The sequence below is a fragment of the Lineus longissimus genome, chromosome 16 (genome assembly GCF_910592395.1).
Source record: "Lineus longissimus chromosome 16, tnLinLong1.2, whole genome shotgun sequence".
Taxonomy (NCBI): Eukaryota; Metazoa; Nemertea; class Pilidiophora; order Heteronemertea; family Lineidae; genus Lineus; species Lineus longissimus.
In genome coordinates, this window is record NC_088323.1 from 766,588 (window position 1) to 972,333 (window position 205,746).

Sequence of the window (205,746 nt, forward strand, 5' to 3'; positions counted from 1 at the left end):
CGATGTAAATGCATTTTATCGACGATGTTCTTAATAAAATCATTTCCCCAATTCCTTCTACAACCAAGTATAAAATATGGTTCAGTGTCGTGTATTAGCAGATAGAGCACTTGATGACTCGACAGACATTCTTACTTTGTAGTTCGTCGTTCGTACGGCGCTCAGTTTCGAAACCATGCAATCATTCGAAACAGAATACAATTGTCAACTTTGATAGCATGATATCAAACTTGATTCGGTCGGGTCACTTAATGAGTTGTCCATTAAACACTCCTGTCTCCTGGGTAAGACGAACTAAAAATGAGTGATCCACTCTTGCCAGGCTTATTATAAAAGCTTCAGCCATCAAAATCACTCCTGAAATAACTATTCAGCACAATAAAAGAACTTCTAAGCCACTGTTTGTACAATGAATGCCGAACCATCCCCTCTTCCAGCACAGCAATATGGCCAGCAAGCAAGCCATCACAGAACTGCATCACCTGTAAAAAATAATGTCAAGTGTTTCTTTTCAACTACAGCTCGTTAGGCAGAACAAAACTGTAAAACCTCCGCAGGCCGATTTGCGCCGCCAAGATTGCTAACAGATGTAATCCCTGAGCTATGGAAGGGTAGCTAGCTCATTATCATTTTTTTAAAGTGTCTCACTGCTAGAAGGGAGTAGTGAAGGCCTTGACACAACCTAAAAGCTCTGTAACAACTACCCTCTTCCAGCTGGTTATCTGGTTAGGTTGGTAAGACATTGACACAACCTTCAAAGGGTCATTTTGCTGTACACGATAACAGTACACTCGTGTTCTACATGGATGATCCAAGACAACTGATTTGGTTGTACCATGGTAATTATCTCACAAGGACGGACAATGGAACAACCAACATCTGCCAGCTGGTTATCTGATCTCACGAGACTGGTTGTACCCAATATCTACCTGACAACTCTTTAAGAACAACTTGAGTACGACTTGGGACCACAGTCATCTTAGAAGACTGGTGAATCCTCCCAAAGTCCTTTCTCTCATGCAGAACGTGACACCAAAAATACATCAATATAGCCAGGTCAGGACCAGGCTTGGTCCAGGGTGTGACTGACTCATAGGCTGAACTTGGGCAGCCAGGTGTGGGCCGGGTCACCTAAGGGTGGAGCCAAGGCCCACCCAGTATGGTGCACTACGATGGTGGAGTACACATATAGGTCAAACAGAGTACGCAAAGTGAAGAGGCATGGCACATCCAGCAAAGACTTGGTACACTCTCCGGCAACATGGTGAGCTATGAAGGGGAGGGCACCACCAGAAGAGATATGGTGCACTGCTGTCTCATTGCATTTGCAAGAACGTCTTAAAAATATGCATTTGGAATTCACCCGTTTGTTTGTATAAGAAATACATATACATGCCATACAGCAAGTCAAGAAAGAAAAATGCGTCATATTTTGTATAACCTACGTGTTTAAGATGCAGGCAGATTGTCTTATTTTAATTTTCGGCACCACATCATTGTTTGTTTCACTCAAGTACAAATGTCGGGTATTTTTATTTATGGCAAATTAGAATTGTCCGGGTTGTTTCACTGGAGATGACTACCATTGCACCCTGGTGAAAGTCTCCGGAGAAACTTGACCCCCTGTCAGACTACTGGTGTCAGAAAAAGATCTGTCGTACCATGAAAAACTCTGACTGGCCTTTTGGGGACCCCTCACCTTTTGGCCAGCCCTGTATGTAACCAGGCATGCCATCCGTGTTCCAGATTAACTGGCACATGGCCCAACCCTGGTCCTCGGAATACAACCTGGCCGTGATGGCATACATTCTCTGGCAAGCATCGGTCCTCATCTGGCATACCATCCCTCACCAATGTCTTGCCGCACCTGGGCCAACCATGGCCCGTATGAGCACGAACGAGCTTGGTCCAACCCTCGCTAGGCTGGAATCAGGTCTTCATTTTACTCCCACTCAACTTACGGTCAGAAAAATCTTGAAATGATATCCCAGAAATGACAGTGTTTTTTATCTTTCCTCTTCCTGTCATGACAGGTCGCATCGCCTCATGAATACAAACATCAACGATGTCATAAAAACGACACTAAAGATTAAAAGAACGGTCTAATAACTAGCCGCATACATTATCCGGACAGACAAAAGAAAAAGTCACCAAGGAATTGAGAAATCATGTAGCATATTAATTCAAACCGGTCCCATTGTTGGTGTATAAGGCCAAACGCCCCAACGATCTCGGTGCACGTCTGCGAGATCCATCGGAGTTTTTCAATGCTCGAGGTCATGGTTCGCCATTGTGGTGTTGAGCCCTTGGGGCATTGTCCAGGACAACCGCGTCCTCAGCCATATCCAAGTTAAAAGAGCGTCAGATGACTAATGTACCAATGCCAGCCGGGGTATCCAGAAAAACTTCGCGAGGTTGGAGCTCATAGAGGATCTATGGTTTCAAGCATCAGCTGATGATGCAAGGCTTTGCTATGTGTCATCCTTGATTTGTTTAACGGTCTGACGAGAACAAGAGCTTTGTTTGGGATTTCTTGATGAGTTATGAGGCAGTGGATGCTCTCTGGGAGATGGTTCGGAAACACCAGCACAGCAGACAAAATACAATGAGAACAGAACTGCCACAGACGGACTGATGTATCCGATATACATTTTAAGTTCTTGATAACTTCAGAAGAATCATTATCATCACGATATGTGTGTAAAACGTACCCGATTTGAAATATCTTTGTATGTACTATGTATTTCTACCATTGGTTGAGTTTTCCAAGCTTTGTCCTTTAAATTATATAATTCAGTTTATGGCAAATATGAATGTATCTTGGATATAATAACATAACAAGAAATGGCTTTAAGAACACATAAAGGCGTACAATTCTAAAGGCTGGGTCCACTTCAAAAGGCCGTCATGAACGTTCGTTCTTATTTTAACACGGGTCACAAGTCTGAAAGCTGTCGTAAACTGTAACTCCTGTTGTAACATGGGTCACCTTTGTAAAGGCTTTCGTGAATTGTTTTTCCTCACTCTATCGCCGCCCATTTCATCTCAAGGCTGATGTTGGCTGATTGTGCTTGCTATAAACCAGCTGGTTGCATTTGAAGTTATTCCCGTCGGTCCAATCAGTTTTGTGCACCGACTCTCCAGTCAGTTGTATGTACTGACCGAATGTAAGTCTGCACACATCATCTCAGCATCGTCATCCACAGCCAAGGAATCAGGTCCTTTTCCTTTCTTGATCTGCGAAAAGTGCAGCAGATGATAAGTAAAATATCCCCCTTTTTACAAATTGTCAGATGGTGCCATCAGTATTCCCCAAGACTGAGTCGACTGTATACTTAGGAGAATGAACCTTACTATTGTGACAAGAGGGACGTTTACTATCTGTGGCATGAAACCGGAGTGGGTGCAATACTAAATTAAGAAACCTCGAGGGAGTTAGACAAGAGCAACAGCTAGCGTTGTTTCTCATCCGTTAAGGGACCCGTCATGCTCTTCAGAATATGAAGATTGAATAATGTCTTGCTCTTGTAAAAGTATACTTACGTGTCCTCTCTGAAACACGCTGAAGGCGTGTACAACAGTCACAGTGACGTGGCATTTATTGATAGGCTTGGTCAGTGACCAGGGCTCCCCAAGGGCAAACAAGATAGTGATGCTGGGTTGAGGCCCCTTGTTGTCACGCCATTCTCTGAGCCTCCCTTCAAAGGTCTCCCTGTCGAACACCTTGACACTGCGTTGTCTTGGTAGTGGTACGGGCTCGGCAGCATTTTTCAGGGTCGGGTCAGCGTGGTACACGCGGCAACTGAAAAAGAGATTGGTTTTGTTTAGTTACAAAGTGTGAAAAACTTCAAAATATTCAACTCTTTCCGAATTGGATGCTCACTGATTAGTGCATATATTACGAACACTTCAAACCACTTGGAAAGCGAGAGCAACAAACTCGGGAACTGCATCGTAACCTACGTTTTTGTTGGAAATCTAGCCATTGCACAGTCTTTCAGTACCTAAAGTGTGAACTTACCTTGTTAATCTAGTGGCGTAGACATTGCCTGAATTGTCACAGAAAATATGCAGGCCATTTCCAACCGCATCCAAGATTTGATCCGTAGACTCGGCATACTGGCCCATTTTAGGGCCAGTATAGAACATCCCTGGGGCCGGTGTACCCAACAACTTGGAACCCTCGAACTAGTAATTAAACGAAAAGTGTGTTTGTATCAATAATATCCCATCGCCAAGGGACTATCATAATAAAACTCTCTGCCATTGCCAAAGACGTCTTTAAATGAAATATTTGAAAAAGGAGTTATTCAATGTTTGATTTCCAGTACCGACAAGGATGCTTTTGATAATGAGGGTGCTAGTGTTAGAAGAAGGTCAAGTGCAATCTTTGTGAACGCTAAGTCAGTAGCAATTACAACTTACCTTTTCTGGGATAGGAGGATGTGACTCCATGCCATTCATGATCCTGCAGCCCCGAGTGCAGCTGACGTACTGCCTGCCAACAACGTGGTCTCTGTACCTCAGCCAAATACACATGTCAGACACTGAAAATACAACTCTTATAATGAGGAGAGTTACATGTAGCTGTATAAACAAGTAATAGTGGAAGAAAACAGCCGAAAGGAAACAAATGTAGGACAACAGACTCATGCCCCAAAAGTGGTGTCACAGAGAGCTTATCAAGTTCCTCGTAAAAACAATGAACTTACTTTGTGGTGGTGTTGTGAAGGTCAACAGCGAGAGCGATTCCGGTAGTTCCACGTTACCATTCTCAGGATCTGAAAGACAAAGTTACACTTCGAATCGTTGAGAACAAAACGAGAGTAGAAGTCGGTGAACCTCTGAACTAACGGTACTCACGAAAGGGCAAAGACTCCATCTGGGTGAGGTCAATCAGCTTTGTCACACAGTCGTCTGGGTTATTGCTGCGCTGTAGTAACTCATAGAGGTCGAAGACATCGTTTAGACCAGTGGCTTCAGTGGTGACTGTATCAATGGAGCTTGGTGGACTCACTAGAAGGACAATCAGGAAAATATAGAAGTCGCAACGTCACTTTGGCCAACGGGAGTGTCAACACGGTTAGTATACATATAATGCTTTTGCACGATTAAAAGAGAATAACAGTAATTCAGCTTTTCCTTTGCCTGCTGCACCTCTATCAGGGCACGGCAGGTTACAATCACTAGAAATATTGAGCAATGGTATATGAAAGGTTGAGCTCTTTTGTAGGGTTTAGATTTGTCTCAAGGTGGTTGTTTACTTTGTAACGACGGGAAACCTTCACACACAGTGACTGAAATGAAAGCGTCAGTCAACTGCCACTCCCTCCGGTTGCCACACCGCCAAATGCAAATATTGGCCCGGGCCTTCAAGCATCCGGGTGGGATAACCTACACAGAGCCATACATATATCACCTCTTGCTTTTTTAAGCAAAGTGGCCAATCTTTGTAAGTATTACCTCCCATGGCCGCCACCACCTCCGGCACAAACTGCGTGAGTGTCTCGTTTGCATAGGCCACTGTCGCATAGCAATCCTGCAAGATATCAATCATGTTTAAGCCATTTTGGCTAGAACCTGTAATCCTAAAGTATTTATAACTCTTTTAAAACAGAGTGATACCAAGCTTGCTCTTTGTTTTCCAGTCAACAGCCTCCCAGGCTTAAAATGGGCATTCACTTCATTTTGAAGGAGTTCTAATAGCTTTAATAGTTCGAGTTCAAGCCAAAATGGCGGTACCTTTAACGAATCTATGTGAATCGACGTGGAAGGCCAACCGACTTATCTCTAGAGAAGGCTACGTATGACTAATAAGCCAAGAACTGCATTGCCCAAGCAGACAAGCTGCAGAAAATGGTTGGGACATGACGTGGAAATATCCTACGTTAGTTGTACCAAGCAAATTAAGGACTGCGACCGAACTCAGTCGATAGACATGTTAAGCTTTATCAAACAAGTCCCAACTATCATATTGGAGTACACCTACCGTATTTAGAGCACATGGGACTTCCTGTTTTGGAACAAGTTGTTGAGGCGAATGTGCTTCAGCTGGGTCTGTGTCAGTCCCGTTACCGTCGCCACAGTACCACTCAGAGTCTAATGTCCTTCCTGATGTAAAAGATATACACGATATAAGAGCTTCAAAATGGAAAGTACCTTAGTAAAAAGTCTTTCGTGCAAACAGGCTCTCCAGGATGCACGTAAACTATATACTTAGTTTAAATAGGCCGTAGTATACAAATGTCGAAGGATTCTAATTTAGTTACTTTCACTTTCAGGTTGACCTGAATGCCACATATATAGCAGGGCTACTTGAATGGAGATGGTGATGCTGTAGCTCTCCTTTAAAGGCCTAAAGTTGCCTGTACTTGGGACTAAGCCAGAGTCTAGACACCCCTACATCAACAGGCACAGGCTGAAAGATCGTCTCATCTGAGTACACCCTTCCCTGATATGTCCATGCAACCACATGCAACAGACGATTCGCGCCATTGAATATGAGAATGGCAGCGCCGCTGCAATTGCCGAGGAAACTATGACGCGCATTTCAGAATGGGTTAAGTGCTGCCGCCACAATTCTGGCATTCTAACAATCGGCATGAAGATAGGGTTTTAATGATTTTTTACGAATTGGCCTATCACTATGTAGCCCTACCTCTCCTTGGTAGTAACAGGTAGGTTTTGACGTCCTTGTCCTTGTTGTAACCCGGGATCTTAACCTCCTTGATGTCGTGATTCCGGTTCACAGCACACCGGAAGTTGGCCTTCCAAGTGGTGTAGTCGGGGTCAGGCCATGAACCGTCGGGCTGTTGGTGGTATCGGCCTTTGAACACAGCCCACTCCTGAAAATAGATAAAATTGGTCATGACTTCGCTTGACCCCATTTGATACGGTTCAATTCCATCGTACAGTGTATCAGACACATGTTAAAGAAGGTTACATGTTGCCAACAATTTTTTGTATGAGTGCGGGCAGATATCTCACCTGGAATATTTTGGCATCGTGTGGACTCCAGCTTGGACTGTTCGCGTGAATCCAATGTAACATGAATACCCTCCTCTCTTTATCAAGCCACCGTAGACACTGTGTTCTATTCTCGTCCAGGTGCTTCTCCAGGAAGTCACGAAGCAGTAACTTCGGCTTCGGCATCCTTCATGCTATGAACACTAAAAAAGGAATTAAGATTAAAAGCTTTCATTCAGCCAAAAGCCTAATGGTGCCTGTCCCAACGTCCCGTGTCGTTTTAACCGAATCACGAATTATGACATGCAATTTCGGTCAATCGCACAATTTTTTGCAACTCATGAAAAACTCGAATCCGCGATAGTCTCCTCCATGTACGAACACGTTATGAAATTTAGAGAGCACAACTTACAGAATGATGGCAAGGGTATCTCAATCTCTGGCAGGGTAAATTGCCGGCTTCAGGTGTGATTCAAGTTAGTTGCAGGAATAATGATCAAGTAATTGTGAAAGAGATACAGAATGCAGGTACAGATACAGATACAGATACAGACTCAGAATCAATGAGGTCATGTGGGGAAAACCCGACTGTTCGGTCGGAAAAAAGGCATGGGGATTCACCGCGAACTATAAGGTCATGCCGAGCCCATTAGAATAGACTTCGTTCCGCTACGCTGTTCTTGTAGTGGAACTAGGTCATGCCATAGTTCGACATTTATCAGAGGTAAAGGCCACAACAAAGTACTACATTACAGGGGTGACAATGTTTTCACCATATTTTGTAGTGTTTTTAAACCATCAGTTTACGATCGAATCTCATGCATGTATCTTATGGATGAAGCATTCAGTGTATGGACAATATGAGTGAATGGGCTGTGTAGCTGGGTATTTCCATGTCACTTTGCGTGCACCGCATTTTGTAGTTGTAATTTGAAACGTGGGCTATTTGTTGTAATTTGATATGTGAGCTGTGTCATACACTGCTGGTGGCATTTAGGATATAACGCGAACTAAGTCCCGATTCTCCTTGGCATCACAAATGATCCCTCACGACTCACACACAAGAAAGGCCACCGCCAATCACCTCAATCTCAATACCAGTTGAGATTAACAGTGACATTCAAGACGGCATATTGATCCGACCCACTTTGACACCACAACTGTCACGTGCGGACCTGTCATTTTTAATGCTTCATGTTACAGCAGCACAAAACACCGTCAGGCTGCAGGTCATGTGTCGTTGTTTGTTTGCACAATATAGGTAATAAAAAAAGAAAAGTCAGAAACGTGAACAGTTATTTTTTAAATTCACAACATGATTTCACACCGCCTGATAGCACACGCAGAATGAAAACACAATATTGAAACATGTAATCTGAGGGGATGTCAGAGAGACATTACTTGATTGGCCAGACAGTCACGTTGTGTTTGGAAACCCGGCCGCCAGTCACTGTGCCATATCAAAAATAAAGACATCTAAAAAATAAAACAAACAATCTGACGTATGAATGATATTGCCTTGGCTATAGGCCTACTGGTTTGAGCTCAGCGGAGTTGCATTTCTTAGTATTACATGTATATATTGCAATTTATCGTATTCCTAGTCCCTTGTTTCAACACATTTTATCAAACAATGAAAACGGTTCTCTGGTTTATCCTCCCGAAAAAAGGGAAGCTACCCATGAATCGTACAACAGAAAACCACGGCCTTGTCACAAATCCTATCGTAATTGTTCTTTGTCCTGGGGGAGGCGGTGTACGGGGACAGATTGAAAGTTATTTCAACCCAGTGTCGTACAGACTATTAATTGTCCAGTGGGTTGTCATTGCCTTTGTTCCTGGAGATGGATGACAAATGTTTGGGAATCAGTCAGGTAATACGACAGGGGCAGGGTGAGAAAATATAATGAACACGAAAGGTGTACGCCTTTGGATGAACACTCCCAATTTGAGGGCCTCAACGAATAGATGGAAGCGAACTGAATGAACGGATTATGATGATTCGTGATAAAATCATGCCTATAACAGTCGCAATGATGTTTTCAAATTCAAAGAATGTCAAGCGGGAGGTAATGAGGAGAGGGTGTCAGAGATGCATGTATACATCCGTGAGGTGGCACAGAAGTGTTGATACACACAATGATGATAAATGCATGCCATAGCTGCCTTCTAAACAGTAACTCAGTTAGCAGTGTCCACCCGGCATTACCTCCCACTACTACTCCCTAAAACTGTTGGCGACGATGAACTCATTCCGTTCATTCCGTCAATTTGTTTCAACCAAATCTGAGTCTATTTTAGGAACGACACCGCGCAAAAGTAGGATGACCTCTCTGCTATTGCTATGAATAAGTGGTCAAGGAAAGTGTCAATGCTCAGCGATGATATCCACTGCATACATTACACAATGAACAAATCAATGGGTAGTAGTTCTGCGAATCGCTGCTATGCGGGGCGGCCACTGAAATCGATTTGCCCAAGTGAAGGTGAGATAAGCGTGTGTTTGGTTGCTTCAGTCGGGGACATGGCATTAGAAAGCGGAGTGTTGTGCTGGGGACCGCAATGACGGGAATAGGTCTACGACCGAAGCATGTCGAGAAAAAGAGAAAGCAAGACAAGAAAACGACTTTTGGATTAGATAGGATTATCTCTCAGAAAGGTAGGTGTTGTTTTATCATTTTTTGATGTTGTCATGCGTCACGACTCTTATCGATGTCTTATCGATATGATACCGTTGTGACAAGATTTTTGGTGACACTACACGTGTGCGGTAATCATTGATAGGGGTGCATTATCTATTTGCAGTAATTTGACAATTTCCGCTTTATCTTTTACAATATAATTATATTGACGTGATACAGAGGATTTGTCATGTGTTATCAAAGTGATAATGTGGTAAAGCCCTGTGATGTTTTGAGGGCCATCCCTTCGAATTGCTACAAACCATTGCAGCTGGGACTTTAGACTGACGTCTGCATGCTGAGCGATCGTGTGAAAAACCCGTATTCTGCAACCCTCCATTTTCCATCCTCTTAATCTGCTGCCGAGATACCGTACTACTGATTAGCTGCTGATAGCATTGATTAGTTGATAAACTCAGCGGGTGCAGTGGCCAGATTAGGATGACATCGCCCGGATGTTCTCTCCTATCATTACTGATAATGTGCTGGGTACATTGTTTTTGTATGTTTTGTATTAGTTGGTCGTGGATTCTCTGTCGTCTCGGTGTTTTACTGAATACCGTGACAATAGGTAAAGATATCTCTGCTGGTTGGTTCACGGCTCAAAAGCCGTCAAGTTGTCGCTGACGATATCTCTGGCTCGTCTATTATCAAATGTACTGATCATGCCTTGGGTATTATATGTTATGGAGTTTTTATGTCTATTAGCGGATGTGAATTCTTATCTTCACCGTATCGTTGCTCGTTTCTATACCGTGACAGTAGGTAAAGGTATTTTGCAGGTTGGTGATATTGTCGGTGACGGTGTTTCTGGATGCCCTAACATTGCTTGTAGTGATAATGCTTGATGATGTATAATATTGCTTTTGCATCTATTGCTTAATCAATGATTCTTCGCCGAAATTGTTTGCTGGAAAACTCCTCTATCAACATCACATCTGAAGGTTTGGGTCTGCAGGGCTCGTATTAAATCGCGTTGTCGTTTTGTAATTATCTCGGGAAGATATATTTTACATCACCTCGTTGGATTCTGCTGGACATTTTCTTTGAAGATATTGGCAATGTGTTATCTTGTTCTTCCATTCCGCACCAGTTCTCTTCGAAACTCGAAGAAGCCATCTGATTTCTTCATTATCCAACATTAAGCCGAAACATGATCGGCTTTCTCAGTTAGATATATCTCTTGTAGTATCGGAATCGGCGACAGCAAACACGCCAAAGTGTCAATTAGACGATCCTTTCGATATCATCAGCGTGGCCATCTCGTGGTTGGTGAATTGATGCCGTTTATCAAATCATCGGGACCAAAACAGATATTGGTCTCAGGTAATCAATAAAAAGATAAGGAATTGGTATGTAGGCAAGGAACCAACAAGGCATCTTTCAGGAGCACTGTTTCATGGCAGCTAATTCTTGGTTTTCTGCCCGCTGTAAGCAATATTGCTCCTTCAGAGGACGTGTTTTGCCATTCAGCTCTGTGACGCCGATGTTGACATTGTTTTTCGGAGGGGATCGCAGACGACCAACACATGAAGTGCAACAAAGCAATTTATCAGTTTCCCAAAGGCGAGTGGTTCTTATTTGTGATAGCAATCGTATGCACAAATGGTATGATGTTCGGTATGATGTTCCCACAGTCTACCTTTCGGCGGTGCCTCCTTTGACATCTATAGACCTCAGAGAAACAAATGTTACCTTTTTCATTTAACCAGGCAGGTTGTCTTTATCGGTGACTGCAGGAGAGCTTTCCGATTGAGTGTTTAGCTATCTGTTACTGGTATATTACAATGGTACGGGACGATTTCTTCTGTTCATCGTCTCTGTCAACAGCATGCTACATGCTAGGCCAAGTGGTTGTTCTTTATCTACTGGTTGTGGTTCGATACTAACGAGTCTTCCTAGACGCCCAGGAACAACATAACGGCAACTAACCATGCTAACTATTCTATGCAAGATGCGTTCGTTAGTTAGCCAGATAATCTCCAGTGACAACTTGGTGAGTAAGCCGGTCCCTGTTAATCTCAGCAACAATCTGGACAAATCCAAAGCCTGATTGCAATACGTGGTAAGCAATGGAAGCCGGGAATAGTGCCGATCGTTTAATGCGTCAGACGCAAGTAGTAGAGTGGTGAGCAGAGGGGCGGTAAGGCCTGCATTAAGCCTACCTCAAGTATACCATATTACGTGCCCCAACACTGGGACTACATTTCAGTCAGCAATAGACAAGGATGAGGACATTGTTATACACAGATTGACATCCTAAGTATGCAAAGGTCAAATATCCGCCATCTCTTCTAGAAATTACCAGCTTTTGTTTGAGCAAGTGCACGAGACACTGCATTTGGTCTCAATCTAAAAATGCCTAAACACGATATGCATCGATGTGCACTGACAATGAAGAATGTACATGAGTGCGCGTAAGCTGTACATGAGCCGTACATCTGAGGTGCATTAAACTTCACCATCCGATTACATTTGTGTTACGAAGGTAAACGTAGTTTGGCGAGGGTCGTTAATTAAATATTCATAAAGCTACGTCCGCCATACGAAGTTTAACGACGTAGCGATGTTGCAGCCAGATGACATAGAGGACAATTTGACCTCTTTGTCTCGAGTTTTCCATGGCGAATCGATCAACCCCACTCCAGGGAATACAAAAACATGATTTAAACCTGCACCGATGGTTTCTATTGCATGCTTAACACTGATGGTAGAATGTAACGTATATCATGCAGGTTCTGTTAGGTCCGAGGTCGATCTCGTCTGTCTCATGGGGTCCTCGAGTTCACGCGATGTGTTTTCTGTGCCATTTTGCACCAGAGAGTTCTTGGGTCACGTGCGTGTTTTTTCCGCCTGATTTACGTTGCATATCCAAGCTTGAATATTCTCTGCATAATTAATGACTGTAGAAGTATTTTTTATGACTTTTTCTCCAGATGCTAGTGCAGTGCAAACAGCCACAGGACCGGGGAGTCGGGTAAAAAATATTGACACCTGGAAGAACAATAATATGCTCGTGTCATTAATTTACTATGTCAGTTGCAATATCAGGCAAGAATAACTTTACTTTCACCTTTGTTTGTAAGAAGTGGTACTATATCAATTCACTAGTTATCTTCCAAAACTGAAGATTGAAACAAAAAAACGCAAAAATCTCAACAACTAACAAACTGGATTTACGTTAAAGGACAGTTCTCGTTAAAACGCTTAAGAAATTGGTGTGCTATGAATGGCCCGGTAAAAACCTAAGGCGGGAATAAGCTTTCATTGATAAATCTAAGGAGTTTCAAGAACCCCAAATCACTAGTAAGGTTCATAGGATACTGGTCTGTCATTGGTTTAGGTCTCCTTATCATTTACATACTCCAATATCCAGAAATATAACAATATTTACGATAACTTTTTATGTTTTTGACATTATTTGCGACCATTATCGATAACGCGCTCCATGCGGATTCGTAAGGTACTATTATAGTGTAACACCATGCCTCGTCAAGTTACCTCGCTTGCGGAGCCACCTGGGTGACCCACGTGCTTAGACTCATAGTAAACATTGTAGTAGAAATATGCTAATGACTATCCCTTAAATGGAAACCGAAGTAGTTGAATATTTTCACTGCAGGTGTCTCTGATAGTCACGTGGATTGACGAGCAATCTCCTTTAATTCTCATGAAGGAAGAAAAAATCTGACCTTACATTATTGATCGACCCTCTATGTACCACAAAGCCGTTTTTATCACCTCTCGTATAAAACCCGACTATGCCATTCCAGCAACCTCTGATCGGAAATTGATTTTCGCCAATAGCATTTAATTGTTCGATCAATTCAGGTTGTTATCCAATTGTTATTAAATCACTGGTAATTGCCACGGTCACAAGTAACGCCCTGTTATGCCTGGGGTGGCGGGGGGGGGGGGGGCGATCTTAATGGGAAGATGTCGCAAACTTGATATTGTCGACAAACTTAGTATTGTCATCCACTAACATTCGCTGGTTATATTTGTCACGAAGACAGATAGAGACATGTGACTGTGTTGTGATTACCTTGCTAACATCAATAATCGGGGGTGACAGCAACCCACCTTCCAACTTAATTCACAATTTTCTCCTCGTGCGGAGGTTTGCATCATGGCCTCTCGAGTTGCCTATTGCATGGAAACACTTATGATCAAACCACAGGCATTGTTTTGGACAAACCTCCGATCAAATGTGCTTCATGGAAGGGATGAACATATGTTAGTGTACAACTCTTTCTTCACGGCTTCAAGGCTGCTGAAGGTAAGCAAACTGGTAGATAGCTTAGCTTGGCTTGGCTTTTACACCCTTTGAACACTTCAAACGTTTAACGTACTTGTCTTAACCACTTCACACTGGCCGGAGTGGTTCGAAGCTAAGTGCTGCTGAGCAGTCAAATGACAGAGCATGAGATGAAGCCATTTCTCACGAACCGTACTTGTGTTCAAGTATCTCTAAATGTGGAACGTACACTAATTGAATGATTGGTTGCCTGCTCAAGTTATGGCAGCAAGATATATGAGAGCTTGATCACTATAGTGCAAACCAGTTATAAATGAATATCATTATAGAGAACCGTGTGATAAAGTGGCATAAACGAGCAGCAATCGTGATGTTAAGGAATCAGACTCGACTAATTTGTGGGAGAAGTTAATAAGTTTCCACATTGGTCATGAATGATCTTGACTGTGTGTAGTTCATGTTAAGAGTAATCGACGACCTTTATAAACGTGCTTAAGACTGACCTAGGGTCGACGAGTCACGTGATCTGTTTCCCATTTGGCGGCACTGGCTTTTGTTTGACTTAAGTGCCGTTTGATTACATATTTGTTGCCAATGGTGACTGCAAATAAACAATTGATGGCTATTGCAATCATCGAAGTGCGTTATTGGTTTCCACTAGATTACTGTATCAAGCTAGGCGAGGAAGCTTTTGGAAAGGCTGCCATGCATTTTCGACTTCATGCAAAATATTTTGATACCGGGCAAATAGCAAAATTGGCAAGATAATGAAACCCAAACTCCATTGCATCACACACAAATATGGTGCTTGCTCCGGCGATCGGCAAGGCAGGAGGACAATTTGTCTGATTGTTATTACTCTTAAATTTCTAACGCACGCCAATAGATCCTTCAGGCATAATTCCACCATAAACCATTTTTTTCTCCCATCAAAAAATCAATTAAGAGCCTCTTTGGGACAATTAAAGAAGCGGCTGAGAATCTTGGGCCATGAATCATACCAAACAGGGTATTGTATCGGCCATCTTTCAAACCGAGCTTAGCCCCATTAATCAAGACGTCGATTCGAACAATAGACAGCCATGTTTATTAGCATTTTATGACTCGTGTCTGGCTGATTGCATGCCAGCCACACATGGTACCCTTCATTAGCAATATCTTGGGGCAAGGTGTATCCCCGGGCAGGACAAAGGAGTTATGTAGTCAAGCATGGACCGCGATAAAGATATTACTTCGGGGATCAGCCTTGATTCCGGCGGCTATGTTTTTTAATATTCTCTCGTTTGCGGTAAATTGGTCTCGTGCGTTGACATCTTGATATCTCTGTGATTTGTCATCTTTCTGGGTCAGAGTTAAGCAAAATTGACTTCGAGATGTAAGCCGGATGTTGAAGAGCCCTCCAGTGTCTTAATCTAGCTGACTTGGCCGGGCTGAATTGAGACAACTCTTGAACACATCGGTTGTCGCCAAGGTGTGAAAAGGGATTCCCAAAATTGCTCAGTGAGACCATCGTCAGTAGTTGTCTTTGTATTCGTTACCGTCACCGCAATTTCCTTGTCATCATGCTTCAAATATCACCAATACCAAGAATCCAGGAAACCCTCAGGCGTTTCTATGCTGTAAAAATGCCTCCCTTATCACAATTGCATCGTTCGACAATGACCGTCAATTTGGTTATTTACTACGCCGCGTGATTCGATCTCGCCGCGAGCGATGTAGATCTTTGCTTGAGGCGTGAAAATAAGTCATGTCTGATTGACGACACTTACATATGTATATTTAGATCATAATGTGATAAAATTGATAATCCATTCTCGAGTCCGCATTTAACCTCACGATATAGTATGATTGGTAGTAGTTTCTTTGTGTTTCGTCAGCCGCAAACGAGAAAACATTTCTGGAAGCAAATTTATTTTGGGTATGTCTAGACATTCAATCTGGTGACTTACTATAGTACCAGACATAAGGAGAAGTATACTTTGAAATTGGAAGGTGGGTGGCTCTTTTTGGTAAAACTTTTATTCCTCGAAAGATGCACGCCAAGCATCTGATGAAAAGAAACTAGTGATACTACGTCTGCCGTATTAATTTATCGTCTATCGTACGCACTCGACCTTGACTGACAAAGACCTTACTTGAATCCAGGCGCATTTGATCATTGCCAAAGAAGCCAATATCAACGTGACGCGTAACTTTTTACTGTCACTTCGTCGATATAAGGAGATGTGCTCTTTCTAGTAACTGTCTCGCCACCAGGAACTATCATGACCTGGTTTCACTCGGAAACAATACGAGGAAGTTAAGGATGGTGGTCAGCTTCCTGCAGCTCCTACCTATAATCAGCACTCCGGGCGCTTCCTATTTTCCTGTTCCGGACATGTCGCCATGATATTCTTCATGTTTCCCTTTACCTGACATCTGCTTCCGCGGGTGGTATCAAATGCGACCTTGATATCGCTGTACTCGGGAAGAGAAGACCTTGTAAATAGAAGCGGTGTCTTCATAAAGAATATCTGAACACTCCTATCCTAACTATGGGTCACCAGTACTCGTTAATGAAATAATCACAAGATCGTTTGCCACACGACACCAGGCACCCGGATGGACGATCTCTGCCGAACATGCCCGAGGCAAACTCGGAAATTGCGCACATCGTGGAGAAAGGCCAGTTCGACCCCAAGATAACCGGAGGTAGATGGCACAAAGTATAAAACGGTTCCCGATGACATTATCGATTGTGTGTCTGCGCAGGAAGGGCGATTGTTTTTAATTAAATTTGCGGCTGTGAGATTGATTTAGGGAGCTTCCGGTGCAATGTCGGTTCACGGACAATTCCGCAACATGATTGGCTTAATTGTCTTGTCACAATCTCGTCTTCAGGTACCTGTCTCAGTTGCAACGTTTTACTTGTCCGAAAACGCCAGCAAGGCATACTGTATCCCTGGTTAGTTACGGTGTTTCCCTTATCGGCCGTTTATTTTTATCAAGCTAGATTGAGGTGTTGCCTGCATCCATCATGTCCATGAGATTATGCTGACCGAGATGATTTGGTGACAAGCATTTTTAAGAAATCATGTTCGATGACGCACACCATCCCCTAGGCCAATCCATCGCTTCTGGCAATGCTCCCTACCGCCTGCAGCTTAAGCGCCAAATTTTTCAGTTCCCCATCCGGGAGTCGATCGGGTGATTTTCTGCGCCTTCCGGTAAGATACTACAATAGGATTAACAACAAGCTATGAATTGTTTATCATCTTCGATTTTGCAGCCGAGGGATCACCGGCAGCAGTGGTAAGACTGGCGATAGTTGCGGGAGGTCGGGTCACCGCAATCGCAGTGCACATGCTCTCTTTTATAAACTAAAGCACCACAGACCTCAAGGCAAGGGCCAGTTCTTTGCTGTGGACGATTGCTTTCCTTCATATCATTTTATTTGCAAGTGACCATCACACTGACGACCTGAACAAGTGACATTCCCTTGAGAACCTTCCAGGTGAATATCCCTTGGTGACCTTCGGGAAATTATCGTCACTTTGATAACCCTCGCTAGCGACCATCACATTGGTAAGCTCCGCAAGTGACCTTCGCCTCGATAACCTTGCAAAAGTGACCTTCACACGAATGTGAACATGATGCAGGCGCCATATTCTATTGTCTGCACCCGTTTTAGGTGTATTGTTGTTACTCATAATTTGCTGTTATGTACCTGAGGGTCTTCGCTTATCCTATTATCCAGTCCATCTACAACGACCAGCGCAAATAATCTAATACAGGTCTGAATATGACCATTGCCAGGACATATTAGCTGCTGAATCTCAAGGGTGACGTAATTAGTAGCATTAGAGTTCATGAAAAGTTCATAAACTGTTTCCTTAACTTTTCATGGCTTACATCTGCTGTAAAAACTCTTTAAATCTGGATTAGGAATGATTCATAACAATGGAAATCGATGAATGAATTGAATTCTGATGTTTTATTGGAAGCAAAGCAAGCAGGTGCAGTTTGTGCTCGAAGCTGCTGCTGTAACATGTGGTAGTAAGAATACGCTTCGGGCTGTATGTCAGTCTGTCATTTTGTTGCTGCTTATCAGCGTTTAAGCAATACATGATCCCTACGTACGTCTAAGGAAAAAGCACGCCAATGATGAAGTGTTTGTTGCCCATCTGAGAGCGGAAACGATGAAGAAAAGGAAGAGGAGAAAGACGAAGTGGGAAGAGGAGGGGAAGGAGGAGGAGGAAGAGAAGAAGACTGAGGGGCAGTTGCAGCAGCAGCAGCAGCAGCAGCAGTAGGAACAGGAATGTCTGAAAAAAGCTAAGAAGTGAATAAAATATCAAAGCTCTGCTCCTAATCTAATCTGACATAAACTTTCTGATGAGATGCGGATCTGGTAGTTTAAAAACCTGCACACGAGCAGCAACCTAAGCACCAAAAGACAATAGTCTGACTAATTTCCTGGAGTGAATACTGAATGAAAGTGATGCTGTTACGACCCGAGACATCGCTGGTGGATTTAAGTGGCACGCCCGGTTATCTTTGTCACCAAGAGACAATAGGTGCTCGAATAATTAGTGCAGTAAAATAAAGGTAATTAGTCAGGTGATTAGGAGGCAAATCCTGATGGATGGCTTCATCGGTCGACTGGTAGCAGATGATGCCAAGAGCTCGGGACAAAGGTGGCGATGGCAAGTCAGTGATGTTTCACCTGAATGCCGGGGACGTCGTTAAGGGCTCTTTGCATTTCAAGACTTCTTGCACTGGACTGTTCGTTGCCGGTGGCTTCTATCACTACTCTGGCTAAAACATGATATGATGGGGGAGCAGGCGATTGTTCCAATCTAAATGATGAGACAACCACTTCACGAAACGTCTGAATAAACCCATGATGGATTGTGTCACCGTGTAAAAAAGATCTTAATAAAATGCAGTATAATGTTTGCTGAAAAAGCGTAACTAAGTACCTTATGGTGTTTCTAGATTGGATTACCGGCGACACCAAAGGTACTCTAACAGGATGAGACAAATTAATCCAACTCCTGCTACATAATCACAAGCCATAACCATAATGACCTCATCCAACCTTCTCACAGAATAAATAAAAAAGGATGAAATCTTTTCTCATGTCACGACAAAAAGACAAAGCACGTATCCTGTACCGGGTATGTGGAGTTTTATGTGGACGATTCTAAGACATTGTCTTGAGTTAAACATCTCTTTCTTAAGCTTATTTAAACCGATCCCCAATGGAGTTGGTCCCTTTGTCTGAACGTGTAAGCCAATCTTCTCACCAATTAAAAGAACAATGGGAATACATGGTAAATAAATTGAAGTTACCGTGAGGATAAACTGCAATCTGATGACGAGTGGGCAATGGGGATTTCATTTACTGCCTCCATTATTGAGATCGATTCGGGTTTGTAAGCTGATGCTAAGTTAACCTTCTGGTGCCTCTGTTTATGAATATTTGGGTCCGTAATATCAGCAATTGCACTTGCAATGTCCCTGATTCAAATTGTGCTCAAATGAGAAAACCGACTAAGTGACCGCGTCTGAGTCGCCGGATCAGCACGAGATGCAGTCATGCAAGTGTCTTGTTTCTAAGTCGTCCTCAAAAAGATTAAAAAATATGACTTTTTTATGCTGCATCAAATCCGCCCAGAATAATCCACGATCACCTATCACCTATCAACCCGTTAGATTTTGTCGAGACCTTCATCAATTATTCAGGCAACGGTAGACAAAGGATTATCCCTAGATGCAAAAAGCTTTCTTCACACATCAATGCGAAAGAAACTCAAATTATGGACTTTTTTGGAGATGGATCATATCCACCATTACTGTACCATCAAAGGCTTACTTAAAGGTCGTTGACACCAATTTCAGCTTTGTTATGTCTCCGATGTTCTGTAGTTGATATAGGTAACCTAGGGCGAATAAAGCAGGTCACCTTTTCCTATTCGTAAAATCGTTACAAAGGTGCATTAAACTTTGCCAAAACTCAAAGAAACCAGCTGCAATTAACCGCAAAAAAGAACAAACGCGTTTGGATAATATCCTTTGTCTTGATCGTACCACAAAAAAACGATGCTTGAGGCAGGGCTATAGAAATACACTATGTTACTGAACAGAAAAAGCGACACCTGTGTACTGTTTCTTTTCTTTGAAGTGAAGTTCTGTTTCATGAAAAGATGAGCAAAACCGTGAGGATTCAGAAATGTGATTCTCACTAGAGGAAACAGTGCAGGAATGATATGTCTGACATAACCAGTTAAAGACACCAGATACATTGCTGCTTTTGCTCTAAACCCCGACCTTAAAAACATCCACGTCAACCTTGAACAAAATTGTTATATTCCTTAACCACTCATCGCCTTGATCTCAGACGAGCCAATTCCAACACGCTTTATTTGCAGACGCAGATCAAAGGAAAAAATACACTCAATTCGTAAAACCAATATAAATATTTCACTTCGAGGATATCATTCTTAAAACCCTATGACACATCAATGTCCTATATGTTAGATTATCTTGGGATACGTTAACTTGCTGGTATACTATGCGTTTGGAGAATTGTACAAAATGTAAGTTCATTGAAGTTAAACATAAGAATTCTTGAAAGATTCTCGCATTGGCATGTCCTTGCCGATTAATCAATCCAATTTCTATATCACGAATTCACAAATTGATCCACTCAATGTATTTTCCGATACAACCTTGGATCTTAAAAACACTATTTATCGAGAAAAAAACCTCATCAGTGCAAAAAAATCTGTCTGTGACGCTCCAATGCAATTGATGCATCAAACGTTTTTCTATAACAGCTTTATAAAAAGTACTTTGATGTCACAACTTTGGTACATAAGGGTCATGTTTATATCATAAAATATATTCTTTTCACTTACTGATTTTTTTATCAGCGGTACAGCTTGCGGGTAGGGACAAGGTATTTCTATGGAATAATCTTACTCCCTGATATCTGAAGTTACCATCACGATGAAGACACTGCTGCTAAATTCTGGTCACATAATACGTACTTAACAAATGTCTCTAATAAAGGAGCTAACGTGACGAGATAACTGGTAAAGGCTCTGAGCCATCACATAAAGAGATCACCCTTACCTGGTAAGTAATCTGTGGCTAGTTTTTATGAGGAAGCTGGGAACACAAGGTTTATATATAATCAAGCCCATTCCAATGATATCTATCCTATCTGTAGATGAGAGACAACCTATTGTCCAATTATCGAGGGCAAGGTAATCTCAGGCTGATGATAAAGCTTACACACGCCGTTAATTACTTTGCTGGACGGTACTGTGTTATGGCTAGGACTATCAATTAGTGGGATAGGTGAAAGGTTGAAGAGTTACGTGTTAAGGATATCTTCTTCTCTTGACTCCCTTAACGACTGAATTGTACCAATGGTTAGTTTTTTTCTGATGATGGAAGCATAAGAAAGAAACTGATGGTGAAGTGACAATGGGAATTGCTGCTACATCTGTCCAGAAGATGAGCATGTGCATAGTTTATAGCAGTAAAAAGAGCGCAGAATAGACAAATGGGTCATTGGGGTAGTTCACATAGTCTATCGAAATTCTTTGGAAAGAGGATTATACTTTTACTGATTGGTATTTCGTTGCTTTTTAATTTATTGGAAGGATGATGATGACGACGAATAGTTAACTTGGGGAAATCCTCGACATCTTTGTACAAACGCCAGGCACATTGCTTTGCCATGCATTGGAACCATTCATATTGAATACTTGTCTGGTTTTCGAAAACAGTTCGTGAATTCCAAAGGCTTAAAATTGTTATCCTTTTCAAACAGCTGCTTCTGATAACCACTAAGATGATTTGCATTACTTTGAGAGTGTGTCTATAGTGAGCCTAGTGGCTAAAGCCTGGAATACTTTGGGAAGTGAGAGGATATGCTTTGCTGTCATCCCAGCACTAAGTAGCCGATACATGGTACAGTTTTGATACTCAAACACAGTGGCAGTCAATGTATAACACCAATGTGAATTTCAAAACTGGCAGCCATCTTCAACACGTGACTGTCAGGTGATCGAGGAGATGAATGCCGGAGACACGTCTTGGCCAAACTAGCTCCAAATTGGGAGAAAACCAAAAAAGACCTTGCCGACATTCCAGCAGATTAGGATAGATAAGGATATTCCATAGTTTAATGGAAATTTCATCAAAACCTCTGGTCCTGCATGTCTGGCAGAGACTGAAATTGGCTGATCAGTCTGTGGCTCCTCTGGCTGGTCTCACAGGAACAGAACAGGTGGTGTAGACAAACGACTTGGGCTACAGCATGATGAGGCCGCAACAAGATAGCATAGCGAATCCGATCAATACACCTGTTTCACGCTACAGCGAGGTGAAACAACGTTTTCAAACTAAACCCAATTGCTGGGAAATGCTGATGTTGTCTGATGACATTGTTGTCTAAACATCTCAATCTTCGTATGAACCTAGACTGAAATTGAACCATTAGAGTGTTTTGGTTAAAACAACCAGTAGCTTAGGGGCAATCCTGCATCTTAAGAAAAGAACAAGAAATGTGAACAGTTGCTGTGGGAAAAACAATGGGATATTGGCTCCTATTCTTAGTTATGAAGATTTTCTCCGATATTCAAATACCTGAAGTCCTGAGTCTTCCGTCACATTCAAAAGCAGCAATCAGCCATGGTTTGCCGATCTACACACAAGGGTCATGTTCAGCAGTCCAGCAGTGACCACCTGGAGTTTTTGATGATGGCGGTCCAAGGAAGGTTCAAAGTTGACCAAAAGGTTACGTGTAATCGCAATGATTTCGGATAAGAATCGTTATACTGGTGCACGACCTAGCATGATCACTTTCTCGGGATCAATTGGCATTGCATCTAACAATATCTTCAACCTAGTCCCAAATCATCCACGCAAAGTCTTGGGACTTCTGAATTGGTTGATTACTTCAAAGGTAGATTGCAGAGAAACACCGGAAACCCAGAAGGGACGAGGTCGATCACCATCTCGCCAAAACGCGACGAACTCCATGTTTGAGAGCGGGTGCACACAAAACAAGGATTTGCGCTGATGATCACGGCACGTCGATTTCCGTTTTTGATTACGTTCCTGGTGATAGCTATAATAATGTGGAATGACGATCATGCAATGTTAGTGATATTTGCAGAATATATAAAAGGATCATAGGCCATGGAGAACATGATCATGCATCGGATTGCGATTGATGATATTTAGCTATAGACTAGATTAAACTGATGGTATTTGATATTGAGTTACTTTATGAGGGTCGTGTCACACCGTATGGCGAGAATGTCATGCAATTGTTTGAAAGTTTGTGTGTTGGAGGTAGAGTTCCTCTTTGGTGTATTGACGAACGACAGTCTTGCAAACAGACTGGAACTTTAACTAGAAGTCCAAATAATAACTGATATGTACATCTGTCGGGAGTTAACCGGTTGCACAGATGACGATTCATCGTCTTCAACTGGTTACTGATAAAAGCAGTGTATTACACTGCCGCTCATGCTTGTAAAGGGTTGTAATGGGACCAAATCTATTGCACAAAACCCTCATCTTCGCCGACTCATACACACTGATGGATTCTTAATAGATTCGCTACATCCACGGCTTGACTAATCTACGTCTCTCCCACACCATACAGGTGGCATGGCCATGGCACGTATTGCGTCTCAGATGGTCATTAGCCGTGGCGGAATTCCTCCAGATTCCAGATTGGTTGCCCTTTTCTCACCCCACCTCATCTTTCCTTAATACCAGTAGAAACTGTTGTTAATACCATAACCGTGAGTCATCCATGGTTTACTATTCCATCGCTAATAACTTGCTCATCAGCTGAGTAAACAGAGCGAAACAAGTAAATTGCCGCTGTCGTGTTATGTCTCTGGCGACGAGGAAGGGGGAGTGAATCACGGAGGAAACCCCAGGGCCGGATTAACGCGAAACAGGGACCTGTATGGGACTTTTCTCACTCCAAGTCTCCATCATTAAGCCATGCCAGCTTCCAACATGCAAAGGCATCGGAAGAGTGAAAACGAGACGTCGACATTTAGACAAAGAAACACAACTACGATTTCTGCTGAGTTTCATCCGCATGAAATCATTTATCTGACACTGTTACCATGGGACGTCTAGACGAGTTTATCTCATAATCGTTTGACCAGATCGTGTGGATTTTGATGAAACATACATGTTATTCTAGTTTGGAACAGACTTCTTATTGGCTTTTGTAGCGGAAGCCAAACTGGTGGTATAATCGTATTGACTTATTGAAATGACTTGTGTTGAAGAAAAGCAACACTTTCTTCTCCACTGCTGCAATAACATTTAGACATCCCTTGACATTTCCACTGATAACAATGCACTGTTGCAAATATACGGGTTGTTCTTGACACAAAACGGCAAATCGCAATGCAGCAGTATCAGACAAGCACAATAAAATTGCCTCGATAATTTCTGTTACAATACATCGCATTGTATTTGCTAAACTAATTGGCCATCTGAATGTTGTTTATTTCAGTTTTTTTGCCAAAAAAATTAATAATTTTTCTGAACCACCGGCGGGACTCGAACCCGCAATCCTCGGCTTAGGAGGCCGATGCCTTATCCATTGGGCCACGGTGGCAGTTGGAATGCAAACTCAGAAAGGAAACCAGTCTCCTCCATTTACACATTACAGAGACTGGTTCTTAACGGCATTTCACTCGTCATGAATTGGTTTAGGGGGCGTCGGCTTCCGGTGTTCGGTAACGTGTTTCTCACAAAGATATGCAAACCTCGAGCCCAGGAATACCAGCGCGCTCGGTATTGACAGTGCATCCACCGTATGCACGGCTCACCTCGGGTAAATCCTCGACTTCCGCTGCGCGGTGGATAGAGTCGAGGTTACCTGGACTATGCACTATGCAGCTGTCATACTAACTGCTTGCCTCGTCTCTACTATGTCTGAGTCCCAGTCGGTGTCAGTTGGTCAAAGAGATTGCAAGTCCTTTAGCCTGTTAGCTATATACCAGATGATTCATGCACCTCTCCTCGCCCAATGACAATCTACATCGATGACCATTACTAGCCAAAGTATAAACGTCATCACCTATGGTACACAATGTACCTTATAATTACATAACTTCTCAATGAAAATACTACTGTGTTCCAGCTGAGTCAGTTATACTTTGATTCATTCTCTAGTCCTAATGGCGGCATCTGCATCAATGACCACACTAATTGTTTTCTTAGAGACCATCATACCATTAGCGGAACATTTGCAGATATGTTTGAGTATCTTAATTACATAACATACCCAAACTGACCAGTGTAACAAACCATGAGTCACCAACTGCATCCTTGGAATAATCACTTCTTTGACTGAGCATCGATGGCCAAAGTAATGGACAGCCCGAGGTCAAAGCATCAGACGACCTTCACAGCAGGAATAGCACTGTGAGAGCAAACATTGCTTTCCCTTTACTAAATAACAATTAAATACTGCCAAATCCATTACCTTCAAACTGACTACTTAGGTACATCCTATGATTCATACGATGTGTTTATCAGTAATGAGCTTTTTGGCCTTGGGTGCTGACATATCATTATTGTACTTTCAATCAATACTTTCTAATCAGATGGCCTAAGGCGATGCAGTTGCAGCAACTGGAGACATTTTGAGACAAGCCGAAAATATTTTTTTATTGCCATGACCTTAGGAAAACCGTGGGCTGATGCCTCTAAGCGTTGACCTTGTTGGACGTGTTATAACCAGCAGTCATCATATGAAAACCGGAATAAGCCTTTTAGGAATCCAATTGCCCTGATACTCAAATATCAACATGAAGTCATCATTTCCTCGTTTTCGTTACTCGAAGTTTTAAATGTAGCTTTTTATCCTTTACTCTCAAGCATCTTCATAGTCTGCTGCTCTTTTGTACGAGAAAGTCATAAGTTATTTCTTCCAGCAAAATCAACCTCATTATTGACACATCTCTGATGGGAGTGTTGTCACAGTCAACACAGGATGGCATAGTGTTCGCTGATGGTAATTATTGAAGTGGTAACGTTTTTTCTAAAAACAGGAATGTTAAAGAGAAAGCTCAAGCCAATAATCACCAAGAACTTTGCCGAAAAAGTTATTTCTTTCAATTGGCAATAACGGCACCAACCTTGATATTGACACATTTGAGATGACATTTGCGTCTGTCATAGTCAACAAATCATCGTTCAATCCTCGGTTTCTGTGAGATAACCCTTTACTTATATCAACAAATCAAAGCAAGCTTGTCTGATGGAACAAACAATTAGATAGATGACAAGAATTGGCATGATGAGTGTCGAGTTTATCCCAACCTAAGTTGGTGTGTGAATGAGGGCAGATATGATACGTTTCTTGACAGAAACTGCTTGCACTTCGGACAACTAGAGGTTCTATGGATACCAGACAGAAGATATGTCAGAAATGTTGATTCCAACTTATGAGCATTGTGCTCATTGATATTGTGTGCAAGTTACTTTGGTTGAGTTTGAGGTGAAATGAACAGTAGAAGCAAAAGCTTATTATTTCAAATGTTAGAAATAATATCAACCAGACAATTCCTTTTCACTTGTACTTGAATGCATATCATCCACCAGGTGGAATTGGCACAAGAATATGAAACGAACAGTGATAAGCAGTTAGGAGAAAATGAGTTATCGTTGGCAACATCAAAAGGTTGAGATTACGTCGGTTTTCATGAAAGCATGTAGCGATTGTTCATGGATTACTGCATGCGTAATTATGAAATGATTCATGTTTCCAGATCTCACCACTAATCGTGGCGTTATGCTAATAAGGCTTGTTTTGTGATTTAAAATGCTGGGTCTTCCTCTTTTTACTTTGAAGTGCAATGTTTTTGAGACATTAGTAATGCCAATTTTACTATGGGAAGTGTCCTAGTTGGCGCTCAAATCGAAATTCGAAAATTCATTTTGGCCTTATTGAAACTTTTTTGACATTTAATGACAAATACGTATGTATAATATATTGGCCGTAAGTGTAACAAGATTTCGAATGAGGCACAGTTTGTCTTTGCAATGAGGGCAAAATAACAGAATCTCCACATTAGCATTTTCATTCAAATAACATTCTACACATTATCAGAAAGCCCGTCTATTTCACACCTACAGGAATCGGTACATGTAATGGGTTTGACATTAGTACCAATAAAAGCCAGCAATCAACCGTTTATCATTATTTCATGATTTCTGCGGTTATTACCATTATCAACAAGGAAATATATCACATGCATCTATACTGTGTACATGTCACAGAAAACACCCCAAAGCATGCATTTTCCATCCAGTTTGTCGCTGATAAACTGTAGCAATGGACCACACCATGTCATGCAAGTATTGTGTAAATAAGTAATTTTTGTTCACACGTTGTGTGATGAGTTGATGTGAAAACTGTCAGGTATATCATACATTGCTTTTTAGTTTATTAAAAAGGGAGACGGCTGTCATCGTCGGTGAGGTACGCTAAATAGGTAATGAGCATTTTCATAAATAAAGGTATCCAAGTGCAATTTTTATTCATTCATGTGCAATAGGATCAATGTAGAAGGGTCAAGGCAATGAACATTTAAGCAAATACTTGCAGTGAATATTTGGGTTTCTTTGACAACATAGAAAAATATCATGAGTGCTGATCAGCATATCAAACATATGCACCTAAAATTGTGATTAAGCCATTACTATCAGTCCTGTTGATAACACTGTATTCACTTTCCCGTTTAATCGCTCTTCAGTTTGCAGTTGATCAAGTCTTTGGCTTTTATATGCAAACCAAACATTTGTACTTCAAAAAACTTTTGTAAAGAATATACCAGGAATAGCTATGGCTCTGCCAAAGATACCAATGTAGTCGAGTGTTTTTGCATAGCCTATAGCAAATTGAATTAGTTACAAAACAGGGCATGATTTCCATTGTCACATTTACATGATGACATAAGGTTACAGCTTTGACTAAAATAACAACAAAAGCAAAAAGAGAGCAATTTCCTTCAGTCGCAGAGCAGGAATCGAAATCAAAGTCAGCAATTGAAATAAAAAATCGAATCCGCATCTCAGAGAACATTAATTAGACCCCTCGGGCCAATTAGCGAATTAAACTTAATTAAAATTAATCATGATGAGAAGGAAGCAGGAGGAAGATGCTAATTGGTGTAAAGAACGAGACCTGGGGACATATTTCAAGTAGAATTCTTTTTGCTCTATAGGAGACTCATAATCATCAAAAGTCGTAACAAAGATTGATGCAATTTGTAAATGACTACTTTTCATCATCTTGATGTTTCCTCACATTTGAATATTTTTCAATCCGTTTACCGTTTGAGTGATAGGCTTTCGGCAGGTCTGTCATCCTTGTCCATGTTTTGGTATCCTAAAGGTGAACCGTATAGTACAGGAATATTGTACCAATCTTGTTTCATTGGAACACTCAAATAGAAAAGCTTCAAAGCCCTCGGCGAAACTATAGATAGTCGTTGCTTCCCCTGACCATGATTCATAGCATTTTTTTCACAAAAATTCCGTGAGAGGGCTTATCTCTGCTAAGAATTCAAACAATAATATCAAAGTTACACAAGCATTGGGCATTATTACAAGTCCTGATGAACCTCATTTGTGCTAATCTGCTCGCGTCCACTGTACCACAGCCCGCTTGACTGCATATCAAAGGCAGGAACAAGGACAATTTAGACCCATTGCTCTTGTTTCAATCTCAGGCCACGTGTCATGAATGCAATATTTCTCATCAAAAACATTTAGATGTATGATTAGCATAATGAAGTCCAAATTTATTTCAGGATTACTGGGGGCAAGGTATCGGGTTAGAAAAGTCTACATAAATTGTCGTTCGTTAAAAATTGAAATTAAATTAATTTTCTATGTACCTAATGTAACTTCGAGCAGCAAGTTGTCTGCGAAGATAAATCATATACATGATGTGAATTTTCATCAGGCAGGCGCCTAACATTTGAGTATAGGAGTTACAAAGCCAAATATGGCTTGTCTTTTCAGTAGGGTGAGCTCTATAAAAACCCTTAGAGATAGTTGTGCATCGCGGACTTGCATTCTGCCCCTTGGCAATCATGTGAAACAAGGTGAGTGTAGGAACAGGAAACATCGTTTTCCTCCTCGGCCTCATGCATCCTGCAGAGGAGGCTAATTTCGGCTCGTTTGACACAGTGGATGACTAAGGCACAGGGTCAGTTAACCAACAAGATCTAATATAAGCCGGCACCCATTTGAAGTGAACCTTGCCTCTGATTGTGTTTGACTTATTACAAGAGACAAAGTGTGAGTTGACTATGCTGAATGCCGAAACTGTCATTAAATGACTAAGATGTGAACACTTGCTTTGGGGGTGACATGATCTTGTGGTTGCTGTGCTGGAATTTGCTTTTTGGAACTCTTGCGATGACTAAGGTCAAAGAAGTAGAGTGACCATAATTATTCACCACCTTTTCTTTGACAGTATACGTCAGTAACCTAAAGCATCTAAATGAAAGTTTTGGCAAAGGAAGGACTAGGCTGAGGGCTAGAGTTCGGTGTCAAACAGGGATACTGTATTTAAAACACAGAAGCAGCCAACTGTTCTAATGTATGAAAATTCAAAGGACAGCTGTAATGTGTTTGAAAAGCAGACATATAACTACATGACCGGGCTGTCCATATTTGCCAGAATCCACATCGCAAGTCCAAACCTTTCAGATTCAGAATTCATTAGAAACAGACTTTCATCTCCCTAAAATGACATCTTTTCGTGCTCTATGATCAGCCATTACTCCAATTTCCCCTTCAGCTAATACCATTGGACAACCCCACTCACGATGCTTTAACTATTAATTGTTTCATTAAGCCAGTGACTAAGAGAAGCGTACGTTTGCTCTCACTGTCAAATTGAAATCCTCATAAGTCACAAGGAGTTTCTAATGTGAATTGGACTCGACAGTTCAAGTTGTAAAAATGAATCACTAATTGTAATGGGGAAACGACGATACCAAAAATCCTAGGAAACCAAGAGTCAAAATGAAGTTTTGTGTGGAATGACAATGTTCTCTAAAGTTTAATGGAATAGACAAAACACGACAGCACTTCTGTAACTGACTAACGTTTTAATGCATCGGAATGACACCTAGTAGACAGAAACGATTAGTGACTTAACAATTAGATTCTTGGTGCAGTTCTGCGGAAGATGTGATAAAACAATAGGATGTGATGCATGGTTTGTTTAGTTTTCCCTCGTCTTTTTCTTTATGACTAAGAAAGGAGGAATTGGAGCAGAGGAATTCGAAAATAACATTTGGTTAAAGATGACATGGGGCTTATAAAGGAATTGAATGACCAAACAAGGCTTGGCAAAGTTACCCTAAATGGTGATACTTCATTAGATCTTGTTGGGGTGACTAACCATTGTTGGTTTGATTAACCTTTGTTCAAGTTCTGAAAAAATGATAGACTTTTCAAATGAATTCCTGGTAGATGTTTGAGGATATTCATATCTTGTTATGACGACAATACAAAGAGCCAACCAGCTTTATGTCCAGCGAACCCCGACGTTTTTTTTGGTTTTTTTGTTTTTTTTAATGTTTTTTGTTGTTTTTTTGCACGTTTTGTTTAGTAATGACTTTTATTCTATCATGTATTAATGTTTTATTGTTTTATTATAAATTGTAAAGCGCTTAAAAGTTTTAACAATGTTAAGCGCTATAAAAATGTTTTTAATAATTTAATAATAATAATTTAGTTCTGAGCAACTTTGGTGGATTGTGCAGAAATAGCGTACTTTCAGTTTCGCTCAAGTGTTTATAAGCCTGAAGCTTGCATGGAATTGAAATGTTATGAAGGATAAGGGATGATACATTTGGCTTTATTGACCTATTATGTTTCACAGTGGCATGTTAGAAACTGAAGGACCGTGCATGTTCTTCTGCATTTACCTCGCATTGTGCTCACTTCACTGCAGCTAGAAGCCATATTTTAGTGCTATGCTGTGCACACACATCGTCTTCTCATTTTTACTAGTATGGTTTATCTATTCACTTGCATGTATTTGATATGTAATAAAGGATAAGGGAATGATACAGTGTGCCTTATTGACTTACGATATCGCACCCCAGGCTAGTTGGTGATCTTGTTTGTAGTATCCCTAGATGATTGTATATGATTCATGCTGCTCTGATGACGGTGCTCGGGAGAAATCCACCAGAATGGTTGACCAGCTCACATATGATTGACGACTGACACTCTGGGACATCATGTTCCATAAACAACATATGTTTATCATTCTTTTGTTTGATATTGACATATGACGGATATTTGTACAGTAATTTATGAATAAAAACAACAACATAATACAAAGTGGCTATTCTTACGACTAGTCGTAACTTAGGATTTATGCGATTTCAGAGATTAAACTGAGGATCTAGGGAGATAAGACTAGTGTAAAGGAAGGGTTAGGGTTAGGGTTGGCGCTAGGAGTAAGTGTTAGGGTCAGGGTGAGCGTCAGGGTTAGGATTAAGGCCCAAAAAGGTGAAAATGATCGTCGTAAGAATAACCAGTAGTTTGTATGTAAAATGCATTAGGGATCGTCGTAAGAATAGCCGCGGCCAACATAATAATAACACTGAGAAGTAAGTCGTGCCTTCTTGGCATCTGAACATTGACATCTCCTCTTAACAAGGGAATGCAAGAAGTTAACACTCTCGCAGCATCAATATCACGTCAATATTCTCACTGTAGGCATTATCAAATTTTTATTCCATCTATCTCATAAATTCGCTGCTTCGCATGACAAGTAATATGACAAATTATCACACAACATGTGTCAAATCACCACACTGAAGAAATCAGGCGTCGAATTACGACATGTCGTAAAACGCACGCAACACATTTAAGGATATCCAATACTGCAATAGCAACAGGTTGCTTTTCTTTCCTTTGGCAAAATATCAATTTCACACGGTCACGTGATCTGCAAAATAGCCATGTTATTTTTCAACTTTTGTTCTTTGAGTCATTATCTCATTTGCTGTCAGGGATGAAAAATAAATAGCAATTTATTGTCTCCGGCGCCTTCAGTAAAAGGAGATGGTTTAACCCGTTGAAGGTGCATAGCTTGCAATGAAGAATTTGAACATTCTTTGTCGGGCACTGCATCAACCCTGTAAACTGTGTAAACCTCTGATTAAGAGTATGTATCGACTACATGGCATACATAAATCAAGGTCTAAAACACTCATTTCAACTTTAAGAAAAAACAACTTTGAAAAAAAAATGGGTAAAGGAGTTACACAGCAGATAGGGCGTGGACTTTTACTTCGGTAAAACCCTACAAACTCAATTGCTTATTTGAAGATTTTGAATGAGGCAGACGTCCATTCTACTTTAGAAATAATTGATTCTGAAAAACCATTAAAAGAGTAAGTTCTTTTTCATTTTACTGATAAAGTGAAATTGATGAAACCAATTTAATGTATATGTTCTTAACGTAAGTAATCCACCAAGCTATATGCTTGTCATTGTCCGACTTTGATAGCGTTTTGATACAATTTAATATCATGAAGAAAAAATAAAGGAATGAATAAGAATTACTGTAGGACGTCAATTAGAATGGAGAACATGATTGATGAATACAGTTTTATAATTTGATTTGCTTGAAGAAATAAAAGGATGGAATTGTTTTGAGTTTGTATGTCCTTTTTTAAACACTTTACTTAACAAATGCATTAAAGGTGCCATTTCTGAAAAGGTAACGAAATGCTTCATTATCTTGGTCCATACCAGCAACTGTTTTGCGAGCCCGGATATTGACCACCTAATTGATGTGATTATGCCACCATTATGAAATCACCGTCTCCTGATCATCGACAAATTAGCGCGATTTGGGTGATTAGTCTGATAGAAGGCGATAATTCATTTGATTAATCAATTAAGTTTGCTCAAGAATATGTCCATTAGACTCAACTTATCGTTTTAGAAAGTTGCTAAAGCTATCCACATTCATCAAAAGCAGTCAATAATAACACCTCAACATCGTGTCTGAGTCTGACCCAATCTCTTAACTACTACCTCTCCTGTCGCAGCAATGAGAGTATTTAGAAAACCAATCGATGCCACTGAAATGTCGCCTGTTTCTCATTCTTGTCACGCGCACACTTTCCTGAGTGTGCCTTAAAATAGACCATAGTGAAAAGCAATGTTAATACGGTTAACTGGTTGAGGTCGCATTTACGTAGGATAGGTGGTGAAGGGGCATTCGGGAGGAGGTTAAGGCATTGCACCAAGCGAGAAGGCAATTTTCCCTTATATTTGATAAGCATTAGGAAGAGCTAACGGCGCTCGATCATTTGACCTTCGTTCACGAGGCAGACACCTTATCCACTATAGGCCATCAGGATATGTGTATAGCAATTAGTAAAGTTTACGATTTTGGTCTCAGGCTACGATGTCCTGTTGCTGATGTGATCTCAAGCTAAAAGTTCACTTTCCTCCCGGCGCTTCTCGTCAGTTGTTGGAGACGCGCGTGACCAGAATGACAAGCTAACGAAACGCTTTACCTGTAACCGGAAGTCCAACGATGGAACACTTCCGGTAAAATTATGCCTGGATAGATGTTATTAGCTTGGTGGCATTTCGGAGGAAGTTGGTACAGGATGAGATTTGATACTCTCGCCAGGGTCTATTTTAATAGTCTGACGTCGGTGTTTGCTTGGCCGGTGGAACCAATTGCGAGAGAGGCTACCAAAGGTTTTTTCCACCATTTGACTGACTCTATAAGGTACATTTGAAATGTTGCTGAAAGTACTACAGCCTCTCCTCTCTTGTCATGTCACTGCGTCAGATTGTCATATGCCCAGACAGTGGTTGTGCAGAATAGGAAAATGATTCTGCCAATCGCGACCTAAATCTGACCCCAAAAGCGCTGGAAGATCTTGCTGGAGTCACGCTCTCCTGATGTTCCCGCAGCAAATGATAGGACCGCACCAAATTAATTGGATTTCATTATTGGATATCAAAGCATTGTTGATAGCTACCTCCTCTGTCACTAAGAGGAAATAACTTTGATCGCTAGGGGAAAACGAGAACGAAGTAGCTGCCTACTCAAGACCGGAAAAACACCAAACTTTGATGGCTAAGTGTATTTCCTCTCGCTCGCTCTCTCTCTCTCTCTATTTGGGCAAATGGATGCAATATCGTAAGAAGAAAAAGATAGCACCACGCTCAAGATACCGCACGGTAGTTATGATAGGGACAACATTTCACTTCAGAATGCAGCAAATGACCTTGTTAGGGTGACATCTTTCTATTGAGGGCAATATAATTCTAGTCAGGGTGGCGCTTATTCGGGATAGCCCAACTGGAAAGGTCGTCACTAAATTTAATTAACTGCTTGAATTTCAATGTATGCTTAAATAATCAGTAAACTGAAGAACTGATGCCAAGATATGGGGGAGATTGATTAAATTTCAAAACAAAATACAGCAGTGTTCATTCATTGCAGTTGGATTGAGAAGGTATTCAATTCACATTTTTAATTAAATTCTGTGTGGACTGTTGCTGTTTCCACAGAATTTCTCAAACGTGAATGTAGCGAAACAAATTTGAAAGAGAGATATTCGGAGTGAGTGGAAGACTAAGAAAGTTCATGTACTAATATCTAAAAAGACCGAAGAATATAGTACCAAGACATTTTTCGTCTATTTGATATTTTCCAGTAATAATAAATGGATAAAGTAAGTCAAATGGCTCACATCAAAGCAACACTACCAACACAAGTAGAGTAAACTAGTTAGCTGAAGCCGTTCACCACAACAGGGACCTCACGTAGCTCCAAGAAATCAATTCACCCATCTGTTGATTCAGCATGAGCTGCAGGAGGTTGCATTTAATGACATTCCTAGTTATCGAGGCAGGCACTGGAATGTGCATAAGAAGGGTAATCCTTGGAGCAAGTCTCATGCCAAGCATGCGGATTGTCTTCTCCAAGTGCACATTTTAAAAGATGCTCCTACAAAAAGTAAGTTTCGGTTCGATTTTGCAAGGATTTAAAATTGATCCATGGAGTTCTTTCATTGTTGTAATGGTAGCTAGTTGAAATAGCAATGGAACCTAGCTGCGGTATGTGCGTTTGATATTTCAGTTATGGCTCCACACTCCAAGATTTCTACGTTATCTTCAATATTTCTCTAGAACGCGTCGACCCTCTGAATTTTAAATGGATGACTAGACTTTGATTTATACCTGACCATGTCTAGTAATACGCTGGGACCTTTCTGTTGCACGATGCAGCAGCATATCTCAAATGTGATATTGACAGATTAAACCATGGAGAATAGATATTGAATAGCCTGATAAATGTATTAACAGACATTTAACTTCAATTAACCAAATGGAAACGTCAACCAAATCGATTCAGCGGCATTGTTTTATTGGTTGACAGTTCAGTGATTATCATGTGGGTTATGCCAGTGCAGTAGTTGGATATTTCAGAAGATTTGGCTTGTTTATAGAGACGTATCGGGATCACAAAAGTGGTAGTCTATCACGGACGTGCTGACGCATGCATGTCATTGAGGCTTAGGAAAGGCGAGAGTAGTCCTGTAGATGGAGAAGCGAGGAAAGGGAGTCAGTTGGGGAAGTCTGGCTATAGAGCATATCCGCAGCAAATGAGGCTGCCTTTGTTGGACATAACTTACCATCTAGCGTCCTTGGCTGACGTGGCTTCCACATGACCTGCTTGATTTAAGTATGGGAATACGGGTCATTTTGTCTGTCATGATATGTCGTGTAGGCCTTATAAGATTCAATTAGACATCGGAGCATAAGATTATCACTTTTACACCTAATTTCTGTAACATTATCAGAAGATAACATCTCCAAACGTGACGGATGATATCGCTTTGGGGGCTACAGATAAGAAATCAAGGAAGCGAAACTGATTTATTCGACCTTCTTCGGCTTCATTTCACTGTCGATCAGTATACTGGTAAGTACTTATTCCATCAAGATCATATTCATTCGAGGCGATCGTTATCATATATACATATTTCCGACCCAGTGCCCTAAGCCATACGGTGCTGCTTGCTTGCCCGAGCAGCAGTAATCCCACACGAATTCGCCCCTAAGTAATCTTCTCGTGAATTCCATCACGAATTGAATCCGTTGCTGTACCGTGAAATGGTGGTGATGCTTCCGTGACGAGCGTTGCAGTTGCTGATGGAAATAGCCCAACGGAAATCCTTCAAACTACTGCTTAAACCACTCTCGAGATAACGGGAAAGTTTTGGTGAAATCGTCAGGAATGTAATTTGCCTAAGTTGCCTTTAATTTTAGATAGTGACTGAAAGTGGTTGAAACTGGTTGTGCTACTTGAAACACGTCCACGATAACATTTTAGGATGTAAGTGGTGTGATTGTCGAAATGTGGCAGGACTTCGGGATTTATCGTCAATACATTGCTGTCACAGCTGTGGTATTTGACAAAGAGCATCATATTCTGATCAGAGATGGTTGGCCTATGAAGTATTTATTGGCGCTTCAGCCTCCTACCATTTAATCGGAATGCCTTTTACCGGTTTCTGATGCATATCGCCGGCCCGATTGAACGGGAAAAAGTGATTTTCCGACGCCTCCCATAGCCGTCGGTTAATCCTGTAATCTTTCATGAATAAACGAAATCAGCTTTTCTAAACACTGATCCATTGCCGATTAAAATCATTCAAATTGAACGCTGCAACAGATGAATCCGAGCAGATCTCCAAACAGATATCCAAACATCAATCCTGATCAGACGATAGGTCGGTCACGTGACCTGGCAGCCATTATTAACACAGATCGCGTGCACATCAGCCATATCGATATCGGTTACCTGAGGTAATAAAGTTCGAACCGACCATGGTGAATAAAGTAGTATAAAAGTTGAAATAGCTGGGACATTCATGTGATGCAGTGTCGCTAATGGGGTTTTATCCCACTCTATTAGAACCAACATCCCGTATCCAGAGCGTGCGGCGTTACATGGTGGCAGAGCGTGCGGCGTTACATGGTAGCAGAGCGTGCGGCGTTACATGGTAGCAGAGCGCGCGGCGTTACATGGTAGCAGAGCGGCGTTACATGGTAGCAGAGCGGCGTTACATGGTAGCAGAACGTGCGGCGTTACATGGTAGCAGAGCGGCGTTACATGGTAGCAGAGCGTGCGACGTTACATGGTATTCAGGTATGCAGATTAATAAATCAACGTGAAGGGTGTTTTACTTCACTAGGTTTCGTCAGATATATGTCTGTGTAGGAATGGGTATCTGGTTAACTTTAGAGATTACTGTTATGCCGTTCAGAATGTAGCCAACTTGCACCTCTCTAATGAGAAGTTCATTCAAAACTCTCCTCAAACAACATCCACTCAAAGAGTGTTTTTCTTGGAAGCGACGGAGACGTATTCCTTGATGTTTGGCTCTGTAAGGTATACTTTGCCTGTTAAATTGATCAATTCTATTTACTCTCTTTTCTATCGGAAACGAGATACCGATTGCAATAACAGTTGCTTGCTTCTTTGCAGGTATTTTCATGTGCATGATGAACAAATTGTTATTCTCAAATTTTTCTTGGTTTAAAACATGTTATGGATCTGTCAACATGAACATGTTGTTACTGTTTGCCATTAATCAGTCCGAAGTGCGTCTGTTCACCTGCCTTGATATTCTTACGTGCTTGCTCCACCTATAGGCCGGAACCTGAGGCTAGTCTCTGTTGGTCTTCTAAGTGGTCTACGCCATCGTTAGCAATGCCTTTTTTATAATGATGAACTTTGGTCCCATCAATCTGAAATACATCTCCCATGATGTCACAGCTCATTTAAATGGCGGCCATGTTTGATTAGAAATGTAATCAAGCATGTGGTAACGCATGTTGGCAATTGACGCATGCTTCAGAATGATAAACATGCAGAAGGTGATTTAGATCCTCCATCATCGTTCTAACTTCTAAAGTCTTTGGAAACACTTTTTTCTATTGCTTGAAATGTTAAACATGTTCAAGATTAATGAAAAACTGTAGCAGTGATAAGGTCGGATGGTTTTTCATGCTTCGGATGTTTTTATGCATAATTGCCAGTGTTAAGCATGCGCCGCTGCGGCATTTAAATTGATTACAAGTAAAGTTCTAATGGGAATGCTGATTTGGTAGGAATTTTAATTTCTTCATGAATTGATCAATATTGCAAGAGCGATTTATCATGCTTGGCAACAACATAACAGTGGTCTTTTTCTCTATAAAACGTAGGTTGAATTATGCGACTGACTCTTGAGATAGTAAGTTGGATTCTTCAGTGAAACGAGTAAGTAAAGCAACGATAAAAACTTAAAGTCCATCATCACACTGCATAAAGTATATCATGAAGGGGAAAAGCTTTGTGAAATACTAGTAAAGTAAACTCGGCAGAATACGGTGTACGAAAACTTTTAACGAACGGCTCTCTTTATATTAGCCTTACCCCTTTTTTGCAGTAAGCTTTCGTTTGCCTTTGGTTACAGACAGCGACACATTACGTAGTAAACCCGCTTAGTGAGGCAGAAAAAATTGAGCACGGGATGAAGCGTTTCGGTCTGAAACGACGAGGTGGATCTTGCTATTAGCGAATTTTGTCTTAACGGCGCCGGTAGTTTTTGTTGTATTCGTTCCAGATAGACTGGATGGGTTGTGACTTGGGGCAATTTACTTGAGTTCACCTTTTCATCTTTACGTCCAACGCTGAAACAAATTGGTACAGGGAATCTTAATCTGATGAACCGAAGTGTATAGAATTGTGAGCTACCGATTGTACCATCATCAATTACGCTTCGTGGTCTAGAATTGGACCTTCGCCTTTGACCAAAAAATGTATCATACATTCTTTAAAGGAAGAAATTGAACCTGTTACGTGTTGCGATTGACTGAGATGTGGTGACTAACCTGTATCGATCCCTTCGACGTGTATGGAATTCAATTTCACCTATTTTGTGGTAGATTTATGGGTTTTTTTTCTCAACATAGCCAATTTGACAAAAAGAGATTATGATTGCCGATGACGTTGGTTGTGTCTGTATCACCACTCGGAGTTGTAGCCAAACATACATCTATGACTTAATCCCTAAAAAGACTACATTTAACTTCTATTCATATCTAAGCGGTGCTTCGTCGCAACACAGTGCAGACAATTAAATGCTTCGTCTTCTTTCAATTTCCCTCAGGAAACTGGGAAGGAAGCATGATAGCATCAAATTGCTTGAAAGAAATATTCAGGTTATTAAAACAGCATATCAATTTCTTCTTCCCTTGTGACTCCACACTCATACGATGAACAGAAAGGCACCAGAAGAAAAACTCTAGTGTATTCAAACAATCACCATGAGTCGACTCCACATTTATCCAACTTAAAAGGCAGATTCAGGGACCAACCTAAAGACCCTGCATGAACAAAATGAATCAAAGGAGATAGGCAGTAGAGGTGAAACCCTGGTGAATTAAGACAATCACCAGCAAACCTCAACTTTTCTTTGGCATCAAAAGCAGATTGGAGCTATCATGTTACATTTCCCTCTCGACCTGGGCTGTTGAACCTTTTTACAAATCTTCATGGTTGGATGCATTCCGGATAAATTGATGAATTAATTCAAACTTGTAACCTTTAATGTAATGATTTTTGCCACAAATGTCGGAAGTCGTGTGAGTCACGCAACACTCCGACAGATTGAGTCGGGCGCGTAAAATTGGAAATCTTTTAAAAGAAAAAGTATGCAAAAAATCTTTAAAGGTTTTCATAAAATCCGAGTGATGCATCCATCGGGATAGAAGAATGTCGGTTTTCATTTTGTCACTTTTTGTTAATTTGTTTTAGAAAAACGGTTTCTTTTATGGGGTTAAGGGAAATCGGCTCCTTTTGCTCCATCATTTATGTGCATCAGAAAGAAGGAACCATCGCTAACTTGTATAATGAATGATCATTCCATTTGAAATCCATTCTTTCAAGAGTGTGGTATAATGAAGCGAGGTAGTGGGCCCATTTTGGTATTCAACATGTTCTGTGCAGCTGTTTCATCATTACTAGTTCATCCAGATCACTTTGCAGCACCATTCAGCCAAGGAACTTAAATCACTCCTTTTCTTCTTCTTTTTGTTCTACCTCCTTTTCATTCACGACTTCAACAATATTGAACGACTACATGGTATGGTCTTGTCTATTAAGTCAACAGTTGGAGCCAGTTCCCTCTTATTTCTGGCTGTCTGGTCGACGTTTTCTACCCAGACCTGACTCCTCTTGGCAGCATCTCTAAAGATAAGCCAAAATAATGACTTTGGCCGTTTGTACTGTAACAAAAATCTTCTTTCTGCACGCAGGTTAACTGATCCCATTTTCAATTAACATTCTCCTTTCATTCCACAATGAGAGTAATGCATCAACCTGTCATTCCAACATGTGGCGAGCATGCTGAGGCCTTGCTGCATGCTCGAAATTGAAAATGAGATGCAATGAAGTTGACATATCCGCTCAATCCAATTACCCCTAAGCTTGCAATGTTGCAGGGATTAAAATTTGCGTCACCTTGGTATGTAATCTTGAGAAGATCTTGCGCATTTCTGCTGCATGTTCCTGCCATGTGGCAGCTTTTCCGATTGCATCAAACATACACAGATACAACATTTCTCAGTCCAAATATTTATTTCAATTGGTTTTTCTGCTAAAAAAGAAGAAACATCATCAGTCCCAAAGCTATTTTTGTTATCGGTCCCTCGAGCCGCCTTCGTTTGCAGTCGAAGTTATATAGTCTCGACCTACATGGTTACAAGTGTAATGCATGTACGTTTTATTTTGTTCATAATTCAATGTCTTGTCATGTTATATCAAATATTGTACATGTATTTTACACGAATAAATAAATAAAATAAAATATAGTGCTAGTAACAAAGCCTGATGGTCACCTCCGTGTATGCTGCGATTACCGACGTTAAGCTGTTAGTGATAGAATAAGCTTAGCGTATACTGTTTTATCTTGATATGCTCGTTTATGTCATGATCAGCTCCTACTCCTTTTCAATATGGCGGTGATGGCAGCCATCATTACCAGAAGGGAAGCGTTTATAAATCCGCGTTTACCATAGGGATTTGTACTTGACAAAATAGCGTAAAAACTCGCATCAAGGACGTATCGAAGACCTTCAGGCCTAACCCCAGGGAATTTCAAGTTGAAGAATCAATATAGCATCAGGTACACATACAATATTGTCATATATATTCCCTTTGTTTTTAAACTTCAACCACCGCTGTCACAACATGCGCTGGTATCTCTTCTGACAATTTAGGAGATCAAATGGCATGCTTTATCTGTGCAGTTCCTATTATTGTGCATCGATCTAACATACTTAATCATTCCCTTTGATCTACATATTATTTCAAGGTAGCTTTCATTAGTGCATCTGTCAATTAGTGACATTTACAAGTGTACGTATTATTGAGGATTGGTTTCCGATGAAGGAAAATGCCATCCTGGGGTATTTTGCAAAACACTGATCAATGTTTGCACGTGTGTGGGCTCTTTGAAGACAGAACGTTTGAGTATGAGGATACTTTGTGTTGAGGACTTAGTGTGCTCCTATACCTTCGACAGTCATTAGTGTTACTCTTTGAAGATATAGTATGGATACAAGGACATCTTGTCTCATGATCTTCCTTCAGACAAACAAGGGTTAACCAAAATTTCTCCCCCAACTGTCGTGAATCATCGTGACACGTGAAGACTCAATCAAGTGTAAAAATTGGTGAAGTTCAACCATGCCCGGATTGATACGGCAAATGATTGCTTCCCACTTAACACTGATTGGTCAAAAAAGTGAAGTACAGCTGTGAAAAGACGGCGCTTGTTGATTGGTTGTCTTCTTTTTGTGTAGTAATGGTCTCTGAAAGGAGATCTCGCGTGGATAGAAGAGGAATTGTTGCGAATAGCCGCGTGAGTCATGTTACAAAAAGTCTTGGAAATCCCCGGGTTTCCTGAACGTGGTTATGTGATGGTGTAGCTCATCCGTGAAAGTGACACCGTCTTTGAAGGATGTCCTTGATCGAGGGATCAAATAGCCCAGCCATTGATACACCAGGCGGTGACAGAAGTCAACAATGATTCACTTTGGGGTGGAAGTTGCTTTTTGATACTTTTGAGATGATCCACTCGAAAGTGATAGTGACGTTTTTCCTTTGTCATTCATTGGGAAAGTATCTTAATTCTATATCTTCTATTGTACCTTGTCTCCGCAAAATGTGATACTGTGACGATAAGAAGCTAGGAGAGAAACACTGGCCAAGTGTTCGTGTTCAAGTGTTAGACAATGAGAACAATAGGTTTGATGATTTCGGAAGTACAGTATACGATACTATGTCACAGAAGTTAACAATGATTTCATCTTTAAACCGATACTGTAATACGAAGAGTTCACATAATGGATCATGCTGCTTCCAATGACACTCACTCTGATTTTGATTTCAATCCACTATTAACACCACGCTTTCGACCTTCAGCAAAGATTTTTTCATGCCATTGCTAATTTGAGATATGGTTTGATTTCGACCAGGACTCGTAGCATGCCTAATCACAACAGCTGCACTAACCGTTCACCAGATTCACATTCCTGTGGTGGCCGATCGTCGCTAGAGGCACTTTCCAATCAACCTGTATCTGTCCCCGACAAACATCAAGTGATTCAATTTGGCAGTATCGAATTCGAGGGATGAATCACTGGCAGAAAAACTGTCAACTACAGGATGCTAGGAATCCAAATTATGCTGTTAGCCTTTAACCCTTGCAGGTCTTGGTAGTCCTGTTCAGCTGAGCTCATTAGACTTAACGCACAGTTAAGAGTTAAAGATAGTGTAACCTCTTTTGAACCACCAGGCCCTGGTGACATCCCAACTCTTGCCGCTTGACTTACCTTCGTTTCTGATACAGAATTTCGGATCCGATGCTCATTCAACTTGTTGCCCTTGCTGCCTAGCATCTGATGGCATCCAGCCATCCACCTCAATTCATTTCTTCACATGAATCATAGCAGTACTCTTGAGGTTACTCAACCGTGCTCTGACATTGTCGATGTGATCAAGCATGTCATGCCTTGTGATATCTGCCATCGCGAAAATTGAGAGGCAACCCGATTCTTTGAGCATGCTAATGAAATTGATTTTAAAAAATCCTGTGATCTGTTTGTACATAAATCAAAAACCGGTCTTACTTTCGTTGGCGTGGCCCCAAACTTAGTTGTTAATTCATTTTTTATCAAATTTTATCAAGTAAGAATGTCATGTACCGAGCTTTTTCCCCGCCTCGAAGACCACAGGAATTCTTAGATACAGCCTAGGAATGTTATACGATCGTCTCCACTTGTATAGCGATACCTTTGCGAGGAGACTGCCGATGTAGCTATGATCTAAAGACACTAAGTGGTGGCAGTTCCGGATCTCTTACGGGGAAATAGCTGACCAAGGGCCCTGAAAAGGTAAAGTAAAGACGTGGGTGGATGATAGAATTAACGTTGCTTTGATATACTTTTAGCTTCATTTGGTGACCTAATTAACAACTCTTAACAGGTTTCAGTTTCTTTTGGTTCGAAGGGTTCTTCATTGGACCCTAGATAGAGGTGGTAGTGCACAGCAGTACATACTGACATGATGTAATAAAAACCCTATCCTTGCCTGCTTCTTCACCCACACGACTTGTACCTGTAGCGTAAGCCACTAACTGTTGCCACCATCCCTTGCTTTCCCGTAGCTTTGCTTACTTCCTTGCCAGGAAATAAACGGAGAAAAGAAGAGCATTGTTATATTCGCTAATACCCACTTACTGCCTGCCTTCTTCCAACAATCAGCGCTAAGACTTCCACTGGCCTCTTAGACGCAGCTGGCATTCCTGTCCACCGATTCCCCCTTGAAAGATACATGTACGGAACTATGGCTAGCAAATTAGATTCATTGAAATTGGTATTCGTATTGTTTGCGCTCCCCAGATTAGTCTCTGCCTGTTGCTTGTCAAAGTTTTTTCTTCCCGAGTTGAGTTGATTAGAATAGCGTGTGTACTGACAGTCCAGAGATGGAGAAGCCGTACTTGCAAGATAGACAAGCCATACTCTCTCGAGGTATGTGGTCAAGAGGCTGTCACGCGAGACAGGAGACATGCGGCCATGCGTTTTTTTCTGTTTTATTTCCAATTTGACGGTTTCATTATTCCATCAACGAATAGACTGCTTGAAGTCGTTGTAGGGCAAAACGAATTACTCTGGCAAGATCTTTCGCGTGAGGTAGTGAACATAAGGTTGCTACAATTTGATCTCATATTCGCACATTCTCGGAAATAAACGGGAATTTCCGGAAGACAGAGCATTCTAGCAGCAAAATCGTAACCTCGTCCATGTGTGTATCATTAGAGATTGAACTGCATGTGGTCCAAAGATGTTGGTGTTCTTTCGAGTCGGGGTTGGAGCTGAGATTTGACATTCAATCATTGCAGATGGATTTCTCATTCAATTAGATCAAATCAGAATGGCCAATAATAAAAAAGACACTTTGATAGGTGTAGGTAGTTGTCCTGTCAACTTGAAAAATAGCTAAGCTTTTTGTAGTTGAAATGTCAAGCAACCAAATAAAAGAATAATTTGAATTTCAAAACGAGAGTTTGAAAGAAGTGGGAAAATACTGTGTAGAACATCATGTGAAATGGAAATCGAAATGGTTTCCTTTGAAGTTATCATGCAAAGTTCAAAGGTTACAGAGACTTCCAACTTTTCATTTTGAAAATATAGTTTGCGCTCCAACCCACGAACAGATACTTTGAAACAATTTTTCAAATCCTTCACTTCTTATGTTTAAGGTCGTCTGCGGATGAGCTTAGATCAGATAAAGCCGCGATCACACTGCTCTGTTCCTGACATGTCTTAATATAGCTTCGTACCAGAAGGCTCCGGTTGTTCAAAGAAATTCATCTTGTAAGATCTTATCCGTTATCTCCAGGTACTTCAAGTGTCTTGTGACATCGCTGACAGCATCACAGCAAATATAGACACTTAACTTATGATATTTCAATAATTAGTTTGATCAGGGAGATATCTGTGGTTTGACGTGTTTGATGTATAATCTTGTTGTAGTTGCATTACACGAACAGACGCCACTGCACGGAAAAGAAAGCCGCAATTGCTGGGAAGATTTTTCAGAACTTTGCTGTAAATTCCTCGGTTTTGGTGATGTTTTGTCAAATACCGGCTAAGTATAGCCTTTAAAGATAGTTTGGACTTTGAAGTTTCGAATGAGATATAACATTGTTCACCGGCTGCATTTTCTGCATAAAATCTCTAATAGTTGAGTGCCACTTTATCGTGAAATGCACTATAGATGTATTACAAGAGAAGTTGATCAGCATAAAAGCTCACAAGCTCGAAACCTCTTTCTAAGAGTGTTGGTAAACTGTGGACAGCGCTATCAACATGCAGATGCTCTACATGTGCTGTAAATATGAGACAGCAACCACTACAAAGTAGATCTGCTACTGTAAGGGTTAACATGTTAGCATGCAGCTAATCAGTGCAATTTCATCCTCGAACACGCATACTATTGTCCCAGCCTATTTAGATGTAACTCGTTTTGTACCAAATCCACTAGCCACACCTTCACATGGAGGGTAGAACAATACCAGCTCTGACGAACTCGCAGTGATGGATTCCTAGATATCTCGAGTTTTATTGATGTCTTTGTTGAGTGGGTATGTTTTAATTGATTGTGCATGCACATTGCGTGAGGTTTATTAGTTGTAATCTCTGATCGATATCACAGGCTGCCGGCAATCTTCACTTGCGTAGCATGCATGTGACTTGTTTCTCAACTCTGATTTGACTTTCTTCTAAGTTTTTAAGGTTTTTAATGACGTCCGTCATCACCTCACGTCTTCTGTTGTACTTGTATATAAAAAAAAAAAAGGAATATCCGAAACGTCGTCTATTTCATACAACGTTGTAGTGTTGTTTTTTATATCAATCTTGACTTTCTTCTAAGTCCTCTTAAGTTCACTCCCGGGAATTTAACATCGCTTAAACCTCTCTCGATTTGAAAGGTTGTATAAAACCATGAGACTCAGGATACAGTTACAGGTGGATCGCAAGAGGTCTAGAATGTCCCAAAGGAACATCGTTGCTTTCTTCCACCATCATAACATGCATCACCACGGCGCAAGATGATTTCTTACGCTCTGCCTCTGTCCACCCGAATACGAATCATTACCCATCCATATCATGTCTTAAGAGCGGATGAAAGAGCTTCCCTAGAGGATTGATTTTCAACATTAGGAATTCAGCGCGATGAGTAGCCAGGTTCCGTTGACGAAAGACTAAGAGAATGGGCAATGTAACTGGCATTCTTCACCTGTTGCAGGGATCGCTTTGACAGGCAAATGACAGGGCAAAGCTAGTAGATTCTGATAACTTATTCATGTGATAACTGGCTTTGACAATTGCCATTACTTCGTCAAACTTAAAGAAAACATTTGGCTCCCGTTTGGTATTCCCCAAAGAATCAACAAAGTCAGCTCAACCGAATATCCTAGACAGGAAGCATTTTTATTTTCTTGCATTAGGAACTTTTCTGAACCTGCTGTCTTCGGAAGACCGCATTATGTCCCTTGGGATGCATTAATTGTCCACCAACATTTCTCCAGAAAGAAATTGGTCGTCGTGGATTTGGTATTCCCACCAGTTGACTTTCTTTGTGCTTTGATTAGAACCCATGGGATATCCGTAGAGATGGCTCTTGAATTAGGAATATAACCTAGGAATGACATAATCTTTTTGGCGGAAGTTTGGGAGACACTTTGTAGTTAAAATAGTCCCGGCTGTTCACTTTGTCTTCGTTTCTGCGTCACCCAAAGACAAATTGGTGTCTGAAATGCAAGGAGTAACGAATACGGCCCAATCGCAAGGGATAAACGCTAGACACCTGATTGATTAGCTACAGCTGCCTGTCGACTGGTGGAGATCAGAGGTCAATATTGATTCTAGGATAATGAATTATTCTGAGCTATGTAATCGAATGACAAGATAGCTTCATGGTATACTAGTGTAATGTTGTGGCAGGGGGCTTTTGTACAGCTCTCCCCTTATTTGATCAAATCATGATGGTAATTGACAAGATATTGAGCAAACTACACTGGCTACGTGCTGATAAGAAAGTGTTGTGGCCATTCTGCCGCAGGAGTTGGTCACTGAGACTCGAACCATCAACAGTTTTTACTCAGTGGCTTAAGGCGGTGGAAAAAGCTGTTTTCCTAACAAGTTCACGCCAGATACCCAATGCTGTATTTGGTATTCCAGTAGCTTTCGCTATGCTAGACATGATTGCACAAGGGACATGCAATTCGTCAGAGAATCAATTATTCAGAATAGTGTGATAAAGCGACGTGATGAATTCATTTGGTCCTGTCTGGCCAGGAAGTGTGAACATTCTTCAAATTGACGTGTAGAAGTTTGCGGCTCAGCTAGTGGTGGCCACTTTTGGTGAATGCTTGATAAGTAGAGTAGAGGGATAACAAATTAAGTTTACTGGGCAACCCACATCCACGACATCCCCTAAGGCAACATGCCTCCCCTTCCTACCCCGAGTAATTTACGAAGTTGGTTTCGAAACCTAGAGCCTGGTTGGTCGACGTGACCATGTTAAGTTTATGAAATAAAAACTTCATTAGCTTTTCTCTTGAAATTGTTATAATGCCACTCATAATACAGGTTTGAGAAGCTAGCTTTATTTGAGACTTCTTGATTCTTTTTTTTACAACATATTAGTATTGCGAGCATCCACCTCGTCTATGTTGATAAAAAAAGGTAAGACCCTACACTTAATCAGTATTATCAAAGCATTGCCACAACAAAAACTCCAATATCTCTTCCGCAAATCTACCTACATGCTGATGATGCCGTCCTTTTTCTAAACCACTAAGTCACGTTTCTCACGTTTTTCCTCCAATATGTCACCTTTGACATTAGATCATCTTGGCGACACGAACGGACAAACTGGCCATTCGAAATAATCGGGTTACATATTCGCGATGTCCAACATTAGATTGATTTTTTCGTGACGTTTATGAGTTTTTAATGATAGAGTCCATGATTGCCAGGTGAGGTCAGAGGGAGGACAATTCGATGAAACTGACTATTGGAATTGTGTTACAAATTCATATGTCCATCATCCGCTAGATTCGTTGGGAGCTTGTTTCAAAGGCTATATGGTTTATGGGTCATCTCATCTTGCATATGTTGATTAAGCAAGTACGTTCGGACTACTGTTAGATCTGTATCGTCAGTAACAAATTGAACGGGAAGCCACCAAAGCTTCACGAATTGCAGTAACCTGTTTATCACATTTCGACAAACTGTACCAACAATGCTATACTAGCTTGATGTTGAAGCTGATTTGAGTTTCTGATCAATGAGATGGGGTTTATGTTATGTATTTTGACTTAGCTAAACAGAGGAAGAAAAACTATTACCAACTTTCCTAGCCGCAATTGATCATATCTGCTTTCCAGACGAATAAGCATATTGCCTTTGAGCTTTCTTCGAATCTCTAAGTCTAATTAGATAATGCAATGCCGGCTAATTCCCTTTAAAAGAGCCTTTATCCACACTGTCACGTCCTAGCTTTCATCGCATTCAATAATGTGATTTGTTTCTATTTTTCTCTCATTCGCAGTTAAACACATCAAATAGTGGAGGCGAGAAAGGACAAAGGTAGGTGGGGCTTTTTGGTCTTGTGGCGTTCTCAATAAATAGTCGGTCGGGGAAATGATTCATGATTTTGATTTTGATATTGTGAAATTAGGGTCAAATTCCTTTAAAAACGGTTTTAGAGAATGACATTTGATGAGTTTGATCATGAGATAGGAGCACTGACCAAGATAGTCCAGGAGCTGAGTATTGACTAAGAGGTTTAAGAAATAATCAAAATCAGGTTGAGATCTTTGCTGAGAACCTCTTCACCCTTAACCGTTTGTACTGGTCGTTTTTTCAATGATAACAACAATGGGTAAAAGGTGGAACTGACGGCGTTCTATTTCGAAAATAGGACAAAAAGAGTTACACATCTCGAGCATTAGATACAATTTTGATTAATATGTGCACACATCCATTTACTGATCCTTCACAGGTTGCTTCCCTAGTTAAGAGGTTTTTGTTAAGCATTCTCCGGCATTTACATCGCTCATATTTATACTTAATATGTCCCGTTAAAAGCAAGACAAATTTATACGTATGTGACAAAGAATTGATGGGAAGTATGTATTTTTATCTGGATATAATGGTAACGGGAATATATATCAAAAGGTTAGAAGTGATGTTGCGAGCTGTTATTATATTTACGAATAAGTAGTGATAATGCTAGTCTACTGCGATGGTAAAAGTCGCAAATAGGTGGGACATTATTCTTAGTGTTGCTGGTACAAGAAGTGCGCCTTCAGATTATTGTAAAAAACAACTGACTTCTTAGAAAGTTGAGTAAGCTGACTGAGTGAGAGATTGGCCCTGCGTGGTAATTTGATATCTAAGAGGGTCTAAGTAAAAGTATCCGAAATAATAAAGTGGTTTGCCATTATGTGAGTTAGGGTCAGTTTAAAACCCACGATCAACAACAACCACCAATATGACATGGTTGGTGTAGAATATTGAGGAAGATTCAAAACTATAGAAATGGAACGAAAATATCCAAGAAACACCCCTTATACTGAAGATGACAGCAGATAGAACATCTTGAACATGCCACAAAAATAGTTTGACAACGCGTGCTTTTAACTATCGCCGTGTCAGAAATACGTTTTTAATGTGTTCTTTTTTCTTAATCATAGAGTTTAGAGGCGAGAAGTCGATGAGATTCTATTTATACCTGAGATTTACTTTGAAAGAAGCTGCATGGCGTTTTTGTGCTACTTGGCTGAGTGGTGCTCAGGGATAGTCTGGGCTTGATGGTATAATCCTACGGCTGCCGCTTGACATCTATGTTGCTCTCATTGGATAATATCGAGATTGGAAATTTCTTCTACGATAGCTAAAAGTGTTGTGGAAATGAAGTGGCTGTTTTTGGCAAAACGCTTCATTTTGATATTATTGTTTTAGGCAACGTTTTGTTGGATTATGTTGCGATGGGATTTAGTGAACTGAAGTGGTTACAATTGGGGAAAGTTTCATTTTGAAATGACTCAGGAGACGATTTTTTTGGGAAATGTCGGGATGATGGTTTATTTTACGTTAGCTGAAGCTGCCCTGGTTCGAAGACTTTTTTGTTGAGATCAGCTTCATTTTCCATTGCCTGTTCAGATGACATGTCGTTCATTATGAAAAAAAGTGACCGTTTCGTTTGCTTAAAAGCCGACTAAAACAGTTCAAAGTATACATAGCACATATGTAACTCAGGTTGAATGACTGACAGACTTATTTCAGCCAGTATGTCGGTTTGTATTTGGTTTTCCAGTGATCTTTGACAACCGCTATGTTCCATTCTATTCTCCGCTAACCTATGTCAATAGCAGGAAATGTTTTTGCGTTTTCGGTTAGCCAACTCTAAGCTATCTCCCCAAATGTCAAACACATTTAAGTATTGAAACGATCTTCAGATTTAAAAGTGACATACCGAAGATATGTACGCCTACGTATGAATGTGACGATCCAAGTGAAAAGTAATGCAACTGTAGATGACATTTCGGTAGTCCCACCCAAAGAAGAATAGGATACAACTGATATGTAATCAAATTAACAAGATCCACATTATTATCAGTCGTTAATTGCGTCTACTACCTTAACTGATTTAGAATCGTCTAGCTATACTGGAGATGATCTGCACAAAGTAAAGGCGCACCTTGGAGGTATCTCAGCTGCTTAGATAGATGTTCGTACGTCTCAGGCGAGAAATTACTTTGTTACGAGAATATCATATTAAACGATATCTCAGCAATGGTTGGTACCACTGTGATGTGGCGCGAGTTGCGATCACAGCTGCTGTTCTCATTGGTAGGCCCTATATACGATCAAAATCTTCTGATGTACACATGGAATTAGATGTTGTCCTGAAGGGGGGGGGGGTGTGTAACGAATCACAGGTGCCAGTTTCCGACCAATCAATTAACCTCTGATGCGGTTTGTTAAAATTTCCCTGGAGGATGAGAGCGCTGTAAATTCCGGTACAAACGTTATAGATGGCCTTTTAACCTTTAATGCATCAAACCCACTCACATGCCACGTATGATTTGCCAGATCAGTTTGAGTGGGGACCATTGTTTTATGAGTGAACAATTTTACTAATAACTAAAATAATAGGCAGTTCTTTTTGTAACTCAAAAGTCGATACAGTTCTTCATCATTGAAATTGAACAAAAGTGTTTTGCAATAGTTTTTCTAAAAAAATTTTTTTTCGAAAAATTGTCGGGAATTTCTTTATTTCATTTTCAATTTGTAACTGGTTACAATACAACCCCTAGATGTCTATTACTGTATTTTGAATCGTTTAGCTGTTTTTGAATTAAGTATTAACCATATGAATTGTTTCTAATATTGCTATTCCAAATCGCAACTTTAAGTTCAAATGGAAATAGATGCACGTGCGAACCGAAATAACACTAGCATTGTACTGTATTGGAATCAATATAAAACAAGTGTCGGACTGAGTATATTTTAGCATTGAAATGTAAATTAGAGAGGAAACCATTCGGGACCGGCGATTCTTGGTCGTCATAGCGGGGTGGTCGCGTTACAGGGGTGGTCGCCGATCGGGGTTCCACTGTAATTGTATTCCAAACGAGTTGGGGGAAAAACAGTACACCTAATATGCAAATGTGAATGAGATTTCGTTGTGTTATAAATCTTTCACCAGAATTAAAATTCATGAGATTGTCCACTGGTTGTACATCTCCATACAGGGTTGACATAAAATGCAATTTCGGAATTGATAGCTTTTGTACCCAGCATCTCGTCTCCTGGTAAATTGGACCAATATGGCCGCAAGCAGGTGAAACATGGAAAGAAAGAGCTTAAATGGCTTAAGGGGATTATACTTCATTGAGAACAGTAATCGAAAATTGTGATTAAAATTTCACGAGTCTCTTTGTCTCTGGGTGAGTAGGATGTGACATTTATGACGAGGTTACAAATCAGGGCCAGGTTTGCCGTGATGCTGCGCAGATGGATGACATTAGAACTCTTCAACATTGAATGCTGTAATATCACAGCGGGGTTCATGGCGACGATGGCATGGAAGTAATCGAAGTGAAAAATCTCATCATGAGTTATAACAGTTACAGAACTATGCCACATTAAATATGGATCAATCGAGATTTACCTTGGATAACCAAATAGCTGCATGATGCTTCCTGGCTGCATTAAAATACGAAATATAGAAATATAGGTCAGCAGACAAAAAAAATGTGCTAGAGAAACAGCCTTTGTCATTAGTAACCAACAGCCAAGTCCTGTCCGACGAAAAAATGTAGAACACACAATCCTGGAATAAACATCTATCAAATTACACAATGCTATTGTAGATTACCTATTAAACCTATCAGCAGCACATCCTGAATATGTAAAAAGCACATCAAAAGTCATACTTCAAATTTGTTTGGCTAAACCAACAAGTAAAACATCAATCATAGTATAGCTAATGGCATCGACTCGTTTCCATATTTTTTTCCCTAATAGATATTGCCCCAAAAAGGCTGCGATTATCTGGGGAAATTAGATGCATACAGACACATACAAATTATCTAATACATGTATCTCGTGTCTTTGTGTTATAAATCGTGAATGCAATCAAAGCTAAGGCAACAATTAATAGAGTACGCTCTAGGCTAATGAAATCATCAATTAATGCTGTCTTCGTTTGAGGTAGCGTGGAACCAACTTGATGGAATGCTCTTCGGGGAGGGAGTTAATTAGAATACCTCTTGCGGGGAAGCATGATTGTACAGTGTGTTAGCATTGCATTAGAATCCGAGCGTACTGTTGGTATCTTGTTTTGTGATGATTTATGATTGGTACTCTAACATTCCTAAGGGATGAGGTAAGGCTTGCGGAACCATGTCAAAAGCATAGGATGCGAAAGCTCCATTCCCTGCAACAGCCAGTTGCCAACATATGTCTCTTGAGACCGCATTCGCCAACATGAGGTAGACCATGCTATGCATCAGATATACTCTTTGTTGGTTGCCTTGTTTGACGCCAGAGTAACAGTGGGTGACCTCATTTCCCCCTTCCTTTCTATGACTGTAATGTCATAGACTTTACTACAATTGCATCCCTGCAGAGCGTTGGGAAATCTACCGCCAATGCGTTGAACATTTCGGTTAAAGGCGTCACATGATATCGAAAAAAGATTGCTTACACAATCATTGTGCACACAAAGTTGTGTGCACTCCATGACTGACAACATCGATTATAAAACCTTGAGCCATTTATCGAACCATCTGGTGCTGCAAGCTTCGCTATTATTTGCAAGACAATGAGGGGAAAGCGAAAGAAGTCGACAGCTAATGTCTTCACATTATCTTCAAAAGTGGATCTCGTTACGATTCCGAATGCCGAGTTGGTTTCAGCATATTGGCGGAATCGCGCGTGATGTTGTCTGTAGAATGCAAGGCATCGGCTGAATTACGGTATATGTATTTTGGTAAACTGAACGGAACTTGAACCTGAAAAACACACTGTACCAAAATAGACTCGGCTCTGTGAGGATCTGTCACGTAGAGACTTCTGTGGTGAATTCTGCCAACAAGAAGTGAAAAGAACGTGTTTCCTGCAGTGTACGATCTTGACGTGTATTCTGCCACTTTTTATGTCAACGATGCAAAAGATCAAAGTTACATTGCAACTTTGAAGCCTTACGTTGTCGCTATGTCAGCCTAGCATTATCCAAAATTAAAGTGCCATCTAGGTAGTTATTCGTCCTTATTATCCGATTCAACCAATAACACATCGCCGTCAGTAACTCTAACAGCATCATATATCTGTAATGCCAATTGCGAACGTATACACATCAACTCAAGGAAGTGAAAATCGGTGAGAAAAACATACATTTGCGATTGTAGGTTTGGCAAATTCATTTAGTCTTCCATGCAGATAGATAAGAAGACTCTTGAAAGTGTGCTATTTCCATAGCTTCAAATTTGATTTGGATCGAAATCCAGATAAATATTTACAAACTCCAGTTTGATTAGTTGCAGTGTTTGTCTTCCCTGCTATTGATTGGTTAAGATATTTGTTATCTTCTTTCTGGTTGGTTGCGGTATTTGCCATGTTTCTTATCTTCTTTTTGATTGGATATACAGTTTGATCTCCAGATTCCCTGAACACATTCCTTGTGCGAATTCCACAGAAAGCTCTGACAATGATAAGCAACCATGTCTGCAATATGTGGACAATGAGATGGAGTGTACTTTTTTGTGGACCATGTCACGCTGCAACTGCTGATTCTAGACGATTACCTTACCATTAGCTTTTCTCAGTTGCTTCTAAAGCACAGGCAAGAACGGTTATTTTGGTATGGTGAAAGCGGAGCACCTTTCTTCTGTTTGTTGTGATAAATTGAGAATTCTGGCTAAAGGTTGTCCACAAAGGTTTCAAAAGCATGACCATTCACCGTACCTGAGGTTGAAGGTACGAAAGCGTATCTCTCTCCTTGCTATTGGCGATCAATGAGAAGTGATGCCGTCACTTGGTGATGCCGATACCAGACACAAAGGTACCTCAGCCGCTTCGGGATTGATGTGATCGTCTTTCTGCTAATTGCACACGCTTTTGAATGTGCTGCTTCGAGGTAGTGGCACTCTCAAAACGGGATCAAGGGTTATGAAGTCAGGGGAGATTTTTCAAGGATCATAGAATAAGGTCTTCAGAGGTTGAGGGAGAACAAAGTGGCTTCATTACAGGAGCTGGTTGCATTGGTACGCCTACTAAAAATTAGTCGCAAGGCAGAGTGAGGATGTTTGACCTGAGATCAAAGCTTTTGAAGTTGACAAGTCGGCAAAAGTCGCTTTATTAATCGCATGAAAGACGAATTAGTTTTTGATAAAAATCATGTTTCTGCCAATTCAATTGGTTCAATTCAACAGACTCTATATTGACGTTGGTATCTCCAAACCACTCCTTTTGCTCTGAAACACAACCTCTCGTATTTGTCTGTGGAGTTTATCACGGGTCAATTCTGCAAGATCAGTGACTAGAGTGCTCTAAATATGTTTCTGTAGGTCCAGGATAGGACTCTTGTTCTTCAGCATCCAGAAACAAACATGACCCTGATTTCTAACATCGATCACGTTTCTCAAGTTGAAAAGCTCTGGCTTGGTCTCTACAAAGTTTCACGGCAAATCCGTGCACTTCTTCATCGCGAGATTCATCTTTTTATACATTCTCCGCATCTCCTTTTACATTTCATGATACAGCCGTGTTCCTACACGAATTCGTGTTTTTACGTTATTTTACAAAATGTCGTAAAAAGTTATGAAGACAAAATGTCGTAAAAAGGTTTTAAGGCAGAATGTCGAAAAAAGATATTAAGACACATCCAGAACATGAAGATGTTGCACGAAGTCTTAGCATAGTGTGTCATTAGTTGCAATGCTACACTGAAATCTCCAAACTACTACCAAGGGAATAGCGCACCGCATTGCTAATACGGTTGTTGCGCTTAGCAAAATTGTTGCCGCCTTGGGACCCATTCGGCGGTAGCTTGGGTACTAAATACGTATTAGCTATTCCCTAGGATCGGTTCACCTCCAAGAGGGGTCGGACTAGACCGGTAACTTTATGCTGGGGCTATTAGCAGAACTTGTAGAATCAGGGAGTGGGTAGAGGGACTCAGAGGAATGCTTTGTTCAGATTTTCTGCAAAATCTTGAATTGAAAGTTATTTTGTTACAAGCAGAGGAAAAGGTGGCCAAAAGAGAGCTCGTCAAATGATGCTCAACTTCAATCAGTCATGTTTCTTATTACAGCTTACTGATCATTGACTGTTGGTAGCACTGTGGGTTTGGCTGAGAACGAGTTTCAAGATATGTTGACCCGGTTACAATAGAACTGCCCTTGTCGCATGGTATGCAGACTTTCCTGGTTAGGAGCTCAAACCGTAACATTCATCATCTGCTACTGTAATGAAAAAACTCACCATGGCTGGGGTCTAGAAATCTAAAGGAAATCCTCGATATGCCAAAAGAACCGATGAATCAATGAATCGATCAATGATATATGAGCCTGATTTATATGAATAATGTTGCCTTTCTGAAGCCCTTGTTATGTTTCTACATAACGAAGCCATGAAAACTTCGCAACATTATTGTTTCTGCCTCCGGTCTGGTGACGACGATAGAGGCTGGTGGACTGTGTGATTTGATTAGTTGGGTTATGTATCAAAATACATAGGGTGCCTTGACAAGGAGGCGATGAGGTAGAGGCGGTGGTAATGTATCAAAAAAGGAAACATGAGGAGGAAAGTCTTTGTCGCAGATGGTAGAAACTGTCGTTTCGTAGTAACCGCTTCGGGTGGTATTTCGTCCTGAGGTATAGCACGGTGGTTGTTGTGACCTTACTACAAGAAGTAATTCGGGGCCATCATACAAATCTGAAAAGCGGAGCTTTGCAAGAAAGAAGAAATGAAAAGCAGACGTGTTGTTTCCCAATATTTCTCTCAGACGATATGTCGTAAATCCGTCACCATATTGATTACATAATCCCTAATCTCACCAGAGACATGTCACCCACGACAACACGACTTATCGTCTCGCCAACCTGTTTACATGAGGATTTTAGAAATCTCAATTGATCGCTATCGTTCGATTCGTGAAAGAAATAAGCTATTCAGAGATTGCAATGTCAGTGCAAGTCTCGGCAATATCAATAGTCAATAACATCACGGACCTAAATAGAAGTAATGATTTCAGCCCGTGCTTTTGATCAACAATTTTAAATGGAACCTTTTGCGGCATGATCGGTTGGATCAAAATGAGCTCGAACAAAACACCTGTTGCTGGATCCACGGCCATCTCCCATCACGGTTGGCATTTAAGTTGGCGCTCCTTCACGATCAAGGTGGCACACTCCATCGATTTCAACCTGTTGCCTCCAGGATATGAGGTAATGCATTTGAAAGAAAATTTATTAAAATCCTAATGGATTCCGTCAACGTTAAGTGTAATTGCCTCGAGGTCAAGAGGTAAACTTTATGAAATCATTCACCCTTCCTCTTACATTGGTTGCTCACATGGAGTCATCTCGTTCGATTATGGACCGATGGCAGCTACGCAAAATCTCATCATTTCTGATTAACCATACCAAGAACAAAATCCCATCTTTGTGTGTTTGTCCTTGATACTAGTCTCGCCATTCAAAGCGACTAGGAGAGATTGGAACATCCGCGGCGATAAATTGACATCCCAGTGCATCAAAGGTTGCCTACAGCACAATTTCCGCCAGCAGGTGCCTCGTAAATTTGGAGATAATTTGTAATCACGGCGTCTGAGAAGAATGCAATAACATGAATATGGAATTTGATCTACGCAGACGACATCACAGCAATCATAGGATAACCAAGATGGGTCGACCGCTGATTTGATAAACGTTTTCCGGGAATCTTTATGCTATTTGTTGATGGTCACAAGCAACAGGTTCTTGGTGGTGTCTTTCAGACCGTGTGGTGGGATTTGTCGAAGCCCTGACATGGCACTTGATTTTATATGTATGTAGGATCGGGTATGTTTACACCAAGGTGCGGTTCTTCGAAACAAAGCTCATACGACCTTACACTAAGTTGATGATAACGCCAGGCAGTTAGTTGCGAACTTGTTTTGAACTGGGCCCTAAACGTTCTAAGAGCGTTTATTTCACCAAATCAACGGTAAATCGATTGTCGTTGTCATTCGGGATTCTCCCCATTGTGGTCGTCGTTTTGCCGAACAGAGTGTGTTCGTTACAAACCGGTTTTCGTATTGTAGCCTTTCGTAATCCATCTCGACCGTCACCCAACCTGGGTAGACGTTTTTCAATCAGTAAACTCAACAACTGCCAACATTGATCAAACTCTACGTCACTTAACGCTTTCGTCAGTGAATTTTTCAAGTGCTAAATCAAATCTGATTAACTGTCGTAATTGGCAAAAATGCCTCTCGTTTCTTCATCAACTATTGAGAGTTAGCGCTGCAGGTAGCTCAGGTTAACCCTTTAAGGGTTGACCTGATTGTGTAAACATAGCTCAGTAACTCCAATTGCCTCTTTTGCTCTTTCCAATATTGCTCTTCGCCTGAGCAACATCAAAGTGAATTCCACATGTCTTATGCGACCTTACGTCTGCCCTCATCGCGGACAGCCATCACAATTTGATTAGATTCCTTCAATATTTATTATATTATTGATATTCGCTGTCTAATAACATTTGATTATTGATTGATCAGGAGAGAGTGTTAGATTAGAAGTGACATGCTCCGGAGGCCAGCGGCGCATGTCTTTGTCGTACTGTTGGTTCATTGCTCCGAGAAAGATTGAAATGTATGTGATGAAATGGCCTCGGGAGATTTCTGTTATACAGGAATATTGATTTTGTAGGAGCATTAGATTTGTTCCAAAAGTTGGTCTGGTGTGGCTTAAACCGGGCATCGACATCATTGGCAAAATAGAAGTTTGCAGGTTGTAACCGATAGACCGAGTTGGACGTGAAAAGAAGAAGAATAAAAGCTCCACAAACCAGGAGCCCTGAATCATACTTGTATGTATTACTTGCTTTTCAATTTCTCTAACATCTCTGTCTGTGCTGGTTTTTTTCCTTCCTCTGAACAAGTCTCCTTAAGGGTTTATACGTCAAAACTGGCATCAGAACTAGCCTCCCTTTGTTTCTTTAAACAGCAATGGATCATCCACATCTATTACATGGCTAGTTGTAGGTCCACCTCGTCAGACTGTTCTGTAGTCGTTATATAACAGATACAGGGAGAGGACCATGAGAGTTAGACAATTGTGTATAGACTCAATAGTCCGCGAGACATTATTGAGATGCATTATTCAGGAGACGTATTCTGCTTTCTAATCTGCAATGGCTTCTTTACGCATTCTAAAAGAAAAGAAAACGCGAAAACTATTCTCATTAGTTGAGTAGTCTGCGTTAGCTCCATCCAAACGAAGAAGGTTGGTTGCAAATGTGACCTGTTTTTGTAATAAATATTGCATTGAGTTCTAGTTCTGCCAATGGTTTACTTTGTTGTTGTTTTCTTTCATTGGTAAGGACAGTTACATGGTAGCAGAGCACATTCAGGTTTTTCAGTTTTTATTGATTTTGTGTAAATACCACACAGGTACAGTATACCTGATCTGTATCGGGTTGAACTATAAGGATTAAAGGATGTTAGGGTTGATTGGTCATTATCTAATATCTGTTTAAGCAATAAATGCACACGAGTCGACAAAATAATCATAGAATGATGTCATTCATTCAGCTTAAGGACCGAGCCTTAATTAACATGATCAACATGGAATTGGACTAAACCATCAACGAACGTCTTCACCTACGTCTCACGATGAGTAGACATGGTCACTGTACCCTACCTTATGAATAAAGTTGTATAAAGTTAGCACCCTCAAGGCACATCACTTATTCCATGTAACGTCCCCACTGCCTAAGTATCATTGAACATGGGAGCCATTCCCAGTCAAGGACTTGGTACCCTTAGGCTATCTTTTCAACTTCTAGTCAGTCCCTGTTCCGGTACGAAAGGCCAATTAAGATATGAACAAACCGCATTTGATTGCCCCTCTTCTTTTGATTGTTGGTGTTGCAGTTATTTGAATGTAAAAATCCCTCTCAGCTTGTTTGTCCCAATATACCAGACACCCTGTCAATGATTTCTGCAAGATCGCCTAAAGCCAGGCGGATACATCAGACAAGTTACAAGCGCCACCGGAGATACTCATTGGTTCTCCTTTGTCAGGCAGATACCTCTAACATTGGGAAACCCTCTCTAGAAGGATTTTTTCTGTTTTGAGGCGTTCTGACATTTTAAAGTTTTATGGACGTCGTAGCTCAAGGCGACGATCATTTACTGTGCTTTGCTGTCGCTAAGAATGTAATTTAACTGTGATTTTCATCACCGCATCCACATGGAAGAAATCACAAGTTCGAAAAGCAAAGCAGAGAACACCGACAATGCACTTAAGGACGCTACTTGCAGTGCATTGCAAAGCAGTTCCTGCCACCAATTGCAGTCATTCCAAAGATCGATCTACCCCTGTCAGAGTAACAATTCAATATCCGATCTTATTACCGCCAATATCATTCAATACTATCCCGCCGGCCATTCCATGCGGGATTAGAACCTCGCTATGGAAAATCACATTTGGTCTCGCCATTAGTTCTCGGTCAAGGGGTCCGTTGGGAGGCAAATGGCAGTTATCTTGGATCGATCAGATTACCGGCCTGCGACAGGTAGTTGAGTAGGTCCGTGGAGACGTTCGCGGCTGCTTGAGACGTCAGAGAGTGATAGTGCGCGGCGGAGAGGCGCTACGGTGACATCGTCGTTAGTGACCATGAACTTGGGCCAAATCAATTGACCAATGGCCAAAGAGATGTATCCGGCCACAAAAATACCATGAAGTTTATCGATGAGCTCGCTGAACCAATTGCAAGCCGACCAATGATTGCCCGCCTGAGAAGCCTAAAACGAAGTAGCGTGCGGTGGAATATTGACCACCAGATTATGTCTGTCCTCATTAGCTGTCCCCAGTGGGTTGTAAGTTCTCCTTCAGGGTACAAATCGCCATCATGACCGTGATATGGTCCATGGAAAATATATAGAAAGTGATGGCTGACCAGTTAACGTACGCTTAGGGGACATGCGTGATACGAGCTTCATGATACGGGCTAATGGTCCACGGGATGGAGGTACATGTACTTCAAATTGGCTGTCCCGGTGAAACATGGTTTGCGGAATTAGCCTATGTATTCGTCCAAACCTTAACACCGAATATGCCACAAGGAATGAACCCTGAATTGTACGCAACTTTGTCATCATCACCGATTTCGAACCCAGATTTGAAACTAGACCTGCCACTACATCGATATGACAAGTTCACTGGATAGAAATGTTGATACCTTGATCTGGCAGACGACAAATACAGAAGGAATATTACAATACAAAGTAAAGCAAGTTTGCTTCAACTTGTTCGGTGTCAACACCAGTCAACGAATTGAAGTAAACCCCATATTTGAAACCAGATCTTTCGTCACATCGATATGATAAGTTCACTAAGTAATGGATTGAAATGGTGACACCTTGATCTGGTAGACGATACTTCTGTAATTGAAGAGCTGATTACCACAAATCAATACCTGAAACGTAAGATTCCATTAGCAAACCTATCACTCTCCTACAAGCGTAAATTGGACATATCTTTCCTATTTCGATTGATTTTAAGAAAACTGTTGGCGGGTGTAATGCTATTGATTTTCGAGGTGTGGATATTCTTCGTTCAGTTTGATATTAGAATGGAGGAAATGACTTGAAGCTTACATGTGTTTAACTGACTCCAGGGAGGTCGCCGTGTACATTAACAGGCAATGTAGTTTGTCGTTTTGATATACAGTCTTCTCAAAAGAATAAAACCGACAACAGCAACAACACAAGAACAACAACAACAAATTCAAGAATAACAAGAGTATGAACAAAAAGAAGAACCTGAAAGGTTCCTAATCATCACGATGCAGCAATTTTAGGTATCGCCTTACTTCAAAAATTATCCTCTCCTTCCATATCAGTGCAAGTCACCCAGCAGTCTCTAAGGTAGTATTTGACTGTGTGAGTGAACGAGGTAAGCCGTTTCTCTAAGTGGTTTGATCATGGCCGCGTCGATTAGAGAGAACACCAGTCGCTCCAGGAGAGGGGAGTGATCGATGGCTATTTATAGAGCAGCCTACTTCCGGCGGTAAGCGCTTCGGCAAAGAATACCCATTTTGCCAACAGCAGACGACGATGTAATAGGATTGACGAGAAGATTGGTTGCTCTTGAGCTTCGACAACAAATGAACATATTGCTGAGAGGCAGATGGCTGTGCATTGGCATGGATTGAGCTTGACCTTGCCCTGGAGGTTTTGCGGCTTTTTTGGATGTCCACATATTAACCGTACGTCATTTCAGTATCATAGGACTTCGCCTCTCCTTCCTCCGCTGAGGCATTACAGCAGTTGTGATTGCCAATCGTGGAGACTTCTTACCAGATGTCTTCAGTTGTTCATTATCGGTATAAAAGATTATCTAAAGGCATTGTGTTGAGACTGGGAGAATTCCTGTCAGGTGAATTTAACTTTCTTCGGATTTTTCAGGCAAAAGCATGCCCTGACCAGAACCGAACTTTCGTCTCTTCCGCCTAATTCGTCAGACGATACCACACGCCATAGACAGATCAGAGTGATTCGTCCAACGCCATCGCTCACAATCAAACGGCAAATCGAATTGATGTGTTGATTAGTAACTTGTTCCAAATGTTGGTTACTGAATAACAAGTTACATAGGTCGATGAATGCGAAACTAACGCGACAGCTAAACAGACAAGTGGTCGACAACGTGATGTCCGTGTGAATCTGTTGCCCCAAATTAACGGACAAGCGGTTGCTACGTGATATGAATAAAAACAGTGTGACAGGCAACATACCCCCAGCATGGAACTTGAGGTAATCGGCATACAATACTCATTTGAGGACTTGTATATCACAGTCGGTAGAAGTTGGAACAAAGTTTTCAGATCACGATGAGACATCATACTCTCTGGCATCATGAGCCGCTGAAGTCCGATCACACCTAAAACCAACCACTTTAAAAACGATGGTAGACTACATTACGCCGTTGATACAGTGTTGCGCATGCCAATTACGATTTCCCCAGGACCGAGGAGACTTAACTTTCCCGTGTAGTTCTAAATCAATCACTTACCAACCCCCTCACACACCTAACAGGCACATGGTAACGAAGTTACCGCCATCATTCGTCTGTCTGCCTCTGAAAGCTATGAATATTTAGACAGTGTCAGCGACTGGTCCTCCGGGTTGTGACCTCGATCCCTGGCATACTAATGCAACAGCTAGGTAAACAGATATATGAGAGAAGTAACGAAGAGACGTGGCTGGGGCCAGTGTTGCTTAATGCAATTTGTGCCTAATTACCATGTTATGTAGATCAGACATGCACGGCCCTGTAGTTCATTTAGAGGACAACCTCCAGGTAGTTTTTTTTTACTTTTGATACATTTTCTTTTCTGTTTGGAATTAGGTCAAATGAACCTCAGGCTTGGTGAGGAAACTCCTGTCTCAGGAGACTAGGATTTGGTATCGATATTTGACCGTGTGCCCCCTGCGTGGGCGATGTCGATTCAGCTAGTAGCACCGTCCCTTCAGCTGAGGAGCTCCTGTGGACCAGTGGCTAGGACTCTTCGCTAGCGTTCAAGAGGTCCCTTGTTTGGTCTCTTTGTCTCACTCAGGGACACGATTTAAGCCAAATCCAAACGTACGAAATCTAAGATTCAACCCCTTTTCAACACTACAAATCTGCTTAATTGCTGCTTGGTGACATTTAGCTAAGGATATTGCAGAGCCGTGGATCACAGAAGGAAAAACACCATCCGTCAAATGTAAAGAAACAAATGCGACGAGTCGTGACAATCTTGACAGATCTGCTCAGGAAATGCAACAAGTTTGAATGGCTCGCGGCTCAAATGGTTCGGAGTTTATTTGTACCAGGATTTTCAATGATTATGGGGATATTGATCTGTCGACGATGGAAGGGGTGATGCTGCAGACATTATCCTTATCCAGGCAGCTCTGCTACGTCAGATGAGACACCAATCTTCTGTGGACAGGCTATAGACAGGATGCGCCTTGAAAGCTACACAGAAATGGCCAGAACTGCTTTCATGTCACGCGGCACAGCTAGCCTCGTCCCAGTTGACACACTGATATTGGGCTACGAGACTTTAGCACACGTATAGGAGTATGTAGACGAGGCCACGAGGTATGTATGCCTGATGACGGCCGTTGACATGCGATGTATATGTCTTAATGATACCAATTAAGTATTCTTGTTTGTGAAGTAGCTCTTGTGGTCTGGACTTATACCATGAGGGAGTTAGAGAGCAACTGATACCATTAGAACTTTGGGAACCAAGTAGGACGGGATCCACATAAACACTAAGTATGAACACAGACGAAAACGTAGAGGAATGTACGATTTGCGAAACGTATAGGGCAAAGTAACTCCTCTTATCCTCTATGAGCTACATATACATCCATGTCAAATTGAATCTAGTACTACCATCACATCATCAATTGACGGTAATGTGTCAACGCTAAATGACGGGTATTTAAGACATGTTTTAAGGTTACACTGACGCAACCAACACGCCATCGAGTTGTTGACCAACAGTTGATTGTTCTTGTCTATCGTTTATACAAACGATCATCCTCAGCCTGATACCATTCTGAACTTCCAGTGGTACTGTTTTTGTTTCAGTAACATACTCCACAGACGATGTAGTAGTAGATTCTATAACTTTGTAGGCCGAGATAACGCAGTTGATGCCGACAAATGAACCCTAACCGAGAACGAGATGAGACTGTTATGGGAGGCTACAATGCCAATTAGCTGCAAGTTCGGTCTCGAAGACTTTGGCCAATAGACACTAGAGTCAACTGGTGAAAATCGAACCAATCAATACAGCTAACACTCCAAGGCAGTGGAAAGGGATGCTTTATTTCATTTGATCGACGCCATTTGGAAGTGTAGTTACACTAATGAACCCGATGCCAGTCAATATTGTTTCGGTGGCGATATCCACATTCAATGGCGGTGATACGCGTGAAAATCATGAGAATCAATGGAATAATGAACGGATCTGGCAATAACTCTTGTCAATGGTTCTCACTGATTGATTTGATTGTAGGAGACAGGCAATTGACGGCTCTATAGGCTGCTCATGACATCGATGATCGATGTGTGGTACACATACAAGATTGCTGTGAGTGGTGGAATGCGAGGTGTGCGGACAAATGAATTACCATTTAAAATGGTGACGGTCTTCTCGAAATATATACCCTCTAAAAAACCCATCTTAGTTAAACCAAGCAAAACACCCACCTGTTCATGAATTTCACCACATGCGCCGATGAATAGCAATTTGATAACCTGTGCTGTGTGATATTCACACTCGAGGTTGTGGTTATTGTTGTGTTTCAAGTGTTTCATTTCTAAAGCAATACTCTCTTACCCATATCAACATACCCTCTCATCATAACCTCTAATCAAATCCTCTTGGGCTATTCACAAAACACCAGCATCTATTTCTTCAGGAATTCCACCACATAACCCGATGAATAGCAGTTCGATAACCTGTATGATTCTTCCACTCGACTTGTCCCATCCTACATGATAGACGTGAGGATCTCCAAGATTTGTCGCAAAGCCTCCGGAATAATTACCAATATATTCAGGAGATTTTCTCGAGATATTTCCGTTGAGAGCATCTACTCAAAGGGTGATCATCCGGAATTCGATGGCGATGATACTGCATGTTTCCATGTAGGATAATTGTCTTGATCTGGGAGGGGCTTACTCTATTTCTCCTTTATGTTGAGCCTGCATGATCATTGTCCACGGTTGAAGAATCTAGAGTGCCTACGGTTCAATTGATTCTATTTGAATTGTATGACCTCTCAACCTCATCAACCTGTTCTCCCAGTGCCCGGGGAGACAAACCCATGCTTCAATTGATAAGCCTCTTCTGCCCCGAAGGCAACAGGCGAAGACAGTGTCTAATCAGCCCGTATCGTTCAAACCATGGAGAGTTCGATGTAATGACTATCGATACATTAGGGAGTTAAGACACGTCTTAGAAGGGAGAGATTTCCAATGCGTTATGGCGATATTTCCGATTGAGCAGAGTGGGTGAGATATGAAAGAAAATGCCAGTGGTGATGGCGGGACGCGAGTATGATTATATTCAGGGTCGTTGATACCAATCTGGGGAATTCAAACTGCTTCGAATACTTGGCATCTGTAGTCATTTACTTTGAGTGAACTGTACCCCAAATCATGTTGGTTCATCAATAGAATCAATGAATTGATATGACTCGCCCTGCTTGGGGGAAGCATCGATGTTACCTGTTACATTCACAGTGTTGTTCGATAGTGCCTATTTTAATAGAAGACATCGTAATCGCATTCAAATCTACCATTTGCAATTGGTCAACAGGTGTTCTCTGAAAGTTGTTTGCTTTAGCTCCGTCTCCATCTTCGTTTTTCCAATAACGCAATACCCTTCCACTGATTGCTTTCTTTGGAGCTTTTTTTATGGGAAACGCGTGTTTCTTTCCTGTAGTAATAACAAAGAGGATAAAAGGCCGTGGTTTTTTCGCAATTTTCGGATGAAAAAAGCTGAGGTTTTTTTTCAAAGGCGGCCAACAAATATACATATTCCAAGCAAAGATCAACGCTTTGATTTGGTTATCTGTTTTGGGCATCATCGTGAAAGAATCGGACACCCACAGCTCCACCTAAAATTTCCTCTGTTTTCATTGCGTTTTATTCTGTCACGAAACTGCGCTGGATTAAATCCTGTCAGATCTGTCAAAATTTAAAGTTTTAAATCTCTTATCAGAGATTACCAGTGCGTGTTACTTCAAATACCTACCCCAAGGGGACTGTTTGTTGAAATATCCATCCCCCAATCAACTGAATATTTGTATCAGCTTCCCAAAGAAAAATCAATGAAATGGCGGAAATTATAAATCATTTGGAAACCATTGAAAATCAACGACTAGAGCCGATAAGAACGTGAACGTATTGAAGACCAGTATCAGTTGAATGTAGCATGGCTGGAGAAACGGCTTCGGAAATGTAACTTGTTTTATGTCACTGATCATGTATCATTGAATACATCAGATGCCTTTCACGAGTTCATGTGATCCGCTGGGAGAGTTAATCAATTAAACGGAGCTTACCAATTCATCGTCGGGACACAGGGAGAGGGGAGAAATCGATGTGACCGTCTGTGATTGAACAAACTGGATCAATTGGTTTTGCCATGGAGTTTTGAGAGCAGGGATATACATTTTGTAGTTCATCCCTCTGAAAGAAATTTCACTAATACTTCTTGCAGAATCGGGTGTAATGATAAAACCTTAGGGTATAGGGTATTGAAGTGTTTCTTGAAGTTGTCTTTCCTTCTCTTCTTGTAGGTTTTCCCAGGGTTCCAACCCGGGCCCTATTGCGAGGTATACCATTGTTACCCACCAGGCTACAGCAGATAGAATATGTTCTTCTACTTCTGCCTATCTTTCTAATAGTTAGCTCATCTTCCTTCTTGTATGTTATGAGATCGTTGTGCCGTGACACGGACCTCAAGAGATTCTCCAGGATTCGAACCCGGGCCCTATTGCGAGGTATTCCAGTCTCACCAACTTGGCCATTTTTCTAACAGTTATCTCTTTCTCTAACTACAGGTAATGAGGACGTAATGCCGAGACACGGCCATGAAGATCTATGATTCCCTTGTCCAGGTTATCGCTGTTCTTGTTACAGGTAGGCATATCCTTCTTCTCGTATCCGTGAAGGGTTGGGGCTATTCTGAAAAAACATTTTAACAAAATTAAACAGTGTGAAATGACACCAAATGGTTCCACTGTGGAAGAGCTTGAGAAGAACTTTCTAACGGATGGTCATGTCTATAGGCTTTGATGATTTCCACTAACGATTTGAGTTATGTTTGGAAAAATAAATTGAATTATCCAGAAATCGAATCAATCTAGTTACAAATAGCACCGTCAAGTTAGAGAAATTAACCTTTAGTTAGTTTAGTTTGTGTGTCTGTATCTGTTCTATGTCCTCTCATGCACACACGGGTCACATTCAGCACTCGATCTCTTTGTTTACAGTCTTTCTGCGTATTCCAGCCTTCTTGACTCTAACTGGAGGAGAATGTCCCACGGATTACGTCGTGCATGAGTGTCTAGCTCACGTCAACATGGGAGCACACGACTTGGAAGATCTCAGGTAAAGCATTCCCAAAGGTGTGACATACCAATGCAAGAAGGCCTGGGCTTCAGCACCACTTTGGTCGTTCAGTCTGTTGTAACTCCCGGCCCTCTTTGCTGCCCTCACGCAAACCCTTGCCCACGTAGATGTCGTGCACGAGTGTCTTGCCTACGTAAACGTCAACATTATTTGGAAGGTCTCAAGTACAGATTTGGTCGGATGCAGCATGTTATCTCATATCATGAGAAGACCATTGGCGAAAGAGTTGATATTCTTGAGAAGAATGGCTCGTTCTCGAATGTATGGATGTTGTTTCTTCTTCAGATACTTTGGGTTAGGCGACATCACCAAGCTGGAGGGGAGGGTCATCAAGGATCAGATACGGGCCGTCAAGAAGCAATGCAGGTATATGGCGTGCGTATTAAGATTAGTATAGGTTTTTTTTATCCATTTCATGTGATAGTAGATTTAACATATTGTTTTCCGCTTTTCAGCCACATTTGGTAGTGCCCAAATGTTTCTCGGTGACCTCCCAACAGTTTGGGAGGTTTAGTTTGTGGTGTTCTTCCCAAAGCATCAGGTCTACGATGTGCCGGAATCTTGAGACTTTCCGAGAGAACTACGGACACCAATGTTGGAGAACAGATAGTGTTTCCATATGCTGGTGAAGTCAGGATCTTTAAGGCAGTGACTACATCTGATGGCGAAGTTGTATTCTACCGCGTATATGTGTATTCATTCTTGTCGAATAATACTTTTACCCTACTTGAGCACGAAACGATTATCAGTATCCTGTTCATGAGTCGCCAATCTTTGTCATTCTAGACACATAGACCACGCTTTCGAATGCCTTGTCCGGGAAATACGACTTTGTCGGGGTGTGGATGAGGCACATTGGGTCCACGAGGTAAACCTTGATGGTATGAAAAGAGCCATGAAGTTTATTTGCCAAAATTATGAAGGTAATGCTAACATTGTAAAAAATTATGAAGGTAAAGCATTAAATTATGACGGTGATCCATTATATTCTGAAGGTGATCCATTAAATTATAAAGGTAACACAATACATTTTGAAGGTAATCCATAAAATTATAAAGGTAATGCGAAAAATATGAAAATAATGCACAACTTTGAAGGAGATGAACTAACGGATTCCAAAATGGCAAATATAAGAGAGCATAAGATGCACAACCGTATTTTGATAATACCAAAGGTCAAGTTTTAAAGCTTAGGTATGTAATGTAATGAAGCCACAATTTTTGGTGTAATGTTCGAGTACACATGGCTGATACTTTGCAGAAAAGCTTTATTGCTGCCTGACAATGGGTGTCTTTAGATAGATAAAAAATATTCCAAGAGGGCCCTTGTACTTTAATTACATCAGCGAGAGCAGCCCCCCAGGACCATTTATTCATTAAAACACAGTCATGCACTTAACAATAATAGTTAGCGAGTCCTGCAAGTTTGTAGCAGAGTCACGTATTTGGTTGTTAAGAGTGAGTCCCTGTACTTCACCAATGCCGCAGGGAGAATCTAGGAGTGCAATGAAAATTAGAAAATGTCTTATTATTAGAGCGAAATCGACAAACTGTGAACACTTTGAGTTTACTCGAAGGATGGCCTAAGTTCTTATTTCTTGCCCCAAGGGTGCGCCACTTGTGAAGTCATCAATTCCGAAGGGGTCCAGTGTGACTTTGTTAATCAGTAGATTTTCCCTCTCGTTGAGAGAAGAAACCTAGGGGGAGTACGCTGGCTTGTTCTAATTAATTTCGTCAGATTTCACGCTGAATTGAAGTAGATTCTGGTGAAGCTCGGTCATAATAGTCAGATATGAACTTAATCATTGTTTGCGAAGGTATCTGTCAGGATTGCAGTAGGATAATGAGCTATTTCTAGATAAGGTCCTCCTTGTTAAAAATACCAACTCCAACCAAGAAAGCTAATTGCCGGTAACATATAATTGCGAATTACTTTTTGCAAATCTTAGAATCTTGAAATCTTGAAATCGTAGAATCGTTTTTCTGTAAGCGTTAGTATATGATCTACTTAAGACCATCTCACAAGAGTTTAACAAAGATTTGTGAGATCACTAATCAGGCGAAATCCTGTGAGATCATGCTGGAAACATTTGCCTGCTGCTATATTGCACTGGTTTCCTCTTTCTTCTCAACAGCTTGGGCACGGTCCATGAAATATTGCACTCCTCACACACCCACGATCGGCTACCCACAACTCCTAACAGTGTGTGAGGAGGATGAACGACAAAAAGCGGTCTTGTATCTGTCGCGGAATTTACGTCTCAGGGATGAGTTGGCTCGGCGATGCAGGTACGTACGTCATTCGCTTTCTATCCTTCAACATGTCCAAAGCCAATGGTTGAGGCCAGAGGTACTCTTTTCATGAAGTACGATTTACTGGAAATCGTACTGAGTACCACCTTTTGGTTTGTTGGTATGTGAAGACTCACGGTGAAGCAGAATTGAAGACGATTGATTGGCAAAGGCGACAGGTTTTTCGATTGGTTAAATTGGTGAGGCAGAGTCACCTGTTGGCTACAAATTTGATATGATTGGCAGAAATTCAGCACTAGAGCCGTTGAGTGTCATAATCTTAAATACATAAAGAGGTTTTTTCTGATTATATTTTGTTTCAGCAATCAACGCATAGAAGTCTACTGTAAAACGAAAAGCATGTACAATTCCTGTTGGATGGGGACTCACAACTGTGCAGCACTGGTCCCGGAACGTTTAAAAATGGACTCGCAATGCTGGGAGGATGTGGGGTACATCCCCCCACGGGACTTCGATCTCGAAGGGCGGTACCACTGTTCGAAGAAAGTGGATTGGACGGGACTTAGTGTAGATGATCAGTCACTTGTACATATAGGTCCATACCAGGTCTCAGATCGACGATCAGGGGCGGGCACAGAGAATAAGTTACATTGTGGTGTGTTCTATTGGACAGTTTTTATATTAACTTTGTTGATATTGGTGACGTCATAGTGACATCACAGGTGTCGTCTGTGTCAGTGGAAGAGTATTATTTTTCATTCACCACATTGACTGGAAGCTTAGCGTGAACACATGAACCCCTGGGTCAGATTACCTCCGACATCCAATCGTAGTCCGATCTTATTGTCAACTTGGCCACCGGGAAGCGTGATCTCGTAGGATTGGTTCCATCAGAAGACTGCCACGGCAACGGTGTTTTTAAATTCAGAACCGTTGATTGGTCTTTGCACTGAATAGGAGGTCTTGAAATATACTGGTTTCTCAATGAGAACGTGTTGTACACTACCGTTGTTAAACTGAGTCGAAGAACACCCAAGAAAGTGGCATTGCAACTGATGGCAAGCCGAGCCTAATGGAACTGAAAGGGCCTCTTAACTCTTGTCAGAATAGAAAACTGCAGAGCAACATATCTCTGTACAAAATTGGCAAAACTCTTCATGTCGGAACACGGACTGCCTTGACATTGGTAGCTTAAAGTGGGAATAAAGAGAACACCGCACCTGATTGATGATCTCTCTGCAAAGAGGACTTACCTGTGGAGCGGCCTCGTCTCGTCGCCATGGGAAGAGACGAATAGAATGATGAAATGGACTGCCCCGGGAGTCCACGTACACTAAATGTAAAGCAAGGTGCAGCGTGAAATGTCGTTCTGTTGCCATTTGGCAGCCAACTGCAGAAAGTAACATCGGATGAGACAGTCTCAATGAGCTCTGAAAATGCCATCTGCCCTGACTTTGCAGAAGCATTTTCAATGACACCGGAGACAAGAAATCCTTGTGTATCCTATTGTAAATGTATTGTAGATACTCTACTTCTAAAAAACACATGTCTTCTTCTTACAGCTAGATCTCACTCGCATTAAGAACGAATTCAATATATTTTTATACAAAATGATATCTTATCAGAAAAGGACATTGAATGAAATGTTGTGTAAATGGTGAAAAGGTCAGGAGCCGTCGCAATATCAAAGATGACATTCTCACTGCCTGATATCATTCCTCTGAGACTACATTGCGAGTGTGGCACAATAGTTGGGTTCCAATTGGGCCTGGCATCCTTGTGACTCTCCCCAGCTGGGAAGAGTTCATCAGAACGTACCGTTGACTAGGATGGTCTTTCCTTCTATGTTTCATACAATTGCCCAATATCGTTAAGACAGCTATGGCCTAGTTGATACTCACGAAGTAATATGGACAACGTGATGCACTGGACTGGAAGAAAGACCAGTGACCTGATCCGCCTCGCCGAGGACAGAACCGTACGGTGTCGCATTGTTAATAACTTAGGGTTGCCCCAAATGGCTACGGGACATGACGATGATGATGATGATGTTGATGATGATACTCAACTCTCAACTCGGTGTTTATTAGAATTTGCTTTGTTGGCAGAAGTAGATGGTACAATGAATCTCAGCAACACATCTCATTCAAAGGACGAAGTACCGAAGACACCAAGGACACATGCAATGTGATTAACTGCGATGGCTCCTGACCGAGTTTAAAGTATATAGTTTGCTACTCTTTGATTCTGGTTGTGCGTATTGTAATATAAAGTTGATTAGTGATTGGCAGTGTTGTGGAGAAGTTGCTACAGTGTAAGCAAACTATTAGCAAGTATAGATTGTTGATGATGGTATAGATTTTGTTTTATAAACTTCTGAATGAAATCGTCTACGAGCTCAGTTGTGTTCGATCACATTGGTCTCTAATTGAGCCCAGGCAGCAAGAAAGACAGTGTAAACGTCTTCAACTAGAAAGCGAACATCAACTTCAACTAGAAGTGTACATCATCCTCAAGAAGACAGTTTACATCATCTTGACATCATCCGACTTTGAAGATTACAACCGAAATGGAGCAGAGTTACAATGTAGTGGATATTGCGTGGTTGTCAAACTCATCTAAATAATTCGAAAACATAAAATCGTGTAATGAAGAAATTATGTAACTATTATGTATATATTAGGACAGAATTGTATAACAAGATCTTCATCAAGACGCCGTATTTCCCTGATTTGTCATAGATCTTCTATTCTGAAGAGAAGGAGTAATATATCACCAAGAAGACTTTGATCTATGCTTGCTATCATATATAATTTTATGCTACATATTGTTTTTAGTGTATTAGGTTTATAATAGAATATCGCATTGTTTTAATAGTTAAGTGATAATTTCAGTTGTTCAGAGATTTTTATTGAATTATTGTGTGGTTATTTCTATTGTATTTCTATTATTTGAAATTAAGATTAGTATTACGTATTTGTGATTGTGGTTAAGTAGAATTAAAGTTTATTTATGATTATTGCAATATGAATACAAAATAAATTCAGTTACATTAAGTGGTACAGTGTTGAGCTTGCAGGTTACCTCGACAGGTAAATAATTTCTCAATGCATGACTTTTCGAGATCATGAAGGACAGACTGCAGAAATAAATATTTGCGACTTTAAATGGCTTTTTCGTTCGTGAATATGATATTTCTCCCAAGCAAAAAGAGTTGATGAAATATGTCCTTCGTGGAAGATACGACCACCCCGGTAACGCGACTGCTAAAAATGAAACATCATAAGTCCCAAAGCTATTTTCGTCATCGGTCCCTTGAGCCGCGATCGTTTGCAGTCGAAGTTGTATAGTGCTAGTAAAAAAGCCTGATAGTCAGCTCCGACTATGCTGCGATTACGGACGTTGAGCTGAATACGACAGACGCTTTCGTCTGACAGCAGGCTGTACTCTGAAGGACGAAAAATATTTCTAAGTCCAAATTTTTTTTTTACTGTTTTTTTCTGCTCAAAATGAAGAAACACCATCAGCCCCCCAAAAATTTTTGCTTTGAATATTTTAGAATTTTGAACTTTTTTCTCAACTCTGAATGATAAAAAAAGTCCAGATCGTAAAATTAATGTTATTACTCAGGTAACCCTTTGCAAGAATTGACTACCGGTACGTGTAAAAGAAACCATTCTGAACGTCTAGAGGTATCTCTCGTCAGCCTCCGAATATACTGAAGTCCAAGGTGACGGCGCAGTGGAGTAAAAACCTCAAGTTTTGAAGAAACACAGTAGTTAATGATAATTCGTTTTTAATTTTCAATATTCGTACAACATGTTATAATCTGAGTATTTCTATGAAACAACATACACCCAACTGTATAACTCTACATGCAGAATGTCCCAACATAGTGTCTGTTTTATATCCAAAAACTTTAAAGGAAATTATTCCAAGACTATAGTTCAAATGGCTAGACTGTAGCTCCAATGACTGGACTGTGGTTTTAATGACAGGACTAATGACAAGGCTAGATGGATTGATTCTGTCAAATTTCCTTAACAAAAGTTATTAGTATAAAATTATGATGATACAACAATCACATAGACTCTCTCATAAAACTACACAAAGGACAATATCTAGAAATGTGCCTCCCTTGAAATACCAGTGGAACCACCTACTAAGAAGAAGAGGAACTATCGCGTACCGGCAAAGTTGATAGTTCATCTTCTCTCTTGTGAGGAGACCACATTTTCTGATATACATGTATCTAATTGTCCTATAACCCTCAGAAATACCAAGACTGACATAGTTATTTTGTACAGCCTGTAATTATAACAGTTACAACACATTCTACATGTATCATGTTTCCCTGTCAATATTGGATACTAGCTCAACACTTCTATTTGATGCCGCTAGGGCATTTTTAAACCACAGTAATAGCATATACTAATCTTTACAGAAAGGCTTCCCTTTTGAATAAAATACTTGCTACATGCACTTCCAGTACGGTCATTGATGAAAACAAATGATTTCTTCTTTATATGCAACCAATGTTGTCCATAAAGAAAAGACTGTCAACATAGCGTTGTCATGGCTATAAATGAACTGACTATATCAGTATTGTCTGTTACCATGGTAACAAATACTGGTGATTTTGTTACCATGGCCATGGGTTTGTTCCCATAATCAGGAATCATAACAACAAAGTAACAACTATGGTTACCAAAGTTACAAAACATAAATATTGTTTTTAATTAAAACGATGGCAGAAACACTTTATTTCACAATTTCATAAAAACAAAGTCTGTTACCATGGTAACATGAGATTCTCGTAGCCAATGAAGCATCAGCAAGCAGTGTCACTGCGACAGCAACTACTGCCAAGGCCATCAGAATGTTGACAGTTACCTCCATTGCCTGTTTTATTTAGGTCAACAATCAGTGGGGATTTCTGCTCTTTCTTTGGCTGATATTTTTTCAAAATGTCCTCGGCCTTTGCTTGAGATATGTTTCCCTTCTTCCCATAGCTCGATATTGATGTCGTCATCAGCGGTTTCGTCACGCTGGATGATGATATCCGTCGATGGCGCGAACTGTCTGAATCATGGTCGTCTTCGTAGTTACACTGCCTGCAAGCGAAAACCAGGCACAGTAATCGACGTATGTCATCGCGGTATGGCTTCATCATGGCGGCGAAAACAATCGGGTTGAACACAGAGACAAAGAAAGTAAGATAGCCTGCGACCATGGCGGCGATTGGGTTGATTATGCCCGTCGAGCGCGAGATACTTTGCCAAACCTGAAACGAGAGGAAATGGAATATGAAATATAGATGGCGCTGGTGTACTTGGCAATGCATCAGCATTGAAAACAATTGAACACCAGTGATAACTGCAAGAAGCCTGAACGAGAAAAAAGTTGATTAGTTGTAGACATCGATGAAACTGAACTCTTGATTAATCCGCGTATTGACAAAAATATCTGAAAGAGAAATAACCAAGACAATGACAGGATTAATGTCAAAAGGTCAAGGACAAAAGTCGTATCACAAGATCAAGGTGGGTTTAAATAAACAAATGCAAAGATTCCAGTCCATTCATACGTTTCGTATAATTGGTACTTTTTCAATGAATGACTTTACAAATTTGGTCAACCAGGTTAAATCACAAGATCAAGGTCATTCAGTAACATAAGGTCATGCCACCACTGAGGATGTGGTTACACACCAGACAGGTCACGTGTACTGTATTGGCTTGAGACCAGAAAGACTATGTTGAAAACGCCAGCTGGTGGAGCTGATACAGGGAAGGGTTCGGAGATGGTGATTACAATCCGATCATTCGGCTTAATGTGTCGGGTTTCCATGCCATCAACAGCCACATCACTGCATTACGGCGGACCTGACGCCTCGATGAGCTAACTCACTAAGCAGGCCATGTTGGCCCGAAATCAATTGGTTGCTTAGAATCGTGCTGATGTGGTGTCGGCAGATGGTTACGCTGGAATTCCGCCTCCAACTGGTTCACTCATATTCTAGTAGACGGAGAAGCATGTTGTGCACCGGCTGCAACGGTGTCAATGATTTAACCATTACTTGTCGATACAACATCCACTGGGCTGATGCTAGGATGTTTGACGGCTTTTGAGTTTTGATATGTTCTTATGCTTGGTCTGGGCTATTCAGAAACAGGAAGTAAAACAGGCCATCACCACACAGAGTTTGGGTAAACTGAGTCTAAATGAGAAAACCCGCGGAGATCACATACTTTCCATTGAGTCCTCCTGTTCACCCATCACGGGGCTGATATCAGTTTTTTTATATCAGTCTTGCCGGAGAGTTTTGCACTTGCATCCATTGGTGCTCTGGCATCATCTCGGAACCCATACAGCAGCCCACTGTTTATGTCGAGTTTGGATGAGACAAAGGCGGAGACTTTTGAGGTCCCTGATCCGACCGATCTTGTGCAAGCACAATCACAGTCGCACAGCACGACGGAAAAAAATATCATTCACAATTCTTAGCTCATGACTCAATTTTATAGCTTTCTAAGTCATTCCGTTACAATTTCTATTCCCTTGATTCCATTACTGATATTCAGAGTTTAGCTGGTGATCAGAATGGAATCGGCAGAAAAAATGTGACGTTATAATTCTCGCATATCATTCTTGAAACAGTAAGAAGCTTTGCCCTATTATCTGATAGTACGGGAGAACTGTTCATAGTACTGTTTGGGGTACAAAAGGTTTGATCGAAAGATCTACCCTGTGTGCCAGGCCGAGTTAGACACGGGAATCAGGCATATTGTGAGCTCAATGGCTAATTAGAGACCAATTAATCCTCTTTTTATTTGATACAAGTTCACTGTTATTAATTGGCTAACTACTCCTTTTACTAATTACTATACAGTTTATATTATGATTAATTAGTCACTGATTTGCAGATCAATTCACAATATGCCTCAAATCTCTGTGGAGTTAGAAGCCACTTGTCACGTACGAGTCACATGTTGCCACTTAAAGGGGGACAATCGACAGGAGCCAGATAGCCACCAATAGGGGTCTCTTCTGTCACTACATTTCAAATATTCTCCTTTGTCAAGGAATGTATTCAATGCTGAATCAGACACAACCATGTCACTTAACTGTAAAAGATAAGCACCTGAAGATGGCCAATTAGGCCCCCAGGTTCATGCCATATCTCCCGATTTCTCGCGTCAGAGTGTCGAAAGTAGAACATTATTCTTCAAACTGGAAACCTTAACTGACAGAAACATTCACACGTACATGGTTCTGTGACTTATGTCGCAAATTAACTTCCGACTCGTGACTGACGACGGAAATGACTTGCCTTAAACATTGGTAATAACGGAGCAACAGCGATTGCATTTATGGTGTTGATCCTGCACTTCGCGGACCTTAGAGGCAACATTATAGCCAATTACAGTATCCAGACTGACCTATTTGCCCCTGGCAAAACCTCTGGTAAGGTCACCAACTTGATAAGGTCACCAACTAGGAAGAAAAGACAACGCCGAGTTAGTGACTAAACATAATATTGACCTATCACGTATTGATTTCATCAGAACTTCTAAGAATAATCAATGGTTTTCTAGTCTTCCTTGCTATGCCTTTCCGAGAGGGGCCAACCTAAGTTTAATCATGACATCAAAACAGCGAATGCAATCGTTCATTTCCTTTAATAATGAGTCCACCAGTGGCCGAGTCCGGTGACACAGTCGACAGGTTTGTTTATTTTGTTTGATACTGTGCAAACCAATCACTTGGGTATAAGTGAGTTATTTCATTTGAACAGTTTCGGTCGTGTTGGTTTAGGTCATTCTTGTAAGAACAGATGGTCATGTTACAAGACTCTATTTTATTTAAAGTAAGTCCAGAACCTTGAAAGTACCTTTCCTCAATCTGTGTCTTAATGTAGTTTAACTGGTTGGTTATGGCATAAATTGCCTGGTTCATTGGTTGCGATGATTATTAGGATGCACTCTACCTTTGCTTAAAGTGCGTGGAAGGCGACTATTAGCCGTAAAGATTATAATTATTTTCTAGTCTGATAAACTTAGTGCTTTTTCTGCTACTGAACTGCTCTAATGTCTCTTGAAGAAAAGTAATGTCTTTGAAGCTGACACGAAACTGTTATTGTCCATGTCTGTAAGATGTTCCAAGATATCAAATAGATTCTTCCTTGCTTAGCCAGCATTGAGATGACTGAGCACAGTCATAGACCAAGTTGGATAATTACCTCCGAACCAAAGCCGTCCTCTAACATTCGGATCACTATTTTAACGATAAAGCTAATAAATACTCGCGTCTCAACGAAATCAATGTTTAGATTTGTGCTGCGAGGAAGCGAGAAGAAATAATTACCTCCCTTGAGAATTGCCACCAGATATCTTTAGGTTTTATTGATTCGGCGTCAGTGCATTAATTTCTGAATTAGATGCGACCTGAGTGAGTTGAGTTAAATGCTGGTTAGCCAAAAGCATAAATGATAAGGTGACGTTTAACTGGTTTGTCTCTGTTAGTGTTAGCATACAAGCTGCAGCTTCGGGAGTACCCTTCCCTAGGACCCATAAGTTCGAAGAATAGGCCCGTTTTAGGAGACCTGATACCAGCAGTTCAGCCATGACACTCGTCTTGACATGAGCAGCCTTGCCCAACCCACAGGTCAAAGAACAAGCCGGGATGTAACCTGTTACCAATGCCGTTCTGTCACGACTCTCATTCTGCTCGGGGCATATCTACCAGAATACCAGACCAAGATCAATCGCGACAATCACCTTTATACGGATGCAGCTTTGTCAAAGATTGTCACCCAGACATCTGTATTTAGTTCAAACAACAAAATCTTTGAGGTTGCTTATTAACAGTGTGCCCGTCAAAATCATGATCTCAATATGACTTCATATGGCATCATCATATTGATACGTGTTAATCATGAGGTTGGTCTAAATAATAAGACAAGCACGAGGCCACTGCCATAGTCTGGAAGCCCTGAAAGAAGGTAACAATCATCTATCTCTTCAGTGTCACCTTAAAGGCCTGCGCAAACGAACAAGTTTAGTCCCCTTTACCGGCAAAGGGGTTTTGACGATATGAAGAGTGATTGCAATCGTCGGCCACCTTCTAACCACAAACATCATGTCGCTGTGGCTCCGTCTAAGGACAAAACAACTAAAATCACCCGTTCGCACAGCCATGATTTAACATGTTCTTTCTTGAGAAACCTTGGTTGTAGTCTTGAGGTACCAGACACAACACATCTCAGTTTAACACTATTGGTACAGTCATAAGTGAGTACGTCTCTACACAAGGTGTTGAACTCAAAATGGCCTGCTTACGCTGTTGTACCATGACTACTGGACTACGCAAGGCAATCACATCCTGCCTCTCAAGTAGCAAGTGCCAATATTGCCAATGGCGTGCAGACGAAAATTTAATATAATTTTGGATGTAAATTGAAAGCGCCATGATGTCCATAGTAGCCATTAAAGATGCTAGAGAACCTATGATTGATGTTAGCTTCTGTATCCCCTTAATTGCTTTGTACTAATAATGGATTAGAAAATAACGAGTATCACTGGAAAAGCAAGCCAAGTCATCAATTATCCCTTACCACTTTGATAAACTGTTTGTCCCTGAAGATTATAACTTTTAAGGAACTGAAGCCAAGATAAACTCCAGCTCTGATCAGCCTTTCAGTGTCTCAGTCAATAGCCCACCAGAGTTGATATTATAACATACCAATTAATTGGATATCAATTGGGCATTTCAGCCAAGTTGTATCATTCGCCCGACCTTATCTTCATAGTCTCACTAGTCTGGTTATAGCAATAACAGTGAAGGCATTCTGAAACAAGCCTGAAAGCTTTCTCATGTTATTGGCTTATTGCTACTAAAACAGAACAACAGATGGTGGCGAATGGTTCACAAGCACCACGCTTATCTGATGCAATTTCTTCGCCCATTCAGGCCCTACCACCTGTGTTAGAAAACGACAGTTCCAACGCAGAGGGTTATGATGATTTTAGGAAATCTCCTTCATCGAGCTGATACCGTTACTGGACATGCAAGATAGACCAATCAGAAATCTCGTTACAAACGGGTGCAAATCTGAATGTTCGGCTTGACAAATTGTGTGCCTAACAATTCAAATGGGGCATGCCAACGATTCAAATTGTATCAATTGACACTTGAAAGTACACAAAATCGATATCAGGAGCCTTTTCAGCAAAAATGTTAGTTTCGACTGATGAAAGGAAGAAAGTTAGATTTGTGACGAACAACCTGGACTGCTAATGCACGGAAATAAGCACAGGAGCCCTCTCAGCTGTTAGTCATACGTCCAGCATGAAGACGTTCAGTGCAAGCCAAACATGAAAGGCTGTGCATGTACCGTCGAACAAGAATGTTCGGTACATGTTCTGGAAAAGAAATCTAAGCCATCTTTCCTGTGCTACAAGAATCTGCGGAAAAAACATGAGCAGTATAGCGTGGCAGATCTATTGAGCAGGTATCGGCCACCTGGTTGCGGTGGAGAATGTTTGACACGGGCGCTTTACATCGGTGAACATCTTACAAGTTCAAATACCTGATTCATCTCAATACCCGTTCATGTAGTTAAGTTTGAAAGTGGACCGTGAAGGTCATCAACGCTTATACTGACATCAATGATTCTCTCACTTGTCCCCTTGAACACAGCCTCATTAGTACTGAGTCTTCGTCGACGTAAATCTGAGAGACAAGGATTTCGTGATCCACCAAAATAAAATTTCTAGTTTAGATATGCTCTTGAATTGCAATCTAACAGTTATTAATTGGCCTGATTTCTCCGGAATTCGGTTGCAATCACTCTGTATCGGGAGATGGCACATCGAGAAGAGAAAGAACACACCAAACAGAGACCAAGTACATCCAAACGAGACATAGTGCAACATGGTCCTTCCCAGCAGATAAACAACATAGAGCCACGGTAAATCCGTATGACATTTGTCACATCTTTACAAGTCTTCGTCACTGTCAGGTGACGCCATCTGAGCTAAGATATTGGAACTAGGCACTTGCCTAAAATAAAACTTTTTTGCAACTATACCATTCCGTCCACCGCCGATGAGCTTTTCCTGTTTTCCTGTAGGCAACAATTTACACCTGGAACCCCAAACCAGCTCCAGCAGATCCGTCATCCATCAAGTCAATGCAAGCAGTATATACTGCAGATTGTCAAGGTATATACCACTGAACAGACCAGTGTTTATCATTCCAGTTTCAAATAATACCATGGGCTACGGATAACAACCGGGTTAAATGTTAGAAGAAAAACGAAAGCATCTGTGGAAATTTGTTCAAGGCGTCAGCTTCCGAGAAATACAACCTCAAAAACGTGTTGAAAACAACAACCAGAATGAAATCGGTGAACTCAGAGGATCCTTTTGAGTTGAAAAGATATTGAGACAGCCGAGTTTTGTAAATTTTAAAGACATTTGTTTTGGCCTTTGCTTGTTATTAATTGTCTGATCCTCGGGTGGATGGATCTTCTGTGACACAACTAGCAGGCTGAGTACTGGTGAGATGAAAATAAGGGACCTACGGCAAATTGTGGTTAACTTGGCGCTGGAAGGGGCACTCGGAGAAGTGGGCATAATATAAGGGGGGAACATGGCGTGATAAGAACTGGTTTCAACACCTGTTCAGTACAATCCACTCCCTGCCCAGAACTGCTTGACTTAGAATAGAAATCATTAATTTTCCTAACAAGCACATTTTCCTCACAGCGTGAATTCCTCTGCAGGATGAGAATGGATACTCTTGGTGCTGATGCTTCAATAAGCCTTCAATTCCTTGGGGAGGATTTATTTACTGTCCATAACGCAATGCAATCACCAACAACAATTTCCTATCACAATTATTCATAAATATATTAATGCCTGGGTGGGCTAGGTGAAAAGCAACATGTAATAAATTTTTACTTTTATGAACAATTTCTGTGATGAACAATTGAAATCAATAAGTTTACAGGATTTACTTTGTCGGTTGTTACACTGTAAACTTGTTAAAGTAGACTGTAGGTAAGAAGGAGGTGGGTCAGATTAAATTACATAAAGTTGCAGATAGGGGACACTACTCTCTCACAGTACAACCCAATTACTAATGATAGTATGAGGAATTCGATTATAGCTGAACCAAACCCAATCCAGGTTCCTTTTTACAGTGCATGATAGTCACTTGAAGATCCAGTGCATAAGTAAAGAGTGCATATTTTGCTGTAGGGCAAACAATATTAAGGATTCCACAGAAACTATACAGCAATCAACAAGCCGTACACAACTCCGATAGTATAGGCCTACTGCACTCCAAACTGAGTGGGCTTTCTCTCCAAGTGGATATGTGGGGCCAACTATTCACAACACCTGATGGTAAATAAATAACCTAAGTGAAAAATTGCGTTCACAAGATTCCCATATGTTCCCTGAAATGGCAGGAAGACTAGCAGTGTTAACGGGAAGTGTTGACGGATTAACATTGCGATTCTCCATCCCTTTACCTCCGAGTGTTCACCTCAGTGTAGACGTGTTCCAAATGCAAGTTCCTTTTCTGGTTACAATTAGTAAATGGCAGTTGAAGAGAAAATGGATTGACATGAATTGACTGTTCAAGATGCTCAGGGCCTATTTTATCATTTTAATATGTAACCTGCAGCTTGAAGAAATTGTCTACCGTGCAGTTTGTATGGTCTATGCTACACTTTATTTTATTTTGGCCCAGATAAATAGAATACACACCATTTTAGTGTAGTTATTATGATAGAAAATTAGCTGAAACTTGGATTAACATGTTTGATATCAGTCTATTACGCAGAACTGTTGAACTATATATCCAGTACCTACATGTACTTAAACAATTGGAAATTTTCAATTCAAAGTTCTATCTTCAAGTTACCGAATGAAAAGAGTACAGTAGCTGTTGAAGGCAACCAACGGGTTAAAATCAGATATTGAGTGTAGAGCCTGAACTAGGTGAAGAAGTTTTGCAATGTCTGGCTAGTAATTAGCTGGAAAGACTCTGACAGAGTTTGCTTGTTATGAACTATGCGAGGAGAATGCCCACGCTAACTTCATTATATTAACCAACCAAGAAGGAATGTCCGCCAGGTTCATATAGGCTAATAATGACTTTCTGTATATATACTAATTTCTTGGGTCTTTCCTCTGCAAAATGTATTTCAGTTATAGTGTAAACAAAACAATTTAAAAAACAAGTTTGCTAACTTGAGACATGTTTCATTCCTTTACCATTCGCAAAAGTTGCAATTTCACAAAACCACAAAATAAATGGCTGCTATTTCTGTGTTTACAGTGTATATACCTGCTGGCCTGTACATTGAATGACAGAATGTAGGGAATGTGCTCTCATAAATAGGTCGGGGAAGCACGAAAGTAATCTATCTAAACAAATCTTCTTACGAATATTTCTTTTCCAAAGAATACACGCATTTCTTTCCAATGATTTTTTCGCAATGGCGGTGATATACTCCAGTATATTTCTGACATCTTTGCCACTAATACAAGGTTGTTATGCATCAAAGCTATTAGCGCTGGTTTACTTTTTATCTCTCGGAAATGATGAGGTATTATACGCTGACATAAAATTAATAAAGATTACTAACACAACAATACAACGATGGTTCCATTTACCTGTCTGATAACTCATCCAATCCAATCCAATTGAATAAAGATAAGCCCCAGCGTAGCATTCTCATCAAGCATGAGGGGGGGGGGGGTTGCGGTGTACATGATTTGGCATCCTTAACCCAAGGATTTTGGTAATTGTTTTCTAATGACAGTTGCATCAGACTCCTGTGGTGATCGGAGTGTGTTGTAAACAATGATATGACCATTCGTTGGAAAGCTGCTGATGAGCACTTTCCACTTTCCTGTGAGGATCGAAAGGGTATTTCAAGGCATTATCAGAAATCAATAAGAGCATTTAACTTTCAAACTAATTAATTAGGCTGGTAAATTCATGATAAATTGATCACAAACTAGCCATTCATTATTCATATTTAGACAAGGACACATCAATTACGAGCAATACTAATCAAGTGTTATAAAGCACGTCTGAAGTAATAGGAAATTGAATTATTGAGAAGTAAACATGATACAAGAATGCAAGAAGCCTACAGCAACAGACGAAAGATGTGAGGCGCGTTTGTAGATATTGTCTCAGACCACCCTGGTTATCGGCGGCACTTGGTTAATGAAATTATTTTAGAAACAGGAGTGATGAAGACTTGGGGTGTGGAGGATGTGGGGGATTGTAGGGTCTATGGCGGGCCCCAAGACCCTCAAAATGGGCTGCTTTTTCATATTTTCATCTCGAATGATGACTGGATGCAGTATTCGTAGAAACATGTGTCGTCCAACGACTTAAAATGTTGTCAAAATACAGTTGTGTCCACCAACTCAAGTAACAAAGCTGAGATGGAATAAACTAATACGATTACGAAATTACCAGATTGAAATGACAATCCAATTTAAAGCAAATAACTCAGCTGTCAGTTTAGATGAGTGATTAAATACCCCGCGGCAAGCCCAAAGATGGCCACTGTTATATAGCAAGACAGAAACTTGATGACGCGATTACTTCTGGTGAAAAAGATCTCCAGATTTTGCAAAATCGATTCTAATTAGAAATTGTAACTAATTACATTTTCGAGTATCAATCCATGAACAAGTTTACAAGTGTTCGATTCTGACGAGATAACGATCTTAATCAAGGCGACCCCCAGGCAACTCAGTCGAAGTAGTTTTAAATGAACACTTCACTTGAAGAGTCTTATCACAAAAAGTGAAATACATGTGTATGCCAAATCCAACTCTGTAGACCACGAAAAGTGTGTAAAAACCCTTCTTTCCATGAAACGGCGCAGGTTTCGGTTCCGCCACGGAAGTCCACACATAGCCTGAGTGTGCTATTCTTCTTCCTGACAAGAAAGATCGCAGAGACATGGTTACTCTTACTCAGTACAACGATGCCCTTCTGGAGTAGTGTCTGGACTTCTTGGATTAACAGAGGAGGGATCCTCCGATATGGTTGCCCTACAGGAACCTCATCCGTGGCATTTGTTAGATGTTAAGTAAAGTAATTATTTCTTTTGCATTTGATTTTTTCGATGTTTTCTAGCAGGAATTTTTTTCCAAACATAATTGAATTTGTTTGAAACTGCAATATGAAGCATCCTTGCCCAACAAATCACCTAACATAAAGTAGAAGTTCCCTCCGACACCATAATGCCTATTCCAATATTCACTTTCATTCAGGTATGCAAGCAATGATCTCGAAGCGTGTTTATCCAGGATGGAGTAACGTTAACACAGAATAACGCCCCAGGTACCCCATGTGAGTTACTCTTATGACTAACAAACAAGGATAAGCTAATTACCTTCAAGTTACCACTGTAGTCATAAAAGTTTCCCATCTTTTTATTTTTGTGGTGTACAGTATAATATATTCTCCATCTATATATAGGCTAGAAGACTTAGAAAACTGCTCTCCAGCAACACTTTCTCTACAAGGAAATAGCTTCGACCAGAAGCTGTCCTCGGTTAATTTTGAAAGAATTTCACTGGGACGTTTCCCAAAGGTTAACAGAAACAGCTTTCTTACCTCATGAGTTTATTATTACATGTACTTCTGGCTGGTACTGTAAAACCTAATACATTATCACCTTGGATGGTGGTGGAAAGGAGATAGCAAAGTTGTGCTTCTATCCTGTGAGATAGCAGATAATGTTAACACAGCCTAGCAATCAAGGTGGCCGTGATTTACTGTTTTGACTTAATGCTAGCCTGAACCAATTATTTATCATCCTGGCTGAACTCACCTATGAGGCTCACGCAGAGAAGGGCATACCATGCAAGCCTCTGCTCTACAGAAGCCGTTGATAATGTTACAGCCACTTGCAACAAATCAATGTTAAAGATTTGGGTTTATTTTCTGATATCATCTACAGTTGAGGTTATCATTCCCCCTGACACATTCAACAGTGTTGATCCCGAAACTTTTCACAGTGAAACTCAGAAGTGCTGCTAAATCACCCTTAGCAACTTTAGCAACTCTGACCAGTACCCGTTGATACAAATTGGTGGAGAGCAAGTGAGACAAAGAGACTTACCTAGAGTCTCCCCCGCGTATGGGGTTTGAGTCAGGGACACCTTCACTGCTAGTGGATAGACCAACTTGACTACTATTGCTCCTGAGGGTGGCAAGGAGATTGAGTCAATCTCATCAGCAAAACTTTTATCTTGTTTTATACAATTTCATGCTATTGCCCGAGCCAGCTCAACAAGTGGGAGCTTATCCCGGATTCTGTAAAAATTAAGCAACTAGGAGTACAACTCCCCCTGGATAGGATGCCAATCTATCGCAGGCCAACTTCTGAGGCAAGCCGGGTGCTTATTTATACTCCTGGGGTTAAGGGAAGAGATGTAAGGTTAAGCATCTTGCTACACGATACTGAGGTCAAACAGTGATGTTCCTTTTGAGAGTCGAACATGTATAGTCGCCTGATTGTAAGTCCAGCGCTCTTACCGCCACCCCTGATCTCCCTAATCTAAAAGTTAATGGAAAAGTATTTTTCAACAAGGATGATGGAAGTCATTGCAATTTGCTTCTTCATGATAATTCATCATTCAACCCTCAACTTTTACTTGGCTTTTGACCATTGCTTATTTACCATTCGCACCATTTCACGGTCATTTCAGGCCACTTTATTTACGATATCCTCGACGGTGGAAATGCTTGCACTTTGCCCGTCCAATCGCCTTAACATCGTCGTTCATGTGATCTATCGGTGGCCAACACGGGGGTTAGTGATTTAGCGGGGAGTTAGCAACGGATACAGATATCCATAGTGTTCTTTGAGAGGAATGAAAGATATCGCTTAGTTTATGGTCCATTTGCTCGGCAATTGAGGAGATGGCCATCCATGGAAAGGTGAAGAGGTATTAAGAAGGGATGGTGAGGTTTGTACTGCAATTACCTTTTGCTACCACCAGGAATTGTAATAGGCAAGGAATGAATGTCTGGCTAACTATACTCAGCCTCCTTTTACGCCTTTTAAAAGACGTCATGTCTATGTAAAGACTGTGGACGGAGATATCCAATCCTCAGAAAACTTTTTCGATGGCCTGGCCGGACGAATAAAGCTCCTTGTGTGAACTTTATGGTAACGAATGCATCATTGCAGACTCTTTTCATTCCCAATTGAGAAATGTCTATCACGACTGATAGTCTTCGGAACACTTACAATGAGCATCATGTAACAGGACTTTCCTATGTCCGAGACAGTTGTAACTAGACAACAACTCGAACAAAACATCTCAACATTTGTCAAATAATTGTAAATTTTAAATAAGAGTATAAGTGGTTTGCCTGTCAGAGGCACGTATTCACAAGAGTTATTACTATTCATGCCGTGATTAGTTCCTTGAAATGTCTCCCTCCAGACCAAGGAGAGTGTTTTCTCCCCCTCAGGCGCCAAAGTAAATAAACGTTAAACGATCATTCTTGGATCACGCGAACGTGATGAATGACTAGCTATTCACGAGATTAGGATCAATCGACAAGATCGCGTCATAGCTGGAACTTTCATATCAATCTGACAAATAGTGTCAAAGAGTCCAATATAGAAGAGTCCGGTGATTAATAGCTCCAGTCATGAAGGGATAATCCGCTGGCAGCATTGATTTGTGATCGTGTCCTTTAGTATCTCAGGAAAGTTGTCCTTCTTGTTGCCTCCCAACTGATGATGGCAATGTCTTTTGCAAAGTAAACGGTAGGAAATGAAAAGTTAAAAAAGTTGTTTGTAATTCTGATTCCTCCCTTCTTATGTTTTCACCCTAATTTGGGCTTGTCCAACATTAGCTGCATGTAATTGATAGCTGCATGTAATTGATAGCCCTGATATAGCTGTCTCCATCAACTCGGAAGCCCCGTGCTCATGTGAGACCCGCGTCTTTGCCGTGTGTAGACAAACCCGACACGCGCTTTCATCAATTCAAAATTACCTGGCGAAATGTCTGTTGACACGATGACATAAAAAGATATCATCTGTTTGGCCAGTGTCGAAAGGGCGAACGATGGATCAACCATCAATGGACCAAACATGATTGATAGAGCTCATTGAGCTAAAAAATATGAAGCTTTTGAGTCCGTTTGAAAACTTAGACTAACAGTCAGTCAACCAATTACGAATCATCTCAGAGCTATTGATAACAGCTTTCTGCATCATTAGCCAATAAAATCATCAGATCAGTTGGCTTGTTATGATTCACCAACCTGGTAATGGAGTCATTGAATGCAAGTGAGATGTTACCAGCTTCATTAGACACATGTAGGTGATCAGACAGATTTCATTATTCTGGCCAATTAAACCAAAGTTATTCATAAACAAGGATTCTTTCCAACAAATCTGTTCTAATTTTCTCATGCCAGTTTTGAGCAAACTTACAAGTTTCGCCTGTTGGCTTGGCTACAATGTTTTAACCTGGCTTGCCCTGAAGGTAATGAATACATCAACTATTTCTTCTGATATATGATTAGCTTACATTTCAACAACAAAGTTAACGATGAAGTTACATCAGTATATTGCACCACGAGTTTGGTACCATTCCTCCTGAGTGGCTTGGGGGAGTGAGCTTCTGAAAATGACCCACTTAGGTATTCCATCATCATTCTTTGCCATGTGTTCTGTCAGGTTTTGTCACTAACGTTGGCGTTAACTTTACTTCACGTTGGTCTATTGGCTAAACTGAAGTAGATAACCCCAAGTTAACGCCAGTCTTAAGTGACAATACATGTATTTGTTTTAAACAACAGGGACACAATAGTGCAGTGATTGCACTCTTTCACATGATAAACCAGCTATAGTTTCAGTTAATCTTGCCATGTGTTTCATCTTGTTACCTTTCCTAATGAGGCAATTGATAGCAACCTCATATAAATGGTCTCAATGTCCGATTGTGGCAGGAACCACCTTGTGGATTCAACATCAGATCCCTCAACAGATCTAACATACTTTTCAAATTAAACGGACCAATCAGAAAGTGCAATCTGGTTCATTTTTGTCTAATTGGATGTGACCGAGATTACATTCTAAACCAAAGACACACTAACCCAGATAGACGTCTTTGCCTACAATCTGCTCCAGAGTAATGCCCCCAGGCAGCCTCTACACTTTCTCTATTCATTAGACAGCACCGCATCAGTGATATCCCTCCTGGTCCTACCTCATGTTTTATGATAATCTAATGACCTTGCCTGCATCATAGGAGACGTTCTGCTCGACACAGTTACAGATGTTTGGTCCAAAACACTTTTTGGGACAATCTTGTTTGAGATCCTGGTAAAGATGTACAACAACCTCAACAGACGTAGAGCAAACTGCCTCAAGTAAACAACATCATATCAATCATGTAACGTTGCCCATAACGGCGGACCGTAGGGACGGTCGTGGTGAAATTACCATCCATAATAATCACCTCCATTACCCCAATAGCAGATGTAACGTCAGCATCAGCAGTTACCGCAAATGCGCCACGTTTGTGGACGATCGTTTTCTTCGAATGATTTGTTGTAATTTGTCCACTATTGCCCGGTGCTTGTAGCGGCAAAGTTATTCTTGGGTAATCATGATAGTTAGAATGTCAACACACAACAGATTATGTTAACCAACTGAGAATATGGCGCAATTACAGAAGGGCGATAGAGTGGAGCTCCGAGATGTTGGTTGGCTACGGCTTTCTATGACGTCATTTGTGGCAATGACGTAATGTCAAGCACTGCCTCATGACCAATCTCCCAATGAGAGGACATGCTGCATGTGCCGCATCTTAAACCGGAAGAGACCAACCGAAAGAGGCCAACTGTACGTTGTACAGTGCAAGTATCACTTAGAAACTGTTACCAATAGCGAGGCTAGGAGATTGGGCTCGTCTAATGACGAATTCAACCGAAATATCCGTCTGCCGTAGCGAACTGGTTAACCGTTCAAAATTTTTTGGGAAAACTGGTCACAGCTAGCCATCAAAATAAAATATAAATGCATGCCATCACCAGATTGGGGCGATAAATCTTGATTCTATGTGTTGATGTAGGCCCCTTGGGATGCGCAGCATGAATGGTCAGTAACATCAATCCCGGTGATGAAATTTCTACAAATATGGGATGTTTGCTCAATCTAGTTAACGTTTGCTTGCTTGACCAGAATCATGTTTACATGTGCTGGAAATGTCTGCTACAATAACTTTGTTTTGTTTCTGATGGACTTATTTAATTTGTCACCACGTAGTGGCGTATTAGAACAATATTGCCGGGAGAAGACAACAGTTGGTAGTTCAATAACAACAGATCTCCAGCTCATGTAAAGCCCATGCTAAGTCCCTATTGAGCTGCGATTATTTAGAGTTCACGTTTTCACATGTAACGTGTTGTGGTTCACTTTTCATGTGTGACATGGAGAACGGACCAGTCATTTCCAAAGAGCGGGCTACATACGACTCACGAGATCACTTTTCCCCTCAAGTCATATTTTCAAATCTGAGTCAGTAATAGGGAAAGACGTTGGCAGGAAGCTAGGACATAATATTTCGGAAAATATTTTGAGCAAAACCACTAAGAATGTTGACTTAAACACTAAAAGGAGGATGACTCTAAGACTGATTTTGAGAAAGATTACTTTAAATTCATGAATAATGCTTTCTACGGAAAGACTTGTGAGAACATAAGGAACTGGATGGAAATGAATTGGTATCAGACGGTGAGAGAGCCAAAAGTATCATGGCCAATCCCAGGTTTTCATCAATTTGCATATTTGACGAACATAATGCTGCTATTAGCATGAGGAAAACAACCATGAAATTTAACAAACCGTTCCAAACCGTTCCTTCAGGAAGACCACCATCCAAGACTTCAAAACATTCCAAACCAAAACAGCCAACATATCTTGGTAAAAGACCAATGGATCGCTGATCAGTCACAGTGATGACAACCGTCGGGTGCCGTAATAAATCTCGCCTGAATCGTTCCACTGATTGCCAAACGATATGTGCGAGCATATGCGGACCATAACACCAATAATGGAGAGGATGGTGATGGTTGTTAGTAACAATAACACTAAAACGGCCACAGGATACGCCGGAACTGACCGCTGGCATGTCTCAACTTTTGATCACTCAAGAAGCTTGCAAACTTTTATCGATTCTTAACTTTTCTGATTCTGTAGAATCTGGTGATGGAATCTTTGGCATGGAAGTTGACTGGGCAGCGGACAGCTTAGTAATAACGCCCGCCGTTTTTAATTTCGTCGTTGATCCATTACGACCGTCACTTGATTTGCAAATCACTAGCCCAGAAATCAAACTTTGAAGAAATCAGTCAGTAGTTAATGCACGGCAGCCCATAAAGAGAGTGACATTTTAGTACACCGTGACACATATGTAAACCCAGCGGTGACGTCACTGAACCGTAATAATGATCCGCCATGGCAAAAAGGAGTTCAAACAAACAGTACAGACTACTCATTTGATATTTATATTGTATCAGGATGCTCTCATTTTTCATGGAAGAAAATGACCATAACCACCGGAATAGACCTTTGATATTTGTTAACTCGTGACAATTACCAGCGAAACAAGACGTGAACTCCGGCCTTATTATCAAAGTGCCAGCAGAGGTAGCTAAACCTGATGAACGGTTTCAAAGTGCAGACCGGATCTACCTGAGGACAACATCCTACCACATCAAATCGTCAACAATGAAATGTCCCGGAAAGGGCCAGATACATGGATCATCCTGTACATCGTGATATACGTGCGTTTTTTAAGTTCAAGGTTCAAAGTCACGTACGTGTAATCGTTCTTCATGACACTACTGACTGAAACTAACGGAAGCTTTCAGATTTCGTACTTGTGCTTCTGACTCGAATATCATACCTTAATTTCCTGTGGAGGCGTCATGGTAGGAGTTCTTTCCATTTACAGTGCCAAAACATCAAAAAACAGATGATTGAAGGATCAGAAGGAAACACTTCCTTTATATCATTGATAGGGGTGATCATTTTCTAACATAAGGTTTTGCCAACAATCAGCTCATGCAACTGTTCATGACATTGCCGAGTCCGACCTGTCCGGAAGGTGAAGACGTCACAAGACAACTGTAGGTGGCCGCTGGAGGTTGACCTGATAGGTCCAGCCTATTTCGTGACACTCATTGAAATATAAAATTCCCTGATGCTTTGAGAGGAGAAGCAGAATGTTTGATAACTTGCGCTGCGCCTACACGTGTAACACAGCGTTTATGTCACAACTAGCGCCCGTGGCTCCTGGCTGAAGTTATCAATTCGCCGAGCAAGTTTCTTCGGGATAAAATGGGTGACGATTTCTAAAAAGATGACAGAAAGCATTTTCAACTCGGACTTGCAATGTCATTTCTACCTTGTCTAAAGCTTGATGTTTTCTAGATATATGACATATTTGCATCGTCATCCACACACTCGCATCATGATACCTTTGGCCCTTGGATGATCTGACCAAGCTGTTATATACTGTTTCCAATGAGGCCGGCCAATCATGGATCACTTGGCTGGATCTGCCACGGGTGATCATTAGATGACGATCAAACTGCAGCCCTGTCAAACAGGAAATGAATTGTGTTCCTCTAAGGAAAATATGGTAATTGGGAACGATAAGTGGAGGCTTGTCGGTGAGATTGCACCACATTATGGAAATGACAGCCAAGGTTTTATTCTCAAACCCATTTAGTGCTCATAGCAGTTCTACGATACTTGTTCGGTATGGAGGGGATCAAGAATGGATTCAAGTGTTGATCTGTCTCTTGTGTTCCACGCCAATTCAAAGTCAGGATCCAGTTATCAGGAAATGTGAATCTGTAAGGCAATCCCAAATTGTTCAAAGAAAGCGAGCCTTGCTGAGCTTTAAGACAATAACAAACTGGTTGTTCAATGAAAGGTCAAACGTGTTAATCAGGGGAATGTTTTCGTTAGTTGGATTTCAGATGTTGAAATACCAGCATGGTATTACCAGTTATTCACCCGCAATGCCAAAAGATTTCTTCGTGATCAGTGTTGTGATTCAAATTATCATACAAGTTACCCGCTGCCAGATAAAGATAATAGACTCGTTGGAACCCTTTCTTGCTGGTCAAATTCATGCCGAAAGCACTTAAGAGGGTTGAAAGGCACACTCTTCGCTCCGCAATTTCGACCAGCCACAGGGGTTGTCGGAAAGTCAGTTTTTGACTCTTGCCTATGCCCAGCAGCCCGTAAACGGCATATGAATATGAAACACCACGCTGAGGCTTGAGTTATGTAGGATTTACGTTGTCCCGTGTCATGATTCACTTTTCACGAGTTAACTGACTTAGGCTTGAAACAAGACGTGAAGGTGAAAAGTGACATCGTGAATCGTATGTAGCCCGCGCTTCGGAAATGACTTGTTCGTTCTTCATGTCACGCATGAAAAGTGAACAGTGAGATGTTACATGTGAAAACGTGTATATGATCACAGCCTGAGGGGAGGGAGTTGAGGGAGACACGGAAACGTTTAGTAGTCGTGGTTGTCTTCAGTTTTACCAGACGTCGATATATTATCATTGTATTATGGTGCACCTCGGGTTCCACTACAATTAAAACGAACCGACATATAATTATGTAACCACATATTAATACATTTAGTGACCTGTCAGATACAGTCCGCATGGGACAAAAGATTATATGTCTTCCTGGCGAATCACTAATTGCCTTGGATTCGTAGACGACTTATTACCTCATGACATGAGAAAGCTTTCAGCAGAAACCAAGTCTTTTCCAGAACAGTCCCCTCTCGGGACGCCGACACGAATCGAGACCTTAAACAGGGCCCATCCCGACTTTGTAAAAAAGTCACTCATTCACGCTTAGCAGTGATCATCTCGTGACACGTTTTAAATGTTCCTTTTTTGGGGCAGCAACGCGCTTACCAGTTTAGCTTGGCGATTTCAAAAAGCCGCTTCAGCAGGGAAACGCCCAGACAGATCATCTGTTGTTTCTCATGCTTCTGTTCATCACTCTTGTCCGAAATTACCATTCGAGACAGAAGATGGTCATCCAGATAAAAATGATGCAGGAAATTACGGAGATCTAACGACAAAAAGATACATGTGATTACATCCTCTCTGTCGTCTCAAGAAACAGTCGATACGTGGATGGACTTGTTGATGACAGTAGTCAGAGAAACACATGTAAAGTGGGTTCATTCTCCCATAGCTGGCATTTGGGTCGTTTCGTAAATACTCGCACACAGTCATGTTGATTATTGTGGCCATCATTCTGCACTCGCGAAATAAAAGTTAATGCTGCGAATATTCTCTGTTTCACGGTATGTGTGACTGATGTCATCTTGGTGGGATAGAGTTTTGGTTTATAAGCAATGAATACGGAGTGGTGTGTATCTGCAGTTGTTGGTAAATAGCGCCACCATCCAAAAGTATGAACAGTTGATATGTTGCGTGCTGTTTCTCTCATGGTTGTTTTCATTACACGAGTTTCCATCCCAAAGGGTGACTTTTGATTGAAGTGCATCTGTGCTTTACGTTTGATTGGCTCAATTGACTCTGTGCAGGACACATGATGGGTGTTGATAGGTCCATTAGTATAAGCCAAAATAGCTAACCACGAGCACCCCAACTACATTATACTCCATTTTATCTAATTATCTAATTAGTAATGATTGATGTCAATCAGAGCTGTGCCTCATGTTGATTTCTCTGAGGTTTTTATCAACCGTGCACTCTGGATCTACACTCGTTGTTGTGTAAAAACATACTGGCAACTGTTATTATTTTCACATGTTAAACGTGTCACTGTTTTTTCATGCGGGACTTGAAGAACGAATAGGTAATCTCCTAAGAGCGGGCTACATATAATTGACGAGGTCACGTTTCACCCTCACGTCGTGTTTTCAAGCTGAATTCAGTGAACTAGTAACAAGTGAATCATGACAACGTGACAACGTGAACTCTATCTAACACCAGCTTTGTGATACTGAAAGACAGAATATCCACATGTGGTGAATTTGAATCCTGGCATACCTGGTTTGGTCAGCCTTTTGACCTAGACCGATCATGCTGTAGTGAGTAGTGTATCAGTTCCATGATAAAGCGTGCCATTGAAAAAGGTTGTGACTGGTGTAATTACCCTTGTCCCCACTTCATGCAGCTCTCTCCCAGACATTTATTCCGTTCTTCTAAAGTCAGGGCACACAGCAGCCAGTGGTTCATGACATAACCGCTGTTGGCTGTCAAATGCAGCACATAAACAAGCCAACACAGGATGTGATCAAACTAATTAGACAGATTTTCTGGACATATATTTTTAAGGAGAGAAGATTTGAAGCAAGAACCAAGCGTTGCCTGGGCTGCACTCTCTTCAGTAGACAGAGCATATCATCAGCTCATCGTCACACGGTTTAGGACCCTTCCAGATTCCGACCAGTAGACCATTCCTGCCTCAGGCTGCCCAAGAAATCCAATTCTAGTGCTTGTCAATTTGCAGTGTCATTTCCCCTTTAAATGTGTATGAAATTTCTATCCACCATTAGATTTGTATAGATTGCTACTTCCTGCTGATTGAAAGAAAGACTTGCCGTTCAGATCCATATTGCTATTGTCTTAGATATATCTGTATCTCCAGCCATGATTTGCACTTAACGCCCAGTTGAACTATTGATTCTAAAATCTAAGCAGATTCTGAAGTGGCTGCTTGTCACAAAGCACCAACCACAAAAGGAACATGACATATGGCGTGCTGGGTCGCGTTGAACTCATTGGCAAAAAGGAGAGTACCCCCTACACATCACTTATTAATTTCATTTAAGGTAAACTTTTACAGTTATAGCCCTGGTACAATTATATTACCTACAGGGTAGAAAAACAGCTGGAAGTTCACATTCATGCACTCATACTGGCTCTGTATAGTAGATTCTACTACCTGCGTCTGTGAAATTTACACAGCTTAGGCCCAAGACTGCAACAGAACCGAACCATAGGGGTTCATTACCACTAATTGAGAAATTTCATTAGGCCTAAACAATGTAGGCCAAACGTGTGTTCTTTCTACATTTCTTAACGAATAGCTTACTGTACCTCGGAACATAGGTTGTGGTAAATATGTTGTAAGCAGGTGATCATTAGGAGAGACTCATCCAGAACTCAGGTTTCTCTGAATGGTTGAGTCACAGGACTAGATATCACTGAAAAACATGTGTGTGGAGTCTCCTCAAGCTTTAGCATAAGACCTACATACCAAGGATAAGGAAATAGCCCAGCTTTACTTTGACATGATGGAAAGAACTATGATCTTACGTTGGCCTGCAGTTCTGTGCATAAGAACATCAGTTACCAGTTATTGTGTTCCACTTTATTTTTACGATTAGCGAAAATTTTGAAAAAAGTTGAAAAATGCATGTTTTTCATTTTGACGGATTTTGAGATTTATTTGCAAATTTGTTTGAATAAAACACACGCACAAATTAAACGATCTACAACACTAACAGTAGACACTATTCCCAAAAGGTGGAAGTTTACCTTCCCAGACGATAGCCTGGATCTAAGTTTGAAATATCGTATGGAAAATCATGATTAAATGTTGGTTGGTTCAATGTAATTTGATTAACTTTGCAGCCATTTTTCTTGTCATAGCCTATCTCAATAGGTTGCTAGGAGGGCTCTTGATGGTTGTTACCACGCTGCGAGCAATACCTTTTCTTACACAACCCATTACAGATAATTACAGTACTCCAATATAACGCTCTATGTCTAATACAAGTAATTTACCCATAATTTTCCCATAAAATGCCGCTAACACATAATTTGGGAATGCCACTTTCTCCCATTTGTATATCCTGTAAACTTCCCAAGCTATTTTTTTATATAAATGGCAATAAAACTAAAACTGACCAATTCGGTCATCATAGATCACAACCCTAGGCCATTATATTTCATCTCATCACAGTTTCCATGTTTGAAGAAGCTAGTTAACGGACCTAAAAAGTGGGTCAGTATTTTTCCTACTCTTTTTCTCCATTCTTTATCGGAATTTCTCGAATTTAGTATTTTTCCCTTCCCTGATCTATCAACTAATTTCTTGTACGTTTTACTACTGCTGTTTACTAGTTGCCGTTGTGATATTGACGCTGTCATGCTGTTTGTTTGTCCTCGGGAAATAAGCAATGATTGCCCAGAAGAAAGCATTTTCCATTCAAGACCCTTATTAAATTGGTTTAGTTTGTTCATTGCCATTATCAACTCCTACAATACCATGTAGAGCTGGCATTTAAAAATGCATGATTTCAGTCATCATCTGAGAAGAATTCATTCAAAAACTTCTCAACATTTTCCGTAATTTTTCTCAATTTGTCTTTTATATATCACACTCGTCATCTTCATACTCAGCTGGCGCACCATGAGGGACAGATATCAATTCTTTTCCACTGAAAGCCATGGAAACAGTTAATTGCCTTACACGACAAAACAGAAAAGAAGAGAGGAGAACTGTGACTGCTGTTCTTGATCCAAAATGCTGGTGATCCAACATGCTGTATGAAAAATGCACACATGCGCGTAAATGGACCAATCATTCGCTTGGCAGCGTTAGCATTATAATGTGAACATCCAACCCAAACAAAAGCAAACTCTGTGTTTGGTGATGTTTGCAAACAAATATTGAGAGAAGTTTGCTGGTGAAGACAGGCTTAAGTTACCAGAAAGGTGCCGAATACCATGAAATAGATAAATACATGTAAAAATGAAACAAAATGCGATGTAATGTATCATAAAAGGCCTACGCATTCCAGTTGGAATAATCATAGATCTAAACTGGCATAGAATTCTTATTTGTATCATTTACAAAGGTCAGACTAACAGAAACAGAGAAAATTGGGCTAAGTATACATCTTTGCTTGGAAATATTAGGCCGACAGGCAGAGAGTGCAATCATTACGCTGAGAAGGGAAAAGAGAAATTGTTTGGTTCTCTCTGAAATAAAAGCAGTGTGCTGTTATGTTAGTATGCCAAACTTGTAAGGCTGATTTTATACAGGGTTCCTGTTGTCACTTGTCATGATTTACTTGTCACGAGTACGGAATTAGTCTACGACGCGAGGGTGAAAAGCGACCTCGTGAATCGTATGCAGCCCGCTCTTTGGAAATGACTAGTCTTGTTCGTTCTTCATGTCACGCATGAAAAATAAACAGTAGTGACACGTTACATGTGAAAACTTGAACTCTATATAAAGTAATCACAGTCTTATGGACCTCTCAGTCAACTCTGTAGCCAAAAGAGCGGCTGGGGTACCACTCTTTTCTCTTAGGCTCGTTTATCATCTTTGATTCAGCTTCTTACTGAGATCAAAAGGTCCGGTCCGAATCGACCATGACCTACGAAGTATTTCATAAAACAAATGAAGGTACCCTTCACCTGTGCTGACTTACTTGCCTCCAGCACATGCAGTGTGACATGGCCTGGCCCAACTGCTGAACTCATTCAACTTGCAAGGAAAACGGAAGCAGAGATAAGCTTGATGAGTGTCAACTGGCAACTTGATCTCAGAATGACCTTTTAAGACAATTGATTCCATATGGTTTACCATTGATTAGGAAATTGTTATTAGTTGATGGCCTACATTATAATTAGACTGGTTTGCTGATTGCATGCATGATAGCCTGTCCCGATCATGCTAAATAGGTCAGTGCTTATGCCTTAACGAGTTGCATTGGTAGGCAAAGGCTGTCGTTTGACTCTTGAACCAGAGTGTTGTTGACAGTTTTTGACAATTAACAACGAATCAACTCCCCATCTGTGGTTGTGACATGATAATGGATGTTTGAAGTATGGGATGTCATGACAGCCACAGTCTGATAAGAAAACTGTATAAGTGGCTGATCTGGAATCAGGCCGATCCTTTTAAGAAACAAGTGCAGTCTGTTTTTTATGTATCCATATGTATCAATAATCAGACGTATTCCCCAACATATCAAGAAAAATAATGACGATAAGAGTCAAATTTGTCATTTTTACTTATTTTTTCAAAGAATTTTATGAACACGTGAGGGCGCCTGTCTTATTTTCGCCACTGATATACCAAAAGTATTATGTAAAATACACAAACCAGGGACGAAAATACGAACGTTTTATAAAGTATAAGAGGCACATGCTCGTTCATTGTTACCAGGGCAACCACAGATTGATGGCAACTCAAGTCATTGAACTCTAGTCATTTTATAGCAGTCACCAAGGCAACTATGTAACTATGAGCTACTTTTTCTAGAACTGGAAAGGAAAGTAAACAAGTAAGAGATCACCATGGTGACAATACCTAATGACCATCTGAAAACAAAGGTTGAAATTTGACGTTGCCATGGTAACCAAATATAACAAATCTGTATAGTCACCAAAAGGGCCATACTTTTCGGTAGGGAGAGGACTCTGCGACATCTTGACTGTGATCATCGTCTAAAATTGTACTTACCACAAAAGGTCCCCAGCAGATAACTTGGACTGTTGCTATGGCAACCACACCCATTGAGAAATTGCGCTCCATCCGTTTGAGGATTGCTGTGTGCCGCTTGCTCTGGGCGTGAAGGGAGTATATTGTCCCGGCTGTGCACGTGATGATGACCAGGAGCATGACAGACTGCGTCGCGAATATCATAATTGGACTAACGCTCGCGAGGCCCGTTGTGTGCCAATCGTAACTGCAGATAGCACCACTGGCATGAAATGAAATACAACCGAGTCTCGTGAAGGGAAGTGCCGAGATAACTGTCGAAAATAACACAACGCCGAGGAAAATGTGCATCCAAAGTTTTGTACGTTCCAAATGAGGTTTGAAGCTTAGTGGGCGCGATGTTGCACCATATCGCACAATTGCTAAAAGAGTCACAATAAACGCGGAGAGGATATAGAAAAAGTTTCCGGCGTAAGCCATTAGCATACATGTAAAGTATCCTCCCAGCCACTGGCCTTTCACTTGTGCAGCAATGTGAATTGGGTACACGAATAATGCCTGGAGAAAATCTGAAGACGCCAATGAAAATAGATAAATTGTTGAACCATTTCTTGTATCTTTTCGTCGACGGAGAATGTTCCCAACGACCAACAGTGACATGAAGTTCCCCATAATTGTCAACAGTCCCACCGTCGATGCGATGCTGAATTGCGTATTGTCAACTTTAACTGGATGTGAGAAGTTCAGCGTGGCGCACTGGTCCTGGGAGGAGGGCTGCAACCCTTTCCCTGTCCCGTTACTGGTGCCATTTCCACTGAACATCTCATGGGCGATGGTGTAGTTTATCGGCACTCCCATACTGTCAGGGCTTCCCGTCTGAGCCATCTGCGTCTTCTCAGTCCCAGTCCGATATGAATGAGAAGATCGGATGCAGGAAGATCCCTCTGATTTAGGTCCTCTTCTGGTGACTTAATTGAAAGAGATGCCGGGCATCAAAAATCAAACATCACATGAGACCGCCATCATGACTCAGGGAAGTGACATGACAGGAAAGTGAAAGTGACAAAAACGTCCCCTGTCCTAGTACAGGAATGAGAACTCGACCTAGGAGATCATCAGTACTTACGAAAATCACTGACAACTGAATATTTTCAGTTCTTTGCTCTATCTACTCGTAATCCTAGATACAAATGTGAATTTCACGCGGCACAGCAGAGAAGTCTGCATGTGGCTATGTACATTTCTCAAACTTAGCCTATTTACAGTTGGAATGCACAAGTGTTGCCTACAGTTCACATATATACCTATTTACACAAAGAGAAAAACCAAGATTTAACGACTCACTTGATACCTGATATCCAACAGTATCAATAATTTAACATGTGTTTCAAACGGCCTCAATTGATAAAATTCCAATAGATAACGGAATCACTTTGTCGACACACAGCCGGTCGGCAAAGGTGAAAGACTTAAAGGCAGATCCCCCACGATTGCGATAATACGGTCCATAACAACCATCTAAGCAGCAGCAGCAACTCCTCTCCGCTACTGAACTGTCCCAAAAAACTGGACAAAAGCAAGGGTTCCCGCGTGCCGTTGCCGTGGCCAAGCGCGCCAAAACTTTTGCGGGAAAACGATCTGAGGTACAGTTAAACAAAAGTTTCCAGCGAATGGTTTTGAACAACTTGTACCCTCACTGCCTGACCTCAGCGGATGATACGTGTTGCAATCGGTAGATATACTGGTATACCAGCTCAGACTGTGTCCGGCAAGAGACAAAGTATGATTGTTGCGAGCGCCCCAAGAGTGAAGTTATGGAACTGAATTCTGAAGACTGGCAACTGACCTGCTGATGCGACAGAAGATGCAGACACATGTCTTTTAGGAGTGAAATTAGCATGAAAACAAGGCTACTTGACTGTTAGAAGACGGTCGGACTCAATTCAGCATAAAAGAATTACTGGTTCAACTTTCCACCCAAACTTTTCACAATCAGGTGACGCCTGCAGACATTGTCACAACCTTGGCAGCCAGGCATGACAGTTATCAATTTGTGACAGACATTAGTGATACACCATCATCCAGGTCAATAGGCCAGTGAGGGGATCAACTGGTCTCACCCTGGATAATGTGGCATACAGATTTTGACTGCGAAATTATTCCGTCTATGAGAATGGGGTCATCCAGCAGGGCGGTCCACACTTTGTTCATTAATCAGAGGGTGGTCTCAGGTCAGTCGCATTGCTCCAGTTATGTCTCGAGCTTGTGGACAAGGCCACAAAAGGTGCCCTAGCCTGGACTATGCAGGATGACAGGATCGATTTGTCCAATATTGCATGTCTATCCATGTCGGTATGGTGGTGTGCCATTGTCCCAACCTTGTCTTATTTCTCAGTCTCAATGTCACAACCTGAATTCACGCGACGTGCTTTTTCTAGTTCACAAACACAAACAAAGCAAGTCCTCCTTTAGATACATATACAAATTTAATATAATATATTACACAACGTCACTCTGGAACAGTTTGCCTTAAAAGCAAGGAGGAATAATACCCACTTATTCACCAGACCAATCAAGTCATTTTCATTCTATTGTCTTTAATTTACTGAATTCAATCACTTCAGTTTGCTATGTAGATATAAGGATGTTTCTCGATGGTTTCAATGTCACTTTCTAGCTGCTTCATCTCCGCCTCCATGCGCTCCTTGCGATTCTTTTTTGGTGCGGTGTCCGTGACAACAGAGAGTCCCTGATATTGATGATGAAGTTCCTCCCAGTTGGTCTTTAGGCCGTCCAATATTAACTGGCGTTCAGATTCTGATAACAGCTTCATTGCTCCTCGTCGGAAGTTTTCAGAGACGTATGCATCATACTCTTCCTGGGCGCGTTTGATCTCATCTTTTCTCTTTGAGAGATACATCGGAGTTTTACCAAAATCCTGAAAGAATGGAATCAAACACTTAGCATACAGGGTGAGAAGTGACACACTTTTTGGATGTTTTATGTGGGGTGTCTAACATTTTTTTAACGATTTAGGTAAAGTCAATATTCTTGGTGAAAAGTTGGACATGATCGTTACCTTTTTGTTGACATATTTTGGCGCAAGGCCAGATTGATCCAACGTATGCTTGTCTCCCTTCTTTGTATCAACATAAATGTGTTCGGGATTCTTCGGGACAGACATGATATTCTCAACAGCATTCGTAGTGATGAAGTTTTTGGTGGTTCTCAAGCCCATGACTGGCTTCTCCTCTTTAGCTGGTACTGGGGGTTTCTTCCTTTCAGCATCGCTGTATTTGAATTCTGATTCTGAAAGAAGAGGTCAGCAGTAAAGTAGATTGTACCTCGAATAAATTGAGGTTTCTCATGAAGCTACATTCTACTGCATGTAACTCCATAATTACAAAGTAGGGACTTATAAAAGACAATTCGATATCCAAACAAAAGGGTATTTGTTTTCATGTGACACCTATAGTGACCTTGGCTAGGCCTACTTCCATTCAGGGAGACCCTTATTTTCATTTCAAAGGTAGGTATCCAAGTATCGGCCTTCAGTCTCAGACTGACCTATTTTACTGTTCAAATAAGGTGTGTATTATTAGGTACCAGCCAAATCACTCAAATGTAGGTTGACTACTTGCTGTTGCACGGTACTTACTTTGTGGAAGTTGTGGTTCTTTCTCGTGCTTTTTGAGATATTGATCAGTGGTCTGAATGGGCACCTTGGCTGGTCCCATTGTCTTGTATGCGGCCTTGTTGGATTTATCCTCATCTGTTACCATTCCCTTGAATTTAGACAAGTGTCTAGAAATAGAAAGAGGGAATACCAAAATTATTCAATAAACAAGATTTTCAATGTTGGCTTAATACCACATACTGGAAGACACTCAACGTACACTGCCGACAGTCGAGTCTGCAAAGGACTTAAATTCATCCATAGTCAGTCATAGAACATTTCACACCACGACGTTCTTACACTGCCGACACACTACTATGAAGAGGGGCCTATCCGTATGAATATGATGAAAAATGCCATGTAGGCCTAGGCCCTAGCCTAGGCCTACCATTACCAACCAAGGCAAAAATAAACACAGATTGAGATTTGTCAAAATTGCACACTCAACACTGGCCTAGACTGGCTCTTGTACCTTTTTTGTTTCTGTGCTTTTACTTCCTCACGAGGAATGAGGTTGTAGATACTTTCTTCCTGTTGATACATCTTTATCTTTCTTAAAATGGCGAAATAAGAAGAAATTTGAGAAGCCTTGTCCGACTTCACCTGCCAAAAATTGCAATATGGCGTCAACAACAGCGGTCGCTAAGGAAGTGACGTAAATTTCGGTAACCAACTCGCAAATCAGTGACGAAATCAGCGCCTCTAGTGTCAAGCTTAAAAAAATACAAACTCGCAATTGTTACGAAATTCAAATTGAATTTCGTTATGAGGACCCCAAACTCCCAAAAACAAACTCGCACAGTGCGAAAATTAAATTGAATTTTCGTTATGAGGACCCAAAACTCCCAAATCCAAACTCGCACAGTGCGAAAATTTAATTGATTTTCGTTATGAGGACCCCAAACTCCCAAATACAAACTCGCACAGTGCGAAAATTTAATTGAATTTCGTTGTTATGAGGACCCCAAACTTGGAAAATACAAACTCGCTGAATAGGAACGAAATCATAGCCGAAGTTTACCGATGATTGCCGAAGTGATATCTTTACGGAAACTGCCGAACGCACCCGAACCCTACGTCATGGTTCCGCCATCTTGACTCAACCCACAATTAATTTGAGAAATTTTTCTCTTCCGGGTTGCGATTTTGCGTGTTATGAGCCTCCTAAGAGCTTTTTTACTTGTGCAATCGAAAGATGACTAAAGGATCTGTTTTTTAAAGCGACTGTCAAAGAAAGCTTGTTTAGAACAGGTACTGGAGCTTTCAAATAAGATGTCATTTTCGACACATTTTTAGGGTGGCTGTCAAGCTTGGAACTTTAAACCGTGTAGGCCTACAGTTTCATGTATCGACTACAACATTCCGTGTACACCATGACATCTTAGATAGTACATCTTGTGATGATGATCCGTTGTGTTCCCTAGCCTTAAGAATGTAATGCATGAATGGGCTTATTAATCATTGAATGACATTGAAATGATTGATATGCTTTGGAGTTGACATGATTATGATGATAAATGGCCCAATGAATCTGAATGGCAATGCAATGGGGCCCTCGGCCTCGGGTCAGTATTTATGCACTCTCGATCTTCTCCTTGTGTTGTAAGTTGTTAGAAGAAGAAGGGCCTTCGCACATTATCAATGACGATGCCAAAAGAATAAGGCTTTACTACTTTAGTATATTGTGTTTAGCTAAAATATTCATAGGTCTGAAAATGAAAATGAAAATGAAAATGATTGGCCATTTTCTACAATATTATGCAGATCACTAACGAATGGACAGTGTTGTTAGCCTCAAGGAACAGCAAGGACTTATGCTACGGCTTGGATAGGCCATTAATTAGTATTGATACTCAAACCCACTCTTACATATATTTCACTTCAGGAGTCGTCCACGAATACAGAGAGAGGAGATATGCCTCCTCCACCCCCTCCCCCACCCCCGGGGCCACCAGCTCCACCACCACCACCCCCTGGGCCATCAGGAGGTGCCAAACTTAAAGTAGGTGGGAATCCAAATCCTCAAGCGCGTACAGCACTCCTTGGTGATATCAGGGGTGGAATGAAGTTAAAGAAGGCTGTAACAAATGATCGAAGTGCTCCTGTTGTAGGAGGTAGGTACCGTTTCAACGCATCATAGAATATTGGTGACTTCTTTAGCTTGTGTTATTGTCTACTTCATACGATCTTCTTAACATTGATAAAGGAGGTTTGTTCTACAGAAAACATCTAAAAATCATCAGCAGACCACTCAAAACAAACATGCTGAAATGGACCATGTTTCTGCTCTTTCATCGGAAGAATCAGATATTGTGTCACATAGCAACTAGCATTGGAAACAACTCTACTTCTCCCTTAGTGATCGCTCTGCAGTTGGAGGTGAACTCTCCAGAGAGTAATACTCCTCCAATGCGTGATGAGTTTTAACATGCCACTGACTGACTGAGGTTAGTGACTCCGGTCATGGTCAGAATTTAAAGAGTCCATCACTAGGCTCTCAAATTTCTAGCTTGGTGCCTTGTTTGACCTGGCATTGACACCAGACACATGTACATCTACAAGGGACCTTGGTTTTACGTCTCGTTTGATTCAACTTCAATCAAGGACTAGGAAGAGCCGGGAATTCACTTATCCTTGAATGTCACACAAAGGTTGAACTATCCTAGGATAGAATGTTACCACACCACGAGAGTGAGTTAACCAGTCAGTCCCCTCAAGTCCTTCAATGAGGTCAGTGTGTCAGTTGCTGTCTCTATAGATCATCATTATAATCAACATGGCATGATTTCTATCATTTGTTTAGTTTGTTGACAAGGGCAGGATGCTATTTATCGAAATCATCCTTTGTCAGTTTGCTTAGATATAGCGCCCATCTCAATCTCAATCTCACCAAATCCATTTCCTCTATTAGGACAATGACCAACTGAGTATGAGGGCAGGTCAAAAAGCCTTTCAGTGTCTAAATATTACTTTGTGCCAGAAAAGGAGAGAAAAAACATTCTTTCAAATCATATTTAATGACAGCACAATGTGCCTTTTTTTTACTTGTGTATGCAGCAACAATGAATGCTATTGATATGTGGTTTGAGCAAGCCCGCTTCCATTCAGTCGCATGAAATACCAGGAAATACATGCACATTATGCTTTGTCATGACACTAATACATGAATTAGTGGATAGAACAGGCTGATGATCTATATCTCGTTTCTGATTTTCTAGTGTAGCCGGAGTTGTTAATTGGGTCTCATCATGTCATGATCATTGATTGAGAATCACGACCGATAACATGTCATGTTTATACATACACTGTGCCACAGTGATTCTGGTTCTCCTGTTCGTTAGATATCTAACTTACTTCTATCACAACCAGGTTCTCGGAACAACCGAGAGAACTTTGCCCCAATCATGCCTATGATGGTGAAACCCCTCACTACAAAACGGATGTCCTGGATAACTAATGGTATAATATCTCTCTTTCTCATGTTACAGATGTAATGTGTTCGCTTTTGATATTGTAACTTTTCTGTATCGTACAAGTATGTCGCAAGTAGCATGTGCCAAATCACATGAAAGCTTTTGATATTGTCTGAATATGTATGATATGTATGAATACTTTTACAAGTACATGTAGTGTGTATAATACAAGTACTTTTCTCAGTCTGTCCACCATTGTTACATTTGCAGCCTGAACACTTTGCAGTCATAGATTTCTGACATTGTTTGGGCGATAGAACTTTGAACTAAGTTTCAGTAATCACTGGCAGTATCAACTAGTATTAAGCCCAGGGTTCAGATCAAAAAGATCAAGCAAAGGATAATAGTGTCCGGAGAGCTTAAGGTGACCTCAAGCTACTTTCTGACTCGAGGTAGATGACTGCATAACTTCAGTGAAGTCTTCACCTCAGATCTATCGATCATTTTGAAATTTTTTTTTATTGAGAAGTTTTTATCACAAAATCAAATGTCTGACGTGTGAAGACTGTTCTTTCTAATGTGACTGGGTGCCTGTCTCTATCTGTTCCAAGTTTGAGCCTAAGGTATTCAGCTTAAGTTGTGAAAATATGGATAGAAATATTTCACATCAGAAAATCCTGAGCAAGCGCTGCAGTGCAGTTTTGATGTGAGGAGTCCATTCCTTCTCCCAATCCATGCAATCCCCTCATACTTAATTGCTCATAAATGGCTGTTCTTTAGCTATAGACTTGAACATTTTGATTTTGAAATGTTCTATTTGTTTGTTTCAGGAAATAAGCCCAGCCCTGCCCCTAGTGGGGGGGGAGGTGGTGGCGGTGGCAGCAGTGGTGGAGGCGGTATGGGCGGCAGTGGTCCAGCAGGGTTGGGTGGATTGTTCGCCGGTGGAATGCCAAAACTTCGTTCTACAGGAAACAGGTCTGGAGGTAGGTAGTAACTGTCATTCTACTCAGTCATCATGAAAGGCTTCATCGCCCAGATTTGGGCCTTTGCCACTAGTAGAACAAAATGTGTCTGGTTTGTAAAAACTTGTGAAAATCCGCAAAGCAGAATAGATACAAATAACCCAAAGTTGTGATGATGTATGCAGGCTGTATACAGGCCAGATTGATAACCGCAATGAAAAAATGATATATGACTGATTCGAAGGCAAATTAGTTCAGTTGGAATTCACATCTGAGTGTGGTAGCTGTAACTCATTAGACAAGAGTCACTAGTTTTACCTTTACACTACAACTAGACGGATCTGACTTATCATACTTTGTGTTTATGTCAGGAATGTTACAAGTGTTTATTCTTCCTTGCAGGCCAACCAAGTGGTGGTGGCTCGGCCCCCCTGAAGCCACCTGGTGCCAGATTTGGGAACCAGGGCACCCCTGACAACGACTCTAGTGATAATGCAGATTCTCAAGTAAAGAGGAATAATATAGCAAATAGACTTAATCAGCAATTTGGTGGTGGGGTGGCTCCAAAACCCACTCCGCCATCTGGAGGTGGAGCACCTAAACCACCACCTCCGTCTGGGAAAGTGAACTTTAACCATGGTGCTGACAGTGAGAACCATACAAACAGTCATCGAAACAGTAACAATAGGTTCAGTGACAATAGTTTTCCGAAACCAAGTATTAATACAAATAGACCTTTGCCATCTGTGCCAGGTCAAAACCGACCCCCTCCACCTCCGCAGCAGAATAAACCTCCCCCACCTCCTTCTCAGGGAAATAAACCACGGGCGCCGCCTCAGGGGAACAAGCCCCCACCACCACCGTCACAGACAAATAAACCACCGCCCCCTCCGTCACAGAAGAATAAACCAGAGCGGCCAGGATCCTTGCGGAATTCCGGTGCCCCTCCACCTCCTCCCCCAAGCAATAATAGGAGCAATGCCCCTCCAGCACCCCTGCAGAACGCGAAACCACCTTCGCCATTAGGACCCCCTGCAGTGCCAACGAGCGCCAGACCACCCCCGCCACACCAGCGACCGCCGAGTACGCACTCAATGTCAGATTCAAGTGGATCAGATTTGCCCCCTCCACCACCCTCCATGCAGAGCAGACCGCTGCCACCGACGCCACAAGAACAGGGGAGTAGAATATCCTCACACGATGCAAACAGAGGCCCCCCTCCGCCCCCGCCGTCGAGAGGAAGCATGCCAGCTGGTGGGCGGCCGTCTTGTCCCCCGCCACCACGACCACCTGGTCCTCCGTCAGCAAGACCACCTCCACCCCCTCCACGGGGTGGCCCTGGTTGTCCCCCACCACCACCACCCCCTCACCGAGGTGGCGTCCCTCCACCTCCACCCAATAGATCATCTTTGCCACCAGCACCACCACAAATGAACTCGAGGATGGGAGCAGCTCCGAAGCAGAGTAATCAAGGTAGGCTATGCTAAAAACTCGAAACGTCAAAGATGGAAAATGTTGAATTTATAAGTGTGAACATGAAATTAGGATAGCGTTATTGTGTATGAACTTTTACTGTCCCAATCACTATTGACAAACTATACTTCAGGTAATCTGCAGATGGCCTACACTCTCAGTCAGAAGGAGTTTATTGTTGAATATCTTGATTTTCAGTTGGTGATTTTGAGGGTCAGTTTACGTTCCATGATGTAAATGAGTTGCCGGCACCGTCGCAGTTCATAGTGACACAAAAGACGTATCCGAGTAAAAGCCCGAGAAACACTGGTAAGTTGTCTGTGGATGTCGATAGAAAAGTTATAAATCTGTTTCAGTCGCCAGATGTGGGGCTTAAATGTAGCCTGAGAGTGACAGCTGGTGCATGTCGTCTCTTACTCATTCCAAATGACGTCACATGACATTGTGCTGGAGTAGTGTCATAAAAGGATGTTCATTACAGCGATGGTCTATGGACCTTACGAGCTCTGATGGATTCGACGTCATCGTTTCACCTCATTTGTTGGTTTCTGGTATAAAAAAATGATGTGGTAATGAGTGACAGGCTGTGTCCCCTGCAGGTTCATTTAGCCTGACTACTCCAATACATACAGTGTATATGTCCATGTCACCTGCAGTCCGAGCTGAATGTTGCCTATTTTCCCAATCATTTGCAGAGCTGCATTACCAACATAGATGTTACAAAGGTTTGTGCGCCATGTTCTAATCTAATGTCATTGCTGTTTTTGAATGGTGTTTTGTTGAACTTTTCACGGCATGAGTTTTAAATTTCGAAAGTTATTTGTAGTGCATGTTGTAGATTTGTACTAATTGAATGGTCAGTGGGCCTATACTATAGATATGGCAGGTCATTTAATCGATACACATCTGAAGTTTTGACAGACACCCTGAATTCAGAATTCAGTCTCACAATATGCATTAGAACAGATTGTTTTTGCACACAGCCATCTTACATGTTGTTGATTGCGATGACCGTCGTTTGATTTCAGAACCACCACCCTCACCGGCATGTCGGTCCTAAGGACTCGTGGTAAAATTCCTTTGGCAGATTTTAAAACCCATCTCATATCCTTTGCTCAGTTTATCATGGAGCCATCATATTTGATTCATAATCTCATTAAGTTTGCTGCAAATATGCACAATAATATTCCATAATTTCAGCTTGTTAATTCTGCATTTCCCACCCTCTCATACTGACAGCATTTATCATGTAGTACTCGCAAATCACATGTAGCTTGAATGTTCACTCACACATACTTGTGTAGTCTAGTCTGAAGAATGCTAATAAATCTTGTTTTCTTGCCACCTAGTAATTAATATAGCTTTTATACTTTGGCGGTCAAACTTCTGATACCCAATTAGACTTCTACAGGTAGTTCTAGCTATAAGTCCGTTCATCACTTGAGCTCTTGATGTGTGCCAAGTATATGATTATGAATCGCTTCTCACATGTGGAGTAGGATAGAAATCCATGGCCATGGCCTGTGGTTTGGGGTCGAGCTCAACAACAGCTTTTGAGAGACTCAGTAACAGCCTGTCAAGAGACTTGGCAGTCCTTTGGGGATTTCCTTTACGCTGGCGAGATAAGACTTTCAACATGCATCTTTTATTTATGCTATCGCTCTATTTTCCAGCGCCGCAGAAGAGAAATGCTCCTCCCCCACCACGTCCCCCAATGCGATGATCAACCTAGGTGATTAGGTATTGGTAGATGTCGCCTACGTCAGGGCCATGATATAACGGCGTACTCATTATGATTGTGATGACGACAGTGTACTTATATAAGCAGTGGTTCTGGATCGAACGAAAGGTACGACACAGTTTGAAATAATCTCGGTGCTGTTGGCAGAAGATGGAGAGTAAGCGGGACATTTTGTGTTATTTCAGTTCAGACAAGGAAAGCTCTTTGTTGCAGTGTTCCGGAGAGGTGTTTCAAAATATTTGAGTCTGCATGTATTATCGTGGCAGGTTTGGTTGTTATATCAGGCTAGCATCTGTGATCACGTTATCCTCTACTGAACTGGTGTCAGAAAAGCTACGTCCGGTTGTTCAAAACAAACTAACATGGTAACTTTGTGTTGTTTCCTTCAGTTACACCCTTAGACCCAACACCAAGTCAATGCCAGTGCTAGTGACAAAACTAGTTTTGTACAACTGGGCACTTAGAATTAGCTAACTCACACCTGGACTATGTTATCCTTTGCCTACTTAAATGAAGTGTTCACTTGTTACTACCCAGGACTTCTATCCTTGATCGTAACTCCCATTGCATCAGTGTAGCGGAGAGTGAGGATGTCCAGTCTCCTAAGAGTGTTGATATTTTGATCAAATATCAAATCTTTTGAATGGAGAGTCCTCATTGATGATACTATGTTATCTTTCTAGTTGCTCATAAGTACTGCAAACTCAGCTCAATCACACCTTGAAACAAGTCTAAATGAAATACTAATAAAGTGACTGTGACCAGCTTCCAAACCTGCAAATGGATGATGAGTGTGCAGTGGACTTAGAAAGGGACCTGGGCCCGATCGTTCAAAATAAGTTTTCTCACTGACACAGGTGTTAACATAGATGAGTTTGAAAGGGACTGTAAAGTTCCACGGGAAATATCAAACTGGGCTTCTCTATGATGATAATGATGGGAGAGAGCTGAATTTGCAGTAGGCCTACTTGTAAATTCTATGTAGAAGGGTTTGGTAGATTACCATATTGTGATATCTCGGCCTCTTTATTTCTCACGCTGAGGTCGTAAGGTACAAATGTATGTGATGTTATGTACTTCCTGTATCAGTATTGAGTGAATGTTATGCAGTGTACATTAGACTGCATGTACATGCAGTGTGCATCTGCATGCAGTGTGCATCTGCATGCAGTGTACATGCAGTGTACATGCAGTGTACATGCAGTCTAGTGTACTGTTTGTTCTAACCATTGTAGATCCTTGCTGTGCTAGCAGCATTGGAATCATGAAATACTGAATCCCAGGCCGCAATCATCAAAGGATTTAAACAAAGAATTAACAAATACTGGAATTTGATGTGTCCAACATCCTTATAATTACTACATTTAATTAGCTTACAGTCTGGTAACTGTACATTCACCTGTCAATTCAATGTGTTGTTTGACGGGTGCAATTAACCTATGTTTTAAGCATGGAAGATGTACCCTAGTATCATAGAACTTTCTTTAGACAGTCTGAAGCTATAGTACAGAAACAGACAGAGCTATTATTTTAAATCATGAAAATATAGGCTAATCAGATTTGTATGACAAGTAATACATAGCATATTTCTATATTTAGCACAAAGGAAAGGGCAATTTTTAGGGGCAAACACAGAGCTGTAACTTCAAATGTAACTAGGCCTTCCAGGCCTTCCCAGGTAAGCTGTGGGGAGCAGCTGTGGGGAGCATTTTGGCAATCGTCAATGCTGAACTTTTCATATAAATATGTTTATTAATATCCAAGGATATGTATGGTTTTGTTTGAATTCCAAAACGTTTTTTTCCATTTCCGATGCTTTAAACTAAACAGAGAGAATCAGACATCCCGGTAAACACTTTGTCTAATAAGTTTAAAGTTGGTCTGTGAGTGTGTAGTGATTTTCATACACGATAAAATACTATTTTTCTACTTGTACAGCTTTTGGATAAACTGTCACTCATGCATGTTGTACACAGTCTGCCTGTGCAGAGTTGAATGAGGATGGTCTGCGGCATCACCTTCAATACATGTACATTATATTACTTGGGTGCACCTTCACTAATATTCTCGTGTGTCAATTTTCATTCCCCTTTCCTACCAGGCGATCCCTCATGCTCATGTTACAGGCAGTCTCCGTTAAATTAGCCAGCAAAATAATGTTTCACACACGCATGTACATAGAAAAAAACATTGGTCAACCTAGAATTCAACATGAGGGTACCGGTACCTATTTTTATACACTTGTAGATTACTGTAACCAGAATAACCTTGAATGATCTTCTTAGCACTGTCCTCTGCATGCAAGGGTATCATGCTGCATACATGTAGACCAAAATGTAAGTGCAATTGGTTAGAAAATTCTGCATGACTGGAATTGAATGATTGTCTGTGGACATTTGGCTTGCCCAGTGAGTCCAATAGAATAGGGACAACATCTGTGGCTAATTTTGAGACGATTTCAGGGCTTTCGAAATCAAGGCTTAGACACTACAGTCTATAAACAAGAATCAACCAATGCATTTTGATTCATGTAGAACCATGCTCATAATGTATATGATCTGTACTGTTTTCATTTCATGGACTGTGTACATTATGTTGTACATTGTCATCAGGTCGCGTTCGTTGTACATAAAAATAATTTAATATATAGAAAGGTAGATGTGTTAGATTTGAGACTGCATTCTTAGACTACGGAGATCAATGGCATGGTGATTAGAGTTCCGGGCTCATTATCAAGTGGTTGAGGATTTGACATTCCATAAGATCATCATTTGATCTCCGTGTCCTTGAGCAAGGCACCTAACTCTACTTGCTTCCCTCGACCCAGAAGTTTACGTGTAAGTGGGTTCCAGGCCAGCCTTGAGGTTAACCTGTGTCAGACCAGAATCCTATCGGGGAGGGACAGCTCATTGCACTTAACCACTATGGAATCCGGGAGACTAGAAAACTGGGTTTTTGAATTTATCTAAAGGGACAATATAGGCAGCAGCTGGGCAGGCAAGATAAGGTAACACGATTTAGACGAAGTCCTCAACAGGGGTCTCTCACATCTCACAGTATGTCGAAATGATTCACGCTTGTGCAAGGAATAGATCTAGTGCTTAATCTGACATGACCCAGGGCCCTTACTGTGTTTATTAGTCACCTGAAGATCTCCAAATTAGCCCCTCTGCTCCTGCCTATAGTCCCCCTTTAACATTCATATAACATAGTCAAGTATCTTCATTCATCTTATTAAAACTTCATTTGTAATGTATGTACATGCATAGTTTTGGTCAGTTTCAACGTAAAATCAATGCAGAAATCGCAGTGTTCAGAATTGTTGGTGTGCCATCAACACTCATTCAACATGTTTTTTCTATTTTGTGGGTCAATTAACAGCTCAGAAGAGGTGAAGAGGTCGTTGCTAAGAACCTCCATCTTGGAATGACTGTTCAGTAACGAGAAAAAATTCTTGCCTAAAAATATTTGATTTTGCCTTTTACAGCAGCATTTTAGTTCCTGGCCAAAATGTTAGATGGCTGTCAAGTATAGGGTTTTTCCAATGCAAATTTTTTTTGTGTCGTAGACATTTTGGGCCAAAATCAGGCAGCAGCATACATGTAATAATATCCATAGCAGTACGAGTTATTGCATTGCTGTATTCATAGAGATCATTAGGTTTGCTGTGTTTACTTGAGAAATCCCATCAAATTCTGTGCCAATTCCTTTTGGTCAAACACCACAGCACACCATCATCTAGTTTGAGGTGTGACGTGTTACTCAAGATTGGTCTTGGCTATCAAATTCGCATTTTCAGCTTTGTTTAAATTTATTAAATTACTATTAAAATTTAACGATCAAAATTCGTATGTCTGGATTCCTAATAGTTTGTGTGTGTGTTCAGTCTCACACAACCGGCTGATGGACAAAGTGGGGTTTTCTTTCAACTGGTTGTGTGAGGCTGATTAAGTGACCATCAGAAGATTGCCAGTTTCAGACGAATGTGACATGTGTGATTGTAGTGCCTTGATCTAGGGGGTGCAGGAGCGTGCTCTCAAGGAGACTGATATATAGTTATGTCTGGTCTGTAAGAATGAACAAGAATTTGAGTCATGCCAGCTATTGCTTGAGATTTGATGGCTAGCTGGCTTGACACTTGTACACTTGTGCACATGGACCTGGCATTCTTTGGGTGGAATAATGGGTACGAGGTCTCTGTTTAGACTGCTGAAATCATCTTGACCATTTGTATCATAACTACCAGATGTTTTATTCTGTAAATGATTGAATACTACCTTTGAATAAAATCATGTTAATGGTATACGCAGTGTCGACTTATTTTGTTTTGACTGTTTATGTACATGTTCCGTATGTGCTATTGGCTTGCTGTACTCTGCTTATGAGTCAGCCAACCCGGTCAAGCATTTGTTGCCGATTGCTATTTCGGATGAGGCTCTTGGCCTGATGGAGCCCCAGCTGAATGTTGGTCTGTGCTTTTACTGGACACTAGTACCCGAGTACTGGACAGTATACCTCCCTAGTATACCTTCAAATGCGACTCCAAAGATCTTGGAAGAATTTGGCTGCCGTCCTTGTTAATACATGATTAAGATCGAAACTAAAACACACTATGGGTTGACCATTTGGCAACAGACACTGCACAAAATGGGTATGAAATCCTGATTTAATGCTACATGTACCTACAGTACATGTACATCTAGTCTGTGTATGAAGCTTCATGCCATGAACTGATCGATCATCTCGTGTGATAATGATAATAGATGGCAGTGCACTTGTTTTCATGTGATTGGCCACACTCCAGACATCTGGTATCACTATCCGAAAAGGTGGGTAAGAGACGTCATGTGTCCAGACCCAGTCGGAGGTTGCACTCTGCTGGAGGATGCAAGTCTTTTGGAATGACACAGAAAGTAACAGATGTCTCATCCTCTCGCAAACAGGGCCTACAACACTTCTCCTCACACATGTTTTCATTGAGGGAGTAAGTATGTATCGAGGGAAATGCCCTCATATTGTCTGGACGACATATCCCACAGCAAATCAAGACAAGTTCTCATATATCAATGACAAGAATACTTTATTAAGGAGCAGATACCAATCGGATCAGCCTATGAATTGCTATCCTACATCCATTATCAACATTTAACGACAAAAAGAACACGGTTCTTTGGCCTCGTCAAGTCAGGACTAAATGACATTTAGGCAGATGCACTGAAATGACCTCACATCTGTCGACTTCCCCTGCAACCAAAATGCCCCAGTTGGTCACAAGATTGTCCTATTGAGAAATCAAATGGTCGAGACATGTTAGTGTCCATGCAGTCTCTACATGTATGTTTGTGTCCATGCAGTCTCTACATGTATGTGCATGTCTATGCAGTGTTCTTTTTCCAGCACGGTTCGTTTTAGCGTGAAGACCCCCAGAGCTGGGTTTTCTTCAAGTACGTCAAGCATATTTAAGTCCATATTGCCAAATTCGTAACAACTCCTGAATATCCGAGACTGAGAAAAGTAAAGTGGCTGATTCCGGATCAAAGAAGTGTACTTATTGGAAGACATATGTTATACATGTAGGTGTCAGGAGGAACCCGTTTTTAACATGAACAATCACTCAAATGCTATCATTCAGCTTCGCATGAAGTTTTTAAGTATACATGTACTCAAAACCTTTGACGTAAGGTCAATACAATTTCTAATGTAATAATGTTAATATTTGTCATTTTGTACACCATCGGTCAGAGAGTACATGTAGACTGAATGCCGTGTTGAAAATGAGAGAAGTTCAAGTTCCACACAAAGTTCAATGTCCATCCCTCGGAAGTTCCCCAGTCTCGTCTATCCTGGATAACCAAATCATCATTGTGGTGGCATCGGTATACTCCTTGGGTCAGCAGTGCCGAGTGTCTCCAGATTCTTCAGGAGCTGTGCGAGCCAGCGTTTAGTGGAGTTGTCATCTTTCAGACATGTGGAGAAAGTGCTGTCTTTCAGTTGGTCCGGCAGACATTGACGGAGGGCTTCTTTAGCTCTGGAAAAATACAAGAATGAATAAGACTGGAATAAGAAAGGAATGTACAGGTATACTAGAATGGAGTTGCAAGCCAATTGTCTGTGGGGACTGTATCTGTACAAACACTGGATGGTACACCGTAGCAAGAAAAACAAAGTATTTACCTTGGATTATCTGATAACCTGAGATAGCACCTGACAACATGTTTGAGTAACCTAGCTGACTGGTCCTTGGCAAGGGAGAGCACCATTTTACCCTGCAATTAAACACAAACTACTGTAATGATAGGTAGGTTCTGAATGGATCAAATCTGCTGGATGGAGGTCAAGATTCACTTGAGGAAGATTAAAGAACTTTAGAAATGAGAGAGAGATTTTCTCGACATCTATAAACCAAACTTGAAGGAACATTTTAAAGACTTAAGTTAAAAAGATGAAGAAAACCTTACCAGAATCATGGCAACATGAGAGAATCTTTCATATGTCTGACAAATATACGATAAACCAGTTTCATCCAGGAGGATTTTTTGTAAAATAAAAGTGGCAACCTGAAAGACAAGAAATTTAAGACAAAATGTTAGAGACATTGTGTCAATTGTGTCAATGTAGCCATTTCTCCTGTCATGGTCATGATCAAAGTTATGTTTTGTCATGTTCTTAGTTCCTCAAATATTATACACAGACATTTTCTATTATTTCATACGAAAGCCAAAAACAAGCTGATACCTCTTGTTACGCAGCCAATCATGGACCAGCCACATCATGATCTATCTCGCAGTTGTGGTGTACTGTCCAATCCAAAGACAGCACTCCAGGACAAAAAAGTCTAAACCAGCTGAGAAGTAATATACATGTACGTACAGTTTTTGAAAGTTCGCTACCAGACTCCATTATTCGAAGACAAAGTGGAATGATTTCTGTTGTGAGGAGGAAGTTAATCACTTCTTGTTCGTCAGTCTGAAACAATGAAAAATACATTGTTCTGGTCAAAATCAATGGAACTTACTCAAAGGATGAGGCGTCCAAATCTCTGATGTCTGATGACATTCTCGCTGGCATTATTTCAGACATCCATCTGGGTCCAAGATGGATCATATTGGCAGTAATGAGTAAGACGTTGGAAAAGAAGTGGCAAGTGACTGAAGTTAAAACAAGCCCTCACCTTGACTAGAGCACCTATGACTCCCAAGCTCGTCAGACGTAAATACTCAAATGGTCTTGTTTTGCTCACAGTGTGCAGGAATGGATATAGGAAGAGAGGAATATGAGCTGAAAAAACATTCATTATAAATGAAAACCACAGCAAATGATCTATTTGCTATCAGATTAGAGAACTTTTTGCTCAAATGGCGAGCTCGACACTCCGTTTTATTTTCAAAGTTTTGACCATTGTGATACTGGAAACAATGCACATCTCTGTATCCAGAACTTATTGGTACAGGAATGATGGCTTGATATTCGCAACAGATTTGCTCACCTCTTAAAAATGCAGATCTTGTCTCTGGATGTGACGCTACACACTGTAATAAAGCTAGTGCATTGCATACTCTGTTGGACTGGTGGGCCTGAAAGAAACAATTTGACCTAATGAAATACGAGGGATATGCAAGGCCGTTCAATCTACTCTTCAGAACCCTCGGCTGATTACGATGATTACCATTACCAGCGGCATCATCATCTTTGGGCACCTTTGCTTTAAAAATAAATTCAACCCACACAAGTTTAAACACATTTTAAGTTTAAACACAGGCAGTCACTGTTCTCCATTGTCTTCATTTCCTCACTTTGGCCACTCAATGGTTCCTGCCTTCAAGACCAGCAGTGAATTTTGACTCCAATTTACTTGCTTTTGGTCGAGACGACCTTCCACTGTCACTTACAGTAAGATGAGGTGGGTTAATCGCAGGATAGATGTTGATGATCTCCTGGAGCAGAGCGGCGACTGTTCCGAATGAATGCCACAACATGGGTGCAAGCTCTGGGACAACTTCACGCTTTTTGCTGAAACAAAAAAACATCATTGCAGAACCGCACTTGTAAAGTTGTATAAAGAGAACAGAAAGAAGAAAGCGACTCACAGTGCACTACACTATAGATTCATGCACTTGATTGGGAACAACGTTTACATGACGTAGTGTTGGCCGTCGTCACGTCACCATGCATTTTACATTACTGTAACGTGACGAGACGCGACGTTTTCGTAAACGTACGGTGCTCACCTTAATTCCAAAAGAGCATTTTCTCTTGTATCTGGACAAGAGAGCTCCACAATCCACTGGTAGATCTTCTCGCGGTCGACCTGCTGCATGGAGCCTGCAGGAATGGCAGTCGATGTTGGTGGCTGGGTGCCAGTCACATTCATCATCTGAAAGAGTAAGCGTGAAAAATTGCACGGTCAACTCATGGTGATGGTCCAGTCCACTGTACAAGATTCAAATCCAATCAAAAAGCTGGCTTCATTTTCATCCGAGAACGAATCATGATTTATAATGTGTCCTACTTAATCTTCCTGTTACTGTGTGTATAATACATGATCATCATGTATAAAGCACAACCTATTTTCGGACGCCTTAGATAGACTTTGAGTACACCGATTAAACCGAAGAATCAAGAATGCAACAAATCTAATAAAACCTAGAGTTTGAATAATCTTTTACTGTTTGCACACCTGGTTGATTGCTATATTATTCATCGGAAAAGCACATCAATTGCCACAAATTTAGGAGAAATCGATAACCGAAAGAAATTTTGATAATGGCTGCAGGAAAATCTATCTTGACACTAGAGGCGCTGATTTCGTTCTCCGCGGTCAATCTCCCGGGCGCCGGGCCAAATGTCCAAATTACATACACCCGCTGAACATAATCCCTCTGCCACAGTTTGATTGTCCACACACTGATCCAGTGTGTGCCTTACGCTGCGTATGTAGTTCTCAGAAAATACGGGTCATACTAATTCCCGACCTACCCCGACTTTTCCCGACCTTTCCGAATATTCATATTTGTACTCTTTACATACATACAGCACGTCTGTTAATTTCAAGACGTTTGAACGATGCCAAGTTGAGCAAATCAACTCCAATAATTACATCTATTAACCGCGAGTTAATCGGTCCGTGGGTGTAACGGAGTCTGGGTCGGCGGAGTGGCTCCAAGGCTTGAGGGTCAAGATGCTCACACCAGCCGCCGGCTGTGAAAGACCGGAGACTTCGGGGGTCGGGGTAGGTCGGGAATTAGTATAACCGCTCAATACAATCATCTTAAAACTCACCAGTAAGTGTCAAATTGTATTCATAAAGATCATATTTTGGTATTTGTTGATAAAATACAATGTTTTATGAGAGAAAATGGCACTAATTCGGCCTGAATAAGATTTACAGTCTGAACTGGCCAACGTCATCATCGCGTACATTTGGGAAAAACTCCCTCACGAGACCATAATCGAAATTTCCCAGAGTTCCATTGTTATGATCTGAAAAATCATTTATAATTTGTCTTTCGTCTTGTTTGTCAAAGAATCATGGAATTTAATTTCAAAAAGATGATTGTGTATGCTTAGACTTGACCATGAAGAACACATAGAAATAAAGCTATTTGACTCGGGCTTGATGGATTGGCTGTGAACCGCGAGGTTAGTTGGGACGCCCTCAATCCATTCCATGATTCATCCACTATCCAGGGTCAGTGCATTGTCATCGTCACGATCGTGTGAGACTGTGTGGTGCATTGTACATGTTGTATTTGACGGATTTGCACTGAAAAACAAAGCTTGCCAGCATGCATTCAAAAATTAGTGGTATCCCTGACATATCTCTTATTTTTCGTCGGTCTCCTTGTAACACTACAGTTCTGTCGTGGATGTCTATCACAACATTCTTAAGGCAAGCTAGGCCTAGAACAGCAGCTGTCTGTCACTCAGGCAGCGCCACGCCCATCATCATGCCTGCAAGCATCCCATGCATTCTAACTCTGATAAGGTAACTCATGTTGCAATGCCGTATTCAATGACAAAATCAGCTGTTGGTTGTTGGTCTGCGGCCATAGACTTCTTTAGAAAGGGAAAGTGAAAGTGGACAGTTACTCAACATGTCAGCGAAAAATTGTATCTTCGATTTTAGAAGCACTTTGCCTTTAACTATGGTTGCCATTCGTTATTTTCAGGGTTTGTTTCTAAAAGTGAAAAAGTGACTGTATCATGCCAGATTGAAGTATGTCTACCTTCGAAACCAGCTACCAGCCTCTGCGGACTTTTGAAGAAGATGATGGCGAGACACCACCCAATGAAAACATCATCCACGTTGTGCCAGAAAATGGGAAAGGTTTGTTAGGCCTATGTTCAAAATAACAAATTAGATTAAAACTGAATTAATCCATTCTTAATCCATACTGCGAGGATAAAGTTTGCTTTCTCACCACTTCAGAGCTTCTACTTTTTCAGCACGTTGGAATCATATTGAGAATCTTGATGAGTTTTTTACCCGTGTCTACCATTATCACCAACGGAATGGCTTCCTGTGTATGTTTATAGAGGATGCACTCCAGTTACTGTAAGTGTTGCTGTTTTTGAACAAGACTGAAAAGTGCATTATTCATCCTAAATAAAGTTGATTGTTTTTGAACTAGTACTACAAGATGCCTTTTCCTTTGTTTTTGGATGTTTTCCAATCAAGATTTCAGCATTCCATCCATTCCATTCCATTCAGTAGATTTGGGCCATTTTGGCATCTTGACCCTCAAGGTTTGGATCGACTCCGCCGTCCCGGACTCCGTTAGGGGAGGTAACGGACCGATTAACTCTTGATGTTCAGAATGAGCTTTCTGATCAGAATATCTGCCATTTCTTAACCATTATTCCTTTCATTTCAGGCAACTTGCATTCGTTGTCTTATTCTCGACGTACCTGATCGAGTGTGTCCACTACGACATCCTGTTCGCGAATGTGGCGTTCAATGTTTCGCACAAAGTGACGATTCCCGAGTCTGTGATTCCAATCAATCAATGTATTGGACAGTAAGTACGCTTTGTCCCGAGAGTCAGAAATGTGTGATGTTGATGATGATGATAGTGCATGTACATTGTATGATATTCCCAGTTTCAAGAACCTGTCATGTCCTCGGCTTGCTATGCAATATCCTGAAAGCCACAAGTTTGTATCCTGCAGAATCATAGCAACTGAGCCCATTTTGTTCAGACTACAGCTTTTGTGTTTTTTTCCCTTTCAGGTTGAATTCAGCAATTGTAATCTGTCTAATCATCGCGCTGGTGTTCTGGATGTTCAGGTTCATTAAGATCATCTACAATGTCTTCAGATATTCAGAGATCCGAGCATTCTATATCAACGCCCTTAAAATTACAGCGGTAGGTGAAATAACTTCTTAAATGGAAATCATAGCGGAGAGGTAGAATCATACCCGGTAATCAAATGAAAAATGGTGGCGCTTCCAAATGTTCTTCTCATAATAATAAAAATAGCTTACAGATTTGGCTAATTGATTCGTGGATCCTAGTTTAAAAAGGCTGGATACAATCGGATAATCGGAATATCTTTCAAATTCTTGAAAGCCTTGATTGTCTGGTTTTAAAAATCATACCCTCTTTACCATTAGGATGATATGTCTAACATGACATGGCATGAAGTCCAGCGACGGATGTTGGACGTTCAGAAAGAACAGCAGATGTGCATACACAAGCAGGAGTTGAGTGAACTCGGTAGGTGGCTTTTCCATTATACATAACAGGCTTACTTAGGCTTTCCCCAAGCTTGAAACATGATGTATCTCCTCAGGGGTATCAATCAATCAGCACTACACTGGAGCTTGACTTGGGGAGAGTCAAAGCAGTGACCTATGCACAACCTCATATTATGAACAAATATGCATTTCTCTGTTTTCATTGAGGTTTTTTTCTGTGATGCTTAAGAAGTATGACATGTTCTCTCCAGACATCTACCACCGTATCCTGAGGTTCAAGAACTACATGATAGCCATGGTGAACAAGTCCATCTTGTCCATCAAATATCCAGTGCCATTTTTTGGGGAATAGTGAGTATTGTTTTATAGAAGCAGATTTTCTAAGGAGATAGTTTGATGTCATAGTGGCGTGCTATTCATATGCCTGGGGTTTCTTCTTATGATCTTTGACCCAGTAGATGCTCACTGATGCATCAATGTACCTGCAGCAATCACAATCACTTGTTTGTATGCTCTTAAGGTCCTCTATCTTGAAGCTGACACCTTGCCACTGCATGACTGTACAGTTGGTTACATGTGCTGATCAAAGACATTGACTTATCTTCCTTCTTTTTTCCAGTATCTTTCTGAGTAGTGGTTTGAAGTATAACCTGGAGATGATTTTATTTTGTAAGTAAGATTGGTTTACCTGTAAATAATGCCTGTGTGCATGTATTGTCTTAGGTGAAAGGAAATCCAATGGCATGCATGGGCCAGCTCATTATCCTCAGACTTTGCGTAAATTTCAGATGCATTATGTCAAAATTTGAGTCAATTGTTAATGTAAGGAATATTCTGATCTGATGTTTGAGAAAATTCTATTTCAGGGGGTCCATGGTCACCATGGGAAAACTACTGGCACTTGAAATCCGACTTCAAAAGTGGCCAGAAACGAAAGGAATTAGCTGAACAGTAAGTGTTTAGTTTTCCATCATTCTGATGTGAGCTCTGAAATAAATCACTTGTTGCCTAAGACAGAGTACATGTGGATACTCGACTGAGCTTAGTAGCTGTGCATGTATGAGTATCAGTTTGCTACATGTGTTACCCAATGCTGACAATGACATGAAATGGCTTGCCAAAGCTTAGTCAACATATCATCAGAGACTGCCTACTTGAAACTTTTCTTGATCCAGATAAAATTGTTCTATTTTCAGTTTGGCCCAACGCATCCTGTGGATAGGTATTGCCAACTTTGTCCTGTGTCCTGTGATATTTCTCTGGCAGATTTTGTATTCATTCTTTCGATATGCTGAGGTAGGTTATTCTGACAGTTCAGGGATATTGACTGGTGACATCACGTGTATCTCCTGTGATGGAGTAGGCCTTCGCAGCTTCAGCGTGTTCAAGTATGTTCCTCCCTTGAATGGGGCCCTGGCACTGACCAAATGTACATGGAATCTTGATAAAGTCTTATTCAATGGACACAGCAGTGAAAGTCAGGAGACTAAACCAAGGTTACAAGCTATGTGTCTGTGATACGTATCAAACCCACGAATTTCGGATATTGAATTTGACACCTGGCCATGTGTCGATTTCGCTTGAGATTTGTTTCTACATTTATGTTGTTGTGTTTCAGTTGATCAAGCGAGAACCTGGGAGTCTCGGGGCTCGGCGCTGGTCGCACTATGCAAGGCTTTATCTCCGACACTTCAACGAATTGGACCATGAGTTCAACGCCAGGTGTGTGCTCTTACAGTGAGATTGTACATCATAGACACTTGTATAATTTGATATTTGTCATGAAGTGTGGGGCTCACACAAATATTGTCTGAAAATGTTGATAATTTACAAAACACCTGCTTCCATGACCATTCTTTGAAAAGCTCTTGACCACAGAAGCTTCTTCCTGTATCATTCTGTATTCTTTCAATCAACTGTCTCTTATGTTCTGATACTCTGTTTTCAGACTGAGTCGAGGTTACCGACCAGCTTCTAAATACATGGCCATATTTACATCTCCTCTTGTTGTGGTGCTCGCCAAGTAAGTCCCAATTCTTTTCATTGCCCTGTTTGAAGCATTGGCATCTTAGTACATTGTGTGGTAATAGTTTCCTCTCAGTTTAACATGAACATCTTGCATACCTTTTGTTCAGTGATGAACAGTCTACTGTGACAGATATTTCAGACTGCTACCAGAATAAATGCAGACTTTATTTGGTTTTCTTTTTTATTTCAGAAACATCTTATTTTTTGCTGGCTCTGTTCTGGCAGTGTTGATTATCCTGACAGTGATAGATGAAGATACTCTGAGTGTTGAACATATACTGACCACTATGACCATCTTAGGTGTCGTCGTAACCATATGTAGGAATCTAATACCAGACGAGGTGGGTTTGCTCCTTCTTCATCTGCACTCATCCCACCTGTACCATGTCTTCAGTCATTCTGCTGTTTTCTTCTAGTTTGTCTCTTCGGTGGTTATTTATATTCCTGCAAGGTGCCAAGTAGGCCCAGAGATGTTCTCTTTTGACTTCGCCTGTTGATTTTCCACATGAAGGAAATCAGTGTTATCAGAAAATATCCCTCAAACAGCTTAGAGAATGATGATATATCCTGACCAAATTCTCTCATTTCAGCATATGGTTGCCTGCCCCGAAACACGTATGGAGCGAATCCTTGCCCAGATACACTACATCCCCGACCACTGGAAGGGGAGTGCACACACATACAAGGTCCGAGATGAGTTTGCCCAACTTTATCAGTATAAATGTGTAAGTATTAAAAGCTCCTGTCAAAGTCTCAGCTATACTTGGTATAAGAAGCAGCCAAATCCCCAGACGGGATCTTCCCAGGAGTGGGCGATGAGCATTCTACGATTGCTTCCCTGGTCCTCGGCCCGGTTGTTCCAACAAGTTTTGTCACTGACGCTGGCTTTAACTCAGTGTTATCTCCTCCAAATCAAGCCCATTTGATGCCAACACTCCCCTCTGCCCAATACTTAACCAGCGTGAATACAATACAATCTCATGAATTGTTTTCTTCTTTCAGATCTACCTATTGGAGGAATTGTTCAGTCCTATCATCACCCCTCTCATCCTGTGCTTCTCACTCAGACACAAGTCGTTGGAGCTTGTGGATTTCTACCGCAATTTCACAGTCGAGGTGATCGGTGTCGGTGATGTGTGCTCTTTTGCTCAGATGGACATAAAACGCCATGGCAACCCAGAGGTAAGTCTATTCACTAGGAAAGTGTTGTTGAGATGAACTCCTGATTGGCAGAAGCTGGTGTTACTGGTCCAGTAGTGTGAAGGGACAAGACTTTCACAAGGGTGAATAAAGAAGAAGAAGATGAAAGGCTCAGAGAGAACCTATGCTGACTTTTCCCTTTTCTATGATAATGAGACTTTGTCCTAACTTGTACTAATCTCTTTTCCAGTGGGTTGGTCAAATTGAGATTAAACCTAGTCGTTCAGAGCAGGCGGAGCATGGGAAGACAGAATTGTCACTCATGCATTTCACTGTAAGTATGAAATTTAACAGCACCTCTCTTGCATTAAAACTTTCGACCGTGTTGCACAACATATTACAACACAAAGAGTACTTGTCACTGCTCATGAAGAGGTTTCCAAAAGTTGAGTTGAGAGCTGCGAGTCAATTTCTCTGTCTGGTATAAATAATGTTCAATCTTTTCTCCAGTTAACGAATCCCGAATGGAAGCCGCCAGAGGACTGCAGTATGTTCCTCACCAACATCAAGGAAGAGGCCCAGCGAGAGATGAACTCATTTGGCATGCCTGTACAGGGTGTGGGTGACAACGCTCTCTTCAACTCCATCAACACACTATCTTCCATGGGCCCAGGCGTGAGTATTGATAGTATATTGTTCTGTTGAAAATGACATGGACTGCAGTGAGCTACATGTACATCAGTCGCTGTGTTTCTGATGTTATGTCACATAGCATTGTCGTGAGGGTTAGTCGCAGTGAAAGAGATGGTCTAAATAGATGTCTGCTATTCAGTTAACCATAGGTTGATGATTGAGCACAAATGATTAGGTGTTTGCAGTTATATGAGGCCTGTAAAAGAAACTACATGTATCACTGGTCAGTTGCTGTGCATACATTGTATGACTTGTACGTCATGGTTCTTTTTAAACTGTTGTCGCTTTACCTTCCAGTATACCAGTGTAATGTCAAGCCTGGCTCAACCCAGCATGGGGCAGTGGCGATCACAGCAGTCTCCCAGCATGGGGCAGTGGCGATCACAGCAGTCTCCCAGCATGAGTCCCAGTGGAGTCCAATTCCCTTCCAGACAAACCGCCCTGCCAAGACTCCGTGGAGGGGTCAGTAAATCTGAGGGTCCACTTACAGGGAGCGAGCATGGGTTATTGAGCAGCCTGACAAGCTCTGGTGCTATGGGGAGCAGTGGAGGTGGCCCGCCCCTGACGAGCATGCCCTCACTTGGACCGTTATCGATTTCCAATGTTTATCTTCATAACGCTGGTGGCCAGCCAGTGGAAGAGGGTATGTTGATTTTCTTGGGTATTGAATGCAAAGTTAATGATCCTCCTTTCAGATCCACGCAGTATGTATTGCAGAAATGTTATAACAGTAGAGCTTGATTTGAAGTTTACTTATCAATGACACTTTTTTGTGCAATATACGCTTGGATGTAAACTGCCATGGCCCTGTTTGATAATCTTGTCTTGTTACCTTCAGGCATAAGAGAAATGTTATCTGCAGAGATGAATCTGAGTGCCCTCTATATGCATGAGCTGCATCAACGCCACAGGGCTGGCCGGCCTGGATACCTGGACTTGGATGATATGCGGGCAAAGGCAGTCTGGCAGTACCAAGATCAAGGTACTTGTATGCACAACTTTACAAAGTCATCAAATTTACCAAAAAAGACTGGTCCCTATCTCCTACTTTATCATTCAAGGCCAACTCCTGCTGCATTTGGATGTGGAGTGGGTGGTGTACTTCTTTGGGTGTTGTAGCTTTTGTCTGATGGTGCATCATGGTTCTGGCCTTTTGAAAACACTCCTCATTCACTTGCAGGTATGCCAAGCATCCACGAAGAAGGTGAAGGGAACGACGGTGCCACGTCCCAGCCCCCTGAGAACCTACCAGGAGGTGCCGTCGGTGGCACATCAACGCCAGGATACCGCTGGGGAGGCAGACAGACTGGAGGGGACCCCATGGAAGTGGAAATGAAACCCCTGCAGCAAGCTTTAGTGCATTTTGAGGATGATTCTAAGGAGAGTGATGATAAGTCTCCACAAGTATGATGAAAATGATGTTTTTCACAAACAGTTTATTTGATGAAGTGCATGGCATATATTTTCGGATTTTCATTATAGTTTAACTCATTTCGTTCTGCACCGAAAATGTGGTGTTAATTTAGGAGATTAGTAATATGCCAATAGAAAGTAACTTCACTTTGGACAAGGGGGTCTAACACATATACATGTGCTTTTAACAGCTTCTTGCGTCAACTACTATAATAATTCATTGTCCAAGATGACTCTTATACAGTTCTGCTCAACACTTTCAAGCTTTATAACGGCATGAGGCATCTCCTCAAGTTTTACAACATATTCATGATGACCCATTCCGATATTTGTGGTGGAATGTACACTCATGCAGGTTGTGCAGACATGATGTCCTGCAGGGCCAGAAACGTTTAGATTTGCTGCTATGATTGTGATACGCTTGTTTCCTAGTGTTCAGTTGTGGTTTCCAACCTTCACTGAGTTCTGCTTGAGCCTTCTGATAAGACCACCAAGTTAATGGTACTAGAAGGTGTTGGTGTCTCCATGGACTGAGTAACTGCTTGTTGGTGTAACTTGGATGTGTTCGATGTGTATTGGCTTGTTACACATGTTGTACGATCTGTATGTAGTGTCACAGGTCGGGATTGACTGAGGTTTGGAATCATATCTTAAAGACACCACATGGAATTCTGCTGTAAGATAGTCAGGAGTAACAACACCCTGTATATTGTTATATTGAGAAATGAGTTAAGAATGTAAATAATCTGTAAATGTATAAGTTATTGTAGTTATTGCCTGGACTGTTGTCAATGTTGTTGTTGGTGGCTGATACCAAAGCATTTTTTCCCGAGTTTCTCAACACCTTGACTAAAGTTTTACTTTGAAAAGTGACAGTGCTTGGATTTGAATACGACTGAAAGAGCTCAGCTGGTAGGCATTAGAAGCATACATGTAGTTCTTCTCTCTGTAGGTTTGTTGCTTGGTGGGTGAAGGGGAAGGATAGGGTTCTAGGTCTGTATGGGCCATATCCCTGTACGGTAAGAGAAGTAGTCCTTGGTATTAGGACACATACTTGACTTCTACATGTATGTTGTATTATGATGCACACCTCTGCTATATATTCATAATACAGACAATCCTTTCAGGGAAGTTCATTCTTGGAAACAACCAGGGTGGATTTTCTGATTTTCCACACTTTGAACAAGCCAGTCACGTGGCTGGCGAAGTAAGGGTTGGTCAGACAGGCTGTGGTTGTGTTAACTCACTAGGTGTCGTAGCGGATGCTATCTTACTATAATTGTCACATCAGTATTGTGATTTGTTATCAATTGTACATTGTAATCTGTAAATAAAAGATATAAGTCTTGTTTTTCTTTAAAGATTTTGTTTCTTACTCCTTTGCTGAAGGTGGAGTCCGATCCAAAACAAAGAATGAGTGAAACTCGATTTTCTGGCGTCCGACTGAACTGGGAAGCTGTAAGCCTTGGCCAGGTGGTTGTGACTAGGCGCCTCCAACTTATATAGAGGCTTGGAGATTTAGAAGTGGTACCATACATGTATATATGCAGATGACCCTCTCGTGCTTGGCCCAGTCCTGCCTATTAGAGATCGACCAGATAAACATACTTCAATGGTTGTGCCATTGAGTCTAAAAATCTGACGTGTCTTCAAATTAAGAATTTGCTGTTAATGACTTAAGTCTCAAAAGTTTGGCTGTGACAGTGTCTTTGAATTGAGAACATACTGTTTGTTACTTTGTCTCCGAGGTTGTGAAATGAGTCTGAAGGTCTGGTTGTGACAGTGTCTTGTCTGATCCGTACAGTGGTGAACCTGGATGTGACACAAAGTCTAAGAAAGAATCACATGGTTGTGACTGGTGTAAGTAGGCTGAAAAAACGATTATCGGGCGACTTGCCATGTTTATATCATCTAACTCTGTCTCTAACCAGGCACGTGTGTATCTCACACCACTATCCAAGAGAGTTCGTCGTCCGCTAGTTCAGGAGATCAAAGGTGTGAAAAGCAATGATGAGGACAAAGCCAGACTGTTGTTTCAGTGGGGTCAGTGAAATGACATCAGTTCATTGCTAGCAAGGGGACACGCAAGCATCCAAGACAAATATCTTCGACTCTGTCATAGTTCCAATGAGAAACGTGACGTCTGTATCACAGCAGAGGATAGGTTATTCCTCTTTGAGTTGGAGAGTAGAACGTGAGTTCAAATGAAGAGGAGACGAACGTTTTTCTGTCAAATTGGGCCCAAACGACATTGATTGCTGTTTCTGTTTTCATCACCAGTGTATCGCATTCCGACCCAATTTGGCAAAACAAAACGCGACTGTCTCGATCCTCACACCCGATTGGCGGCTAACCTATAATAATGGCATCGACGACTGACGCACAACTGGAGACAATCGGGGTAGATGTCACTCTCGCCGAAGACATTGTTATTGATCTTATTCAGGACGACAGGACCAGCACATCGTCAGGTGAGAACACTCATTGTCCCCTCATTCCCAATCTGTAAGACCTGTTTGTCCATGGCAGCCGGGAATTAGCCTGTGATGAACCATGGAGGTACCTCCATGGATGAACCTGATCACATTCACACTGCACAGCGTCTTGTCTTCGATTTCAGATTGTTCTTCCCCTCGCCCGTCAGATTGCGACAACAACGCATTCGTATTTGACGACAAGGACGGCCTGGTGGATGACATACAGCTGTTGCTGACCATGCCGGAGTACTGTGATGTTCTGTTTACAGTCGGACCGGAGAAAGAACACGTTTATGGTGTGAAGGCCATCCTTGCTGCGAGGAGTCGGTAAGTAGGCACACACACTCTCTCTCTCTTTATTATTCGTCCTTCGAGTAGGTCAGACCAGTGTGAGAGCCCATGACACCAAAAATTACTTCACTGGTTTTATCCGCCTTGCAGACTCTTCCATCAGCAGCTCCACACCCCTTCCTGCCTCGGGGCAAACACCAGGCGTCGCCGGACCAGTATCGGAGACAACATCAAGGGCACATTAAAGAATATCTCCGTCTCGAGGCGTGCCAGTAATACGGGGACAGATTCGGTTGATCCGCTAGTCGCCGGGAGGTACCACACTATTGTCGTTGAAGAGTTCGAACCTGATGTCTTTAGGAAGCTGATGGAGTTTATCCACTGTGGGAGGCTGTGTATAACACCAGAGATACTTCTAGGTAAGACATGGCATCATAAGGCGGCTTCATCGAGGCTAATTGAGGGAGACAAACAAACGTTGGGTTTGACCTGGAATCATAAATATTCTATCTAAAAGGAGGAGACTGACATCAGCTATACGCTTTATGTCTAGAGAGGACACAACGTTTACAACACTTATTCCCATTGCATCATTAATGAATCCTTGGTCATATTCATTATCCCTGATGATTTAATCCCAGGTTGTGACAATGTCTTGCTCATATCATATCAGGGTTGGCATGTTGGACGAGTGTGACGACGGATGGGTCAGAAAACCCTGTTACACTAGCATAAACACCGCCACGCCATCTCGTGTGTTTTCGTGAACTGTGAGGACCGTCTCCGTCTTTGAAGTTGTCTCTGAAGACAGCGTGGAGTTGGATGTACACGTCTTTCATCGCGACTCTGGATGTACTAACTGTTGAAGGCAGCAGGCCTGGCTTGACATCCCATTTTGGCAACAATCGTACTATCATTGCTTTTCGTCTGCAGGTGTTTTGAACGCTGGTGAGCAGTACGGCATCGAAGGCCTGAAGCAAGCTTGTACTCGATATTGTGACGTCTTCCTGACCCCACAGACCGCCTGTGTCATTCTCAAGTCCGTCGAGAAGTATATCCATTTTAAGGCGACCAAGTTAGTCCTAACCAAGGTACGGCATTTGATGCATTAAGTTTCGAAAGCTTGGGCTGTGCCATCTTGACATCGCTGCAAGTTCGCGGCGCAAAATGAGATACGGGATTATTGTGATTGTGATAAGAGCAGAGGAGAAGAACGAATTGCGTTGATAGAAGCAAAAGGTGAACTGTCATTCGCGACGACTAGTCTTTTCTCTCTTCTTTTCGCACGGCTTTTGGTAGTTTGCACCACAGTTCCGTCTAATAGAAGTTACGCCGAAGTTACCAGTGACGTAAATGTTCAAGTTGCTCGTGCTTGTTGGTTGTGATATCTGATTCTTTCTATTGCTCAAGGTTCTACAATACGTCGATCAAAATATCGGAGACATGGCCGGGCAGCGAAATTTTTTTCTGCAGGATACTTCTGCCACAGTGTACATCTGACAGCCAATCACAATTGGCGCGATCTTTGACGTCACACTGTTTATTTATGCATGATAATGCAAATACAATGGACGATACCGAGTCGCATGCCGAGTGCCACTTCAACTGTGAATGTGACAATAGTTCATTGTCTGACCCCAATTATGCTCAACTCAAGGTTTGTGTCGTAGTGTTTAGGAATGAATTGCACAGATTCATTGTAAAATTGATGATATTATGCGTACAAAAGAGGCATCAGCTGATCTGATCGCTACATTGCAGTGCATGCATTGATTTGTGAAATTTTAAGGGGCAGTGACACTGACAGTGTTGCCAATGTTGATAATTATTAAAGGGACAGTGTATCCGATGTCTCGCGATTTGTGAAATTTTAAGGGGCAGTGACACTGACAGTTGCCAATGTTGATAATTATTAAAGGGACAGTGTATCCGATGTCTGCTGTTGAAGGTATCAGGCCTATTTTGGTAGTTTGAACATTGTTGAAGGGCCATTGTATAAAACACATTTTGACAAGCAAACAAAATAAATTGAATGGTGGCGCCACCTATGCATATACAGCAGAACTAGTTACACGGTTGACAGATAAACATTCAACCTCGGCTATTTTGCCGAGCACAGTGCGCCTTTAACAGACAAGTCCAATAAATACAGTCCACTCGACAATGAAAATACATGTTAAGATACTGCAAATAAATATATTTTAGCTAATATACTCCTCTAACCATTTGCTAACTTGTTCTTTCCAAGATTATCAGAACACGTGGCATTGTTGACATTATTGCGCCATGTGGAAAGATGATGTCAACAAAGACACGTGCTTGCCTTGAATTCTGATTGGCTGTCAGATGTACACTATGGCAGAAGTATCCTGCAGAAAAAAATTTCGCGGCCGGGCACCGCGAATTCGCCGGCCTCCCACGTGATGTCATCCTTCTCCTACTCTCGCGTGAACAACTCGAGATTTCCGAGGCGACGAAATTCAGAGTGGCATTCGACTGGAGCAGACGGCAACTGGAATCGGACGACTTCGAAAAACTTCGGGAATTTCTTCGCCCGTTTTTGAAATGTATCAAATTTCATGAAATCCCTGCTGCGACTCTGATGAAATTTGTCCGGCCCCTGAATATTATCTCTGACGAGGTCCTGATAAACGCATTGGCCTACCAAGCCGATCCAACCAGCGCCAACTTGGAAACGCCCGACGTCTATCGGCGAACAATGTCAACATTGTCACTTGAGCCTTCTCCGCAGGATGGAAAAAGAAAGCTGTCGTCTACAAGTGACAAGGGTGACACGTTCGCCTCCAAATAGATAGTCTGTCACTTAGGCTATCAATTAGACATGCGGCTTTCAAAAACGAGTATAAGCGTCAATCGTGAAGAAGCCAAGCATGTAAAGCGTTGCCTAAATGTTTGTGGTACTTTACCTAAAACTACATGTACATAGTTTGTAAATTAGAGATGTACATTAAATGTGTTCATGTTGAATCAGTTTGATGTTGTTTTGTATTTGACCTCATCCTCATATCAGAGGAGAAAGAATGCTAAGCACGGCCAAAGAGGAGAATGGACCAAGGGGATCCTCCCGTTGGCCAGTGCCGTGGGAGCTGGTTATCCAGTTGGGAATTTAGTGGCATCAAACGCGAACGGAGCTGGGAGTGAAACAAAGTCTTATTTGGGAGAATCTTATGAAGTACCATATGTTATTACGTATTGATTATATCAAAAATAAATCACGACCTTTTGTGATGAGACATTCAGTTGAGAGGTTCTGACCTGTCTAACATCACGTGAATAATATCAAATACACACGAACGTCACAGGGTCAATTTTTATCGCAACTTCCGTAACGAAGCATGTCGACGTATAACTCTAAGATAATAGGCCTTGTGTTACCAGCTATCCCAAGGGCACATAATATAGGTCAGGTTATGATCCGACAGGTCACATTATCAAAATGGTCATTTGATAAATAATTATTTAGGCTATGACTAAAAGCAACACTTTCTCGTTGTAGTGTGAGGAGATAATTGTCTTACGATCGTACTTATTGTGCAAACAGTTGTTCTGTTGTTCCAGTGCTAAAACCGGTGTCACAAATTTCACTTGCAAATAATCAAGGGGTATCTTAGTATCATTGTTCAGCCTCGATGCAACTCTAATGAGAGCCCTGATCCATTGGTTACTCACTTCTAAGGGTTGACGTTTTTAAGGATACGGCGAACAGACACACCATGCAAATCGAAGATATAGATGATCATACAAAAGCGATGCGAAATGCCATTGGCTCGGATTGTCCTCAAGGAGGCATGAACTTTCAAAAGTCAGGATACAAAAAGCCGAAATGGAAAGGGAGGCGAAAAGCTACCATAGTTCGTGTTGGGATCTTCTTCCTTGCCTATATTTTCATATTTGTGGGCGTAACGTATTTTAGTGGAACAGACACTGGTAAAACAACATATACGTTCCTGAAGGACACCAGTAGTCGTGTGAAGAGGAGTCTAGGGTACCAGTCTTACAGCCAGACGAATGTGACTTTCGGTAAGTTATGTTGGCTTTGAAGATTCGAGCTATATTGGTTAATTAGAGTTGATTCTTTTCTCACCATGTTGCTATGACACAGACGATCGTGTTTTCGCTTTCGTGAACCGCTGTGAAAATGGTATTTGGAATATCCTGTAATGAGAGCTTAGTGTCAACTTGGAGAGTCATCCTCTCTATTATGATCACTAAAAGACGTGCACAGACCAGGAGTCGAACCTACGACCACAGAAATGACAGGTGTATCTGTATGTTGATTTGGAACATTGGCCTTCCCACCGCTCAACTAATCATTTCCGGCCTATACATCTATTAGCGCCATCTTTTTTGGTATTTGGACACTATGAAGAATGTCGCTTTCAATTTGTCTTGGAAGTTTCACATTGGTCACTTTTCTTCAGCCAGCTTGTTGCTTTTTATCAACAGAACTAGTAAAACCCAGACATCGACATAACTTTATTAAGTTCGAAATCAATATCGATAGCTATTTCTATAGACACTGCGTAAGCAAACTCCTCGACCGAATTTTTAGTTCTAGTTTTTGCTCGATTGCAAAAATAAGGCAGGGGTCAAGTACATGTATGCAGATCCTTAGGTAATGTATGTTTACGACCGTTAAGATGGATAATGTCAACTGCTGACTTCCGTGATGACCCTATGAAAGACACGACATGGATCACAAATGCAATGTGATTTTAGCTAATCGAAGAAACCTTATCACCGCTTGTTGGCCCTGGCTCGCCGAGTTGTTTTTTCTCGAACTCTGCACTTGTTGCGGTATCATAGTGTTACATATCCTCATGGACTTCCACAGCCCTTAGTGCCAAACCCGGTCAAAAACCTTACCGGTATATATTGATATTCTCATCTTGGTTGCTCACTTTCAGTGACCAGAGTCAACAGCCGCCATCTCCTCGAGTTGAACTGCACACCTCGGGCGATTGACGAATTCCCCGGCGACTTCTTCAGCGACGAGATCAAGAATCAGGGTGGCATTGTAGTCCATTTCCTCATATCCTTCTACCTCTTCGGGGCGTTGGCTATCGTCTGTGATGACTTCTTCGTGCCTTCATTGGAGCAGATAAGTGACAGTGAGTGTTGATGGTATCAGCTTCTTATGACCTACATGCACATCATTGCTGTATAGAAGGCAAGCGGTTGATTGTTGACATAAAATTGCCCTGAGGCTTTCAAAATGTGGCACTGACTTACAATTAGTGAATGAGCAGTCATGCGATTGAGCGTCGTATCAGCGTCTAAGTTAACTGTAAATTTCTTTCGCTTTTTTTGACAATCAAACTACTTCTGAGGCAATGACGCGTTAGCAAACGTGCAGTCAGCTACGTTATTCACGTCTTTGTTTTGCTTTACAGAGCTTGGCCTTCAACCAGATGTTGCTGGCGCCACCTTTATGGCCGCCGGAAGTTCGGCTCCAGAACTGTTTACCTCCATCATTGGTACGAGACAACGTTTTATGATTTTATTTTATTCTCATCTTCTCCTTCTGTAATTGGGTCAGCCAACTGAAAAGATTGCTGGCTATACCACTGGCCAACGTTTTTAGGTTTTATGCAAGCTGATCATCATGCGCCCGGTCATTCAACTCCTCGTCCATCTCTTCCCATTGGTTGTCTAAATCATCGAGCTTCGAGGGTTTAGAATCGAAGAAGCCTCCATCAGTTTTGACAAGATAACCACATCAATGCATGCTCTCATACTTCTAGCTTGAACTTTCCAGGCGTCTTTATTTCAAAAAACGATGTCGGCTTGAGTACGATTGTTGGCTCAGCTATCTTCAACATTCTCTGCATTATTTCCATATGTGGACTATTCGCTGGGATGGTAAGCTAAACAATACACAAGCAGCGATACGCCTTTTACAAGATGCTGTGTCCATTTTAGTCTCAAAAGCTTCTCTTAAAAGTTACATATCTAAAGCAATCAATGCTGAGTATATCAGGCTCTCTTTTTTTTTACAAAAGGCTGTGCCCTTAAAAAAACTTCTCATAAAAGTTAAAATATTGATGCCAGTAAAGTTGAGCATCAGTGTTTCTTTGTGTTGTTATCCATCTAGACTTAACCACATAAGAACCTGCTTTACATGTACTTAAAGCTGTCCTAACGATGCGGTGCATTCTTTTAGAACAACACAAAGCGGCTTACTCGGCCAAATCGTGGCTTGGTGCGAAAGAAAACCGCACATTTTTGTCTTTTTTTTGTGATGAAACGATCTTTCGGGGCTTTAGGGAAGAAATGAAGAGATTATAAAGAAAGAGGAAACATGAGGCTTATTTTATGAGACGATTTACTTCTCTATTTGGATTCTGATGAATACCACTCAAAGATTTACCTGACTTATATCCATCACACCAGATCTAGATCTCATGCAAAGACTTTCATCTCTGGGAATGAAAAACTTTTGCAATGGTAATTCGCAATCATTGCTGTTCCTCTGATAAAAGTGCATGTAATCTTTCGTCGACTCCAGGTGATCCATCTGACATGGTGGCCGCTATTCCGTGACACGTCCTTTTATGCCCTCAGTGTCTGCGCCCTCATTATCGTTATCAATGACGGACTGGTATACTGGTGAGTATGTCCATGGAGGTATAAATAAGATGTCGAACACACCTTGATTGAAATTTGTATGTGGTAAACACAATCAACGAATCAACAGCCGCAGAAAGTTTTCAGCATGTTTTGGGCGGACAACTCGTTAAAAGTTAGGTTGAAATTAACACCTGGGCCTTTGCCATGAGATTGGGTTCCAGTCGGATCAAAGGTCAAATTGCTCTCTTCATCTTCTCCAGGTATGAGGGAATGATCTTCATCCTCATGTACATCATATACATCCTTCTAATGTACTTCAACCGCGGCCTTGAGGCCTATTTCGTCGCCAAGGTGGCAGGCTGGCGGCGGCACAAGGCGCCCTCGGTCAGAGAGGAAAATGCCGAGACCCAGGCTTTGCTAAACAGCAAAGAATCCCTATCGACGGACTCCATGAAATACGGTGAAGCGGAGTGCTCGTTTGGAGGAGGTTCGACCAAGGAGAGTGGCACAGGTACATCTAATTGCACACCAAGTAAAGGTGTGATGAGTAATGGAAGTGGACGTAATGGAGAAGGAGTAATCTTTCCGGCGTTTAGCTTTTACAATGCAGTACATGTATTTTGCTGGTACAGTGGAACCCCGGCCGGCGACCACCCCGTACCCTTGAGCCGCGTTCGTTTGCAGTCGAAGTTATACAGTGCTGGTAACAAAGCCTGATAGTCACCTCCGACTATGCTGCGATTACGGACGTTAAGCTGAATACGACAGACGTGTTTTTCTGACAGCAGGCTGTACTCTGAAGGACAAAAATATTTCTAAGTCAACATTTTTTTTACTCGTTTTTTTTCTGCTCAAAATGACGAAACATCATCAGCCCCCCCAAATTTTTTGCTTTGAAAATTTTTCAGAATTTTTGAACTCATGAAAAAATTCAACTCTGAAGGATGAAAAAATTTTTGAGTCCAAATATGTTTCACATATTCATTGTTAAGGCAAGACCAAGGTTTACAACCGCTTTCGTTCTCTTTTTCTCTTATCCAGAAGACAACATTGAGGAATTCGAATCACCTTTGACCTTCCCAGACACTTGGTTCAAGAGGATCACGTGGATCATTATGCTACCAATGAACTTGGCTTTCGTGGCAACCATTCCCGACTGCAGAAGGCCCGGATGTTGGCAGAAGCTCTTTCCGTTCACGTTTACTCTGTCCATCGCGTGGATTGCCGTTTGTTCTTATATAATGGTGTGGATGGTGACGATCATTGGCGATACTCTGGGCATTCCTGATACGGTGATGGGCTTGACACTCTTGGCTGCGGGGACCAGCGTACCAGATGCATTGGCAGGGATCTTTGTAGCCAGAGATGGTAGGTGAAGAGGCCTGCTTTACCCGGGCTGAGTTTTACTAGACTAAACTGCAGAACATAGCACTCAGTTGAAGGTAACGTAGATTGGCTGAAAGTTATTTTAATGGAGCATATTTTGTCAAGCATAATGACAGATTGCTCCGAAACGTCAAAAGCAGAGCGTGACGACCAAGAGTTCGGCAGGTAATGCATAAAGTCAAGTTAGTAAATTTCGGGGACGTTTTATAATTTTTACATTTCCTCCACAGGGTATGGTGACATGGCCGTCTCCAACGCCGTCGGAAGCAATGTGTTCGACATCTTGGTGTGTCTGGGGTTGCCATGGCTACTCAAGACGACAGCGGTGAATTATGGGAGCGTGGTAGACATCAACAGTTCCGGTTTAGTTTATACTGCAATCATGCTCTTATCAACAGTGGTGATATTATTTGGGATGATGCTAATTGTTGGTTGGAAACTCAATAAGAAGATCGGGATTTTCTTTTTCCTGATATACGTCATTGTGACGGTCTTTGCCTGTTTGTACGAGTTGAATATATTTGGTGAATTTAACCCCCCATCATGTCCAAAAATATAACAAAGAGACAGCAAGGACGTTCAGTTTGACTCCTGGTGAGCGCAGTACTGGCTGGAAATATTGGGCGCTCTTCATTCAGATTTTACGGGAGAAGACAAAGCTTGTCTCCGGGATTATACGAATTCTCTTTGTCCAAATGTTGCCTGGCTTCGATAATAAAAAAGACATCCGTAGATGACAAGGCGAAAGGACCTAGTGTAAATTTCTATAAATTGCCGCTGTTTTAATTTTCGGTGTCTGGCAAAGCAATGATTTGCAGAGCTATTATTTCGTAGTCTTGAATCATCGACCTCCCTTTAGAATGCACCGTTATCCATCTTTCGTACTAAACTTGAAGGCATTTGCCAACTTTGTAACTGCAAAGTGAGGATCACTCTAACTCGTTAGCATTGTAAATAGTTTGTATGATACTATTGTATTTTGATCAGTAAACTAGGATATAACGAGTAGATGTATTTTCCTTATGATTATTTTGTCGTGTCAAACCACTTCTACAAAATCGCTCCGGTCATGTACGATGTATAGTGATCGCAATTAGACGTGGCTTGTCGACTAAAGGGAGGGTTAAAGCTGGTCATCAAAGTCGCACTGAAGGCTTTGTGTTCGAGAAATAGCCTATTTTCACCCTCGACGGAAGTTTAGCCATTTTGTGCATTAGCTATTAGTCCGCTATATCCAAGCAAAGCTTACTCCTTCCGGCTCCGTAACAATAGATCAAATGACTGATGATGTAATTGGTCTCATTGAGATGCCGTGTCCCTTTCGTTTATCTGTATGTCCCGTATATCTTGCCCCCTTGGCGACATGATCTTTGATCAACAACTCCTCTGAGTCGAAGACTCCGGTCATTATGATACGATTGGTTCGTCTGAGATACCGACTGCACTCTCGCCGGAAGAAGGTGGAAGCTGTGGAAGCAGACTATCTTCAGGTATTAAGGAATACTAAGCCCATAGATTACCGGATCTTAGTGTTTCAGGTATTAAGGAATAAGCTCATACGATTGCCCGATTTTGATGCTTTCCCGGTAAAATTTCGCGATTTCGTCTGGAAATGTCCTGTCCAAGGGATATTTCGCTGAAGTCTTCCACACCCGTAGTGATTATCGTTATCCGTTTTTGTCGTGATAAGGTAAACATTACTTGACTCGTTCTGTCTCGATCACTGACCAGACACAAAGGAAGGTGTTCAAGATGGACATGGGTAATCCACCCGCGTCTTGCAAAGCCTCATCAGACTTTGGCAAATGCGATGAGCTGCAGACACATAGGATTCAATTGGGAATAATGGGCTACCATACATGGCCACCAAATACAAAGGAAAAACCAAAATCAGGACTGATGAAGGATCTACTTCCGGAGCTATGAGGCGACGTGGTAAACTGTTCCAGCCTCGCATCCAGCAATTTCAGATCTCCGTCAATTCCTGACACGCAAGGTTGGGTTGTCGCTTCGTCTGAACGGAGCGATCGACCACCTAAACATGCCGAATGTCACGAGATCTCGCGGGGAGGCACGGGGTTTTACCAGGCTGAAATTGTTCGAAGATTCATTGCCGTCACCTTCCTTTCGAATAAATGTGATGATCCTTGACGCTGCTAGCGTCAGCCGAGCGATCAGCCAAGGGATTGAGTAGGGCAATTGAACTAATATATCAATAGCGTATACCCGCGATCACGTACTGAAATCAACGTACTTTTGCAAATCGACATTACAAGCAGAAATTTAACGAAATATTTGCTAGTTTTCTTCCCCAGACAGGGAATAGACTGCGAGTCAGATATCACATAATGGACAAGAATATCTAGCAATGATATTACCGGTCAGGCTGCTGTAACTTATCATACTCTACCAGAATGTCACAGTAAGTGCGTATGAGGCGAGGTGAACAATGGCTGCCTTATTTGCAACAGCATCCCGTCGGCTCGGTGATTAATCATAGAATAATGGAAGATGCGTTTCATTCATCAATTTGCAAGAAAAATAGAAAAAAATGTTTTATTACCAAACAGAAGCTTTTCTCTGTTAAGACGGTTGATGCAATAAAGGTTACTCAAGATTGGTAGCGGTGTGAAAAATACACTCTCGGAGGATAACACTTTTAAGTCTTGCCTCTTCTTTCAAATATCGAGCAAGTACTCCATTTTATCCGAAAAAAACTATTTCGTACAACGTTATAGTTCGACGGGGTCAAGGTCATATTGAAGCACCCTCGGATTTGGTGAGAATGAACCAAGATGGCGTCGATTCGCTGTGACCCGTATGGAAGAAGTTGGCACGTTTGAACCCAATGGAAGCTTTGGTTGAATTCGTTTTTAGATTTATCCTCCTCGTTTGAAGCGTTTCTGTATTTACATCTGTTGAGGAATAATGAAGGCAATTTTCACCTGCAGTTCTCATAACTCGTTTTAACCAGCTGCGGGTCCCGTCGCGTTTTAATGATATCTTCAGAGAGTTGTAATAAAGAACTCCCTGATATCGTCAAGACCTATTAGAATTGCTGCAGCGAAGGTCGTGTCACCAAAAGCTATTTAACTCGTACGGCCATTAGCAGTGGATTCTAAAGTTGGAATCGAATCTTGAATTGGATGGTATCGGACAATAGAGAAAGGACTTCTCCGAGCCTCGTCGTTGTCACCGAAGACTAATCGATGGGCGACGTTAGTTGCTACATCTCCTGACGATTTTGCGGCCAATAAAACGCGAGACATCTATCTGAGACATAGTGTGTGGCGGTGGCGTCGGTATCCCACCTTAAAGAGAGAGATTTATTCCTGTGAAGCTGTGAGGATTTTATTGACCACTTATCTCAGGTTTGTGATATCGTTTGGAGGCATGTAATCGGACTACCACTTTCACTTAGGAAGCTCGTAGAGGGAAATCGTATGAGAGTGAGGTAATCATGACCGCTGGGATTGGGCGACAGTTCGAGGTGGACACATCCATAGGTAGGACAATCTTGTAAGTCTACTGACAATTCGGTTGTAAAATCTATGGGATTTACAATATTTACAAATCACAATAAAAGAGGACAACTCGATTGTGTACAATTTCACACTGCAGACAGTGGGGAGGATAAAGATACGTTTTCCAATCTCACATAAAACATAGTACATGAATTTCCACTTATTGCTCAACCGGTCATACTGCAATGGATTCAGTCTCGTTGTGATACGGGCCAAACGATCCACCGAGTCGCCAAACTGAGGGCGACAATCATCGGATGGTAAGCATGGCCGGAGAATGTGACCAGTGATTTTGTCTTGCCATTGCTTTTCGGAATGAACCACAACATTCAAGTGTCTTCTCATGCGCCGCAGGCGACAGACGATAGATATTGAGGCTAATGCCACGCCGCTAAGAACCATGTCATGTCCAGTAGATAAACAAAGGGGATAGGTCCCTGCATCTAGTGGGAAGAAATTATTGGACGAAGACAGGTAACATAGGTTATGGAAAACCTATAACCAATTCAGGCGTCTCGAAAATCAATTTTTAAAAGGTACCCATGAGAATATTGCTCTCACAGACACAGGAGGACGAAACAAATTGATCGGCATTGGTATCTCTTATTCGATCTCATTTTGGTCTACATTTTGGTCTACACTCAAAGGCGTTGGGGTCATTCAAAACACCTCTAACCACTGCGTAGGCGTGTCCTATTCATTTGGATACGGAAAGGGGCGAGATGGTGGATGATTGTGGTGTTGATGAGGATCAAGTCACGGTTACAATCATAGAAAAACAAATCAGTAAGTCGGCCTCCTCGGATCGTTTTATAACGCTACAGTTGACTTTGTGCCACAGCTGATTTAAAACTCTAACTGACTTAGATGTGGAACTCCATAGTAAGTTCTTTAATAACTGATGATTCAGCTACGGTGCTCTATGAACTCTCAGCTGGAATTAGGACCCTGCACACACTGGTCGATTAAGAATTCATACGAACTGCCACGATTTCTTGAGATTTCTACTCCTGAATATTTATGGATAGTCATTTTAGATGAGAAGTTCGTTTGATCAACCCGCGGGAGACCATTTAAACATAACACGTGAGTGAACTTCCTCAGTTCGACGGATTTTGCACTCGAAAGGTAACGAAGTTTTGAATGGCGATAAGTAATTGGAATTTCAAAGTGAAAGCATGCTGCCTGAGGAATAGATAACAGTTTCAGAAACTGACTGTTTGTGCAAGGAAAAACAAAAAAGCTTTCAGAAATTGGATGATGTAAAGCTTGGTAAGTATCTCACTAAAAATGCCAGCATTACTTCAAATAATAGTGTATGGGGGAAAGAGTGGATTGCAGAAGAAATCCGTTCCCCGATTGGCGTAATCTGGTAATGTAATAGATAAATGGTTAAAATTCGCTGACGAATGTGTGTATCATTAGAAATGATCCAGATGTTATTCTGAAGGGAATTTCCAATGATTCCGCTTTAGGATATGATATCATGGAACATACATTATGCTAGTCACGATTTCATGGCATGTTCATCAGTGATCAAAACAGGCGCATAATCTGTTTTTACCATCAACATCATAATCCAATAACGCAACATCGGTCTAAGTTTAATCATGATGCTCGCGTTGATGACCCTTACTTGTATGTCTTTTTTAGGGGTTGGATGTGAAACCTACTTAGAGGGAACACAACGACAATTTGTGCTGAAAGGCTCTACCTCTAGACCTATCTTCTATACGAAAGAGCACAACGATGGACCTTCTATTGCCTATGATAATCATATCTGGTAAGTAAAAAAGGTTGTTGTTGTCCCGTTACTTCGTATTTCAAGGATCTTCCTTCACATCGGCAGTTTCCTGATGTGGGCCCCTTTTGAGGTTACCTCCACTCTCCACCAACACCGCTAGTGGGTAATTTGAATACCTTAATACCCGCTTGGGCCGAGTGTGCATGGACATTTTCGGACCAACTTCTCACGTGCTGTGACAAATGACATCTCCCGAGCGGTCTTTAGTGACACACCCAATACCGACAGTCAGGTGTCAATTTCTACTTTTCAGACGATAAAAATCAACCATTGAAATGTATTTTGACTGCTTCTTTCTTGATCCCATCCTCTTAAACCAACATGAGGTCTTCCTCAAAGATGTATGCTGGCACTGTGTCAACTCTTCAAACCTTTTCCCCTTGTCCTGTCTAAGGAAGACATCACCTCTAATTGCCTTTCCGTGTCGGAAATGAAAAGCGGGCTGTTAAAGGAGCTTGTCAAGATTGTTGTCTCGAAGACTCTGTCAGATCAGTCTCGCAGTTGGTGGAAAAGCTGTTTTTAGCTAGCTCGAGTTGTTATTCAAGATGGGTTTTTTTGTGGATTTTTTCTCGAATGTATCTGCCAATTGTTATTTCTTCGTTTGAGTAGGCCGCCGATGGTAGAAACAAGGTGCATAAATAATAGACTCTCGCACTGCAGTTGGGGGGGGGGGGGGGGGTGGGGGGGGGGGTTATACCATTATTTTACTTAGGTACTGTAGAATTGATATCAGAGGACGAGTTGGCAATATCCAACAAATCCGTCTTGAAAAATCCACAAAATCCGCTTTTTTAGGCCTTCGATGGATTTACTTTCCATTCGTTAAGTCGGATATGATCTGGCGATGAAAATACTCTCAATCCATCAGCATGGCTCTGGCGACTAATGACTGTTACTAACAAGAAAGTGACATCAGTGGCATAGATTACGCCCAAAGCTGCAAGATCTGTGATTTGGAAGTAGTTCACATTCATAAATTCGAGCCACTTTTCTTCAGATATCACAGAAAAAAAAGTGCCAATCCATAAACATTGATTGCTGGCGATGACAGTCACTGATACAAACGTGATACACGAGGCATGCAATGGATCTATATATGTCAAAATTCGGAATGAAATCTCGTTCATAAATCCTGTTTACGATGTCGGTACTTATTATAACTTTTCATCGAATTTATTTGGCCTTAAGTTACTGTTGATATCCTGACGATGACGCGAGATGTCGGTTAAAAGTGGCATGAAAACTGTACGGATAAAAGATTATACTGTGTAATCTCCATCTCATGCTGCCGCCTCCACTGGAATATGAAACAGCAGATGACATTTATCTTACAGAAATGCAAACTCTATCTCTTTTTGTACCCAACATGCCGTGTCATTGCCATACATCAAGAAACTTTGCTACAGTGGCGGTCAGATCAACTTACTTTACGACCAATTTCCAGAGTCAATCGCTGTAATATTGTAACTGGTGACGCGACTCCTGGCCTTGGGTAATAATCGCATGCCACGATGCTTACGAATTATCAGGATTACTGGTGATTCTGTACTGTTTATGTGATGTATTCATTCATGGTCTATTCTGTTTTGTTTTCCTTCTAAAAAATTGACCTGATTTCCATGGATGTCTTGTGTTGTTTTTGAGAGATACGTCATCTAGACAAGAATAAGAGATTGGCCCTTGGCCATTAGGATCACAGACCACAACAAGTTGCTTACGAATTACAAATGTATCAATATTATCAAGAATAATAAATTCTTGTTATTATATTGTTGTGTTTCTATATGTTTTTATGAGGGTTATGTTACGTGAAATATACTACCAGCTTTCAAGCAACGCGCCATTGTTATACCACATGCAGTAACATCCCATACCGAGATATGGTTTTTCTTTCAGCATGATTTCTATTTAATTACAAAAAGGGACTGATGATGTTTCTTGAGATTGCTGCCCAATTCAAAATCATCCTGCAACTCTCAGAGAGGCCACTCTAAATTAAAACCTTTTTTTAGTACTCAAATACGTCCAGTCAGTCCTGACATAAAGTCATCCTTCGCAGTCAATTCAGAGCTTGAAATTAGGTTAAGAGCCTGCGGTCAGACAAAATCGTTTGTCATATTAACGTCCGTAATCGCAGCATACACGGAGGTGACTATCAGGCTTTGTTACTAGCACTATAATTACGACTGCAAACGAACGCGGCTCAAGAGACCGATAACGATAATAGCTTTTGAACTGATGATGTTTATTCTTTTTTAGCAGAAAAAAATATTTGGACTTATAAATTTTTCATAAGTTCAAAATTCTGAAAAATTTTCAAAGTCAAAAATTTTTGGGACTGATGATGTTTCTTCATTTTGAGCAGAAAAAAACAATTGAAAAAAATATTTGGACTTAGAAATTTTTTCATCTTTCAGAGTTGTCTTCACATCACGAGACTTTTGAATGTTTTTGCGTGCAACAAAAGATTTATCTCCGGATGACATGAGGAACAGAATTGTGTTTGAACATGACATCAAAAATAAAGGCTATGACACCGGAGTCTTAAATCAGCCGATATTGCATACGAATGTTTGTTTCTGGCTGGCTTTCAACAACAACATCAAAGACTGGAGACCAGCTGCAAAGTGCTTTTATCACGAGAAGTAAATTAACTATTTAAAAAACGGTCGTGGATGAAATGCAATACATATTCCGTACTGCGTCGTTCGTAGCTCTGCGTAAGGCTTTTCATCCTGCCTATTGAAATATCAACGATGATGAAAGTCAGCATATATGAGCCACTGGGTCGAATAAACAGCAATATGTCATGAAATCTGCTGTTTGTGTGCCCGGCTATAACGAACCCAATTTTCAACTTCTTGAGATGAGATTATATTACGCTTACTTAGATATTGCTATTTCTAGAAAGAACTAAGAGAAGCAAAAATAGAATATATTATTAGATAAACAAGACAATGAAATGAGCTATTTAAGTTCTCTGACCAATTTTCTGTGATGCCTTTGCCATTTCTGTGAAAACATGTATCGACAATAAACGGTGATGGCCAGGTTGTTGAACTATACAGCAGTGTGTTATGTCTTTGTCATCCAAAGATAACAATTGCTTACGCCTCAAGCAGCGCAGCAGAAAAGTTTTTTATGAATATCGAGTCTTGCCATTCTTAAGCGATTAAAATAATGCCAATTTCTTTCTCGCGGTAAAATATTTTCTTAAAATCAGCGAGGCTCTATACTCGCTCATTTAGTCGGTGGTGGTTCAAATTCAAATATGCGTATTATAGTCAGTGATTTTCATGTAGTTCTTGGCAAAGTTACTTAGTAGAAATCAAGAGTGTGACAAAACAGAGTGGTGTTGCACAAGACTAGATTATCCTTAGGGTAGCCCAAACTCATGCTTTTTCAGTGTCAAACAAGGCCGGTCAACTATGACACGGGCTGCCAAACAAAAGCTATGTAACATTACCATCCACTTCATATCTGGCTGACACACCAATGTCACAGGTCAGCCACCTGCTCATACTTAGTAACTCGCCAGTGGTCTTTTCGGTCGAGTCTTGTGCTCTTTCCATTAACATCATCAGGAGCTTCCCGAGGCAGTTCCTTGCGAATTGCACATGGCATCTTGGAGCACGACAAGCCATTAACATTGTCTGCACCAGTTCGTTTCTCATCACGTAAATATTGGTAATGAAATTCTGCTCGGTAATGGGAAACACTGTTGTCGCTAATAGGCGACAACAGGGCTTTTAAAGACGCATTTACCATCAATATGACTATGAAGCGGAGATGGCGTTCGCAGAATGATATAAACAGCAAAGGCGAAAGCCATTATTTGGAAAAAGAAATGTGATACAGTGTTAGCTGGATGATGGAGATGTCTTCAGAGTCTGCTAATGATCAGACAATATTGCTGATGAAGCGACTTACCAACAGGATCTGTCATGCAGTAGAAATAGTTTTCTGCTTCTTAAGCTCAGTACGATCCGTGGGAGCTCCCTATCATTCTTATTGATGCAATACTAATGAAACAGAGATACGTATCAAGCTCAGAATGAAGTGTTTGATGCCATTAATCACATGCATGGTCTGATCTACCAATTAGACGACTACGTGCAGAAAGAATGTTGGCCTATTTTATGCTGAATCAGCAACTTCCTTCCATTTAAATCATTTCTTAAAAACGCAATGCGTGCGCATCCCTAGTGAGCCAGGCACCGAATCCACAAATGCAATTACCGGTACCGGTACCTTCTTTTCGTACAAGCTCCTATGGCTAATCGTGTCTGATTTAGCTATAGTCGCAAAAAGAGACCACCTCATTTTCATGAGCTATGCGAAAAGGAACCAAGGAACAATGGGTAAAGTACAAAGTGCATGAGGACAAACTTTAGGCAAAGGTTTATACCAACTATCTAGTGAATATACTAGGGACCCTTGCACTTTTAGTCTGGTCTGACGTTTTTCGTAGTCAGGAAAATGTCCGCTTCTTCTCAAATGTTGGCAACATCGATGGGTGTAACATTTCCAATTACCGCTCACAGCATGAGCGTTCCACGCTCCAAGTGATCTTTGCGATGTGAATTGAATGACTGGACACGGGAGCATTCCGAGGGCCGGAAAATTGATTCAAATATCGAGGACGGAGCAGACGAGCCTATTTCTAATGAAGTGGAAGAGCGGCCGGCGACTGACGAACTGACGAATTATTCAGTTGAAGGTGAAAGCGTTGGGTAGCTTGGGTACCATACCTTTCTAATGAGGTCACATGATGAAAAAACTTGCCAAAGAGAAACGATATTCTACGGAATTGCCAAAGTCTACCATGTCTAGTTCGATGATATAGTGGAGAGTCGGCCCAACAAATAATCATCCTCGAAAAGGGAATGTTCCAATCAGCTCACCATGGTTCCTGAGGGCATTGCCTTTGCCACACGGTACAAGAAGAATCTGTCAGCAGACAGTGCTGATAGATTTTCTACTGATAGTTTTTCTACAATAGTCTAGCAAGAAGGATGACTACCCGTCACCGCTGTGGCACCTCATATCGCTTGATTGATAGTATGCCACGCAAAAACTAATACTGTCTGGGTAATTTCAATCTAGCTGGAATGATACACCCTACAAGTGCTATGTAACAGAACACGTTCCAATACATTACTGCTAGTGGCCAGACGGGCTGACAATGTCATTGCACTTCCACTGCCGAATTCTTGCGTAAATGCCACAAGGGTAACGACACTAAACACTCTGTAATGAATTGCAAGACTGACAAGATACTGTTTTTAAACAAATATGAATCTATAAAATGTTTTCTTTTTAGGATGAGTTGTTTAAGTGTCGTTTACTGATGAATCGACCAAATAATCATCCTCCATTAGCGTATCACTTTATCCAATTTCATTCCTTTGATTCTAACATTGGATTTTATTCTGGTTATAGTTAATGTTATTGCCTTGATAGCAAATCTGTGATCACATGCATGTTGTTAAATGCCGTGAGGAAGAAGTATTTTATCTGACTAATCTCGTACCTTAGCAGGATATCTGTATTCTCCAACCAACAGTCAAATCATAAAATTCTTTCACAATTTCTTTGAAGGCAAATTGTTTACTTGTCTTAATGAGTTACAATAATCTCAAGATAATCTCACCCGAGTAGTCATTTTGTTACACAACACCTATTCCTCTAGTCAGATAAGCAGCAGGAAGAAAGTAGGTTTTATGGATCTTCTTGATTCTCTAACCAACGGTTAACGCAAGTTCGTAGGTGACACTGGATGACTATAAACTGTGGTAATGCGACGAGATTCGTGAAAGGCACATCGCTTGTAAGGTTTTGTTTTCAACTCACAGATACCCATCCCCTAGGAGATCTTATCAGTCCCATTCCATACTATTGGTCTTTTTTCTATTCTTGCAGTGCTGGTTAAAACCTGCCTTACCTCCAAATGTGCAGCAAACTACACCGAACAGGGGAAGGCATGTATGGTGAAGGTAAACGAGCAGTTCTCACTGTCTGTGCCACTCATTATAAACAAGGACAAGGCTGGTTGCATCACCCTATGCAAGTGAGTGAAACAGAGTCAACGTATTAGGTTTCAGGAACTATCGTCTTGTTACACCAGTGTCACATGTTAACATGTCAACGGGGAACGTGCTCTCGGGGGGGGGGGGGGGACATCACATTAGTTCTGCCATTTTAGTTTCCAGCCTCTTCGAATGGTGCTCCGGATGCGGTAGTACAGCGCATAACAGCGACGTCAATCTTCCTGAATAGGACGCAAACACATAAGTTTTAAATAATACCAAATTGAAATACACCTTTTCCAGAGAATACCAAGAGTTCTTCTACTGCTTGCACGATGTGCTGGACCCCTGCGAGGAACTGGGAGCTCATTACTTCAACCTGTTGCACACAGAGATGGCACCGACTGTGGGAAAGTACTGTCCCGAGGTACAGGTAGTATTTCAACCTCTTACCATACGCTCGAGTGCAGCCGTCATTTCTTTCCAAAACCTCGGCTGCCCGCTCGATTTTGGCCTACAACTTACCGGTGACCTCTACCCTCAAGCTGTTTGCTGAGACAACCAATACCCCAAGTTCAATATCGATTAATTTATTTCTTGAAGATGTCACCAACAACCATTTCCCGTTCGACTACAGCTATCATCATTTTATTAAGATCGAGACGCCCGCTTACTCGTTTACATTAGACATGTTAGAATCAGTCTTTCAGGCATTCATCAGCCTGGAAGTTCATTATTATAACAAAGCCACTCCTTCCTCTTCCAGGCAGAACCTAATCGCCGAAGAGACAAGACGCCTTCATCAGACCAATTTGCCTTGAGGAGCAGCAGTGAAAGATGCAGTTATTCCGCGAGTTCATTGTTCTGTGTCTTGTTGTTATGGAGATTCATTCTCATCCCCGGGACGTGACGGACGTGACGGGGTTATCATGACCGAGGAAATTGCACTAGATGCCCTGGCGGACTTCATAGCTTTAAGTGAGGAGAAGCCCAACTTTCAAAGTTAGTGCTGGCGGCAGTTTTATAGCAAAGGAACAACGGGTTAAAAGTGACATGTAGCAGGTGCCAACGTGAATCCTTCATTAAACCCAGTGTGAGCTCCTGTCTATATATCGTCCCCACTGAAGATGTTAAAAGTGGATTTAACAGTGGGATAGTGAGAGGCCAGCAGTGTAAGTCGAACAAAGGCGAATCACGGGATCAAATTGTACGGGTCGAGTGACTCTATGTATTGCAGGCTGAACGTCGGATAATCCACGCGAACAATGGTATTCTGAGTACATTGTTTGTCAAAGAATATATATTGTGATTGTAATATCCTGAGGTAATCAGTGCTTTTAAGTGTTCGCTTCTACGCCCCTGTACACAAAGCATAACGTGGGATACAATGTGTAGACGCTATTTAGGCGATTTTGGTGCGTCTGTTTCACAAAGGCCTATTACACGTAATAAAGGTCTTCCTTCAACCGGCTAAATAGCGTCATTGGTATTGTCACGCTCCTCAATTGTGTAAATCATAGTTGGCATCAATCAGAAATGTTTGTAACTGTTCAATCCCATCATGATCATCGTCATCATCATAACCATCATCACCAACTTATAACACCGTCATCGAGTCAACAGAAGCTTTCTAGACTATCAACAGGCGCCGTATGACTTGTTGCAAAACGTAGACAGGGGCTGTTTTGTTGTACAGAAAGATTCACCCCATTTTTGTTCTGTCGATACCACTGTCCCCATCTTCATCACAGACATTCATCTCTAATTGCTGTTGTGACAAATACTAAAATAACTTAACGCTGTGAGTTATTGTTTTGTAAAATCGCCTTTCATGTTTGGACGACGTGTAGATATTGTTATATCGTTATGACTTGTTCTATGTTTGAATGTTATATTGTCGTCAGAGGCATTTCACCAAGTATTCATTATCACGCAAGTACATCATTCTCCAAAAAGATCACGCATTAAGAAGAAGAGATGAAAAAGTATTGTGTAGACTTTTAAGGTTATGCGTATCTGTTCGATCGCTATGTTCCAGGAATCTTCGCGCACCTGCGAAGTATCACGGTGCACTCCACGAATCGATGAGCAGCGGATCCAAAATGGCCGCCTGTGCTGTCACTCACAGAATGCCGAGAGGTATAAATGTACTGGTACATCTTAAAATTCGAGGAGAAGAGTTTGCCCAAGATAAACTGTCCAGGGAGCAGATTGAGAGAAATCAACTTGAAAATTGTAATGTAATCATTGATCATTCACAGAAAATCGCAAGCCTATATTCGCCTTACCTATCACTGCATGCTGAAGTTTAAGTGTCAGATTGTGATACGTTGCTATACCTTTTAACCATGTTAACATGACGATACCTTTCAAATGATCAATGAGAAATTATTTATTTATGTAAAAAACAGTATTTTTATTTAATGAAAATATTTACAAACAATAAATGTTATATAAATAAGTAATACATTTGATTATTGCATGCAGTGATCACTGCGCATTGCATGCATTGACCACTCCGCAATGCATGCTAGCAGTGACACGCTATCTGACAACAACAGGCGTATCAAAGCCAGAGAGTTTAAACTCTTGATATGCCACGTTCATTATTGGCGACATCACAATTCACATTCAAATCACTTGATCCATTTGCTCTGGTGGCCTCAGTATTCAAATTGAACACAGGGTTTACTGCATCATTGTATGAGGGTGGTTGATCGTTGTCTATCAGCTGATCATACTGCGGTGGTTGTTCCTGGACGGATTCGTACGAGGGAGGTGGCCCATCGATGGAGGAGCCGAGAAACCCCGATACTGGCGGGTTCGTTGTTGACGTGGGTTCAAGTTCTGAAACAAAACTTCTGGAGGTAAAGTTAAGAAGAGCGTCAAGTGTCAAGGCTAATGAAGGGGCACCTCTGATTCGACTTTTGAGACGCTCCTTCTTCCTTGATTCATGTCCCTTATGCCAGTGACTAGGCGAGAAGGCAGTTTGTAGCGGGGGTTTGTACCTGGTGTAGTGTCTGGCGTGTAGTGCAGAACCCAGCCAACTGCATCTGCGGAACTTGTTACTACAAGTTACCAACTGATACGCAACCTTCGACCTCCCGGTCAAGACTGAGGTGAATACCTTAACCACTGGGTAATAGAATATCGTGGAAGTATCTTACATGTCTTATTTTCAATAGCTATAACGATCAGTGATGACCAGTCAATGCCTTTACTGGCATGGATACATCTCATCTTAATGTCTTGATTCAACCTGATCTTTTGAACATTCAATTGATCACTGATATTTACCCATTGTTGGTGGCCGCCTATTCCTTGCCCTCCGTTTCCTTACAATCGAGTGAGCAGCGCAAACAGCGATAGGAATTAGAACCAGAATTGACCCGCCAAGGGTCCATCCAAGTATCCTGAAACAAATTGCACCAAAAATGAAAAAGACGCTGGATGGTCGCATGTTTCGTCAGGCGCCTCAGCAGAAACTAGTACCACATTGGATAATGATTGAAATATTAGGCGAGCTGGTGTATCTGTGATTATGTGCACACTGCACACCCTAACCATCGCCTCGTTTGCTGCCCGCTCCGGAATAGGCAGCGCAGAATCCTATTGTGGAAGTAGGTCTTCATGTTTCTATCGATTCTATTTTCTCCTGGCCCTATTTCACGTTAACTTACGTTGATTGATTGTCACTGCTTTGATGCGTATTTATATTTGATGGACGGCAGCATGTCTGGCCAACAATGTTCCCCTTGGACTCCGCATTACAGCAACTCGGTGACCGGAAGTCACTGCAGACATGGGTTGACCAAGGATACCACAGCCCACAGGTGCTGAAGGACGGAGAGTTGCAACAGCCGTACGCACAGCATCTAGCCACCGCAGAATGAGTGCAGAAGTGAGTAGTTCTTGTCCAGGAGCATGAAATGTCATGTGGGTTTATATAACAGCCCGATGAAGTTGTTAACAAGAGACATGAACTGTACGTATTGAAATCCGTGTGGTATCTTGAAGAACAACAAAAGACGGAACTACTTTTTGTCCCAGTAGCGTGCGTCAGAGTACAGCATTGAGTATTCGGGTAAGTATAACATGTCTCTGTTGTGAACCTAGCTGGTGCACCGCGTGTTCCCGAACACTTGGAGAAAGGAAAACCCATAAATTCCCAGTAAGCACAACAGCTTGTATAACAACATGCAGTCTCTCTTCTTACAGTACAGTAATCTGTTTTTGAAATTCCTGGGCACGAGGTATATGTTGTTACAGGCTCGCAGCAACTTTGGCCCATGTCACGTGAACCGATTTTGTATGGACAGCATGAAGTCATGTGATATTGCAGGCAGGTCTGTGCACCTCTTGGCGATGCCGAGTTCGGACACTTTGAGAAGGGAAACTTGGAAAAGTCAGATTCGGGACAACATTTACTGTAGCAACATTTCGGCGAGGCGGGATTCGTGCACGGAAACTGCCCTGCCCCACCTTGACATGAACTCGCAGCCAACACAAAACCTGCAAGAGACATTAAAGACCCTTCATGATAATACCTGCATATTTCAATTCAAAAGCCGAATATACGGTACTTCCGAATTTGATCAGCACTTATATATCGATAATCAGGTTGGACATTATCAGTTGGATAGTCCGTCAACCTACTTGAAGTTATTAAATGGTACCGGTATTCTGGTATGATAGTTTTACGAGTCAGAAGCGTGTTTGCTTGTTCTATAAGCTTATCGCAACAACACAAACAGACTACTTGTGCTTGTGCTTGTGTGGTGCATATATCTAGGATATATTTAGCACGGATATCGAGGTTATCACATTTTTATAAAGTCACGTAAAGTAGGCCAATGTATTGTTATATCACGGGCACAGGTCACTATGTAGGTCTCCTCATGAGCGCAAGTATTGCATACGTGGATCACATTTGGTTAAAACGACAACCGTGTACACCAGATGACAAGACTGGTTAGCCTGGTCAGGCCTACATGGTAATACGACAAATGTTAAATACCTGCGAATTGACTCAGGAAGATCACTTGCTGCCAGATTAGTCCGCTGTTCACCGCCATGTTTGTTGAGAATATTTGCCCTATTCCACATCTGCCGGACGGGCCTCAGGTACCCGAGCACATTCCCTTCAACCTGCCTTGCATTGAGCCTCTGCAACAGATGGTGGAGTCATCCATATATACCATACGTGTGTTCGTGCTGATCCTTAGCTGCATATAATCGCTCTGACCTCAATCAAGGCAATACAAAACATTCTACGGGAAATCATCATGTAAAGAGTTTTATTCAGCAGATATTTAATCAGGTCAAGGCGTGACGCGCGTTCCATTTTTAGATATCAGTTGTCGGAGGTGAAAAGACGCGACAACAGATCTGTGCTTTACCCGTTTACAGGCGCCGACTTCAATCACGCATCAAAAGATGGTGTTTGCACCCCTCCCCCCCCCCCCCCCCCAAACAAAAAAAAACTGTTGGAAAACCAACTGAAATGACATTCAAGCCACCGGAACTGCGCAGAACTGCGCTGTAATGCGCTAGTATGTCAGACGCTTCGGGAGCTTTTCTTCAGTGTCGTATATATCAACTGTCCTTAGAGTAACCAGCTTGGTTGCTCTGAGGACATTAAATTCCTTTGCCCAGACTTTGATTACTTAAACTCTGAGTTTGGGTCAAATCAAAACACTCCATGAAACATTAGTAATCGCCGTAAGGCCAGGCTAATTGAAGCCAAACCCTTAATGGAAAGGGAGTGACTTCAATACGAGACTCATTTCTGAACGATTAGCCTGAAGTTCAAATATAATATATGTTTGTTCTTGTATGCTGAGGATCAAATGATCTCGAGAAGCGATCGCAGTAGGTCTCTAGTCGGATTCATTCTATTTGGCCGCATGCGCTGGGAAGCAAGCATCCTTAACACAGGTAAGATCCCATCTATCGAAACAATTATGATTTGGGGAATTGGGGAACTGCATGGGGTCTAATCAAGCGACATGTGAATGAGCAGGTCAGCCCAGTCTGAGCTGGTCATCAATCGAGTGGTTCCAGAATTGTAGAATCAATCTGTCCATCGACTCGGCCATTCTGTTCTATGACTCCCAAATTACTCTTAAGACATCCGTTCTCCAGCTGCTGTGAGGCGCTTTGAGCAATGATACCGCATTGGATTTAGTCCTACTAACAACTATTATCATTATCATTGTTTAAATCTTCATTATTATTACTGTGCCGCATTTACTTGTTGCTCGATCGGTTTTCTTTCAGGAGCGCTTGTAACGACCACGTCAAAACAAACATGAAAGACTCTGGAAAATGTATGGTTCTAGTAGTTGTTATAATTGGTAAGTTGTTGGGTCATCAGATGTATATTGGGCACATACGATTCAAATGTTGCTCTACCAAGTGCTTGCGGCGGCCACGAACTACCCAATACCTACATAAGGATAATAAAAGTTTCAATGAAAGACTCGCTGAGAGAGGAATGCTATACGGCGATGGTGCCCGAACAAGCTAAGGGATCGATTCATTGTACTGGGTGCAGTACAAGCAAAGACCGGTCAAATGCCCCTCGTCTCGAATCAAAGAAAAGTAATAATTATTCCACTCAAAGTTAGATATCTCAACTTCTCTTCAGCCATTGGATCGCTGCACACAGGGCGAGCAGCAAAACCTTCCCCAGCGAGAGTAGCAGCCTTCTTCATGCAACAATTCCTTCTAGGTCCATCTGGGAAGGAACTTTTGAGAAGTATACATGTGAAGCGGACCACCAGAATGATAGCGTGAGAAAAAACATTAGTTCTTTAATCGGCATGTCTTCATGATTAGAGTGTTTTTGCTGCATCTGCATGTCAGTTACGATTGCTATGCTAATAACTTACCATACATCGAAATTATTCAATGCCTGTGAAACCCGAGGGGTTTCCCCGAGTTCGCTGCTTCATTGGAAACGGTTTTTTTTGCTACGAATACCATTTTGTTTCAGTGACCTAAAAAAGCCGAAGAACCTCCAAAAACTTGTGATGTTCATGAACGGAGAAGGTGGCCAACTTTGGCAGAAACTCGCCAAAAACGCCCAGATCGCCGCGGTGTTCAAGCAATTCCAGGAGAAGAAAATATCATCCGATAAACTGTTCGACTTCTTAAAGAAACTGTCTCTCTACTTGAAGGAGGTCAAGATGATTATGACTGCACTAATACAAGGGATGGATGATGCTATGCAGAGTAAGTTTGTTCAACTCACAACCATTTGAAAAGAAATCAGACACAAGGCGTCATGAAGTTGTTGTCGAATGTAAATAATGTCCAACGGAACCATCGGGATGCACCGATAGAAACCTTTCCAATTTCGATTGGTATCCGATCTAATCACTAGGAGGCAGCACAAAATAAGACGTCACGCCCGCCATCTTGAAATTGTATATGCATGCACACTTTGTCCGTATTTCAGGCGACAAAATAAAACACCGGTTTGGTCGAGAATGATTCAAATGGCTTCGGCTTCGTATGTTTTTACAACTCATAATTCCCTGAAAATTCAACTAAAAGATGCAGTAAACCTGTCTTTTTTTCAGAAAGTGGTTTTCGATACGCCTCAAACTCAAATATGGGAACTTGCACAACCAGCGCACAAAGTCTTCTCCAGCAGATCCAAAACACTACACACAAATTGAGCGGCTTTGAGAAGGGCGAGAAGTTAAGAAGAGCGTTGGCTGCAACTGAGGTATTGCTCGAGGTGGATGAGAAGTTACAGGTTTGGGGAAAATTGGTCAAGGTTGCCCTCCAGCCTATCGCTGCCCTGTTCCCTGGTGACTTGTGGTCGAAAGCCTTGCAGGAGACGGAACTTTCGTTTAGGGATTACGACAAGATTGGCGGGGAGGCTACGCGGCTGTTCCAGAGCCAGCAACAGGTTCTACATGCGCGGGTGAACGAATGGCAGAACATCAAATTTGCCCTGATCAGTGAACAAAAGAAGATAGAGAAGAGAAAACAGGCGTGTTTGACCACGAGGGACTTTAACAAGCTTGCTTTGAAGTTCCAGAAACGGAACACGGGATTTATGAAGCACGCAAACAAGGTCAACCAGGATCTCTTTAAGCTGAAGAAGGCGGTGAACGGAGTGAAAGAGTGGCGGAGCACCAAGTTGTTGTCGTTCATCAAGCGCTTTGTCTCCAACAAGGATGCGTATGAGAAGGTTGCTAAACAATACAAGGGGATCAAAAAGATGTAAAAAGACTGAATGCAGGCCTTTGGGATAATCTTCATTGGAACGGGAATGAATGTAAAGTAAGGCAAGGTATCCCGACCTTGTGTAGCAAGACTATAGAATAGGGAACATCAATTTCCAAACAGAACTCTACTTCCAATTGTGAATAAACTGCATCTTTATTAATGTTCATATATTTGTTGACAGCTAAAAACAATATCCTGATACAATATAAAATTTGATACAAAACCTTTAAGTTGATAAAATGGGGCACTACATTGCAATTCTTATATTCCTCGGGGGAGGGTCCATATCATACATTATCTTGTGCCTTAATTCCCTTAAATCGCGGCCACAGAAGACTATAACGCCGTTTCCTGGGATTTAAACGAAAGGTTCTCGTGGACCGTTTTCATTGTATCCTCATTACTATCTCCTCGGCGTTTCCTACAACAGGCGCCACGGCAATCAAAGTCAAACGAGGGGCAGAACGGAATGTATTTGAAGCACTTGACTTTGCTGAGATGCTTCATGCACCATGGTAGGTCGTAGCACTCGATTGAAGCAGTGTTCATGGCCTTCCCGTCACTGTCCTTGAGGATCTCCTCCCATCCTATCAAGCCCCGCTCTTCCCGCGTTCCTGAAATGACGGGCGGAATTTAAAGTAGGTTAAGTGGTAACAAATATATCGACTACCATTGTTTACAAAAAATGGACAGATGAAACCCTTTTTTAACTTTATGATGAAACAAATCTATCCAGCAAGGCCTCTGAAGGCGGCCAATAAAAGGCCTTTGTAGACATATGTATGAACTTTTATAAGATTGTGGAGTGTATACGTTCTTGAGGAAATGTACTCGATTGGGCCGGCTTTTCAAAGTAGAAAAGACTCAGAAAAGGAGAGATCCTTAGATTGGATTGCTTATGATAGTAGCAGTATCGTATCCAGGCATCAATATCCAGCAATATACTAGAGGTTGTATTTGGATGCCTATGAAGGGATAGCTTTTACTTACCAGGTACGGTATTGTCGAGGACGAAGCCACAAAACCCACCGACGAACATACTTGTGCTTAAGAGCACGGTAAAGATTTGATCTAAAGCCTCCACACCTGAAAAGGCAGCAACGGAAACCAATGAAAATATACAAGATACACTCAGTCTGCAGATATGTATTGTGAGACAAGAACTATGATGCTTATCCGCGGGCGTAGGTAGATGAGCAGATTGCCATAGTTCAGACAATTTCTTAAACTTGAGACACCATGGGTGATATGAATAAAGACTAGTAAATGATTTTACTTCAGTATTGTACAGAAAGGCCTAGTGTAAATGTACATGGGGTTTTCAGTAAAAGCAATTGCTAGTCTTTATTCATATCACCCCTTGACTGTGTTAAACCACTTACCAGTTTGTATGGCTGCAGGGTTTTTGTTCATCCACTGTGGTAGTGTTAGACCAAAGAAAAAGGAGAAGCCAAGGATGAAAAGGTTCCTTGAGGAGTTCATGTCGACAAACTGCAGATTAGAGATTCCTACTGCCGTTATCATACCTGAAAAAATGATTGCACATAACTATGTACAATGGAACCCCGGTAACACGACAACTCATGGGACCGAGGTAGAATATTTGAACTCAGAGATATTTCCACCCTTCAGAGTTGAATTATTCATCAGTTCAAAATTCGGAAAATTTATCTTTTTTTAGCTAAAATTTATATATCTGTCGTACTCAGAGCATGCGTTGGTACATTTTGCGAATTCAATACTATCCTAAGCCTCGTTGCCAGGTACAGAGCATGGAGTAAGAAGTCCCACATTCTTATTTCGAAGACGAGCTTGCACCGCTTGCCATATCAAGATAAAACAGTATAGGCTATGCTTATTCTATCACTTACAGCTCAACGTCGGTAATCGCAGCATACACGGAGGTGACTATCAGGCTTTGTTACTAGCACTATAACTTCGAATGCAAACGAACGTTGCTCAAGGGACCGATAACGATAATAGCTTTGGGACTGATAATGTTTGCGTTTTCACATGTAACGTGTCACTGTTAACGTTTCATGCGTGACGAGAAGTACAAACCATTTCCAAAGAGTGAGCTAAATACGATTCACGATGTCACTTTTCACCCTTGAGTCTAGTCCGAGTCAGTTAGCTCGTGACAAGTGAAACCTGACAAGTGACAGCGTGAACCCTACACAACTTCAGCCTAAGTGGTATCTCGAATCAATCATTGACTACATAAACCAGACTCTACTACGTTTTTTGAATGAATAGCTATCGAACGTAAAGAAGAAGATGAAGAATTTGACGCACCGAACATTATGATGAACATCCCGCCTGTGACCGGTTCGGGGATGGTAACAAACAAAGCGCCAAACTTGCCGAACATACCAAACAACAACATCATGAAGCCTCCTACTTGAATGACGATACGACTGCCAACCTAGAAGAAAAAGTGGAAGGTCTGGGTTAGATTTAAGAGAAGGTATTACAAAGGTCTTGATAGACCAACAACCTTAGCAGTACATTTGCTTCTGAGCAGGTATTGGCTTGATTATGTGTGTTGATGTACATTGATTTGGTCCAGATTCAAGCTGTGTTCCTTTGCCTACCTTGGTTATACCAATCGCACCGATATTTTCGCTGTACGACGTTGTACCATTCCCTGTACCCCAAGCTCCAGCAAGCACACAGCCTATTCCTTCCATACCAATACCTATAGAAAACAAATAATACCTTTTGGACAATTTTAGAAAGAAAAGGCCTTGACACACAATTAGGTAACGCAGAATCTCAAAATCGTTCACGGACCAGCGAAATAACCAACTTTGATAATCGCGGCGCCAGCCCCCTCCTTCTCCTTCTAGGTTCCCTTCTCTTTCTGATTCATCTTTACTGGCAAAGTAGTTTATTTCTGTTTTCCTTAAAGGAAACACTATAATGGAAGTTTTTCTATGGTTTTTGAGATTTACCATCTGATTCTTCGGTCAGCTTTCAACCTTTAAAATCACGCTGCAGACGCACCCAAACCACATGCGAAACATAAACTAATATCAAAAGTTTTATATAACACATACTTTACTGGTCTATAGAAACTCACCTCTGTTCACTGCATGGACTGGTGGTGGCGGTGCGCCAGACAATCTCGCGCATGCGTAATAGTCTCCTACCGATTCTATCATGGATGCCAGCACCCCCGCCAACATGCCAAAGACAGCGGACGCACTTACAGTTGGGACACCCCATTGTCCTGAAAATCAAAATCAAAGCTCTAGATTTGTTTACATACATTTGTTCATGGCATCACAGACCAGGGAAAAGAAAGCAACTCCTTTCGTCTCATTATTTCATCCGCCGCATAACAATGGATCCTAGTCTAAAACTGTCACCGGGTATCAGCTTATCGAATATCAATTTACCTGGGTAGGGGAACCTGAACCATGCTGCCTCCTGTAGAACGCTGGTTCGTATATCCGTCCTCGCCTTGTACCCGTGGGCCTTTGGATCGTTGGGGAAGACATTGGTAACAGTGAAGATGTAGCAAACAACCCATGAGAGTGCAATACTTAGAATAACCTGAAAACGAGGAGCGAGGCATTATTTCGTGGGTCGTCATTGATTCCAACACCCTCACCAGTAAAAAAGTCTTACTGATAGTTGATAATTGCGTTATACATTTCAGTCAATGGCATTCAACGTATGATTAGTGATATGTCACTTCCAGCATTTAGCTGGCATCACAAACGACACTTGGAACTAACTACAGATGTTCGGAGATTTTCTTCAAAGTAACTGTGAGCCCCTTGTATTTTCCAAACATTTTAACTGGAAACATATTTAAAAAGTGGATTTCTACAAAGTAACTATAAGCCAAGAACTTACTGGAAACATGTTAAAAAGTGGATATGTTGCCTTCTTCGCGCATCCTTTACCCTTAGAGTAGCTAGCACACGGGATGTGGACATTCTTTAAATACTGCGAGAATACGATAATAAAGGCAATAGTCCTGAAATGAACGCATTGACAAACAGTTAGGTAGCTGACTGAGAAGGTTCGAGTTGATTTTCGGGTTAATTTTTTTTCCTCGTGGTCTCAAACAGGGACATCAGACACGACCAGATACAAAATTTTGAAGAGCTATTGACCACGAGGGGGCGATCAAATTTGTGGCAATACAAAACATGGCCTGGATAGTGAATGTGGTAGAACCATCGATGTGGAGCGCTTCCATTAGCGTTAGGGACGGTAATGATTGTTGCTTCTCTTGATAAAGAATTTAAATGGCGGTGATAATATTGTTGACGTACTGAGATGAACACCCAGGTCACAACCACGTGACAAATATTGGCCAACAGAGCCGACAATGAGGTCATCGTTTCAGGGCCCTAAATCTCGAGAGAACGGGATTGAACTTACAGCATCGAAATCCACCAATGAGAAGAAGCGAAGCCATATGCCGCTTCAAACAATGACAATCCGACTAGGGCAATGGTGGGAGTGATAGCGAGAGGGCCGATGAACTGGAGGAGAAGTCCTATAATACCGCTGAAACCTATCACAATTTGGAAGATGGACGCTACCATGATGGCGCCCTGGATCTGCAAATGAGAAGTAGATAATTGGGTAACTGTAGGTGTAATTCAATCCAAGCGTTTTGTTTGTCTATAAACCCCTTTAATACGCTTCACTTTCGCTAGAATGCTACGAAACGAGAGACTGCTAGCGCTGCTACCTTAGACGTAACAATGACATCACGACAATTGATTGTGCCTTAACTTTAACTTTAAGTTTTATTTCGTTCTGTTTAGACCCAGGTAACTTCAGACAAAGTTAAAGTTGATGCCAGCTAAATAACTTGCTATTTTGGCGTTGGGCCCGGTTGTTGTTTAAAACATGCAACTAAATTTAAGCTTACCTCTCTCATGCGAACCTGCCATACCTCCCTGTCCGGCCCTGAGTTCAATGTCATGTTGACTGTGCTTGTAGCCATTGTTGTTGTCATGTTCATGGCAACTTGAAGCGCGGACGTGTCCGCTGTAGGACATGCCCACTTGGGCAGGGAGAGAATGGCGTATGTCGGGGCTAAGAAGGAGAATGTTCCTCCTTGTACGATTGGTAACCTGAAAAAGGGGATTTGAATGCTACAGAAAGCGAGAGACTGACATGTGATTCTTATGTACGCACTCGGAAAGGTTTGCATATTTCACCGTTACGAAATATTCAATTTTGTCTGTGGATCGGAGTGGCTGGCATGACCTGGATCAGACTTGGACATAAATGAAGCTAATGGTCTCTTCTAGAGGGATTGTACATCTCATGCTAGATCCAATTCCAGGAGGAATGGCCATTTAGAAATCATACACCTTGACTCAACCAAAGGTACAATATGTTTATACCTTGATCCGAATGTTGATTGGAGTAACGTGGCAATACCAGAGACAAAGAAGATTGTGCTAATGAGCTCGCTCCTGGCGAGATTGTCATCTCCCATGCAGAGCCAGTTAGCCAGGATGAGGGGTATGGCGACGGTGGCGCCAAACATGGTCAGGTAGTGCTGCAAAGTGAGCAGAGTCTGACAATATCAGGTGGGTATAGAAATAGAAATGGTTCGAATGTGGCTGGCGCATTACAGGCATGGCAGAGTCAAAAAGAAGAAAAGTGAAATGGTATGTGCCAGACATTGTAAAATACGAGTCGTTTCCTTGTCATCCTCTGTATTTTGTAAAACGTGAAGATCAGTGCTGTTAAACAGATTGTCACGTCCTGGCCGAAGTGGAGTAATTGGTAGTTGTCAATATTTGCAACATGATTTAATCTACAGAAGTCTGTACAAAAGCGAGCATAGCCATCTGTTTTGAAGACGACTACTATGGCATTGGCTCACAGGCTATCTAACTACATAATACCACGCCTGCAACTATGAACTGCACTGCAAGATGATGTTCGTTTCTGACCCTCACAAGGCCAGGAATCTCGATCGTTTGGTTTCATGCTACAGACTCTCGAGCCATCATCAAGAGCCCTTTGGCCAAATTTCACTTTACATTGAGAATCAATGAAGCCTACCAGAACGCCTGTCATGCCTGACGAAATGGAGTACCTGAACGAGAGATGTTAACTCTAATTGTCAAAGCTGTTAAAGGGTTTCTGTTTTGCTCTTGTCACTGCACCAATAGTAGGCCTACTGTTTCTAACCTGAAATCCAAGCAAAATACACAAATACCAAGGTGGTATTTCTTCGATGGTGTACTGCAGCGTATTCGATGTGGCCTTGGTGAGGTTCGCATCTGAGGAGCATTGGATGTTGACATCATTCTCGCCAGTGGGTGAGACATCGGATGAGATACCGTCTTCGATTGAATATTGGGCCGAGTCTCGGTCGTCGGGCTGAATGATGGATGGGTAACGAAGTTAATCTAGTATATGCATACATGAAATCGAACATGCTGGCGCAAGAAGGTGCAATTTTGAATCACATTTGACAATCTTCCCCAGATCCGGTGTGAAGACAACAACACTACTGCCAACAACGACATGACCAATGAGCCGGCCAGATGTCAGCATTTAAGCTGTCCTAATGTATTATCCATTATGGCCCTTGTCATTCTCTCGAATTAGATTACAAATGGCGCTTGATGATCTTGCTCTTTGCATCTTTATCCATCTTTGTCACGGCCTTGATTTGAGTCTAATATACATGTATTACAAATACCAGTAGGGGCCTAATACAAGTCCCGTAAACGAGAGGTTTAGATCACTGCTACCTGCGATTGTCATGGCTGCTATGTGCGATCGGTCAGATATTGATCGCATATCACTTCGATTATCGATTCTTGTCACTGGTACCTGCGATGACCACAACAAAGCGATAATCGACGCATGCATTTTAAAAGATTTGCAGGTAGCGGCGCTTGAGCATATTCTTTTCCTAATTGAGAACAGGCAACACATATCTCTAGCTCACAAAAAGTCTCATAGTCCGTCGTGGTCTTACATCATTCTCTAATCGTAGGTGATGAACACTTTCGACAAAAGCACTTCAGAAATCATCACGATCAACTTAAAACACATTTCAAGAGAGTGCGACATGTCCTTTGTGCAACAACATCAATGTTTTTGAATGTCACACTTGTAGATACTTGAACTATTTGCGGTGTAATAATGACCTCTTTGTTACACCTAATACAGAAATAACACAATATGAGCTAATATACTGCGTTTTCTACTTTGATAAAGGAATTGCCACAACATGAATATCTAGAAAAAACCCGTACATGTGCACGAAACTCAACACGAATATTACATGAATCTTATCGGGATTTTAGAACTGTGATGCCTCTAGAGCCATTTTCTGTCATCTTTGACCATGAGAACCGCATGATTGCATGATTTTTCAATTACCAAACCTACCAATTTCTTACAACTCCCTCACAACACCTCGGTTAGGTATAGATAGGTGGAGGTTTGTGTACAAGATTAACCATCCAATAAACTTTGTAAAAAGAATTGTTTAAATATTAACCAAAAATAAATTGAGCAAAACGGGAATATAACACTGGCCTGAAGCGAAACATCACAGTTTACTTATTACCTTTGTGATGTTCTTCGCAAGCATGTTGTTCGATATCTGTACTGACCAAGAGCATGAAGGTTATCGTACCTTAAGGCCGGACATTCCGAATATAAGTATTGTCCACATGTACAGGATGGTCGTACAAACTAGTTTGTTACACCCGAGTAATTCCTTTGACATTAGCTCTCATTGAGATCTCGAGTGGGGTCATGAAAGAGATAATGCATGGGTTGTGTGCGTAAGGCGGATTCTCTTTCAAAATGTATGAATTGCATCAAAAAAGAATACTTTTTTACTTATTAAATGACATAAAGTAAGAACCAAAAAATTTCTAATGGTCTATTTGACTCATACAAGTGCAAGTTCAAAACAATGTGTGCACAGCACATATTATCGCGCTGGCGGCCTAACGACCTAATCTCAGCTATGTAGTTTACTGCTTGGTGTTGGCCATATCTGAGTCGTTTTCCGTGTTCATTGGCCTACTCCCGCACCTTGAGGGAAGAATGAAGAACCCATGACCAGCAGCTGTCAGTGCGACCAGACCTGATCGATGAATCTGTGATTTGTACTGAAGTTACATTACCTTCTTCGTCAAGGTATATTTAACTGATAGATTCTTAGCTTGCGATTCCTAAAATCATTAGGAAAACCTCAATTTCACCACACCGACCGTGTTCACAGACGCATGCAGGGCATGGATTTGGCTCTCTGAATAGCGACCATCTATCATTCTTTTAAATACGGTACCCGTCGGTCAAAAGATTGAAATTAAACAGAAGAAGAAGAGGGCGTAGAACTTAAAATCCGCTTACCATATCGTCTTTCATTTTGAATGTAATGCTCGATATGGGGCTCCACTGAAGACCTTCAACAACCGCGATTGGGATTGAATAGTGCCCTTGCTCGATATTTTTATCATAGAAGTTCAGTACACATGGTAGGACAAGAGTAAATTAAACAAAGTGATCGTAAAATGGAGTGATAAGACATTCTGTGATAATCCACGATCAATTGTTGACCCAGTGGTTCATTTTGTCAGCAGGTACAGAGAGGCTACACGCCGTCTCACGTTTAAGTATTTCCTGCCAATCTCATTCTAATCTGGCATTATCAACCTAACATACGTCGCTTCTTTAAAACCAGGTTTAGGCTCCTGTATGGTCTGGTTTAAGTTTCTCAAAAACAAAGTAAAAATCGCATCAGTGAGTTCCGCCAATCAACACCAGGTGTTACTACCGGAAACTTGCTGCGGAGCACCAAAACAAGGCTGGGTTTGGTTTATGATTTGTCTACCAGATACCGCCATGTCAAACTTTTATCGCCAGTCGCTGATGCAGTGTCAGATAGCATTATTGTCAATCCCTTGCTGTTCATGGTATGGCCACAAAGTGACTTCAAAGTAACTCTCTTACCTTTATCACCTGCAAAGGGAACTTTAAAAAAAAAAATTTGCATGCTGCGGTTAGTTGGACAGATCATCATGGAGGATTTAAAACTTTTTTAGGATTTAGATATCGGATACAATGCAATAACAAGGTAAGTTAGATAGTCCTTCGCCGATGGATGGAAATTGTTTTGACAATCGGGCGAGAGTTTGCGCAGTTCTCTCTTCTTTTTTCTGTTGAGCTAATATTGGTGCCTTTTTCACTCATTTGACGCATTCGCGTCATCACCGGGTCTTACTTCGATTGAATTGACCACGGGATTTCAGTGTTTCGTAGCTGCATCCCATGGGGACATCTTTGACTTACAAATTCCCCTCCTGCTAACGAGACTAAGCGAATAATCCGAATCCCTTGAAGAGCTCGGTAACTGGATTAGCGCCATGGAAGAAATAGAAAGTAAATGGGCTGTCGACAGATAGGAAAGACATTGATCAGGCCGAAGTCCTTGTCAATATCTCGAAGGAATGCTTCTCTCTTGACCGATATTTAGGCTTGACAGCTACTCTCTCGTTATGACAATCGCAGAATTATATTTAAGTCTTACCATGGCGGTATCTAGCGGGGAAAGAAGAAGAGGCACTTCCACCGATAGATGACTGCAAAGAAAGGGGGGGGGTTGAATGCAGATTTGTGCAAAAATTTATGCTTTTTGATTATCCTAAGAGACATCGTGACAAGGAGCCCAGACCTTGCATAACTGATGTTCAACATCAGCAAATGCCTTATTTCATCATCAGCATGTCCCGTCGTTCGCTTACATGAATGTGCGTTATCAATCAGAATGCGGCCGATCCGAAGAATGTCATCCCGTTGAGCGCCAAGCGTTCATCATCCATTGAGTTATGGATTTCAGCATATGAGATTAACCATATATCGATACCAGCGCCAATAACCTCGAGTTGTGGCGACTTCATGTGGGCTCGTCCAGTTCTCAGCCTAATGCAGTCAGGGGTTAATGTTTGCTTCTCTGGCCAACCCTTACACAAACCGATGTATTAGGCCCAGAAATGACAAAATCGTCCATTTTGAATGAAACTGTTTGAACAAAAAAAATTTCTCTCACCTTCAGCTGATTTCTGTCAAGTCGACAGATCACGCTGTTGATATCAGTCTATGACCGCTACCTTTACCTTTTTGAAAGATTCAATCTATCATATTGTTCTTGACATAGCCTCGAAAATCAACAGACACATGAAATTTAGACAAAAAGATTACAAAAAAGAAATAGTCTTTTAAGCAAAGAAGGAAATGAATAACCTTGGGCTGACAGGTGGCCGTTGTCAAGAATCCATAAGTACCCACATGGCTACCTGAATCAATAGAGGAAAAAACTTGATGGGGAGAAGAAGGTTCGCCCATCTGCTCCTTGATTTCGATTATTATGGCCGGGCTTGCAAGAGCCAGCAGTCAGAGAGTGACACCATGAAAATCAGTAGTGTACTGACACTGGCTGTGCAGAGAGTCCCCCTTTAAAACAGCGTAGCGATGTATGAGATCCAGCAGATGGCAAGCCCAGGATTATCACCAGGACAAGGAAAGGCTTTATCGCCTATTCAGCCGACCAATGTTTCCTGACATCCAGGTAAACAGGTCAATTTAGCTAACAATAGGAGGATAATGGCCCACCGGATGTTTTCATCGTGATCTATGTATTTGCACCGGACACAGTTCTGAGAGACCGTCTTTGATAATGTAAGCTGTGCAAATGTATATAGGAGAATGGCTTTTCCTCCCACGCCAGTTATTGTTGCCTGTCAATTTTTTCTTACCTCTTCCACATCTTGTCGTACAAGCCGTCGATGTCGCTACTTGACTTCCCGGCTGTGATGTTGGGGTTTAGACTTGCTGAGGTACGATCATCTTGGCTCACCGGTGCTAAATGGTGCCTTGATGCTAGCGTGAGGTTCAAACCATGGACCTCATGACGGCTTGCCGAGATTTCGAACCACTAGACGGCAGCGACTTTTGATTTATCAGGTGCAATGGAATAAACGGAACAGACTCATATCCTAAAAATTGACCGGATCAAATATGCCGTCCCATACTCCCCGAGGCCACTTCTTTCCCAGCCACCAACGGAAGTAAGTAACAAAGTGATGCACTGCCTGAGGTACCCGGCCAGGGACTACGTCCATTATTCATTTCCGCGGCCTGGCCATTTCTCTCGGAGGCGAGTCTTCTTCATCAATGGATGGGAGAAAGACCCTGGGAGAAGGACGTGATCTTATGATTCATGGATAAAACACGGCACAGAATTGTCCTCGCTCTGTCCTATTTTATTAGTTGGCTTCAGTTCGGCTCTCTCCGAACCGCAAAGAGAAAATGACTGACAAAATCATCGTGAAATAAGAAATTTTACTGAAATAAAGAAATTCATTGGGTGCATATCTCATAAAGGTCATGAGCACAGCCAAGTTAAACTCGGAGAACCTATACAATGAAGCCTTGATACTCTATGCATTGGTGGGCTTTACTTTCCCGTTCTTCCTGTACTTCCCCGTACCATGGCTTCATGATGAAGCAATCTAGAGCAACAGCACGTACAGTACAGACTAATGACTGCTACAAATACTTCATAGCCAAATGGCACACGGGAGCCACCAATCCACTCACGGTGACCTGCGGGTTCCGACTGTCCTTGCCAAATGAATCGGAATGGAGTCATGAATCAAAGATGACCTGGATGGTTAAGCTCCGCAGACAGGCTTGCGCATCCAATATCGTTATGCATGGCCTCGGGCCAGGGGTGGGTCAGTTGCAATAACTGATGACAGAGGTGGTCAGAGGACTTCATACAGATTGTCAAACTTCCAGTCACGGGTCACAATTGTTCTGGCGAATCTTTCCTCAAAGTTAGCCTCGTAGGCGGGATCATACCCTCTTCAGCAGTAGCGAAGGAAAAAAAAGGTTGAGAAAAGAAGCAATATATGCCTTCCCTTTGCTCTCAACACTTGACCACCGAAACTAATCTCAGCTCCGCACTCTTTCCCCACTGATATGTTTGCTCACCAAAGTGATACCTCCTACTTCTCCGTCAGGGCACTTAGTAGCTGCCACTCTAAACCCATTTCAAATAGCTACTTCGCCCGGAGAGCGAGTGGTTCAGTCATTGGTCCATTTTCATCTTGTGGCTTAGGTTTGGTGAGTGATGTTCTGGTCTTAACCTGCAGTCAGCTATGAGGGGATTTCAAAATACACTTGAAAGTTAAGTGGGTGCACTGGTTTCAAGGTTTTCAGCGAACGGCAATCTACAGTTCCACGATTGTCCGCAATACCTTCCTCATAACAGAGGTAAGGTAAATGACACAGTCTTCTCGTTGGAAGCTTAAACTGACGACATATTGTGTAGATCTATGAAGAGTGTTGATTTCTTCGGAAATTTTCTGTTGGTCAAATAGACAGGAAGCCAATTGGCAAAAAGGCTAAATTCAAAGGCAAAACTCTCGACTATGTCTCATCTATTCGTGAATAATGGCACGACTTTTCCCAGTGGCCAAGCAGGAATCTAGTAATGCTTCGCACAAACGTGATTGGTTGCAAACGGATCGGATAATAGTCGTGAAAAAAACTCAGCGGGCAGAAAGATGCCATATTGCGGCTAATCGAGTCGAAGAAACGCAGTATTTGAAAGCACATTTGACACGAAACATGGTAATGCTGTAAGCCGAGATACACGATCTACAAGATGATGTATGTTTTATAGCTCGTTATATCGGATATATTTAGTGAATCGTGCATTAAGAACATGGCGGTTTATGAGATGGTATATGTGAAAAGTTTAGGAGCCAGATAGGCTGACTGTTTCATCAAGTAGGTCTAATAACATAGGCATAAATATCATGAGCAATATTCACCTGACAGTGTTTCCTTCGTCGGCCAATCGTAGGCTAGCTCAAGGAGTTCATTTCTTTGGTTTTCTCAAAACTTTTGGCATTATATATATCTTGCTAATACTTTCGAAATTGATCGTACTGCACTTACATTCATATAAAACACGTGCTCAAACATCACGGAATCAGCCGCATGAGATGCCTGACAGAGCAATAAACGGCTCTTCTAAACGTAACTTCTAAATCATCCTGCGACATACCCAGCGCCATTTTTCACACAATAGGTGAGATCCCAGGAGCCCGTCCTCCACTGATGGCCGCTTTTGTTAGCCGGCAATTTGCCATCAACAGTCGCCTAAGGGGATTGCAACAAATGATCGATGGTAATAAAGGTGGGACCAGCATGACCGGGTTGTGATATTCTCGCGAGAGCGGACCAATAATGGCCGCCAAACAAGCAAACCAGCAAATTAGCAAGTACAAATGATACCAGTGATAAGTGCATTGAGCTGTTATCTTAGAGTAACCAGGTCATATTTGGGTATAACTGCAACATATAACATGTATAAAGCACATGTATTCATCAATGGGGAACACTGGTACGGTCATCCAACTAATATACCAATCTGCGCTCTTCCATTTGCGACTTCTGCTGAACCCGGTGATTTGCCATCAACATTCGCCTGATGAGATTGCCCCCAATTATAAATGGTGGTCATAAAGGTGATACCCGACCAGCGTGTCGACGGTAATACGAGTAATGGTCACCTATGGAATAAAGCAATATCATTGTCCTAATCTGCTTATCACAATACCAGTCAGTGATGGTGATATCAGTAGTATCAGTTACTTAGTATATTTGGTACATTGGAACCCTGGTCGGGCAACCACCCCGCTATGACGACCAAGAATCGCCGGTCCTGAATGGTGTCCTCTCCAATTGCCATCACAAGGCACCCGGTAACACGACCACCCCGGTACCCACACCACGGCGTTTGCAGTCGAAGTTATATAGTGCTAGTAACAAAGCCCGATAGTCACCTCCGGGTATGCTGTGATTACCGACGTTAAGCTGATTATGACAAACGGTTAAGTTGTGATAGAATAAGCATGGCCTATACTGTTTTATCTTGATATGGCGAAGCAGTGCAAGCTCGTCTTCGAAATAAGAATGTGGGACTTCTTATTCTAAAACTCTGCTCTGTACCTGATAAAACGAGGCTTTCTGTGCGCGTGTTTAGGGTCAGTAGCTTGTGGGCAAGTGTTGATTGCCCTAAGAAGAAATCGCTCAATCAGGGCAATATCTAGAGGAGGTTGTAATTGAATCATGGAAATGAGGCTGTGAGTGTAAAAATCCTAATCAGAATCCCCTGCAGCCATTTCAATGACTCTATTGACCTGATTGACGTCTTTTGCCATGAGAGCCTGGTAAGATCTTGATTGGCCATATTATCATCTATACTATATTTCTAAAGGACGCATAAAACCATGTGAGTCAGGATGCAGGGGAATCACCTCAGTACGGAATTGTCTCTTGAGAAGATGCCACAAGACCTCGTGCTGTCATGGCTAACGGTGTAACTTCGTGATTGTTCCAAGATTCCAAACAAAAGACAGCTCGAAGCCATGACTCCAAAATGGGCAAACAGAGAAAAACATGTTAATCTGCTTTCAGCGTTCCTAAACAATAATGGGAGCGCTCAGAAACGGAAACGCTATAAAAACGTTGCACCTGGACTGATTAGGGAAGCCAGACAGGAAGCAGAAATAAGAAATTTCCTGTCAACGTCTTGATACATTTTTTGGGGGGATCCGGCATTAAGTTTTTACTGCTTCGTGTTTTCCCTGTAGTTGGGCAGAATATCGTCGGTGCATCAGAGCAACAATCTAGAAGAGCATAACTAATAGAAAACACGTACTCTTTCCTAGTTAAACAAGAAGGATACTAAGTACCCTTGTTGATCTATTCGACCTGAAATTACTTATCATGTCCGATTGATTACGATTCTCAAGGGTGATTTTGGTAGTCATTTGAAGGCTTGTTTGTAATCATCGACGTAATGGATTCGAAAGGAAAGGAGCAGAACCCAGCTAATGGATAGAATCGGCAAACATTTCGCTAAATCGGCTAGAGATTTGCGGTTTAAAAAAGTAGTAGCTCAGAGTGAGAATGGAGACAAATCAGTAACGGATACCTTATTGATTCTACAAATCACCCTGAGGCAATTTAGTTTTCACATGCACATATTAGCGATTGGAGGCTAGAAAACAGGCAGTTCTTTCCCAGGCCCCCAGTGACATGCAATCACCAAGACTCAAGATTTTTTTACGGACTCCGTGATTTTCTTCAGGCTGTAAATTACCATTATGTTTTGAGCGCCTCTTATTTATGAGATTTTCGAAAATTTATTTTTAAAAGTTTTTTTCATCACGATTTTTATGTTGGCGAGCGCGAATTTTCGTTCGTTTTTTCCAAATGAAGTAGGGTTTTTTTTGCAATATTTTTTGGCGAATATCACAAATCCGCAAAAAACGCTCGCGAAAATTTACGTGTTGGTGTTAAAAAAGGACCAGTTCATTGCGATAAACGATGATATTGCGCAAAAAAACAGTTCATCAAGCAACCGCAGATTTTAATTTTATTCAAGTAAACATTGAATACAAATCAGTACCTGTCTGCCTATCACATTGTGTAAACCCAATTCGTCCGCCCATCCTTCATTGGGCAAACAATAAGATATTATTAAACTTTCAATACTTTGACTTGGATAAACATTGCGGGCGAAGAAATGGGAGTAATATGGACAGTCTTCTTTGATGTTAAGATTAATGGCAGGCACTGTAAGGTGTTGTCTTGTGTCTGTAAAGATGGAGATGCCTTTTCTGTTACGATTACTTGGAAATGTTGCCTGGTGTTGATAGACTGAGTGTCATGACGACATTCGCCTTTGCATTGTCTGATGTTGATGTCTTACTTGGCCTTGCTACAGTATACGACGAAAAAAGGTTAACAGGAATGACATTTCATTAAATAACCGCTGTAGACACAGCACAGATAAAACGAAAATTGCCAAGTTTAGGTTTCCTGTTGACACCATGACTACTGCGTAAACTCTGTGGTTCTTGCCATCGTGATATAAACTATCATCATGTTACTCTCTTTGCAGGTATCCAAGGGAATCCCGAGGGGAAGCAGGACGTCATAGCCCGGCCTCCTATCTCTCAGGAGGAATTGCTTACACTTTCAAAGAACACACCAAAGTGAAGTTCAAGGCGAATATTGGTGATCATATTAACGGTTATAATTAGCCGTGGCTAATGGAATCAATGCACTTTGATGACATTATCGAACCAAGTATCAATCCACCATGATTTAGTTGGATTTGTTTAAATTTGTGAAGTCATTCTCGGGAAACTTCGGGAGTAGTCGATTATCAATTTTGAAATTGCTGTGCGAAAGAACTTCGTCGTAGTATGATATATCAGCTTTGATTGATTCCATTCATGGTGTATTCGACTGTAAGTGACTTTTCGGATAATGTTTAAATCCTCGTACGTAATCGGATACTGTGGATTTCAGGCGCGCTACTTAACAATGTGTACCCAATCGATTGGTTGTCCCTCCAATTGTTAGGTGTCAAAGTCAGAATTGAAAAGTGTTGCTTCGAGCAAGACGATACTCATTCTTTCTCTCCAGTGGATTTTCATTTAGTGACCTAAGAGTCTAACACACAACCAATAAAGAGTTGGCTATTAAGCACCAGGTCGCGTTCATAAACCGTTAAGCAAGCTCTTTGTCACTGAAATCGACTGGCAAACGCAAAGGAAAGACACAATACCTGCGACTTAAAGCAATTTCACCAACACCTGTTCGAGAACGATATTGTCAGGCATTTTTAAACTGTGGTCACAAAGACGGATTGCTCAGACACTGACGTTAATTATTATAGTAGCTGAAACTAAGTCTTAAAGCATCTTCTTTATGGACAAAGCTATTCACCAATTCTAGTTCCAATGAAGAAAAAAACATAAATAATCGTATGACAAGATTCTTCGTGAAGGAATTATACTACCAATGATTGTTTTGACTCCTTCTTTTTGCTTTGAGAAAGATCTCACTGGATATCGTTTAACAGCTGATGGGTGCTCCTTGCAAATGGTGGTATGTCTTCCTCGAAGTTTGATTCAGTCTATAACGTGTCTTAAATGGCTTATTACAACAATAAACTGATTCAAATGTAAATGAAACTACTCACAGAGGAATTCACGATGGCGGCGTCGAGTGGTGGAAAGGGCCATGACCTTGAATGGTATTTCGAATTTCTAGGTCAAGGTCGATATATATCGTGATCCAGTGATTATCAAGTTGTACAGTTATCATTTCACGTACTTAGTCATTCCACATTTTCTCTCTGCTGGTAGTGCATGCTGTTCAGGAGTTGAAAGTTGGTATATATATAATCAATTTTTACATATCTAATACAGTTAACTAATGTGTTGTTCTGCGGCGACATTAACAAACTTCATGTTCAACAGATACGCGTGATACAAACTCAGTATCGCTCAGCTCAGTTAGTTACATTGCTGGATAGCATAAGCAATCTATACATCTTTTGGCCCCTTATGTTTAGTAGTTTCTAACAATTGCGGGGTTTAACGGAACCGCCACCATTGAACTCATACGAGCCATCCACGGCAAGCCGCCGGCCAGCATCTCACGATTTCAAAGGCAACCCGTCTACAACCACAAATACCGTCTCCACATGCAACGGGCCGTGGCAGCCCACAGAGCAACCAGGGCAAAGCAACAGAAAATGTTTAGAGATCATTCGAGGCATGTACGCTTAGAATCAAAAGACCCAGACGACAGTGCAGTTGACAACGAACTAAACGAATTAAGCTTCAAGGATAGAATCAGGTTTGCTGCTAAGAATAGGGTTTGGGAAAGTTTGGCTTATAAGTTTTATAAACGGAGACTCCTGTATGTTTATTTGGTCTCAACGCTCATATTCGCTGGAATAGTAACGCTCAGGTTGACGGTATCGATTAACTTAGGTAAGTTATCTCCTTTGTAATTAGCATTCTTATTTTTTTCGGAAGACTTACGGGTTGCTCTTCAAGCAAAAGGGACTTGTCTTGATAAGATGATCACATCTCACGTACAGTAACTTACCACATGTTAATTCAGATAGTATGGTGGTAATCGTCCTATAGTTTGTTGTACTTCTTACATGACTTGATTTATTGACAATATCTGGACTGGGTGAAGTCTAACAAACTATCGTTTGGGAAGGGAACTCCACTTACACATTCTCTGAACTACAACTCAAAATCCTACTGCAATACCAAGCATAGTTTAATGAGTAAATGTGTTGACTAACCAGCCCGGCATCTCTGAGCACAAAAAGAAACATTGTGTTGGGCGGATGCGGATTTACCACATTCCCTTGTGATGGAGATATTTTAATGGTATTGGCATTCCCAAAGCGTTTATTGAGCATTAGTAGAATTTGTTGGCATGGCAATTTGAAATCGGCGGATTTTATTACTTGTTGAATTCAGTTATTGGATGGTTCGTGCCTTTTTCGTTCTGCAATGTACGACACGTTAGTGGACTTAGTGAACTTACTATGTAAATGAATTTTCGTGCCAGCATTTTACCTTTTAGCAAACATCATTAACTCAGCTGGCATTTCGTTGGGAAACCGTTTTTGATAAGTGTTGAGCTTTCATTTTTGTAGACCATCCTTTCATCCAGCTTCACCATGTCCAACAATCACAGTAAACCTTATAGCTATTGATGGAGATATGTTTGAAAGACGCTGTGATTTATCACATCCAACATGATTATTTCGTCCCTGAAAATCCCAGGGGCAATACCGAGAAAAACGTTTAATGACTGTTTCCCTCTTTACCAGTAGCTATCTTTTCCTTATTAACATCATTCATTGATTTCTTGGTTCGCACTTTCCAGCCTGCAGGATTAACCATCAAATATATGTTCAAAGATATAACATGTCTAAGGTAATGCTCAACAATGACATATCATCTCTGAAGGTCTCGACAGCTTATCACAAGCCATCTGCCTCGGGGACATCTCCTGTTTGCCCCGTTATCCTTCCTTTTATCCACAATATCACCCACTGAGTTCATCCTCTGCTCCTGTCTCCCGGATTTACTGTCAACGCAAACAAGTTACACCTTAATCTTATTTTCCGAATGCCGGAGAAGACGTATTAATCACGGCTTTTCCTCGCTTGGGACTGTGATAGATGTGAGCAATCCCTCAAGGGTGACTGATATTCTGTTGAACCGTGGAGTATCAGTGGTAATAGAAACGATTCTGTAGCTAACAGAAATCCAGGCTGTATTCATAAGTAATCCAAAGCTACGTATAATAAGAAATCTGAGTAACTTTGGGGGCAAAGATGCGACACTGGTGGCAGTGTATCCATGGCAATTTGGCCGGTTAGCCACTGATCCCATTTTTGCTGGAGGTGACAATCGATGAGAAGAAATTAGGAACGGATCCTGCATCGAGGTTACAAACATGACAGAAGTCGTAAAATGTAAGCTCATGCAGAGAAATGTCAAGCTATTCATTACAAACGAAAAGCCTGCTTCCATAAGATTGCTCCACCAAACTATTCACGAGGCAAGGCGAAAAGCAACATCCAGTCACCAGAGTGACGCCTAATTACATTTTAAGTTGCCTTACTTTCACTCTTACACTTGAAATTCATCATTTTGCAAGTTTGATTGGTATGAGACAGAAAGACAAGTATTTAGTGTGTGTATTTACCAAATGTTTGAATAAAATACGTCTGTTGCCAAATCCTAGGTCACAATCATGATATAGTTAGACTGTCATCGAAAGAGGTCCACCATGATTAGTGGAGACTTGCACTAATGGGTTGCACCGATCCTTTCTTTATGATAGAGTCATTCAAGACAGAACTCGAATTCCCTTGAGATATCTTTCGGTACATTAGTTATGAGAGATGAAGCCACCAAATGTAAGGCTGTTGTCAAAGTTATTTACTAATGTATCGTTTCATCAACGGTGGTCCATTATGAGCTTTATCTCGGTGTCATCACGTGATGATCTTCTGGCCTTGAAAACTGAATATCGGTAGGTCGCCATTTTTACAGCAAGTTTTGTTGAAGTAGAGACAAGGTTAGTAATAATCGTCATTAGCCAGGTGAAAAACTGCTGTGACACAACGAAAACTGGAGTAAGTTACAAAACTTGAATGGCAGCTCAGTGCAACGTCCTCACTGTCTAAGATTGACATTCGAAGCCACTAGACTCTGGTAAATTTGAAATGTTCATCTCTAAATATTGCAAAGGATTTGGCGAAGTAACGAGTGATTAAAAATGTCACATGTATGTACCATCTCAGAGATGAAAGTTCCTTGACATTTTACTAACTAGGAAGTGTGTGTTGCACAATACGATGTCAAGGCGTTCATCCTAATATTTGATCGTCACTCGCAGAAATATTTTAATCATTGCTGCTCTCGCCGTTGGCACACAAATCTTTTTCACTCTTCTTCGTAGAAAAATCTTGAGACACCACACATTTCTATTCAAAACAATGAGATGCTAAATGGCTTGGTTTCTGCACATTGCTTTCCTTGCTATAACTGTCTTATCTAAGTTTTGCTTTTCAATAGAAATGGACATCCATTAAAATGTGCAGAAGATAGCTTTCGGATTTTTTCTCTTGCCTTTGTCATTCGAACAATGTCGACGAGGAAATAATGGCCGTGCTACTGTCCTCTCCCTGATTACCTCTTGCGGCTTATCAGATGATAGTTCCTCGAAACACAGGAGATCACAGAATGTTCTTTTAATGCCATATGGAGCTGACTGGTATCAGCATGAAACAGCTGACAAGTTGACAATACCTTGGAATAACTTTAGAAAAGACGTAGCCCCCATTCTTCCTGTTTTATCACCCCAACCAGAAGTTAGCCATGACTGCTTGCGGACCTATATACTGTAGACGACATGATGGATGTCAGCTGAAGAAACGTACTATAGATGGAAAACTGTTTTCGTGATCCTATGCTGATCCCCAGTATTCAAGAACTGCGAAAAAATCGTCTAGTCTTGCTCTCAGAGTCATAGATAATTGGTTTGACTTCCAGACGTTCCAGTTGGTTTTAGCTGCCCGTTTTCCTGAATTATTTAATAGTCATGATGGATGTCAGCCCATATAACGTTGAACTATACAATAAATAACTGATTAGCCTTTGATAGAGATCGTCACTCAAGTGCTTGGTTTGCTTGTATCATAATCGCACACACATTATTTTCGACTTTTTTCTTTTCAAACATTGGATCAACATCCTCGAGCGATTAGTTTTTCCTAGAGCGTGTCAAATATAACAAGATAAAAAGCAACATCTTCTTTAACAAGATTCACTTCAAGTTTTACTTATCATTATAGACAGGACGACCGATCATCGATTAGAGTCATGTTGGTTCTTTTTCCAACTCATCTCACCGATAAATCCAACAAAAAAATATCATATGACGTGTTTACATCTCCAATCAAATTTGATCCAAAATCGTTAAATGTATGGATATTTATATCAATGTCTATTTTGGATCAGAATTAATAGATCGGATTTATTAATAGATCGAAGTATTGGTTTCAAGAGGAGGTGGGAAGGATGCTCTATTTTGTTTTTTATGACGATTATATCACATTTCTTTCAAGTTGACGATCAAAGGAATAGTAAATACTTTAGTCATGTCAGTGTAATTCGATTCCTCTTCTTACCACCAGAGTCCTGGTCACAGTATATGTCTGTGACCGAGTGGAAAAGCCCAATATTCCTTGATTTTTTTGCATTGTCTATTTTGGTTAGTTATTGACATTTCTATGATTATTTTATGGTAGTTCTATTGTGTTAAGGGAATTCCTCATAATTCAAATATAAAATTCCCACTATCCGACTGATGTTATTCCTCGAGGCTGGGGTACACAAAATGGAATCCGATACGAATCTGTTATATATCTAGCATGTTAAACGGCACGGTAATTCCCAATAGATCACACAGAGTTTTTTTGAACAAAAGCAAAACAACTTCAATCTACATGTACGACTAAAATGATCAATCATCGATTTATCGAATGTTTTGCAGCAGGACCCTTATCTCATCTGACAAGCTCAACCACTGGGACATTCTTCATCCCTTTACAAGCAACGATCGTGACCAAACTAAATAGGATATAAAACCCAACCCGCCTGCTCCATGAAATTGCCATCCAGCCGTTCTTCCACGTTTGTTCTTAATACGATTAGTGGTTGGGAAGGTGTTTTTTTGCTCCAAAGAACAATGTAGTTTACCCTTGGGGCTCTTAGAATGGAGAGTACACTCAGAGTGCAAGAATTCGTTACATACGAAGACAGCAGTCTGACATGCAGACAATGAAGGTTAATATATGAATATTGCCAGTAAGCCAGTTTGAAACATGGAACTTACATGCAGCTGGTCTTATGCCCTCTAAATAAAGTATGAGGATATGTTGGACGCTATTAATATCTATTCCGTGTTAAAATTTGAAACCTCTTCACCAGTCTTGGCGAGAGCTCTTCAAGACTTGCCTACAGCTGCTAAAGACATAGCTAGCAATTCCTGACGACGTGAAGTACTTTCCCTCAGCAGATTCAGCGGTCTTCAAATATCCATTCAACAGAATAAAAACTATCATTTCTCTTCGTTAAATTTCACCGCGATAAGAATAATATGAAAATGTCACGTACAAGCTTAACGTTCATTCTTTAAAAAGTGTTGAAGTTTCCTGCAACGTAAGAATGGCACGTTTCCTTGATAAAGAAATGAACTGTTTGACACGCTTTCGTCATACCGAGTTGTTGTTTCTTGTTCGTGCTTGAAGGTAGCTCGAGTTTTAAAGAGGAAGACAAAACGCAAATGTCACATATGATTTAAAGTGATATTATCGCAGCGTTCTCGTTGAGAATAGTCCTCAAACGACTTAACTGGGAAAACTTAAGGTATAATTCCAAGTGAACTTTCATCAGTGTATCATTGTCATTATGAGCTTGTTTCGAAGACAACAAAGTAGAGCATGGTTCAGGCTCCCCTAGGCATTACATAATTGGAGGAACAGGGAGAAGTTTTACAATGCCTGACATGCTTTTGAGAAAGAATAGGACTACAGTAGGCCCTACTTTAAAATGTAGCTGGAAGCACTAAGTTCTTTAAAAACTTTGATGTCTACTTGACTAATGGTCCTATCATATTTCAATCGTAACATCTTAACCATTAGTATCCATTGATTCTGTTAAGTAAATGTCGTCAAGTGTGTACATTTAGCAGTATTATCGTCGTGTATGGCGTTGTTGAACAAAAGATAGGGTATTTAAATCCAGAAGTCAAAAATGTTATGTGTATAGCTTGTGAGCTCGTCATATTGGTCATTTCACTGCCAAGCCAAAAGACAATAATTGGCAGCCCAGCTATATCTCTTGTGGGAAGAGAAATAATCGAATGTCAGGACGTGAAATCAATTACTGCTTCGGTTACTAAGGTATCTGGTTCCTGAATACCAAGTATCATAACATCTTTGTTTATTACGAGAACAACCCGATCTCAGCTCGTTTTAAAACATGGTTTACCCTAGCTCTCGTCACGTTACTCATCATCGCGTGTACAATGCTGAGATTACACGGTACGCTCGTATCATTATTACAAGAGTGTCATGGGAACGTCTGTGTCGTAATGATAGTAGCAAGTTATATCACTCGGAGAGAGAGTTTGTTCACTTTTTGTTTGCCATGACCGGATTGGGCGAGCGTTTGATGGCAAATATTAGGAGCCTCAAGCATACTGATCGTGTCAGTGCTTTATGTGTGTTCAATCAAACAACTCAGTCAATTTCTCTACTCATGCAAAACAACAACAACAACGAAAACAGCCAGGTAATGAGCAAAATAATCCGATCACGTAATAGCTGTGAATTCCCGTCGCTAATAACGTGACATCACCGTGTTTTCAATTACTTAGCTTGGACAGTTTATATAGAGTCGACCAATCAAGCAACTTTGCACAGTTTGACTGTGGTCGTTGAAAGATTACGTGACAATAGCTAAATGTTTTGACGTGATTTTCAGCCGTTTTGCATGTCTCAGCCTGCAAAAAGCCGGGGAAAATTCATATCACGTAATAGCAGTCATTATGTTGTGATGGTGTGCTATTTCTGTCGTTACAGTTACTTAGCCTGTGTCTCAAAGACAACCTTGGGCCGGGTTCGCGGCAGGTTTACATGACGTCAATGGTCAATTGTCAGCGTGAAATTCTGTTGCCCCTACAGTTGCAAATAGCAGCTCGGAGAAAAAGCTCAGTACGTAATAGTCGGCATTGTTCCTGTAGCTAATTAGTAACTGTGCAATAAATCTCAAGTGAATCCTTTGTGTGCGTGGCTATTGCATCAGATCCCAAATTGGACTGGGGTCGTGGCGAGGTGACACAGTGACCATAGCTAAGTCGGTCATTGTTCTTCCATGATTGCCAATTACCTTTATGTGTTATTTTTTACAGTGGAAGGTAACAATGGCGAATACCACCTGTTCTGGCAATGCTAGAATCTGGTCCAGCGTCGACACCCAAAGCATTTGTACTTGTTTATACCAACCAATAATTACACATATCAACTACTAAGCTGTAGATTACTAGAAATTCCCATTGTCACTTGCTTCCAACCAAACTATGGTAGTGGGCGAGAGCTTATTCCTAGTTGCAGGAAAAGCCAGAAGCTTTGGTAAGGTGGCAATTCTCAAACCCTCATGCAGTAAGCCCGCATAAGCTGATACAAGTTTGTCAGCTATACTGGCTTGCTAATCCCTCGGAGAACACCCCAGGAGTCCGTCAAGCCAACAGTATCGCTGTCTCCCAATATGCTAAGTAAGTGAGAAGATGGGTAATCTGTATGCTTCCGTTATCCTGCGGCAGGAGGGAGAACACGTCAGGCTTTACCCCGACTTCCGCAGATATTATCCATGATTCTACTAGCGATATTGAGATACGTTGGATACCTCTTAGATCAATCACGAGGCGATACTTTGAGCGGGGTAAGGTATCAGAATACAGATGGCTCAGGAATGTGGGGTATTCATTTATTGTAAAATTCTTTTTGGATGAATATGCATGAGTACAAGACAACTGGACGATGCATCGCAATTTTAATGCCCTTTCACAAAGCAATGTCTTAGTTAATATAACGTCCCTTGAGGAGAAATCGTAGTGTATATCAACTTATTCCAAATAAGTTCATGGGTGAATATTTCGGCTGCAATGAAACAAACAAACAACACAGCCAGTACAAAAAAAAATGTGAGCGCCCAGAATTATCAGTCCTCGGAGACATGTCATCCACAAAGAAGTCAGAAATTTGTAACCTCAAATGACAATAGTGTAAACACCCAAGTCTGATGCTAATATCCGTTCATCGCGTTCACTTGGAACAACAACCAGCATGTATTAACGCCATCAGTACGTGTTGGCTTCACCTCAGCCGCGATAGATCGACACAAATAACGAAATTGTACTAGGGTCAAGCTGCATGACATTATTACTAAAATGTCATCAAAGGAAATGAGACGCGAAGCTCTGATGTTTGGCCAACAAGAATGTCTTTCGGTGGGCAAGTTCCTTCTGGTCACATTAGCCTTCAGGATGCCAATTTGCTGGCACTCATATATGGCATGTTTACGTGGTGGTCGTCGAGGAGGTTGAGGTGGGGAAGATAGTCCTTACTCTGAATGACACATGGTCATTTGTAGACGGACGATACACTTAGTCGTGATTGAGCGTCGAGGTCAACCGCTGAAGCTGCTGGTCAAATTGACTTTGATGATGTTGGGACCATTATTGAAATCTACGAGAAGCGAACTATATACACTCTGTTATATTCTGGAAACGGGCAATGTGAAACATGGCCTACGTGTTCAGCCAACGGGAATCGCAACACAATCGCCGAAGATTCAAATCTGTCAGTATATTTATCAGCATCGCTGACTGCTAAAGATGTCTTCGTCCTTCGAGCTCTTATTAGCAATGCCTGACAATGAAAACTTCAAAGTATTGCATTTTCATTTGAATTGATGATGGAGCTATGAATCGTTTCCCAAACCCAAAGGAAATCATGTAGGCAGATCGTAGAAGTGAATTACTGACAAATTATTATTTTGCTCCGAAAGCGGATCGTAATCTTATTATGAAATGTGCCCTAATGTGATTAAGATCAAAGCATTATTTGATTTAACTTTTAAGAGCAGCTTATTATTAAAGTGCTGCTCGATGGATTTGAACAAGTTGAAGTTCACTAAAATTGAGTTGTCAACTCGTACTCATATTGACGAACTTGCAGAAAATGAGTAATATTCTAATAATGCATAATCACAGGGTTTAGTTAATCTGGTTAGATCAAATTCAGAAAACAAATAAGCAGATCAAAGTTGAGAATTCTAAAACTGTTCACAGGAATCGGTTGCAGGTAACAAGCTGCCAAGCTGAAAAGGAATCACGAGGTCTTCTGAAATATGCTATCCAGATAGTCTTCCTACTGAGACTGTTGATAAAAGGTGACTTTATGCAAGCAGAATGAATGCAACACTTGTTCCTTCAGCTAGACGAAGCAGAATCTTAATCAGCCGCCCACCGCATAAGCTACATGTCTGAACTCGTAATGTTGACATGATTAGTCAAGACTTGACGTTGATGTGATCGTGTCCACGAATACACCAAGGGATATCTCAAATAGCACATTGGCTCATGTTGCGGGTTTTTTTCTCATGTAGCATGTCATTGCTGTCCAGCAGCAATTAAGGCAATGTGGCACTACTATATCCACTTCAGTTAAGAAAACAGCTGGCAAAACCCTTATTTTTACAAGTGTGGAGAGTCAAAGTTAGACATTACACTACCTTTAAAGGGTTTTCGGCAACACAAATACGTACCCCGTTGATGATTTTCAGCCAAATGGAAAACCGTTAGTGGGTTCTTTCTTTCTAAGAGTACAGTTTTCAAGGTACTTACCAATAGCAAGAAGATGCAATGAAGATGCAACATCACGTAGATCGTGACTGACCTTACAACCAGATCGACATTACGGTCACTAAATTACCATTCCAGGAACAAGGTACTTAGCTTTTTTCCACCCGTGGCCATTGTGGCAATACATCTATTGGTTAATCGACAGCAAGCATCATGAAGGGATTCACGATCTATCTTCAAAATAATGAATTGTCCAGAAATGGGCCATTTAGCTCTGATTTCCATCGACTTGTTGCCAATGGAAATGGGTAGACACGAAACTCTAAGTCGTACAGGAAAATCGTATAGGGTGATGAATTTTAACCTGAAGCAATGCGTGCAGGTCGTTTTTGCTGCAATATTAAGTTCAGTGCCAATCTGTGTCTTTATTAATCTTTGAAGTGGCAACCATCACTATAAAGCGATTTCTGACTCAGTGCAGCCAAGAAAGATTAGAATATTTGATTTAGCACCGCTGGGCGTTTTTCGCTTCGGTGCAGATTGTGATTCGGTTCGACTCTTTCGATGCAGTATGGATCACTGACGACGAAAATGCTATTTAATGAACTGGTTCAGTGACACTTTACGAAAAGACTAGGATGAATTGGATAAAAAACCTATTAGATGTTCAACACTTTGTCTTTGATCGTTATGGTAGACTAGAGCTGGGATCGATTTTCTATGCGTCGCCACACCGATCAAACGATATTTTTGAACATTGATTTTCTAATATCGATTTTGATTTGTTTTTTGTTGCATGTCATTTTATCTTTTTGGCAATGAAATCTGATACTTCATAGAATCAGACCACTACTTACCAAAATGTTCATTCTTGGGGCAACAGATTCAAAAATGTTCATTCTTGGGGCAACAGATTCTATAGAACTTGTAGTTTACAAATGTCAACATCGACTAACTCTGAGTCAGAACATCAAAGACCCGGGCTAATAGAAATGGATACGCAGTTACAATAACCGATTTTCCGATGGCTTCGCTTTTTTGTAAACTTTGCCTGCGAACTGTTCATCGTTGAGAGATTAAATTGATACAGATCGGAGATGCAATTTCACTTCCTTTCTTTTCGATACATTCAGTGGTCGTGGTCGAGATCACGGATGATTCTTGATGGAGAACTGATTGGGACACAGTACTCTTTGATGTCCTGTACGTGAATTGGCTGATTAAACGGGACATTGATTTTAAAATGGCTTCTACATGGGGTATCGGTAAGAAAAATGATCACCATTATGGGATAAAGAGCTTTTGCTTAAGATATTTCTCATAAGTCAGGTATTTTACTGTTATGACCAATTTATATCATTGATCAGTAGACTAGCATGACTATAGTTTGGTCCACGTGCCGATCATACCGAGGTAGTAACATTATACCATATGAACAGATTAATTTCCGGTATATAGATCATTCACAGGCAGGTGGAGTGCTTTAACAATAATCTAACACTTTACGCAAAAAGGTATCTCATTGCAATATTGGCTCAGCCACAACGGCTACTTCATACACTCGTAATCAATAGTATTGAAGCTTTATATTGACAGTTTCTTGACAATTTTGGATAAGGTTCTTTTGAGCTACTCGGCCGCATTAGTTGTTCCATCGAGCTAACGGGAGGGGCATTCAATATGACAGGATCCGATAGGGCTGTCACTGTCTGAGAATAATAAATCCTCAACTCTTTCCAGACAACGATATTCCAGGTTCGTCTTATCGCTTGAGCAATGGCTACACGTAATTTCCTTCCGTCGCTCAAACTAATGAAAGACTAGGCAATATCAGCATGCTAAACCACCGTGAGAGTGATACCCTAGATCTGATAACAATACCATTGCAAATGAATGGCATTCAGGGTATTCCTTGGTACCTACACGATGAAGCGTGTCACGAATGATTTGGTACTGTTGTGGCAACGTTGTAATACTTTCTGATGAAATGGAAAATGCTTTCGCACGAAAATAAACAAACCCTGTGTTATGACGATGGCTGTGGTGAGAATGCCAAGAATGAATCATTCCCAAGTGCATTGATATGTAAGGTATTGTTGATACAACTCTTTTTGTAAGTGCATCACTGCATACGCTGGCGAGGTCTTCTCTGGAGGCGGTTTCGCAAATGAGCATCAAAAACAGTAATCTTGAACTAAACGCACTGATTTGAAACATCCTTCGGAGTTGCCCGATTCGAACGCCTTGAATCAGAGTGTACTTCAGTTTCCACAATTCAAGTTAAGTAAACCAAGTCATCATTCTCGTCACATCGTAGGCGTTAAATAAACTTTGCAAGCGAATCACTATCAATCAAACGAGTTGATATTAATCATGTACCAGTCGTTTTAACAGTTCGTCTTTTCTTCGGGAAGACGCATCACCATAGCTTCCAGGTTCTGGGCACCGACCCAACACTTGATAAGAGAAGGCATCAATTCGAATTTGACTGATGAGTGACGTAAGTAAGTAACGAAAAGATAGACCTTTTAAAAAAGCTTATCCGAGCTCATAAAGCATTGTCCATTGCCAAATCCTCGAGTTTTCTACATCAGGTCTCAAATGTTAACAGTTCGAATGATCAACTCTCGCGGCTTTGCTCCTTGTTCCCCACTGAATGCCAGCAACAACTTGGTTCATTTCACAAGTCCAGATTTAGCTTTGAGAATTTGAATTGTCAATATGAGAGGCATGGATAGAAAGCGAGGAAAAGCGAGATTGGGATGTTATTTAACTCTACTAGTCAGATGAACTCATACCTGAAACATTCAAATGAAGGGCGCAGATATCTACCACACGAGGGTATTCTGTATGCGAGTGCACTAAGATTAAATAAGGAACTTAATAGAAACTTTCGATATCAATCTCGTTCATCAAATATCAATCTCCCGTCATCGTAAACTGTTCTTTTCATCTCTTATCTCTCCACGCCCACTAAAGTTTAAATCCAGTCCCGTGGCACTAGATACATCTTTGTCATTTAAATCCACTTTAAAACTCCATCTCAAAGTGATGCAAACTGATTCATGGCTAAGTCCTGCTATTCTCAGTTGATTTATCAAATCCCTCTCCAATAAGCGGCTCGTTATAGACTCCTGCGCAGCCGCATACCTTCATCGTTTCATGACTGCCAACACAGATCGCCATTTTGAATCCGCTACTCCACGATTCGTGGAGCAGACACAGGTGCTTGAAGATACCAAAATCAAAGGGATAGATCAACTCAGAATCAATTGATTCACAGGACCCGGCGCCTTACACATGATTCGTTTGTGTCAATGTGTTCCGCGTGTTTGTAGGTTCTGTGGTATTCAAATTCCGCCAAGCGGCTGCCGAGTGTGACACATCCGGGACCTCAAGATCATGGTGTAATGAAGATGTGTGTTGTCAGGGAGGATATCCTTTGATCTGCTTGGAGAATGGGCTCATTCAAGTTACAAACAGGACCAATACATACGATTTGTTACAGGCAGCTCATAACAATTTAAAAGATTTGTTTCTGCTGGAAGCACTCCACAATTTCGTTAGATCCAAATCACTTGAATCATCTATTTGAACGCCTTCCATTAGCAGTTGGCTTCTTGCTCAAGGGATATTTTATCGTAGCTTAGAAGGAGGAAAGTGATTTGATTTTGATTGTCAATCGGGGTTGTTGTTTTAGGAAGCATCATTGGGGATTGCGATAGAATGATTAGTTTAGAAGCCAAGGGGAATCCAGTTGTTGTCTCGCATACGACATGTTCTATGCGTTTTGACACACTAGACTCAGAATGCCGATTACGCATCATCTAAAAACATGTTGTTTACGTTGATTAAGTTGCGTTCGACATGAATTGCATGCAGGCAGGTCAATTGACTAGCAACCTTTCCGTATTACAATCACCTTGACCGCCCGCCCTCAATTGGTTCATCGATGTCATTCGCTGGCTGGTAGCAGCCCTCGTGCAGACATGGCAGAAAAGATGCGGTATAGGATTTGGGTAGATTTTTAACCAATACTGAATATGAAACCGAACATTGTCTTTCTGATGGATTCTGGTAGATTTTTAACCAATATCGACCCCCTGAAACAGCGTTAGAAGTATAATATGATGTCGGGAAACGTCTACCTGTGTTTATCAGATTATGAAGGCTTTCAGATTGTATAGGGATGGTTAATAAGGTATTCTCTTAATAGGAGGCTTTTGACGCCACTGGTGATGGTAATTAATGCTTCTATCCAACTTAAGGTTCAATTATCGGCTGTCACAATGAGTTATACAAGTATTGAAACTTGCAGATATATCGAATAAGAAGGGATTACTATTGTCACCCACGTCGTTTATAACAAGCTGGAAGTTTGGTCATAGAAAGCCTGTTTGGCGAAACAGGCTTTCAAGACAAGAGGAAAATGGATTTGCAAGTCAGATGACAAACAACCTCGATCAGACACGAAACCATTCAATGCTTGTAACAACCTCACTGTGGAGTTGGTATCACTGAGCAAGGGCCACCGCATCATTCGCTGCCGCCTGGTACGTTTAAGCACGAATTGGTCAATGTTTCCATACATCTGTATGCCGAACTATTGCCATTCTAACAAAAACCATTTTTAACTCACAGTAATAATCATTCAAAGTAAGTTTTCATCCGATGCAAGCGTTTCATCTGCCTACAAACGTCAATGAAAAAATCACGTACAAAAGCTTAAGTTCCATAAAAAGTAGCAAGAAAGCCGGATTGCCATTCATGCAACAAATAATTCGCGATTTCACAAAGTACAGATGAAAGACGTACAGTAACAAGCATTTGTCGCACACAGCTAATTCTAAAGACATTGACGAATAACCAATTCTAGAAGAGATGAAGCATTACTATCTGCTACCTTTGTAAACGATAAGATCTCAACGAAAACTAAGGATATTTGGTGCGCTGTTGTTTTTCTCCGAGCATCAAAGGAGCAACATATAATTAATCAGGCCGTATGAAGTCGCTCAAAAATTGTATTTCCGCTCCGAGGATATTTTCCCCAACATCTTAGTACATCATGTTTGTTTGTGATAGAAGCATTTTCTTGTGAGAAGTATGACACGATGTCGAAAGGAAAGAACAATGTGACTGGCGAAATATTCGTAGAACTTTGTTTCATTATAAGACATTTGCTTAAACTGTTGTCACTGATACAGACCACATATTTGGGTTCGCCAAAAAGCCAAGCTCAAAGTCTTTTACAAATGTAGAGAAAATAATTGCAAGCTTTGATAGGATGACGCCTGCCAAGAAATTTGAAGGCAAAATCATATAATATGATATGTATCGGTGAGAAATAACGAAGTAGCTGAAGCAGAAATCGTTCATTTACAGAAGAATACATCCATGTGATTCGAGTGTACGTTTGTTGACGTTGCCATAGCAAAGTCAGGTCTTAAACATTTCTTGTGGTTACATCTCCTTGTCTCGCTTTAGAAATGATGTCTTGGAAATGTATCCTTTGAATGTAGAATATCTTGAGGAAATTGTTTGTACATACTGGATCATCCACTTTATATCTTTAGGCAAATCGATCGGCTGGGCACGTCTAGACAGAGTGGCCTAAACTTCAGTAACCACGCGTAGGCATATGCGAATGAGCAAATTAACTCGATGGTCTTGTACAGGATCACTCATCGTGATAGCCAGATAGGCCAATTACGTGGTCAAATGTATGGGCTGTCTCTTTGCCTAGAATTAACAGGCGACGACTCTCCTATCGGTCTAGGTCAGCGTGAAGAAGTTTGAAAATGAAATGCCATGCCACTGAAGCACGATGAAGAAAATACGCGTTGATCCTTGAAAAATGATAGCATCAATAAATTCAAAGTCAATTACGCCTCTTGAAAGTTAATGCGTTTTCTGAATTACCGTACGATGACGTCTTATAACTCAAAATGAAGAACTTCTTTTTCGCTAACCAAGTCAGCGGAGAATCTTTGCGTTACTTGAACTCCGCTACCTACACCTTGCAACTCAATTGGCATGTATCGCCTGAGGTTCTGGCCTGTTTTTCACCTCTTCTCTCCCAGTGTTGATTCTTATACAGAGATTCATACGTGTGGCGTTATTTATTCCATAAAGTATTGTTATCTTGCTAAAAAGTCTTCAGAGCCATTCTGTGTGCTGTGAAATGCCTCCTACATCATGTAATGCATGTTGTCCACAATATAAAAGAGAACCAAGTACCTGTTGTGATCGAAATTCCTCTAAATCTTCCCTTATCATGGCCGTGTTGCATGCAAGAGGTTCTGTGCTGGCGATCTTTTTCTTTCAGCCCAAATGGTTGTCTAATGACCACAAACTCACAACTAAACGGTCGGGTAAAATCACAATTTTCTTTCCCCCTCTCATTTTTTACAAGTATGTCGAGCTTCGCGTACATGATTTGTTCTTTGGGCGCTGTCAGTATAAGCTAGCTAAGTGCAACATAATCCTTAAACAACGACGAGGCGAATTATGAGGATAATCATATCCATTTGTCTACTCTTTAATAAAGAAAAAAGAATCATCATCTTCGTTGTAATTCAGCAAATGTTATCAAGGGTATGTAACAGCTGAGATATTCATCCCCTTTGCACTCTAATGTTACTGTGATATTCTCTGTAATCTTTCCGCTTTCCTGCCTGGATCTAAAGCGCTTTTAATCTCTTTCATCTCGCTTGACATATTGAGCTGATCAGATGACTCCTTGTGTATCTCGATTATGCTGTCAGTGTCTTCAGAGTAAATCCTGAAAACTTGCATCTTTCTTCGCCTGGGGATGTGTTTGATGTTTAGCGGGTGAGAACCTCAGAGCAAATATATGAGATGACAAATTGCTAATGGCAGTAAACAGTGAAATGGTAAAGAGGTGCTAACAATGGTATGAGTTTTTGTGGTTTCTTAAACATGTTGGCCAGCAACTGACGACAGTAAACACTGAAATGATAAAATATGTGCAAGCTATGGAAGGAGATTGTGTTGTTTCTTGAAGCAGCCACACCGACTGGCAAAGAAAGCACTTAATCAAGCTTTATATAGTCAAAACAAAGACCATGGTGCACCAACATGAAAAAGACCATATTCCTCAGAAAGATTATATGTAATCAAATATGACAACGTCCCTTGCCGGTGGAACTGTATGACATATTATGAGAGTCAACCTAATGGAAGATGAAAAAAGCGCAGACAGGATTCTGGGTCACATTATAAAGCTGATTTCCTTCCACATTGTCGTCACATCGTATGCCTTAGGACACGCTTTTTCACCGCTGGGAAAATCTGATCGGTGGGTTTAGTCCAGTATTCGCCAACAGAATCCATGATGATTTTTAGAATGATTTTTAGGAGCCCTGAACTTTTCTGCCAATAACTGAGAGAATTTCCTGAAAATGAGTAATCTTTTTTACTCATATTCAGGAGATATTAAACGTTTACCCCAATAAGTTGGAGTCCTTCCTGAATATGAGTAATTCTGTTTTTACTCATATTCAGGAGGCCCTAGAATTTTCAACCAAAAAGTTGGGGTCATTCCTGAATATGAATAAATCCGTTTTACTCATAGAAATGATCTATTTTGAGCTGATGGAATACGGTAAAGATAGATACGGCAAATATGCCAGTGATATCAAAGCATTGAAGTTGGCGGTCATAACGCATCTTAAGTTAGCCTCTTTGTACTTTCTGCTCATTCTATCGGAATGGAAAAAATAGTACTCGACTATTTTCTTGCATTAACATTTCACTTGATTAAACAATTATATCAGTTTCAAAAACATACTGTACGATAAACGCACGGTCACAATCCTGCTAAAAAGGGTTCCTTGACACTATGTGCTGTCATTTCCTTTCAGCCTAACGGGCAAAAGCGATATTAAAAAATCTGCTCGCCCAAGGATTCAGGCTTGAATAACCTGCCAAACATAATTACATTCCAACCTTCAACGTAATATCAGACGTCGCCTTCGGTATATACAAGCTTCATATTTTCAGTCGGTAAAAAATTGGTTTAAAATGTTCGCCAATGGCTAAAGTCAAATAACGTTGCTTTCCGAAGCGTACTGAAATGAAGATTGCTGCTGGTCCTGTCGTTCAATTTACATATTATTCGCCTCAGCAATTACACCAGCTCTCTGTACAGTATTGTATTCTTAATGGAAATATTTTTGAATTAAGTAATTTTGATTACAAAGCATTGGGTTTTTTCTGCTACGAAATAATCAGATTAGTTCTTTTGGATTGATTAATGTTGGCTGTTTTACTTTCAAAGAGAAACAGTGCATTTGTAGAGGCAATGTTTGATGCATGGGAAATTGAGGTTCATTACGAAACAGAAAGAAACATTCTTAAATCCTATTAAGACGGTGGATAATTAAATTAGTGAAGCAATTTAGTTTTCAGAGATTTTTTATTCACGTCGTTTTTGCGCTCGAGGTTAAATGGCGAGAGAGAAGATTAAACATGACATTGAATTATTTTTGTAACATATTTATTTCAAATATTTCTTGGGTTACACTGAACTATATATGATCTCGTATCACCCAATCGACAGTTTAGCGAACAAAGCCAAGGTACCTTGATACAGATTTATAGAATGGCAAAATGAGATGGTTGTATTGAAACGGCCCGTTTTAGAGAGTATTGATATTCAAGTCAGCCTGTTGCCAAAACAACTTGAAAGTAAAAACCGGGGGAAGTTTCAGAGCGTTCTTTTATTTGCGTGGATAGAAGAACGCTTTCTGAGAAGTTCTAAAAATATCATATGTTTGGATTTAACAATAACCTTGACTAGGCCAATGTCAGCGATTGGTAGGAAGCCGATTAACGTCATGATACTACTTATAGATCTATATCTCGACATCCTAATGCTCTTCCTGCAGAGTTAAGTTGACACAAATTCTAATCTATTCTATTTGTAGGCCATTCCCATTGTATCATATGCTTCTTCTATAATGAGTCAAGTTTTGGTTATGCCATGCTTATTACTCTTTAGTCGGACAATCAAATCCCTTATGCAGAGACACACATCCTGATGTTATCTACTGCCTTCAAATATGAACCAAGCTCGTACCCATCGGTCTTAGCGCAACACTAACTTCTGCAATGGGCTGGACCAAACTAGTTTTGAAAAAAATGGACGAGGTTGCAACCTTGACCCGATTCTGCCATCTCTGCACAGCAACAGGGAAGCAGTAATTTGTTTATGAGGGCGTTTCTTTGACTCTTGCTTGTCATATCCAGTGGCACATAATCCGTCATCTTCCTATTGTTCCCAGACAATAGCGTCTCCAACAATAGAAGACACCACATCACATCAAAGGAAGTACAAGCCAAGTTTTCTTTCCTAATGTTTTCATTGTTGTTGTTGCCAGTGATAAGTGTGATGTATTGATGTTGTGTGTGTCCGCGCGGCAACTGTGAGGAAACGAGAGGAGGCACCGATGGGAAGGCATGGTACGAACAAGCTTCTTAACTGTTGACAAGAACATGTAAACAATTGGTCAAACCCTACATTAAAAACAAGCCGTTTCCTCTTGTATGTAGAATGATATTTCTGCATGGAACGGTTTAATTATTACCGCCTTTGTGGAGATCAGACTGAGATTATCACAAACATTAGGGTTGTGTTGTCTCATTGAACAACGATATCAGGTTTCAGAAGGTGTAAATTAGCAATTATTATTCCTTATGCAGAGAGCTACAGATAGGAGACACTATTCATTGGTATGCCCAGTCCCTCGTTGCTATGATTTAATCTGGTACTTATCAAGAGAACTTTGTATATCACGAGTGTACTTCTGATAATACTGAATCTCAATTTTAATCTTAACCAGTAGCATATGTACACATGCTATTACAAAAACAAATACATGTAGTTCGTGATGAAATCGTCCGGCGTTTCATCCAAGAAAATGGATTGAAAAGATCCTGTAGATGAAAAGGAGACAGGTGTTTTCTCAGGAGGGGCCTTACATTGTTATTTCAATTTGGTATTCAATAGACTGTAAAATGAAACAAAAAGCCCTGTCAGGATTAGTGATGTCGTATTCTGTCAGTGTCGTGTTGACAAGTGATGAGAGATGACGAAGAGAAGAATTGTATGAGAGTTTCATATTAAAATACTCCAATCATATCATATATTGAAAGTAGTGATATGATGCGGAACGAGCTTCGAGGAGGCAGCGATGATGTTGGGCGTGTTGTTAATTGCATATACGACAGCTTGTCGCTTACTACGAGGAGAGTAACAATAGAAATATCTGATTGAGACGGCACACTCTCTATAAGTTCATTAGGGAGCGGAACTCCTCTGATCCTGGTGTTGGAAGATAAGGTGGCTGTGTTGAATGAAAGTGAGATGGGGTGTCTTTTTTATATTCCAATGACTTCCGACATGGTATGAGAGTTTGAAATGTCCAAATGCTAACACGGGCATACTAGTGTTCTAGATTTGGCTAAGACATTCTGTTGATAGTCTCTATTCGCAACCACCTGTCAGTACAGAATACCTACCTTTTGGTGATAAGAACTACATTGATAGTTTCGTAGAATTGGTCTAATCTCCTGTAACAGTTACCCGTCGTCATCATGTCCAATTTCCCTTCCATCAAGTGTACAGACAGGACAGATGTCCGTGTTTCCTCTAGTTTCCTATTCGCGTACTCTATGAACATCCTGTTGCCGATTAGACACCTGTGTCTTTTCTACTAATTGGACCGTACAGACACCCGCGACAAGATGCAATAAGAGGGGCAGCAGAGGGGAATGGATCCAACGGCATGGCTGGGTCTGAAGGTACTGATTAATGAAGTGAAGACCAGGTGTCTGTGCCACCTATCTGACACCTATCTGACACCTATCAACAGTGAGAACTCGGCAGACCCTGGTCGAAAATTCCACACTAATATTCTTATATGATTCTTGGCTAAGATCTTATCCAGTGTTTTGTGCATGTACATGTATAATCGTACAAGATTCTTGTCAGATTCTAATTAAGGATTTACGATATTTTAAGGATTGCATATGTCCATGTACATGTATGGTCTAATCATATAAGCTAATGTCAAACTAGCGAAATGTGTTCGTGGTTTCTCCATAAACCTATCAGAATAAGTTCATGAAACCCATCAAGCGTTCCAACTTTAAGATCCACTGGCTGTCAAATTGTTAAAGTTAAGACCCTGATGAAGTGATCCAATCATTTTCCCAATTTCCCGTTAAAGAAACCAAACTCGAAATTCAATTTGTCAAAAAGATTGTTTTAGCGGTTCCATTTATTTTTACAGCCTTTTAGTAGTGAAATTATGGAGGCTAAAAGGCACGCCAGCGTAAAGGAATTTAATTGATTGGCTAAAAAGAACCTTCGCTGCTTTCACTAATAATCGACTTCACGACAATTTAGCCGTAATAAGAAACATGATATTCTAATGAAATTGTCATTTCGAAATGAGTCTTCGAGCTATTAGCTCTTAATTAAATGTTTGTCTACAGCACACGAGAAACTGTGTTGATTGGAATAGAAGGTTTTCCAAATATACTATGATCACTACAGGACAACTTCGAGTCGAACAAAGATCACTATGGACACAGCCATGACAGTGAAAGCTTGATAATGCCAATAGTACTTTCACTTTTTAATCATCTCACGCTTCAGTACTATAGGCGATTCCTAAATGCATTCAGATTCGTTCAACCAAGACTCCCCGCCTACTATCAGCTGTCAGACAAAAGCGTCTGTCATAATCAGCTTAACGTCCGTAATCGCAGCATACACGGAGGTGACTATCGGGCTTTGTTACTAGCACTATATAACTTCGACTGCAAACGAACGCGACTCAAGGGACCAATAACCACAGCACACATTTTTTAGTCGTTGACAGCATTCCTCGTTGACCAAAGACGACCACCGGCGCCTGATGTTGACAGCATTCCTCGTTGACCAAAGATGACCACAGGCGCCTGATGTTGACAGCATCTTGTTATTGTCAACGGCCGCTACATTAATCATCTGATTGCCTTCCCCGGCTCTGTTTCGTCGACGTTGACAATCACCCCATTTATTTGGTTCGATATACATGTAGCGTGCTGCTAGAGAGTTCGCGATAGACACAGCGTAGAGGTTGCCTGTTCTTTATCAGCAGTCACTGCCTCTATACATTGTCTGAAATTTAGTTGTTTCTTTTAAATCAAGGCTGTTGATTGTCTTTATTGCGATCAAAGACCGACAGTGCCCCATTCTGGAACTCAACACTTTGAACTTGAATGTCAACCTGGCGTGTAGCTTGATACAAAAGTAGGAATTGGTTATTACGTTTGTCGCAATTGGGATTTGATTGATGATGGGGTGTGATGGGAATACGAGGCAGAAAAGTGAAATGGCTGAGGGGAGAACACCAGTGACTACGCCGGAGCCAACCTGTTACAATATGTCGCCAAATCCCATTGCGAATGACCGTTTCAAACGACTTAAGACACTTCTCATACGGTTTATTACGGTATGTGCATATCTGCCACAACCATTACTACTAAATCACCACCTGTAACATGATTTCAGAACGGAGAACTAGTCATCCTTAGCTTAAACCCATTTCAATATGTCACGTAATCATGGTCAAAATGGGTTTAAATTTCTATCACCGAATTTGAAAATATTCAAAGATATGTTAGCCGTGTTCAACTTGATGAATAGAGCGTCCAGAGGCTGGAGGCGATAGTCTCAATGTCAACTGCAACAATTCAGGATCCAATCGATTTGTTAGCCCTTCAATAATACATAAATATGCCGACTTAAGTGTCGTCGGTGACAACCAAGAAGTTCGATAGATTGTGTGATTCGAGTGTCTGATTGAATTCTTGGGGTGATGCTCTAGGTTTCAGGAGAATTGGGGGCGATGTGATGGGTGTGTTGTATGGATGGGGCGTCTGGTTGAGCCCTCTGTAGCTGTTATGAAATGACAAGAGGATGTAGTTCATCTGTATTGCTGGCCTTGTGACTGAGTATTATCAGGAAAATGTATTTCACCGTTTTAGGGTATCGCATCGTAGAATTTTTCCAACAATTTTGTGACTTTGAAAATTTTTCAGAATTTTGAAAAGATTCGACTCTGAAAAACGAAAATATTTCGTAGATTGTGCCTAATCAATAGGTTCACAGTACAGTAAGCATGATACTTATTTAACTGGAAACTATGATAGGATGAGCCAGGAATTCTATTGCAATAATTTGCCCATTCACGCGATGGTGGCAGGGGAACACGTCTTGAATTCTGATACAATTCATGTAAGTGAGACAATTATCGTTATTGGTCCCTTGAGCCGCGTTCGTTTGCAGTCGAAGTTTAATATAATGCTAGTAACAAAGCCTGATAGTCACCTGCGGGTATGCTGCGATTACGGATGTTTAGCTGAATATGACAGACGCTTTTAATTGACAGCAGGCTGAGAAGCCGTATGCCTCTGCACGTACGCTTTATGCTGCCATATGGGTTTAAAATCGAAAAACCTTGAAATGTGTGTATGTTCCAATGCATGCTCATGTTTTTGATAGATTAAACTGAGCAGGACAGATACCTGAATTTTAGCTCAAAATCGTTATCGTTATCGGTCCCTTGAGCCGCGTTCGTTTGCAGTCGAAGTTATAGTGCTAGTAACAAAGCCTGATAGTCACCTCCGAGTATGCTGCGATTACCGACGTTAAGCTGAATAATAGTGATTTGACTAACCAACCTAATGTTACTTTTAAACGCTCAATTACGACAAATTCAGCCAAATCAAACTGTTGACTTCATACTGTTGCAAGGACGCTGTATCCTACCGTATAGGAAGGAAGTGTCACTTGATTGACAGGCGAAGACAGAAGCCCAATTTGACCTTAATTGGAAGTCAAATTGAAGGTATATAAAAGTAACGACGCCAACTTGGTCGATTTGACATTATACAAATAGTAATTTCCGCCTGCCAAGTCAGTTGTGGCGCGTTTCCGATTAGTTATAGAAGATTGTAGCTCACTAACACCAGGGTGCGTGATAGCTAGCGAATAAACGAGGCTGGAGAGGTTATATCTGGACCTCGGAATCCATAAACTCAATTGACTTGGTCCTGTAACATCGTATCACCTCCCTGTTCTCGATGAATAGCAATACCAATCCTGAACATTTCACACAAACGCATCTTTTACCCGATAAACCCGAGAGAGGACGAGGTAACGCTGTTCTTCAACAGGTTGAGCTATTTCATTGAATGGCAGTCAATAAGTATTCTGGTGTCAACCAGACAGCTAACATCAGTAATCTCATCGTTGAGAGGTGAAGTGAGATAAAGCTCTCACGAATTGAAGAAAAGAAGCAATTAAATGAAATCAGAGATTGTCTGAAAGTGACGTGCATGTCTCGATAATCACCTAAATGAGGAATAAATGAGGTACAGGTTTCGTAATGTCACACGCTATTGAGAGATCGTTGTCGTTGCGGCCTACGACGGAACAACGACAACATGATCATTGCAGTTGGAATGCCGTGGGCTCCGATTGGTTGAATTGGGTCACTCGTCATGATGTGATGACATTTGCGCGGTGCTTCATATATTAAGTGTTCGCTCACTTCAGCTGCCTTCCTATACATGTGTACAATGGCTGGTACTACAGATATTTTTACTCCTAAAAACCACTGGCCCAGATCTCAGACATTCCCAACTTACACCTATCTCTCGCCACTTGGGCTACTTTGCCATTTTTGCCGAGCAAACTTACTCACCTTTTGGTTGGTTATTACCTGGGGTGATAATAGCCCCATAACACCCGGGAGTCTGCGTCTATCTCTGAATGTCCCCGTGATTACGCTGCTGCTAGTATTAAATTGTGAACAACCCTCTAATGGAATAAGTGCTAACGCTCAGCGTTCCCGGTTGATCTGGGTTCGCCGCAGATATGAAATTGAGCCGTCCAAAGATTGATAGGCACTGCATGAATAAAGAGAGGCTCATTTTCGGAAGATTTGTGAGATGTTCAGATGATATGATATGAGCTATGATCGAATATGCAGACATGGCGCAGACACGTATGTCTCCATAAACGCGACTACTTAATCTTCTTTGACAATATTGCTAATTTAGGCGGATCTGTGTCTTGTGTATAACGTGTTGTACAAGCAATCCACTGCACTATACATTGCCTGCGGTGATGTGAGAATTCGCAGTTTGCGTTTCTTGTACAATAGATGATGATCAACGCAGAGGCACCAGTGATGATCGCCTAAATTTAAACTGATTTAAAGGCTAAATCGACGTCAACAAGGTAAAATCCGCCAATCCCTAGTCCCTGATTGTATATGCTGAAATTGATTCATTGCCAGTTCGTGACCTGTTTTGATAATCTTCCTGATATTTGATTGCTACCTTGCTTGGAACAACAGTCTGCCGATATGTCAATTTGCAGCGAGTGCTTGTCTTTCTGCCTTGTTGATGCCTCCCTGTCAGTAACCAAAGGTAGTCCTGGTGGCCATACTTTCACACTATCCTCTGCTGTTCTGCTACTTTTTTCCGCTGTTCTTGAAAATTGCTTTTGCAATTTCGATTCAAAGGCTTGGATTATTCTGCGGCAGCCTCGACATCAGACGTGGTAGCATCAGGGTATTTCCTTGGCGTGTTCTTTCAAATTGCTTTCCTCACCTCAGCCTTCAGAGGGTTGTTTCAATTGAACAAGGCATAGATTGCCTGTAATAGCATGTGAAAGCTGCTTGAACTGACACCCTATTACTTCCAATGCGGGGGAAGCAGTTTCTAACAAATGAAGAAACTCTAGCAAGTGTCGTGTAATGTTTTCAAAAGTTTAGCCCAGAAGTGCCACTCCTTCTGAAGGCGACAGAATGCCATCTGGTGTTGACACCAAAGCGTATGTTGCAATCATGCGTCTGCGAGCTACTCTTTGAAGATTGAAAGAAATGGAAAAATGTTCAAGTTTCAGAAGACTGGAACTTCAAAGGTCACGATGTTCGATGGCTTAATAGAAAATGATGATAATGAGGTGGTAGGCCAAGTAGTGGTGATCGCCCACAACTTGGATAACGACTTGCGTATATCTGTCTTACGCACAATGTTCATTTTGGAATTGAAGATATCATTGTAAAGATGGGGGTGGAATATCAATATGAAAACGTTTGTCAGTCAAATTGAAGCGAATATATCATAACTGTAGTTCAACCTCTGAGATGCAGTCGGGGTGGGAGTCAGAAGGAGTGCAATTCATCACGATATTTTTCTCTAGCTTTCAGATTTGTATGAATCATTGAGCCTCTGAGCCAGACTGTACGGAGCATCTGTGAAAGCTATTGAAGTTCTAACTGATTTTTTTCAATGCTTTATCGTTACAGGTTTCAACGGGTCTGCGACGGATGGTAGGAGGAACAGTACCTTCATGACAAACGGTAGTTACCGCGGCAACAGGTCTGCAGGTTATCCTTCGCCTTTCGTCACGTTCGCCATCCTCATGGCCAGAAACCATAGTGACACTGTTGGAGATGGGAAACAATATGGCTACGGAGATGACGTGACGGAAGGGCCAGATACAGACAGTTTTAACGAAACCGGGGATGTGAGTCCGGCGGCTGGTACTGGTGAATACGTTTACGGTGAAGAAGACACGCTACCACCGGATATAGATTCTTCGGACGGAAATGGAAGTGATTATTCACAGTCAGTCACGTCAAACAATGCAGGGTTAGAAACCAAAGAAGGTATCAGGACGTTTACTGGTGAAAACACGGATTTTAGAACTAGTGATCTTGCGATCACGACCGAACCAGAAACGGCTTCTAACCCTATGCAGAATTCAAATTTAGGTGTTAAAAGAAAGTTATCAACTTTGATACCGAAACTGTTCACTCGGACTAAGTTTGAGATGGGTAAACGGACTACTGACTTCGGTAATAACGCAGGGATATCTGATGGAGTATTTTCCAAACAGTCGACAACTGATATCCCGGCCGCTAAAGGGCAGCATGTGACGACAACAGGACGTCAGTCATCAGTGGCCAATGCTGCATCTGAACACTGGGAAATAGTTCCGACTGCAAATGCCTTTGAAAGGCAGGAGAGCAGCTCAAGTACTTTTGAGAATACGATTCACCCGACAGACTTTGGGGATCTCACAGATGCTGACGCTCCTGGTTAGTTTGAGTGTGTCAGTGATTCTCATGCTCTAGATTTACAAATAGAGAGTGGCAATTTTTGCAGGCCATTTCATCATATTATGATACATGTACAAAAAGCCTTTAAAAGGAAGAGATTTGTTTTGCAAATTCCTCTCTCGTTATACGATACTGAATACATTTCAATTTCAAATATGTCCACACTCAGATTACTTGGTCCACTAAAAGCCGTGGTCCCTTGTACCTGAGTGTCTATGCCAGGCCATGTAAAATATCCACATAGATGGAGAGGAGTCTATATAGACTCCATACCTCAGGCAAAAAGATCCATTAGGGTTACTACGCCGGTAGTACTGATACACGTACTAATACCAATACACCATTTCTCTGTTTAAAGAAGTTTGACCTATGTATCGCATTAACGTTGCTCTCCAGCAGTTGTGAGGAAGCAATCTCGATTAGACTCTTTTCACCTAGAGAAATACACAGCGCTCTTCATAACCGTTTCCCTGCAATTTGCCTCGAAACATCTGGTTAGCGTTACCATGACGCTCTGTTAAAAGTCGTCGGAGTCAGTTTTCGCTTGAAGTCATTATAAAAAAGAGTTACATTTCTCTTGGATGTACATACTAGGTTGCGTAGTGTATTCATTTTGTATATAACAATGAAGATAAGACGTACGGCATTGTACGGATCACATAACTAACGCCGCCATTAAAAGCACTCTCTCGTGTCAGCACTACCAATGTCGCCTCATTTGCCTCGCCACCACTGCCACCAGAATCTTACAGAGTTTTACCTAGTGTACATGATAAGGCAGATGATGGATATGTTGCATATTTGGAGATTGACACTGGCAAATCTTGTTAAAAACAACTGGGCCCTGGGGCATAACACAACTACACTGTTACCAATCGAAGCCATTTCATCCCTCCGCGGTTTCGCTCATGCATAGCTAATCGTAGTGTTGTTCAGGCAACAATACAGCGGGGGTAATAGTGTATTATGTAATCACCCGTCGCTCCTTCTCATTGTTCCATTTTCCAGATTACTGTAGCGAGCGATAATTTATGTATGAGCCATGTCGCGTAAGAATAGACTAATTCTGTCTTCAATTGTACACCGTAATATACGCATCTCATTTTTCTATGCAAGTTTTATTTGATGCCTCCGAGCTTTCCTTGTAGAGGGTGTGGTGTCTCAAGAAAGTGTCCAACGCCAAGGACCAACAAAATAGATACGACCCGATTAAGGTCGAAAAAGAGCTCCAGTTTCACAACCAAAGTAGTGTATTTCGGTAAAAGAAGGTATAGCCTATACTAGGTGAACAAAAGTTTTTTTAAACCCACTAAGGACACTTTCTTGATCATCTAGTCAAATGTACATACTCTTTCTCTCTAGCCACGTGTAGGCCTATTAGCTGAGCATCTTCAATGTTGATGTTATCATGGAACACTTTTCAGAGTTAAGTTTTGAAGTTATACCAGAGATTGAAATGTTTCAGGACCAAAAATCATCTGCTGGTGGAATCCTCCTTGGTCGTACATGTGCATATTGAGTGAATGTTGTTATAGTATATCTGTGGCGACCTGCAACATTTAATGAATACACTGCGTAAATATACTCACAATTATAGCAGATTTGCTGGACACTCTGTTAACATAATCACAGACTGTAAAGGGTGCTCAGTTGGCATCCAAATACTTATCACGCTAATAAGAAGATCCAATCAACCTGAAGCTATAGCCGTTGGTTAAACAAGCCATTTTGTCAAAGACAATATCACCAGGACACCTGTACTATATCAGTATATTCGTAATAGTTAGGCTACACACCCAGAACCAATTTCTCGTTACCCGCTGAACGGAATCAGCATGCGATTGTCGTCAATCCATCAAAACGGAAGGATACGGTCGTAAATTTCCAAAGTAATTTAGGAAAACTGCTCATTTTATGGCACGTGGCCAGTTAATGAGAAATAATATTGTCGCAAATCAAATAAGCAAGGAAAAACTTTGATAAGGAAGTTGGGTCACAAACGGTGATGCATTGTTATCTGTGTTAGCGTTGCTCATGCGACTGCTTAATTTAGCCTTGCCTTAAATTAGTTAAGACATTTTTTCTCTTTTCTTCATAAATACATTGAAAACGCAGTTTCATCTTGGATTTGATCGGCAGAATCAGTAAGAAATACATGTAACACAGACTAGTCTTTAATCATCAATGAAAGATCCTAAATTTGGAGTTTTTTCAGCAACATGCTTAAATACAAATCTTCACATTTGGTAGGAGCTATCCTAATCTTACTCGTGATGTAAGCGTAGTGCAAGGTTAATGATATTCAATCTTCATTGAGACATAAGCGTGTAAAATATCTTTTTAATAAAGCGGTATATTTTCTACTCCTTTTGTTGTTATCATAAAAAATCTTTTCAGCTGTTAGCACCATCTCCTATTCATGCTTTCTCCCTGATTCAGTCATCGTATCACCACGGCGATTTCTCAGTCTTGCTACCAATAGGCATCATCTACTATCACCGCCGGTTGTCAAACCGCCGTGACTTTCCTAGCTTCGATAACCAATAAACCTTTTTCCAAACGGAAAGTGATATCCAATTACACTTGGCCAAACAACACATCACGAGCCTTTTTCCAATGAGGGATTTCGCTTGAGAAGTTTGTTTTAGCCAAGAACTGGCGACTTTCTGATGCGAAAGAAAAAATCACCAAAAAAAAAATACTCGTATCGTTTTCTTATTGTATTTGTGAGATTGTCCATGGCGGGAACAGTCCACCATTGCACGACAGAAACCATGATATGATATCATGACAGTCAAGGCGACTCGATGACGTAAACCAGAGAGAAAGTTCACTTCGTTCTCGTTTCGGATCAGCAACTGAACCACTCTAATATCTTAATTCATCAAACTTCGAGTCAAACCAAGGAAAAATGGAATACCAGGATTATCATGATTGTGATGGGCATTCACTGTTATCTGGTTCGCCCACAATGTCGGATCAATGAATCTTTTGGTGTCAGCCGCACCAGCTCGAATTGATTTGCCGATAGGATGTAAGCTGATGGGGTTTTTTTTACAATGGCCGTTGTTTCAGAGGCGTAATGCAGTTGGCCGTTGCTGCAAGGCTTTGGAAGATTCGGAACTTACTTATCTAAAATGTTTAGTACAGAACGGCTACGTGATGTATTATGCTTCCAAATGAACATACCCAATGCATGTTCTTTCC

General features: G+C 41.3%; 14 protein-coding genes and 1 non-coding gene across 24 annotated transcripts; 8 read left to right on the top strand and 7 right to left on the bottom strand.

Moving 5' to 3' along the window:
* Window positions 1-2,096: 2,096 nt before the first annotated feature.
* LOC135500670 (interferon regulatory factor 2-like) lies at window positions 2,097-7,539 on the bottom strand. The gene is made up of 11 exons (XM_064792272.1): window positions 7,379-7,539; window positions 6,988-7,169; window positions 6,659-6,845; window positions 5,990-6,111; window positions 5,464-5,539; window positions 4,864-5,016; window positions 4,713-4,781; window positions 4,426-4,547; window positions 4,022-4,188; window positions 3,544-3,802; window positions 2,097-3,237 (listed from the first exon to the last, which is right to left on the bottom strand). Exons 2-11 carry the CDS (start codon window positions 7,150-7,152, stop codon window positions 3,145-3,147), a joined length of 1,413 nt encoding a protein of 470 aa, XP_064648342.1. The 5' UTR covers window positions 7,153-7,169; window positions 7,379-7,539; the 3' UTR covers window positions 2,097-3,144.
* Window positions 7,540-9,478: 1,939 nt separating this feature from the next.
* Window positions 9,479-73,492, top strand: LOC135500849 (uncharacterized). 3 transcript variants are annotated; one of them, XM_064792514.1, is made up of 8 exons: window positions 9,479-9,625; window positions 48,698-48,735; window positions 67,502-67,580; window positions 67,934-68,051; window positions 68,358-68,447; window positions 68,859-68,995; window positions 70,207-70,360; window positions 70,687-73,492. In XM_064792514.1, the coding sequence occupies exons 3-8, from the start codon at window positions 67,532-67,534 to the stop codon at window positions 71,033-71,035; spliced, it is 897 nt and encodes a 298-aa protein (XP_064648584.1). In that variant the 5' UTR covers window positions 9,479-9,625; window positions 48,698-48,735; window positions 67,502-67,531; the 3' UTR covers window positions 71,036-73,492. The 3 variants fall into 3 exon arrangements, with proteins under 3 accessions (XP_064648584.1, XP_064648585.1, XP_064648587.1); XM_064792515.1 differs by having other exon boundaries at window positions 68,358-68,438; XM_064792517.1 differs by having other exon boundaries at window positions 67,952-68,051.
* On the bottom strand, window positions 24,481-24,553 carry Trnar-ccu (transfer RNA arginine (anticodon CCU)). The gene has a single exon. It is a non-coding gene; the product is annotated as a tRNA-Arg (tRNA).
* A 611-nt stretch (window positions 73,493-74,103) lies between the features above and the next one.
* On the bottom strand, window positions 74,104-101,621 carry LOC135500529 (pinopsin-like). The gene is made up of 2 exons (XM_064792050.1): window positions 99,903-101,621; window positions 74,104-75,608 (listed from the first exon to the last, which is right to left on the bottom strand). Exons 1-2 carry the CDS (start codon window positions 100,764-100,766, stop codon window positions 75,156-75,158), a joined length of 1,317 nt encoding a protein of 438 aa, XP_064648120.1. The 5' UTR covers window positions 100,767-101,621; the 3' UTR covers window positions 74,104-75,155.
* Window positions 101,622-102,348: 727 nt separating this feature from the next.
* Window positions 102,349-104,192, bottom strand: LOC135500530 (enkurin-like). The gene is made up of 4 exons (XM_064792051.1): window positions 104,030-104,192; window positions 103,540-103,685; window positions 102,961-103,190; window positions 102,349-102,819 (listed from the first exon to the last, which is right to left on the bottom strand). Exons 1-4 carry the CDS (start codon window positions 104,098-104,100, stop codon window positions 102,502-102,504), a joined length of 765 nt encoding a protein of 254 aa, XP_064648121.1. The 5' UTR covers window positions 104,101-104,192; the 3' UTR covers window positions 102,349-102,501.
* Window positions 104,193-104,651: 459 nt separating this feature from the next.
* On the top strand, window positions 104,652-115,449 carry LOC135500118 (WAS/WASL-interacting protein family member 1-like). Of its 4 annotated transcripts, XM_064791336.1 has the most exons (8): window positions 104,652-104,808; window positions 105,443-105,671; window positions 107,801-107,953; window positions 108,335-109,405; window positions 109,604-109,714; window positions 110,101-110,130; window positions 110,434-110,474; window positions 111,079-115,449. In XM_064791336.1, exons 2-7 carry the CDS (start codon window positions 105,473-105,475, stop codon window positions 110,463-110,465), a joined length of 1,596 nt encoding a protein of 531 aa, XP_064647406.1. In that variant the 5' UTR covers window positions 104,652-104,808; window positions 105,443-105,472; the 3' UTR covers window positions 110,466-110,474; window positions 111,079-115,449. The 4 variants fall into 4 exon arrangements, with proteins under 4 accessions (XP_064647406.1, XP_064647405.1, XP_064647408.1 ...); XM_064791335.1 differs by lacking the exon at window positions 110,434-110,474; XM_064791338.1 differs by lacking the exon at window positions 110,101-110,130.
* A 758-nt stretch (window positions 115,450-116,207) lies between these two features.
* LOC135500302 (CCR4-NOT transcription complex subunit 9) lies at window positions 116,208-119,941 on the bottom strand. Its single transcript, XM_064791687.1, has 9 exons — window positions 119,824-119,941; window positions 119,375-119,520; window positions 119,036-119,156; window positions 118,633-118,720; window positions 118,318-118,424; window positions 118,017-118,112; window positions 117,605-117,703; window positions 117,321-117,412; window positions 116,208-117,174 (listed from the first exon to the last, which is right to left on the bottom strand). Exons 1-9 carry the CDS (start codon window positions 119,845-119,847, stop codon window positions 117,006-117,008), a joined length of 942 nt encoding a protein of 313 aa, XP_064647757.1. The 5' UTR covers window positions 119,848-119,941; the 3' UTR covers window positions 116,208-117,005.
* Window positions 119,942-120,612: 671 nt separating this feature from the next.
* Window positions 120,613-129,479, top strand: LOC135500397 (autophagy-related protein 9A-like). 2 transcript variants are annotated; one of them, XM_064791844.1, is made up of 20 exons: window positions 120,613-120,785; window positions 121,316-121,473; window positions 121,593-121,701; window positions 122,021-122,164; window positions 122,377-122,512; window positions 122,761-122,863; window positions 123,096-123,195; window positions 123,464-123,513; window positions 123,711-123,795; window positions 124,041-124,140; window positions 124,463-124,566; window positions 124,793-124,867; window positions 125,063-125,213; window positions 125,463-125,597; window positions 125,875-126,054; window positions 126,263-126,346; window positions 126,523-126,687; window positions 127,003-127,348; window positions 127,544-127,687; window positions 127,886-129,479. In XM_064791844.1, the coding sequence occupies exons 2-20, from the start codon at window positions 121,365-121,367 to the stop codon at window positions 128,113-128,115; spliced, it is 2,550 nt and encodes an 849-aa protein (XP_064647914.1). In that variant the 5' UTR covers window positions 120,613-120,785; window positions 121,316-121,364; the 3' UTR covers window positions 128,116-129,479. The 2 variants fall into 2 exon arrangements, with proteins under 2 accessions (XP_064647914.1, XP_064647915.1); XM_064791845.1 differs by lacking the exon at window positions 120,613-120,785 and adding an exon at window positions 121,042-121,131.
* Window positions 129,480-130,480: 1,001 nt separating this feature from the next.
* Window positions 130,481-133,820, top strand: LOC135500773 (serine-enriched protein-like). The gene is made up of 6 exons (XM_064792422.1): window positions 130,481-130,589; window positions 130,739-130,922; window positions 131,037-131,305; window positions 131,820-131,977; window positions 132,297-132,376; window positions 133,233-133,820. The coding sequence occupies exons 1-6, from the start codon at window positions 130,481-130,483 to the stop codon at window positions 133,696-133,698; spliced, it is 1,266 nt and encodes a 421-aa protein (XP_064648492.1). The 3' UTR covers window positions 133,699-133,820.
* A 563-nt stretch (window positions 133,821-134,383) lies between these two features.
* LOC135500251 (sodium/potassium/calcium exchanger 5-like) lies at window positions 134,384-139,862 on the top strand. The gene is made up of 8 exons (XM_064791581.1): window positions 134,384-134,927; window positions 135,815-136,018; window positions 136,301-136,384; window positions 136,666-136,769; window positions 137,416-137,516; window positions 137,738-137,988; window positions 138,519-138,845; window positions 139,094-139,862. The coding sequence occupies exons 1-8, from the start codon at window positions 134,621-134,623 to the stop codon at window positions 139,420-139,422; spliced, it is 1,707 nt and encodes a 568-aa protein (XP_064647651.1). The 5' UTR covers window positions 134,384-134,620; the 3' UTR covers window positions 139,423-139,862.
* Window positions 139,863-142,000: 2,138 nt separating this feature from the next.
* On the top strand, window positions 142,001-152,668 carry LOC135500716 (uncharacterized). 2 transcript variants are annotated; one of them, XM_064792343.1, is made up of 5 exons: window positions 142,001-143,659; window positions 144,041-144,170; window positions 150,114-150,261; window positions 150,524-150,647; window positions 150,987-152,668. In XM_064792343.1, exons 2-5 carry the CDS (start codon window positions 144,137-144,139, stop codon window positions 151,128-151,130), a joined length of 450 nt encoding a protein of 149 aa, XP_064648413.1. In that variant the 5' UTR covers window positions 142,001-143,659; window positions 144,041-144,136; the 3' UTR covers window positions 151,131-152,668. The 2 variants fall into 2 exon arrangements, with proteins under 2 accessions (XP_064648413.1, XP_064648414.1); XM_064792344.1 differs by having other exon boundaries at window positions 142,001-142,369.
* Window positions 152,669-152,679: 11 nt separating this feature from the next.
* Window positions 152,680-155,500, bottom strand: LOC135500715 (keratin-associated protein 9-1-like). Its single transcript, XM_064792342.1, has 4 exons — window positions 155,238-155,500; window positions 153,901-154,732; window positions 153,518-153,633; window positions 152,680-153,067 (listed from the first exon to the last, which is right to left on the bottom strand). Exons 1-4 carry the CDS (start codon window positions 155,293-155,295, stop codon window positions 152,802-152,804), a joined length of 1,272 nt encoding a protein of 423 aa, XP_064648412.1. The 5' UTR covers window positions 155,296-155,500; the 3' UTR covers window positions 152,680-152,801.
* Window positions 155,501-155,806: 306 nt separating this feature from the next.
* LOC135500594 (uncharacterized) lies at window positions 155,807-158,630 on the top strand. The gene is made up of 5 exons (XM_064792143.1): window positions 155,807-156,157; window positions 156,500-156,576; window positions 156,870-157,014; window positions 157,218-157,456; window positions 157,807-158,630. The coding sequence occupies exons 2-5, from the start codon at window positions 156,531-156,533 to the stop codon at window positions 158,460-158,462; spliced, it is 1,086 nt and encodes a 361-aa protein (XP_064648213.1). The 5' UTR covers window positions 155,807-156,157; window positions 156,500-156,530; the 3' UTR covers window positions 158,463-158,630.
* Window positions 158,631-158,646: 16 nt separating this feature from the next.
* LOC135500593 (solute carrier family 23 member 1-like) lies at window positions 158,647-166,944 on the bottom strand. Of its 3 annotated transcripts, none has more exons than XM_064792142.1 (13): window positions 166,835-166,944; window positions 164,642-164,833; window positions 163,843-164,000; window positions 163,362-163,566; window positions 162,863-163,044; window positions 162,329-162,452; window positions 161,866-162,022; window positions 161,547-161,696; window positions 161,059-161,162; window positions 160,760-160,889; window positions 159,847-159,990; window positions 159,455-159,550; window positions 158,647-159,078 (listed from the first exon to the last, which is right to left on the bottom strand). In XM_064792142.1, exons 1-13 carry the CDS (start codon window positions 166,847-166,849, stop codon window positions 158,801-158,803), a joined length of 1,935 nt encoding a protein of 644 aa, XP_064648212.1. In that variant the 5' UTR covers window positions 166,850-166,944; the 3' UTR covers window positions 158,647-158,800. The 3 variants fall into 3 exon arrangements, with proteins under 3 accessions (XP_064648212.1, XP_064648209.1, XP_064648211.1); XM_064792139.1 differs by lacking the exon at window positions 166,835-166,944 and adding an exon at window positions 166,038-166,118; XM_064792141.1 differs by lacking the exons at window positions 163,843-164,000; window positions 166,835-166,944 and adding an exon at window positions 166,038-166,112.
* Window positions 166,945-167,171: 227 nt separating this feature from the next.
* Window positions 167,172-204,885, top strand: LOC135500868 (uncharacterized). The gene is made up of 3 exons (XM_064792535.1): window positions 167,172-167,558; window positions 174,465-176,352; window positions 201,724-204,885. The coding sequence occupies exons 2-3, from the start codon at window positions 176,061-176,063 to the stop codon at window positions 202,521-202,523; spliced, it is 1,092 nt and encodes a 363-aa protein (XP_064648605.1). The 5' UTR covers window positions 167,172-167,558; window positions 174,465-176,060; the 3' UTR covers window positions 202,524-204,885.
* Window positions 204,886-205,746: the final 861 nt, after the last annotated feature.

Coding starts and splice junctions, on each gene's coding strand:
- LOC135500670 (XM_064792272.1), bottom strand. CDS start 7,152: ATGCCGAAGCCGAAGTTACTGCTTCGTGACTTCCTGGAGAAGCACCTG. Junction 6,846..6,987: donor ACGATGCCAAAATATTCCAG/GTGAGATATCTG, acceptor ATCTATTTTCAG/GAGTGGGCTGTGTTCAAAGG. Junction 4,782..4,863: donor GATGGAGTCTTTGCCCTTTC/GTGAGTACCGTT, acceptor TTTGTCTTTCAG/ATCCTGAGAATGGTAACGTG.
- LOC135500849 (XM_064792514.1), top strand. CDS start 67,532: ATGAAGATCTATGATTCCCTTGTCCAGGTTATCGCTGTTCTTGTTACA. Junction 67,581..67,933: donor TATCGCTGTTCTTGTTACAG/GTAGGCATATCC, acceptor CTTTGTTTACAG/TCTTTCTGCGTATTCCAGCC. Junction 68,448..68,858: donor AAGCAATGCAGGTATATGGC/GTGCGTATTAAG, acceptor TTGTCATTCTAG/ACACATAGACCACGCTTTCG.
- LOC135500529 (XM_064792050.1), bottom strand. CDS start 100,766: ATGGCTCAGACGGGAAGCCCTGACAGTATGGGAGTGCCGATAAACTAC. Junction 75,609..99,902: donor TCTGCTGGGGACCTTTTGTG/GTAAGTACAATT, acceptor CTCTCGTTTCAG/GTTTGGCAAAGTATCTCGCG.
- LOC135500530 (XM_064792051.1), bottom strand. CDS start 104,100: ATGTATCAACAGGAAGAAAGTATCTACAACCTCATTCCTCGTGAGGAA. Junction 103,191..103,539: donor AGAACCACAACTTCCACAAA/GTAAGTACCGTG, acceptor CTCTTCTTTCAG/AATCAGAATTCAAATACAGC. Junction 102,820..102,960: donor CAAAATATGTCAACAAAAAG/GTAACGATCATG, acceptor CCATTCTTTCAG/GATTTTGGTAAAACTCCGAT.
- LOC135500118 (XM_064791335.1), top strand. CDS start 105,473: ATGCCTCCTCCACCCCCTCCCCCACCCCCGGGGCCACCAGCTCCACCA. Junction 105,672..107,800: donor AAGTGCTCCTGTTGTAGGAG/GTAGGTACCGTT, acceptor TGTTTGTTTCAG/GAAATAAGCCCAGCCCTGCC. Junction 110,131..111,078: donor CCAACATAGATGTTACAAAG/GTTTGTGCGCCA, acceptor TCTATTTTCCAG/CGCCGCAGAAGAGAAATGCT.
- LOC135500302 (XM_064791687.1), bottom strand. CDS start 119,847: ATGAATAATATAGCAATCAACCAG. Junction 118,425..118,632: donor AAGATCTGCATTTTTAAGAG/GTGAGCAAATCT, acceptor ATGTTTTTTCAG/CTCATATTCCTCTCTTCCTA. Junction 117,413..117,604: donor CTCATGTTGCCATGATTCTG/GTAAGGTTTTCT, acceptor GTTTAATTGCAG/GGTAAAATGGTGCTCTCCCT.
- LOC135500397 (XM_064791844.1), top strand. CDS start 121,365: ATGTCTACCTTCGAAACCAGCTACCAGCCTCTGCGGACTTTTGAAGAA. Junction 123,514..123,710: donor CCTGGAGATGATTTTATTTT/GTAAGTAAGATT, acceptor ATTCTATTTCAG/GGGGTCCATGGTCACCATGG. Junction 125,214..125,462: donor GGAATCTAATACCAGACGAG/GTGGGTTTGCTC, acceptor CTCTCATTTCAG/CATATGGTTGCCTGCCCCGA.
- LOC135500773 (XM_064792422.1), top strand. CDS start 130,481: ATGGCATCGACGACTGACGCACAACTGGAGACAATCGGGGTAGATGTC. Junction 131,978..132,296: donor CCAAGTTAGTCCTAACCAAG/GTACGGCATTTG, acceptor CTATTGCTCAAG/GTTCTACAATACGTCGATCA. Junction 132,377..133,232: donor CAGGATACTTCTGCCACAGT/GTACATCTGACA, acceptor ATTGGCTGTCAG/ATGTACACTATGGCAGAAGT.
- LOC135500251 (XM_064791581.1), top strand. CDS start 134,621: ATGCAAATCGAAGATATAGATGATCATACAAAAGCGATGCGAAATGCC. Junction 136,019..136,300: donor ATTGGAGCAGATAAGTGACA/GTGAGTGTTGAT, acceptor TTTGCTTTACAG/AGCTTGGCCTTCAACCAGAT. Junction 136,385..136,665: donor ACTGTTTACCTCCATCATTG/GTACGAGACAAC, acceptor TGAACTTTCCAG/GCGTCTTTATTTCAAAAAAC.
- LOC135500716 (XM_064792343.1), top strand. CDS start 144,137: ATGGACCTTCTATTGCCTATGATAATCATATCTG. Junction 150,262..150,523: donor GGTTGCATCACCCTATGCAA/GTGAGTGAAACA, acceptor CACCTTTTCCAG/AGAATACCAAGAGTTCTTCT. Junction 150,648..150,986: donor TGGGAAAGTACTGTCCCGAG/GTACAGGTAGTA, acceptor TTCCTCTTCCAG/GCAGAACCTAATCGCCGAAG.
- LOC135500715 (XM_064792342.1), bottom strand. CDS start 155,295: ATGGCGGTGAACAGCGGACTAATCTGGCAGCAAGTGATCTTCCTGAGT. Junction 153,634..153,900: donor AGCAGTGACAATCAATCAAC/GTAAGTTAACGT, acceptor AATTTGTTTCAG/GATACTTGGATGGACCCTTG. Junction 153,068..153,517: donor TAGGCGGCCACCAACAATGG/GTAAATATCAGT, acceptor GTTTTGTTTCAG/AACTTGAACCCACGTCAACA.
- LOC135500594 (XM_064792143.1), top strand. CDS start 156,531: ATGAAAGACTCTGGAAAATGTATGGTTCTAGTAGTTGTTATAATTG. Junction 156,577..156,869: donor TCTAGTAGTTGTTATAATTG/GTAAGTTGTTGG, acceptor ACTTCTCTTCAG/CCATTGGATCGCTGCACACA. Junction 157,457..157,806: donor GATGGATGATGCTATGCAGA/GTAAGTTTGTTC, acceptor TCTTTTTTTCAG/AAAGTGGTTTTCGATACGCC.
- LOC135500593 (XM_064792139.1), bottom strand. CDS start 166,061: ATGCTTGCGAAGAACATCACAAAG. Junction 162,023..162,328: donor CACTTTTTAACATGTTTCCA/GTAAGTTCTTGG, acceptor CCTCGTTTTCAG/GTTATTCTAAGTATTGCACT. Junction 159,991..160,759: donor GATGTTCATCATAATGTTCG/GTGCGTCAAATT, acceptor TCATTTTTTCAG/GTATGATAACGGCAGTAGGA.
- LOC135500868 (XM_064792535.1), top strand. CDS start 176,061: ATGCAACGGGCCGTGGCAGCCCACAGAGCAACCAGGGCAAAGCAACAG. Junction 176,353..201,723: donor GACGGTATCGATTAACTTAG/GTAAGTTATCTC, acceptor TTATCGTTACAG/GTTTCAACGGGTCTGCGACG.